Below are 243793 nucleotides of genomic sequence, written 5' to 3'. Positions count from 1 at the left end.
GAAAAGCTAATAGAACTATGGTCACTGGTCCCAAAGTACACCCCTACTGTCACCTCAGTCTCTTGCTCAGCCCTATTACCCAATAGGATATCGAACTTTCCCCTCTATATATTGCTGAAAAGAGCAGACTTAGCAAATTTTACCCCATTTAAGCCCTAATGAGTATGACAGTTACATCCTTTCTCTTCCCAACTTCCCTTGAATATTTGTTCTTTTAATTCCCATTCACTATTTGGCGGTCTACAGTACAATCCCAACAATGTGATCATCCCCTTATTTTGCAGCTCTATCCATAGGAAAATCAATTAATACGATTATAATTGATCCTTTACATCAGTGCCAATTTCCCATCCAAAGGGCAGGTAAATTCTTCAAAATACCAACAATACAATGGTGAAGTCTGTAGAAGCATGGCAGACAACTTCTATTTACACACATTTTAATTGAGTACCAATATGGAAACATGGATTAGTGCAAAAGACACAAATTTAAAATCGGTGGAAGAACAAACAGACATTGGTGTCTATTAAAAGTAACAATGTCTTTCTGTTCATTCATCCATAACAATGTGTATAAAAAACCATATGCATTACATGTTTTAATAAAACATAAAAGCCACGGGATCTTGGTTATCTTATCCATCACAAGTTAGGAATTATCTGAACTTCTGTTGCTAACTCAAGGCACTGTATTTTTGGAAAGGTGCAAAGGGTTTAAGAAAGGGTGCAGATACAATTTATCAGGATGTTTCGAAGGATTGGTTATGAGGAGAACTTGGTTAAAGGATTGTTTTCTCTGAAACAGTGAAAGACAAGGGCTAGCGGAAGTTTTCCAGATGATCTGACATTTATATGCAATAACTGGAGAAAGAAGTGTCCTTCTCAAGTCATTTCCAGAATATCTAGAGCAGAGATGAGAATATCTTTTACTCAGAGATCTAGATGGTGACTTAACAGAAGATTAACTTGCCATATTCAATGGCCATGGATCAAAATAGGTTCATACCCTTTAAGTAATGCAGAAACCGGTCTCAACAGTGTCTCTGTGGGACTCGCCCTCTTACATATGTTGCATGTCTTTTAATGTCCCTGTATATTTCAGCAACCTCTGTACATACTTTAGTCATACATCTGCAAGAAACAAAACTAATTAGCAGGCTGTATGAGCCAAACAGAGGGTAGTGGAACCTGTTCAGCAAATGGGTTTCAGATTCAGTTCCTATAGATCAGGGGTGTCAAACTCATTTTAGGTCACGGGCCGGATTGAGCAAAATGCAGCTTCATGCGGGCCGGATCAGTCGGACGCGTGCGAACGCAGCTTTCGTTGCCTCCATTTTTTCAGCCTGCTCTCGTGTCTCAGTCTCTGCTATAACTACAAAGTGTTTCACTTTACAAATTCCGTTTCTTATGAAGAAGACTGCCGAATAAACACTAAAAACCCTGAAAACCTGGTACCTGAATAAACTCAGCATTAGCCATATCATACGCCATAGGCGCTTCGATTACTGGGGCCAGCTTTAATAGTAATTAGATATTATCTCGCGGGCCAAAGATAATTCCACCGCGGGCCGGATTTGGTCCGCGGGCCTTGAGTTTGACATATATGCTATAGATGGTACATTAGAAACGTTGTGTTATGTGAAATAATATCTAGGTCAGAGAGACGATAATAGCCCACAGCGAACTTCTCAAAACTTCACTATAAGCTAAAAGGGACATTTACTATATTTATCTGTATTTTCCTTGATTTCAAAAGTCATCATAAACACAATAAATAGCAGAGTTACATGAATAATATAATAACATTAGTCTAAATTCTGAAAATTCAATTAAGAAAAGAGTTTTATGTACTTCTCTGCATCTTTGAGAAGTCATTTTCTTGTAAACCTAGGATGATAAGATGGCCTCTGGATCTCCCAATCAGTCTTGTTATGATCTTGCATCTAATTGTTTACTTGTACTGCACTTTCTCTGTAGCTGTTACACTTATTTTGCAATCTATTATTGTTTTACCTTATACTACTTTAATGCATTGTACAATGATATGATTTGTATGAATTGTGCTCAAGGCAAGCTTTTCACAGTATATTGTTCGGGTATCTCATACATGTGGAGCAGAGTCGATGGGTCAAATGGCCTAATTTAGCTCCTATGTATTATGGTCTTTAGAGACAATAATAAACCATTTCCAATTCAAATGTCTTAAAACACATTCAGAAATGTAAGCCAAGCTCATCATTATTAGGACTCTTCCCAGTGATGATGTTTCCTCAGCTTCACAAATCGCTCACTCCAGTTTAATACTATCACATTTTACCTACCCATTTTAATTATAAATAAAATCACTCTTTCTTTCTCTTCCATTGTGACAGTATTTGTTCTGTTCTGTATTCCATCAGCTGTTTAACAATGTTACACCAAAACAACATTTCTTTAAGTTATCTGAGAATTTAATCAACATAGATAACAGAAACATCAAAGAAATATAACTTTGCCTCAAGGATGGCTGTAGCTTTGACCACGACTGGTAGATATTGTTCAAACAATATAAACTCCATATTAGAGCAGGAGGAGTTGTCAATGAATAAATCTCATTGAGATTTACAGAAGCTGGGGCATCCCTAATGAGTTACTGATTCAAGTTAAGTGGTCTTCAAATAAGCATTCCGGGTTACAAAGTCATCTGTGCAGTATTCTGCATCCAGAGCTTCCAGAAAGGATGACAATTTACAGAGGTGCTGCACTCCAGCACCCCACCCCCTACCATCCTCCAAATTATAGCAAGTCAAAAGGAAGTGCTTTTAAGTGTACATAATGCATCAGAAAAGACTAGCTGCTTTATTTAAACACAGTGCTGGAAATCTTGAACACACACAAAATGCTGAAGAAACTCAGCAAGTCAGGCAGCATCTATGGACAGAAATAAACAGTCGATGTTTTGGGCCAGGACCCTTCATCAGGACTGCTTTATCTAGCCTGTCAATGTGGTTTGACAAGTGCACACCATTAAGACTACAAACAAAATGCTTTTCGAAAGCTTCTTAATTTCCGAAAGTTTTTTTTAAATCCTCTGATTTACTGTCAACTCCTCAACACCCATGCTAACCAATTTGATCTGTGTTACAAATAGGCCACACTACCTATTTCCTTCCCAAAAGGTCTATTTAGACTATAAGACATAGGAGCAGAATTAAACCATATGGCCCATTGAGTCTGCTCTGCAATGCTCAATTGCAACACCACATATTGCATTGCAATCTGTGAGCTAAATACTCGCAAACTCTCTGCTCAACAGCACCACATCATTATAACACACAGTTGTCCTGATCTATAGTTCCATTTCATCCTTTGCCTCTTTATAGAAAATGCTGCCTGACCAGATGTGCATTTGCTACATTTTCTGTTTCCTGTACCTACATTATGAATTCTAAGATCAATTAAAGATCAATTTTACAGGACTTATATGTGAAAGGAATTTGGTTTAGAAGTTCTGAAAACAAATGATTCCATTTACAGTTCTTTAGGTAAAAAATAGAATATGTTTTCATTTTTACTTAATCCAAGCATAATTTACAATGGCAGTGTGCATTGCTACAAAAATAAAATTTATAAATTAAGACATACTGTACAATACAGGCTTAATACTTGTGTACAGATTCTGAGTTGGAAACATTTACGGGATCTATCTCTGGAGAGGTTCCACAATTGTATGGCAATATTTTTGAGTTGCCACGTGAATCCATTCAGTTGACCATCTGGTGATTGAGTGAAGCAGAGAGCTGACCAGAATATTCTCCATATGCTTACAGTCAATCTGCATGGCTAACTAGGCCCAAATATATTGCCTTAGTGTTGGAGTCTGACAAAATTATTGTGTGTTTTACAAAATGCATATGTTATTACACTTCCTCCAATCTTGTGAACAGTCTCTGGTTGCCTCCAGGTCACTGGGATCCACAAATTTTAGCTCTTATTAGGTTGGTACTTTTACTCTTGCATGTGAAAAGACAGATGACTTCTGCTAGTTTTCCACAGGTTGAAACTAGCTCTTTTCAGTGTGTTTTCTGCCACATTTCTTCCAGAGGACCCTTGGACTCACTGCTACCTCCATGCTTAGTCTTCACATTCATCTACCATATTGGAAACCATGACAAGTTCGCCCCAGGAGTGATAGTGACACTATTAGATGTAAACAAATTACCTGTGAAAATAAGAAAATAGTATAAATTCAGTATATTTTTAAAGCTTTTTGACATTTCTTTAAGATGAAACTTATGAACTACATCTCTCTTTAACTTTAGATATATTAATGTAGGAAAAGAAATTACTTTATATATTGTCAGATACAGTACAACAAATAAGTGTTAAAACACCGCAATGAACTTCAGCAGCATTACCAGCCGAAACATGGTTGCTTAAGCTGAAATTAATACAATCTTTATTAAAAACATAGATTTTGGGCGACATATTGGCGCAGCTAATAGAGCTACTCCTCAGCTTCCATTCCCCCAGCCCCCACACTGATCTGATTATTTTCTGCAGACTGTCTATCCAACATGTCATCACCAGATATACATCCTCCCTTCCTATTTCATCATTCCATTGGGTCTATTCCCTTCAGCACAACCCGATTCACTCCAGTTCCACTTCAACCTTCCCTCCTTTGCCACTGTAACTTCATGCCATCCATTCATCAGGATACAAAAATGGCTGTGAATCCAAACCTGTAGTTGGAAGACTAATGAGCTGTAGTTCAGAAGACTAATGCTCCATGAATTATCCTTGCATCTGTTCCAATACAGTTCTCACATTGTTATTTACTCAACAATGTGGAAAACTGCCCAGATATGAAAGGTTCACAACATGCAGGACAAGTCAAGTGCAACTAATTATCACCCAGTCAATTGCTCTCAACCAAATTAGCAAAGTGATGGAATGTGTTGATGCAGTTAATGTACTAGCCACTGTTCAACACAAACAAAATGCTGGGGGAACTCAGCAGGCCAGGCAGCATCTATGGAAAAAAGTACAGTCGACATTTTGGGCTGAGACCTTTCGGCAGTACGGATGCTTAGTACAGATTTTTATCAGACCCAAACATCATCACAGTTTTACACCGAAGATGGACTCCAAAGCTGGATTCCAAAGAAGCGGTAAGAGTGATTGCTGTAAACCTTGAAAACCAAAAAAAAAAGGTCGTCATCAAAGAGAAAACACTCCATATGTTGTGGTAATACATTTGCACAGAGGAAAATGGTTACATTTGTTGGAGGTCACTGATTCCAGCCCCATAACATTGGCCCAGGAGTTCCCCAGGGCAGTACCCCAAGAGCAGCTACCGACAGCTGGAAATCATTGTCCTTCATTTTTGCAGGGGTTTAGAAGTTGTGATGTTGACTGATAAAAGTACAATGTTCAATTCCACACAGAACTGTTTCACAAGTTTACCTGAAGCAAGACCCAGGCTGTTCAAAGGTTCAATTTATTGTCAAAGTATGTATGCAGAATACAACTCTGAGATTTGTCTTCTCCAGATAGCCATAAAATACCAAAAAACCTTAGAAGTAGTTGAAAGAAAGACATCAATCCCCCCCCCCCCATCCTCACAAGCAAAGAAAAAGAAGCAAAAACTCACAAACCCCAAATGCCCCAACACATACCTCGTACCTACAAAACCAACATATCACCCCCATGGAGAAACAACAAGAACATCAAACCCCAAACCTCCAGCCCACCAGTTGGCTACAAGAAAGAATGGGTGAAAACATGAAAAAACGTAAAACTGAAAGAGACCAATATGAACTACAGTCCAATCCATAAATCTCAAAATCTCAGAAAAAGTCAAGTAAAATTCAAGCCATGATTGTCTGCAATATGATCGTCTAACCACCTACATTTGAAGTTCAATGGAATTGTCAAGTCCCTCATCTCCATTATCAGAGCTCACCATTGCTCAGAAATTTAACTGAATCTGCCACATATATATTGAGAGACAAACACAAGAAAATCTGCAGATGTTGGAAATATCCCCCTCCCCCTTCTCTCAGTTTCAATTATCACCCCCCCCCCCATTTCAACTATCGTCCCCTTACCCCTCTCCTGATTTCAACTACCGCCAGTGCTTCTCCTTCCCTTTCTTCCATGGCCTTCTACCCTTTCCTACCAGCTTCCCTCTTCTCCAGCCTTTTATCTTTTTCACCAATCAACTTCCTAGCTCTTTACTTCACCCCTCCCCTCCTACCGGTTTCAACTATCACCTACCACCTTGTGCATTTTTCTCCCCTTCTCCCACCTTCTTACTCTGACCCGTCATCTTTTTCCCAGTCTAGATGAAGGGCCTTGGCTAGAAATGTTGACTGTTTACTCTTTTCCATAGATGCTGCCTGGCCTGCTGAGTTCCTCCAGCATTTTGTATGCATTACATAAAATATTGTGACTCTGGGAACCAGTCAGAGGTGATCTATTTGAACGGTATTTCCTTAACACTCAGTTGAAATATTGAGCTTCAATGTTAGGAGATACTACTTTGGAAACATTATTAAGGATAGTATAGTATCTTTCATATCCTTGAGATGCCCCAAACATTTTTACTGTTAATTAGAACAATATTTTGTAGTGTTGGTAGCAGTCAAAATACAAACAATTATGTCACAAAAGCAGCAAAGAGATGAATAACAACTTAAACGTTTTAATGGTGTTGGCTGTGTGAATAAGATACTCAAGGAATACCATGGAATCTTTCATGTCCACCTTAGAGTAGATATACCTCATTTTAAATTTATCTGAAGAACAGATGCTCAGGCTGTGCAGCTTTCTCCAAGTCTGCACTGAAATAGCTTCCAAACCGTGCAATTTATTGGCAAGAATGCTACTGCTGAGCCAAAGTTGACATTATGCATCAGATCCTTGAATTATAGCAATAATTTCCACATAGTGACAAAGGCTTTCAATGTTAACATGGATCGCTTGATCAACTTTACAGGCCACTGCAGACAACGAGACTGGCACAACTTACTTTTGTTTACGGACTGCACAGTTGCCAGATAAAACACATGTGATTTCTAAATTTCCTCAATTCTAGTGAAAGGTCAGTTTTGTTTCTTTCTCCAGTGATGCTACCTGAACTTCTGAGAATTTCCAGCAACAGTTTGTTTTCCACTCCACGCAATACTCTCAGAATCCAGTTGCAGAATTCAGATCACATGCAGCTCATTTACTAGAAGGACTGATCGTGCAACAATAGACACAAAGAAAGTCACAACTCTGGCCTCCAAGATTTGTACATCCATAAACCACAATAGATTTTATTTTATCAAAGCAGCTGCCTGAGCTTCACTTTTTATTTCACTCTGCATCAGTAATCACTACGTGCTGCTTGACTGCACATACAAATAGCATGAAAGGAGCACTTTTCATGAATTCTTTCCCTGGATGCCTTTGAGGCATCAGGCACAAGACATGAGATAGTACTACAACTGGGTTGAATGAACCTGGATAAAAGTTGCAGATAATTAACATTAAGGTACGGAAGATTTAGCCTCTCGCACTGTAATTGGATGTGACAGCACTGGATTGAGGATCTGCTGCTATTTTTGGTGCCAGAAACACCAGCATTAGTAGACACAAAGTACACTGCAGATGCTGTGGTCAAATCAAGACGTACAAAAAGGCTGGATGAACTCAGCAGGTTGGGCAGCATCCGTTGAAAGGAGCAGTCAACGTCCTGACGAAGCGTCTCAGCCTGAAATGTTGACTGCTCCTTTCAATGGATGCTGCCCGACCTGCTGAGTTCATCCAGCCTTTTTATACGTCTTGACCAGTATTAGTAGAACTGGGCAACCAAATATTCTGATAGAAATTGGATTCCATAGTTTAACTGCTGTGACTGGAAAACAGGTCAGATTAAGTTCCCAATAACCTGGGTTCCAAAGACATTTAAAATATATCTACCCCACTGGGTAACACAAGACACACGAGTAGAATGAGGCCTTTGGCCCATCGAATCTGCTCCGCTATTCAATCATGGCTGATCCTTTTCTCCCTCCTCAGCCCCACTCCCCAGCCTTCTCCCCATATCCTTTGAAGACAGCTGGTTACCCCTCACATGTGAAAATGGACGACCTAACGTTTTGATTTTGTCAAAAAAAAACAGTGCAGTGAGACACTTACAAACTTATCTGAATTATATAGTTACTTCATCAAGCTATACAAGCCCTTCAAGAATAAGACAACTGCTATCACTTTGCAGGAAGTCCTGTCAAGAAATAAGCATCTTGCATTGATAGTGGTTTCTTTGGGGAAAAAAAGAAAATAAAAACAACCAACCAAAGTAAAACAAATGCCTACCCCGTCAGCACCATTCTTAACCCACTGAAAGCTCATTTACTTTAGATAATATTGGGGGCAATTTTTAAAATTGGCGATGTTCTTGCAAAATTCTGCCCGGAAGTAGGAACAGGATGGTTCTTGTGTGCCTGCACTGTCCCTCCTATCCAGCCACAGATAGCCAGGTGAAGTGGGCTCAATCTGCTCCATTCCCAGAGTCATCTGTGCTTCCTTCAGAGATGTGGAAGGTCACTCCCGAGGAACCTCTGATGCATTACTCAAGAAGGAGGAGCTGTTTCAATGGATTATTGACAGAGAGGAGCAGAAAACGTTTGCTACTGATAACGTCAGTGAGCACTGCCGCAGACCCGAGGCTCAGGTCCGCCGGTGCAGCTTGGTAGTGATGCTGGAGGAAGGCGATCTGGAGCAATACGTACCACAAGGGCAGATATCAAAACAGTCACAAGAACTCAATAATGCAAGAAAATGGGAGCAGGAGCAGGCCACCTGACCCGTATGATCACAACTGATCTGTGCTGACTTCAAATTCTCTGCTTTGTCAGTTTCCAGTAACCACAATTCCATAATCTTTAAAATATTTATCAATATCTGACTTAAACACATCGAATGACCTAGCCTCCCCTATCTCTGGGAGCAAAGAATTCCAGAGATTCACTAACCTCAGAAGTTTCTATGCTCCTCTGTTTTAAATGGCAGGCTCCTTACATCATTACACAGTGCTTTGCGGTAGAAGAAGGTAAAACAATTAACAGAAAGCAGAATGAAGTGTAACAGAGAAAGTGCAGTGCTGGTAAATACTGTAAATAAGGTGCAAGATCACGAGAGTTCACCTTAGTGTACTAGGGAACCATTCAATAGTCTGATAATAGTGGGTAAGAGTATCCTTGAACCGTTCAGATTTTTGTATCTACTGACTGATGAGAGAGGGGAGAAGAGAGAATTTCTGGGGTGAGTGGGGCCTTTGATTAGGCTGGCTGCTTTACTGAGGCAGTGAGAAGTATAGACAAGTTCCATGGAGTATTTGCTATCAATTCCTTTAATCTTTTTAAACACCGCAATTACCCCATAAGTGTCTAAACCTTTTCTTCCAAAAGACTTTCTGTGTATTATATCCTTCTCTGTCAACTCCCTATGCCCCAGCAAACTCTGTGAACTGAACTGAAGGTGAATCATAAATGGGCAAATTCTAAAAACTCCACTTCATCTGCTGTCGAGTGGTCTTTATGGAGATTGGCACATTGGATAGGTAGCAGAGGTACAGCCTGAACTAGTGGTAGATATGTAAATTCCAGAGCACCTTCTGCAGAACTCAGAACATTTCTCTTCAAGTTCTCTCTCTGACCTTATAGTACATACAGTAAGAGCATTAGAGATAGCCATTGAGCCTGCTCCGCCATTCAATATAATCATAACTGATCTGAAACTTCAATGCAGGTATATTATCTGCTGTTGTCACCAAGTGCAATACCTGTGGAGAAATTTTGTCCAGCATTCTAATTAATCAGGTGGAAGGTATTGTGAATTGGTTGCTTATTCCCCTGACCCTTTTACCCCTCCTATAACTCCATTTAAAGAACTTACCACCTTGGTGAGCAGGCCTTAATTCTGAATGGAAGGTCCAAACAGGAGGAGTTGTATCAAACTTGTGCCACTATCAATGCAACCTTGAAGGAGATGATGGTGACATTATTGGAGGGCAGGGTAGGGTGGTGGTGCTAACTCCCAGGGCTGCCTCATCTTTGTCATGCCAGGGGTTAACAGGACGAACTAAACCAAGGGAAAGTGATTTGGGCTACTTTGATGATCAGTCTGCAGTACTTCTATTGGTTAAGCTGCTTCATGCCTAACATGACATCCAATTAGATTAGGTTCCTACTCTGGGAAATAATGGAACATGAATAGGCTGTCGCTGATTTGAGACTTGAAAATAGACACAGCAGGGATTCAGGCAATCAATGCACAGAATTTGTGTACAAATTTTGTTTGTTTCCCAGCAGGAGCAGAAAAAATGTAAGAATCACCCCACTTGTCAATTTTACTCTTTTTTAACACCTACTCAAGGTCATCCTTCCACCAGAAAAAATTATTTCAGACTAAATGATTAAAAATGGGAAAACTAAAAGCTCTCTGCCATGAGGAAATAAAGTTTGCAGTCTCGTGTGTCAAGTAGGCCATGAGGGTGCAACCTAAAACATTGGTTTTTGTATCGATGTCCTTAGTCTTTGATTGTGGATGTTGGCCGCTCTCTTGTGGTTGTTATGGGCTCCTTGACTACTGCACTTGAACAAGAAGGCTTTTAACAGACTGAACACAAAATTCTTAAGGCCCACTGTGAGAACAGTGCTTGTTTGAGAGGGTGAGATAATGGCATGGAACTGGACCTTTTTAACAGAGTTGTGAGGTGCAAGGCCCAGGCAATTTTGGGCTTCGTTGTGATTCAGAAGTCAGGTGGAACCACTTAGCTGGAAACAGTCTGGCTGCTTCTTGGCATCAAGTCTGCCACAAAAACCTACACAAAGAGTCGGCAGACCCTGGTCTTTCCCTCACCTACCATAGCAAGGCTCATTCTTGTAAATCCATCATGTGGTCTTCTCCCACCTCACATTCACAGGCCAAAGCCTGAATTGGTCTACTCATACAAGGATTAGAAGTTCAAAGCACTCTGACTTCATGTTAGTTGTCTTTAAATTGCAAAATCAATGTGTCATTTCTGCCAAGTGTATTAATAAAATAAAGATATGATTTTGAGCACTGGACGGTGGTATGGAGGATGAGCAGGCTATTTTTATTCCAATAAATTGTTATTTATAAATGTCAATCTTTAATTCTGAGGACACTTGCATCATCTATCTGTTAATGCTGTGTAATGAATGACTGGAATTTCATTTATTTATCACGTGTATACTGAAACATACAGTGAAATGCATCTTTTGCGGTAACAAGCAACACATCTAAGGATATGCTAGGGCAGCCCATTAACGTCACCACACATTCCAGTGCCAATTTCCATGGCCACAATGTTCAGCAGAAAGACAAAAGCAGAACAATAAAAACAACAGGACAACACAGGAAAACAAGCCCCTTACCCACCCACTCACACACACAGACATGCCTCCATATGACAGGCCGCCACTAGCCTCCAATTTTTGGTCCTAGACTTGCAGACTCGCAGTCATTGGACCTCAGTCTACCTCCCAGGACTCGCAAATCACAGGACTTTAACTTTCGGGCCTTGGCTTCTGGACGTGTTAGTCATGGGACTGTGACCTTCGCACCTTGAACCCAGGTCTTGCTGATCACAGGACTTTGACCTTTGGGCCTTGACTTCAGACCTCTGACCTGAAACTAGTTGACCTAGGGACCACTGGCCTTCAATCATGAAATGCCCCAACCTGGGCTTTGAACACTACCTCCTGTCCCCAAATTTTCATTTACTGCCCCTGACCTTTAACTCCCCTCTTCCCTGTCCCTAACCTCCCACGCTGTCCCTAAAATCATCCTTACAGACCTAAGAAACAGCTAAGTCTGAGCCACAGCTTTGAAGGTCATTACAGCTCAGCGCCATCTTAACCAGAACACACACAAAATGCTGGAGGAGTTCAGCAGGTAAGGCAGCATCGATGGAGCACGAAGAGAAGTCAAGTTCCCCAGCCCACCACTTCTACATCCTGCTTTTACAAAGGTATTTGGTCTTCGCATTAACAACACACCACGAGTGGAACCATTTGGTAATAGCCTCATACGTAAATTTAGGCATGAAAAGTGCTTCTTTTGAATGACTTTACTGATAAATACCTTTGGCAAGGATATGACAGTGTACGAGGTATGTTTAAAAGCAGCAGGCAGCTCAACATTTTGCTGTTCTTTCAATGGAAAGGCACTGAAATTGAAGAGCGAGGTAACCATTTTACATGCTGGTTTATTGCACGAGGTTCCCTTCACTGTAACAGCCTTTTCAGTTGGGCACTGCCAAAATTGGTTATAATGATCCATATTTATATATAATATTCACTGGAAATTAATGAGATTCATTTTAATAATTAAAACAGAGTGAATCCTTGGATATTAATACTTTTAAATGAGTTGAAGTCTCAAGGACTTCATGAGGTTAACCAGGTAAGATTTGTATTTCTTTCTGAGTAATGTATTTTGAAAAGTATTCAGCTCAAACTAACAGAGGACAGCATTCTTCATGGTTCATTCTAGTTGAAAATAGTTTCTCTGGCTAGTATGTTCCATTGCCTACACTGGTGCTCCCTACTTCCAGCACATACAATAGGATAGGTCCAGGTCTATGAGCAAATTACAGGAAGTAGTGGAAAGCTTCAGGAGGCAGAAGGTGGGCAGAAAGACCTCAGAGGGAAGAGAGGGAGCCAAAGGGGTTGGGGCTGGGAGTGGTGGAATGAGGAGAAGAGGAGCCAGACGAAAGTGGAATGGAAAGGAGGGGAGGCAGAGAAAGAACAAAAGTGAGGGAGGGAAGGAAGGATAGGGAGGAGTGGTAGAAGAGAGAAGAAGATTGCAAAGAGAGGGAAGGAGAAGTGGAGGAAAGGAAGAAAGAAGAAACAGTAGTGGATCAGGGTGGCAATAGTCCTCTATTGGATGGGTTGCCATGTATTTAAAGAAAAATTAGCTGTTCCATATGAAATGTGACACCCTTTTCCTGAATAACATTCCTGACCAGAACTCATAACAAATTCTGAACTTTATGATTCCGCTACAGGTTAACTCAAGAGACACCATTGGGTTTGCAAGGCTTTGCATTCACCGGAAAGCATTCCTGGCTTGCTGCCAACCACCAAAACAGCAAAAATGCTTCCAGCAGGTACTTCTGGAAACTACTGGAATCTTTTGCAATAAAATTAATTAAGCTCCACCCACAACCACCCCTTTTGAAATGCAACGCAACACAATGCATCTGTCTCTCAGTATGAGAGGATACTTGTCTCTTTTTGATTGTATCCAGTGGTCTGAAGCAGGGAAGAACAGAGAGAAAGTGAAGCAGTAGTGTGATGATACTGAACAACACTGAAATAGTAGAAATGGATTAGGTCAGAGACCATTCTATCTCAAACCTTTTCTGGTGTTCCGTGCAGCTATGACCGATCGATACCTCAACCACAGGTGTTACTGGTGTTGGTTTTATTTTCCTCAAGAGTTTTTGAGGGAGAAGGAGTTCCAGATTTCTCCTATACTACATAGGAAGACTTCAGAAATTAACCCATACAACTGCTTTCTCTTGTGCAGACCTAGATAATACATATCGAGAGTTCTTGGTCCTGGCAAATGTGCACAGATTTTGTGTTGTATCAGATACTTCCACTAAACATTTCTTTTGATTATTCAGTTTTACCCATATATCCTCAACCTGATGGCCACTGTGGACATATGTGTGTGTGTATATATATATAGAAAGATTCTAGGAAAAAGGCCAGCAATATCATGAAAGATTCCACCCATCCTGTTCATGGACTGTTTGTCCCAGGGAGGAGGCTACGTAACATCCATGCTAAGACAACCAGTCTTAAAATCAATTACTTTTCCTGAGCAGTAAGGCAGATCAACACCTCCACCCACTAACCCACCCACCACTACTACTCTATCGTTTCCTGTCAGTCACCTTATGTACAGGTACTCTGGTACCTTGCATCACTTTATGTATGCACAATCAACCCACGTATATAAGTTTTATGTATTTATTATGTTTTATAATTATTGTGTTCTTTATCTTATTGTTTTTTTTTGTGCTGTATCATATCCGGAGTAACAATTATCTTCTCTCCTTTACATATGCGTACTGGAAATGACATTAACTAATCATGAGTCTTGAATCTTGGATCTTGAACATTTCTATCCGGTTTACTTTAGACAATTCACGTGTCATCACTCCAAAGACAGCCTTATCTAAATTTAAATTTAAATTTGATTGTGATTCAAACTATCTCTCTCAAAACCAAACATTGAATTTAATCATGTCATGTCAGGTTTAGTCACATGTTCCACTGATAAAAGGTTGTTAAATAATACCAGCCATTTGCCTGTTGCTAGATGTAGTATGGTGTGACATACCAATTGAGGTAAGGAACTGACTTACAAATATCCAAGAAATTTGCTATGACAAACAAGAGAAAATCTGCAGATGCTGGAATATTCTGCTTTGCAGTCTGTGAACGTTAGGCTCTAATATAATCTAAAGTTGTATATTATATAAAAGTTTCACAGTAAATGATTGTCCAGCCTATTTGTCTGATATTAATACAATAATATGCAGACCATAATATATGCACTGAGCCTTGTAATTTCTAAGGTTAGCAAAAAAAGAAAAGAAAAGGCGCTAAAATCCACCCAGATTCCTTTAGGTGATCAAAGCTAATTGAGGAAATTACACAAAACGGTGTTCGGAGTGTTTTGCTCTTCTAGATGAGTGGTGTATTGTTGTTGCAGTGGTGAGCTGGTACAGAATCCCACACTTGCTCTCCCCAAAACCTACATCTCTTCCCATGCAATCTTGAGCCATCAGAGGCCCATTTTGTTGCTTTTAAATGTCTTTGATTAACAGACATTTAAAAATCTTTGACATAGATTTAAATGGTTTTTAAAAATTAAAACATTTTTGAAACTAAAAGCAAATTTATTGAAAATACATCAATTATTGTTAATTAGAAGCACAAATATACAGAAAATTAAACATCAGCTGAGCCAAACTTACCTTGTTTATTAAGGTCAGTGACCCCATTCCAATGAAATTGCCATGCTAGGCGCATCAGCTTTGGTTGCTGTAAAGTTTCGTGGTCAGATATTAGACCATAATTCCATAAGACGTAGGAGCAGATAGCCCATCAAGTCTGCTCCGCCATTTCATCACGGCTGATCCATTTGCCTCTCAACTTCCTTCTCCCGATAACCTTTCAGACCCTGACTAAGAACCTATCAACCTTCGCCCTAAATACACTCAATGACCTGGCATTCACAGCTGCCTGTGGCAACGAATTCCACAGGTTTACCACTAGCTGGTTAAAGAAGTTCCTCCTCATCTTCATTCTAAATAGACATCCCTCTATTCTAAGGCTGTGCCCTCTAATCCTAGACTCCTCCACCATTGGAAACATCCTCTCCACATACACTCTATCTAGATTTCATGAGATACCCCCTCATTCTTCTCAACTCCAGTGAGAAAAGGCCCGGAGCAATCAATTGCTCCTCATATGAGAAGGCTTTCATTCCCAGAATCATTCTCATGAACCTTCTCTGAACCATTTCCAATGTCAGCACATCCTTTTTAAAATAAGGGACCCAAAACTGCTCACAATACTCCAGGTGAGGCCTGACCAATGCCTTATACAGCTTCAGCATTACATCCTTGCTTTTATATTCTAGTCCTCTCGAAATGAATGCTAAGATTGCAATTGCCTTCCTTACCACTGACTGAACTTGCATATTAACCTTTAGAGAATTTTGCACAAGATTCCCAAGTCCCTTCAGATTTTTGAATTTTCTGCTGTTTAGAAAATATTCTATGTTTTTATTTCATCTACCAAAGTTCATGACCGTACACCTCCTGACATTGAAACTTCTCCCATTCTCCTAATCTGTCCAAGCCCTTCTGCAGTCTCCCTGCTTCCTCCACCTGTCTTCATATTGTACACAAACTTGGCCATAAAGCCATCAATACCATCATTCAAATCACTTACATACAACTTAAAAAGTGGTCCCAACACCGACTTCTGTGGAACACTACTAGTCACTGGTAAGACAGCCAGAAAAGGCTCCCTTTATTCCCACTCTGCCTCCTGCCAATCAGCCACTGCTTTACCCATGCTAGTATCTTCTCTGTAAAACTATCAGCTCTTAAGTCATTAAGCTACCTTCTGAAAATCCAAGTACACAACATCCACTGATTCTCCATGTCTATCCTGCTTGTTATTTCTCCAAACTATTCCAACAGATTTGTGAGGCAAGATTTCCTCTGATGGAAACCATACTGATTTTGGCCTATTTTATCATGTGCCTCCAAATACTCCAAAACTACATCCTTAACAATTGACTCCAAAACCACATCCTTAATAATCTACTCCAACATCTTCCCAACCACTGAGGTCAGGCTAACTGGTCTATAGTTTCCTTTCTTCTGCCTCCCTCACTTCTTGGAAGAGTGGAATGACATTTTCAATTTTCCAGTCCTCTGGAACCATTCCAGAATCTAATGATTCTTGAAAGATTACTGATCCCTCCACAATCTCTTCAGCTACCTCTTTCAGAACCCTGGGGTGTAGTCCATTTGGTCCAGGTGGCTTATCAACCTTCAGACCTTTCATTTTCCCAAGCACCTTCTCCTTGTAATAACAACTGTACTCATTTCTGTTACTTCCATGGCCCCCATTGCCACCTCTCCAGCATCATTTCCCAGCAGTCTAATATCTACCTTTGCCTCTCTTTTACTCCTTACATATCTGGAAAAACTTCTGGTATCCACTTTGGTATTGTTATCTAGTTTACCTTCAAATTTCATTGTTTACCCCCTTATAGCTTTTTAGTTGCCTTCTGTTAGTTTCAAAAAGTTACCCAATCCTGTAACGTCCCCTTAAATTTTTCTCTATTAGATGCCCTTTATTTTGCCTTTATATTGGTTTGAGCTTCCCTTGTCAGACATGGTTACACCATCCTGCCTTTAGAATACTAGTTCTCCTTCAGGAAAAATCTATCCAGCACCTTCTGAATTGCTCCCAGAAACTCCAGCTCTTTCTGACAGCTTCACTACACACTGCCCCCTCCAGTCAACTTTTGCCATCTGCTCTTTCATGTCTCAGTAATACTGATACATCTGACTTTAACTTCTCACTCTCAAGTTGCAGGGTGAATTCAATGGTATTACGATTACGGTCTTCTTGGGTTCCTTTACCTTAATGCCCCTAATCAAAACCGGTTCATTACACAACATCCAATAGTTGATCCCCAAGAGGGCTCAAACTACTCTAAAAAGCTATCTTGTAGGCATTCTCCATGGGATCCAGCACCAACTTGATTTTCCTAATCAACCTCCATATTGAAATTCTCTATGACTATCATATCATTGCCCTTTTGACATGCCTTTTTGATCTTCCATTGTAATTTGTAGTCCACATCCTGGCCACTGCCCATTTGGTCCATACTGAAACTATTTAAACTGCTTACTCCCATCGGCCTGCACCCTTTACCTCTACCATTCTTGGATCTATTCAAGCTTCTCCTAAATGTTGAAATTGAGCTCGCATGCACACTTGTGATGGCAGCTCATTCCACATTTCCACAATCTTCTTAGTGAAGAAGTTTCCTTTCAGTTGCCCCTTAAACTTTTCACCTTTCACCCTTAAACCATGACCTCTGTAGTCTCACCCAACTTCTCAGTGGAAAAGCCTGCTTGCATTTATCCTATCTATACCCCTCATAATTTTGTATACCTCTATCAAAACTCCTGTCAATCTTTTATATTCGAAAGAATAAATTCTTAACCTATTCAATCTTTCCTTATAACTGAGGTCCAAGAGACCCAGCAACATTTTTGTAACTTTTCTCTGGACTCATTCAACCTTATTTACATCTTTCTTGTAGGTAGGTGACCAATACTCTAAATTAGGTCTCACCAATGTCTTATACAATTTCAAAATAACATCCCATCTCCTGTACTCAATCCATTAATTTATGAAGGCCAATATACCAGAAGCTCTGCTTGCAACCCTGTCTAATTTTGATGACACTTTCAATGAACCGTGGACCTGTATTCCCAGATTCCTTTGTTCTACCACACTCCTCAGTGCCCTACCATTCACTGTGTAAGACCAACCCTGGTTAGTTCTACCGAAGAGCAACACCTCACACTTGCCTGCATTAAATTCCACCTGCCTTTTTTCAGCCCATATTTCCAGCTGATGCAGATCTCCCTGCAAGCCATGATAGCTTTCTTTGCTGTCCACTACACTCCCAATCTTGATGTCATCAGCAAATTTGCTGATCTGGTCAACCACATTGTCATCCAGATCATTGATATAGATGACAAACAACAACAGCACCGATCCCTGAGGCACTCTACTAGTCACAGGCCTCCAGTCAGAGAGGGAACCATCTATCATCACTCTCTGGCTTCTCTGCAAAGCCAATGTCTAATCTAATATACTACCTGGTCTTGAATGCCGAGCCACTGAACTTTGACCAACCTCCCATGCTGGACCGTGTCAAATACCTTGCTAAAGTAGACAACATCTAATGCCTTGCCTTCATCCACTTTCCTGGAGTCTTCCTGAAAAACTCTGTAAGATTGGTTAAACATGACCTACCATGCACAAAGCCATGCTGACTATCCTTAACCAATCCATGGCTATCCAAATACTAATATATCCGGTCACTTAGAAAGCCTTCCAATAACTTTCCCACAACTGATGTCAGACTCACCAGCCTATAATTTCCTGGTTTAAGTTTAGAGCCTTTCTTAAACAGTGGAACAACATTGGTCATCCTCCAATTTCTTGGTACCTCTCCTGTCATTAAGGATGATTACAATATCTCTGCTAGGGGCCAGGCAATTTCTGCACTTGCCTTCCGTAGGGTCTGAGGGAACAACGTGCAGGCCGTCGGGATTTATCCACCCTGATTTGCCTCAGGATAGCAAACACCTCCTCCTCTGTAATTGTATAAGGTCCATGAAGGTCTGATGGCTCTTTGCCTTACTTTTAAAGATTCTGTGTCCCTCTCCTGAGTAAATACAGATGCAATAAAGTATTTAAGATATCCCCCATCTACTTTGGATCCACACTGGATTACCATTCTGATCTTCCAGGGGACCAATTTTGTCCCTTGCAATCCTTTTGCTCTGAACATATCTGTAGAATCTCTTAGGATTCTCCTTCACCTTGTCTACTGGAGAAACTTCATGCCTTTTCTCAGTCTTCCTGGCTTCTTTCTTAAACATTCTCTTGCATTCCTTATACTCCATAGCACCTCATTTTTAACAACCTGCCTATACCTGCTATGCACCTCCTTTTTTTCTTAACCAGGGCCTCAGTATCTCTTGAACACCAAGGTTCCCTACACTTGTTATCTTTACTTTTTATTCCAACAGGCACATATAAGCTTTGTACTTTCAAAATTTCACTTTTGAAGGCCTCTCAGTTACCAACTACACCTTTGCCAGAAAACAGTCTGTCCCAATCCATACTTACCAGATCATTTCTGATACCATCAAAACTGGCCTTTCTCCAATTTAGACTCAGCCTGTGGACCAGACCTATCTTCTTGCATACTTACTTTGAAACTAATGGCACTGTGATCACTGGATGCAAAGTGTTCCCCTACACAAACTTATGTTACCTGCCCTGCCTCATTCCCTAATAGCAGATCCAGTTGGGTCTTCTACGTACTGATTAAAGAAACTTTCCAGAACATACTTGACAAACTCTATCCCATCTAGTCCCTTTACAGTATGGGATTCCCAGTCACAATGTGTGAAGTTAAAATCATCTACTATAACAAGCTTATGTTTCTTGCAACAGTCTGTGATCTCTCCACAAATTTGTTCCTCTAAATCCCTAGGACTGCTGGGTGGTCTGTAGTATAGCCCCATTAATGTGGTTGTACCTTTCTTATTTCTCAGTTCCATCCATAATGCCACACTAGTTGAGTTCACCAGTCTGTCCTGACAGACAACTGCCGTGACATTTTCCCTGATTAGTAACACGACCCCTGCTCTGTCATGTCTAATACAATGGAACCCTGGAACAGTGAGTTGCCAGTCCTACCCCTCCTGCAACCAAGTATCACTAATGTCTACAATACACTATCATAATTACAGGTGTTGATCCATGCCTTGAGCTCATCTGCCTTCTCTACGATACTTCTTGCATTGAAATATATTCAGCTCAAGACACTAGTGCACCACGCTCAACCTTTTGATTCCTGCCTTTGTCTGAGGTCTTACCGATGTCTGTCTCCACAACCTCTCCACTAACTGTTCTGGCACTCTGGTTCCCATCCCCTTGCAACTTCAGTTTAGATTCTACATCTTCCAATCCAAATTCACTGCTAAGGATTTGATTTTTAACCAACAGAGCCTCTGCATACCTGCCTGTCCTTTTGATACAATGTGTATTCTTGGATGTTAAGCTACCAACTATAATCTTCTTTAAACCACAACTGAGTAATACCAACAACATTATACCTGGCAATATCTAACTATAGTACAAGATCATCTACTTTATTCCATGTACTGCGTGCATTCAAATATAACACCTTCAGTCCTGTATCTGTCAGCCTTTTCAATTTTGTCCCCCTTTTACACTGCAACTCACCCCACTGACACTTTTGCCCTATCAATTTTGCCCTATCATTTGCCTGTCTTTCCTGACATTCTCACAACACAGTGCTTATTCTTGTAAACCAGCAGCCCTATCACTCCAGTTCTCATCCCTCTGCCAAATTAGTTTAAACCCTTCCCAAAGGCTCTTGCAAACTTGCCCACAAGGATATTGTTTTCATAGAAACATAGAAAATCTACAGCACAATACAGGCCCTTTGGCCCACAAAGTTGTGCAGAACATACACCTACCAAAAAGTCTCTTAAAAGACCCTATTGTATCCGCCTTCACCACTGTTGCCAGCAGCCCATTCCATGTACTCACCACTCTCTGAGTAAAAAACTTACCCCTGACATCTCCTCTGTACCTACTCACCAGCACCTTAAACCTGTGGCCTCTTGTGGCAACCATTTCAGCCCTGGGAAAAAGCCTTTAACTATCCACACGATCAATGCCTCCCATCATCTTATATACCTCTATCAGGTTACCTCTCATCCTCTGTCGCTCCAAGGGGAAAAGGCCGAATTCACTCAACCTGTTTCATAAGGCATGCTCCCCATTCCAGGCAACATCCTTGTAAATCTCCTCTGCACCCTTTCTACGGCTTCCACATCCTTCCTGTAGTGAGGCAACCAGAACTGAGCACAGAACTCCAAGTGGGGTCTGACCAGGGTTCTATATAGCTGAAACATTACCTCTTATCTCCTAAATTCAATTCCACGATTAATGAAGGCCAATACACTGTATGCCTTCTTAACCACAGAGTAAACCTACGCAGCTGCTTTGAGCATCCTATGGGCTCAGACTCCAAGATCCCTTTGATCCTCCACACTGCCAAGAGTCTTACCATTAATACTATATTCTGCCATCATATTTGACCTACCAAATTGAACCACTTCACACTTATCTGGGTTGAACTCCAGCTGCCACTTCTCAGCCCAGTTTTGCATCCTATCAATGTCCAGCTGTAACCTCTGAGAGCCCTCCACACTATCCACAACACCTCCAACCCTTATGTCATCAGCAAACTTACTAACCCATCCCTCCACTTCCTCATCCAGGTCATTTATAAAAATCACGAAGAGTAAGGGTCCCAGAACAGATTCCTGAGGTACACCACTGGTCACTGACCTCCAGGCAGAATATGACCCATCTCCAACCACTCTTTGCCTTCTTTGGGCAAGCCAGTTCTAGATTCACAAAGCAATGTCCCCTTGGATCCCATGCTTCCTTACATGCTCAACAAGCCTTGCATGGGGTACCTTATCAAATGCCTTGCTGAAATCCATATGAACGACATCTACTGCTCTTCCTTCATCAACGTGTTTAGTCACATCTTCAAAAAATTCAATCAGGCTCGTAACGCACGACCTGCCCTTGACAAAGCCATGCTGACTATTCCTAATCATATTATGCCTCACCAAATGTTCATAAATCCTGCCTCTCAGGACCTTCTCCATCAACTTACCAGCCACTGAATTAAGACTCACTGACCTATAATTTCCTGGGCTACCTCTACTCCCTTTCTTGAATAAAGGAACAACATCCGCATCCCTCCTATCCTCCGGAACCTCTCCCATCCCCAATGATGATTCAAAGATCATTGCTAGAGGCTCAGCAATCACCTCCCTCGCCTCTCACTGTAGCCAGGGGTACATCTCATCGGGTCCCGGTCACTTATCCAACTTGATGCTTTCCAAAAGCTCCAGCACATCCTCTTTCTTAATATCTACATGTTCAAGCTTTTCAGTCTGCTGCAAGTCAGCACTACAATCACCAAGATCCTTTTCCATAGTGAATACTGAAGTAAAGTATTCATTAAGAATCTCTGCTATCTCCTCCGGTTCCATAAACACTTTCCCACTGTCACACTTGATAGGTCTTATTCTTTCACATCTTACCCTCTTGCTCTTCACATACTTGTAGAATGCCTTGGGGTTTTCCTTAATCCTGCCCACAAAGGCCTTCTTATGGCCCCTTCTTGCTCTTCTAATTTCCTTTTTAGGTTCCTTCCTGTTAGCCTTATAATCTTCTAGATCTCTAACATTACCTAGCTCTCTGAACCATTTGTAAGCTTTTTTCTTCTTGACTAGATTACAGCCTTCGTACACCACGGTTCCTGTATCCTACCATAACTTCCCTGTCTCATTGGAACGTACCTATGCAGAAGTCCACACAAATATCCCCTGAACATTTGCCACCTATCTTCCGTACTTTTCCCTGAGAACATCTGTTCCCAATTTAAGCTTGATAGCCTCATAATTCCCCTTACTCCAATTAAACACTTTTTTAACTTGTCTGTTCCTATCTCTCTCTCCAATGCTATTGTAAAGGAGATAGAATTATGATCTAGAAATCTGACACCTGATCAAGTACAGTCTCTCCTCTTTGTAGGTTTATCTACATATTGTGTCAAGAAACCTTCCTGAACACACCAAACAAACTCCACCCCATCTAAACCCCTTGCTCTAGGGAGATGCCAATTGATATTTGGGAAATTAAAATCTCTCATTACAACGACTTTGTTATTATTACACCTTTCCAGGATCTGTTTCCCTATCTGCTCCTCAATATCCCTGTTACTATTGGGCGGCCTATAAAAAACACCCAGTAAAGTTATTGACTCCTTCCTGTTCCTAACCTCCACCCACAGAGACTCCGTAGACAATCCCTCCATGATGTCCACCTTTTCTGCAGCTGTCACTATCTCTGATCAACAGTGCCACATCCCCACCTCTTTTGCCTCCCTCCCTGACCTTTCTGAAACATCTAAAACCCAGCACTAGAAGTAACCATTCCTGTCCCTGAGCCATCCAAGTCTCTGTAATGGCCACCTTGTCATATCTCCAAGTGCTGATCCACACCCTAAGCTCATCCCTTTGTTCACAATACTCCTTGCGTTAAAATAGACACATCTCAAACCGTCGGTCTGAATGCGTCCCTTCTCTATCACCTGCCTATCCTCCCTCTCGCACTGTCTACAAGCTTTCTCTATTTGTGAGCCAACCACCTCTTCCCCAGTCTCTTCAGTTTGGTTCCCACCCCCCAACAATTCTAGTTTAAACTCTCCCCAGTAGCCTTAGCAAACTTCCCCACCAGGATATTAGTCCCCCTGGGATTCAAGTGCAACCCGTCCTCTTTGTACAGGTCACACCTGCCCCAAAAGAGGTCCCAATGACCCAGAAATCTGAATCCCTGCCCCCTGCTCCAATCCTTCAGCCACACACTTATCCTCCACCTCATTCTATTCCTATACTCACTGTCGCGTCACACAGGCAGTAATCCCAGGATTACTACCTTTGTAGTCCTGCTTCTCAATTTCCTTCCTAACTCCCTGCAGTCTTTTTTCAGGACCTCTTCCCTTTTCCTACCTATGTCGTTGGTCCCAATATGTACCACGACCTCTGGCTGTTCTCCCTCCCACTGCTGGATATCTTGGATGCAATCTGAAACATCCCAGACCCTGGCACCTGGGAGGCAAACTACAATCCAAGTTTCATTCCTGCGTCCACAGAATCGCCTGTCTGACCCCCTGACTATAGAGTCCCCTATCATTACTGCCTTCCTCTTCCCCTCCCGACCCTTCTGAGCCATAGGGCCAGACTCTGTGCCAGAGGCATGGCCACTGTTGCTTCCCCCAGCTAGGCTGTCCACCCCAACAGTACTCAATCAGGGGTGCTTATTGTCAAGAGAGCCACAGTGGTACTCTCTAGTACCTGACTCATCCCGTTCCCTCTCCTGACTGTTACCCACTTGTCTGTCTCCTGTGGCCCAGGTGTGACCACCTTTCTATCACCTCCTCGCTCTCCCTGACCAGACGAAGGTCATCGAGCTGCATTTCCAATGCCCTTACTCGGTCCCTTAGGAGCTGCAGCTCGACACACTGGGTGCAGATGTGGTTGTCCTGGGGGCTGGGCGACTCCAGGACCTCCCACATCTGACACTGAGGACAGAAAACCAGCCTCACACACATACTACCTTCCTTTCTGCAATTAACACAGGTAAACCTACCTCGCCTCGGTTTGCCCTTAGGTTCAGGGGTAACCCATCCATTCTGTGCAGGTTATAGAATAGAATAGTACAGCACATTAGATTTACCAGGATGCTGCCTGGTTTAGAGAGTATGGATTATGATCAGAGATTAAGGGAGCTAGGGCTTTACTCTTTGGAGAGAAGGAGGATGAGAGGAGACATGATAGAGGTGTACAAGATATTAAGAGGAATAGATAGAGTTGGTAGCCAGCGCTTCTTCCCCAGGGCACCGCTGCTCAGTACAAGAGGACATGGCTTTAAGGTAAGGGGAGGGAAGTTCAAGGGGGATATTAGAGGAAGGTTTTTTACTCAGAGAGTGGTTGGTGCGTGGAATGCACTGCCTGAGTCAGTGGTGGAGGCATATACAGATCCCAATAATCCAAAAATCTGAAACCCCACTCCCTGCACCAGTTTCTCAGCCACACATTCATCTGCTAACTCATCCTGTTCTTACAGGCAGCAGCCCACAGTTTGCTACCTAGGAGGATCTGTTTTTCAGCTTTCTACCTAGCTCCTTAAATTCTCTTTTCAATACCTCCTCGCTTCTTCTACCTATGTCAAGACTTCTGGCTGCTCATCCTCCCCTTTGGCATGTCACGGACCCAATCACTATGTCCCTAACCCTGGCACCTGGGTGGCAACACACCATCTGGGTGTCTCTATCGTGTCCACAGAATCTCAAGCCTACTCCTCAAACTACGGAATCCCCATCATTTTTGCAGTTCTCATTTTCCCTTTTCCCTTCTGAGCCACAGGGTCAGACTCAGTGCCAGAGACCCAACTACGTCACCCCCCCCCCCGAACAGTATCCAAAACGGTTTATTATTATTGAGGGGAATGGGCACAGGGCTAATCTACTCAGCCCATTTCTCTTCCCTCTCCATTTTCCTGCCACCTGCAACTTAGGGATGATTACTTCAATGTAGCTCCTTTCTATCATCTCCTCAGTTTCCCATATGAGCTGAAGGTCATCGAGCTGCAGCTCCAGTTCCTTGATAAGTTCTCACAGGAACTTGTCAAGAAACTGGTTTGCTAAGATTTAAAAATTTTCAGATTTTCATTTAAGTTTCAAAATTTTCCATTGAATAGGGCTAAATGCAGAACATAGGAACGTTTCTCCATTTAAAAAATGTTGAAAGAATACTCATATTGTTGGACAAGTGCATGTGTGAGTAATATGGATGCAAATTATTATTGTCACCTTGGAAACTAAAAAGTAAAACTTTGCCTTGAGTAACTCTTTCCACTATCAATTACAATATAAATTTTCATTTAATCCAGATGTTTGCATGGTAAGTTAACTTATCAGTAACAGTTGAATAAACACAACCTGTAATTTTTACCTCGGGGCCATGTTTCTCCCTCAAACTCTGAATGTACATTCTGTGGATGTACACCTGCTCGTTAATGCAACAATCTAATCAGCTAATCATGTGACAACATCTCAATGCATAAAAGCATGACGACATGGTCAAGAGTTTCAGTTGTTGTTCACACCAAACATCAGAGGGGCGAGAAATGTGACTTTGACCATCATTTGAGTATCTCAGAAACAGCTGATCTCCTGGGATTTTCACACACAAGTCTCTAGAATTTACGGAAAATGGTGCAAAAACATTTAATTGTTCAAAATTGCATTAAAGAATGACTTAATATAAGGTCTTGCCTAAGCACATTGAAGGAACAGGACAACCTTGTCCACTGAACTGTTTTTACCTGTACAGGTGACAAGGTTTCTATACAGCTGGCACTAGGCACACAATCCTGGAGGTGGCTGGCAGGCTTTGTTGATGACAATTGCCAGTTAGCCACTATTGTGAGAATAGCTCCTGTGACACACTCTGTGCACAAGCCTGTCATATTAATTGCAACCAGCCTCTCAGCTCAGAACATCTTGTAACACCTTTGAGCAACGGAATGGGGTGCCTGGTTAGACATGCATATCTGAACCCCTGTCCCCTGCCCCCCACAATTCTTTCTATACCTCTCCACTGCAGTGTATAGAAACAGAAGTCTACAAGTAGACTGTCCTAGATTAATTTTATCAGTGTCGACTGTTCATTTCCCTCCATGCATGTCTCCTGATCTGCTGAGTTCCTCCAGTAATTTCTTTTTGTAATGTATGTTGCTCCAAATTTCCAGTATCTGCAGTCTATCTTGAGTCTCTAATATCAGAAAATGCTGGAAGTGTTTGGTAGATGAGACAGCATCCTTCATGGAAAGAGAAAGATGGATGATTTCTCAGGGAAAGGTTAGAAATGAAACATTTTTTACATTTCATAAAGGCCCATGACAAAACAATTGCTGGTATTCAAGATCGTTTAATGTTATTTCCAATACACAAGTGTAAAGGAAAACAAAATAAATGTTACTCCAATCCAATGCAGCACAAACAAAATACACAATAAGAGCACAATAAATATAAATACATAAATAGCTTATATACATAGATTGATTGTATGTCCATAAAGTGACGCTAGGCACAGGAGTGTCTGGAAATAAGGTGATTGACAGGAAATAATAAAGTAGTGGTGATGGTTGGTGGGGGGGTTGCGTCTGATGAGGTGGGTTAGTGGATGGAGGTGTTGATTGGCCTTACTGCTTGGGGAAAGTAACTGCTTTTGAGCATGGTGGTCCTGGTGTGGGTGCTATGTAGCCTTCTCTCTGATTAGAATGGGACATACTGTTCATGAGCAGGGTGGATGGGATCATTCATGATGTTACTGGCCCTTTTCTGTATATATCTCCCTGATGGCAGCTAGGCTAGTGTCAGTGATGCACTGGGCAGTTCTTAGTACCCATTGTAGAACCGTCTTGTCTGCCACAGTGCAGTTTCTGTACCATGCAGTGATGCAGCATGTTAAGATGCCCTCTACTGTGCATTTGTAGATTGACGTGAGTATAGATTCACATAGTCCAGCTCTCTTCAGCCTCCTCAAAACGTAGAGAGAAGCATTGGTGAGCTTTCCTGATTGTGTAAGATGTATTCTGAGACCATGAGAGGCTGTGCGAGATGTGGACTCCCAGGTGTTTGAAACTGATTGAGTTTCTACTGCTGTGTTGCTGATGTCAAAAGTGAGTGGTGTAAGTTCTCCTGAAGTCAATAACCATCTCCTTTGTTGTGTTGACATTCAGGAAGAAGTCCAGGCCTCGAGCTCTTCCACCTCCTCTCTGTAGGCCATCCCATCAATGTTGGTGATGCGTCCCACCACTGTTGAGTCATCGGTGAACTTGACAATGTGATTACTTGGATGTTGGGCCGTGCAATCATGTTTGGGCAGAGTGTACACCAATGGGCTCAGCAAATAGGCCTGGAAGCCAGCCGTGTTGAGGATAATGGAGAGGGAGGAGCAGTTGTGCATTCTGACTATCTGATGGGAACTCCAACACCCATGCATGACATACCATGCATTTTTGCAGTTGAACCATTTAACTCCGACATAACACATTAAAATGAAATGTTATTTGCCATCATTGGTGAAAATCAAGCACCAGTTTGCAGAAACATTGTTTTCCCAGCCAGTGGTTATCCCTTAGCTTGATGAAAGAGTTTTGATCTTTAATATAGCTCCATTCTTCCATCCATAGATGCTGTCTGCCCTGATGAATATTTCCAGCAATTTTGACTTTATCACTAAAAACTGTCTACACATTGCCACATTGTTGTTTTTGGTTCCATGCTGTGTACTAAGTTAGTTATTGCCCAGAGGTTTGTGAATTATTATCTATTACAGCATATTTGATGTCCAAAATTTCCCATTTTGTCTGATGAAAGGTCATCAATCTGAAAAGTTAAATCCATTTTCCCTTCACAGATGCTGTCTGGTCAGTTAGAACACAGAACATAGCACAGGACAGCACAGGAACATGCCCTTTGGCCCACGATGTTGTGCCAAACCAATTAATTAAATGGACAACTAAACTTATCTCTTCTACCTACACTATGTCCATATCCTTTCATTTTCCTCACTTTCATGTTCCTATTTCAATGTTTCTTATTTATTTATTTATTTATTAAATTTTAGAAATTACAAAGAATAAATGTGATATAAAATAGTAAGAAAAATAATATTAACCCTCCCCCCTCCCCTTAACCCTCCCCCCCTTAACTCTTATCTAAAGAAAGAAAAAAAAGGAAAGAAGAGAAAGATTGCCTGGATATCGGAGGATCCCCACATGCTCCATGGAGTTCAAAATAATTTTAATATTTATTTTTACTTTCCCCCATTACTTTATAATTTTATCTTCAAAGGACCTATGTATTTAATCCTATCTTTTGTAAGTATGGGAACCAAATTTTCAAAAATATATCATATTCATTTCTTAGATTGTACGCAATTTTTTCAAGTGGAATACAACTATGTATTTCATTATTCCAACGATCCATAGTTAAATATAAATCAGACTTCCAAGTAACTACGATAACTTTTTTGGCTACTGCCAGTGCAATTTTTATAAATTTTTTCTGATACTTATTCAATTTAAGTTTCGGTACTGTCCCTTCAATGTCTCCTAATAAAAATAATAGTGGACTATGTGGGAGTTGTACTCCAGTAATTTGTTTCAATAAAAGTCTTAAATTTATCCAAAATGGTTGAATTTTAAAACAAGACCAAGTAGAATGTAAAAAAGTACCAATTTCTTGATTTTCAATGTCTCTTAAAGGTCTCTAATGTTTCTGCCTTTACCACCAGCCCAGGTTGTGCATTCCAGACACCCACTACTCTCTGTGTAAAGCAACTTTCCCTCAGAACTCCTTTGAAATTACCCCTCTTACCTTAAATGCATGCCTTCTGGCAATAGACTTTTCAATCCTTGGAAAAAAATATTGTCTGACTACTCTATGCTTTTCATTATCTTATAAACCTCTATCAGATCCTCTGCTGCTCCAGAGAAAACAATCCAAAGTTGCCAACCTCTCATTATAGCTCATGCCCTCTGATCCAGGCAATATCCTGGTGAACCTCTGCAAAGTCTCACCAACCTCTCTGTAGTGGGGCGACCAGATGTGACCCAAGTCAAATTTTATAAAGCTGCAACATAACTTCCTGACTTTTGAACTCAATGCCTTGACTAATAAAAGCAACCCTGCCATATGCTTTCTTAACTACCCTATCAACCTGTGCAGCCACTTCCAGGGAGCTGGAAACTTGGACCCCAAGTTCCCGTTGCTCATTAACATTGTTAAGGATTTTGGCATTAACAGTGTACTATCTCTTTGTACTTGACCTACTGAGGTGCAACATTTCACATCTGACTAGGTTAAACTCCATCTACCATTTCTCAGTCCATATCTGCAACTGATCCATATCCCATTGTATTCTTTACTAGTCTTCCATGTTATCCATACCACCATCAAACCGTGTATCATCCACAAAATTACTCATCCACCCATCTGCATTTCCATCCCAGTTATCTATATACTTCATAAACAGCAGAGGCCCCAGTATTAGCCTGCAGAACACCACTAATCAGAGACCTCCAGCAAGAATAAGTCCTTTTGACCATGACTCCCTGTCTCCTATGGGCAACTTGGTTCTGAATCCAAACGGCCCATTCACCATGGATCCCATGCAACTTAATCTTCTGGATGAGCCTCCCATGAGGGAGCTTGGCAAATTGCCCTGCACAAAGCTATGCTGGCTCTCCCTAATTAGGCTTGAGTCAGGACTGCATTTTTTTTTGTTTATGACATTATTTAAAGATGGAGAGCTGGTGTTTCAACATAATGTAAGTTATGCACAACTGCCAACCTTACCAATGACACATACATTAATTCACTGTTAGTGTATCTTTCCCTTGTTTGGAAATTAGCTGTAACATTAACCCAAGGTACAACAGTGACTGCATTTCAAGAAGAACCTATTGGTTAGAAATGGCTTAACATCTTCCTGGTGGTAATAATGCACAATATTTTGAGGTGAAAAATTACTCAAAATGCTTAATATTCTCAGGATATAATTTGCTGTCAACAGTACCATCAGTCCTAATGGAGTGACATAATGTAAGGTATTTAGTCTGCAGAAGACCCATTAAAACCCATTATGTTGTAGAATCACTTTTCAGATGTTATGCTTGCTTGAACACCAATAACATTTACCACACACCAAGTTTCTTTTTTATCAGGCACACGAAGAAGAGTTTCTTCTTTTCTGTGGTAATCACTTTTTGAATTGTTTTGCATCAAGCAGAGAGAATGATTGCCCATATTCCTTTTTAATTACTATCTAACATAAGGAAATATACAAAACACCTACTTTAATTACAAACTTGTGAGTAGAAGGAATGTCATTTGGTTAACAAATTTATTAATTGTGATGTAAAACAGACATCAGTCTGCTTTTATCTCCCAAAGTTGTCCTTTGAAATCAGAATACTTTACAGTAATTGGACCTCCGCTGCCACCTGGTGATTTTCCATGGTACTTTAGTTTGGATCTCAGGAAACTTGAATGAAATTTCACTGAACAAGTTGTGTGATTGAGAATGTAAAATTGATATTGTCTTAAGATGCATTCCCAAAAGGATAAAATTTGGATGAGTATGACTGATTGCAGAAATAATTAAGTGCCTGGAAATAAATAATTTAAAAGTGAGCAACGTTCATGAGGTCATTCTCACAGCACAGTAATCAATAGAGCAACCGGAAAGGTGTAACAGAAATAGTACATATCTAGAGACATCATTGCATTCACACAAGATAAAATACATTCGGTATCATTATGCAACTGATTATGTGATAACAGGAATAACGTAAAATAAGAAAATTGTGTTACAAGAGGCGAGGAAGTGAGGAATTCAGTACTGATTGTTATGCTTTTATGAGATCCAAATACATTTAGTGTATAAACATATGATATAACTGGGCCAGGCTGCAGACATGTGGCATTAATTCTAATTATTTTAAAGGGGAGACACCATTTTTGATGATATTACTGCACAAAGGATTATTTAAGGGATTGGCATTTATTAAATGAGAACATTGAGATTTAAATATATTAAGATGCCCTTTGTTAATTTTACCCTATGTTTAGGGAAACAAAATAACTTTAAAATCTACTTATTCATTTGATATGTATGATGTTGGCATTTATATGTACTGTCCATCCCTATTATTCTAAAGGTCTTTACCTTGAATTCTTAAAGCATCCGTGGCAGTGGCATGCCCACAAAATAACTGCATTTAATTTGAGGTATATATAAATGTTAAGAAAAGTATTCATGGCCCATATATACACCAGATGTATAAACAAATTGGGAGCAAGTTTAGGCCACTCAGTCCCACAATCTTGCTCCACCATTTAATAAAATCATGGCTGATCTGACTGTAATCTTACCTCAGCATTCCTGCCTACCCCAATAACTTTTCAGCTCCTTGCTCATCAAGAATCTGTCTACCACTGCCTGAAAATATTCAGACTCTGCTTCCAAATGTTGCCTCATCTCTATCTTAAATGGGAGATCGCTACCTTTTAACCAGTGACCAGGATGCAATATTCCTACCTCTCTTCATGGTCATTCCTGTCCTAGTCCAACCACCTAGATGTTACAGCCAAGGAAGTTCAGCCATGCCTCTGCTTGCTCAGGAGGATAAAGAACTTCTGCATGTCCCCTTTGACACTCACCAACTTTAATCAGTTAACAACAGAAAGCACCCTGTGTGGATGCATTGTGCTTAGTATGGTAGCTGCTCTGCATGTGACCTCAAGAAACAGCTGAGAGTTGTGGACAGAGCTCAGCACATCATGGAAACCAGCCTCCCCACCATAGACTCTGTCTGTGCTTCTCGCTGCCCCAGTAAAGCAAAGACCCCACCTACACTGGACATTCTCTCTCCCCCCGTCAAAATACAAACACCTGAAAGCACATATCACCAGGCTCAAGGACTGCTTCTATCCCATTGTTATAGGACTACTAAATAGTTCCCTACTATAAGATGAATCTTGATTTTACAATGTACCTTGTTATGATACTGCATCCCATTGTGTACCTGTACTTCCTCTGCAGCTATGTTTTATTCTGCATTCTGTTATTGTTTTAACTCGATGCACTATGTAATAATCTGTATGAACAGTATGCAAGGCAAGCTGTATTCATTACATACACTGTATCTCACTACTCGACAATAATAACGCAATTCTAATGCAGTTATGAAAAGAATCCGTTCTCACAAAAACTATGAAGAAGACTGAGTCATCATAAATGACAGATGGTAAGACAAAGCAGTGACTTTTTGGCACAAGCTTTGATGTGGCGCTGTATATGTGCAACATAGTCTACATCAGGTCAGAATTGTGGATTCTCACAATATCACTACAAAATGCTCAATTCTACTTGCATCTTCTCAGCAAAGGTGGCAACCCACAGCTGGACGCCGGTAAGTGATAAGTAACATTTGTGCCACAGAGTCATAGAATAGATGGGAACAAGTCATTTGGCCCAACTTGTCCATGCTGGCCACTGGGCACCCCCATCTGTTATAGTCCCATTTCTCAGCATTTAGCTTGTAGCCTCCTATGCCATAATGATTCAAGCGACTCCTTCTCCTTCTCTGGCATCAGTCAGTAATACCATCATGTCCACAGTGGCCACTTGCATGATTTCCAAGTTGGTGCATTAGAGCACGACATTTGGCCTTTGTTTATCAGTCACATCGCTAACAAGACAGTATCTAACCACCCTACCCAACTACCAGTCACTCCTTGTCATTCAATAACATTACTATTGAAGACCCAACACCAACATCCTGGAATCACAATGACCAGAACATCAACTGGATCAGCAACATATAAATAGAACAGTAGGTTGGTGCTGAATATCCCGCAGTAAATGACTGACACCCACAAGCATTTCACATCTTCAAGGATCAAGTCAAGAGAGTGATGAAATGCAGCTTGAACAACACAATATAACAATTTATTTTGCACTGATTGTGATATTTGTGACATTGTGAAAAATGAGATAGTAGATATTTAGTAATACACACAAAATGCTGGACCTGAAGGGTTTCAGCCCAAAATGTCGACTGTACTCTTTTCCAAAGATGCTGCCTGGCCTGCTGAGTTCCTCCAGCATTTTGTGTGTGTTGCTCAGATTTCCATTTGCTCAATTTCAAGTTCAAGTTCAAGTTCAAATTCAGATCATTGTCATTCAACTGTATACATGTACACTGCCAAATGAAACAATGCTCCTCCGGAACAAGGTGCACAACAACACTGTGCGTATAACTCACACACATATACATAAAGTAATATTACCGCTAGCAAATTAACAAATAAAAAGGTATTTGTGTATTTAAAAAGCAAGCAGCATAACGCTATTGGCGCTTCATGTGTGATGAGACCAGGATGGTGACAGGGAGTTCAGTGGTCTTACAGCCTGGGTGAAGAGGCTGTTTCCCACCCTTACAGTTCTTGTCATAGTGCTACAGTATCACCTGCCTGATGGTAGAGGGTCAAAGAGATTGTTGGACAGAATGAAGGGATCATTGACAATGCTAGAGGCCCTGTGTACATAGTGCTCCTGATAAATATCTATGATGGGTGAAAGAGAGACCCTGACCATCCTCTCGGCAGTCCTTGCAATCCTTTGTACGGACTTGTGGTCAGATGTCTTGCAATTCCCATACCAGCTGGTCAGGACACTCTTGATGGTGCTCCTGTAAAAATTGGTGAGAAATTGTGGGGGGGGGGGGGGGGGGAAGGGAACCTCATGCCTCAGACTGCTCAGAAAGTGGAGATACCACTGTGCTTTCTTGATCAAAGAGGTGGTGCAGAGGGACCAGTGAGATTGTCTTTCATGTGTACTCCCAAAAACTTAATGCTCCTCACTCTCTCTATGAAGAAGCCATGTATATGTAATGAGGAGCAGTTAGCCTGCACCTTCCTAAAGTCCACAATCATCTCTTTGGTCATGTCCACGCTGACACTCCAGTTGTTATGCTTGCATCATTTAATCAGTCATTCTACCTCCTCTCTGTATGCCTTCTCGTCATCATTGTTGATGAAGTCAACCACTGTTGTGTCATCAGCGCTTCTATGCCTTGGCAATGCGTATTTCTTTCAATTCTATTTACCAGAGAACTCTGCTCGCTCAGTAAATAAGCAACAAATTGGTTAGAGACAATTTAGTTTTGATTGCTAGATTGTTAACCAAAATGAGCACTTCTCTCTAGTGAGCTGCAATCATCTTTATCTGCCATGCAAATATTTAAGCATATGCACCCCAGAGAATTTAGGAAGGTGCCAGATGAAAATAACCAATTATTGTGTCTACACATTCTAGTTTTGCTATGTGCATGTGTGTGTATATATATATATATATATATATCTCTATATAAAAAACATACCAATCTTACACTTTATTTCAGGAAAAAGTGAACGTTCTGGGGCTTTTCCCTCTTTGACATCAATGGAAGTGAATTCTGGTGGTGGTGTATAAACTGGTAACTGTAACTATATTGGGTGTTTTGTATTTCTGACAAATTTCAAGATTAGAAAGCATTGACAAAAGTAACAGCAGTCAAATATCTACCTGAAATACTAGTAAAAATGCAAGACCAAATTGAAGAAATTGCATAAATTGTTATAATATTTACCAAAATAAATAAAACAAGATAGTGGCCAATTATCTGATGAACATTGAATATTTTTTTACTGGTTTTAATAGCTTCCCTGTGTACCTTTAATGAAAAGCTGATCACTTTATTTTGCTCACGTAGTTATCCTCAAAAATATGCATGTTGTTGCTTTTAATCCAAAGATGAGAAAACCTGCAGATGCTGGAAATCTGAGCAACACACACTAAATGCTGGAGGAACTCAGCAGGCCAGGCAGCATTTATGGAAAAGAGTGAACTGTCGATGTTTCAGGCTGAGGTCCTTCATCAGTTCTGGATGAAGGGTCTCAGCTCGGAACATCAACTGTTTGCTCTTTTCTATAGATGTTGCCTGGCCTCCAGTATTTCTTTTAATATTCTGCTTGCAATAGGAGGAACTGATTGTTGAAAATTTCCACCATTAGCATTAATGCATAAGAAATGCAGTCCCCACTCCTTTATTTATGCATTCAATTGGAACTAGCTTTTCTCAGTTCCTCTTTGCCAATTACACGTAGCCTGAAGTGTGGCCTTTGCATCCTGGCACTGATGATGCCCAGGAAGTTCACCCAAAGGGAAAGTTTCAATGGTGCTTTCAAAGCCTCTCTGAAGAAACATAATATTCTCCATGTGTCATAAGAATCCCTGGTATATGACTGCTCAAAATAGAGGAGCATTTAAAATACCCTTGGGAAGCTCAAGCCCATTTGTCAGGAGCACAGAGGCTTGTTGTAAACAGCAGGTGAGAATCACCTTTCCAACCTGTAACAGAATCTGCAGTTTGTACACCAACCTCATCAGTTGCCCTAATTCCCAGAGAGCTGGAGTGAAAGCAAGTCACTCATGATACTGGATGGTTGCTTATGAAGCCTCTTCCTGGAGAACCTCCCACAAGAACAGCCAAGAATAGGCACTTCTCTTACTCAGAAGTGAGAGACTGACAAGCAAAAGCCTTCAACTTAAACACAGCACTATGAAAGGCCAACACTGAACTGCTCCAAAACCTTCCAAAGTATGTTCACCACCAGTTAGTATGACAAGCAAGATGCTAATGTTGTGTCCAGTGATGATGGCAAAGAGCTACATGTTACATTTGATTTCTCCTGTTGCAAAAAATTAAATTGCTTAAAAGATATGGAGTACCTATCTGCAGATGTAAGGTGGCTCCAATGCCCAGGATCAAAAGAGGCTGCAACAGGTTGTAGACTTAGCCAGCACCACCATGGTTTCAAATCTCCCCATCATTAAGGAGATTCTCAAAAGGCTATCCATCAGGAAATCCACATCTTTCATTAGGGATCCTTGTCTTTCGGGACATGCCATTTCTCACTGCCTGAAGATGCACATTCAATGTTTTAGGAACAGCTTCTTCCCCTCCACAATCAGATTTCTTAACAGTCCATGAACACTACCTCATTATTCCTATTTTGCACTACTTATTTATTTCTTATTGTAACTTATAGTAATGTATGTTCTTGCACTGTAGTGCTGACACAAAGCAACATATTTCATGACATAGGATTGGATGAAAGGGGTATGGACAGCTATGGTTCAGTTAGATGGGATGAGGTAGAAACCAAGCCAGCATGGACTAGATGGGCTGAAGGGCCTGTTTCTTTGCTGTAGTGCTCTATGATTATATGACTCTATACATAAGCGATAATAAATCTGATTTGCAGGCCAGGCAGCATCAATGGAAAAGAGTAAACAGTTGATGTTTCAGGCTGACACCCTTCACCAGCCTTTTGTGTGTGTTGCTTGAATTTCCAGCATATGCAGATTTTCTCATCTTCATAAATCTGATTTGATTCTGATTCTAGTTGACTGTGCATTCTAGCCAGCCTCTATTCTCTTGTAGAAGAGGGAAAACAAACCAACAATCAAAAGTCACTGACATTCTGCAAAACAATTCCCCATGTACGTCCTTTACTAAACTTGCTTTCAGTTAATGACATGCTGAAGCAGACACAGAAAAATTAAGTGCTACGATACAGAGATTTCTAATTATAGACTCTAGTGATACAAAGGAAATGCAAGAGTGATGCCATGATAGCATACATATTTAATTATAAAACTGCACAATTAGAGTGATTGGTTACAGATCATGGAAACAGCCCTCCAGCATCGTTGACACGGAGGTACAGTTAATGGAACTACTATCTCACTGCCCCTCAGATTTTACTACATATTATAGAGTTCACACATGGGGGACAATCTACAGTAGCCAATTGTCCGATCAACCTTTGGAATGTAGAAGGTAAATGGAGCGGCCGGAGGGAAGTCACGTGGTCAGAAAGAGACTGTGAGAAGTCCGCACAGTTAGCACTGGAGGTGAAGATTGAACCCCGACTGCTGGCACAGTGAGGCAGCAGTGCTACCAGCTGTGCAGTTGTGCTCACAGAGAAATAACAACTCTCCACTTTTAGAACAAGGTTTAACTCATTCAGCTAGCACTGTGAAATGAATGAGGCGTGTGTTCCAGGTAAAAGAACAAAGAGGAAGTTGCAAAGTTATTAGCACATGAAATGTGTGGGGTTGAGAGTTAAGAACAAGGACATAAAATAAGAACAAAGATCAACTTTATTTAATATATATTTACATATACATTAGGAACTTGCTGTGGCATATTCATCAGAGTGCAATATTAAACAAAAACAACAACAATAATTATAAAGAATTGTATATAAAAACCTAATAAAGTTGGAGGTTGAAGGATGGATATGGAATAAAATATGCATAAATCAATACCAGCATGTATTTACAATGTGACACTATTAAAAAGTGGCTTAAAGTGCCTAGAGTGCAGTGCAGTGACAGGGGTCATAGATAGAGAGGGGTGGGGGTGAACTAGAATGGTTGATCAGATTAAGTGCCTGGGGGGGGGGGGGGGAAAGAATCTTTAAAGATGTCATGGTTTATGTTTTAATAGCCCTTTAGAGTTTTCCAGAAGGGAGGTTTTGGAAACGGCTGTTTGCAGGGTGAGTAGTGTCCACAAGGATTTTTCCTGCCCTTTTCTATGTCCTGAACACATACAAGTCCTGCAGTGATGGTAGAATGCAGCCAAACAGTTCCCTGTAGTTTTTGCATATTGTGAGAGAATGCCACTTCAAACCGGACAGTAACAGCTGATGTAAAGATGCCGTCTGTGATGGCAGTGTAGAATTATACCAATATGTCCTGGGGAAGACAACCTCTGCCGAGTCTACTCAGATATTGGTTTAAATAGTAACCAAACAGGAAAGGAAAACAAGGGACAAACCAACTGAGGGAGGGCATAAATGGTTAAGAACAGAGATAACAGTGAAAAAAAAATTATGAAAGTAACTGCTATTAATTAAAAAGGTATATTTATTTCTTATTGTTTTATGATTTGTTTTTTGTATTGCACTGTACCACTGTCACAAACCAACATATTTCACACGTCAGTGATGTTAAACCTAATTTTGATTCTGAGTCTAAAGATCTATGCTTTCATTCAACATTGCAATACAATATTTGAAAAAGGGAATTGAAGAATATATTGGGAGGAACCAGAAATAATATGGATTATAAAGACATCAGAAAGGTCAGGAGTGGAATTAACATTGTAGACTACCGTAATATATATTTAGGAAAAATAGAGAGGGTTATTAAAGAAACTGAAGTTGAATGGGATAACATAAAACCAGTAGAAAAAAGTGATAATCAGTAAAGTGGTAGAATGCATCCAGAAAAGCATAAAAGTTATGAAAGGAGCAATCAGATTATTATGGTTCCAGACTATCACGTCAAAGTAAGGAAGGAAAAGAAAGAAGAAATATGCAGATAAATTGTGGAAACAACCTGGACAAGCTACCTTGAAATTAATTGTTGAGACAGAGTAGGTAAAGAGCAAAAGGAATCCGCTTTCTACAATTGTATTGGATATCTTTCTGTCAGAGTAAATGAATGAGGGCAAGATTTGCTACTGGATCTAGGACTGCAGAACAAAGCAGAACAAATTTTAAGTAGTGATAAAAATGCAAAGTGCTTTAAAAGAAAATTGATAGAATAAAGGTACAAACATTACATGTAGCCACTGGGTTCTGGATTGTAAATAGTCAAAACTATATTTCTGAAATAAGTGAGGAGGATATAAAATGTAGCCAACAGTATCTTCTGCAGAGTAATAGTTGAGTAGGACCATATACCTCACTGCTATTACTAACTAGAGATACATTACTTTGAGACCATTGCTTACAACAGAGAAGTTTTCATAAGGTTTTGGAATTTGCAAACTATGCAGCTGCAGTTCATGTGACTACAATAACAATATTACATTGCAAAACTACACTAGTGTTGATATACTTTCAGTTTATCATTAAGCATGTATTTCATTTTATTGATTACTTTCACTTGCAATCATATGACCTTGATCATGAAAGTTTAAAGATCTGAGAAAGCTTTGATTGAAAAATGACATTTCTATTCCTTTTCAATTATAACAAAAATTAGCTTCTAAGGACAAAACATTAGCAATGTGGCAGGAACAGGTGCTGGGCTCAGCACACCTACTGGCCAATATCCAACAACCTTGCATATCATGGACAAGGTTCAAAAGTGATGTTGCATTTAATCTGTGATCTTAAAGTATTTTTTATTCATAGCATTGTCACAGTGAAGTTATATTGCTGTGGATTCTATAACTATCTCACACTGTAGCCACAATCCACTGGGATTGGCCGTTAGTCAAGAAGCTGCATTATCTTGAATGATGTTAAGAATCTTGAATTCTGTTTTAGAAGGATCATAAACATGAGAAAAGCCACAGATACTGGAAATCCAAATGCTGGGTCCTGATGAAGGGTCTTGGCCGAAACACCGACTGTTTATTCTTTTCCATAGACGCTGCCTGGCTGCTGAGTTTGTCCAGCATTTTGTGTGTGTTGCTCTGTTTTAGAAGGAATCATCCAGACACGTAGAGAAAATTCTATTATGCTCCTGACTTGTAGATAAAATGGCTTTCATTCCCAGCTACTGGATTTAATGTGTAGTTCAACAGCAAAGTTCAGCAGGGTAATGCCCACAGATCTCAGTCAGTACTTCCCTGTTTGGAAGATATAGGTTATATATAGGTTATATAGATATATAATGCCAGCAATCTGTCCAAATCTGCTAATATTTCTCTGCGAATTCTGTCCCATTGTTTTTGTGATTTAGACAAATGAAGAGTAACAATAAAGCTTTGCTGCTGAGCTATTTGTGGAGTGTAGTAGCTGAGAATGAAAGCCATTTTCACTATCTATGAGCTTTTGTAGTATAATCGACTTCAAGAAAAGGTGCTCAGACCCCTCCTTGTTGAAGATGGCTTTTGCCTGGCACAAATGATATCTGCAGCCCAAACCTGATGGTTGTGCACATTCTACTATCTGGGAAAAGGATTTTTATCTAAGGAACTGTGAATTAAGGTGAAGCTTGTCTAAAGGATGACAAGTTTTAGCTATATCTTCAAAATTTTAACTTCCTTAATATTGATGGGGACTAAGTACGTGGTAAGAGAGTAGATGGGGCAGAATTTGCTAAGTGAGTCCAGGAAGGTTTCCTGAAACGTTACGTAAATGGCTCTATTAGAGATGGGGCTGCACTTTAAGAAATGAAGCTGAGCAAGTGGTCAATGTGTCAGTGGGGGAGCATTTTGGGACTAATGACTATAATTATATCAGTTTCAAGATGATTATGGAAAAAAATAGGTCTGGTTCTCAAGCTGAAGTCCTAAATCAAGGCTAGGCAAATCTTGATGGGATCATATAGAAACTCTTGAAAGTACATTGGGCAAGGTTGTTTGTATGTACAGAGACATTGACGAACAGAAGACTTTCAAAAGTGAGATAGAAAGAGTTCAGGGAAGCATATTCCTGTTCCCTACAGAACAGTGGTTCCCTATCTGGGGTTCATGGACCCCAATACTTAATGTTATTGGTTCATGGCATAAAAAAGGTTGGGAACTCCTGTGTTAGAGTGAAGAGTAAGGCTGCATGATTAAGGAACCTTGGTTGACAAGTGATATTAAGAATCTGGTCGGGAAATAGGAGGTCAATACCAGAGATAGGCAGCCAGGATTAAGCACATCCTTTGAGTACAAGGTATGTCAGAGAAAGATAAGGAGGTCAATAAATGGTCTTGAGATATCTCTGGCAGATGAGATAAAGGAGAATTCATAAATACAAGAGATTCTGCAGATATTGGTAATCTTGAACAACATGCACAAAATGCAGGCAGTATTTATGGAGGGGAATAAATAGCCTATGTTTTGGGCCAAGACCCTTTATTACAACTGGAAAAGGGGTCAGAAGCTAGAATAAGGTGGGGAGGAGAAAGAATATAAGCTGGCAGCAAGTAAGTAAGACTAGGTGAAGGGGAAGGTGGGTGGATATGGGAGGAGGATCAAGAAACTGGGAGGTGATAGCTGCAAGAGGTCAAGGACTGAAAAAGGAGGAAAATAAAAGGAGAGACAGTGGACCATGGAAGAAGGGGAAGGAGGAGGGAAATTATAAGACTTTTGCTCTGTAGCCATAAAAGGCAGGATTTCCCAGTAGCACACACAAAACGCTGGAGGAACTCAGAAAATGCTGAGTTGCTCCAGCATTTTGTATGTGTTGCTTGGATTTCTATCATCTGCAGATATTCTCTTGTTTGTGATGGATCTCCTGGTGCTACGCATTTCAGATTTTTTCTCCCATTCCCATTTTGACACGTCTGTCATTGGCCTTCTCCATTGCACTGGTGAGGCAGAACTCAGGTTGTAGGAGCAACACCTCATATTCCATCTGAGTAGGCATCAACCTGATGGCACGAACACTCATTTTTCGAACTTCCAGAAGTTACTTCCCTCTTCTTTCTTTTCCCTTTCTCCATTCTGGTTCCCTCTCACTCCTTCCAATCTCCTCATCTGCCCAACACTTTCCCCTGGTTCCCCTCCTCTTTCCCTTTCTTCCATGGTCCGCTGTCCTATTTGATTCCTTCTCTTTCAGCCTCATACCTCTTCCATGTATCACCTCCCATCTTCTTACTTCATCCCCACCCCCAGCTCACCTTCCACTGGCATCCACCTTCCCCTTCATCTGGTCTCACTCATAACCTGCCAAATGGTATTCTTTCCCCTCCCCCATCTTCTTATTACAGCTCTGTCCCTTGTTTTTCCAGCCCGTATGAGGGTCTCAGCCTGAAATGTTGACTGTTTATACTCCTCCATAGATGCTGCCTGAGTTACTTCAGCATTTAGTGTGTATTGCTAAAGGACAATTCAGAATGATTCTCTGCATATATTAAGAGCAAAAGGTAGCTCAGGAGATAACTGGTGTCCTTAAGGCTCAATGTGATGATTAATGTTTGCAAATACAGGAAATGGGAGTGCTTTTAAAATATTTCTTGTCTATATGACGGACATTGAAGCCAGTGAATTCAGAGGAGGTCGCAGTAATGTCCATGAACATTACCAGGAAGATGTTGGAGACATTGAAACACATAAAGGTGCATACATCCTCAAGGCTTGACTAGGAGTATCCTTGGATGTTTTGGGGAACAAGGGAGAAGGTTGCTGGGTCCCTGACAGTGATTTTTTTAGTCAGAGATGAGATACTGAAACACAGAAAATAAAACATACAGCACAATACAGGCCCTTCGACCCACAAAGCTATGCTCAACAGGTCCCTACCTTGGAACTACCTAGGCTTTACCCATAGCCCTCTATTCTTCTAAGCTCCATGTAGCCATCCAGGAGTCTCTTAAAAGACCCAATTGCTTCCGCCTCCACCGGCAGCCCGTTCCACGCACTCGTCACTCTCAGCGTAAAAAACTTAAGCCTGACATCTCCTTTGTACCTACTTCCAAGCACCTCAAAACTATGCCCTCTCATGCTAGCCATTTCAGCCCTGGGGAAAAGCCTCTGACTATCCACACGATCAATGTCTCTCATTATCTTGTACACCTCTATCAAGTCATCTCTCATCCTCCGTCGTTCCAAGGAGAAAAGGCCGAGTTCACTCAACCTATTCTCATAAGGCATGCTCCGCAATCCAGGCAACATCCTTGTAAATCTCCTCTGCACCCTTTCTATGGTTTCCACGTCCTTCCTATAGTGAGGCAACCAGAACTGAGCACAGTACTCCAAGTGGGGTCTGACCAGGGTTCTATATAGCTGCAACATTACCTCTCAGCTCTTAAACTCAATCCCACGACTGATGAAGTCCAATGCACCGTATGCCTTCTTAACCACAGAATCAACCTGCATAGCAGCTTTGAGTGTCCTATGGACTCTGACCCCAAGATCCCTCTGATCCTCCACTTCCAAGAGTCTTACATTAATACTATATTCTGCCGTATTATTTGACCAACCAAAATGAACCACTTCACACTTGTCTGGGTTAAACTCCATCTGCCACTTCTCAGCCCAGCTTTGCAGCCTATCAATATCCCACTGTAACCTCTGACAGCCCTCCACACTATCCACAACACACCCAACTTTTGTGTCATCAGCAAATTTACTAACCCATCCCTCCACTTCCTCATCCAGGTCATTTATAAAAATCACAAAGATTTGGGTCCCAGAACAGATTCCTGAGGCACACCACTTGTCAATGGCCTCCATGCAACCTTCTACAACCACTCTTTGCCTTCTGTGGGCAAGCCAGTTCTGGATCCACAAAGCAATGTCCCCTTGGATCCCATGACTCCTTACTTTCTCAATAAGCCTTGCATGGGGTACCTTATCAAATGCCTTGCTGAAATCCATATACACTTCATCTACGGCTCACCTTCATCAACATGCTTAGTCACATCCTCAAAAAATTCAATCAGGTTCGTAAGGCACGACCTGCCCTTGACAAAGCCATGCTGACTATCCCTAATCATATTATGCCTCTCCAAATGTTCATAAATCCTGCCTCTCAGGATCTTCTCCATCAACTTACTGAAGTAAGACTCACTAGCCTATAATTTCCTGGGCTATCCCTACTCCCTTGCTTGAATAAGGGAACAACATTCGCAACCCTCCAATCCTCCGGAACCTCTCCCGTCCTCATTGGTGATGCACAGATCACTGCCAGAGGTTCAGCAATCTCCTCCCTCGCTTCCCACAGTAGCCTGGGGTATATCTCATCTGGTCCTGGTGACTAATCAACTTGATGCTTTCCAAAAGCTCCAGCACATCCTCTTCCTTAATATCTACATGCTCAAGCTTTTCAGTCTGCTGCAAGTCATCACTACAATCGCCAAGATCCTTTTCCGTAGTGAATGCTGAAGCAAAGTATTTATTAAGTACCTCCACTATCTCCTCTGGTTCCACACTTTTCCATTGTCACACTTGATTAGTCCGATTCTCTCATGTCTTATCCTCTTGCTCTTCACATACTTGTAAAATGCCTTGGGGGGGGGGGGGGGGTTTCCCTTAATCCTGACCGCCAAGGCCTTCTCATGGCCCCTTCTGGCTCTCCTAATTTCATTCTTAAGCTTCTTCCTGCTAGCTTATAATCTTCTAGATTCATATAATTACCTAGTTTTTGGAATCTTTCATAAGCTCTTTTTCTTGGGACTAGATTTACAATAGCCTTTGTGCACCACAGATCTTGTACCCTATCATCCTTTCTATGTCTCATTAGAACATACCTATTCGGAACCCTATGCAAACATCCCCTGAACATTTGCCACATTTCTTTTGTATATTTCCCTGAGAACATCTGTTTCCAATTTATGCTTCCAAGTTCCTGCCTGATAGCCTCAAACTTCCCCTTACTCCAATGTTTCCCTAACTTGTCTGTTTCTATCCCTCTCCAATGCTATGGTAAAGGAGATAGAATTGTGATCACTATCTCCAAAATGCTCTACCGCTGAGAGACCCGACACCTGACCAGGTTCATTTCCCAATACCAGATCAAGTACAGCCTCTCCTCTTGTAGGCTTATCTACATATTGTGTCAAGAAACCTTCCTGAACACACCTAACAAACTCCACTCCATCTGAACTCCTCACTCTAGGGAGATGCCAATCAATTTTTGGGAAATTAAAATCTCCCACCATTACAACCCTTAGTTATTATTACTCCTTTCCAGAATCTGTCTCCTTATCTGCTCCTCGATGTCCCTGTTACTATTGGTTGGTCTATAAAAAACACCCAGTAGAGTTATTGATCCCTTCCTATTCCTAACTTCCACCCACAGAGACTCCATAGACAACCCCTCCATGACTTCCTCCTTTTCTGCAGCCGTGACATTATCCCTGGTCAACAGTGCCATGCCCCCACCTCTTTTTCCTCCCTCCCTATCCTTTCTGAAACATCTGAAGCCTGGCACTTGAAGTAGCCATTTCTGCCCCTGCACCATCCAAGTCTCTGTAATGTCCACAACATCACAGCTCCAATTGCTGATCCACACTCTAAGCTCAACCACTTTATTCATGATACTCCTCACATTAAAATAGACACATCTCAAACCATCAGACTGAGCGCGTCCTTTCTCTATCACCTGCCTATCCTTCCTTTCGCACTGTCTCCAATTTGTGAGATTTGTGAGCCAACCTCCTTTCCTCTGTCACTTCAGTTTGGTTTCTAACCCCCCCCCCCCCAGCTATTCTAGTTTAAACTCTCCCCAACAGCCTTCGTGAACCTTCCCGCCAGGATATTGGTCCCCCTCAGATTCAATTGTAACCCGTCCTTTTTGTATAGGTCACACCTGCCCCAGAAGAGGTCCCAATGATCCAGAAATCTGAATCCCTGCCCCCTGCTCCAATCCCTCAGCCACACATTTATCCTCCACCTCATTCTATTCCTATACTCACTGTCATGTGGCACAGGCAGTACCGAGATTACTACCTTTGAGGTCCTGCTTCTCAACTTCTTTTCTAACTCCCTGTAGTCTTTTTTCAGGACCTCCTCCCTTTTCCTACCTATGTCATTGGTACCAGTATGTACCATGACCTCTTGCTGTCCTACCTCCCACTTCAAGATATCGTGGACGCAGTCAGAAACATCCTGGACCCTGGCACCTGGGAGGCAAACTACCATCTGCGTTTCTTTCCTGCGTCCACAGAATTGCCTTTCTGACCCCCTAACTATAGAGTCCCCTATCACTGCTGCCATCCTCTTCCTTTCCCTACCCATCTGAGCCACAGGGCCAGGCTCTGTGCCAGAGGCGCAACCACTGTTGCTTCCCCCAGGTAGGCTGTTCCCCCCCCCCCCACAGTACTCAAACAGGAATACTTTTTGTTAAGGGGACAGCCACTGGGGTACTCTCTTAGTACTTTCTTCTTGCCCTTCCCTCTCCTGACTGTTACCTACTTCTCTGTCTCCTGTGGTCCAGGGGTGACTACCTGCCTATAGCTCCTCTGTATCACCTCCTCATTCTCCCTGACCAGACGAAGGTGATGGAGCTGCATCTCCAGTTCCCTAACACGGTCTCTAAAGAGCTGCAGCTTGACACACCTGGTGTAGATGTGGTTGTCCAGGAGGCCGGGAGTCTCTAGGACTTCCCACATCTGACACCGAGCACAGAAAACCAACCTCACACACATACTCTATGTCTTTATTTTAAACAGATAACCTACCTTGCCTCGACCCTTTATTGCCGAAGCCCCATTGAGCCAAAACCTTTCTACTCTGTCGCCCGCTTTGTAAATCTGTCCTCCTTTTAAACTCTTCCCGCTGTTCTCACAGGCTGACCTGCACATGCTTGCGCAGTTGTGCCCTGTTCAAACTGCTGAAGAAATAACCATCACCTTCTCAACTCTGTTCGCTTTTAAACTCTTCCCGCTGTTCTCACTGGCCGACATCCACGTGCTTGCTGGATGTTACCCGGTGTTGTACTAAGTAGGGAACTACAGGCTAGTGACACATCAGTGGGCACATTATTGGTGAGGATTTTGAGGGACAGGACTTTTTTGGCATTTGAACATGCAAGAAATAATCAGGGACAGTCAGTATGGCTTTGTAGTGTGGGAAATAAAATCTCACAAATCTGACTGAATTTTTTGAAGAGGTGATCAAGGGGATTATGAGGTACTGTTTGCATCGCACAATGGACTGGTCCAGAAGATTAGAAGGCATGAAATCCAGGGTGAGTTAGCAAATTGGCAGAGGATGGAAGTGGAGTGTTATTTTTCGGATCAGAGGCCTGTGACTAGTTGTGTGCCACAAGAATCGGTGTTGGGTCCTCTGTTGTTTGTCATATATATTAATGATTCAGATGAGAATGTAGGCAGCATGATTAATACATTTGCAGATAATTCCAAAGTTGCTGGAATGGTGACCATTGAAGAACATTGCCTAAGGTTACGACAAAGAAATTAACAAGGAAATTAGGCAAGGGAATGGCAGATGGACTGGGACACATACAAACTGATACATGGGAAGTTAAAGCAGGGCAGAAAATACACAATAAAAAGCAGGGCCATGGGGAGTGTTGATGAACACAAAGACCTTGGAGTGCAAGTACATAGTTCCTTTAAAATGGAAACACAGGTAGATAGGGCGGTGAGGAAGGTATATGAGGTGTTTGCCTTTATCAACTGAGGCACTGAATATAGCTATTGGGACATCAATTTACAGCTGCACAAAACATTGGTTAGGCTGCACTTGGAGTATTGTGTACAGTTCTTGGTAGCACACCTCAGGAAGGGCAAAATTAAGCTCGAAACAGAATGGAAAAGATTCACAATGACGTTGCCTGGATTGGAGACTGGATAGGTTGTGTCTGTTTTCCCCAGGGTGAAGGAGGCTGAGAGGTGACGTGGCAGAGGTATGTAAAATTATAAGCATAGATAGGACAAATAGCCAGTGTCTGTTTCCTACAGTAAGGGTATCCAACACTAGAAGCCATAGGTTTATGGTGACAAGGGAGAAGTTTAAAGAGGATCTGAGGGATATATCTTCCATGAAAAGAATAGCTGCCATCTGGAAAGAGCTGCCAGAAGTGGTGGTAGAAGAAAGAACCATAACAATATCGAAGAGGCATCTGGACAGGTACATGAATGAACAAGACATATGAGGTTATGGAATTAATATAATATGGAAGATAGGCATGATGATCGGCACAAATGCTGTGGGCCAGTGTGCCTGTTTCAATGCTGTATGACTATGATTCTATTATTACAATAATTAACAATGATCACATTGTTAAAAGAAAAGGACAAAATTAATTTTTTATTAGAAGTTTAGTTTCTATTGTTTATTCAACATAGTTCAAAGGGGAGGCAAACACTGAAATGCCAAATCATCATCACAAACAGCAGAGTAGCACTACTGGATCATCAACATCAGGATATGCGAGTTCAGCCACATATCTAACACATGCTTGAAGCTGCTACATTCCTTGCACTTCAACAACAGTGAGCTTAACTTGCTTGAATGTAATGAGAATATTGAAATCGGGCCCATTGAATAAAGCAGAAGTAAGTGAAAACCTGCAGCTGCTCACATATGGAAGAAGTTTGTACTTAGTTTTCCCAGATTCCTTGTTGTTCTCTTCCTGATAGAATAAAAATTCAATGTGGTAGGGCCTGGTGCAGCACCTGGGCTATGTGTGAAATAATGTTGTCATGTGATCAGCCAAAATAAACTAAATTCTAAAAATGGCAGCAAAGTCCAAATCAGCTGTCAAACTTGTCAAAGGCTTTGGCTTCTTCTGAATGTTCCTAATCTTCAGAATTTAAAAACTAAAAATCAACCAAATATTTTTGAAATTGCTATTTTAAAATAATTTTAAAGCTTACGCACTAATAGATAATTTGAAACATTAAGGCCATCATAATTCATAACAAGTAGTCACTATACCCTTTTCATGTGTAATCATTCTTCTCCATATAAATGAACATGTTATTTCTGTGGCAGGTTGCAGATTCTCCAATGCAAATACTTGGGAATACAATAAGTTATGTTCTGCTACTGGACTTCATGTGTAGTTCAGCAATGGAAGCACAGGAAAATCACTGGCAGATCCCAAATAACAAGTTTGGGATTTCCCCATTTGGAAGATTTGGGTTAATGCTAGCAATTCTACACGGAACTGCTGGCAGTTCCTGGCAAAGTCTTGCCCATTGATTTTGTGATTAATCAAATGACGATGTAGCAATAAAACTCTGCTTGCAATGTTTACACATTGTGATTTAAAAGTGTTTATTTCATCAACATTGTAATAGGGTCTTTTACAACTCTAACAAAACAATCACTGCGTAATTAACACAAACCTCCTATGCAATTAATTGTCAATAGAGATTTCACAAGCAGCTATTTTTAGTGCAGCAATCAAAATTACCAATTTACAAAATAATGTTTATTTGAGAAAGATGGAAATTTTAACCTTGATAATCCATTCAGAAGTAGCAATGTGCATTGTAAGATCTAATTTGTGCTATAATATATTTATATAGCAGCAAATACTACTTAAACAAAATCAGTATACGGTAATGAAATCAAATTGAAAATGTTGGAAATATTCAGCAGGTCAAGCAGCAACTGTGAAAAGAAAGACAGAGGTAATGTTTTAAATTCTTTAAACTTTCATTAAAGTTAAATACAAGTATTAAGTTGCAGAGAAACGGCAGGGATTGTTGAGAATAAAAAAAGTCTTTCACAGGGTGGATACTTGGAGAGAAGGACCCAATGGTGAAGATGCTCACTGAAAGAGGCTGCTTAAATAACAAATATAATGTAGAGGAGGTACAAATAGGAACAGATCAATGAAAATTGAAATATCAGATGAGGGGAATGAAGAGGAGAGGAAAAAATGCACAAATGTTAGAAAACTGATGTTCACAGATAGAATGGCTAAATATCTGTTGAATTCAAAGTTGAGTCCTGAAGTCCTAGTTGAAAAATGAGGTTCAGTCCCTTGAATTTACTTAGTCTCTATGGAATGGTGTAGGAAGTCAGAATGAGAGTGGAATGAAAAAATAAAATGATAGTCAACTGGAAGCTCAGGGTCATCCTTGCAACTGACCAGTCACCCAATTTGAATTTGACCACCACGGCCAGATGCAGTAACTTGGAAGAAGTGCAAGTAAATAACTTCTCCAATTTCAAGTCATGTTTGGGCCTGCAAGGGAGAAGTGAAAAGGGTAGGTGCTGCATCTTTTGCAGTTACATAAAAATGGAGTAGAGCATTTCATCCTTCGCTCCTACTACAATCCGAAAGATAATGGCTGTTCCTCCTCAATAGCAACACTTCCTTGCATCAGACTTGTATCCCTTTCTTCATGTTTCATCCATTTATCACCACATTCAGTGGCTAAGCTCCCACAACCCTGCTGGGTAGCACATTCCCAAGATTCACTCTCCTCTGGCTGAAGACATTTCTTCTCCTCTGCAACTTGATGGTTAACCCCTTATTCTGAGACAATACCTCTAGTTCTGGACATCCTGTCCAGGAGAAACATCCTATTTGTATCTACCGTCAGGCCCAGGAAAAATTTTATTCCGCTGCTGCCTCATATCCCCAAGGACCTACGTTTGATACTGATCTTGGATGCTGTTGAGAGTGAACATTTTGCGTGAGACAGTGTGGGTGTCTGCTGTGTTCTCTGTTTTACTCTCATGATCCAAATGTGTGCTGGTAGGCTAAATGGCTTTTTCAGAAATCAACCCCCACCTATGGGAGGGTATGAGGAAAAGGGGAGTTGACAGGTATGAAGAAGAATAAATTGCAGGGCTACCGAGTAATGAGGAAGAAATATGGGATTGATCAACTAGGAGTCCAACAGGCTAAAGGGTCTCCTTCTGTGTTATGATTCAGTCTGCTTAACTTTCCCCCCTATGTCCCAGGCAATAATTTGATGAACCTACAGTCTTCCATCACAAGTATATCCTTCCTTACATAGGTAGACTCATTCGCAACATTCCAGGTGTTCTCTCATTTGAGCCTTGTTTTATTGCAGCAAAATCTCACTATCCTTGTACTCAAATTTTCTTGCAATACACCTTTAACATATTGTCTACCTTCGTAATTGCTTGTTTGATCAGCTTGTAGCTTTCAGTAATTTGCATAGAAGAATATCCAGCTCCATTTGAACACCAATTAGTAATTTTGCTGCAGAAAACTTACTATTTTTTCTATCAAAATGGATGATTTCCCTTTTTTCTATATTATATTCTATCCATCATGTTCTTGTTCATCACTTAGCCTATCTAGATTCTCCTTAAGTCTCTTTACATCTACCTTTGAAACCTGGATATTTTACACTTGCTCTTCTCACCCAAATTACTGATATAGATCGTAAACATTTGGGTCCCAGCATTAATCCCTGCAGAACACCACTAGTCACCGTTTCTCACCAGAAATTACCTGTTTATTCTCACTTCCTGTTTTCTGTGAACCAATTCTCAATCTATGTCACTAATCCCAAATTCCTTTTGCTCTAATTTTAAATTACCCCTTCTATTATATCTCATCAAAGGCCTTCTGTAACATTAAATATATCATTTGCACTGGGTTACCTTTATCTATTTTGCTGGCCACAACTTCTAAAAACTTGGGCTGCTTTGTCAAAGATGATTTCCTGTATTTAAATTTATATAACTCTAATAAAACCTATTATTATTTTCTAAATACCTTAATAATTGGTTCTTATATTTTCCCTCTCTATTCTTTCTTAATTAGAAAGGTTTCATTTGTTAGCAATCCATCCAGAAGGCAACCAAGGCATCTACTATTATCGCCATCAGGGGTTCCCAACCTGGGATCCACGGACCCTTGCTTAATGCTGTTGGTCCATGGCATGAAAAAGGTTCGGAACCCCTGACCTCCATTACCATCTGCTTCAAAACAAAGAGATGTGGGTCATCAGGTCCTGGGGATTTATCAGCTTTCAGTTACATTTATTTCTCTAGTACTTTGCTTTTCCACTATTTTTATTTCAGCTCCTTATTAATTCTAAACATGTGGTTCTCCACTTTTTCTGATTTTTTTTTGTAATTTGTTCCACCAAAGACAGACCAAGGATGGGAACATGTGGTTCCCAAAATAACACCTTCCGTTTCAGTCTGAAATGCATCCACAATCACTTACATGATTTTTGTCTTTTTTATATATATTGAACTTATTATTCTGTGCTACTAAGTTTATCCATAGAATACTCATGTATACACTTTCCTCCAGCATTCTGACCCTCCTTTCACCAAATTCTGATTTTGTTTCCCGAACCTTGGGCTTACTGCACTTTTGCCAATACAATTTTTCTTTGATCTAATTCATCTTTAACCTGTCTTGTAAGCCACAGATGAACTTCTTTTCCTGTTGGCTATTTGCACCTGTAGGATATATATTGTCGCAAACATGATATATTTCTTTAATGTTATCCTTTGCTCGTCACACACTATTGCACTATTTTAATATTAGGAAGCCCACTGCTTCAATGAAATGTTTGGTCAAAATGGAAGACAAATCATCAGTGCATTATGGGAACTCATACTGTGACTGTAAACCTAGTGATCAATGTTAAAGAAATTTGAGGAAAACTGAGAATCTAATCTTTAAAATTGTGTTTTCAGCTGTTAACTAACAGATATATCTCTGGACAACATTTCCTTCAGTAAAATGTCAAAGGCTAATTTTAAAGATTGATTTGACTGCACCCATTTCACATTTTCTGAAATGCAAGCTTCTGTCTACTGCCGCTTCACATTCTATCCTCATGCTTAGGTTATTACAAAATCACTGAGTGATGTACATACTTCTGGATTGAACTCGATAATCATAAATCTGTGACTGAAAGGCCACTCAGAAAATCGTTACACAGTTCCTAAGACATAGGAGCAGAAATTTTGGCCCATTGAGTTTGTCCTGCCATTTGATCATGGCTGACAACTTATCTTTGGATTCTTCTATTAGAATTGTCTTGTTACTGAGTAGTCAGTTTCGATTGTTTCACATTCATATTTGTGTGATTGAAAAAAAATGTAAGAAACTAGGAGACGAGAAGTGACTAGACTTGTCACTGAACTATCCCATTGTAATACAAAGTATAATTTCAGTTGCCCTGAAGGCTTTTGTTCCTGCTTTCTTGCCTGGCAGATCCATGTGAATGTTTACAGCAATACCTTCTGCTCCATCCCCTTTGACTGAGAGGCTAAGTACAGCTCCAATGTCATATTTAAGTTTGCTGACGACACCATGGTTGGCCAAATTGAAGATGGTTGACAAATCAGCATATAGGAGGGAGATTGAAAATCTCAATGAATGTTGCAACAGCACTTCTCACTCAATGTCAGCAAAACCTAAGAGCTGATAATTGACTATAGGAGGAGGAAATTGGAGGTCCATGAGCCAGTTGTCATCAGGGAATCAGAAGTGGAGAGGGTCAGTAACTTTAAATTCCTTGGCAATATCATATCTGTCCTGAGTCCAGCATATAAGTGATATTACAAAGAAGGCACTTCTCTACTTAGAAGTTTGTGAAGATTCAGCTTGTCACCTGAAACTGACAAACCTATAGATGCACGGTGGAGAGTATACTGACTGGTTACATCACGTCTTGGTATTGAAACACCAATGCCCTTGAATGGAAAAGCCTACAAAAAGGACTGGATATAGTCCAGTCCAACACAGGAAAAGCCCTCTCCACCACTGAGCACATCCTACAAGGAATGCTGTGCAGGAAAGCAGCATCTATCATCAAGGACCCCTACCATCTAGGCCAAGCTCACTTTTTGCTGCTCCCATTAAGGAGGTACAGGAGCCTTAGGACCACTCTTTCAGGTTCTGGAAGTTATTACCCCTCAACTGTCGGGCTCCTGAACCAGATTGGATAACTTCATTCACCTTAATGCTGAACTGATTCCACAACCTATGGGCTCACTTTCAAGGATTGGTTGTTTGTCCATCTTTGTTTATGTAGACACAAAGTACTCTGCAGATGCTGTGGTCAAATCAACACGTACGACAAGCTGGAAGAACTCAGCATGTCGGGCAGCATCCGTGGAAATGAGCAGTCAACATTTCGGGCCGAGACTCTTCATCGTTTGTTTATGTGTAGCTTTTCATTGATTCTATTGCTTTTCTTTGTAACTATTGTGAATCTCTGGAAGAAAATCTCAGAGTAAAATACGGTGGTATATACCTGTATGTACTTTGATATTAAATTTACTTTGAACTTGTTGAACTGGAGGCAATTGTCTAATAAACTCCACTAACCTCTTATCCTGCTTTGAAATTATAATCTTGAATTATACTTGGTATATAATTTAATATATCGCACCCTTTAACCTCCTTGCTATGCTTTAAATCTCAGTTTCCAATCTTCATCAGTAAGTTTAGGACCAGTCCTATTGACATCTGCAAGTTTTCCCATAAAATGCATGGTTTTATTCTAGAATGTTGATCTGTGTGTTGTGCAGACATTATACCAACGGATAAATAAATGTGATACTCCACAACACCGATTGACCATTATAACAGCAAATCCACTCAGACATGTTAAAAATTGAGTTATTAACAACTAGCAGCAATTCCTACTTGTATTTCTTTTGTGAATGTAATTTCCAGACCTAAACCACTGCATATTGAAATAATTAAAAATGCACTCCTCGGTTTTTATGCCTCCAATATGGAGTCTACCAACTCACTGCTTGGTGATCAAGATACCACCAATGTGGAGATCATATGCAGACTTCAGTAGAACAGAAGATTAGATTCTCTGTTTCTTTTTTCTGTCATTCTACAGATATGCAGTAGAGAGCAACCTAACGTGTTGCATCACTGTATGGATGGAAATTGCACTGTAGCAAGACAGAATGGCTCTCAAACGGGTATTCAAAACTACCCAACGCATCACGGGCACCAGCCTACCCGTCATCAAGGATATATAGTTGCAAGAAAAAGTTTTTGAACCCTTTGCAATTACCTGGTTTTCTCCATTAATTACTCAGTGGTCTGATCTTCATCTAAGTCACAACAATAGGGAAACACAATCTGCCTAAGCTACACAATTTAAACAATCACAGTCTAGGTTCAAAAAAGTATGTGAACCTCTGGGGTAATGCCTTCTAAAAAAGCTATTTGGAGCCAGGAGCTATTCTGAGATTGGAGATGTGGGTTGTAGAGCTGCCCTGCCCAATAAAAACACACACACAGTCAGGTTACTGACAGAGCCTGCTCTTCTCAAGAAAGATCTGTATCTGGGCACCATGCCTTGATCAAAATAACTTGCAGAAGACTTTAGAAGAATTGTAGAGATACATGAAGCTGGAAAAGGCTATAAAAGCATTTCTGAAGACTTGAGTGTTCATCAATCCACAGAAAGAAAAATTGTCTACAAATGGAGGAAATTCAGTAGTTGCTACTCTCCCTACGAGTGGGTGTCCTGCAAAGATCACACCAAGAGCACAACATACAATGCTGAATGAGGTAAAAAAGAACCCAAGGGTTAAAATAAAAGACCTGCAGAAATCTCTAGAACTTGCTAATGTCTGTTCATGCGTCTACTATAAGAAAAACACTGAACAAGAATGGCGTTCATGGAAGGACACCACAGAGGAAACTACTGCTCTCCAAAAAAAAAATATTGTTGTGTCTCTCAAGTGTGCAAAAGACCACATGGATGTTTCACAATGCTTCTGAGACAATATTCGCGGACAGATGAACAAAAATTAAACTTTTTGGCAGAAATGCATACCACTATGTTTGGAGGAAAAAGGGCACTGCACACCAAAGCCAAAATTCATCCCATGGTGGAAAGAGCATCATGATTTGGGCTGATTTGCTGCCTCAGGACCTGGACAGCTTGCAATTGTTGACGGAGCAATGAATTCAAAATTTCATGAAGACATTTTACAGGAGAATGTTAGGAGAGTGGTCCATGACCTGAAGCTTAATATAAGTTGGATGATGCAACAGAATATCAACAGCAAAATGGTTTAAAAGAAGAAAATTTGTGTTTTGGAATGGCCAAGTCAGAGTCCAGACCTTATTAAGATGCTGTGGCATGACCTAGAGAGGGCTGTTCATGCAAGATATCCCAGAAATATCAATGAACTTAAAACAGTTTTGTATGGAAGAACGGTCCAAAATTTCTCCTTGCTGTTTGTCCCACTTTCATCAGGGAGGTGGTTATATAACATCCATGCCAGGACCACCAGATTCAAAAACAGTTATTTTCACCAAGCTTGATCAACACTTTGACCCATTAACCCACCCCAGCACTACTACTATTTCATTTTCTGTCAGTCACCATATGCACAGACACTCCTGCTCCTTGCATCACTTTATGGATTGATCTATTTAAATTTATTGTATTTTTTAAAATTATTCTGTTCTTTATCTTGTTGTTTTTCCTTGTGCTGCATCGGATTCGGAGCAACAATTATTTCATTCTCATTTACACTGTGTACTGGAAATGACATTAAACAATCTTGAATATTTAAGTTCTTTAGTAAAAACATGGCAGCTTTCATGTTCAAAGTATTATCAAACAGCTGGATTTAATTATCCAGTGTAAGCATTTGTTTCTTTCAATGGATCTCAGATATGGAATACAAGTGGCACAGTAGCATAATAGTTAGCACAACGCTTTACAGTGCCAGCTTTAAGATTGGGGTTAGTTTCCTGCCACTGTCTGCAAGAAGTGTGTACGTTCTCCCCTTGACTGTGTGGATTCCTCTGGATGCTCCGGTTTCCTCCCACATTCCAACAACGCACAGTTAGGGTTAATGATTTGTGGGCACATTGGTGCTGGAAGCGTGACGACACTTGAGGACAACCTAGCACAATCTTTGCTGATTTAATTTGATGGAAACACAACATTTCACTCTATCTTTCAATGTACATGTGACAAATAAAGCTAATCTTTATCTCTCTTCAATCTTTAGATACTAGTTTTCTGGATTGGACTGGTATAGGTAGACCAATGAATTTGTGTCACACCTGGTCATATAACTTTGTTGGATACCCAGCATTTAAGATAATTTCACCCACCTTCACCATCACTTTGCTCTAAAGCAACATATGGTATTAACATTAACTTTTGACACAAAAAACTACTAATGCTGGAATCTGGAGCAAAAGAACTGACGGAGGAATGTACCTGGTCAGGCAGTATCTGCACAGACAAATAGATGGTTGATGTTTCAGATCAAGACTGAGCTGCTTAGATGGTCTACCAAACCTAACCATTGAAATTTATCTGGTCTGACAAGCATATTGCTCAATTTGTCTGAACAATCAACTGCAATGCTAAATTGATCATGACTGTTAAGTGAGGTACTATACCTTGGTGGGCCTTTTGAGTGCTGGAAAAATCTTCTTGTAAATCATTCAACTTCTTTCATTAGACAGTAGCAAGCACACTGACATTAATGAGAGAACGATAACTGCTGCCTATGCAAGTCTGTATAGACCAGCACAAAAAGCTCCAGATATAATGAGCATCTGATTTTCTTCCCCCCACACCCCCAGAAGTCTACCTAGTAGCCCTTTTATGTATGTATAGGTAAATAATGACTCCTCTTTTCAAAGGCTCAGAATTTAAAAAACTCTCCAGGGTACACAGCTTTCTGGCTTATTTAGCAAGAAGTGCTTCATAAAGAATAATCAGATTTGTGGAAATGAGAATCATACTGTCAACTGTATTCATATTAGCTGTTTCTAACTTTATAACCATTTTTGGATGTCTGTTCACACTAAAAATTTTCAGCTACCTTCAACTATAAATCTTATGTCTGTGACCTCCAATCAATGGGTAATTAAGTGGCTAAGAAGAACCTAACTGGTTCTTCATAATTTTATAGATTATTAAATCTCTTCTCCTGAAAATATTACAAATCCAATCTATGCAATCCCTTCCTCTTAGCCAAGACTGTTTGTTCTTGGCACACCTCTCATGAATCACCTCTTTAACTACTTCAGTGGCAACACAATTTTGCTCTTCTGTGGTGACCAGAAGTGTGCAAAGTAGAAACATAGAAAAACATACAGCACAATACAGGCCCTTCGGCACACAAAGCTGTGCCAAACACGTCCCTACCTTAGAACTACCTCGGCTTTACCCATAGCCCTCTATTTTTCAAAGCTCCATGTAGCCATCCAGGAGTCTCTTGAAAGACCCTATTGTTTCCGCCTCCACTGCTGTCGCCGGCAGCCCATTCCACACACTCACCACTCTCTGCATAAAAAACTGACGTCTCCTCTGTACCTACTTCCAAGTACTCCAGGTTGTAGCAATTGTTTTCTGCAGTCCTGGCATAAACTTGCTGCACTTATGTTCTGCATCTTAACCAATAAAAACAAGCAGTTCAAAGGTGTTCTTTACCAACTTATATTCAAAACTTCAATCTTCATGGAATTCTGAAATACATCCCAAGATACCACTCTTCTTCTACATTTCTAAATCTTCTCATTTTGTATTTCATTGCCTTTTTGCTTTCCCAAATCATTACTTCACATTTCGCTGATCGTGTAATTCTATTTACCGCTTTTCTGTTGACCTGAACAATCTATTGATATCTCTTGCAGTCCTTTCTTGCTTATTTGCAATCACATACTCAACTTTGGTATCATCTGCACACTGACTAATACATAAATCACGGATAAATCAAAAACAAATAACCAGAAGTGGAAACGGCTCATCTTGAAACATATTTAATATCTAAGTTGGACTGCATCCTCAAACGATATCTATGCCTATTTTCCCTAATGGATCCTCACTTTTGAGTATTAAGGTATTTAATAATTTGGGAAAATTAGAAATGACAGATGATAAGTTCAGAGCTAAACTAAACATTAAACTAAAATAACATTTTATTGGAACAATAAACACTCAGTGGCCACTTTATTTGGTGCACTTATACAACTGCTTGCTATTGCAAATGTGCAATAAGCCAATCATGTGGCAGCAACTCAATGTAGAAAAAAATGTAGACAAGATCAAGATGTGCAATTGTTCAGACCAGACATCAGAATGGGGAACAAATGTGATCTAAGTGACTTCAGACCATGGTTGTTGGTGCCAAACAAGGTGGTTTGAGCTTCACAGAAAATGGTGCAAAAACAAATTCAGCCAGTGAGTGGCAGTTTTGTGGGCAAAAATCACCTCATTAATGAGAGAGGTCAGAGGAGAACGGCTAGACTGGTTCAAGCTGACAGGAAGGTAACAGTAACTCAAAAGAAAAACATGTCATAACAGTGGTGCACAGAAGAGCATCTTTGAATGCACAACATGCCAAACCCCAAAGTGGATAGGTTAAAGCAGCAGAAGACCAGGAACATACAATCAATGACCACTTTATTACGTACAGGAGGTATCAAATACTGTTGTACAGTGGCCACTGAGCATATTCATGAGCTGAGAAACAGACAAGTTATCCTATTGGAAGATATTCCATTAGTATTGTTACTTATTCACTTTACATCCGTGTTCAGCTTTGCATTGCTAGTGATGTAGCACATCATTCCAAATCACTAAGTGAGACAGTGTTAGAAGCAAATTGAGAAAACCATCAGCTGATGTATTTGTGTTAAGTATTTAGCTAAGGTGGTAAAGACGGCATATAGATAGCATGCTTGCCTTTACTGGTAGGTGCGTTAAACACAAGAATAAGGAAGTCATGCGGTGGATATCTAAACTTTAGTAAGACCATACTTGGTGTATTGTATTCAGTTCTGGTCACCCATTATATTGAGGAAACAAAGAACGTGGAAAGGATACAGAAGAAATTTATCCCAATACTGTTTGGATTAGAGGAAAGGTTGGACATACTTGGGTTGTTCTCCCTAGAGTGCCAGTCCCTGAGGGGAGTCCTCAGAGGTTTTAAAAATTATAAGAGGTATAGATAGGGTAGAATCTTTTCTCAAGGGTAGAAATGTCAAATACCAGAGAACATGCTTTTAAGATTAGAGGGGTAAGTTTAAAGGTGACATGGATAAGTCTTTTTAAAATGCAGGGAGTGGTGGATGCCTAGAAAGGGTTATCAGGGATAGTAGTAGAAACGTGCAGGTTGATGGGATTAAGAAGGTTTTAGATAGATAAATATATAATGTATAGATATGCATATTACACAGCAAGAGGACAATTAGTATAAATTGGCATCAAAATTAGCACAATGTAAACTGAATTACCTGCTCATTGCTGTACTGTTCTATGTTTAAAATTTGCTGGTTTTCCCCAGAAAATGATTTGACATTTTGGTATAAGTTCTAGTCAAACTAATTCCTTAAGATTGTGCATATAACAAAGTACAGAACATATTGGATGGCAACATACTGTAACTGTTATATTACTCTGACAGGTATTTCTAATTTTATAACTTTTACTGTGATATGAAAGAAATCCTGATTTCAAAATAAACTAAATGTAGCATATCACAAACTAATCCTCAGGAATGTGCTTTGCCAAGATTGGAACCTAAAGCTCAAGCCTTGTTCACTGAAAGGTGATGATTCCATTTAGCTTTCTAGATCATATCAGAGGGCAATGAGATTGAATACAAGTCAGGTCAGTTCATCATAGCAGGTTTCCTCTCCTGAAGGACGTTTATAAATCAGTAATGGTTTAATAATTTTCATGGATGTTTAATTTAAATATTTGGAAATAAAATATTCAATCTCAGACAGCAAAGATGGAACTTGAACTTGGGTTCTTTGCATTATTAATTTAGGTCTCAGAAATATTGCTTACCACTGATGAAGACAACTCTTTCATAGATACACATCTTTCATCCATGTTTACAGAAAGAAAAAAAAAGTCAGAAATTAAGAGTAAAGACAATGACCTGATGCATATCTCCAAAGATCATAAGTTTCAACAAAAAGGTTTTAAAAATAGCTCTTGGCACATTGGCTTTCATAAATCAATGTAATGAGTGCAGAAGATGGAATGTTATGTTTAAGTTGTATAAGATGTTAGTGAGGCCTAATTTTAAGTATTGTGCACAGTTTCGGTTACCTACCTACAGGAAAGATGTAAATAACACTGAAAGAGTAGAGGGAAAATTTACAAGGATGTTACTGGGACTTGAGGGTCTGAATTATAGGAAGATTGAAACAGTTAGGACTTTATTCCTTGGAATGTAGAATATTGAGAGATTCGAGAGAGATATCCAAAATTATGATGGGTATGCATGGAGTAAATGTAAGTAGGCTTTTTCCACTGAGGTTGGGTGAGACAACAACTAGAGGTTACGGGTTAAGGATGACAGGGGAAATATTTAAGGGGAACATAAGAAGAAACTTTTTCACTCAGATGGTTGTGAGTGTGAAATGAGCTGCCAGTGCAAGTAGTGCATGTGAGCTCGATTTCAACGTTTAAGAGAAGTTTGGATAGGTAAATAGATGGGAGGGGTATGGAGGGCTATGGTACAGGTGCAGGTCAACGGCAGTAGGTAATTTAAATGGTTTGGCACAGATTAGATGGGCCTGTTTTTGTGCTGTACTTTTCTATGACTCTATAAATGGCAACTCTGCTTCTGTCAGCTTTATTGATGCAAAGTTTGGGGCATTTCTGCATCATGACAAAACTTAGATGAACAGTATCTTAACAAAATCAGTTTGAGTTAACATTAACCCATTATCAAGTATAATCCTCTTAATCATATGCATTTCAGCTTTTGTACAATCCCATGAACAAATTACTTCCATCTTGCTCTACTTATGCTTCTGTTGAGCATACAGTGTCAGTGGACACAAATTTTCAACAGTGATAATCTGGAGAACTGAGTTTGAATGTAACCAAGTGAATCATGTAGACAATCAGGGAATTTAAGCATGGTGAACTATGGGGAGAATTCAGGAGACCAACAACTAAAAGAAGAATGATAGAGTTCAGATGCTACTATGTCAGTTATCAACAGTCTGGCAGGAATGCCTGCAGTACTACTACAGTACTGCAAAGGTGGGGAAGAATCAGCTTATAGGAGGGAGATTGAAAATCTGGTTCAGTGGTGCGTCAACAACCTCTCATTGAATGTTAACAAAAGCTAATTATTGACTACAGGAAGCAAACAGAAGTGGAGAGGATCAGTAGTTTTAAATTCCACGGTGTTAGCATTTAGAGAATATGTCCTGGGGCTCTCACAAAAATGTAATCACAAAGAAGGCACAGCAGCACCTTTTATTTCTTAGAAGTTTGCACAGATTCAGCACGTCACCATAAAGTTTGACCACTGTAGACGCCCAGTGGAAAGTATCCTCACTATTGCATCATTGGAAACACCAATAATCAAGAAAGGAAAAGAGATAAAGATTAGCTTTCTTTGGCATATGTACATCAAAATCTAGTAAAAAATGTCATTTATGACAGTGACCAACACAATCAGAGGATGTGCTGGGGCAGTCTGCAAATGTCGTGATATTCTGGCATCAACATTGCATGCCCATACTAATTCTTCTGCCTTTTGAAATGTGGGAGGAAACTGCAGCATCTGGCAGAAACCCACGCTGCCAGAGGGAGAACGTACAGACCCCGTACCGACAGCAGCATGAGTTAAACCCTGACTGCTGACACTGGAATGCTGCACCATGAAAAGCCTACAGAAAATGGTGGATTCAGCTCAGTCCATCACAGGTAAAGCTCTCCCCACCACCGGGTACGTTTACATGCAGTACTACCAGAAGAAGGCATCAACCTTCTTCTCACTACTATCAGTGGGCAGGAGGTACAGAAGCCACACACCAGGGTCAGGAAGTTACTAACTTGCAACCATCAGGCTTCTGACCTAGCATGGATAACTTCGTTCACCATCACTCTGAACTAATTCTACAACCTACAGACTTATATTCTAGGACTCCTTGCAACTTGTGTGTGCAGTATTATTTTTATTTGCAGTTTGTCTTCTTTTGCCCATTGGTTGTTTATCAGTTTTTGTCTGTTTATGTAGGTTCTTGCAAAGTTCTGAAATTATATTTGTATTTTTCCTTTAAATTCCTGCAAGAAAATGAATCTCAAGGTAATATATAGTAACATATATACACTTTGATAGTAAATTTATTTTGAACTTCGAGATTTGGTATGTCACCAAAAGACTTTTGCAAATTGGTAAGCATTCTGACTGGTTGCTTTCTCACATCTTGGGTATGGAGGTTCCAGTGCACAGAATCACAAAAGGCTGAACAGGGTTGTAGTTTAAGCTAGTCCATCACAGGCATCTTCAAGAGCCAGTGCCTCAAGGTAATGGCCTCCAGCATCAAGGACCCTAACTACATTGAACAGGCCCTCAATCAGGGATGTGGTACAGGAGCCCGAAGACCTATATACTCAACGATTCAGAAACAGCTTCTTCCTCTCCACCATTATATTTTTGAACAGCTCATTATTCCTTTTTGTACAAATTATTTATTTTGTAATCTATAGCAATTTTATGTTTCGTATTGAACTGTTGCTACAAATGAACAAATTTTAAGAAATTTGGCCTGTCTCCTAAAACCCTCACTAATTTTTATAGATGCACCGTAGAAAGCATTCTTCTAGGATGCATCACAACCTGATATGGAAGTTGTCCTGTCCAAGACCGGAAGAAGCTGCAAAAGATCGTGAATATAGCCCAGCACATCACACAAACCAATCTTCTGTCCTTGGACTCACTTTACACTGCACGCTGCCAGGATAATCAAGGACATGACCAACCCAGCCAACACACTTTCTGTCCCTCTTCCCTCTGGGAGAAGGTTCAAGAGCTTGAAGACTTGTACGGCCAGATTTGGGAACAGCTTTTTTCCAACTGTGATAAGACTGCTGAACGGATCCTGACCAGGATCTGGGCCGTACCTTCCAAATATCCGGACCTGTCTCGGTGTTTTTTTTGCACTACCTTACTTTCCCTTTTCTATTTTTTATTAATGATTTATAATTTAAATTTTTATCATATTTACTATTGATTTGTACTCCAGGGAGCGCAAAGCACAGAATCAAATATCGCTGTGATGATTGTATGCTCTAGTATCAATTGTTTGGCGATAATAAAGTATAAATTCATGTCATGTATTGTAAATAATAAACTCTATCCTAATAATTCCTGCAACATACTGAAAGGAGAGGCAATGTAACTTAAATGTGTCTAAAGTGAAGTCAGTTGTTCCTTCAACTTTCATTGAAAGCTTGATCTGCACCATGGAATCTGAACCATTGTCCATTAGTGAGTCTTTGTAGGTCCTGGCCTGGACATTGTAAAGTCTAAACACTTGCCCTTTTATACAGGCTTTTGATTGTATTAGACATTAATTTTAGAGCCTTACTGATTTACTTTCAATTTCTTTAATGTAGTGGTGTTGACATTCTCAGCACCACTACAAAAAAAAATCAGGAGGTCAGAATGAGTCATAAAATGCTTCAGCTCAGAAAGAGGCCATTTGTACCTGTGCCAACTATCCAACTTCCCAGAGCTTTGTGCATTTCACAATGAATTCCCCTTTTGAAAGTTAATGTTGAATCTATCTCCATCATCTTTTGACAGTAAGCTCCAAATTGTCGTAACTAACTGAACAAAAAAACCAGCAATATTAATGAAATTGGAGAAAATACACCAAAAGGTTGTACAGAGTGTTACATTAGAGATGTGCCAACATGTTTTCAGTTACACAATCAATCCCAAAAAGTTACTCTGTTTTTGTATTTCTCCCCCCTCCCCATCCTGTTCCCAGTTCTACCTTAGTTTGATGAATGTGGAACCTAATCTGTGCAGTATTCTCAGAGGGCAATCTTGAAAGACTTATTATTATTAACTGTTTCGTGTAAAAACATTTTACTTTATAATATCACTTGACAATTTTTTGACAGTTATTCCTTATATTATCCCAGCTGTATGTTTTCATAGGACCAATTTTATCCTGCAAGGGCTCCAAGCTCTGCATGTTTTCAACACTTCCACTCCAGGTTGCATACTTTTTCCCAATGTTAGTAATAATAATTTATATACACAGATAGGGATTGACCCATTTTCAGTATGCTGGATTGTCCTAGTTTTCTTTGTGAACATCAAAGATTCACTTCATAGGCCCAAGTTAAAAAAAATTGTGTTCCCATAAATTAGTACGCATTGCCAGATACTGATATTAACGGATCTCAAGTGTTCTGACCTAGTATTTATTTACATGAACAGAAGTAATCATTTGTTTTTACACCTATGCTTAACATAGAAAATGTCCCAAGGCACTTCACTGACATATTATCAAACAATTTTGTCATATAGGAAGTAAAATTACAGGTGAGCTTAAGTATGGTCCATGTTTTGTAATGCCTTAAATGCTGGGAAGATTAGGGACAGAATTTCTGAGTTTAGGGCCTTAATTTGCAAGCATGGGAATGACTGGGAGACAAGCTCTGGCAAATACTCAATGAATGAAATACACCAGTGAGAAATGTTAGCAAGTGTAAGGGTAGGGCCTTATGGTTTAGAGCATATCTTAGATATTCAATCTCTAAATTTCATATGGTAGGTATTTCTTAGTTCTTATATTAAATATGGAACAGCAACATCCACTCCAACATACACACAGATTATAAGAATTACTGAATGCTTTCTCAATAAAGCGGAACTGTTTTTGAGCATTTCAGTTTATCCATGTTAACAACTTGTACCCAATTTCCAATTGCTCACTATGTTCTAACCCACAAATTTTGTATTGCTCGAAAAGAACGGATTGTTTTTAAGTTCCTGAATGAGTATTAAAGTCTGCAAACAATAATTGAGAGCAATATTTTATTAATAAAACTCCAATGCTATAATACATTTTGCTTTACAGAAATTTAACACTACTGTAAATATTATAAATATAAGTCAACAGTAACAGAATCAGTTCTAATTAATGATAAACAATTACATATTGTTAAACACATAGCAGTGCTGTGATAGGAATTTCAGTGCCTGGTAGTTAAATGATATTGCCTTATTAAGTCTGCTTGTATGGATACTCAAATCTAAATTTGGCTGGTATTCTGAAAAAAAACCATTTTGAACTTTGTAATGCTAAAATAAAGTTCTGATTAATTTGCCATCTATATAATTATTTTATATTATGTAATAAGTTTTTAAAATGTAAATATATTAAAAAATCAATTCTAATTAAGGGTACTACCAGAATTTACAAACTCTTTGAATTCTCATTTCTGATTCTAATTTATACTTGTGTTCAACTTTCAAAATCAATAATGCATCCTGAAAATGAGAGAAGAGGAGACTAACTTGCCTGCCAATCACATGGATGGATTTGTTGTACAGAATTTTACAAATATTGTAGAACTTTCAATGTCCTCTCTCCTGTGCCTATAATGTCACACAATTACTCAATGTTGGATACGATCTTTATTCAAATGTTTTATTGGAAAAGCAATTAATTTGGAATTATGTTTTATGGCAAACCTTTATGCACATCATTCCTCATATTTAGTTTCCTGTTCAATGCAGGACAGTTGGAATGAGGAAGTCAGCAGCAATACCCACACTTGCTGATTCTCCAGCACATGGCACCACTTGTATTATTTTGGTTTTGTTATCATGTAGGTTACCAGCAAACATTTCCTCATTGGTAGCACACTTGACTTTTTAGGAGAAAATTCTCACTCCCTGTAGATCAGCACACAAGTTACAAAACATCTGATTATAGAATGCACTGGAGGTGAACATTAAACCCAATTTATTGGTAACCAATTCACTGGAAAATTGTGCGACACTGCGCTCACACCCATTTTTCTCAAAAGTCTCACATCAGATGTTTTGCTAGTTGTATTAAGTAAAACTAACAGGAGAGATGTTAATCACAAAAATAAAAAAAAGTTAAAATGTAACAATACTATCACAATCTCATCATGCACTGACCAACACCCTCCACTAGTCAATGAGAAATAACCACCCTCTTCAGAAGATAAAAGTATTTCTATTTGATGCATATTTTGGGACCAGATGATCACTTCTTTGAGAACTGATAATTTTAGAGTTTTAGGAGTCAGAGAGTACTGAGGACAATGAATAAAATAAAAACGGGAGAGAATGAAAAAAAGAGCATAAATGACCAAGTTTTAAAATGACTCTCAAAGCTGCAAATATTACAAGATGGTGTTAAGAAAAGTTCTGAAATCCACAAAACACAAGCATAATGAGCCACTTTTATGTAAACAATGCAGCAACTGAATTATTTTTATTCAGTTGCTCGCACTCTGTCGATAGCTACCGATAAACACAGTAAAACTTGAGAAGACACTGCGCTAGATTTTACACAAATATCTTGAAGAACAGTAGTGTGAAAATATTATGACACTTTGAATCATGATATCACAATTCTACTGAAATAGTTATGTTATTTAGCAGCAAATGTTTAAACCCTGCTTGGAGCTTGAATGTCAGACACAAAAATAAGAAGGCCCTCTTGATTCCTCACATCCCTGGCAAAATAAATATTTAAAAAGGTACTACTTAATGCATTCTAATTTCATTAGGCAGTCATGTATAACTAGAACTTTTCATAAACACTCAAATTAAAGATTAAGAATGCAAATGATTGGGACACAATAGTACTAACACTTCTCATTTATGTCAGCAAAAGCAGCACAGCATACTAACTTGGACAGGCTAAACTCAACAACAAATTAGAAATACTCAACAAAACAATGAATTACTATTAAAGATAATCATTAATTGAAGTTATTTCAATTTTTTCAACAGTGTGAAATTACTTTTTACTGTTAGGTTTAATACATAATTTGTTCAGTAAATTAAACCGATTAGTAAAGCTGCCCTGCTTATACAATTAGCTCCATCATTTTAGTGACTTTAAGACACAGGAGCAGAATTAGACCATTTGATTCATTGAATCTACTTGCTATTCCATCATGGCTGATTTATTATCCCTCTCAAACCCATTCTCTTGCCTTCTCCCTGTAACCTTTGAAACCCTTATTTATCAAGGATCTATCAATCACAACGTTAAACATACCCGATGACTTGACCTCCAGAGCTGTCTGTGGCAATGAATTCCACATATTCACCATCCTCTGGTTAAAAATAATCCTCCACATCTCTGTTCCATTCTAGGCCTCTGGTCCTAGACTCCCTCACTAAAGGAAACATTCTCTCCAGATCCACTTGATCTCGTCCTTTCAGTATTCAATAGGTTTCAATGAGATTCCCCCCCCCCCCCAAATTCTTCTAAAGTCCAGTGAGTACAGGCCAAGAGTCAAAGTTAACCCTTTAATGCCATGGATCATTCTCATAAACCTCCTCTGGACTCTTTCCAATGCTAGTACATCCTGGAAACCAGTCTCCCCTCTATGAATATCTACACTTCTTGCACCCTTAGTAAGGCAGTCAGCATAGCAAAGACCCCACCACTCCAGACATTCTCTCTTCACCACCCTCCCATATTCTTGATTATGTTTCATTCACTTACATATTGGCAATGAAAGTTATATTACCTTTACATATCTAGTGGTATCTAAAGGCAGGAGTTTTCCAGTTAGTGGAACGCAAGGTAGGAGTAGGTCATTCCGTCTACTTAATGGTGCGTTCTTTCACTGAGTGCTACAAAGGCCATCCCCCATATGCTTGCATTGACACTGTATCCTTTTACTACCTTGACAAACAAAATTCATGCAGATTAAAATTGTAAGAAAGAGGTTGACTATTTAATAAATCTTTGGATCAGGATGTTATCTGATCTCTCTTAACATGTTTGTGAAATGTCTTCAATTGTCCTCAGTTTCTTTCCATGTAATATTTTCAAGGTTCTCTGCCCTACTCATCTCTTCCCTAGGACTCCTTTCATCTTTAACTTCCAACCATTAACAATGCATATTAGCGCACCACCATCCATTTCTAGTACCTCCAGCACAATATCGTGTTTAAGGTCATCACAATGTGGTTCTCTCGTAAATCAGCACCAGCATCCCCTCTTCCCACCACACCTTCAATGCTACCTTTAGTGATAAAACCTCTTCCCTTCTTGTCATGCAGGGTTCCCGACACAGTTTCCAGGATACTTGTTTGGAATTACTATTCTTCATTCTGTATATTCTGAGACCAAACAGATTTTGATTCAGAGTTGCTGAAGGATATAGCATGTTACCAGGATCTTTGGCCCTCTGAATTCATGCTAACAACCATCAATTTACACTAAACTGAGGTTTTCCCCATTTTTATTCTCCCTGCATTCTCAAGTTTCCTCAAATTCTACCACTCACCTGCACACTACGGACAATTAACAGTTGCTATTTAACCTACCAACTAGCACATCTTTTGGATGTAAATAAGCCAAAGTACTTGGAGGAAATCTACAGTCACAGGGAGAATGTGCAAACTCTGTACATAGTACCCAACATTAGGATTGGACCCAGGTCTCTGGCACTGGTGGCCTATAGTTCATTACCTGTGCCATTGTGCCACTTGTAATAGGATGATCACTTTCTAGAACATCACTTTTCAGTTTTAAGTGTGATTTCAAGTTTCTGTTCCACTCTTGACCGGAACTGGATTTAATGCAATCTGATGTGGAGGAGGGGATTAAATCCTACTTTATGATATTTGAGTATAATTGTTTGGTTTAGTATTCCAAACTACATTATGAAAATGTGTGGAATAGCAGGAATAACAAGTGGCAAATGAGACATAGTTTGAACAGCTAGGTATTGGGAAAGGGCAAGGTTCAGGATTGTGGAGGAGGGTGTAGTTTTGGTAAATCATCTGTTGTTCTATGATCCTATCTGAAAAGACTGTAAGCTATGCCAATAAAATAACATTTTTTGAGGAAAGAATGATATGAAACAACAGGTCTATTAGCTGCTCACCTAAATAACTGGCTGCCAGTGCTTGTAGGATGTAATATGTATTTTCATTATCTTTGTGTTTTACAGAAAAGTATTAACTTCCAAAAAATAAACATGATTTTGCATACATGGCTTAGAATTTGGAAATCAACTGGTTCCAAGCGAATCTACAAAGAAAAATTAACCTCTATCATTAACACACAAGATTCAGCAGATGTTGGAAATCTTGAGCTGAAGGAATTCTGTAAGTCAGGCAGCATCTATGGAGGGGCATAAACAGTCAACATTTTAGGCCAAAACCCTTCATCAGGACTGGAAAGGAATGGGGAAGAAGCTAGAATAAGAAGGAGTGGGGAGTGGGGAAGAGAAGGAGTACAAGCTGGCAGGTGATGGGAAGGTGGATGAAGTAAGAAGCTGGGAGATGATGGGTGGAAAGGCTGATGGAGGAATCTGACAGGAAAGAACAGTGGACCATAGGAAAAAGGAAAAGTGGAAAGATTCCAGAGGGAGGTGATGGGCAGGTGAACCAGAACTTGAAATGGAAAGAGAGAGAAGGGGGAAAGAGAAGCAACTGGAAGTTAGAGAAATTGATGCTCATGCCATCATCCTTCAACTCAAGCGTGGACTCATTGTGACAGGAGAGAAGGCCTTAGACTGATCTGTCAGAATGGGAAGTTGAATTGAAATGGATGGCTACTGTGAAATCCTGCTTTGTGAAAAGTGTTTGTTGAAGCGGTCTCCCCTGACCAACGTCGTGTCTAACCGGTAACAAGGAAACCAAACCAGAAACATCGAATACAGATTATTCCAACAGACTTGCAGGTGAAGTGTTGGCTCACTTGGAAGGACTGTTTGGGGTCCTGAATGGTGGTGAGGAAGGTGGTGTCGGGCCAGGTGTAGCATTTGTCACATTTGCTTTATAAGTCCCAGAAGGGAGATCAGTATGGAGGAACAAGCGGACAAAGGAGTCATGTAAAAATGATCCCATATGTAAAGTGGGGGAGGAGAAGAGTAATGGGAAGAAAAGATGTGCTTAGTGGTTGGATGCCACTGTTGATGGTGGAAGGAAGGAAAATGTTTTGCTGAATCATTATCTTTGAAAGATGTGCCCAAAAAACTTGGCTTTGGACTCCTGTAAAAGTTTACTACAGCAAGATTGTTGTGAAACTCTAACTTGCAGACTACTATCCCAAATCTAATGCTCAAAATTTGTCCTTTACCGTGTGGTGAATCGTTCCTGTAAACATTTGTTAAAATAAATTGATTAAGTTCTGGAACAAATCTTCTGCCATTAGGGGGCGATAATATAGCATCCAATCCAAATAGAGCTTCTTTTGCACGAGGATAGAAAGTCAGTACTGCAAGCAATTTGGGTAATCTTTCACACTGCCTTTTATGACTATAGTGTGCCAGTGTAGCCTCACTGAACTGAAAAACAAATCCAGGAGTTTTAACTGACTCTGGACTGCCCAAGATATCTATAACTTCTCCCACACAACCACACTTAAAAGAAATTTTACTGCACAAGGAAATGAAATGATATATGAAGCAGTGGATTAGTGTATTTTTCTTGATGAGCAATTGCTATTGGAGAATACTTGTATCTTCATATAATAACCAGCCTTAATTTCTGAAATATCATACCAACTATCCGAAGGCACTCTGATGCCAGAAAATGTATTTGTAAATGTATATGGCAACTAAAATAATGTCCCAAGTCAGGTAAACAGAGAAAACATTATGCTGGTCCTTCTGTAAAGAATTTGAAAATATGCCAATAGACTGCATAGCAGTCATTCTGTGCTAATAGATGTTGTATTAGACAAATCACAGACAAGGTTGGGAGAACATAAGCAAAAAAAAAGCACAACACAATTATCCTGAAGGAAATAATTTCCAAAATATGCAAGGGGATTAAAAATGTTGCCTACATATGGAGCTGAAAAAAGGTTCATATATCAAGTGCAAAAAAAGGATGTAGGTACACAAAGTGGGCAAGTAATATAGAAAAGTCAGAACTTAAAGACCCATGTACCACAACCATGGTCTATTCAGTCTTTCAATGTATCTACATCCTTGTGGCATCTGCAAACACTATCTACCATCTGATACCTCTCTAGCATTGCATTATAAAGCAGGGTTATCTCTGAATTACTTAAGAACTTCTTACAATAGATCTCTTCCTGCCTCAGACTACATGTAACCCACTGCCAAAAAACGAGTCTTGGTCTCATCATCAATTTGCTCCTGGCAAAAATCATGTGAAATTAAGTTCCATTTGAATGCTCTCAGACCAAAGGCATGGATACCATTTAAGCAAACAGGTTCTTTCAAACTGAGCTTTTCATATTCTCTCAATCTCAGAAGTTGGCTATTTCCCCTGCCTCAAATCATTTGCTCACTACAGTAAAACACCGAAGATTAGCTCCAACCTTGCCCATTCTAATACTTACCTGGAAAAAAATCCTAAAATTCCAGTGTTTATCCAAGAGATCAAAACCTTGTTAACTATGACTTATTCTTTTTGATCCATATTAGTCCTATTGCTCAGATAATTCTGCTTTAGAGTTCTCCTTTTCACATTCACATCTGTCCAAGGCTTTGTTCCTCTTTATGATGTTAACTTTTGGTGACCCCCCCCCACCTGCTCACAATCCCTAAACTTAGGTCTCTCATGCCTTAAGCTGCTGGGTTCAAAGGTCAAAAGGCATTCCTAAACCTTTCTCCTCCTCAAACCTGCTGTATCACTGAATTATTTGTTTATTTGTCCTAATCTCTCTGATATATTCATCCAGAAATTCTTCAAGAGAGCTTGATGTTTTATTATGTGATAGATAATTAAGTAAAGACAAGATGTGGTCAGAAAGAATGGATTTCTATTTTGGATGGGCAATAAGTTTTTTCAATGCCAGGAAGTAAGAACCCAAGAAAGGGCAGTGGGGTTTGGGTGTCCAAATACTGAAATCATTAGAAGTCAATCAAAAGCAAAAGAAAAAGAATGCAGGCTTTTACAAGAGGGTTGACATACAATTGAAAAAGTACATCATACAGAGCTTTAGAGTATGAAAATCAGTTTTAGACAACCAAATTTGAGAAAGGCATCAAAAACGAGTTACAAGGCTGTATAAGCTGGGACTTCTTTCCTAGTGAGCTGAAGGGTGACTTTATAAGAGGTATATAAATTCATGAGGGATATAGATAAATTGGATGGTCAGTCTTTTTCCAAGGGAAGGAGATACAAAAAAAGTGTACAAAAACAAGGTGAGAAAGGGAAAGACTTAAAAGGGATCTGTGGGGAAGCTTTTCATTACAGATGGTGATGGGTATATGGAATGAGCTACCAGAGGAAGCTGCACAGTGGGCACAATTATAGTTAGAAAAGGAAAAAAGGGTTATAGACCAAACACAGGCTGATGGGACCAGCACAGATAGACATCCTGGTTACCATGAAAATTTGGGCATAGGGGCTGGTATGCGTGGTGTTTAACTCTGCAATTCTACGCAATTTTTAAATTTTTTTGACGTACAACCATCAATCTGAAATGTATCCACAAATGTTATCTGACTAGCTGAATATTCCTTGCAGTTTCTGCTTTTCTTTGAGAATATATTGGGTTGGTGCTGGCACAGCAGGTTTAACAGTGATAGTTGGAGTTAAAAGTCTAAATTATGGCAACAGAGTGTATGAACTTTGTAATACTGAGTGTTCAGGTGTCAAAATTATCCAGTTAAACATGTTAAAATTATTAAAAGGGATGCAATAATTTTATTCAAGTATTTAGAATAAGAACAATAGATTTTTATTTTGAAGTCTTTGAAAGTGGGAAATGGAACTGAGGCACGGATTAATCAAAATATTTTAAACGGCATAAGCAGATCAAGGGAATACAATGTATGTTCTTACATACATAACAAATTCACTAACATTCAAGGTTATGTGAAATATAATAATGTGTTCAAACATGCACGGTTTGAAACTATCAATTTCTGCTGAACATTTGAGATTATGCCGGAATTCAGTGGGCATTTAGTCCCATGTCTAAGTATCAACAGCTCAAAATCCCTCCCCAAACACTCTTAGCTCTAATTGTTTCTCTTATAACTGTCTTTTTACTAAGCTTTGCTCATCACTCCTGTCTCCTTTAATTTGTTGTTAGCCTTTAACTGAGGGTGCTCCTTTCATCTTTTATCAAACTGAAGGTGATAACACAAATGTCAGTTGTGATTCAAACTGGTAAACTTCCAATGCACGAAATTGATAATCTATAGAAATGTTAGAATATGAATTTACTTTTATACAATACTCTTCCAGGACTATTTATGAATAATTAGCAATATGTGTAAAAAGTATTAACTTTTCAGAGCATGCATAGGCTTCTGTGTTATTATTTGCAAAAGGCCAGTGCAAAATCAATTTAATAAAGTTTCTATTTATAATTAAAATTGCTCCAAAAGTCACTACTGATAGAAAATTAATGGAAGAGAATGATGTAAGGTGATATCAAGCTTTGTGAAACTGCACCTGCATAATTTTGATACTCAATACAATTAGTGAAGTTTTGCAAACAAAACTCAAAGTTGAAACAATTAACTTATGGTGGGATTTACACAATATGCAACTTTATCAGTCAGCATAGTTAATTTGAGATATTGTGACCATTAATGAGATTGAAGTCAAGCATATCAAATTTGATGGTATTTGTTCTTGTCATATAAAACATACCTTCATGCACAACCGTTTTGATTTGTAGCAGAATTATTAATTTGAACCATTTTGAAAAGGTTATATCAACTACCTAAGTAATGACACTAGTATCATCCAGAAGAAAGGATAGAAAACACAAACACTACTAAACCTTGATTTGTAACTAACCACTCAGTGCTGCAGCTGTACTTTCTTTTCTCTCCCTATTCTTGTTGAACGTTCATACTCCAAAGACAGCGTTACACAGGAATAAACCTATTATATCAGTTAAATTATTTAATTTGCCCACATTGGGAATGCAGATAAAAGCCATCTTTTGAGGGTAAGCAGGGATTAATATTAAAGTAATGAGTTCTATTTCTAGTGTTTTCACCTGCTGAAAGTTTTCAGAATGCTTCACATTAAAGGAAAAGAAACTAGTCATAAAAGAGTAGAAAACAGAGGTTATATATGGAAAACAAAACAAAGATGCTGCTAAATGGAAATAGCAAGGAGTAAGATGGTAACGTTGAGTGATTGAGAAAGTATACAGCATCAATAAAACTGGACACCAAAGACAGTGAAGATCAAGAAGAAGTGAGAGACACACAACAGCCACTTTATTAGGCATAGGAATGGAACCCATAGTGGTCTTCTGCTGCTGTGGCCCCTTCACGTCAAAGTTTGACATTTTGTGTGTTCAGATATGCTCTTCTGTACGCCACTGTTGTAACACGTGGTTATTTAATTTACTGTCACTTGAACCAGCCTGGCTATTCTCCTCTAACCTTTCATTGAAAAGCCATTTTCACCCACAGAACTGCTATTCATTGGCTGCTTTTCATTTTGCCCACTATTTTCTATCAACTCTAGAGACTACTGTGCATGAAAATTCCAGAATATCAGCAGCTTTCGAGTACTCATACCACCTAGTCTGAAACCAACAACCATTCTACAGTCAATGAGATCACATTTCTTTCCTATTCTGATATTTAGTCTGACAACAACTGAGCCTCTTGCTTTTATGCACTGAGTGGCTGCCACATGATTAGCTGATTACATATTTGCTTTAACAAGCAGATGTATAGGTATACCTAACAAAGTGGCCACTGAGTGTATACTGAAGTGTGTAAAATTAGATCTGCAGGAGTTGCATGTCTGGAGATCAACATGGCAGTGTGAAATAAGGAAGATGACGAGGACAGTCAAAGGCAGTATTATGGGTAATAGAGATCCTGGAGAATCAGTAAAGTGAAGATCAAGTACAAACTGCTGAAGGAACTCAGCAGGCTAAGCAACATTTATGGAGAGGAATGAACAATTGACATTTTGGGCAGAGATCCTACATCAAGACTAGATTTCCAGCATTTGCAGAATCTCTAGATTTTAGTGAGGATATTACATTCCACTATGGAACTAGGGGTGCATTGGACAACGGGGAGGACTATCATGGCTTGCAGCAGGATCTGAACCAGCAGGAAAAATGCAGATGGAATTTAATGCAGACAAGTGCGAGATGTCACTTCAGCAGGGCCAATCAAGGTAGGTCTTACACAGTGATGGTAGGGCACTGAGGAGTGCTGTAATACAAAGATATCTGAGAATACAGGTCTATAATTTATTGAAAGTGGTGTCACAGGGTTGTAAAGAAAGCTTTTGGCACATTGACCTTTATGCAGGGCATTGGATATTACGTTGAAGTTTTTAAGACATTGCTAATTTGGAGTATTGTGTGCAGTTTTGGTCATCTACCTACAGGAAAGATGTAAATAAGGTTGAAAGATTGAACAGGTTAGAACTTTAATCCTTGCAATGTCAAAGATTGAGAGGAGATTTGATAGTGGTATGCAAAATTATCAAAGGTATAGATAGGGTAAATGCAAACTGGCTTTCTCCACTGAGGTTGGGTGGGACTACAACTAGAGGTCATGGGTTAAGGGTGAAAGATAAAAAGTTTAAGGGGAGCATGAGGGGAAACTCCTTCACTCAGGGGGTTGTGATAGTGTGGAATGAGCTGCCAACATTTCAATGTTTAGGAGAAGTTTGGATAGGTACACGGATGGTAGTGGTATGGAGGGCTACAGTTCCTGTCACATGCTGGAAATCCAAGCAATACACACAAAATGCAGGAGGAACTCAGCAGGACAGCCAGGCAGCACCTATAGAAAAGAGTACAGTCAATGTTTTGACCCGAAACTCTTCAGCAAAAATCCAGTCCTAATATAGGGTCTCTGCCTGAAATTACAATTCTTCATTCCTCACCATAAATGTTGCTTAGCCTACTGATTTCTTCCAGCAGTTTGTGCTTGATCTCCATCTTTCTGACTTTCCAGGATCTCTATTACCCATAATACTGCCTTTGACTGTCCTGTTGAAGGGTCTCGACCCAAAACGTCAACTGTACTCTTTTTACATAGATGCCTGGCCTGCTGATTTCCTCCAGCATTTTGTGTGTGTGACTACAGTCCCTATGCAGGTTGATGGAAGTAGGCAGTTTAAATGTTTCAGCACAGACCTGTTGGGCCAAAGGGTCTATGACTCTATGAAGAAGGTCGGTATGGGAAGAGAAAGTCAAAAGGCTAGACTATACACTTAATATGATGTCCATTCCAAATACCAAGCAGATCTTTCTCACATTTACACCATCTGCAAAGTACTTAGTGAGTAACACAACAAAGTAGTTTACAAGACCATCCAGTCTTCTTCTTAACAGAATCCCAAACCAGGCTCAGATGTTCTAGACACTTCCCTGTTCTCTTATCACCTTCCCTTATAATCCCCTCTCTATCTGCTGTTAATTTAATGACTTAACATCACTAAAATCACCCTCTAAATCAGAGTCAGAGTCATAGAGCTTTACAACACAGAAATAGGCCCTTTGGCTCATTTAGTCGTGCTGATTATTATCCTGCCTAGTCCATCAACCCGCACCCGGACCACAGTCCTCCCATGTATTTATCCAAACTTCTCACAAATATCTGCATCTTACACCGGAAGCTCCTTGCGCACACGCAACAAAATTAACCTTTCTGATCTCAGATTAATAATATTAACCCTTGGTTCCTTAAGGTCGTTATAGCCGGAGAGAGTATTGGGACCAAGCTCCAAATACCCATTAAATGCTCCCAATGAATTGCGCCTCAAATAGCCTCTGACAACCAAGTCCAGCCCCTGGCCTTTACATGTGGCTTAGCCACTAAGCTCAGTGGAACAGTTTCCACTGACAGGAGAGGGGGAAAAGACGGCTTACTGGCATCTTAAAACCAGTTGCTTTGGGCAGATGGGGCTCATCAGCCATGGTTGGCAGCTCACCTAGGGTAAGGAAAACTCTGATCTCAAACCTCCACTGCCTTGCAGCTAGACCCACTCATAGAGAAGGCTTCAGGAGTAAACCACGAGGGGAAAATCCGGAGCTGGAGTCCCTAAGGCAATTGTACATTGAGTTCAATGTTGACTGGCAACTCCTGCAATGCTGTTGGTACCTAACTATTGGTTTCTGCCGTCCTTCAGGTTCATCAGATGCGTGGAGAGGGGGAGCTTGCTCTCTGTATTGTACTGCCCAGACTTGCATACCTAGACAGGTAGAACGCAATATTCATGGCCAACTCTGACTGATTGAGGCTCTCAACCTCAATCCAAGGACCAAACCTAACTTTTGCTATTATAACTCTTGAAACTAATGGCATTATGATCACTAGATCAAAAGTGTTTCTCTACACACACTGCCCTGTCTCGTTCCCTAATAGAACTTCATTCTTTGATGTGGAAATTTTAATCAATTATAAAAAGGCTCTAATTACACACTTTAATTAACTTGTTTAACTGCAGAACAGTTCCAGTCTACAAGCAAAAACAAAATTCCAAATATAGTTTACAAAACCATTTCATTTCCCTCTCCATCCTTTTTATTCTTGATGAAAGTAAAATGGCCCAACAGCAGTTGCTTGGAATAATTAGCAGATGGTATTCTGGCAGTTCATTAGACTGATATCCTCAACAATGAAAGTAAGAATTGTTTTTGGAGAAAAACATTACTTACGTAATTCATCAAGAACAACTCTGGATTTTTATTGATCTCTATGTTATCTGACTGTTTTATTTAATAAAAACCCATTTAAATTTCAGAAACAATTTGGATATTAAAGATTCAACTATGAAAGAACAGGAACTTTCAAATATTATAAATCTATGATCAGCTGGATGTTAGAGGAAACAGATGGATAGATAAGTTACCCAGTTTTAAGTAGTGGATTCTGGTTAATTGGGCCATCCGTTAATTTGGGACATTGCCACTTAATTGACTGTTGCCAGTTCCTAACTAGCATTAGTTGCGTGGCTGTTAAACACTATGCCTTGCTTAGAGCAAACAGTTTTTAAATAACGTCATTGTGTGTGTTAGTGTTGAAAAAAGTGATTTTTGGCGAGAAATAAGTGGTAAGATAATTTGAAACTGCTTTGATCACGACTGTTTCAAGCAGTCAGGCTCGGAGCTGCTGGAAATGGCCAGGAGTAAAACTGAAATGATTTCATTAGTACAACAATTTAGGAATTACAAAGTAATTGAAGGTATTGGCAATCATCCTGAATGTTACAATGAAAATGAAAATTTGGAGAATGCAATCACCTAAAGCATTGTCTGAAGGCAGTTCATTATCTGCACTCAGTGTCTGCGGTAATTTTGTTCAATACTCAATCTAAAGAACATGGCAGATGAATTCCTCTGTTAGTAACTATTAGGAACTAGTATAGTTTTATAGTACTGAAGTAGTATTGGTAATGTTCTAATTTGATCTGTTCTCCATTTATATACATAATTTGTTACTCAGGTAAATGGTATTTTGTATTTTTTATACCTTTTAACTATTTCTATGAAACTTCTGCTAACTGGGGCAGTCACTTTATTGGGCCAAAATATACTAGTCCCAATTAGCCGCAATACACTGTATTTGATTTGGGTGCTGATTCTTATGCTTGCAACAAACTATTTCCTATAAATTAACAGCTGCAAGTGAGCAGCTGCCATGAATTAATCTTATTAAAGAATTAGTTCTAGCAAAAATATGCTATACAAGAGATTTGCAATAATATTTTACTACAAAATCTTAAACCCTGAATTGTTTACCCTACTGGATTATTAAGCTTACAATATATATGTAACGTCAGTCATATTACAAGGGCTATCAATGATTTAGAGAAATTACTCTCTTGTACACAACATATCTTGCAATAATTATTTAAGTAGCAAAAGCACTGCTTGTATACCATGGGTATTTCTGATAAATCTTGCTGCTGTTTAAGTATATATAAGTCCAAATTATAAATGCACAAGAACATAAACAATAATTATGCCATTAAATAAAGCACAGCTAATGCTCTCCAATTATTTTACTGTCTTTTCCCATTTCCCCTGATTGCAGAATCGATTTATTCAAAATATTCAACATCATCATATCAGTTGCTTATTTCTTAACTTTGAAGTCATGCATCATAATCAGAAAATCCTGTGAAGGATAACAGATTATAATGCAGGGTTATGACAAAAATGTAAAATTGAAGATGTTAGAATGGTAGCAAAATAAAAATCTCCTCAAATCTGGGTAGGATCAGTGCAGTTCTATTGTCTTCCATTATTGCTTCATTTTCTAATATGTTATTTTTCTTTTCTTTTAAATCACATATTGTAATCATTGCCTTCCCTGCACTTATTACTTTTGCTCATCAATATTCAGCAAATGTATATAGTTCTGAATTTTTTTAATGCTGTATATAATGAATTGTATTATGATCGAGACACTAGACTAAATTACTTGGTCCTAAATTGACAGGATGCTGTGCCCCCATACACCTTAAAATATTGTTCTCGACTCAGTTGCTAGTTAACTTTCTCCTCAGTGTGAAGGCTCTTCAACTTGTACCTTACCACTCTACGTGCTCTAACATGCTATCCAAAGCAATTCTTTGATAACACGTGAAAACTTGAACTGCTTTGATTAACAGTTATTTTATTACTTTTGCTAAGCACAATAAAAAGGCTCAATAAGCACTCTCCAAATACATTTAAGCAAAAGCTTTAACTACAGCGCTGAACTCTACATGACAGGGCATGCTATTCTTAACCTTTTTTGAAATATAAAAATACCTACTTAACAAGTAGTGTTTAATTATTAGAAAAGAACAGTAAATACAAAAGGATACTAAATGACTAGCAACAAAATTAAATCTTCAAACAATAACCAATTAATTGGAAATAATAACTCTGGAAATATTTACAAAGAAAACTGACAATTTGCCAATCTATTTTTACAAATTAAATACATTGTTAGAACAAAAAGCTCTGGCTTCCAACAAAAATACTAACATAAATAATCACATATCACCTATTTTTGCTACGTAGGGTAAATTTGGCTTGTGGTATTAACATGCATCAATGAGCTAGCTTTTAATCTGCATGAACTCCTTTAAAATCTTGACTGATTTGCGCATGAAGCTGATTCAGATATAAAAAAAAGACATTTTACAAAAGCATCCAAATTGTGAGGGTATGTCATCAACCATTACTGCTTAACGTATTACAAAACTATGACAACTGAGTTGGAAGAGGATTTGACTAAATTTCTTGAAGACTCTTGCTGCTGTTCCATCATACTGGCATTAGCTTTCTCAAAACATAACCGTTAAACATTTTACTTTTTACAATCAACTCTGAAACATGCTGGTCATAACTAGCCAATGTATTTTACCATCCTCTTCTAAACATGACTAAATAACTTAAAAACAAAAAAAAATCTGATTCCACAATTCCAGTTCATTTTGACAGAGTTGTCATATAATGGCAAATGAACCACTAGATGGTGGAACAGACTTGATAGGCCAAATGGCCTAAATTCTGCTCGTGTCTCATAGAGGGTTTTATTAAAGCTAGTACCTCATCAAGGAAATGATATCCATCTGATGGATAACCATGGTGTAGCAGAGACAATGGATTAATCCGAGGGCCAGCAAATCCCATGTTCTTAGAAGATACATGGAAGAAAAATAGGATTGGCAAAAGAAAGGAAATTCTAATGATTCATGACTCATACAATACAAAATAGTTTTGTACTCCTGACACCATTCCTAATTATGTATTTTTACTGCATCTCCAGATGCCAAATTAAATATTGTATGCAGTTTTTGATGGCATCTTCCTTTATCAAAGAAAACAGATAAACTGAAGATCACAACATTATCAAACAAACGTTTTATTAGCATCTAAAAACAGAATGCACCCAACATTCAAATGATTTTTTTTCCAGCCATTACTTACTGCAGTACGAGGGACAAATCACAAACATTTATTTTGGGGATTAACAGAGACCAGACTATAAGAGGATTTTAAAATGTCTTTTTACAAACAGAAAGTATTACAATTTTTTCTACACCTCAGTACTGCACTGCTCACTGTGAATGGGCTAGGCGCTTGCTGTCAACAGGATAAAATCTAAAACAAAAACTCATTTTCATCAAAGCATTAAATTTAAATATTGTAGCAGCTTCAGAGGATGGAAAAATGCTGATTATGCCCTATTTTTCAAGTATTACTGTAACCACCGATAGTCCATCCCAGCTGTAACAGCTACAAGTTTACCTTTCTTCCATAGGAAGGTCAATTTAAAATTTTTTTTGGCAAGCTATTATAATCTTTCTCAAATTAGAAGAAATGTGGGAGTTCTGGCTTCTAAGCGTGAAAAAAAAATGTCATTACCTACCGTGTTCAACTAAAGAACAACAGTCTGTACAGGTCAGTTGTACACATTAACTTCAGTTATTAGAGTGAAAGATGTACATCGGATTAAATTCTGTCTTGCAGACAACAGTGACTTTTCTCAAGATCCAGTCAATCATTTTATCCACTGCAGAGATGACCACCTATACAAATTGTCATAGTGTATGGCATTATGTCCCTTCAGTATCAGTGTTTTCTGTTACAGGTTGATTTTCTAATTCATCCTTCTCGCTTTCATCTGATGAAGATGCAAGACTCACAGATACTTCTGCATTGTTGTTTGCAAGCTCCTTGTTTGGCGGCTGGCTGTCTGTTTCTGAGAAATCACCATTTACACGGGGCCTATCATCAGATTTTTCACTATCAGTGGTCCCTTGATAATAGTCAAACCTATGCCGTGGAGGAACCCAATGATCTTGCTCTCTATCTCTCCCATAACGGCTGCCATTTACATCACGGCGAAAGCCAAAATCACGGTCATCACGATCTCTCTGACGTTCCCAAGGCCTGCTGCGGTCATCAAAATCTCTGTGTGTTTCTTGATCAAAACCTCGGCTCCACATTGGGCCACTTCTGCCATCAAATCTGAAATTTCTTCCGCCAAACCTTTCGTGATCATCATGAAAATTTTTAGGCCCACCAAAGGGCACACCACGGCGCTCACGTTCATCAAAATCTCTTGAGCCCCATCTTTGGTCAGGACCAAAACCAAATTGATCACGTCTGCCAAGATTGTCTCTATTATCAACGGGTGGGAACCGATAATCTCGGTCACCTTCCTGTTGTATGTTGTCTCGCTGAAAAGCATTATCATTTCCAGCATTACGTCTTTCTTCTCCTGTACCATGGCTTGAATTTCTGCTGCTCTCAACACTAGGGACTCCGGATCTTGTGAATGTACCTTCAAGCCTATTGAAAGAATTTCCTGGTGGAAAAGGAGCTCTGGTTCCTGACTGAAGAGGACCATCAATTGATACTGAAGGGGGCATGTTTGGCTGAGGTGGTATCAGCAATGGAAACCGTTGCCCTGGTGAGGGCGGCATCAATCCAGGGCGTACGTCCAAAGGGAGCACTCCAGGTAGCCTTGATCCAGCCATGCTTGGTGGAGGAAAAGTTGGTGGTCCTGGTGCAGGTGTTGAAGGTTGCATACCCAGAACAGACCCACTTGATACAGCACTTTGAGCTCCTGCAACAGTAAGAAGTTGTAATAAATAGCATAGTCAAGTGTACACAATCACATTCCATTATTACAGTTACCAAACTGAATATCCCTAATTTACTATAACCAACATTTAAAATGACAAAGCATTCCCTTCACAAATCCTTTAATACCAATTCAACTTGCCTCCAGAAATATCACTAAGAACTAGCCATGTTGCATGAAAATGGGAAAAAAATAAAACTGCAGATGCTAGAATCTGGAACAAAACCAGAGATATGCTAGAAAAAGAATCAGCCAGTCAGCATCTGTGGAAAGAGAAAACAGTTGATGCTCCTCAGAACTTGGGGAGGGTGGGGTGGGGGGTAAACAGTTTAAAGCCAGAGAGATGGGTGGGAAGAGAAATAAAGTCTAAGACAGATCAGTTCATTAGGAACTGACTATTATCAAGAATAAGGATGATAATGGGCAGCAACAAGAAAGCAGTTTAGCCAAAGCTGGAGAATTGTGGAAGGTTGCAAGATGCATTATCTTTCCAGATAATGTTAGGCCTTATTATAACAAGAAATAAGCAACAAGAAACTCAGGAGCACCCACATGAACTGAATGCCGGTTCCTCACGAAGTAATCACCCAATCTGCATTTGTTTTTTCTAATGTAAAGGAGACTAAACACAATGAAAACACTATATGAAGTTCAAGCACATCACTACCTCACCAGAAAGACTGTTTAGGCCAATAAATGATAGGAAAAGATGAATGGATAAATGCTGGAAATCCATCACTCCCTGCACTTTGGAAAATCCTGTGCCACTGGAGGAGATGCACACCTGTCCAGTTCACCTCCACTCCCACTATGCAGGAGACAAAACTATCATTCCAGATGAAGCAGCGATTCTCTTGCATTTTATTCAATTTTGTCTATTACTGCACTCCATGCGTGCAACGTGGTCTATACTCTGGAAAAACCAGATGTAGATAGATTGGGTGATCACTTGACAGAGAACTTGTGGTCAGTCCATGATTATGAGCTTCCTTGTCTGCTGATTCCTCCACTTCTATAGTGAGGCCCAACATAAACTAGAAGACCATTTTATCTTCTGTCTAGGCACTTTGCAACTCTGAATTCTCAAACTTCTGGCAAACTGCTCTCATAATTTTCCATGGTTATGCCCCTTTCTCACTTTGTCTCTTTAAAAAGAATAGATGTCACACTCCTTATCACTTGATGTCTCAATCTCCATATGATCATTTGTCTAATGCCTCATTTCACCACCAGATCTGCTTTTAACTCATAAACCCTTCACTCTCACCACCCACTTTCTGAGGAAGGGCTGCAGACCTCTTTCAACAAATGCTGCCTGACTGGCCAAGTCTTGTTTTTATCAATATTATATAACACTGTTGTATATTTGGAAAGGCAGGGGCTGATTGGGGATAGTCAGCAAGGCTTAGTGGACTGCTGCCTGAACTGGAAAGTTTTTGAGATCCGATAGGCTGGGACTGTTTTCCCTGGAGTGAAGAAAGCTAAGAAGTGACCTTACAAAGTTTCATAAAAAGATACAAACTTTTCCCCAAGGTGAGAGCAGGGTTCTAAAATTAGATGGTAAAGGTTTAAAGTGAAAAAAGGAAATATTTAGAATGAATCTGAGGAGCTAGCTTGTTCCCCTACACAGGCGATGGGTACATGGAACAAGTTGCCAGAGGAAGTGGTAGAGGTGTGTATAATTACAAAGTTTAAAATATATCTGTACGTGCATATGCAGACAAATGGGACGAGCCTAGATAGGAACCATGGTCAGCATGGAAGGACCCTGTCTATTTTGTATGGAAACAGGCCCTTCAGCCCGATTCCATAAATATTCCAACTGAATTTACATACCTGGTACAGACGTGGATGTTGTAGCAACTGATGATGTCTGGTTGCCTGTACGTGATGCTGCCAGATCCTTTGATCTACTTGGACCAGTCGAGAGAGGCTGTGCACCAACTGGATTAAACAAACTCCCTGGTGGGATATTAGGAGTTGGGAGACTGCTGTGGCCTATTTGTGAAAGGAGACTTCCAAACGAGGAATCCTTTGCACTCTCTTGAGTGTTTGAGAGAGGCGGACAAACTAGAGCTGAAGAATAATTGTTTTGCAGTTATTCACCAAAATTTTGAATTAAAATATTTAGCTCCATGAGAATGCATTCAGCTCCAACGTATTTTGTTTTTAACAAATAAAACTGCAATGAATCACAATCCAAATCTACTTTGTCTTTCAGACATATTTTTAGTCAGCATTATACAATTGGGCATTATCAGTCATTAAAACTGTAATAATACAGAGCAACCTTAGCTTTAAACTTAATTATACTCACAGGTCTGTACTGGTGGAATCGAAGGTCCAACAACTGGAGGTGGAACAGGGGGAGGTGGTAAATAACCTGCATGCAAGATTAAAGACAGCCCTTCAGCTTTGCATGTTATGATTTATTTTGTCTTCAGATCAAGTCCCATTTCAAACGAGTATAAAAATCTAAATTAACAAACCAGTTATATAACAAAGGGACCAGTGGGTCAGAGGCCCACCTGATATATTTGATATAAAAATCATGGCAATTATGAAAAAGAGAGGAATTACCCTTTATTTTCTGGCTATCCAACTATTGTCAAACACTTTAGGTCAGGGGTGTCAAACTCATTTTAGGTCACGGGCCGGATTGAGCAAAATGCAGCTTCATGCGGGCCGGATCAGTTGGACGCGTGTGAACGCAGCTTTCGTTGCCTCTGTTTTTTCAGACTGCTCTCATGTGTCTCAGTCTCTGCTATAACTACAAAGTGTTTCACTTTACAAATTCCGTTTCTTATGAAGAAGACTGCTGAGCAAGATTGTCGAATAAACAGTAAAAACCCTGAAAACCTGGTACCTGAATAAACTCAGCATTAGCCATATCATACGCCACAGGCGCTTCGATTACTGGGGCCAGTTTTAATAGTAATTAGATATTATCTCGCGGGCCAAAGATAATTCCACCGCGGGCCGGATTTGGCCCGCGGGCCTTGAGTTTGACATATATGCTTTAGGTAGTAACTAATAGTGCAGCACTTGCACTGTCTTGATTCCAAGTAGAGTAACTATCTTTTTAAATTAAATCAAAAGCAGTCAACATTATTAACGTAACTAAATCAAAGTAAAACCCTAAAAATAATGTACATTAAAGGGCATAATTTATTAAAAATATAAACCAAATGGCAGTAACAAATACCGACTGTGTTAGTTTTGAATAGATATTCTTTGTTGATGGACAAAATCTCAGTACGAAACACTTGCAAACGATTTATACTTTGGAAGGGGAGACAAGCGTTTTTAAGGACATAATATTCTCCAACTCACATCCTGTTAAAATCTTCTAAAATACATACATCTACACAGAGAACCTTATGATTGCAATTCTTGATCACCATCATTGCCAAATTCCAAACATAGTTAAATACCTTTATGTTAGAAGATATTTTTGTATTGTAAGTGGCACCTTAGCACATGGAAACTGCTATTTTGTGGGAATATAAAATTCCCTCACAATAAAGCCTCCAACCCCAGAAGTGCCATAGATTGGAAAATGCTGGGATATTCCAAGAAAACTCATCTCCAAAATCCTAAAACTGAACTCAACACCTTCCTTTGCAACTGGATCCTTGACTTACTGACCAACAGATTACAATCGGTAAAGATAAGCAGCAACACCTCCAGCACAATTATTTCCAACATTGGCAACCCTGAGGTTGCATCCTCAGCCCCTGACTTTATTCCATGTGCACTCTTCTCATGGTTAGATTCTGCTTTAACTCCATTCACAATCTTGCAGATGATATCATCCTATCACCTGTCTACATCAGAAGTACAGAGGTTGAGACAGTTGAGAGGTTTAAGTTCCTAGGAGTGAACATCACCAATGGCCTGTTCTGATTCAATCACGTAGACACTACAGCCAAGAAAACTCATCAATGCCTCTACTTCCACAGGAGGCTAAAGAAATCTGGCATGTCCCCTTTGGCCCTCAGCAATTTTTTCCATGTATCATAGAAAGCATCAAACAACTCTCAGGAACGGAACTCTCTTGTAACCTGGAGAAGACATGCTCACTCTTTTGTTCTATTCTTTATCTTTCAATGATCAGCCAAATAAACAAGTTTTCATTCATTGATGTTGGTCAAAGCAGTTCACATACCACCCCCTCCACTGTGATTATACACCAGCTGATTTCCTTTTAGAAGATTGACAACTAATATTTTTTTGAAATTGTATCCAATCAAAATATTAAAAATATTTTGTTAAATTCCAGTGCAATACAGAAAAACTACATAAATTCATGCAATGCTATGATTCTGCTACCAAACCACACCTAAGCTTTGTATAAAAGGTATCAAATATTCTAAAAAGATTAAACATTAACATGATCAAAATTACATAGCAAATTAGACTCTTAAATTAAAAAAAAAATTATATAAAGTAGCTCTAAGTGTACTTCGATGATTAAAAACAATCAAAAAGTCATTTAAAACAAAGTGGAAGAGGTTTAAAACAATAATGAACATTTATTAATGAAGCAGCATTCACAGTTGGACCAGCATCATAATATGGATACTCCCCCCCCCCCTTTCATGTGTGAACTGTTAACCTCAATCATGAGTGTAAATTGACATATCTTTAATACACTTGAAAATATAAATGCTGAGAAAGCAAAAGCAAAGTAGATTAGAATTTAATTTCGACAAGTTTAATTCAGGGACCCAAATCTGTAAAAGAGTAAAAAGAGCTTAGCCAGTACCTGGAGGAGGCTGTGAAGGATTGAAAGTATGCCTTAAGAATGGAGGTGGTGGAATAGCTGGGTTGAAGCCTGGTGGAGGTATGGGCATTGACACAGGAAACGCAGGTGGCTGTACCATACTAATTGCTGAAACTGTTGGAGTCACTGGCATCTGAAAACCAATTACAATTCATTGTATAAAGAATTATCCATGTCTGGCCCACTTAAAACACTCAAAATTCATATCCTTGAAGATTGTGTAAACATAGCATTTGAAAACTGCAAAACAGATTGAATATATCAACTTTGGTTCCTTATTTTCCCTTTATATTTCCATATATGATGAAGGTACTAAACACACAAGATTGTGTTTTTACTTGTGGCAAACATGGGCCCTAACATCTTAAATAATAAAGTGGTAAGTTTATTCAGTAATCATGTTATAGGCGAATAAATTGAGTTGAGGCGATGTACATTTAATTAATATTCATGTTTTACCCTCTGACCTTATACACAATGGCTGAATTTAGGTTCTCAAATTTAATTTCTTTCAGAACACTTTCACAGTCTAAAGCAGGGGAAAAAAATGGTTATCCTCAATGCAGTGAATTTCTTACAAGCACTGTATTTTAATATCAAAGGCCATATGGAGAAACAAGGAGAAATTTTGTTTCATGTCCTTCACATCAACAAAATTTCAAAACGTAATTTACAAAGCTAGCTCCAACTTATCAAGTATCACTTTATATAGATGCATAAGTTTTCTTCTGAAAGAAAAAAACATTTTTATAAAGAAAGGTGTGCATTTAAAATGTCAGTTTTATAAGGAGCATTTTAACCCAATTATGGATTCAAGTTTCACTCCAAAATTTTGACCTCAATTACCCAGTACAGTGTTTAAGGAATATTGCTGCTTTTAATTTTTGATGTCATCTTTTGGATCAAAAATTAAAAAGAGATCCATGACACTACTTCCAACATAATCAAAGTATTCAGAATGGTGGCCTGACTAATATTTATCCCTCAAAAAGCATTGCTAAAGTACAGAATATTTGTCTGTCATCACATATTACTTTCAGGGTAGGATTTGTTCAGCTTTTTGGAGTACAACGCAAATCAGAAAATGCATCAACTTAAAATTGCCATGGGCCATACAAGTATCAGGAAAGGTCAAATATAAATCTAAGTTTTTTTTCTCTTCCTGTAATAGATTACAGATGACTCGGAGCAGATTCCCATCCAAAAGACAACATATTAGATAGCCCAATGCAACCACAGCTCATATTAAGCTAGAACTTCAATCAAAATCTCTCAGAATATCCACTATCAGATCAATTTCAGTAACTTGATTCCCTAAGGTCCAAATGGAAACTTGGTGACATACAGAATAAACTAATTTTATATGCATAATTACTTAAATTCTTAAAATGAAAGAAAATATGATGGTTGGAAATTGTACATAAGGTAATCATTTTACACAAGTATCATCAGTAACAGGAGAAACTAACCTATAATTTTGAAGGACCAGTGAAAGTATGAAGTTTCACTTACTTGTGGAATAAACTTTATATCATCCATTTGCTTCTGCTACAAAGAGGAACCAAAAAAACATTTTTTTTACTGGACTTATACACATTGTAAGGGTAATTTCTTAAAATTAAATAATGCTATTACTTGAACAGGCAGTATAGTGACAGGTTGAGTGAATGTCTCTCCCTCTGAAGTTTGTTGTGTGTTATCAGTAGTTACAGGTTGGGACACATTCTCCTTTACAGACTCAGAACTCCTAGATTCCCACTCTGAAACAGAATATCAGAATGTTATTGTTAACAAGTTGTCAACAGAATGTCATGCTGTAAACACAAGATTTTATAAACTGAATAGTATTTGTGGAGATAGGAAAAAAAGGGTTAACATTTCAGATTAATGACCTTTCATGACAATTGTCAAACATTTGAAATAGAACATACTAAATGTTTGGATAGGAAAAAAGAGAGCATGGCTTTAAGGAAGATCTGTGATTGAATGAAGACCAAGAATAACTAGCAATGGTGAACAAAAGACAAATGGAAATCCTGTTGGAGAAGCAAAAACTTCTTCAAGGTGGGTATTCTTGGAAGTGAAGGGTCAGTGAATTATAGGCAAAATATGTTAACATTTTTTAGCAGTCAAGCCTCAGCTGAAGAGGAATGGGAATATTTACTGTAGACTAGATTTGCTATCAAGGAAATGAAGGTGAAATGGAAGGGTAGAAAAAACAGAGGAACTGCCTTAATATTAAATTTGAGGATTTGGGCTCTCAACAGTAGAACTTAAGAAACAAGTAGCACAGAAGATAAAGACAGACTCTGACTTAAGCAAGCCAGACACAATGTTGCATTTTCCCCCCACCAAAGAATTGCTAATTTGCATATTAAATGAGCAAGTCTTTGATGGTGAAACATACTTTTTAAAGCTACATATACAGTTAATGCCACGATAACTCAGATTTTTTGAAGTTTTATGTAAAAGCAAAAACAAAACCCCAAAAATCCTGTAGTTGCTGGAAATCTAAATTAGTGCAATGTTGTAGATGCTCTGAAAAATCAAACAGCATCTCCAGTGAAAGAAATAAACTTAACATTTCAAGTTGACAAAGAAGAGAAAATCTGCGAATGCTGGAAATCCGAGCAACACACAGAAAATGCTGGAGGAACTCAGCAGGTCAGGCAGCATCTATGGAAAAAAGTACAGTCGACGTTTCGGGCGGTAACTCTTCAGCAGGCCTGGAAGAAAAAGGCTGAGTAGTAGATTTAAATGGTGGGGGAAGGGGAGAGAGGATCACCAGGTGATAGGTGAAACCTGGAGGGGGAGGGATGAAGTTGATTGGTGAGATGAGATGAGAGAGCAAAAGGGGATGAGAAATGGAGAGGGGGGAGGAGGCATTACTGTAGGTTTGAGAAATCAATGCTCATGTCACCAGGTTGGAGGCTACCTAAATGGAATATAAGGTATTGTAAGGTGTTGTTCCTCCAAGCTCAGTGTGTCCTCATCACAACAGTGGAGGCCATGGATGGACATTTCGGAATGAGAATGGGAAGTGGGATTAAAATGGGTGGCCACTGGGAGTTCCTGCTTGTTAGACAGAGTGTAGATGCTCGGTGAAGTGGTCTCCCAATATACGTCAGGTCTCACTGATGTACAGGATGCTACACCAGGAGCACCAAACACAGTAAATGACCCCAACAGACTCACAGGTGAAGTGTTGCCTCACCTGGAAGGACTATTTAAGGCCCTGGATGGTAGTGAGCGAGGTGGTGTAGGGGCAGGTGTAGCATTTGTTCCACTTGCAAGAATAAGTGCCAGGTGGGTGATCCGTGGGGAGGGAAAAATGTGCTTGGTGGTGGGATCCTGCTGGAGGAGGTGGAAGGATGTGGTAAGAGCAGACATGTTATTTCAGAAACGGAAGAGATGCGGTTGAGGGCAGCATTGATGGTGACAACCTGACACAGTAACTTCTTATTCACCACTAAAGTAGCCTGATCATCCAGCATTTTCTGTTTTCATTCTTTATGAATAAGGTTTTGTTCTTATGTTTGGAAAATATTTTTTAAAAAAACAAACTGTTCTAGCTTCAAAATGGCAACTGGGAGATAGCTACAGGAATATTGTCTCGTGTTTTAATGTCAGGAAACTTAATGAGCTTAAAAGAATTTTGTTGCACTTGACAGAGTACAATTTCCTCAAACAGAACAATACACCAAGGAGACCATGTAATTTAACAAAATATTTCAGACAATGGAGCAGTTTTTTAAAAAATATGGTTAAAATAATGGATAATCTCATTTGAAATATGCAGTTTAATAAAAACTTTCCACACCTGATTCTACCAATTTCACGGGTACACCATAGGACCCAAGTGAGTCCACACCTGGAATACCGTGTACAATTTTAGTCTTATCTCCCCACTGCCCCCAAACGAAAAAATATACTTATTTAAAGGGACTATACCAGAGACTGACAACATCTGTTCCAACAATCACAGATGTTTCACATAAAGAGAGATTTGAGTAAGCTAGGCCTCTATTCATTAGAATACTGAAACCCTGTCAACCAATTGGTGAGAGTGTTCAAGGACATCTTCAATCTCTCAATGCTGCAGTTGGGAGGTTCCCACTTGCTTTAAAAAGGGGACAAACATACCAGTGCCCAAGAGCAGAGCGAGCAACCTCAATGACTATCATCTAGTGGAACTCACATCTACTGTGATTTTTAATCTTTGAAGTGCTTTGAGGCTACTATCAATTCTGCTTCTGCAGGGACCTGGACCATTGCAATAGGTCTACAATGGCTGCAATCTCACTGTCTCTCCACTTGTCCTTGGATCACCTAGACAATAGTAATACCCACGTCACACTGCTGTTAACTGACTACAGCTCAGCGTTTAACACTACAATACTCTTAATATTAATCAACAATTTTAGGCCTCTGTATTTCCCTCTACAACTGGATCCTTGACTTCCTCATTGGAAGATCATGGTAAGTGTGAATTGAAATAACATCTTCTCTGAACTGATAATCAACACTGGCAGACTTTAAGGATGCATGTTGAGCTCACTGCTCCACTCTCTCTACATGCACAACCATACAGCTAGGCACAATTCAAACGCCATCTATAACTTTGCCAATGATACAACTATTGTTGGCAGAATTTCAGATGGTGACAAGAAGGTGTACAGCAGTGTGATAGATCAACATCAATAAGACTAAGGAACTGATTGTGAACTTCAAGAAGGGGAAGTTGAGGGAATAACACACAACAGCTTATCAAGGAACCAGCAGTAGAAAGGGTGAGCAATTTCAAGTTCCTGGGTTTCAACATCTCTGAAGATCCATCTTGGATCCAACATATTGATGCAATTACAAAAAAGACATGACAGCAGCTATATTTTATTAGGAATTTGAGCAGATTTGGTATGTCACCAAAGACATGTGCAAATTTCTACAGATGTACTGTGGAGAACAATTAACTAGTTACAAAACCATTGGGTATGGAGGAGCCCACAAGATTGGAAAAAGCTGTAGAAAGTTGAAAACTCATTCAGCTCCATGGCTAATGACCCTCATCAACTAGGACATACCTTTGCTCATTGCTACCATCAACGAGGGAGCCTGAAGACACACACTCCATGTTTTAAAACAGCTTCTTACTCTCCATCAGATTTCTGAATGAACAATGAACCCATGTACACTATATCACTAATTTTATTTCTTTTTGCGCTCTTTTTGCACTACTTATTTCATTTACATTTGAATATATATTTCTTATTGTAATTTATAATGTATTATGTTTTGCAATGTACTGCTTAAAGCTTTAAGAGTTGTCAGCATGACTGTCTATAGAAGTACAGTTAAGCAACAAATTTGATGACATATCCCAGTGATATTGAACCTAATCTGAGTTTAGTATGACAGGTGGCATTGTTTAAAGAAAAATGCGTAAAAACTCAAAATGGTAGACACAGCCTGTTTTCCCAAATGATGAAATTATTATTTGTGGTCAGTGTCAGAAATAAGGGACACATTATTCAGGACTGATATTAAGAACTTCTTCTGAAAAGATAACAAATCTTTACTTCTCTACTCAGAAGTACTGTGGAGGCTCAGTCATTGATGGATACCAAGGCTGATAGTTTGGATATTTAAGGAACCAACGTATATTGATGCAGCAGTAAATAAGATTAGTTTTCATTTTACTGAATGCCAGAGCAGGATCAAGGGACTGACTGGCCTATTCCTGCCGGTTCTTATGCCTTTCTCTCTTGTAGTGGAGACATATCAAGCTTAAAATTATGAACCTCAATTTCAAAAGCTCCTTTGTTTTCAGTTTTACAAGTGGTCTTAACTCTTCATGTTTCTTTAATCTCCTGTGGCCCTATTAATCTGATAAATTTACATGTCTATGGTCCTCTAATTCTGGCTTCTTGATCATTCTGGAATTTAAATGTACTTACTATTGACAGTCAAGCCTACAACTCTTAAAACTCAAGCTTTGAAATTCTACCTCTTATCCTCTCTACATGTTCTAAGACACCCCGTTGATTTAAGCTTATGTGGCAAACTTACTCATTTTTACTTGATTTACATTCAGAGAATTTTGCATCAAAGGCAATTTGTGAACAGAATCAGTTAACAACTTTTGTGATGTATTGTAAATAGAATCTATTATTGTTGTAAAAGTCCAGATGAACAGCATTATTGCAAAATCTTCTGACCTATATCCTAAAACTGAAATCTCCAAGGAGATTTCAAATCTATAAGAGTAATTAAGATGCCATATGGAGACTTAAGCTTAGGTAAAAACAAAAGCTGCTAAAATTATTTCTCTTATGCATTCACATCCTATGAACCATTAAATTGCAGATCACCTATGGTATGAACAGTCAATGAGAAATGAAAGATTTGGTAAACTAATTTGAGAATTTAATCAATTCTCATTAAAACTCATTTCATATTTATTTCCAATTACTGCTTACCAATATTCTCTGGGACATTAGTTGTTTTTTTCTGCTGCACCTTATTAATATTTAGATTCTTTTTCTAAACCTATCTTATTTGAGATTGGTTTTTGTGTGATGGGTTTTGTGTGGTTTATTATGGGTGAGAGATTGACCAAAATCAAAAACGGGCTTTCAATCGGTCAGATGGTATAAATGGCTCAGTCACAGCAACACATCAGCTTAAGAAGGTGTCAGAATCAGAAAGTTAAATTTGTGCCTTAGTGCTTTGGAGAATGATGCCAAACTGTTACCTAGAGTAGAGACAACAAAATTGTCTCAGAGGTTATATCATATCAACACACACCTAGATTGGTTATACAGGCTTATTTTAATAAAGAAATTCATAATATATGCATCAACAGATGAAATGGAAACCCAAAGAAAATACAACTTTTTCAAATAAATATCTAACATATTTAATAACCACTATGAAACAAGAGTTAGCCCATACCATTATTAACAGTTTCTTGGTCGATCATGCCTCCTTCAGAGAAGCCTTCTAAATCATCTAATTTTAATTTTTCCCAGGGTATATATGTGACTCCAAGGTCAACATCCCAGAATTGCTTATATTCAGGTTTCACACCTTTGTTTAAAGCCCAAGCAATCTGCAGCAGATGATAAAGAGAGTAGACCATATTAGACCAAATATAATTCAAAACAATAGCTATATTATATATGAAGTTTATCATTGTGTTTTGTGATTCTTTTCTTCAATTGGATAACCACTAACTACATTTCTATCTACTCAAAAAAATATTCCTGGACCAAAACAAAATTTATCTTGGCCTTCTAATACCATTCCCTGACAGGATATATTAATTCAAATGGAACACGAAGGAAGCAGTGAAGTCTAAACTATGAAGCAATGAGTAAATCTAAGTGGTCTGCATTGTTTTGGAATAAAGCCAAAATTATGACTAATTACAAATTAGGAGATTTGGAGAGACAAATCAGCATAAAATGTTGCAGTATTTCAGGTAGTTTTAATTTTGAGGTTCAATAGGTATAAAAGGTGTTAACAAGTCACTTTTTACCCCTCATTGGAAATATCTATTACTCTATGAGGTGGTCCTAAAGGATGTGCAGAAAAAAAGGGACTTCATTATATATTCATGAGTGGCCAGTTGGCAAACACAAAAATCCTTGGATTTCATAATCAGGAGTACAAAATCATTTTACAAAATACAGTCAAAATTAGGGAGGCTAGCACATCAGTTACAAAAATTGAGTTAAATCTGTAGGGAGCAAATGGTCAAGCTTTGTTCTCCTGAGGGCTGGAGAACACATGAAGTGAAGAGGGGGTGAAACTCAAAGAGGAAACACTTAAATAATCAGTTGATAATTAAGGGTTCTCTCTCTTCAAATACTGTCCCACAAGGAGGGAATTCGGTCAAATTAATGGAAAGGGATCAAGGAAGCACTGTCAGTGTCATGAACTACAAGACACTGCAAGAGGGCTTTAAGAAAATAGAAAATAAAACACAGAAATGTGTCAGTTCTGTGAGAGAGTTGGGAGGAATTGCAAATATTTTCTAAGTTAGTTGCAATTCAAGGTGAAGCAGCTAATTAAAGGATTCAGTCTTTAAAAAATAAGTTCATGAACTCAGCGTGCTTATGCTGGAGAGCGCACAAGAGAAACAGGCAGCAAATCCATTCAAGCAAAGAACTATTATCTTCAAAATAAACACTGCCCTTCTACAAAATATCTACTTCTTCCCTACTGCATTCCTCAGCCTCAGCAAATTTATTTTTCTATGTCACATGTAATGGATTTACCACTGGAATACAATGGAAACTGTAAAGTTTTTTCCCTTTTGTGGGACCCATTACATAAATTCAAACAACTTTTCTCTTTGCTTTCTCATAAATGAACACTCCCACAAATCAAGTCTCATTACAGTGAAAATCAGAGCAATAAAAATTCATTGTGCTTTTATAGTGATTTCAATAAATACACTGAAACTTTTTGTGACTTTCAGCTCACAGCATGAGCCAAAGCAGGTATCTCCATGAATAATCTGATGTTTATTTAGAACTCACAAATACCTTAATAATTTTGGACCCCATTTTAAAGGATCCAGTGCTTAATTTTTGAAGAGCACGAAAAGCATCTTGCCGATGAACCATGCAGACATATGCACACCCTCGTGGAGGTATCATCTTAAAGAAAAATGTAGCAATTGTTATAAAATATATATCTTTATGCAAAGTCGTAATAGTACACACATTTCTCAAATAGTGATATCGCATTAAAGGGTTTTGTCATTTTGCCTTTTTCAATTATGAAGTTTATTCATTCTCACTGAATCTATGCTTCACCGCCCATATTTAATACCAAATACACATCTACCTGGAATTTGTTCTGTAAATTAGACTAATACTAATTTAAAATCTTAAGTATAAACTAAAACACAATGAAGTTTAATCTACTTAATTTAGGTCAAAATTCTGAGTTTTCTGAGTTTTAGGAGGTAAAGTGGTAATTTCCTGTTATAGATTGACTTGCAAAAGTTATGCGACCCAGATGTTTCAAAGCAAAATGAACAAGGCTTTAAAATTTCAATTCCTGCATTGCTACCTTAAGAAAGCCACATGTGGTTAATTCTTAATCACAAGTTATTGATAACGACAGGCTAAAGAGACACATTTTGTGAATTCTCATTTATATTTTAATAATTTCAACAAACTTCAATAGGCCAAAGTACACATTGAGTGCACTACAGCACAGAAACAAGCCCTTAGGCCCACTGAGTCCATGGTGGCCTGTTTCTCTGTCTAGTCCTATACCCGGACGGTAGCTCTCCATACCTTTTCATCCATCTACTTATCCAAACTTAACTTACAGCTGGAAGAAAGAGTTTGTGAATCCTTGCAATTACTTGGGTTTTTTTTGCATTAATTACTCAAAATGTGGTCTGATCTTCATCTATGTCACAATAACACACACAAAAATATTTGTACAATCAGTACTGAGTACGCCATTTAAACAATCACAGTTTAGGTTCTGAAATGTATGTGAACCTCTAAGGTAATGCCTTCTACAGAAGCTATTTGGAGCCAGGTGTTGCAATCAATGAGATGAGATTGAAGGTGTGGGCTGTACAAGTGTCCTGCACTATAAAACAATAGACAAGGTCATATTACTGACTGAGCCTGCACTTCCAAATAAAGATCTGCATGTGCACAATACCTCGATCAAAACAACTTTCAGAGAACTTTGAAGAAGGATTGTAAAGAAGCATGAAGCTGGAAAAGGCTACAAAAGCATTTCTAAAGACTTGTGTATTCGTCAGACCATAGTAAGAGAAAGTGTCTTCAAATGATGGAAATTAAGTACTGTTGCTACTCTCCCTAGGAGTGGATATCCTGTGAAGAACACACCAAGAGCACAATGTGCAATACTGAAGGAGGTGAAGGAGAACCCAAGGGTTTCTGAAAAAGACCTGCAGAAATCTCTTGAACTTGCTAAAAGTCTCTGTTCTTGCACTCTAAGAAAAACACTGAACAAGAATGGTATTTATGGAAAGACGCCACAGAGGAAACTAGTGCTCTCCAGAAAAAAACATTGCCACACATCTGAAGTTTGCTGAAGACCACCTATATGTTCCACATGCTTCTGGGACAATGTCTGGAGGGAAAAGGGCACTGCAAACCAACACCAAAACTCATCCAAACTGTTAAGCATGGTGGAAGGCGCATCATGCTTTGGCACTGCTTTGCTGTCTCAGGGCCTGGACAGCTTGCAATCATTGAAGAAACAATGAATTCAAAACTGTATCAAGACATTTTACAGGAGAATGTCAGGGTAGTGGTCCATCACCTGAAGCTTAATAGAAGTTAGATGATGCAACAGGACAATAATCAAAAACACAAGAGCAAATCAACAACAGAATTGTTTAAAAAGAAGAAAATTTGTTTTCTGGAATGGCCAAGTCAGAGTCCGGACCTTAACCCAATTGAGATACTGTGGCATGACCTGAAGAGCACTGTGAATGCAAGATATCCCAGAAACATACTTTTTCCAGCCTAGACTGTAAATGATTAAACAATGTGTTCAATAAAGACATGAAAAGTAAATAATGAAGAAAACCAGGAAATTACAAAGGGTTCACGAACTTTTTCTTGAAACTGTAAATGTTACAATTGAACCACTTCCTATGGTATCTTATTCCACACTCACACCACCATCATGACCTCTAGATCTAGTCTTACTCAAATTGAGATGAAGTTTCAAAAATATATAACAGGTATTAAACAGCCAGAACTTATTTATACAATACCACAACTAACAAATACTCACATTTATGGATTCAATCTGACCAAATTCCTCAAAGAGATTTGTTATATCTTGTTGTGTTGCCTTTTTGTCCACCTGACCAACCCATAGTGTAGTACTGCATACTAAAGAATGAAATAAAGAAAAAATTACACAACCATAATGAAATTAATCAATCTCACAACATTTTTCATGAAAGTAGGTGACGACAAACTAAAATATATCATAACTAGTGTTGTACTTGCTGTAATTGTGAAAAGAAACACTTGCATTGTTACATGGCATTTTCAGAACCTCCAGTTCCTGCAAACCTTTATAGTCGATTAAGCAGTTGAAAATCACTGCAAGTTAACTAGAAACTTAGCAGCTTAAGACCTTACAACTTGATAATGGCAGATAAATTATTCTGATGCTGATTGAGGAATGAACATGGAACAAGGCAAAGAGAATGTCATCCCACTAAGTCCCAAAGCCTGTCTCTTTTTCCCCAATGAAACTACCATGCTATTTAAAAAAATCCCAATATGACTTTAATATCCTATCTGTTAACAGGACAGCTAGAACTAAACTCTCACCGTGACCTAATCACTGTTTTGGCCAAACCTTCAGCATATAATGTACTGTACACTCTCATCTTTCAGTGTATGTTTATTATTGATCCGTTTTTAACTTTCCCCCTAAAAGCCATACTTTTCTACTTATCCAGCAAAATTGGCACTATCATGCTCCTTCCACTGTCATTAGCTTGAACTATTTTAAAATGCTCCCAGCTCTCTTTATGCCAACTCTACTTTTACATCATTGGTAATCTTTGATGTCCCTCTTGTTAGGTCTCTTTATTGAACAACTTGCTTTTAGGATTGGAAATTGTGGGGAATTATGGAGAAAATCTCAAACTTGTTGGGCGCTCTTCTTTGGCAATTCCCCATTTGTGCTCTGACATTAGATTTCTTGAGAACTTGTTTTAATTTTCCTGCAGCTACACAAGAGATCCTACTCACTGAACCTAGTTCCTAGTGGAGAAAAAAAGAGCAAGTTTATTAGTTTTATTGATAAAAGAATGGCTACAAGGGATGCAAGCCTAATTAACTTGTTAATACACTCCCTAGGTAAACATACAATGTAGTTCACATGTGACTACCAATTTAAGAAACATCTGAATCATTCAGAAATTAAAACATTAACAATGATCATAAGCCACACATTCATGATTATAGTCTTAGCATTTCAATTATAAAATCATTACAACAGAAATATGGACTGACATTACATGCTCCAAACTGGCATTGCACAGAAAGTAAAACTTAGAGGCAGGAAACAAAGAAACCAGAAACCCAAACAAAAATAGCTCAGGGTGCAGGGCAAAGTGAGAAAACAGGTCAAGATCAAAAAATATTTCATATCAATGATCTTTTATCAGAGCCAAGTGAAGTTAGAAAAATAAATACAAGAAATTCCACTGATCCTGAGCAACACACAAAATGTTGGAAGAACTTAGCAAGCTAGGCAGCATCAATGGGGGGAAATAAACAGTGCTTCAGGCTAAGAATCTTCATCAGGACTGGAAAAGAAGGGGCAGAAGCCAAAATAAGAATCTGCTGGTAAGAGAAGGAATACAAGCTGGCAGATGATAGGTAAATTGCAGGGAAGTTGTGGGGGAGAGAACAAAGGTGATAATGGAATTAAAGATAGAATAACAGATCAGATAGGGAGATAAAGGGCTGTTAATTGCTTTTACCCTTCTTTCTCAGCAAGTACCACCATTATGAGTATTGCCTTAGTTACCTTCAACATTCCCCTTCTCTGCAATTTACAATGTGTTAAACTTTTGCCATTTCTGATAAAAGTCTACTCTCTTGACAGACAATTATTCATTTTTATAGTTTCATAATAAATAATTCACCTGATGATACCTAATTACATAACAGTCACTGGGATTAAGAAACTATTTTAATTGTTATTTTTGGCTAATTAAGTCAAGATCAAAAAGCCTTCAATTTGAACACTTTACTGATTTACTCATTTCTGTATCAAGGCATTGCATTGAAGCAATTCATTCATTTATAGCACAGCTTAAGTGAACTTAGAAAATTTCAATTTACAATGGTGCTTTCCTGCACTTCAAGCAATTATGCTCGAAATCATGCAGTGAGGGAAAGCAAGGGCTTTCTGAACTCCAGAAAAAGATGAAACAATTATTTCTCTGCACATTGCACAAACAGTAAGGAAATTATTGGCTTTTGAGGAACAGATGCCTAATTACTCTGATACAGTATTGGCTGCAAATGTAAACTGGTATGTTTTAGTGTTCTCCTGATTTAAAGGCACTAAAGCTTAAAAAAAAACGCTCTGTAGTCAAAAATGTAAGGAAATTAATACTTTGGTTGTCACATACCACTAAGGGTCTTTGATCGAACAGGAGGTAGACCCTTTTTCTGGCGTTCTTTTTCACGTTCTCTTGCTCTTCTTTCACTAGAATACGAACGCGATGATTTTCTTTTTCTCTCTTTTGATCTTGACCGTGAACGTTTCCGATGCTTACGTTTACGAGACCCCGACCGTGATCTGGACCTTTTCTTTCGTGGTGACCTAATTTGTAACATTTGTACAAGACATTTGTAACATTAAAATTTTTACTTGCAAAGAACTATCTAAAATATATACTAAGCAATATTTGAAATTAAATGCCTTGAACATGAATATCAAATACTCTACCTTGAACGGGATCTTGACCGTGTTCTCGATCTCGAGCGCACTAAAGGTTTCTTTTCTTCATGCTGAAATATTTCTTCTTCAATGAGGTCTTGACCATCAGGTGCATCAATATCCATATCCTTAATGACCCAAGAAAACAATAAAAACAAAAACAATATAAATTAATAAACAAATATGGATTAAATATAGCTTCTCTGACCTGGGCCACATGAAGAAAATCAACTATTGTGAAAATCATAAAAAATGCACTAGACACACTGATGATTCTCTTGTTGTAAGCACTACATATACTTTTCTTGTATTAGCCTGATTGTATATTTGAGTACATTTGCAGTGCTCATATTTTAAAATGATTATTATGGACTACTGCAAAACCAAAATTCCTTCATATATCTAACAATAGTATTTATCTGAATCTATATGATCTTTCTCCAATTTCTTTAAAACAGAAGGGCCAAATAATATTCTCTTCAAAATAGCATTTACGAAGTACAGATGTCCCAAGGCTCTGCAGCCATTGGGGTACCTTGAATGTTGATACATGGTTTATTACCTGACAGTTATCTAGAAGTGGTCATCTTCCCTTCATTTAAAGCTTACTGCATGCAACCCAGTATTGCCAGGCTTTTTCTCATCAGAGCAATAAGTTACCAGACTAGTACCAATTGCAAGGTAATAAATTCACTAGAGATTCATCGTCCATGTAATTTATAATGTATTTGGGATATAGAAATTTGTGCTTTGTGGTCAAGATGGCATTCTGCTTTTAGCTCTTTCTGAAACTTATTTTTGGCTCTCATATCTTTGATTGTTTTTATGGCTAAAACCCAATTGCCTAGACCTTTCAGGTCATTATAATATGCCTTGAGACCTATACAGAAATTTAGAAAGGACCTGAATAAACAAAGATCAACATTTAATAAGTGCCCACTTGTTCTATGTCACAGCAAGTAAATAAAAAGGTTCACTTGCAATCTTTAAAACATTAACTAGCCTTTAAAGCTAAATTGTGAAAAAAAATCACTCTTACAAATAAGAAAATAATCAGTGATATTTAAACAACAACACACACAAAATGCAGGTAGAACACTGCCAGGCAGCATCTATAGGGAGAAGTGCTGTCGACGTTTCGGGCCGAGACCCTTCGTCAGGACAGTCGAGTGAGTGACATTTAACATTTCCAGCATGAACTCATTTCACATAATGAACTAATAACTTTTCCCTTAAAATGTTCAAAATGTGCTATTTCGAGAAGGCTGCAAATTATAATGTCAAATCAGTTTCCTTACTGAGGAAACACTTCAGAAGACCGAGTAGCCCAGCTAGCTGACATGCTGACAGATGTATTCAACATCTCCCTGGAACTGTTAATTGGCCCCTCAGTTTTTAAGATGGCAACCATCCATCATTCCAGTACCAAAGAAAGTGACAGTAGCCTACCTAAAAGACTATCATCCTGTGGCATTAGCCATTATGAAATGTTTTGAGCAGCTGGTACTTGAGCACATTAAAGCCTTTCTCCCAATTATGTTGGATCCCTTCCAGTTCGCTTATCACTCAAATCGATCCACTGATGATGCCATTGCCTCTGCTCTCCACTCTGTCCTGTCCCACCTGGAAAACTGGATCTCATATACCAGGTTGCTATTTATAGACTTCAGTTTGGTGTTTAACACCATCATACCCCAGAAAAACTGGTTGGGAAACTGTCCTCGCTGGGTCCCTCCTCTGTAACTGGTCCCGGACTTCAACAGAAAGGTTGTTGTGTGGGCAACAACGTTTCTAGTCCCATTTTGTTGAGCGGCTGTTGGTCTGACGTGAGAATAGCAACCTAAGTCTGAACGTGAAGATAATCAAGAAATGATTGTGGATGTTAGGAAGATGCTAATGAACCATCCCCTTCTGTGTGGATCCTCTGTAGAGAGAGTTAAGTTTACCAAGTTCCTGGGAGTTCACATCATGGACAACTACGCCTGGTTGCTCTCAATCACCTCCCTGAATACAAAGGCACAGCAACACCACTTCCTGAGGAGATTGAGGCAAGCGACACCAGCACCCCCCCCCCCCCCCCAACCATCTTAACTGAATTTTACAGGAGTACTGTCGAGAGCATTTTGACAAGCTGCACCGCCATTTGGTATGGGAGCAGCAGAACATCGGTCCCTACAAAGGACTGAGAGAATAGCATCTTCCCTCAGTCCACGAGGCTTCTGATCTCTCTGCTGCATCGCATTCTTAGTGCCAGCAGATAATTTGTACTGTACTCTACAGTATTCAATTTATGCACTTTATTTATGTGCAATTCATTTGTACGTTTAATTCTTAGGTTCCTAAGTTATTGTACTATGCTCTACAACCTAGTCCAGAGAAACATCCCGTTTGGTGGTATACATGTAGAAGGTTAAATGACAATAAACTTGACTTGACTTGAGCATGGAATGACTAATCGTTGAGAATAACTAACATTGTGATCAACACGCTTCAAACAATATATGCTATTATCAAGTTAGTTAATCTTTTGGCTATATTTAAGAAAGGGTGCAGGAAAGCCAGGGAAATACAGGCTGGTGAATGTAACATCAGTGGTGGGTAAGTTACTGGAAGGGATTCTGAGACAGGATCTATATTCATTTGAAAAGGCAAGGACAAGTTAGATGTAGTCAGCTTGTTTTGACTGTTAGCAATCATATGGTGAATAGTCACAATCTTTTCCCCAGGATCAGGGATGTCCAAAACTAAAGGGCACTGGTTTAAGGTGAGGGGGAATATTTGAAGGTAATCTAGGGTGGTAGTTTTATCCATAGGGAGTGGTAAGTACATGGAATTAGTTGTCAGAGGAAGTGACAGAGGCAGAGACAGTTAAAACATTTAAAAGACATTTAGTCAGGTACATTGAACAGAAAGGGTTGGAGAGATATGGACCAAATGGATGCAGATGGGACTAACTCAGGTAGGTAACATGGTTCGCATGGACGAGTTGGTGAAGGGTTTATTTATGAGTTGTGTAACTCTAATTCTAAGAATGAGCTTAAAAACATTTGAAGCCTACTACATAATGAGGCTCAGGAAAGGAAAAGGCAGCAGGATTGGTTGGGATTCATCCAGAAAACTTATAAAACTAGGTCCTTTTTCTCAAGAATTTAACAGAGATGAAATTAACTTTTCACAACTCATTCCAATGATCCCCCCCCCTTTCCCCCCCAAATAACCCAGTATGGTGCATGATGATACAGCTACATTCAATTACCACATTTTTAATTTGGCACTTTTGTTAGGCAAGTACTGATAGACCAGCTATCTTACTCTGTTGTAACAAAAGTAGGCCTCAAAACTTAAACAAATACAAGATAACCACTCCACAATTAACTGACGTTAATAAAGCTTATGATACTTTTTAGTTTGGATATAGTGTATTAAAGTATAACACACAATTTACATTACATATAACTTCAGGTTAAAAAATAGGAACTCCATAAGCAAGACTGAAAATATGTTTACAATCTCAGACAGTACAAAACAAACACAACATATTCTTTTCTCTTCTACCTGCTGCTGTTGCTCAAGTGGATCCTCTACTCTTACTTCCTGCTCTTGTTGCTGATGGTGAGTGCTCCCCTGAGATGGAGTGGCTGATTGTTCGGATCCAAAAGTTACCTCTTGACTATCCAAAGCTGCATTCTACAAAATGAAGCATTTCACAATTATACATCTGAGAAAAACTGTGCTCATTGTCCATAACTATCCAAGCGCTACACACTCATATGTAGCTATTTACTGGAATAACAGCTTGTGCATGTTTTGCAAACTGCTGGCTACATTTAAAGAACAAATTTCTGACACCACTGTGGTGTATACAAGATTAATATATTTCAAACAGCCAATAAGCATAAACTTATACATATATCATTCTAGAATTACCAAAATGTCAATATGAGAGAATGGAATTTTCCTTCCTATTCTATCCAGGTGAGTTAGGATGTATTAACAGCAAAATTGCGAAGATTAGAATGATAAACTGCATTTACTTGCAAGCATAATGCACAGCAAATAGAAACACAACATTTGCAGACTACGACTTCAAATACTAATTAAAAATACTATCAATCAGGTGCAGGGGAAATCGCAGTTGGTACTGCAAATTATTTTCTCATCTGTAACATATCAAAAGTTTCAGAAAGTTTTAGTGTTGATTTGTGCGAAATTGCTGCAAGAATGCCTCAAACATAAACTCAACCATTAAAACAGATGCAACCACCAATAGTATTTGGCTTGAGAGCTAAAACTAGCAAATGAAGTGAAGAGAGGTTTTTGGATCTCTGCTTTATGGATTATAGATAATTATTTGGCAGCGATGTAGAAAAAATGACGAGTAGGATTTTGGTTCTGATGGCATAGATGTTTTACCTAGCAAAACATTATCGTATGAAACAGTGGAAAGTTTGTCTATTTATATTTAGCTTTCCATGCACGAGTAAAAGCTGTCCACACACAAAATAAAACTACTGACTGTTTCAAGGAAAATATTGGCAAGATAACCTAAAGTGCATCACTTGGAAAGTTTAATATTTCTTCACTTAAGAGTTTTTCCTATAGTCATCACATCTGAAGCAGTTTACAAACTTTAAAAAAAAAACCCAGAGTATCTGAGAGTTTACTAGCCTATATAAGAACATGCTGATACTATTAACAACGAATCTTCATGCCTCTGCATGTACCTGCTGTGTCTGTTGTTGCTCCATCAGCTGCTGCTGAAGCTGCTCAAAGTTTTGCTGCTGGAACTGCTCAGCCAGCTGCTGAAAAAGTGATGTGTTCATGGTCTCAGTTACAAGAGGTCTGCAAGTCAAAGAGGTAACCATTTATCAAATAGATGCAATCAACAGTACTTCTCTAAGAGGCGCTAGCAAAAATTAACAGTTAACTGAGTGGCATATACAGTGCTTTCAAAATAGAACATAGAACCATAGAACACAACAGCACAGAAAATAACACAGTATATCTGAAAATTTCATCTGTATTTAAATCAGACAGCAATTTTACAAATATGTACATCAGGATATACATGCTTATCATTAGAATTATACCAAGGGACATTATTTTCTTCTTCAGATGATGAACATTAAAAACTCCAGTTTTGTTAAAACCATTCACTAGTTTGCTCTGACCTGAAATTATTGCTTAGAATTAGTATTCCCTAGTATTTTTAATACACAAAAATACTTGCAACTTGGTTGCTAAATCCAAGATTGAACTGATATTATAAATTAGAAGTATCAGCTGCTTTGTGGGTGAATGCCTTAAAAATAAGTCTCAGTATGATTTTGAAAACATTTTGCAGTGACCCACTGAAAATATTATGCACGGTTCCATCTGCTTCATGGCTCCTGATTATTACAAATAATTCAGCAGCACAAACAATTGAAGGGATAGATTCTCTGCTTCCTCCGGGAACTGAACTATGGTATCAAATACTGATCTAAAGAAGAAGAGAGAACTGAATTTACACATTGAAGCCAACATGTTACTATCCTTGAACACAAAATGCTACAGGCTGACACAGTACTTTACTTGATTTATCATACCATAACTTTTCTTTGTAGAAATGCTAAGGAGACAGAGATAAGAATTTTAATAATGAGCTATTTAATACTGATCAGCTGTGAAATGGCTTTCTTACTTCAGCTTTTTCTTCTGTGATACTTTACTTAAAAACCAAATATATTATCACCTATTATTGTAACAGCTGTGACATTATTATCAGTTTTATAACTAGAAGCAGAAATGATTAAATGTAAATAATTAAGTTCCAACTGACAAAATGGAACTTCAATTGCAAATTCATTTTCAATTAAATAGACATAGCAGAACCTCATGTCATAGCAAGAAAATAAAGTATGATGACTTCCAAGGTTACCTGTTACCCCATATGACCTGACTTGCAGAAATCTGTCTTTACACAAAGTTCCCCATAACTAAGCATTTTATGATGTGGGAAAGCAAGTTACAGAAATGCAAATATCTTCAAAAGTTGTGGAATAGGTATAGCAGCTGGAAAATTCAAAAGAAAACCAATCTTCAAAAAAACAAAAGGTTTACACATAACCTCTCTGATGTTATCAAACATATAGTTTTTTTTAAGAATGCAGCTGCTGGTTCACAGGAGAACATACCAGATTTGTTTAGGAAACTGACAATGGAAGTCTCTTCTATTATTTTTCATCAAACAACATACCATCCATTGATTCTTTCAGATCATCAAAATTAGCCAGTGGATGTGGGATGTCCTGATTATTCTTACTGTTGCTAACACATAAAGCACTGTAGTAATTTTATTGTATTACACTGTACTGGTGCCACACACACACACAAAAATTTCATGACTTAAATGAATGACGATAAACTTGATTCTGATATGGGTCTCTATTGTAGACTGATTGTGGAAAGGGGGTAGGGGTACAGGAATCATGGTTGGGAAAAGGGAAAGGAGAAGGGAGGGTGTGGGAAGAGAGACATTCTGTAATGATCAATAAACCAATTATGGTTACAATCTATAGCTGTACTCAGCTGGAAGCCTGAGAAGAGTTTATTTGCCACATATGCCTGGAAAATAGTAGATCCTTTTACAACAAACCAATTGTTTGGAATCAAATGACCTTGCTAGTGTCTTAGGGCTGGGTGTACCTGCACCCACATCAACCCACCCCAGCACTCCATCCAAGCTAACTCCACCATCCTTTGCTACCGTCAGATTTACAAACTCGTTCTTTGCTCTACGTTGACAAATACAGTACTGTGTAACAGACTTAAACATCCTACTACAGTGCGTATAAAAAGTATTCACCCCTCTTGAAAGTTTTCATGTTTTATTGTTTTATAACATTGAACCACAGCAGATTTAATTTGGCTTTTTTGACACTGATCGAAAGAAAAACACTCTTTCGTGTCAAAGTGAAAATAAATCTCTACAAAGTGATCTAAATCCATTACAAATATATTAACATAAAAAATAACTGCCAGCACGAGTATTCACCCCCTTTAATATGACACACCAAATCATCACTGCTGCAGTCAATTAGTTTTACAAGTCACATAATTAGTTAAGGTATCCTAGCTATATATAAGACTTGTATGCGGTCAAGGTGTTTCAACTGATTGTAGTAAAAATATACCTGTATCTAGAAGGTCCAACTGCTGGTGAGTCAGTATCCTGGCAAAAACTACACCATGAAGACAAAAGAACAGTCCAAGCAGCTCCGCAAAAGGTTATTAAAAAGCACAAGTCAGGAGATGGATACAAGAAGATTTCCAAGTTACTGAATATCCCTTGGAGTACAGTTGTCAATCATCCAGAAATGGAAAGAATATGGCACAGTTGTAAATCTGCCTAGAACAGGCCATTCCCAAAAACTGATTAACCATGCAAGAAGGGGACCAGTGAGGGAGGCCACCAAGAGAGCTATGACAACTCTGGACGAGTTACAAATTTCAGTGGCTGAGATGTGAGAGACTGCACTTACAGCTGTTGCCCAGGTGCTTCACCAGTCACAGCTTTATGGGAGAGTAGCAAAGAGAAAGCCACTATTGAAAAAAACTCACATGAAATTACGGCTAGTTTGCCAGAAGGCATGTGGGAGACTCTGAAGTCAGCTGGAAGGAAGTTCAATGGTTTGATGAAACCAAAATTGAGCTTTTTGGCAATCAGACTAAACATCATGTTTGGCATAAGCTAAACAATGATATCATCAGAAACACACCATCCCTACTGTGAAGCCTGGTGTTGGCTGCATTACACTATGGGGATGCTTCACTGCAGCAGGCCCTGGAAGGCCTGTGAAGGTAGAAAGTAAAATGAATGCAGCAAAATACAGGGAATCTTGGAGGAAAACCTGATGCAGTCTGCAAGAGAACTGCGACTTGGGAGGAGATTTGTTTTCCAGCAAAGCAATGACCCAAGCATAAAACCAAAGCTACACAGGAATAGCTTAAAAACTTAAGTTAATGTTTTAGAGTGGTCAAGTCAGAATCCAGATCCAAATCCAATTAAGAATTTGTAGCAGGACTCAAAAAGAACTATTCACTTATGATCCCCATGCAATCTGACAGAGCTTGAGCAGTTTTGTAAAGAAGAATGAGGAAAAATTGCAGTGTCCAGATGTGCAATGCTGATAGAGATCTATCCACACAGGCTCAAGGCTGTAATTGCTGCCAAAGGTGCATCTACTAAATACTGATTTGAAGACAGTGAAAATTTGTGCATCAATTATTTTGTGTTTTATTTTTGTAATTTAGATCACTTTGTAGAGATCTGTTTTCACTTTGACCACAAGAGTCTTTTTCTGTTGATCAGTGTCAAGAAAAGTAAATTAAATCCACTGTGCTACAATGTTGCAAAACAATAAAACATGAAAACTTCTGGAGGGTGGGGTGAGTGAATATTTTTTGTGTGTGTCTATACACACACACACACACAAGCTTTAGTACAATTCTGTATAAACGTTCATGTTAGTTGACCTTCACTGAGATAGTTTGACTTTCAGAAAAATTAGTTCTTTGGCTGTTCTCAGGGACAGAACCTAGTGTAACATGGGAACTTCCTGTAGTTTGTCTTGGATCAAAAAATCTGAAATCTGTAAAAAAAAAACTACTTCACTTTTATTTTAAATAAATCTTTCCCAAAATATTAATTCCAAATATGCATAAAACATTCATTTCCATTCCATTGCATCCCTAATTTCTTTACATAACAAAATGAAAAGACTGCATTCTGTCCCAGGATTCACAGAAGAAATACACCAATATACAATTGGGGGGAATAAAGTATATGAATGAAAAATATTCTTACAGCTGGGATGTAGATGTTTCTTTCTTAGCTTCATCTGAAGGATCATGCTCTTCATCATATTCGAATCTATCTAGGAGTTTCTGCAATAAATTATACACGTTAAAATTGGTATTTCTCAACCAGTTGCTTTGATAGTTTGACCACACAGTTCTGTTAATGCATACACGTTGTTTGGATTCCAATAGGTATTTCCTACAGAAAGCAGAGATTTCTTCAATTCTATTAAAGTGTATAGTTTGCCATAGGCTTCTTTACCCCAAATACAGCCTGCTTCTCTAATACTTAGTCATAAGAACAGTCCTTTCAGTTAATGTCTGTCTCTACAGCACCACGAAAGGCCCTAAATAACTTTTCCAGGTGAATCAATTATTCACATGCAAACACCTCAGCTTTATTTATTACATCTGGTGCTCCTGATGTGATTTCCCTTCATAATGGTGCGACTCGGCACAAACTGAGAGACCACTGCATGAAACACCTATGCTCTGTCCTCCATGGCCATCCAGACTTCCTAGTTGCTAGCTGCTTTAATTCAATTTCCCATTCCCACACCAAAAGATTTCCTTGGCTTCCTCCACTGCCATGGTGAGGCTAAATAGAAACAAGTGCAAAATCACCTCATATTCCACCAATGTAATCTCAATTTCTCCAACTTCCCGTTCCTTTTTCCCTCTCCTCATAATCCATCCAATTCTTTACGTATTCATCCATTCTAACATTTACTGCATTGGTCCATCATCTACACATTCCTCCCACTGGTGTCCTTCCCCACTGTCCCAACTGCCCTCCACACCTCCCTCACTTGATTCATTACTCCACTTACCTCTACTATTAGATTCAATCATCTTCGGCCCTTTGTTGCCTCCACCTATCACCTCCCAACTTCTGTCACTATTTACACTCCTTCTTTCATCTGATTATCCCTCCTTATCCAGATCCATCTGTCATGTGCTAGCTGCTGCCCCACCCTTTCCCTCCACCTTTTTCTACCAGTTAACTCCCCTTTACCTTTCAGTCCAGGTGAAAGTGTCCCTCTACTGACATGGGCTGGCACATTCAATTTCTCTCCCACCTTGTGTGCACATCCATGTAGACCATCTCTATGGCCTAATGTATTCTACGTTAATCCCATTTATCAGAACTTGCTCAACAATGCACAGAAAATAAATCAGCATTTCCTTCTGCCTCTGGAGAAAGCAGCACTACCATCTTCTTACATCAAATAAATTGCACATCTGAACTGAGAGAAAGAGCTAGTTTGGCAAGTGCTACAAGATATAGTTCATGAATTTCTAGCCAAACTGGAACTTTCAAGCAATTACAACTCTTGATGCATTGCAAAATTACAATATGGATATTTTTATACATACCGATTAAGCTGTTCTACAATATAACAGAGTAAAATTAGATAGACACTGCTACTTCAAAGGAGAATGGTAACCATCTTCATAGTGTACTTATTCAGGTGTGGTCTCAAAGCGCATATAGTACTTCGAAAAAGTATTCCACCCCCAACTCTTTGTTCACATAAATGAGTTTTACAACCAGGAATTTTGAACAATTTAACTGAGGATTTTAACTTGTGAATCACATGCTCCTTTTTTCACAGTAGAACACAAACACAGGGAAAATTGTAAAGCATGAAAAACTAAAAATTCAAAAAGTGAAATGCTAGCATTTGAAAAGTATTTATCCCTCCCCTTTGTTTAGTACTTAGCTGAACCACCTCTCATTGCTATTACTGCCAGTAGTCATTTTGGACAAATCTCTATTAGCTTTGCACAATATGATGGAGCAAGATTTGTCTATTCCTCCTTTCAAAATTGCTCAAGCTGTACTAAGTTAGTTGGGGAACAGCAGTTGAGAGGAAGCTTAAGGTCTTGCCAGAGATGTTCAATTAGATTAAGGTCAGGACTCTGACTGGGCCACTCAAGGACATGAACTGTCTTCATTTGAAGCACGGTTACTCTGGCAGTGTTCTTTGGGTTGTTGTCCTGCTGAAAGCCAAAGCTTCTCCTCAGTTTAAGGCTAGAAGGTTTTTAAGATACAATCTCTCTGTATTTAGCAGCATTAATTTTTCCATCAATCCTGACCAGATTTCCAGTCCCTGCTACTGAAAAGCATCCCCATTGAATGATGCTACATCCACCATACTTTACAGCAGTGGTCACCAACCTTTTTAAGCCCAAGATCCCCTACCTCATCCTTAGTGAAAGGCAAGATTGACTCCAAATCTATTAGTTACACGCATGCGCACCGGGGCAGAAAAGACCAGAAGTAAAACCCCGCAACCCAGAAGTAGAAATAATGTATAAACACCAGGGGTCACCACCCTTTTTCACACAGCAGACCGGTTTAATATTGACAATTTTCTTGCGGACCGGCTGATGGGGGTGGGGGTGGGTGGGCGTTCAACGCGACGGGAATCCAGCGATACTCGAAGCAGGTTCCTTATGTCCAGTCTACTCCGCAATTTAGTTGACATGGCTCTCAGCTGCTGTCCCACTTGCTCACGTTTTTCCGCTGGGAAAAAACTTAACGGGTTTGTCTTTCAGTGCAGGGTGCTTGGACTCAGGGTACCGAAACAGTTTCGAGGGCTTCATTGCCTCATTAGACAGCCTCCAGGCCCGAACTCCAGCCTCCCGCTCGCTGCCTTGGCCAGGTGCATCTGTTCCTGTACCAGGGCTGCAGCGGTTGCAGTCCCGAGAGAGAGCGACCGACCGAGCGAGGAGTGCGTTAGGATGCGCGCCCGCCCCCCTTGTAGGATCTATTGGCCGACAAAAGTTTGTTTCAGTAAATCACATCGAGGTAGCTGCTCTGCTGCTTATGAAACCCTGAGCCCGAATCAGGTCTGTGAATATTTTAGCACCGGGTTCCCATGAGCATTCAGTGTGCTGAACAGGTTCAGAGGCAGCGCCCGTCTGTCCACGCTCTGGGCCGGAGCATCGGCACTTCCCGCAGGCCGGTTATCCGAGGCCAATCAGTGAACCCTGATGCGCTTGGGTAATGATCTCGCATGTATTCAAGTTCAACAGTGGGCGTGACAGGGAATGAGGAAAGGTGTAACTGACTCATATTGTTTCCTCGTGGCCCGGTGGTTGGGGACCACTGAAGTATACTGTGTAGCGTGGGGGAGCTACACGCATGTACACTGGGCAGAAAGAACGGAACTAAAACCCCGCAACCTGGAAACAATCTCTCAACAGTATTTATGTATTTATTTTTCTTTTTTTCCGGGATCTAATGGGAAAGTCTCCAAGATCGACCAGTCGATCGTGATCGACGGGTTGGCGACCACTACTCTACAGTATGGATGGTGTTACCTGGCTGTGGCGCAGTATCAGATTCACACCACAAGTACTGCTCAATGTTGAGGCCAAAAAGTTCCATTTAGTCTCATCTGACACCAAGACCTTCTTCCACAATGTTACAGTACCTTTTAACTGACAATTTGCAAAGTTGTTACGGGCAAGGATATGTTTTGTTTTTTTAAAGCCAGGGCTTCTTCCTTAATACTTCCATCAATACTCTTTTCCTATCTTTTTCAGTTTGATCTTACAAAAAAAAAATTCCAGAAATTTGTTTGCAAGGCAACATTGAAAAATTTGTTTATGGGTAACCGTGATGTTGCTATGTCTACAGGGCATAGACTAATAAAATGATAAGCACATTTTTTTCATGTTAAACTGATAAAATTGCATGAATCTGTGAACATCTCGGATGAAGACTATAAAGAGACAAAACTGATGACCTGTAATCACAGACTCCCAAGCTAAAGGAAACAACATCCTCTGAGTTTCAAAATCCTCTATTAAACCTTTTTGGCTTTTTAGTTTCAGAAAAAATTGTCTCAATCTTTCAACTCCCTCTCATAATTACAGCTTTCAATCTCTGCTATCCTTTCAATTAATCTACAACTATGGTTTTAAGTATATCAAGTTTCCAAAATACACACTGGACCATGACTTCGCTGCCTCAACTATTGCAGACATAAAAACATTAACAGATATCAGATGAGCATACAAATCAGCTAAAGTAAAAATCAGCAGGACAAACAAAACACACAAAATCTGCTGGTGGAACTCAGCAAAGACAGGTACCATCAATGGAGGGAAATAATCAGTCGACCTTTCAGACTGAGATCCTTCATCTGGACTGGATATAAGGGGAAGGAAGCCAGAAAAAAGGTGGTGGTGGGAAGGGATGGAGTACAAGCTGGCAACCATAGGTGAAACTAAGTGAAGGGGGATATGTTTGGGCAGGGACGGGATATAAAGGAAGTTGGGAGGTGATAGGTGGAAAGAAGTGAAGGGCTGAAGAAGGAATCCAATACGAAAGGACAATGGACTTTGGAAGAAAGGGAAAGAAGAAGGACACCATAGGGAGGTACTGGTAAGAGGCGAACCAGAATGGGGAATGGAAATAGAGAAGGGGGAGGTGGAAGAAGAAATTACCAAACAATAGATAAATCAATGTTCATGCTATCAAGAAAGATCATAAGGTATTTCTAAAAAAAAACAGGAATTGTGGCTTATAAACAGAGCCACAGAATAAGAATGTTTCTATAAACGTTATAAACTATTAGTTAGACCCAATTAGAATGCTTAGTTGTGAAAATATTTTAAAGTCATAGATAGTTTCTGAATATGATGTAGTAGAGTAATAAATGAATTTCTACATCCATATTTTGTGAAGAGAATGGAGAAACTAATTTTAAATTCTTCATAAAAATCACAATTTAATTTCAAAATAGAAAAAAAAACAATGATTTACAGAATAACAAGAATAGATTCAGATTCAGAATTATTTACACACATGGTGAAATGTATCATTTGTGTTCACAATCAACACACTAAAGGATTTGCTGGGGGCAGCCTACTACTGTTGTCACATTCTGCAATGTAGCACGTCTACAACTTACTAACCCTAACTCATATCTTTGGAATATGGAAGGAAATCCATATGGTCACAGGGAGGATATACAGGCCTGCTGAACTCCTCCAGCATTTTGTGTATGTTAAGTACAAATATTTTATTATTTACAAAATTCTTCTTTTGGTAAATATATGTTAGTCCAGTGTAAAATAATTAGATGCATGTTGTTTTATATTAGCTCTGAAATGCAATTGTATTGCTGTACCTTGTTAAAGTTAAGTCCAGGTTCCAATGGGTTGAGAGTATTTGCTGTTGCCGCTGCTGTCAGCTGCGCTGTGAGCGCCTGGAGTTGGACAACAAGCCCAGCATCAAGAGCCTGAAGTAGAGATGGCTGAGGTTTCTGTTGCTGCATCTGAAGATTCTGTACCAACTGCTGGAGCTTTACACAAAGTGAAGATAACAATATTAATTATATACAACATTGAATCTACATCAGAAATATGGCTGACATTGGAAAAAGTGTTAATAAAGTTGACAGCCAGATTCTACTAAAATCAGTTAGGAGTGGGCTGTTTGGCACTGCCACCTCAAAGACCTGGCTATATCCTGACCTTGGGCACTCAATAAGTGGAGCTTCCCACATCCTATCTGTGATCTCACTGGTTTCATCTGGGTACTTGTTTCCTCCCACATCCTAAAAATATGATGGTAAATTAATTCACTGTTGTAAACACTGAAATATAAGTTAATGGTAAAAAGAGTAAAGGGCAGTTGATGAGGATATGAAAGAACAAATAATGCAGAGGAAGGGGAGAGAGGGGGAGAGAAGCGGGAGTGAGAGAAGGGGAGGGGAAGGGAGGAAGGGAAGGGGAGGAGAGGGGGAGAGCAAGGGGGGAGGGAGGGGACAAACACCATTTGTATTTCAGTGCACTGAAAGACTGGGAACAAAATACTATACTTTGCAAATGTCAGCACCTCAAACTTGAATATCTACAGACTTAGCCTGAAATGCACTTAATATTGTTATTTTAAAAGTGTCTTGTTTTCAACACAGTAAATAAGTTTCACCAATTAAGAAAGTGCAAATATTTCAACATTTACTTGGTTTCCAGTTTTGTCACCCACCCTAGCACAGAATAAAAAGGAGTACCAATTGTTTAACTGCTGTATACCTAATTACAACTGTGCAAAGTTGCAAGCACTGGGGTCAGTATGCAAACTAGCCAAGACTGTAAGAGTTTCCATCCATTCAACTATTTCCCTAAATAAGCAGATACAATCATTTATATTTCAGTGCATGCATCAGGGACACAGAATCCAGGAACTGTACAGGATGGAAACAGACCATTTGGCTTACTTGCCCATACAAAACAGTGGGCACCAATCCATCTGATTTTCATCTCCCAGATCCTGGTCCATTGCTTTCTATGTTAAACAAATCAAATGCTCCACTAGAAAGTTCTTAAATGCTTCCAACTTCAACTTGAAGACATCAAGTTAAGTTTTCTCATTAAAAGTAGGATCTAAATGCATGTAAACTAATTTTAATGAATCAGTTGTGATTGAATTGGAATTGATTAAAGCACAGTAGAATTAACAATGTTATACCTGTTGGCCTTGGGGACTCTGAAGAAGTTGCGCAACAGCAGCAATTGTATCAGAGTTAGAAAGCTGAGAGATGGAGGCCCATGCATCAGGTAAATTCTGCACCACGTTAGCTGGAGTGGCAGGTGTGGCTGGCGTTCCTAGAAAATTAAGTATATACTACTATACAAATTGTAAAGTTTACAGTTCCTGTTAAAAATATTTGTAATGCTAACAATATCACAGTACATATACGAAATGCACTAAATGCATCACCCACAACCATAGAGAACTATCAGCAACCTTTGACAACGCAGTTTCCAATGTAACATTGCAAATGCACCCTTAGTTTCACAGATCTGATAGAAAAAAATATTTTTTTTTAAATTTGGAGATCGAGCACAGCAAAGAGCCCTTGGCTCTTAATCAATTAATCTACTAACCCAGGCATCAAGGATTTGTTTAAGCAAATATATTGGGGAGGAAAAGCATTACAAAAAGGCAAAAAAAAACTGATGTCAACAACTACCAACTCACTGCAGACAAAAAAAACTTTATGATGATTGCAAAAATAAAACATATCCACTAAGATGCAAGTTAAAAACCACTGAGCATGTGACTATTTTTCTAACAGTGCAATAACTAGACTTTCATTTGATCAAACTACACTTAGATAGGAATTTAGACGTGGTAATTTCATGCATGCAACTCTTGAAAACGAACTTTATCAAATTTTAACCTTAAATACCAACAAATACTTCTGCACACACCAACTGCATTGCATTTTATACTCAAATCATATTCAATTTGAATATGCCTTTAAATTTTAAAGCTCCCAAAAAAACCAACCAGATAAATTTTAGTGGTCGGTTGAAGGATAAATATTAAGCAAAATATTACGAAAATCCTTCTGCTACTTTTAAACAATGTACTCAGATTGGGCAGTACAAAGAATTGGGCAATCCTTTTACTTCTAACTGAACTGTCGGCCTTGGGTAATGCATGCTAATAGATTTGAGTCAACAAAAACTTGTGTCTTCATGGCTGATACACTGTCAAGAAAGTATACTGTAGGAACTTTTCAGACCACTCGGGTAATTGCTTCATTCAAACAGGAGTTTGGGGCTGAGAAGAAAAATAGATTAGCTATGATGAAATGGCAGAGCAGACTCGATGGGCCAAGATATCTTATGGTTATGGTTGGATATTCAACCTTTCTATTCCATTACTCATTTAGATGATGACTGATTTGTATCTCACTTTGAGACTGTGCTTTGGTTTGGTAACCATGAATATTCTTACCTAACAAAAATGTATTAACCTAGTTAGACCTGTTTAATTAACTGAACTTCAACTGTCATAGGGTGAAAGTTCAGATTCCCACATCTTTTTTATAAAGAAATCTTATTACTATCACTCCTACATAGCCTATAACTAATTTCATAGTTATTCCCTTTGTTCTGGAATCGCTCGCTTACCGTATATCCTGTCAAATCTCATTAGGAGTTCTTTTAGATCACTCCAATTTTTCTATGCTAAAGGTAACAGAAGCTCAATGTATGAGCATTAAAAAAATTGCAGGTGCTGGAAATACAAAACAAAATTTCTGGGAAAACTCAGGTCCAACAACATCTACGAAAAGAGAAACAGTCAATGTTTTGGGTCTGTAGTCCTTCATTCTCTCTCTATATACACATGATCACATGCTTTCAACATGTCCCTTTCTTTACTCCCTACATTCTAAACTATTCTTAACTGCTACTCACTACCAGTACTCTATGTGAGGGTAAGCACCATATTCTAATATTTTTCAGCTTCACACAAAATTTTTTCTGATACCTAATATTTAAGAACTAAAGTGTCCTAGGTTGACACTCCTAACTTCTACAAAGCAAAGCAGTCTTTTCCTAGCAAGACTGATGAACAAGCATGACAAGAGTTAGGAAAGAATATAAAATTTTTGTACTGATACCATGGTGAAGTAATCTTACAAGGAAACAATTTACACAATGCCAAAACCAACAAAGCCACTAGATTTTCTTTTAAATAGTTGATGGAGATTCACAAGTGTAGCATGTTGTGCCAACAGTTATTCATATTAGAATGACTCTGTTTCCAATTTTGTTGGGAGTTAGCCAGATTCAGTCAATTGTGAAGAGACTGCTGTAGTTGGTTGAGATCAATATTCCCATCGATAGCAATTTAATCAAATCAATCTAATCCAAGGTTTTTCTGGTATCTACAAAGTTTTAGAAATGCGTATATTCCTGAATTTGAGCAAGAATACAATTAAGGTTGGCTCCAAGTTTCCACTAACATTCGTTACTCATGGCACCAAGAGCTTGCTGCCAACCATGGAACTGTACCTCAGCATAAATCATTGCATTCACAAGTGTACCAATAAATGAAAATTTAATATTACTTACAATAACTATGCACAAAAATAATTTATCTCTTCCTTCATTTGTGTTACACCTTTGTGCGTACGTACACACACACACACACACACACATCTGGTTGTGGTTTTTCTGGTCAACCATCTAGATCATCTTCTTTCATGCACAAAATGTCTGTTTTCCGTGTACTTATCAAGTTCTTAGGTATCTGCAGTTATTATCTTTTTAACTGATTGCACACTAATATGAATTAAGCTGGAAGCCATTACTGAAGTCCACCAGGACGAGGAATCAAATATGACTGAAGAAATTAGCGCTGCTGAAAGGCTGCAAGAGAAATACTTGGTCCAAAGCATGAAATCACAGTACAGAAGTATGTTTTTTTTGTTTACAGCATCGCTGATACAATTTGTTGTCTTTGGATAACCACACATTGACTTACAGAAACTGAAGAGAACTGAATGACAAAATCAGGGACCAAGAGTGAAGGATTGAAGAGTGAAGGGACCAGTTTTCGATAGCCTGGATGGGTCGGAGAGGAATTTTCCAGATTTTTTTCTCCTTAATTGGCAACTCGGTTTTTTCCCCCCGGGTGATCACATGGGTTTGGGCGGGATGAATAATAAAATAAAATGGGTGGCATGGTGCCCTGTTGGTTGGCACTGTTGCCTTGTGGGATTCGGTGAAAACTAGAGTTAAGATTGGATCAGCCATGATCTTGTTGAATGGCGGAGCATGCTTGAGGGGCCGATTGGCCTACTCCTGCTCCTATCTCTTATGTTCTTATGATTGATTAGCACTGATGTAAGAGTGAACCTCAAAGTATTTTTTATAAAAAGGCACATCATATCCCCAATATTTAAAGATTCAAGATTGTTTAATATCATTTCCAGTATATATGCACAAAGGAGAATGAAACAATTGTTAACCTGGAGCACAGTAAAAAAAAACACAATAAGATAAAGATTTTAAAAAACCACAATAAATAAAAATACACAAGATTGCTTATGGACTATTTGTATGTCCATAAAGTGAAGTTAGCCACAGGAGAGTCTGTATATAACATGCCTCTGAGAAGAAATGATGAAGTAGTGATAGTGTGGTATGGGGAGGGGGTTGGGTTAGTGAGTGTAGTGTTGATCAGCCATACTACTTGGGGAAAGTAACAGTTTTTGAGTCTGATGGTCCTAGCATGGATGCTACATAGCCTCTTCCCTAATGAGAGGAGGGACAAACAGTCCATGAGCAGAGTGGTGCAATCCTTCATGATTTTATTAGGCCTTCCCCCACACCTTTCAGTAAACATGTCCTTGATGGTGGGTACGCCGGTGCCATTAGAGTTGGACAGATTGACTACCTGTTGTAGAGCCTTCCTCTCTGCCACAGTGCAGTTTTTGTACCATGCAGTGCTGCAGCATGTTAGGATGCTCTCAACTGCACATCTGTAGAAGGACGTGTGTATAGATATGTATGGTCCAGCTCTCTTCAGTATCATCAGACAGTAAAGGCAAATAGAGAAAATGTCAAAGATCAATTGACCAAAATAGTCAGTAGCACCTATCTATTGCTCAAACATATGACTAACATCAATGAGATACTTGGGCACAACTAGTCTTCACACCCAATTAAATAATTACAGATCATGTTAATGTCACGTACATCACAGCACAACATTTTCATGTTTACATGAAAGACTAGTCCAGAAAGTCAGATCACTTGGAATCCAGAGTGTGTTAACCAATATACTAAACTGGCTCGGTGGAAGAGTCAGAAGGCTGCAGTAGAGGGTTGGATGTTTTTCCAGACTGTAGGTCTGGGACCAATGGTGTGCCACAGGGATTGGTGGTGAATCCACTGTTGTTCGTCATCTACATTAGCAATGTGAATGAGAAATAGTTGGCATGGTTACTAAGTTTACAGTTGATATCAAAATTTGTGGTATAACGGACAGTGATCAATTGGCAGAGTGGGCCAAAGAATAGCAAATAGAATTTAACTGGGTGCTATGGTAGTAAAGTGGTCAGCACCATGTTATTACAGCTCGAGATGTTCTGATGTTCAATTCCAGTGCTGTTCTGTAAGGAATCTCTGTGCATTCTCCTTGTGAAATGCAATGGTTTTCTAAAGTGCTCTGGTTTCCTCCCACAGTCCAAAGACGTTTTGGGTAGGTTAATTAGTCATTGTAATTTTCCCGTGATTAGGTCAGAGTTAATCGGGGTTGTGGAGTTGCTGGGGTGGCATGGCTCAAAGGACTGGAAAGACCTACTCCGTGCTGTACTGCTAAATAAAATAAAATAAAATAAAATAGGACTGGAAAGACCTACTCCGTGCTATACTGCTAAATAAAATAAAATAAAACTTGGACAAGTGCAAGGTATTGCATTTTGGCAAGTTAAACCAGGGCTGGACTTGCACAGTAAATGGTTGGGCCCTAGAGGATATTGTAGAACAGAGACCTGGTGGTACATGGTTCTCTGAAAGCAGAAACACAGGCACAATGGGTGGTAAAGAAGGCATTTGGTATGTTTGTCTTCCTAAGTCAGGTCACTGAGTAAAGGAATTATGATGTTGATTTAAACATCAACATTTGAAAGGCACTTAGACAATATTTGGATAAGACAGGTTTAGAAAGACATGGGCCAAAGGCTCATGGGACTGGCTTAGGGAGACAACTTGGACAGTTTGGGTGCAGGGCTTTTTTCTGTGCCGTAGAACTGTGACTTCACTCCTTAGCATCACTCATTGCCAACTTTCCCTAGTTTTGCTGAAACTAGAGACTGCAGATGCTTGAATCCGGAGCAAAAAAGGCAAACCCCTACAGTCACTCAGCAATTAGAGCAGCATCTGTGGAGGGCACAGGAGAATTCCCTACACACATACTGTTCTAATTCCTATTGGGGTTAGGGGGGTGGGGGTCAGTGGTACTTAATATCTTTGGGAGATCAATAAGTTAGCAATTTTGTGCCAGTTGCATACTGAGTACTATGTGATGTACTTGTACAATTCTGAATTTGACCAAAATAATGTTTCTTTTCCATTTTCATTTTTAGAATCTTTTTATTGGTACGTAATCATCAACAGCTATAAAATGATACAAAACTTTAACCAATTAATATGTATACAATTAATAGAGCTGAAGAGAAGAAAAAAAACTGATCTTGAAATATAAAAATGGAAAAGAAAATTTATATATAGAAAAAAGGAAAAAAGAACCTCACCTAACTAAGAAAAAAAAACACTAATTATAAAAAAACCCCATTAGGAATCAACCCCCTACAGCAATACATTTGACCATCATCTAAATATATAAAAAAGTCATCAACCATCATTATATATATATATATATATATATATATATATATATAAATAAAATAAAATTGGAAGGAAATAATGTTTCTCCCAGAACTATCATTTCTGATTCTGGAAGCTGAAGGTGAATAGTGTTGTTGCCCCAATACAATTACAAGAAAAGGTTTGTGAACCCTTTTGCAATTACCTAGCTTTCTACCTTAATTACTCATAAAATGTGGTCTGGTCTTCATCTAAGTCACAAACACAATCTGCTTAAAATAATAAACGAACAACTGTACTTCTTCTTGTCAATATTGAGTACACCATTTCAACAATCGCCATCTAGGTTCTAAAAAGTATGTGAAGCTCTAGGGTACTGCCATCTACAAAAGCTCTTTAGAGTCAGGTGTTCCAATCTATGAGATGAGATTCAAGGTGTGGATTGTACAGGTGCCCTTGCCCTATATATAAAAAAAAGGCACACTGTCAGGTTACCGACAGAGCCTACAAGAAAGATCTGTTTATGTGCACCATGCCTTGAACCAAAAAACTTTCAGAGGATCTTATAAGCAGATTTGTAAAGATGAATGAAGCTGGAAAGGCTACAAAAGTATTTCCAAAGACTTATCAGACCACAGTAAGAGAAATCATCTGCAAATGAAAGAAATTCAATACTACTGTTACTCTCCCAAGGAATGGGTGTCCTGCAAAGATCATACCAAGAGCACAACATGTAATGCTGAAGGAGGTGAAAAAAAACCAAGGATAACAGCAAAGGACCTGCAGAAAAACAATGAATATGAATGGTGTTCATGAAAGGACACGATAGAGGAAACCACTATCCTCCCAAAAAAAAAAGACATTGCTGCACATCTCAAGTTTGCAAAAGACCACCTGGAAGTTCCACAATGCCTTTGGGACAATATTGTATGGACAGATGAGACAAATATTGAAGCTTCTGGCAGAAATGCACACTGCTATGTTTGGAGGAAAAAGGGCATTGCACACCAACATCAAAACCCCATCCCAACAACATCATGGTTAGGGGCTGCTTTACTGCCTCAGTCTGGACAGCTTGCAATTGTTGAGGGAACAATGAATTCAAAATTGCATCAAGACATTTTACAGGAGGATGTCAGCGTAGCAATCACCTGAAGCTTCATAGAAGCTGGATGATGCAACAACCAAAGATCCAAAACACAAGATTAAGTCAACAACAGAATGGTTTAAAAAGAAAAATTGTGATTTGGAATGGCCAAGTCAGATTCCAAACCTTAACCCAATATGGAGATGCCGTGGCATGACCTAAAGAGGAATGTTCATGCAAGGTATCCCAGAAATATCAATGAACTAAAACAGTTTTGTATGCAGGGATGGCCTAAAATTTCTCATCGCTGTTGTGCAAGTCTGATCAGGAACTACAGGAAACATTTGGTGTAGGTTATTGCTGCTAAAGGAGGTTCTATGAGTTATTAAATACAAGGGTTCATTCACATAGTTTTTCCAGCCTGCACAGTGAATGATTAAACAAGTTGTTCAATAAAGACATAAAAACTACAATTGTTTGTGTGTTCTTGGGTTAGGCTGTTTGTGTGTTCTTGGGTTAGGCAGATTGTGTTTATCCATTACTGTGACAGGTGAAGATCATACAGAAAACCAGGTAATTACAAAGGGTGCACATACTTTTTCTTGCAACTGTATTTTTCATTTTGCTATTGTGTTATATTAAGAATTTGGGGGAACAGAAGACCCTCTTAAAGATCAGTATATATGGAGACTTACAGTGAGGTCTTAAAAGAATATTTATCATCCATATTTACAGTGAAGGACATGGAAGTTAGTGAGTTCAGGGAAGGGATAAGTGATATCCTGGAACGTAATCAGCATTACAAAGAAAGTAGTGCTGGAGGTCTGAAGGCACAAACGTGGATAAATCCCTAGGACCTGACCAAACGTATCCTACAATGTTTTGGGAAGCAAGGGAGGACATTGTTAGAGCCCTGGTAAATACTTTTCATCAGCCACAATTAAGAAACCATAAGACTTGAGAATATATGATGTGATTTTTATCTAAGAAGGACAGCAGGGATAAGCAAGGGAACTACAGGCTGCTGAGCTATACATCAATATGAAAGTTATTGGAAGGGATTTGAATACACAGGATTTATTTGAATTCAGAAAGTAAAGGACTGACTAGGAGTTTGCCAGCATGGTCTTGTGTGTGGGGAAATCATGTCTCACGAATCTGAGTGAGTTTTTTTTGACAAGGTGGCCATGAAGATTGATGAGAACAGAGCAGCAAATTTCATCTACAGGGCCTTTCATAAGGCCCCAAAAGTTAGGCTGGTCTGGAAAGTTATATCACATGGTATCCAGGGTAAGCTAGCCAACTGGGTGGCAGTGGAGGGCTGTAATGAACACCGTGAATGGTGTTACTGAATAGAGAGACCTTGGTGTACTAGTAAATGGCTCCCCAAAAATGTGAACCCAGGCAGACAAGGTTGAGAGGAGAGAGCATCGCATGCTTGTCTTCATCACCTGAGAATTAAATGTTTGTTAGACCATATATGGAAAATTGCGTGTTCTGGATTCCACTCTACAAGATGAATGTTGTGAAGAAAGAGTGCAGACAAGATTCACAAGGATGTTGCTTGGACTGAGGGCTTGAGTTACAAGGAGAGATTCGATAGGCAAGCTCTCTTTTCCCAGAAGTGAAGACTAACAGGTAACACAAGAGGTATACAAAATCGAGACCCCTAGATAGAATGGATAGTCAAGTGCTTGTTTCCCATGGTAAGGGTGCCTAAAGCTAGAGGACAGGGGTCTAAAGTGGATCTGGGAGGTAAACACAAAGAGTAGCTAGTATCTAGAATGAGCTGCCAAAGGACTGGTGAAGGAGGTAGGGACAGTATTAACCTTTATGATGAATTTGGACAAGTGACTGAATGAACAAGACATCGAGGGTTACGGAATTAATGTAGACAAGCTGGATTAGTATAGAATACGCATGATGGTCAGTATGGATGTGGTGACCTAATTGACCTGTTTGCATACTGTACAATGAAAATACTCAACAGCAACACTGGGGACCAAGCATTCTGATTGTCTGGTATTTCACCCGTCACTATAATCAGTCATTCCCTTCAGCACCAGTGCATCATTGCGAGGGTCTATACTGCAGTTTATCACATCAGCTACTTTCACAACCCAGCTTCTACCTTGAAGAACGATAAGTACAGATGATGCATAGAAACACTGTCACCAAGCTGCACACTATTCTATCTCCATTCCTTCACCTCCACTGTGTCCAAAGCCTGGAACTCCCCAGCCAAAACCATTAAGTAGTACCTCCACCAAGCAGATTGCAGTGCAACCTGGTGGCTCAGCAACCCCTTCTCAGTGGCATTAAAGGTTGGGAATATATTGCCAGCCTTGCCAGAGCACAGACCCTGAAAAGTAAATACAAATATCTTTCTCTTCTGGTTAAGGTGCTAAAATTGTCAATCCCTTTTCTCAGTGGAGAAAAAAAATAAGCTGGTAAGATGAAACACAACTGAATTTGACCACGGAGATAGCTAGATCTCATGCTGGATGGTAATCTTATTTTTAAACTAGAAGATTGAGAGTTGACGCCTTATTTTGTGGATATGGGGAAACGGACTGATAACTCCAGTGTAGTAAAGCTTCAGTGTATTAAATCTCTGAGAAATATAACTAAATTCAGCTTTTGTTATAAAAAATGACTGTTGTTGGCAAAAGTGTATCACCTGAGCAGCAACACAGACAAAGTGCTGTTGAAACTCAGCAGGTCAGGCAGTATTGATGGAGATAAACAGTCAATGTATTGGGCTGAGTAGACCCTTCATCAAGACTGGAAAGGAAGAAGGATGAAGCCAGAATAAGGTGGGGGGAGGGGGGAGAGGAGGAACTAGTACAAGCTGGCAGGTGATGGGTGAAACAAAATGAAGAAGGGGGGTGGGTAGGTGGGAGAAGGGGGATCGAAGAAGCTGGGAGCTGATTGGCAGAAAAGGTAAAAGGTTAAAGGAGGAGGAATCTGATAGGGATGAACAGTGGACCATAGGAGAAAGGGAAGGAGGAGGGGCATCAGAGGGAGGCGATGGGCAGGTGAGAAAAGACAGGGTAAGGGGAAGCCAGGATGAGGAATGGAAAAAGAGAAGGTGGAGGGGGAATTACCCTAAGTTGGAGTAATTGATGTTTATCCCATCAGGTTGGAGGATGCCTCATATTAAATATGAGGTGTTGCTCCTCCACGTGTGAGAAAGAAGTTGTAATATGCTATTAGATTTGGTCAATGCTATTCAGTTTCTGAAATTCTTTTATCAATGGAGAAAAACACACAAAATTTTGTGCCCTCCTCAGCAATGCTTTCTTTAAACCATAACCATAAATTAAATGAGTTACAGAATTCTGCACTGTTTTATTTGGAGCAATGTAGATGGTTGGCCTGCATTCATACCGAGTTATTAAAGAAATTAACACCATCTTAAAAGATCTATTTATCAAAATTGCTTATTTGGAAAAGTTTAAAAGCTCACACTGTGCCTTTGTCAGTAATTTTATGTGACTTACTTTTGTCAGCATATTTAACACTTAGCAATGTGTATAATATATCTTAACTACATTGTCCTACACAGAAAACTTAACAGGTACTTTGCAGCAACAGAGATTTTGAAGGAATTTATCAAAAGAGAGCAAAGATGTACCAGTTTAGGAAGCAAGTTTGAAAGGCTAACCATATTGGTGACACAGGAAAGAACTATTTAAGGGATTCAAATAATGCAATTCACAGAGCTCAAAAGATTGCAAAATACTTCCACCAAATCAGGACTACAAGAGTGCTCAGAACTTTATGGTTTTCAATGTTAAAGCAAAGATAAAGGAATTATCAAAATAGAGATTCACCAACTTTAGCAATAAAGTCAACAAGAAGTGGAATGAAAATCTAAACACCAAGGAAATCATAGATATAACATGCTTCTTTCAACCATACTAGAAATCTTTTTTTTGAGTAGAGGATGACATTTTGATGACATCATCTATGTTTGGAAAAAAATTAGCCAGAGTAGTCTTGCATTCCAGCTCCTTCATTTCAAAAGAAATAAGTTCAGCTTATCAATATTTTTCTGAGTTAAAACCATCAGCATCATTACTCTTCTAACATTCTATTGAAAAATTGACAGTAGTACTCCAAATATATAGTTGTTAAAAATTGGCAATCATAGCCTATTTAGCATTAGTTGCTGCTTAGTCGGTAACATCCGCTCCTCTGAGTTAGAAAGCTGTTTCAAAGCAATTGAGTACACCGATATAGCCTAAAACAATGAAAGAAGTGCTGTACTTCAGAGGAGATATTAAATTAAGAGTTTGATGGAGGGAAAGGATAACCTCATTTCTTAAATATGTTGATTCTACCTGCTATAGCTTTGTGAATTCCCCTAATCAGTTTGACACTTCCATCATATCTGACAAAGGGTCTTAAATCAAAACATAAATGCTATTTCTCTTTCCAGTTTCTCTGTTATCAGGTTTGTTGATTATATTCAGCATTTTGCTTTTATTTCCGTTTTCTAAAATCTGCAGTTTTAATAATTTTTCTTGATTAATGTTGTTTTATATTTCTGACCAAATTACTAATGTCCATCAGTATTTGTGCCATTGGCAAACCTGGATATATGGCTCTTTGTGTTATTGAATTCATTAATAAATGTAGTGAACACTTGCTGCAATAAGCATATTTAGAGGATCGATACTTGTTTCCTTTATGTACTTCACTCTGCCTTGAATTTCATATTTTTTAAACTAACATCTTATGTAAAAGTAATTTGTTCTTGAATTATTATACATGTCATTAAGTTTACGTTAATGGTTGTTAGACAGGTCAGATTTTCAACTTACTTTCTCTTGCATAAATAATGCAAACTCACAAAATTACTAAACCAAAAAATACTCTAAAACGTTTAGAAAACACCTACATTTTCCTCACATTTCCTCAAAAATCATGAAGTATTAAGAGATTTGGATAAGGTGAGTGATATTTTTGAAGTAAAAAGCTTTTGCTTATCTTAACTTTAATGAATCCATTTTAATATCAAAAGTGTTCCATATTGGACTCTATTCAAAGACTCATTATCAATGATTGTAAGAGGCAACCTAAACTGGAACTTGCATTATGAGGCAAGAAAAATACCTTCACAGCTACAATACAAGAGTACTCTAAGATTGAGGCATAAGGGTTGTCTATAATTGAGGAACTGTGATAATAAAATACTATGGTTCCATGAAACAAGTAAATAAATTTGATTTCTTTTTGTAAAAACAATGCAACTTCTAAACCAATATAACTATTAAAGCTATAAATGCACAGCAAGAACCATTTGGAATACTGGAATCGATACTAAATCTTTCCACTTTTGCTTTTAAATTACTTAGAAGTTTGACTGTGCTTCAGGTGAACCCCTCTAATTTCTCATATGCGTTCTGTGATATTCTGCTTGCTGGAATTTCTTTGATGTGCCTCAGGATATTTTACACTGTTACAGGCACTATATAAATGCAAGTTAATATCTTGGTTGATCTTTGTCTCATCTCAGTTTATCCACTTTAGTTTCCAGTTTTCCCTGATACTCTTACTTTGGAAAAATGACCATCAGCTTGAAGTATTAATTGATCCAGCCTTTGAGGAGGATTCCAGTTTTAAAACATTTTCTTCATTTTAGAGTAGGTCCTTTCAGCCACAGCGCCTCCAGCAACACCCAACAAATCCAATTAACCCAAACCTAATCACGGAGAAATTACAATGACCAATTAAACTACACGGTATGTCTTTGGACTGTGGGAAGAAATCAGAGGACCCAGGGAAAACCCATGCATTCCATGAGTGTACGTACAGAGACTCTGCTACAGTACAGCACCAGAATTGAACTCCAAACTCCAGACGTCTCGAGCTGTAATAGCACGGTGACAACTACAACACTATCATGTGGTAACTTTTCAAAAAAGACTTTCTAATTTTAAGATTACATCCTGATGTTCTTCATATATGCAACTGAACAAAATTTTATGATTTTTTAAAATTAGAACTATGAACTATGTACAAGGAAATTCAAAATTGTTCATTGTTTAATACATCAGGTGGCATTATCAATTTGGAGAATCCATGCAGTATCACATCCAAGTTCAAAACAGATTTTTTTGAGCTGTGGTACCTAGAAAGCACTGCATTATTTGAAGCAGAAACTGCTTAGTTTTGTACACCTTCATAAAGATACTTGAATGCTTACAGATCCGTGCACCACCTTTTAATGAGTTTCGTGTATGAAATACCCAAATACTCCAGTATTCTTATTCCCTTATATTTAACAAAATAACCCAAATATGAACCAAACTCAAAGTGACTCTCACAATTCAGGCATATTTATGTACAAGAGGGGATATAAATGCCTGTCTAGCCAGGCACATACAGTGGCATGCAAAAGTTTGGGCACCCCGGTCAAAATTTCTGTTACTGTGAATAGTTAAGCGAGTAAAAAATGACCTGATTTCCAAAAGGCATAAAGTTAAAGATGACACATTTCTTTAATAGTTGAAGCAAGATTACTTTTTTATTTCCATCTTTTACAGTGTCAAAATAACAAAAAGGGAAAAAGGCCTGAAGCAAAAGTTTGGGCACTCTGCATGGTCAGTACTTAGTAATGCCCCCTTTGGCAAGTATCACAGCTTTTAAACGCTTTCTGTAGCCAATTCTGTAGTCTTTCAATTCTTGTTTGGGGGATTTTCACCCATTCTTCCAGGCAAAAGGCTCCTAGTTCTATGAGATTCTTGAGCCGCCTTGCATGCACTGCTCTTTTGAGGTCTATCCACAGATTTTCGATGATGTTTAGGGTCAGGGGACTGTGAGGGCCATGGCAAAACCTTCAGCTTGCACCTCTTCAGGTAGTCCATTGTGGATTTTTAGGTGTGCTTAGGATCATTATCCTGTTGTAGAAGCCATCCTCTTTTCATTTTCAGCTTTTTTACAGAGTGATGTTTGCTTCCAGAATTTGCTGGTATTTAATTGAATTCATTCTTCCCTCTACCAGTGAAATGTTCCCCGTGCCACTGGCTTCAACATAAGCCTAAAGCATGATCAATCCACCCCCGTGCTCAACGGTTAGAGAGGTGTTCTTTTCATGAAATTCTGCACTTTTTTTCTCCAAACATACCTTTGCTCATTGTGGGCAAAAAGTTCTATTTTAACTTTATCAGTCCACAGGACTTGTTTCCAAACTGCATTAGGCTTGTTTAGATGTTTCTTTGCAAACTTCTGACACTGAATTTTGTGGTGAGGACGCAGGAAAGGTTTTCTTCTGATGACTGTTCCATGAAGGTCATATTTGTGCAGGTATTGCTGCACAGTAGAACAGTGCACCACCACTCCAGAGTCTGCTAAATCTTCCTGAAGGTCTTTTGCAGTCAAACGGGGGTTTTGATTTGCCTTTCCAGCAATCCTACGAGCAGTTCCCTCCGCAAGGTCTTCCAGACCTCAACTTGACCGCCACCATTCCTGTTAACTGCCATTTCTTAATTTCATCAGTGAACTGAGGAAACAGCTACCTGAAAATGCTTTGCTATCTTCTTATACCCTTCTCCTGCTTTGTGGGCATCATTTATTTTAATTTTCAGAGTGCTAGGCAGCTGCTTAGAGGAGCACATGGCTGCTGACTGTTGGGACAAGGTTTGAGGAGTCAGGGTATTTATAAAGCTTTGAAATTTGCATCACCTGGCCTTCCCTCATGATGACTGTGAATAAGCCATAGTCCTAACAAGCTAATTAAGGTCTGAGACCTTGGTAAAGGTTATCTGAGAGCTGAAATCCCCTGGGGTACCCAAACTTTTGCATGGTGCTCCTTTCCTTTTTTCCCCCACTCTGAAATTGTACAAAACAAAAATAATACACTAATCTTGCTTAAAATGTTGAAAAGGATGTTTCATCTTTAACTTTATGACTTTTGGTGATCAGTTCATCTTCCAATCACTTAACTATTCACATTAACAGAAATTTTGACCAGGGGTCAAACTTTTGCATGCCACTGTATATACCTTGTGAGGTATATATAAAACAAGAAAATATTTGCAAAATTCTGGTTCAAACTTATTGTAGTCACTATCACGATTGTTTTGATAGAAACAAAAATTAGTTGAAGCTGCTCTACAATGTCAATTTAATTAGTCAAATTGTCAACTTCGCACTTACAAGCCAATGAAAAGTTTTTGTTATGTACTAAACTTGTATTTTCATAAAATTTGTATCATAAATAACACTAATCTTGTTTTTACATGTTCTCATTATTTATTACTATTTATTTATATTTGTCTTCTGCACTTTAGTTGATCTTTCTTTGATCCAGTTGTTACTATTCTATAGATTTGCTGAGTATGACAGATGGAAAATTAATCTCAGGGTTGTATATGTACATAGATAATAATTTTAAACTTATGTAACATCCTGGGAAAGGTTTCACTGCTAACGTAATGGTCTTTCTGGAAAGCAGTATTTGGGTCATGGTTAGAGATAACGGGTGCCTTGGAATGCGAGCCGTCTAATGAAGGGAGTGCGCTTTCGTGTTGTGTGCCTGACACCGAGGTGAACTGGGTCTTTTGTTCGGTAGGAGATGAAGGAAGACGATGCCGGAGAGAAGAGGTCATAGGACTAGACCTGGGGAGCGGGGTCATGTTTCGACAAAGCCCAGGGAGATCGAAGGAGGATCGGCGAAGGGAAAACAGTGAGCTCCAACTTGTGCACATTAGACTGTTTAAATAAAATGGGGCCTTTTGTGTTTTTATTTGCTTTTTCTTTACCAACCCTTCAGTCAAATTAGAAATTGTTAAATTGTATGTGGTGCACTGTCTGTTATTTCACGATACTTATTTGTAAAGGGTAACAAATCACGCAGCATCCACACAAATGGAGTTTGGGGTGAGCTTGCACCTCAATTTCAGACATTTGGCGGGGTCGGAGATTGTCTTCCCCAGACTTACGCAGCTGACAGAACCAGAGTGTTTCACTTAAATAATTATTAAGTAAACTCAACAAATCCCCTGTCCTTCATTTGGCTTGCTTTTAATGACACAAATCCAATTTCCTTGACTAGGCTGTAATACAATTGGTGTTCTAAAGAGATACAGCCATGAAATTATGAAATGAGAAAGCAATTGTTATTTCTGGTCAATAAAAATACTCAGAAGCAGGAGTTCTATTTTGTGAAATAAAAGGTAGAGGTATACAGGATTAGTCACATATTGTAAGACTTCACATTTTATTATACAGTAGGTATATTAGACACCATCCAATCAAATCCTGTATTCTTATACCCTTACACTAAACAAAATATCCCAATGTGCACCGAAGTCAAAGTGAATTTCACAATTCAGCCATATTATGTATGAGAGGAAATAAATGAGGTATATAGTATACTTTTTAAACACACTGTCCAAGTGAGTTCACTATGAACTCTATTTCACACTATTTCTGCAAGAATGGGAATTGTAAGATTAAGACTAGCTTTATTTGTCACATATACAAAGTATACAGTGAAATCTGTTGTTTGCGTCAAATCAAATCAGCGAGGATTGTGCTGAGCAACCCACAAGTGTCACCATTCTTCTGGTGCCAACACAGCATGAACCCTTAACCACAATTCTTTGGAATGTGAGAGGAAACTGGAGCACCCGGACGAAACCTTCAGTCACAGGGAGAACAAACTCCTTACAGGCAATGACGGGAATTGAATCCCGATCAGTGAACGCTGGTGTATACATGCAAACACATCATCAGTTAGGCTGGCTTTACTATAGGCAATGGAAACCAAGATTACAAGTGCATGCAAAAACTGGCAACTATTAGGTTCAAGTTCCAAATTACTTTGATTTCCACTTAATCAATAAATATTAATTTGTGCTGCTACTGTAAGACTGCTACCTGGTGTGTTGCTGCTCACAGTTGCTGCAGTACTGGCAATAGCAGGGGTAACAGAGGGCGGTGGAATCCCTGTTGCCAAATCCAGAAGTGGCTGTATGACCTCACTTTTGAATACACCATTCTTCTGCCACAGGTTCAGTACCCGCACCACTTTGCTCTGTAAAATACACATTGATTGGTTATTAGATTAAATAGTCAACCGGCAGCTTGACTATCTCATACACATTGAAATATGAGCAAATTCATTTTTTTTTAAAAGATGAACCAAAACCATTGATAAAGTTTGGAATTTTTATCTTAAAGAAACTTGTTATAGAACAGTAAAACTGTCATGTCCTTCCTATGGTTTGTTTGAATTGCTGTTTTTGTGGAGGTTGAGGAAGGGGGGGAAAAAAAACTATGCTGCAGAACCGAATGAAGAGCCTCCTGAATGATCAAATCAGGAAATTAAAAACCTTTGCACACTGGTTTATAAGAGAATTCTGTTCGTTGTAACCTAATTCGTTCTGCAAGTCTTACATGGTTAACACCAAAATCCAAATCCACACTAAAAAAAAGTGTTTTTGGGTGCTGAGGTAATATGACTTCTATCCTGTCATTGGCCTTCTGAGAAACTATTAGCCCTACAAAAAAATAATTCAAGTATAAAAGCAATTTAAAGTTTGCCCGTTGGAGAACAAGTAAGACCACTGCCATTAAAGGTGGAAACACAAGAGATTCTGCTAGATGCTTGAAATCCAGAGCAACACACTCAAAATGCTGAAAGAACTCAGCAGGTCAGGCAGCATGTATGGAAATGAATAAACAAGTTGACAATTCAGGCTGAGACCCTTTCTTAGGACTGGAAAACGGGGAAGATGCTCGAATAAACAGTTTGGGGGGGGGGGGGGGGGGGAAGAGAAAGAAGGACCAGCTAGAAGGTAACAAATAAAGCTAGGTAGGTGGGAAAGGCAAAAGACTGGAGAAGGAGGAATCTGATAGAAGAGAGTGGACCACATGAGAAAGGGAAGGAGTGACACCAGGAGGAGGTGATAGGCAGGTGAAAAGAAGAGGTAAGAGGACAGAGTAGGAAACAGAAGATGAAAGGGGGTGGAAAGAAATGGCATCAGATTGGAGGCTACCTATATGGAATGAGGTTATGCTTGTCCACCAGGAATGGCCTCATTGTGGCAAAAGAGGAGGCCATGCACCAATATGTCGGAATGGGAATGAGAATTGGAATTAAAATGATTGGGCACCAAGAAATCGCACTTTCAGGTGAATAGAGCAGAAGTGCTTGACAAATCAGTTGCCCAGTTTACATCGGGTCTTAACAATGTAGAGGCGGCTGCATTGGGAACAGCGGATACAATAGGTGATCCCAACAGATTCTCAGGTGACGTGTTGCCTCATCTGGAAGACAGTTTGGGGCCCTGAATGGAAGTAAAGGGGGAGGTGAATAGGTAGGTTTAGCACTTCTGCCACTTGCAGGGTTTATGTGCTAGGAAGGAGATTAGCGGGGAGGGACAAATGGACAAGGGTATCATTGAGGAAGTGATCCCTGCGGAACAGTTAAGATGTGTTTGGTGGTAGGATCCTGTTGAAAGATGGCAGAAGTTGCGAGAATTATGTGGTGGATGTGAAGGCCTATAGGGTGGTAGGTGAGGACAAGAGGAACTCGATCTGAGGCAACAAGAAGATTTGGTGAGCATGGATGACTGGGAGGTGGAGGAGATGCAGGTGACAGCAGCATCAATAGTGGAGGAAAGGAAGGCTGAATCCTGGGAACAGGTAGTCAAGATAACTATGGGAATTAGCAGGTTTCTAAAAGATGTTGGTCAACAGTTTGTCTCCAGAGATGGAGACAGATCAAGAAAGGGGAGGGAGGTGTCAGAAATGAACCAAGTTAATTTGTTGAAGTACAATTGAAGAGTTGTGGAGAATTACCCAGGAAGGCTTGGAACACGGACTGTTCTACATAGCCAATGAAAAGGCAGGCATATCTGAGACCCACGTGGGTGTTCATGGCTACTCTGTGGGTTTCGAGCAAGTGGAAGGAGCCGAAAGAGAAATTGTTGAGAGTAAGGAACAGCTCTGTAGACAGAGGAGGGTGGTGACAGAGGGGAATAGGGTGGGTCTTTTGTTGAGAAAGAAGAAGAGAGCTTTAAAGGTACAAGTCACACTCCTTCAATGTCTTACAGAATAAAAGCACTATTTGACATTGAACTGAGCAACACACAACAGGAAAAGTTCCAGTTTCAAAATTATTATGTACTGAGTAAGCTGATTGACTATGTTTAAGCATGATACAATAAAAAGAGTTGGGATGATAGCAAGTAGAAAATATCTAACTAGTCCTTCCTTGCTATGTCTAACTACTGCCAGAGACTGCATTAATGGAGTTGCAGCAAGTTCAGCTTTTATAGGTAACTTAACTGGAGAAGGTGCAGAAGATACATATGAATATATAATTAAACATAATTCAGTTAAAAAAACGGAAACCCTTAAAATCAGTTTTGGATATTACTGATATAGAAATAATAGAATCCAAATACAAAATACCTAAATGTATCACTCATAAGGAATTTAGGAAGTATCTCTTTTTACAATGAGTTACACGAACATGGAACAAATTATCGTATGGAATATTAAGTAGACAAAATTCATGCATTTAAGGACAAATGTGAACAAAAGAGAGAACCTGGTAACTCAGTAATGTTACATTGGGATCCTAGAACATTTGTAAGGTTGCACAAGGCAGGAAGGCATTTTGATTTAGTAAGTCAATCCTTGCCAGACACAGCAGTATTACAACCGAAAGTTGGACAGACATTAATAGAAATGTATGTGTAACTGTGTGACAATTTTTGCCAACAATGACAAGAGGGAAACTTTTAAAAATGCTATCATTGTAAAATATTATTCCACAGATATGGTTTAGCAATAACAATTCAATTTGACCAACATTAAACTGTGTGAAGTCTCCAAGAACTGACTTTAGGTTGAGTATGGCCACGTGTGGTTAGAGGTACTATGAAACTAAGAAAACTATCGGTTTTCCAACTCCACAGACAGCAAATGATAACACATTTCCTTTCCATTTCTTTAACAACCTCTAACTTTCTCTTAGGACTGCTAGAAGAGTGAAAAACTATGGGAGCCTAGTGGAACTATAGGAATATTGCATATTCCTAACAAAATTTCCACTTTACTAAAGAGTCCTATATCTGGTGCATTTTGGCAAAATAAAAGTTGATTCAAAACTGATATCAGTGTCATCAACTAGAATTGGGAATAGTAGTGAGCTTTAATTACTTCTTTAAAATATAGGATTTAATATGAAGCTACACAGCAGATGAAGCAGAAAAATGTTGAATTGTTGAAATGTTGGATATCTGAATAACTAGCGTTGAATGTATCTACTTTTATGCTGGAACAAATTCACCACATGGCATTAAGTTTTACAACTATGTAATACCCACAAACATTTATCTGATAGTCAAAATATACAGATCCTGGGGGGGAATAAATGCATATACAGTTGCAAGAAAAAAGTTTGTGAACCCTTTGCAATTACTTGGCTTTCTGCATTAATTACTCATAAAATGTAGTCTGATCTTCATCTGTCACAATAGCAGACAAATACAATCTGCCTAAACTAATAACAAATGTTAGTTTTCACATCTTTATTGAAAACATTGTTTCATCATTTACAGTCTAGGCTGGAAAAAGTATGCAAACCCTTGTACTTAGTAACTGGCTAAACCTCCTTTAGCAGTAATAACATCCACCAAATGTTTCCTGTAGCTGCTGATCATACTTGAACAACAGCGAGGAGGAATTTTAAACCATTCCTCTATACAAACTGTTCTGGTTAATCAATATTTCTGGGATACCTTGCATGAACAGCCCTCTCTGGGTCATGCCACATCGTCTCCATTGGGTTAAAGTCTGGACCCTGACTTGGCCATTCCAAAAACACAAAGTTTCTTCTTTTTAAACCATTCTGTTGTTGGTTTGCTCTTGTGTTTTGGATCAGTTTTTTTTTGCATCACCCACCAGCTTTTATTAGGTGATTGGACTACTACCCTGACACACTCCTGTAAAAACGTTTTGATACTATTTTGAATTCATTGTTCCCTCAATGATTGCAAGCTGTCCAGGCCCTGAGGAAGCAAAGCAACCCCAAGCCATGATGCTCCTTCCACCATGCTTCACAGATAGGATGAGGTTTTGGTGTGCAGTGCCCTTTTTCCTCCAAACATAGCAGTGTGCATTTCTGCCAAAAAGTTCAATGTCTGTCTCATCTGTCTACAGACCATTGTCCAAGCAGCACTGTGGAACATCCAGGTGGTCCTTTGCAAACTTAAGACGTACAGCAATGCTTTTTTTTTGAGAGAGCAGTGGTTTCCTTCGTGATGTCCTTCCATGAACACCATTTTTATTCCGTGTTTATAAGTTAAGTTATAAGTTAGATACGGCCCTTGTGGCTAAAGGGATCGGGGGTATGGAGAGAAAGCAGGTACAGGGTTCTGAGTTGGATGATCAGCCATGATCATACTGAATGGCGGTGCAGGCTCGAAGGGCCGAATGGCCTACTCCTGCACCTATTTTCTATGTTTCTATGTTTGTATGTTTGTCTTATAGTGGACACATGAATAGAGACTTTAGCAAGTTCTAAAGATTTCCCCATGTCTTTTGCTGTTACCCTTTGTTGAAGTACGAGAAGAAGTACAATTGTTTTTGTGTGCTTTTATTTTAGGCAGATTCTGTTTGTCTATTATTGTGACTTAGATGAAGATTAAACCTCATTTTATGAGTAATTAATGCAGAAAAACAGTTATTTGCAAAGGACACATACAAAATGCTAGAGGAACTCAGCAGGCCAGGCAGCATCTGTGGAACAAGTACAGTCAACATTTCTGGCTGAGACCATTTGGCAAAGGGTTCACAAACTTTTTCTTGCAACTGTACACACAGTAAAGAAACTGGTTCCTATGAATTGGAGAAGGGGAAATGTTGGTAATGTTATTGATTTTAAGTTTTCAAATTCATGGTGTGAGCTAAAGGATCTATCAAAAGTTGTGCTTCCCCATTCTTGCTTGGTTTGAGAAAATGAAAAGTAATTAGCTGCATTTGTTATTCAAATTTATAGATGAAAGTTTTGGAGTTTTTGAAGTATTAAATACTAGCTTTAAGAGGGAAGGATTAAAATGGTTTTGGTTTGTTCAGTACATAAACCTTTATTTGGTTGCTTCACTCCGGAATCTGCTAGGTTTTATTCCCAAATTCAATAGAATAATTGAAGTTAAAGCAGGCAAAAACAGAAAATAAGCATGCTGTAAATCCCGGTGTATAAGCTGAGAATTTTGCCCTAAATTTTGGTCCTAAAATTAGGGGGTCGGCTTATACAGAGGGGCCAACTTTGGAAAAACAAATACATGGAAGACAGGTCATATTTATTGGCTGTTTTTGAGTCAAATTCATTCCACTGTTGAAGCATGAATTCTTTGAATGGCTTGTTTAAGTTCACATCTAGTGGCTGGAGCACGGACGTCAAGCTACTGGGGACGGCTGCAATGTCTGTATTTTCAGCTTTCAATGCTGCTTTTGTCTCACCTGACAAGTGCGCTTTGAACATGTCCCAGACAAGTAGTGACTTTTCTTTCCTGAAACCTTTGGGACGTCAATGCCACATCTCTTTAACCCACTTCAAGCAACCTGCTTTGTCCATCCAGCAGCATTCTTGAACGTAAACAACACCCCACGGGAATTTTCTGAGCAATCTTTGTTTTTTGTCTCAACACAAGATCACGTCTATTCATAAATCGGGTGCACCAACTTCGCATAGCTTTGAAATTTTCGCTGACCTCAGTCTTTTTCAGCCCATTTCTACGCTTGAACTCGAATAATTTCTCTGGTAACAATGTATCCAGATGATTGCTGGTGATTCACCCACTCTACAACTTTTCCTTCAAGTTCCGGCCACTGGCATGTTTTCCCGCAGTTTGCACATTACATCTTTGGCATTTCCCTCAGAATGTCATCTGCCTTTCTTCACTCTCTCACTTGTTTCTCATTTACACTAAATTTCTTAGCAGCTGCAGAATTATTCGTTCCTTTAGCAAAATCAACAACCTTCAGCTTGAAGCAAGCATCATATCGCATTCATTTTAATCTTTTGTACATGGTGGTCACAAACTCAATACTGAGTACCATTGGGAACCTAATGCAAAACTTCCCTCCCTGATTTATTTATTAAGAATTTGCTTATAACGCTCTACAATGTGTAGGCTTATTTTCTTAGCAGGTATTGGTTCACTAAATTTCCAGGTTCCGGATCCGGCAAAGCTGAGTACTGGCATGTGAGATCTTGTAATCTTTTCTGGTTAAATCAAAAACCTCTACAAAAGGGGTCAGCTTATACAAAGGTAACATGAAAAAATCACTTTTTAAAATCTTGAAAATAGGGGGTCGGTTTATACATCGAAATTTACGGTATTTCATTTCCTCATATATAGAAAACCCAGAAGCTCTGTACAGCTATATACAATGAATGAAAGGTATGTGCAAAAGAATTCTGAGACTGAAGCAAACACAAGCCACATCTAAGGTGGAATTTTAAATTTCAGTCTTCATGAAGTACAAGAGGAGTTTTACAAATTTCACTCCTATAATTCATTTATGTTGAATTCCAAGACAAAATACTTCTGCACATGAGCAAAACTAAAAAGTGTCTGCTTCTTTAATTTTAATTGTGGAAAGGAATATTGCTTAACTTCTTCAGAGAACAGGAAATAGTACAACAACAGTCAACAATCCAGTTTACAGTTTGCCCTTGATCTAGTTAATGTGCAGATTTTTAATCTTCAGAATTCTGGCTGCAGCTTTTATTGTTCCCAACGACAGTACCTTTTAAGCATTTAACTACCACCTAACTACTAATATGTGATAATCAATGCTTCCTTGTGGCATGCAATTTATTTTCTGATAATTCTACCTGAAATGATCTCCATTAATACATAAGGAACTCACTATGGATGTCAGGAATGTGTAGACAAACCACCCCCCTCTGTGAGTACATGCTCCTCCTTAAGAGAGTTAAATACACCAAGTTCCTGGGAGTTCACGTCACGGATGACCTCACCTAGCCCTTAATATCATTTTCCTGTACAAGAAGGCACAGCAGCGCCTCCACCCACCCCCCAACTTACATTTTACATGAGCACCATTTAGAGTGTCCCAACAAGTTGCATCTCCATCTGGTTTGGGAGCAGTTGAGCAATGGGACCAGAAAGAAGTCCCTAGAAAGGACTGTGGGAACTGCTGAGAGGATCATAGGGGTCTCCCTACCATCCATCTGGGACATTTATCAGGATCAATGCAAAACAGGGCCCTTAATATTATTAATGATCCCACCCATCCTATTCAGCATCCTCTGACTTTCTACCATCAGGCAGGAGATTACGATGCATAAAAACAACAAGAGTCAGGATGAGAACGTTTCTTCTCCTAGGCCATGAAACTTCTCAGCTCCCAGCCACACTGTATTCAAAGTGTTACTTAATCTGCTCCGTACCTTCCAATATTTAAGGTTAATGCACTTTATTTTTTTATTTATGTGTGATTCATCTGTAGATTTTATTCAAAGTCATCGTGTGTAATGTGTACTTCTGCACTTTACACCCTGGTTCGAAGAAACTTTGTTTCATTTCTATACACATTACATGGTTATATACATGTATATAGTTAAATGACAATAAATTTGACTTGAACTTGATTGTAGGCCACCTTTAAAGAGACTCTGCATTTTTATATTGCTCAATCTGGACTGATTAATACAGGAACAGCAGTAAGTATACCAGTACTAAAGACATCAGCAAACTTTTGCTTTGTAGTCTTCAACAGCTTCTAGCATAATATTATATTATTCTAATAACAGTAATGAATTACTTTGGAAGAGTCAGCTTGGTAATTTTTTTTACAAAATCAAGCACGAGATACCACCTCCCACGTTGCCAAAGAACCTTCTGACATGAGCATTCATATTGATGACACTCATATTTCAATGGAACTAATGAAAGGGTCTTTTAAGAGACTTTTGGGAAAGGTACATGGAGCTTAGAAAAATAGAGGGCTATGGATAAGCCTAGTCATTTCTAAGGTAGGGGCATGTTCGGCACAACTTCGTGGGCTGAAGGGCCTGTATTGTGCTGTAGGTTTTCTATGTTTTTCTATGTTTCTATGAAATGTCATTAGCCTAGAGGGTCTAGAGTAAACTAGAGGACCTGAAGGTAGATTAAGACACCTGGTCCTGATGGGATGCATCCCAGGGTACTGAGGGAATTTTCGGAGGTTAGAGTAGATGCATTGGTAATCATTTACCAAAACTCTCTAGACTCTGGGCAGGTCCTGGCGGATTGGAAGATGGCAAATGTCACGCCACTTCAAGGATGTAGGCAAAAGACGGGCAGCTATAGGCCAGTTAGCTTAACATCTGTAGGAGGAAGATCCTTGAAGCGGTCATTAAGGAAGAAGTAGCGAAACATTTAGAAAGGAAGGGTTCCATTAGACAGACACAGCATGGATTCAGAAAGGGCAGGTCTTGTTTGACAAACTTACTGGAGTTCTTTGAGGACACAGTGAGTACAGTGGATAGATGGGAACAGGTGGATGTCGTCTACTTGGATTTCCAGAAGACGTTCGATAAGGTGCCGCACAAGAGACTTATAAATGGAGTTGGAGGAAGTGTATTGGCATGGGTAGTGGATTGGTTAACCAATAGAAGGCAGAGAGTTGATATAAATGGGTGTTTCTCCAGTTGGTAGTCGGTGGTGAGTGGGGTGCTGCAAGGGTCGATGCTGGGCCCGCAGCTGTTTACCACTTACATTGATGATTTAGAAGAAGGGAATGAGTGCAGCTTGGCAAAATTTGCTGATGACTCTAAACTGAGTGGAGTAACAAATTGTACAGATGTGGAGAGTCTGCAGAGGGATACAGATAGGTTAAGTGAGTGGGCCAAGGACTGGCAGAGGGAATACATCATTGGTAAATGCAAGATCATCCACTTTGAAAGGAATAATAGAAGTGCAGATTATTATTTAGATGGTGAAAGCTTGCAGCATGCTGTTGTGCAGAGGCACTTGGGAGTGTTTGTTCATGAATTACAAGAAGTTGGCTTGCAGGTACAACGCTATTAAGAAGGCAAACAGAATGTTGGTATTTATTGCTAGAGGGACTGAATTCAAGAGCAGGGAGATCATGCTGCAACTATACAGGGTACTGGTGGGGCTGCACCTGGAATAGTGTGCAGTTCTGGTCTCCATACTTGAGGAAGGATATACTGGCTTTGGAGACAGTTCAGAGGAGGTTCACCAGGTTGATTCCAGAGATGAAGGGGTTAACCTATTAGGAGAGATTGAGTCGCCTAGGACTATACTCTCTGGAATTCAGAAGAATAAAAGGGGATCTTATAGAAACATACAACATTTTGAAAGGGATAGATAAGATAGAAGTAGAAAAATTGTTTCCATTGGTAGGTGAGACTAGAACTAGGGGACATTGCTTCAAGGTTCAGGGCAGATGATTTAGGATGGAGATGAGGAGAAACTGTTTTTTCCTCAGAGAGCGGTGAATCTGTGGAATTCCCTGCCCAAGGAAACAGTTGAGGCGTCTTCACCAAATATATCTAAGATACAGTTAGATAGATTTTTACATAGTAGGGGAATTAAGGGTTATGGGGAAAAGGCAGGTAGATGGAGCTGAGTTTACCGAAAGATCAGCCATGATCTTATTGAATGGTGGGGCAGGCTCGATGGGCCGGATGGCCTACTCCTACTTCTTAAGTTCTTATGTCTGAAATACTAATTTCTATAATTGCCAAAGATTCCCAGCATCAGTATGCCTCTGTTGAGAGCAGAACAATGAGAAAAAATGTTCTTTGTCAGAAAAGTAACTATTCCCGCAGCCTTCATTGCAAGTAATAGTGAAGACATTGTTGGGAAATTAGAGTGTATCCAAACCTTCTAAAAACATCATCGGGTCAAGTAGTATGTCACTGATCAAGAGAACCCAGGTTTGATCATATAAAAATAAAAAAATATTAGATTTGTCATTTGTAAAATTTAATGTCAGCATATGAAGTTAGTGTGTTAACAATGCATAAATTACTCTTATGGTGGATTTCACACCAACATATCTTATACCAGTCAGTGTATTTGCATAGTTTCAGCAGTATGTAGCCACTTTATTTCAAAGGTGCAAATAAGCAGTAGAGGTTAGAGTTTAAAGCTTATTGTCAATTTTGGCAGAATGTGGGGAGTTGAGGGAAGCAAAAACATTATAATTTAGCCCCATGAATACTTCAAATGCTCAGTTTATAAACAGTGAGCATTATTCACTATCTAGTATTAAACAGAAATTGTATCCTGAGACTGCAGTGTATCAGGAATCATGGTCAATTTTTGAAGGGGAAGGTGGAAACAAATTTGAATGTCTAGCTAAAAGTAATTTTGATTTTCTCATGAATACATATATGAATGATCAAAGTCCAGTTCAAAAGCAAAACAGTCCACTTTCTCAGTCAGTCATCCTTTTACTTTTTTGCCTCAATCCCACTTAACTGTGCTCGGCTTTCTCCACTATTCAAAGGACAACTATCTATTGATTAGACCTTCAACAACTGCCAGAATAATTCTGACAGTGCCATCCTCACAGCCATTTTATATTTTAGTACCTGACCCATTACCATTCATGCCGAGAGGCTCAAAACTGCTCACAATACTCCAAGTTGGTCTGACCAATGCCTTACAAAGTCTCAGCACTACATCCTTGCTCTTATATTCTAGTCCTCTCAAAATTAATGCTAACATTGCATTTGCCTTCCTTACCACGACTCAACCAGCAAGTTAAGCTTCAGGGAATCTTGCACAAGCACTCCCAAGTCCTTTTGCAACTCTTAAGTTTGAATTTTATTCCCATTTAGAAAATACTCTGTCTGTATTCCTTCTGCCAAAAAGCATGACCTTACACTATATTCCATCTGCCACTTTTGTCCATTCCTTTTTTGTATCATCCACAAATTTGACCACAAAACTATCAAATCAATCATCCAAATCATTAACATATACTATTAAAAAAGCAGTCCCAACACAGACCTCTGCAGAGCACTACTAGTCACTGACAGCCAACTAAAAAAGGCCCCCTTTATTCCTATGCTTTACCATAGGAATAATGGTAAAGTGAATAATGAATAATGCCAGTCAGCCAGTATACTATGCATGCTACAACACACAGAAAACGCTGGTGGAACACAGCAGGCCAGGCAGCATCTATAGGGAGAAGCGCTGTTGACATTTCGGGCCGAGACCCTTCATCAGGACTGCTATGCATGCTAGTATCTTTCCTATATTACTACAGGCTTGTAGATGTTAAGCTACCTCATATGAGGCACCTTGTCAAAGGCCTTCTGAAAATCCAAAGACACAAGGTCCATTAATTCTCCTTTGTCTATCCTGCTTGTTACTTCCTCATAGAATTCCAACAGATTTTTCAGGCAAAATTTTCCCTTAAGGAAACCATGCTGGCTTTGACCTATTTTATCATGTGCCTCTAAGTACCCTGAAACCTCATCATAATGGACTGCAACATTTTCCCAACCAGTGAAGTCAGGCTAACTTTGCCTCTCTCATACCTTTGTAATTCCCTTTACTCCACTGTAATACTTATACATCTGACTTTAGCTTCTCCCTCTCAAACTGTAGAGTGAATTCTATAATGTTATGATCACTGTCTCCTAGGGGATCCTTTACCTTAAGATCCCTAATCAAATCTGATTCATTACAGAAAATCCAATCCAGAATTCCTTTCCCCTAGTGGGTTCAACCACAAGCTGCCCTAAAAAGCTATTCTCATTGGCATTTTACAAATTTCCCCTCTTGGGATCCAGCACCAAACTAATTTTCCCATTCTACCTGCATATTGAAATCCCCCATCCCCATGGCTATTGCAGCATTGCCCTTATTACATGCCTTTTCTATCTCCCATTGTAAATTGATTATCAAGTTAAAGGATATGGAGGCTTTGGAGTGGGTGCAGGAGAAGTCTGTCAGGATGCTTCCTAGGTTTGTCAGTACTGTCAAAAAAAAATTGGACAAAATGATTTATTCTCGAGTGTAGGGAGCTGATGGGGAACCTGACAGAAATAAATAAAATGATGGCAGGCATAGAAAGGGTAGATAGTCAATCAGTTTTCTAGGATGAAAGTGTCAAACACGAGAGGACAGAGTTTTAAAGTGAAAGGGCGGAACTGAAAAGGAGATCTGAGAAGCAAGTTTATTTTAAAATACAGAGGCATTTGCTGGAACTTGCAGGCAGGGGAATTGGTGCAAACAAATATGGTAACAGCATTTACAGAGTATTTAGACAGGCAGATGAACAGGCAAGGAATATATGGATATGGACCTTGTGAACGCAGATGGGATTAAGTTAGATTGGCATCACGGTCAGTGCAGACATCACTTGACAACGTGTATGTCCCTGTGCCATACTGTTTTATGTTCTATTCTGAGTATGCATTTATATTTTTTTACCCCATTTTCACTGATCTCCTATTTACTTTACCTTTTCTATCTTTGACCAGTTAACTGTTTGCAAACTTCAATTACTCTAAACAAATTTGATTAAATTTTAAAAAGTCAACCACCGAAGCTAGTTCCATTGCAAATATGAATTAGCCCGCATTGTTCACTTAAAAAAAGGAAAGTTCGTGTTGGATTTATTCATCTCAGAACCTAATTAATATGCTTCTTCAAAAGAAACCAAACTTCTTAGTTACAATGTGTTAAATCAATGTAATAATTAACTCTGCATAATACATTAGAAAGATTGGAGGCAAAACACATACCTTGTCATCAGCAGGACATTTGTACAAGTTCTGGAAAGTTGTATTGATGTTCTTGCAAAATCTGGGAGCAAACACATCCTTTTCTGGACCAAACTGATGACGGGACTGGCGCACAATTGAGTCGATAACATACAGCCCTGGGACTTTGTATTCTGGTTTACACTGTGAATATATATTTAAATACAAATGAAGTACTTCAACAAGGTTATGACTTATTTACCTTGGAACTTTATAGCTACCTTTGCTACTGACTTGTGACCCATTGCACTGCATCCTGAGCAGCATAATGTAGGTTGAAGCCCACAATTCCCCATCTGTCATGTAATCACTTTTGTTTGTGCTGTCTAGGTTGTGCTAGCTTAATTTCTTTTGATATGGAACATTCTTTTGAAATGCTCACAACTGCCAGATTTGAAGCAGAATATTCACATCACTCAAAACACCTCCAATCCATCCCTTGGACAAAACTTGTAAAGTATCTTTTAAAAGCACAGTCTTTCACACTTCTGCACTGAAGAACAGAAATATTCCATATAGTCAGTGCTACTGCCGACTATTTTGTTCTCATGACATTTCCTCCCACTGACATTGTCATTCCAAAAATCAGAAATTCTGTGTTCCTATGTGCTCCCACTTCAATACATAATTATTCTATTCTCTAAGTAAAAATCCCACACCATCTAACAAATTGATTAGCAGAACAAGTGATGATACGAAAATTTTTAAAAATGCTAGGAATGCCCAGCAGAACAGGCAGCATCTGTGGAAAGAAAAACAGAGTTAACTTTTCAGTGAGATATCTTTAATCAGAACTGACACAATAGAAACATTAGTAAATTGAACATATAAGGGAGGAGGAACAAAAGGTCTGTGACAGGAGAGAAGGTAGAAGGAATTAAATGACAGAAGATTATGCAAAGGTTATGATGCAGAAAGAGGGGTATAAAAACACTGTTGGGTTTATAGAGATTTTCAAAAAAGGAAATGAAAAACTGGTATAAGAGGCTGCTCAGTCAACAGAGTTGAGAGGCACTTGCAGGATGAAGTGCTCACAGGAGGAAGCACAGCTGATGTATCTGTTGATTTATTCTGTGTAATGGATACAAGCCTGTGCCCAGAAGTGAAACTGGAGTTTGAGTATGGGATGAAAGTGAAATGGACGATGTGAAAAGCCAGTGGGTAGTGGTAGTGGAAAAAAGATGAAAAGTTAAAGATAGTGAAATTTTAGTATAAGCAAAACCTGGAAATGGCACCACAGCAATCAATGTGCCTGAAAGTAACAACAGAAAAGATCTGTATAGCATTAAAACAAAGAATGCTCAACGTAGTACATAATTTTTTTCACAAAATTCACCAAAATAAACCAAGCATGGACCCAGATTAAACAAAAATGTTGCTCAAACTGGTAGAGATGGCAGCAATGGATGGATTCTAATTTAATCAGCAGTCAAGAGAAAACAGATTGCTGACAGTCCTCGGTCATTCTGAAGCTTGGGAGAGGTGCAGACATTCATATTGAAAATGAGATTTTAGTGTCCGGAAAGAAATAGCAAAGATGACAGTTTGAAATTATTCTGTGAGGAAAAGATTAACATTTTGGACCTTGGGAAGATAATAACCTGGATGATCACATGCATGGAGAATGCTGAAGGAAGACAGTCAGAGGTCACAACAAAATCTGGGTAAAGTAGTAGAAAGTGTTAGAAAATAGCATCTCTACTTTGTGGAAGCAAAATACCTATCAGAAAACAGCAAAACTTTTATCAACAGGTATCATGACAATCCTGGCATTGGACCACAATGGGAAAAAAAAAACATGTTCAGGGGAAAGAGAGCAAAAGTGGATAGAAGTTTGCAGTGAGAAAAACGTAGAAGTTCCATTGAAGTTCAGATTTAAAGGGAGTCACACAGTGAAAGGAAATAGTGGAGTTGGCCTCCTGGTAGAAGAAATGAGTATAAAAATAAGAGTTCAGTATTCATTGGGACTACACTGGAAGTTCACTGGGACAGGGTCAGAAGATGAGGAATCCACAGATTGTGAGGATTGACCATCTTTAGTCAGAGGAAGATCAATACTGATGGTTAAAATAATGATTAAAATTTGAGATTTAAATCATTGAAGAGGGTCAGAGGGAAATGGAAACAAAAAGAGATCTTAAGCCTGTGATTACTGACATTGCTACCAATAATATCTTGTGGATCACAGCAGCTTTGAGATACAGCAAGCTAGTGCTGCTGAAAGCAGTAAAGGTGAGCAAGATAAAAGAAATGTGCAGAAAACCCGATGGACAAAAGAACAAGTAGGACATTACTAGGATAAAAGAGAAATTATGTATTTATATAAACCATACCCAATGCAAATGTGAAAATATGAAATTAAAAAGAATTGCTGACAGCCCTTGGGTCAACTAACATCTCGAGAGAGAGAAGGAAGCAGAATTAATGCTTCGGACTTTTCATCTGAACCAGTTAAAGCTCAAGACACTAAAATTCAAGGAAGTTGGAAGATAGAAAAATAGGCAACATAAATAAAGCCATATTTGTGAAGCATTTGTATAAGAGCAACTTGTTTATTTGATTGCAATGGCAATGATTTAAATTAATTTTCTTCTCACTTAAATATAGGATTTCTCAGAGCAGAGCCAACAGGTTACTTTTTCTCTTTTTCAATTAAAATGCAAATACAGAATTTGGAAATTTAGCAATTTTCTACTATTTCCTTATTCTTCCGCCTGTCAATTTTTCCCCTTCTGTTTTAATCCTGCTATCTGTGACATTTTGGTACCTACCCTTAACATATTTTTTTTATTTCTTGCATTTTGCTCAATGATAGTCCAACTTCAAATCACAAGATATAAAGAGAGGAAGATTGCACTGACAGCAAGAGAGTAGTTCTGTCTATTCAAATCTTCATCATGGGCAAAGATAGCGAAGGCCAGACAGGAGAGATTCAAGGATGTGCCAAAACTGCCCTGAAGAAATGCAATATTCCCACTGACCCCTGAAAATCTCTATCCCATTCCATTCAAAGTGAAGGAGCAGCTTTTAGAAAGATAATTGAGAACACTAACACATGCAACTACAGCATCAATACAAATGGTAAAAGATGTAGACAGCCTGTTGAACTATCCACCTCTCTGCTATCAGCCCCCACCACCTCATCTGCATAAAGAAGGCAAGACAGTGGCTATACTTCACTAAGAGTTTGAAGAGATTTGGCAATAAATACACTCAAAAACTTCTATTGTTGTACCGTGAAGAGCATTCTGACAGGCTGCATCACTGTCTGATATGGAGGGGCTACTGCACAGGACCGAAAGAGGCTGCAGAAGGTTGTAAATCTAGTTACCTCCATCTTGGGCACTAGCCTACAAAGTACCCAGGACATCTTTAGTGAGTGGTGTCTCAGAAAGGCAGTGTCCATTATGAGGACGTTGAGCTCCCAAGGCATGCCCTTTTCTCACTGTTACTATAAAGGCAGGAGATACAGAAGCCTGAAGGCACACACTCAGCAATTCAGGAACAGCTTCTCCCCCTTTGCCATTCGATTCCTAAATGGACATTGAAGTATTTCTGTTTTTTAAAAATCTATTCAATACACACAATTGATCTACTTGTTTATTTATGATGTTTTATTTTATTATTATCATCTTATTTCTCTCTCTGCTAGATTATGTATTGCATTGAACTGCTGCTGCTAATTTAACAAATTTCACGTCTCATGCCGGTGATAATAAATCTGATTCTGATTTCAGCACTGGGCTAGAGGCAGTTTCATCATAATGAGCAAAAGAGATGTATTTTGTGTTGCATCCTACCCCTTTTTATGAGTTAAAGCTGGCATGTTTAAGCAAGACCACATTCCTATGACTGCACAGGCAAACAATATTATAGCATTTACTTTGTTCAATATTATTAAAATTATTTCAATGTACACCGAAAAATAATTAAACAATCCGTTTATTTATTTATTTATTTATTTTTAGACACAGCAAACTGTCAAAAAACTACTGGGACAATCCTTCCTCACTACCAAAAAGGTGCCCCAAACAGTCCTTCCAGATGAGGCAACACTTCACCTCTGAGTCTGTTGGGGGTCATTTACTGTGTTCGGTGCTCCCAGTGTGGCCTCATTGTATAATCAGTGAGATCCGACGTAGATTGAGAGACCATTTTGCCAAGCATCTACACTTCGTCTGCCAGAAGAAGCAGGATCTCCCAGCGACCACTCATTTTAATTCCACCTTCCATTCCCATATGTTCATCCATGGCCTCCTCCACTTTCGGAATAAGGTCACACTTAGATTGGAAAAACAACACCTTATATTCCATTTGGGTAGCCTCCAACCTGATGGCATGAACATCAATTTCTCACATTTCCAGTAATGTCTCCTCATTTCACCATTTCCCATCCCCTTGTTCCTCTCTCTCATGTTATTTCTTTGCCAGCCGATCACCTCCCTCTGGTGCTCCCCACCACCTTTTCTTTCATCCATGGCCTTCTGTTTCTTTCACCAATCAACTTCCTCACTCTTTGCTTCATCCCTCCCCCTCCAAGTTTCATCTATCGCCTGATGTTTCTCTCTCTCCTTCCCCCCTTTCAAATCTACTCCTCAGCTTTTTTTCCAGTCCTGCCGAAGGGTTTCAGCTTGAAACATTGACTGTACATTTTGTCATAGATATTGCCTGGCCTGCCGAGTCCCTCTAGCATTTTTGTGTGTGTTGTTAAGACAACCTGTGGGACGTGATAGCTCTCTCTGTGGGACTATTCTGACAACAAACTATGAAGTGTGATTTAGACAACTGGGCCTCAAAAGCTAAATGCAGCCATGGAAATACCACAGAAAGCGAGACTGAGTAACCATTTAGATCAAGCCCAATCTGGTGTTAACTGAAGGAGCTTCATCACAATGAAGGGGTTATAAAATTCCAAAACTATAAAACAGAGCCGTTATACCTTAAAGCTGCCAAAAGGATAAGCTAACTGCACACAAATTCATGGAAGTTATAAAATAGGAAGCCTCAGATTTCCAAGACAAAGGAAGGCTATATTGAAAAAGCACTACACAACAAGGAAGAAAAATATGCAAAATTTGTTTTGATGGAAAACTTATGTTTATTAATTGACTATTTCACAACCTCAATAGCCCCAAAATGGCTTTACTCAGCAAATCAATTTCTGGCTTATATTCACTGTTATGATATAGGAAAATTAGTAGCTAATTAACTAGGTAATCTCAAAATATGATAATGACCAAATAATCAATTTTACTGATACTAATTGACAGATTAACATTGGTTGGGATATCAGGGAAACCTTCTGCTTGATAAATGGGACAAGTGGGGACTGTGCTGGGTTTGGGTATTTGATCCTCCACAATATTCCATGTGGGAATTTAAACTGGAGGTGGCAGTGTTTTTTTTAAACGAGGTCGAGGTACAAGCTTGACATCAACCCGGCACGGACAGTACAGGAGTCACTGGATGGATATCAACCCGGCACGGGAGCGGTCTGTGACTGGATCGAACTCGGGAACCTCTGTTCTCCAGCCCGGCGCTGATCTCATTGCGCCACCAGCCCACCGAAATGGGGGGGGGGGGGGGGGGGTTGACGGGGTCAGGGTGAATCTTGCTAAGAAAAATTTAAGCCAAATACAAAGTTACACACTCAACACAGTGTCAACAGCAACGACTTAAAATGGCGGATGGCATCGTGATCCGACTTAAAATGGCGGACAGCGTTCTCTTCCCTCAGTTCGTAAGTACGAGTTAGCCGTAAGTCGGACGTTCGTAACTCGGGGACAACCTGTACCTACTGCTTGCTCTTTGAACTGATTGAGAAGTTAATTCTTGGATAACAAACAAAATTATCACAACTTCCAATTAAAACAAAGCATTTTTAAGTGAAGAATACATAATTGATAAAAAAATACAACATATAGCAAATTTAAAAGGAATTTAAGACTCATTAAATCTTGAAATTCTTCAGTAAGAGAATTGCAATCCATACATAAAATGAGCTCCCTTTAAAAGGCTAGATTATGGATTTATAAACAAATGATTTGCACTTACAGCAGTTGATTACATTTTCTGGGGGCGTCACAGTAAGATCATTGAAAGTACCTTTGATTCCAATCAATTCACATCTACAAGGTCACAGAGAAGATGCTGGAAGGTAGAACCAGTCAACAGCTCTAATGGAGACCCAATGCTGACACAAAGGGTAAAATAGCCTCTTCTGTGGTGTAAACAATCTACGATTTCACTTGATTTTATTGTTCAAGTCAGCAACTGTGTAGCCCATGCAGTACACCAATTTCAGGACACCATATTAAACTAAATGCAAACAAAATTCCAAAGTTGCTTTCAGTGCAATGACAGCAAACATCCGGTAGTTACAAGCACTGGAAACAGGGGCTAAAGCATCAGGGTATAATTGCCTCTAATACAGCTTGTAGGATCACAGGACCTCAATTTTGTGACCCTACAAATCATCTGCAGTGGAAACTCCAAGTTCCAACACTACTCCACAGATCTACCAATCCCTTGCCCTTCGATCAAAAATTCAAAATTTGCACGATTGAATTCAAGTAAAATATCTAAGGAGATTTAATACACATGGAATTAATGTACCTGCTTAAGACAGTACCCATTTATCAATTGCTCTTGTAGCTAAATGAATGCATATTGATTTCACTAACTTATGTGATAAATTTGTAATAACTGAATTTTATTTTCAAGATTTTCCATGAAAATTTGTTCTGATTTGCTTGGGTGAACACTATCTTAATATATTTTATTGTGTATAATAATTTTCTATTTGATAGTGCAGGACTGATAGCAATATCATGTTTTGAATCTGCTATTAAGCTAAAAATACCTAGCAAATGAAAGTAATCTTTTTCCAGGTCTCTTAAAGAAACTTAACCGTTTGCCTAAAGACAGCATGCAAACAGTAATTTTTCTTTTCAGATATTGGAATTTGGTTGGCAAAGCTTTTTGCAACGACTTACTATCAATTGAAAAACACATCCAGAAAAATGACAACAAAATGTTTTGGGATGCATGATGAGCCAACAAATTGCCCATGTCCTGGTTGTCACGAGCATATTAAATGGTTAAAAAATGCTAGAGGGCTGCAACACAAAAAACAAACAATATTATTTCCTGAACCACCAGATTCAGGAACAGTTACTAGCTCTCAACAACTAGACTCTTGATACAGAGGGGATCATTGAAATGTTTCCACAGCTCACTTTCAAGGACTCATCTCATGTTCTCAATATTTGTTGTTATTTCTTACTTTTTGTATGTAGTGCCCTGGTTAAGATTTCTACTGTTAGCCGTGAGGTATTTTTATTTTAGAAGCTTTCTGCAAACACAGAGTGTCCTATTAGTAAACTTCACAGACTAATGTTTTAGCTTCCACTAAAGGAGCCATTTTGTCCAACTGAGGAATGTTGTGTCAGACAATTGGACTTGTCTTGGTACGTGTTGTAACTTGCTGCCCAGTGGGATGTGATGAAAGATTTGAGAGAGCTGGCTAGGATCAGATTTCTGAAGGACAGTCTGATTTGGGGCCTTTTGGCAGGGGCTATGGAGCAGGGTACAAAGGAAGATGCCCACAGAATGCCATTCGAAGGAGAGACCCAATTGTAAGATATGCTTTGTGCAGACAAATAGTTCCAAGGAGGAAGTCCCAATCCTCGAGTTAGCCAGTTTGTTTAAGATGGTCTTCAAGGGAAGTTCAAACTGTGGCTGGTGTCCTTCGCACAGCACCTGGGTTCAGCATGTGAGTAATGTTTATGCACAGATTTGGACTAGTTTAACTGTAAAGGGCTCTTTTACTTTTCTTTTTCCTGTTAACTGTTTGTTAAAATTAAAATATTGGTGAATATAGTTCCTTTGTAATTTTATTCTGTTATTTTTCTGACAAATGATAACTTTGCATGGGGCACTATATACACAGCATTCACTACAATTCACATTCCTTCCAAGAAAATTCCAACTTTCCCATTTGGTTGAACCCAAATCACACCAACCCTAGATATGTGTTGCTTGTGGAAGGTGGCCTTCTCACCGCTGAGTCACGTGGCTGTTAGCGGAGTTAGCCAACTAGCCAGGTTTGTATACAGTTTGTATACATGTAACCCAGTGAGGGTTACATGTATCTGCACAGCTTGTTGTCGTTTGCACACTGGTTGAACTCTCAGTTGGTGCGTCTTTCATTGATTCTATTATGGATTTAGAATATTCCTGCAAGAAACTGAACCTCAGGTTTGTATATGGTGACATATGTACTTCTATAATAAATTTACTTTGAACTTTGATATTGTTACTTGCATTTATGTTCAAGCAACATCAAAGATCCCCACCAGCCAGCCATGCTGCCTTTTTGCAATTACCTTCAAGTAGGAGGTAGTGGAGCCACATTCTACATCCCAGGCTCAGGAGCAGCTACTTCCTTTCAACTACTGATTCTTCAACCAACTGGCAAAACACTAATTATAGATTTGTTCTAATTGTGCTTTCTTGTAGTTTGTTTTTCTTGCGAATGCTGGTTATATGTGGTTTAAGATGGAACTGATGACTCTCAGCAACTTTTGGCTGGTGGCTAACAAAACAAAGAAAGCAACTAAACACTTTGTTAAACACACTTTTTCTGACAAACAATCATTGCAAGTATTAGTCTATAACTTCCCTTTGGACTTGGAGGCAAACTGACGTGGCATTCCCGAGGCAAGGCAAGCTGGTGAGCCCAACGCTGAGAGCACAGAAGAGAATGAAAGGTCAGGTAAAGTCTGAATTGAAGTCACAGAATCCAGGTCGCAGTGTGTGTGAATGCACTGAACACAATGCTCAGATAGAGATTTACAGGCCAAATCGAGGCAGCGAAGTCCGGCATTTTCACACAGCAGAAGCCGTTGTTCAGATGGAGATTTACACACTGGGCCGGATTGAAAAGGTCAGTGTCAAGGCCCAAGGCAAGATACAGGCCAATTCAGATCACTGGTGGAAGTGGCAGAACCCGATGTTCAGATGGAGAGTTAAGCTCTAGGCCAGATTGAAAAGGTCAGGAGTAGGGGCCCCGGGCAAGTGGGGTCCAGTTCAGATTGCTGCTCCATGGTGTTCACTCAACTCTGTGCAGACTTCAGTTCAAAAACACTACTTGCTTGTAATTACTGTTTGCATGATTTATTTTCATTGCACATTGGGTGTTCAATGGTGTTTTTTTAAATGAATTATTTTATTTCTTTTACAGGCTCTTTTTTATGGGCATGATGTGGTTTTTATTCTCTGCACATTGAGTGTTAAGACAGTCATGTGTTTGTACATATACACACAAACACATTCCCCCCCACCCCCCTTTTAGGTGTCTTTGGTTCGAGGCTGCCTGTTAGGAGACAAATTTTCAAGGGTATATAATGTATACATTGATAATTAAATATGCTTTGAACTTTGTTAGGTGCTGTAATGATGCTACAAGTTTTTCACTGCAGTGAATATAACAATAAGAGTGACTTACTTAGTAGTGTAAATTCAATAACTGGCTTAATAGTTGACACAGCTGCGGGACATATAATTAGTCTGTCAGTCTCCCCAATAGATCCTGAATTCACATTTCCCTATTAGGGAAACATCTTCACCACATATATTCTCTCAAAATTACCTCTCATTCTTTAAACAAAACTCCTGACAGAAGTGGATCATTCTGATCAACTCCCTTATTCCAATAACTAGTGTACCTTCATTGTCTCAAATCAAATATATCATATAAATAGTGTTCAAAATTGATAAATGATCAGTTCCTCTACCCAGCTCACAATGACCTGCCACAATTCCACCCCCCCCAAATTCCTGGTTGCTGCTTGGATTTGTTCTCCAATTATTAGAACCTGATTTAGCGAAGTAATTTGAATGAACCACAACAGCAGACTCTGCTCAGAATGAGACTATTCAACTAAAGGATTTTATGTCTTTTACTCAAAAATTCATTAAACTTTCAAGTAAAATTGTCAAAATACACTGAAATTAAATGTTAGATCTATCTTGCCACAACTACAGCAGCATTTTGTTTCTTCTGTAAACTAACATATACAAATACTTGAAAAATATTTACAATGGCCTTCACAGATTTGTATCCGCAAATCTGGGTCCTGATGAAATGTCTTGGCCCAAAATATTGACTGTTTACTCTATTCCAAAGATGCTGCCTAGCTTGCTGAGTTCCTACTGCAGTTTGTATATGTTGTTCAAGCCAGTAATGACCTGGCCATCTCAAATGATGAATTTTGACTGAGAAAGAATGAGGATAGAAAAGGAAATACAATAAATTACTTGCAAATTCAGATACAATTGAAAAGATTATACTTAGAACAACTAAAGAAAATTTATTTACCAAAGATTGAATTACATTTTTATGAGAATGAGATATCACTGCTTCAATCGCTTCTTTACTCAGCTGGAGAGATTCAAAGGCACTGCAGTAATGAAGTCCCAACACTTAAGATATTTTCACTTTTATATCCTGGTCCTAACTTTAATGGCAAATTTGCTAATTAATATACAAATACATGCAGCAATTCCCTGAAATTCAGTTTAGAGTTTAGGAGCCAACTTCTTTTTCCAATGGCAGTGGTACAATATGTCCAGAAAGTTCCAGAATTCATATTAAACCTGTTGCTGTTTGGGAGGCAAAATCTGGTTAAAATTACTGTTACACTTGCTGATGTTAAAGAGCAACATCCCAGGATGTATCTCAGCATCACAGTCAAGGTAGAAGACAGGATGTGCCAAGATTGTTGTAAGAATAATTTTTCTATCAATCCAAAGTAGCATAATCATTCATTTAAGATGAATCACATTTCTGAAAATGCTTAACGGATATTTATCAGAAAGTATAGTGAAGCTATTTTTGGTTTATCTTTGTACATCGGTAATTAACTATATGCTAAATTTTTCAAACCCTGCAAGAGCTGTTCAAGAACAAGTTTTTGGAAGAAATAAACTACTGAATATTTTCACATGACCAAGGCTGAAGGATCTTTGATTCTTCCTTAATTCATAAGCATACCAACAGTATTCAATTAATTTCTTCGAAACAAAATACAGTATTTCAAGTATGTTCCAAATGCTGGTATATGGAGGATATTCCAAAGATGAAAGGAACCAATTCAATAATTTTAATCTGCAGCTTTATTTTTGATGTCAGGTCAACAAAATTGTAAGAATCAAATAATCTTGCAAAATTCAAAGCCCAATTGCCGAGAAATAATAGAAGTAGGCAGTCTGGTTTTTTTTAGCCAAAGCAGTAGAATCTCCTGTTATTTTCTTAATAGCTCTTTTGCAATACAACCTTGGAAATTTCTATCTCACTTGAAATGTGTAATTACAATTGGTTCCCATAAATTTACAACTAGCAATGCAGTACAGATTCAATTTTGGAAATAACTGCAAAAGATCATATGTAGTAGGAACAAGTGTAGACTTTTCCGCCCTTTCCTCATAACCATACTTTTCCTTAGGTGATTAGAAATCCACCTTAGGCTTAAGTATTCAGAAAGACTTTGAATACCAAGGAGTTTGAAAGAACCACAAATCCCGAGAGGAAAAAAAATAGCAGTTTTAAATAATGCCTCTTTATTCTGAGATCATTTGCTCTAGGTCTTGACTCTCCCAAGAAAGGAAACACTGTCAGCATTTACCCTATCTAGCCCCTCCATATTACAAGAAACTCGTCTCTCATTCTTCCAAGCTCCAATTTGTGGTCGTAATCTGTTCAACCTTTCCTCGTGGGACAATCCTTCCAAGCTGAAAATCATCCTAGTAAACCTTAGTTAAACTGCCTTCAATTAATCTTCTAAATGGGAGCCGAAAACCACAGCCCTCTAGATTCATTTCACAAGTGCCTCATTTGAACATAAAAAGACTTACCTACTTTTATTATTTAGCCTTCTTGCATTAAAGTGCCAACATTCCATTAGTCTTCCTTATTAACAGCTACATCTTTGCGTTAACATTCTTTGCCATGTGTAGCTTTTCTCTATTTAAATACTGTTCTTTTGTTCTTCCTTCCAAATGAACTTCACATTCTGTAGCATTTGCCAACTTCTTGCTAGTCACTTAACCTGGCAATACTTTTCAAAAACTATTTTTATCATCCTGCCTTCCCACTTGTATCTGCATTGTCACAAGTTCTTCAGTGAAAAATCACTTCTTATCCCTACTGAATGCTTCCTGTTAACCAATTGTCTGTCCACACCAATGAAAATCAAAAACATGCATCCCTTTTTACCATTTAATCTCTTGTAAGGCACTTAGTTGAACACCACACAAGTCCAAATATATTTACTACTTCTTAAATACTTAGGATGAGCCTTCCTCAAAAACTCTAATAGATACAAATTCTCCTTCAGGAAGTAAGGCTAACTCAATTGGATTATGGTTTTCCAAACATGTTTCGTTCCATCAATTTCAAACAACAAATGACAGGTTGATCTTTTTTTTTATAAACTCCCTCCATTTTTGAATAAAATTGCAGTTTTCCAATCCTCCAGCACTTCTGAAGAAACTAAGGACCTTCAAACTATAGCTTATGCATCCACGTTCTTATTACATAAGCCAAGGAAATACATGTCATCTAGCCCAATGGATTCCTCAGCCTTTAGCAACCTTTCCAATGATGGTCATGGTACTTCATTTACCCCAAAATGGTCAGATGCTCATAACATCTTTTGAATTAAAGACTGATTTAAAATATTTCTTTAAGACATCTGACATTTTCACTTTGCCTGCAATGAATTTTCCCCAGTCTCCTTTTCAAAGGGGCCTTTGTTCACTGGAACCTCTTCCTTCATTTTCCAAATAATTAATGCAGCTCTTATCTGTTTTTAACATGTCATTGGTTTGCACTCAGTCCATTGTCTTTTTTTTGTTCTCCTTTGCTGGATTCTAAATTTATCCCAATCTTCATGTCCTTTTGCTTACTTATACATTTTCCTTTAGGCTAAATTCACCTTTTTAACTAACATGATTATCCACATTAGTTTGCCCTCCTGCAAAAACTTGGAAGAGAAGCACACTTGATTCCAGCAACTGCACAAGAGCTCTTTCAGTAATTATGCCTCAGCTGGAATGGGATTGAAATTCTTTCCTTGGGTTTTTTAATAGACGGACCAAACACTGGGATTTGTGTATCTTATTAACACAAAATGTGAACATAAATGCAGAATCATGGCCTTTAAATTAAGCATACTACCAGCATGGTTTAAAATAGTCAAGCCTCTTAGATCATACTAAAAGTTCCAAAAGCAGATTTTTTAATCCTAAAATGCTTAAATGTTCACATTTGAAGAGCTATACAACAAAAAGATTGCCTATATCCACACGTTACAGTACCAATCACCCAGGTTCAATCCTGACCTCTGGTGCTATTTTTGAAGAGTTTGCACGTGCTCCCTTTGACTGCATAAGATTTCTCCGAAGTTGTTTAACTTATACCAAATTCCAAAGATCTGATGGTTTCTAAGTGCATTAGACAATGTAAACTGCCCTTACAATGTAGTTTGCATGGAAGAACAATTGGTCTGTAAGCCAGCATTGATTTGATGGGCAAAAATTGTCTTCTTCCGTAGTGTAAGGAAATATAGCCTTCCTCTGAGCAACACTATAGAGTTGCAATCAGCAGGAAATAACTAATGTAAACACAATATGGGCAACCTATTGGCACTTGGCAAATGGATGCATACCATGAGGATGAAATCTGAACCTGCTGCACTGCCACTGCTGGGCAGTACCTCCCCCTGCTCCAGAAAAGACTACTTGCAATCAACCTGAAATGTTAGCTTGATTTCTCCTCTCATAGATGTTACTGGATCTACTAAGTATTTCCAAGATTTTTCTGTTATTAAATTTGCAATATCTGTAGTTTTTTAAAAAAATCTTATTTTCGAGTTGATCACCCACCTTTTACAGGCCTAAGGAACACAGATTTAGACTAGCTAGAAGCTTGTAAAGCACACTTCAAAGCCCTTTAAATTTTGCAAGAGCCTCCAAGATAGGCAGAAGACTTCTTTTGTTCAACTAAATCAGTACATTAATATCAGATACTTGGAATATCCAGAAGCAATACAACACCCAATGGACAGATTAGACATTTTCTAAACCAGTTTAAACGGCCCATTGGAATACGATATGCATTGAAAACTGGCGAATACAATTATACAGTAGACTTACATGTGAACAATAATAAAAGAACTAACTGCTGGAGGACGGTGCTGTCTGTGGAGTGAAATGGACAGTTGACATTTTGGGTTGAAACCCTTCATCTGGTTCATATGAAGTGCCTTGATTCAAAACATCAATTGTCCATTTCCTTCCACAGATACTATCTGACCCACTGAGTTCCTGAGTTTTGTTTTGCTCCAAATTCCAACATTTCTAGTCTCGTGTCAAGAACAATGCATTTTCAATAAATCTCCATGTAATGCTGAAGATAGATTCATAAAAGTAATATATTAGCCTGTGTAAAATGAACCAGATATGGGATAACAACATTTTATGCCATCGAGCCTGTATCATTCTATAAGATTGTGGCTAATCTTTTAAGTCAAAAAATCATTTTTCTTATCTCCATATTCTTTAATACCCTCCAAAAAATCTATTGAACCCAATTTTGAAAGCAACCGAGCCTCCATGGGACTCTAGTGAATTTTAAAGGTTCAATCCTGAATGCGAATTCTCCCATTTTAATCTTAGATGGTTTTCCTCACATTCAAATTGTTACATGCCAGTCCAAGACCCCTTAGGCAGAAGAAATATCCACCCTGTTGAGCTTTCTAAGAAAGCAGTGAAAAGAATCATTTAACAGTCAACCAGTGCCTTTGGAATATTCTCTAATCACATCATTTACTTGCACAAGGATGAATGAATATTAGGAGATCCAAAGAGAAATCTGACTCTTTTGCCAACTTGAATGCTCACAAATTGCAACAACAGAACCAATATGATGAAAGGAAAAGCAAAAAAATGGCAGAGTATAATGTATTTTATAGCCAGTTAATATACAGAACACCACCGTGCACTCTGATCAAGTGTCTTTGGTCAGAGCTTGACTTTTTCCTCTCTGTTTTAGACAACTCTGGAAAAAGTGACGATCCCAGCTACTCTGACGGGTTTAAATGGAGCACAGGTTAAGAAATCAACTGAATAATATGAAGGTCGAAACAGGGATAAATTATGCATGCCAATGAGTTACAACTATTTACAAATACAAATTACTGAGTAATTTGGAAGTTCTTCCTTTGTGAGAATGTCTTGCACTTTCAGAATAAATTCCAGCTGGAATAGTGAGTGCCGAATTTTTAAAAAAACTGTATGTGGGTAATGTTGTCAATATTTGACAATCTTCTACAGAAGATCTTCTCAAACCACTCCAGATGGTTAAAACCAGAACATTTCTCATCATGACCCTGCCTCCCAATTACTGACCGCATCTACATGAAACATTGCCATAGAAAAGCAGAATCCATCATTAATGATCCTCACACCCAGGCCATGCTCGTTTCTTGCTGTTGCCATCAGTAGAAGGTACAAGTGCCTCAGGACTCAAACCACCAGGTTCAAGAACAGTTACCCCGCCCCCCCCCCCCAACCAAAAGGCTTTAACAAAAAGGTTAGGGTCTTGTTATTTCATGCTCGTTATTAATTCCTACTTATTTATTACCTATATTTGCAGTTTGTTTATAGTTCCTAATGTTACCAGTTATTGTTCTATAGATTTGCTAAGTCTGCCCATAGAAAAAAGAATCTCAGGGTTGTATGTGGTGAGATATATATACTCTGATAATAAATATTACTTTGAACTTTGTTTCTCTTTTTTGAGTTTGTCTCAGGTCTCACAGCTGCAAGGTGGAAGGTGAAAATATCTGGGATTGAAGCTCCAAACACTGAAAGTGGGATAAGTTTGATGAAACAGTTGCTCTTTCTCTACGTGTCAGAGTTGTATGTTTATAAAAACCATAGCCAATAAACAGCAAGAGTTGATTTCTGTCCCCTCACTGAGATCCATTCCTCTCTGCAGGATCACTGCAGAATTCCCGCAACTAATTCATTTGGCTGAGATCCTAAACAGTACAAAGAACAAAAGCACAAAACTAAATGGAGAATTAGTTTGAGGAATATGAAAGAAAGAAGTCAAAACCATACTGACAGTGATTTAACAAATGAATCAGTTGATTCAGATTTGAAACATTGCAAGCATCCCTATCAGCAATGGAAAATGGTTAGTATATTTTGCCAAATGCCCAATGTGAAAATAGACATTACAATGCTGTCCAGATCCACAAACATTTTAAATCAAATGATAAAAAAACAATTATGTAAATGCAAAGGGAAAGTCCAGATCCATCATATTGGTACAGCAAGTTCTGAATCTGTGAAAACAATTTCATCTCATGATCACACGCACATGTTGAAATGAAAAAAAATCAAAATCAAAATAATGTCTAAAAATGTCTAAAAAAAACTAACATGTTGCCTCAAGATGAAATCAATACAGGCAGTCCCCGGGTTACAAACAAGTTCCATTCCTGAGTCCATCTTTAAGTTGGATTTGTACGCAAGTTGGAATAGGTACATCCAGTATTATTTAGCGTCAGTTAGTCAAACGCTTGTCTTAGTATATAGTATATATTTTACCTTTCTATGCATATAAAACACTTCAGAAACATAAGTATTTCAATAAATAAACCACTGCATTGCTTAGTAATAATTGTAGCTTTCATTGGGTCAGGGCCTTTCACATGCTCCATTATTCTCACTTTATCCTTTAAAATTGTTCCGATCATTGACCGACTGTAGCCTAACGCTTTTCCAATGACCGATGGCGTTTCACCTCTTTCCGATCACTTTATTATTTCCACTTTATTTTCAATCGTGATCTTTTTCTGTCAACGGACCAGAAACACTGCGGATTCAGCAGCAGCTGCGGGCGGCGGGTCTGGAGCACCCTGGGTCCTAAAGTCCACCTGCACTGAGACAGGTTAAATGGGACAAATGGGGGCGGTGCTGACTGGAAAAGGGGGGGATCAGGGTGAATCTTGCTAAGAAAAATTTAAGCCAAATACAAAGTTACACCAAGACACAGAAAATGCTGGTGGAGGCCAGGCAGCATCTATAGGGAGAAGCGCTGTCAACGTTTCAGGCCGAGACCCTTCGTCAGGACTAACTGAAAGGAAAGATAGTAAGAGATTTGAAAGTAGGAGGGGGAGGGGAAATGCAAAATGATAGGAGAAGACTGGAGGGGGTGGGGTGAAGCTCAGAGACAGACAGGTGATTGGCAAAAGGGATACAGAGCTGGAGAAGGGAAAGAATCATGGGACGGGAGGCCTAGGGAGAAAGAAAGGGGGAGGGGAGCACCAGAGGGAGATGGAGAACAGGCAGAGTGATGGGCAGAGAAAAAACTAAATATATCAGGGATGGGGTAAGAAGGGGAAGGGACACACTCAACACAATGTTAACGGCAACATGATCCGACTTAAAATGGCGGACGGTGTACATAGGCTTTATGGCAGGTCGCTCCTAAGTACGAGTTGTTCGTAACTCGGACATTCATAACTCGGGGACTGCCTGTATACATTAAAAAAAAAATTCACTTACAGTAATAGGATCTACCAATATAAAACATCTGCTTAAACATTTGAGGTTTGCATGTCAATCATAAAGAAAATGCTTACCCTTTGAATAAACTTTTCCACACTCTGTACCACATGTTTGTAGAACTGCAATATAAAAAGAAAAAAAAAATTAAATTGTTGAAAATAGTTGGAGAAGTTAACAAGCCAGAAAACACAAAAACAGAAGTGACGCTAAAATCATATAAAGCATTCATTTGATCTCATTTAGGGCATCGCAGATTAAAAAGTTGCAAAGTAGATTAATGGAGTCATTCCAAGCTCAAGGTTAACTTGTGGCTCAACTGGACAAGTAAGCTCCTTATGGTAGGAAATCATGAAGTTTTGATAAAGGTTACTTTAAATTACAAAAGACTCTTTTTTAAAAAAAAGTAGCTGGTGGGAGGGGTGGGGGGAGGAGGAGGAGAATTGATCTTTACCACTAGCACTGCATACACCCAAAAGTATCAGATGGTTGTATCATTTTTATATTTTAGCTCCACTGATTTCAATGAAACTCGAACACGAAGCAAGGACAATTAATGGCTGATGCAATGCCATCCATTGGTAGGGATTCCCAATCTGGGATTCACGGACCCCTCAATTAATTGTAAGGGATGCATGGCATTAAAAAAAAAGTTGGGAGCCCCAGATTTAAGGCAAATATCTAAAGATGAATTTCTCCTGCTACTGTTTCTGATGGCTGACTGGTATACAACCAGAGGACATGCATTTAAAGAGACTAGTAAGAACCAGAAGTGGCTTGAGATAAATTATTTTATACTTAGCAAGTGTTTAGGATTAACAAGCTCTGCTTGACTGGGTTTTAGGAACGGATTTTACACTGGACATTGAACAATGAATTGGCTATATAATGGAAAAGAAAACTGTAGTGGGCCTATGAAAAAGCAGCTACTAACGAGCCACAAAGAACTGCTAGTGTCTTTACTTGCTTAAACGTTTATGGAGATGCAACGTGTTACTGAAGATTAACAAACTTCAACAGATGTATAGTTGAAAGCATTCTGATTGGTTGCACAACTTCAATGCACAGGAATACAAAGGATACCGAGAGTAGCGGACTTAGCCAGTTCCATCTCAGGTACAGCTCTCTCCAGCTAAAGTACATTTACAACAAGCAACGCTGTAGGAAGGTAACATCCATCACTAAGTACCCCCACATTCCAGATCATGCTTATTGCTTCCATCAGGCAGGAAGAACCACACTAGAAGATCCACACTTCAAGTTTCAGTTACAGATTCTTCCCCACTCTCTAAAGGTGTGGATACAATCCAATTCATCGTAGGAAATTTCCATAAATTTGCAGTAACATACTATGTTCCTGCTGCAAAAAGCTAATTTTCATGATATTTCCATTTCATGGATTGGTATGTATGCCCTCGACAAACTTGAACTTGATATTCTTCAAAAAATTACATAAAAACTTTTTTTAGGGTCAAATGGCTCTTTCCTAAGCAATAGGAAAAAGCAACAACAAATTCTAGCTCACAAAAAGCAGCAGAACATAGCAGAAACCTATGCTAAGTTGTTCTTGATATCTGCAAAGGCACTGTATCGCAATAAGTGAAATAAGGTAAGGGAATACAAAGCTAAATCAAGTAAAGGATTGAACAAGATAACAATTATTTCATTAAATATTGTATCATATCCAACAATTTCTCTCACATTTTGCAAACATTGAAGATATGCACATACAAATATGCATTTGAAACACCAAGTGGGATAAATTTATGGCAGCAGTTATGTTCTGCCATGTGCACTTGAAACCCCCTTTTACCGGACATCTCTGGAAACACCACTCGTCAGCCCCTCGCTACAAGCCACTGGACTCAGTAGTGACAAAACCACCTTTCTCGAACTCCATACTTCTAGGGTAGGTATGACTTGGGTCCCACTAGACCAGGAAGTTGGGATGTTTCAGCCACCTACACTCCATGCTGAGCGAATACTGTGTAAATACTGCCCACTTGCAATTATCCACTGGCAGGAAATAACAGATCGTACATTGCATACAATTATAAAGGTACATTTATGTCAACATATTCAGTTAATAAAGAAAAGAAGAAAGAAAAAATAAAAGGGCCCATTATAATTAAAACAGTCAAATGTGCACCAGGTTGGAGCTCAGAAAGCTGAATGTGTCCTTTTATTCACAGTGCCAACTCCAATTCACTGATCGCTGGTAGAACTCCATTGAATTTCACATTCCAGTTGCATCAAATCTTACGGTCTGTTCTCTCGACCTTCTCTCTCCATCTCCTGCCAAAAAGACCTTGATCCACCCCAGCTCCACTCCACCTAGCTTTCTCTCAAACCTTCATCCAATTCCACCATCCTCACTGGCTGACCCGACATTCGTAAGCAGATCATCACATCCCCCTTATCTTTAATGGCAACCCAAACACTGACAGCAGAACACACTGCTTCTACAGAAAACCATTAAATGAACTATCTTACAACATTAGCAGTAAAATCTCATTACACTCTCCCCCCCACCAAAAATAGCCATATCCTCATGACTTTGACATATCTCACTAGGGGAATAGACAGAACACTCTTTCCCCCAGCGCATCACAGGTCATCCTATCTGGGGCTTTCCAGACTCTTCTTGACCTCCTTATCCCATCTTCGGCTTCTTCAGCCCCAAGCACTCCTTGGGATCTTTCCAGTCTACGTGCGGATGCCTCTCCCAGTCTAATACTCGTGCTTTCTGGCAACTCGGAGTATCCCCCGTCACTTGACTGAGCTCAGCTTCATCCCCAATTACTTTGGAGCCCAGCTTCCCTTCATTGTCTAGCATCGGTTCTGCCTGTCCATTGCTAGTCCTGCACTGCTGCATCCAAGTCAGCATGGGGAGGTTCAGGGATCTCTTCATCAATTATTGGGGAGTATGCATAAGGTAATGTATACCACACCCCATTTCTTCATCCTCTGAGTCCGTACAGCATTCAGTGGTTCAGTCCCTTTCAGGTATCTCCACTCATTGCCTTTCTGTTCTCCCACTTCGGTGCAGAGTCTTCCTACTAGATGTAGGGTCAACATATACTTCCTGCCCTTAAGGGAAAAGGTGACTCCGATGGAGAATTCTGACAGGCCAATTCTTGTCTTCTGGCTTCACCCAGAAAATTGGGACATTTAGCATCTGACTCTCCACTACACAAGGCATAGCCACCCAGCAGTCAGCCAACTTATGCTTCCTTGGTAGTCCCAAATTCCTTATTAAAACTGTCAACAGGCATCAGTTGGGAGAACCTAATCTTTTGATAATATCTCGTTTCCTTGATTCTGCTTGGTAACAGAGACTTCTGCTAGTTCATAAGCCTTTTGCAGATCCTTCCTCATGCCACACATACTTAAAGATAGGTCTTCTGTGGCAAGTCTTCCCCATCAGTCCCAAAACAGATCTACAGGCAATGTTGCTTCATGCCTGAACATCAAATAGTATGGTGAGTATCCAGTAGCTTCATTCTGTGTACAGTTGTAGCAGTGGACGAAATGTCCAATGTGCTGACTTCATTTGTTCTTCCTGATATCCAGGGTTCCAAGCATGTCTAGAAATGCCTGGTTGAACCTCTCAGGTTGGGGATCACCATGAGGGTGATAAGGTGTGGTCTTCAACTTCAAGTTCAAGCATGCTAAGTAACTCCATATAATGAGCCTACTCTCAGAAATCCCTTCCCTGATCACTGTGTATCTGTCTTGGAAGGCCATAATGAATGAAGTATTTTTCTCATAACACTTTGGCTGCCCTCTGATCCTTTGTAGGGAAGATTTGAGCATATCTGGTGTAGTGATAACCAAGACATTCGCAGCATGGCTGGAATCAGGCTCTACGGAGAGGAAATCAAGTGGCCCCACACTCTGTAAATGGGATAAAGAAGTGACCCTTGCAGGCAGCAGAATACATTGCATTCATGACTTACAGTACTCTTCAACCTCAGGCTTCATTCGGGGCCAGTAGAATCGATCTCGGACCAATCCATACGTCTTGTCAAACCCCAAATGACCTGAATCATCAACTAACTTCAACACAATCCTCCGATGCTTCTCAAGCAAAATCAACTGGGAATGCCGAGGCCTGTCTGGAGGAGACATGACCCTGCATAGAACCTGGTTCCTCAACTCCAGTTTGTTCCATTTTCTCATCAGTAGGTGTATGGTAGGATATTTTGTCTTTTCAACTTGGATCATATTCCCTTCTGCAACAGCTGACCAAACAGTAACAATACAAGGATCATCTCCCTGAGCTGCCGCAACTTCCCCAGGATTCAAGCAGGCCAGTGCATCCTCAATCCATGTAACAGTATACTGGTCAGGGACCTTTGGTTCAGTGTCCAATAGTCAACACACATTCATACCTTCCCATTCTTCTTCTTCCTCATCATCATTATGGGTGATGCATAGGGACTCCATGACTCAGTGATATTCCCAGCTTCCTTCAGTTTCAGTAGATATTGCCGAACATCCTCCACCTCTGCTGGTGTTAATTGTCGAAACCTTTCTCTCACTTGGTGTGGAGCGTACTGTTGGAATAATCCACATCGAACATGCCAGCAGAGAAGACAACTTTGAGCTTTAATATCTTCTCCATCAGACTCCTTTTCCAACTCTCAGGTACTGGGAGACAAAGTTAAATGACTTGCCTATCAACTTTCCTGATCCAGGAGATTGTCTCTCTCCTGATTTTCTCACAGGAAAGCTGGACATTACTGTCACTGGAAAAAGATGAGCCATCAGCATCCCCAGCCTGATGGTGACCTCCTTCTCTGAGGTGTTCCTGACAACCACTATCATCCTGTTTACATGTACACCTGACAGGTTCTGCAGTTCAGGCATCACTACCCCACAGCAGGTAACCGTGACTCCTCTTCATGGTCTCCTGGAGCATCCATCAGGAGGGCACTGGTATCAGGTATTCCAGGAAATTTGGGGCTTCCCATCACACTAGCTAGTCCATAACACTACTGATTTGTGTCCATCATTTGGCCTAGGATGAGCTTGCACTTTCTCAAAAACAGCTCTGAACACTGGGAACTCTCTCCAATTCTCTCCTAGCAGGCTCCCCGCTCCCACTGGCTTCTCACAATAGGAGTATTTGTTCCTACAAGAATGGAAGCTTCACCCTTCTCAACCAGTTCTGGACAGACCAACACTAACATATCAAGGGCTTCAGTTACTCAGTGTCACATTTTCCTCTTCACTTACTTCTCTGATCAGCTCAATAAATGAGGGAGGGGGATGCAGCCTCCTACAAGACATTTGGAGGCGTAAAGCAATATGTCACATGACTGTGTGCCCTTCGGCATTTGGTCTATCCTTAAATGATTCATATCAGCCAGCTGAATAGCCCTTTTTACGGTGCAAAGCAGCTGCCTAGCCAAAAAATGTAGGCAAAAGTTTCTCCCCTTTCTCCTGGAACATATGCTTGAACCTCATCATAAGCTCCATTAGGCTTCCCGTCATGTCAAAAATACTTTCTAATGCTTGCATGTATCCCACAGAAGTGACCAATGGATTCTCTGCCTTTAAGGACCTCACCACCCGGAACTTTTAGACTTTCTACCAGTCACTGCCTTTTCATATTATTTGAACACTGCCACTCATCCAGCAACTGAGATGTCTGCTCCGCCCAAGTCTCATATTCCTCCACCCCTTGGGGGGGGGGGGGGGGGGGGAGGAGGAGAGGGGGGCGGGCTTCAGTCCTGGGAACATTCTCAATCTTCGATAAATTTGACTCTCTACCAGTGCACTTTGACATTTATCCAGCAGGCCTGTAATTGCCGATACCAAATCAGAGATTTCACCTCTTGCTGAAGGACTCATTAGACCTTTGACATCAGACAACTCCTTCCTCTCACTCCGCAGAAACGAGAGCAACTTGTCTTTAATAACTCCACCTCAGCTACAGAAAACTCGTCTTCCAATTCTGAACCCTCACCTACACTCTCTTCTCTAAAAGCATGTATGGCCCAAGGCCCCATCTCTCCAGGTGCCCCAATTGTACCAGGGAGATTCATTTCCATCTTGTCATTGCTAGTCAGAACTAAAACAACATCTTAGCCTGCTGTTTGGTCAAACCGCTGTTCCGTGAGCATAATTTTCTCTAATAATGGAAGAGAAAAAACTCTAATCAGCAATTAATCTGGGCCGTGGATATTCACCCCACTCAGAACATAAGCATTAGTTACGGGTAATCTCTTTGAATCACACCTAAACCTACACCCCTGCAGCATCTACATTCATGCATCTTCATCACTTTCCCTGACACTAGTTTAACACAGGCTTAAACACACAAACCACTTAATCAATTCTTACAGCATTTACACAATACAGGTGGCCCCCATTTTTCAAACGTTCGCTTTATGAACGCTCGCTGTTACTAAAGACCTACATTAGTACCTGTTTTCGCTAACCAAAGAGGATTTTCACTTTTATGAAAAAAAGACGTCTGCTTTATAAGTGTATTTACCGGGAGAAAGACTACCATGACCGTAAAGCCTTGTGCGGGCAGTTGTGTGCGCGTGTGTACATGCTGATTTTTCTCCAAATCGATTTTGGCTCGCTGTCTTCCCGATTTTGATAAGTGAAACTACACCGTACATACAATATTTCTACTTTATCTAGTCTGTATATTTATATCATTCCTGCTTTTACTATATGTTCATGTTATTTTAGATTTTTTTGTTATTTGGTATGATTTGGTAGGTTATTTTTTTGGATCTGGGAATGCTCAAAAAATTTTCCCATATAAATTAATGGCAAGTGCTTCTTCGCTTTATGACATTCTGGCTTACAAACAGTTTCATAGGAACGCTCTACCTTTGGACAGTGGGGGAAACCTGTATTCAGCAAATCAAATCTCGAACAGCCGCCGCCACAATGAAACCACATTTTACTGGGTGTCTCTGGAAACACAACTTGTTAGCCCCTCGCTAATAAGCCACTGGACTCAGTGTGAGAAAACCACCTTTCTCGAACTCTGTATGTCTAGTTTTGGTATGACTTGGGTCCCACCAGACCGGGAAGTTGGGATGTTTCAACTACCCAGACAGCGATCAGAGCGAATACTGTGTAACTACTGCCCACTTGCAATTATCCATCAGCAAGAAGTAACAGATCACACACTGAATACAATTATAAAGAAGGTGTATTTATGAATGTCAACGTAATCAAACAGTTATTAAAGAGGAAAAAAGTAAAAACATCCATTAGAACAATCAAAGTGCACCAGCTCGGAGCTCAAACCTTCCAAAATCTGGATGTGTTCTTTTTACTCACAGTACCAACTCCTATTCGCCGATCACCAGAAGAACTTCCCAGCTTGGATTCCACTGAATTGTCATTCCAGTTGCATTGAATCCTATAGCCAGTTCTCTCCTCTCTCCATCATCTTCTCTCTAGATCTCTCACCTAAAAGACCTCAACTCACCCCAGTGTCTGTCACAAAACCTCTCTGCCCAGCTTTCTCTAGAATCCTCTCCCAATTCCACCATCCTGATTGGCTGACCCGACATTCCTAAGCTGAACATCACAACATCTTAGCTTCAAGAGTAACCCAAACATATACACTACTTCAACAGAAAACCATTAAATGAACCAACCTATAACATTAGCAGTAAAATCTTAATCAGGGTGTAACACATAGTTGACAGGAATAGGACCCTGGCATAAACAGAGGAGGACTTGCAAATATCCACATTAGTCCACAATAGATGATCCACAATCATCCTTACTGCTTTCAGTGTTTTGACTGTTCTCAGGAATGGCTTTTTAATGTTTTACTATTGCTACACAGCCAATGACATCATTGCGTCAGCATATTTTTTCAGTCATGTGGCCAACAGGATAGACCATGCTTCAGGCTTTACATGTCCACCTGTTAAGTCAGAGGATTTCCACCAATGGGGCTGCCTCCTGTCTTGCCAGTTAAGACCTTCTCTTCAGCTTCCACAACATGGATCAAATCTAATCATCTTTCTTCTTTCTCCAAATGGAATTACACTGAATTCCATCTCCTAGAACACTGTTTAAGAATCTCAACCTTATATTTCATGCTTGTCTGAAATTGCAACTGCCCACTGTCCTGAGGACCCCTTTCCTCACCTCACCATTGACAATCTGGGATTTTCTTTTAAACCTCCATGAAGATCAAATTTCCATTTTCTCTATAAAAGATGTGATGGACTCTGCTTCAACCAATCACTGAGTGATCAGCAGAAATCAATACACAGTTCAACAACTTCATTCCGCAAAGAGCTCGACACCTTTCATACACACTTTGAAAGAGAGAATAGCATGACATCAGTGCTTATCCCTACAGCATCTGGCAAACCTGGGATCTTGGTCTTGGAGGCTAACATCCAAAAATCCTGCAAAAGGGTGAACCCTTGCAAGCATCAGCCCCCAATGGAGTACCTGGCTGGAGGATTCAAGGACGTCTTCAACCTTCCACTGCTGATGAAGGTTCCCAAAACTGCTTTTAAACAGCAGCAAAGTTCAAAGTAAATTTATTATCAAGGTACATACATGTCACTGTACACAAGGTTGAGATTTGTTTTCTTATGGGCATACTCAGTAAATGTAAGAACTATAATAGAATCAATGAAAGACTGCACCCAACAGGGCAAACAAACAACCAATGTGCAAAAGACAACAACTGGCCACCACTGCCGGTAAGAAATTTGTGTGTTACCGCCATAAATATATAGGTTTCTTCTGGGTGCCCCTGTTTCCTCCCACAGTCCAAAGGTGTACTGGTTGGTAGGTTAATTGGTCATTGTAAATTGTCACATAATTGGGCCATGGTTAGACTGGAGGTTGCTAGGCAGTGCGGCTTGAAGGGCCTATTTCGCACTGTATTTCAATAAATATGAGGGAATAAATAAATAAGCAATAAATATCGAGAACATGTGATGAAGAGTCCTTGAAAGTGAATCCATCAATTGTGGGAACAGGTCAATGATGAGGCAATTGAAGTTGAATAAAGTTATCCCCACTGGTTCAAGAGCCTGGTGGCCAAAGGGTAATAACTGCTCCTGAACCTAGTAGTGTGAGCCCAGAGGTTCCTGTACCACCTTCTCGACGCCAGCAATGAGAAATGAGCATGATAGATGCTGCTTTCCTCCATGTAGATATGCTCAATGTTGAGGAGGTCTTTACCCATAATAGATTGGGCCCTGTGCAATACATTTTGTAGGGGTTTCCATTCAAGGGTATTGTCGTTTCCATACCAGGTTGTGATGCAACCAGTCCATATACTTTTCACCACACATAAAGGTTCTTCATAGTATTAGATGTCATGCTGAATCTTCAGAAACTTCTAAGGAAGTAGAGGCACTGTTATGTTTTCTTCATTATGGAACTTACATGCTAGATCCAGGACAAGTTCTCCAAAATAATAACACTGAAGAATTTAAAGTGGCTAACTCTCTCCATTTAGATTCCTCAGTGAGGACTGGCTCATGAACTTCCAATTTCCTCCTCCTGAATTCAATAGTTATCTCCTTGGTTTTACAGACATTTGAGTGAGAGGTTGGTGTGACACCCACTCAGCCAGCTTTTCAATCTCCCTCCTATATGCTGATTTGTCAACACCTTTGATTCAGCCTACGACAGTAGTGTTGTCAGCAAACTTGAATACGGCATTGGAGCTCTGCTTAGCCACAGAGTCACAAGTGTAAAATGAGTAGAGCAGGGGGCTAAGCACATAGCCTTGTAGTGCATCTACAAGGTGATTGCAGACATGTTGTTGCCAATACAAACCGACTAGGGTCTGCAAGTAAGGAAACTGAGGATCCAATTGCACAAGGAGTTACTGAGTCTAAGGTCTTGAAGCTTATTGAATTATTTATGAGGGAATGATAGTACTGAATGCCAAGCTGTAAACGATAAAGAGCATCCTGATGTATGCATCTTTGCTCTCTAAATGTTCCTAGGGTTGAGTGAAGAACTAATGAAATGGCATGTCATTTACCTGTTGCGCCTGTAGGCAAATTAACGCAGATAAGTTTCATCACCTATTTCTCAACACTTCATCACAGTGGAGATAAATGCTACTGGTTAACAGTCATCGATGTAAGTTACATTCTTCTTAGGCACCGATGAGTGAGGCCGACTCGAAGCAGGTGGGTACCTCAGACTGCTGAAGCAAGAGGTTAAAGATATCAGTGAACACTCCAGCCAGTTGTTCAGCACAGGTCTTTCGGTACTTGGCCAGGCACCCTGAACATGGTCCAGTCCACAAAGGAATTCTGTAGCCTCCTGCGACCTTCTCATTGTTGTCCTAATCTCTGCAGCCTTGAGTTTTAGCCTCTACCTGTATGCAAGTAGGAGAAGGACAGCCAAGTGATCAGATTTCCCAAAATGTGCCCTGGGCTTGAAACAGTAAGCACTCTTTATTGTAGTATAGCAGCGGTCCAGTGTGTTGGGACCTCTGGTGCTACAGGTTATATGCCAATGGTAATTGGGCAGAGATTTCTTAAAACAAGCTTTGCTGAAGTCCCCACTATAACTTGAAATGATCTGGGGTAGACTGTTCCTTGTTTGGCGAAAGCAGCATGCAGTATCTCAAGCGCCTGAATACAGTCAGGCGATGGTGGTATACAAGCTGCGGTCAGGATCACAGCGAACTCTCTTGGTAAATAGAACAACTGACACTTGATTGTTAGGTGTTCAAGGTCAAGGGAATACGAGTATATTGATGGACCACAGAATTTATCATGAAACATATATCCCCACCTTTTGCCTTTTCTAAGTCAGAAGTTCAGTCTATCCCGTGTAATGGGAAGCCTGATCACCTGATCTACAATGCTGGGAGTAAGCCGCGTCTCGGTAAAACACAGAACACAACTTCTCATTTCCCTTTTGATACTGCAAACTTGCCCTCAGGTCCTCAAACTTGTTCTCCAGTGACTGTACATTTGTTAACAAGATGCTGGGTAATGGGTCTCATTCCTCTGTGTTTCAGCCTAGCAAGGTGTCCAGTGCCCAAGAAGAGCGGGGCAAGTTGCCTCAATGACCATCACCCAATACCACTCACATCTACCATAATGAAGTGCGAGAGGTTGGTTATTGCAAGAACTCCTGTCTGAGCAAGGAGCAGGACCTACTGCAATCTGCCTGCAAAAGGCACAATCGTACTGGTTCGCCATTCTACAGCACCTAGACACCCGCAAGACTACTGTCTATCAATTATTGCTCTGCATTCAACACCATTCCCTCAGTACTAATAACTAAGCTTCAAAACTTGGGCCACTATACCCGAGTCATTGGCTTTATTGGGAAACTAGTCAGTTTAGATTGATAAAACACCTCTTCACTATCAACACAGGTACACCTCCAGGATATGTGCTCAACCTACTGCTCTACTCTCTCTACACTCATAACTGTGTGGAAAGGCACAACTCAAACAGCATCTGTAAATTTGCCAATGACACCACTGTTATTTGTAGAATGAGGTGGCTCATAGGAGCAAGACAGATTGAGTGGTTGAGTGGCATCACAACAATATAAGGAATTTCAGGAAGCAGATGTTGGAAGAACATACACCAGTCCTCATTGAGGGGTCAGCAGTGGAAAGGATAAGCAGCTTCAAGTTCCTGTGTGAGAACAGCTCCAAAGATCTAGCCTGTGCCCAACACATCAATACAATCATGAAAAAGACTTGCCAGAGGCTCTGCTTCATTAGGAAGTTGAGATTTCAGAGCTGCATGCTCAGCCTGCTGCTGTTCACAATGCTAACACACAACAGTACTGCTAGATTCTGCTCTGACAACATGGTGGTTGGCCTTATCAACAGTAATGAGCTGGCATACAGAGAGAAGGTAGAGCAGCTTGTGGACTGGCGTGACACAACTTGAATCTCAATGTGGATAAGACTAAAGAGGTGATTGTAGACTTCAAGAGAGTGCAGGCTGACCACTCCCTACTGCACATTAATGGCTTCTCCATACAGGGTCAAGAGTGCAAGCTTCTTGGAGTGCATATCTTAGGTGATTTCACTTGGTCCCTCAACACCACCTCTTTAGTCAAGAAAGCACAGTAGTGCCCCCACTTCCCGAGGAAACTGAGGCAAGCAAGGCCTGCTATCCCCATTCTCCCAGAACACCACTGAGTGTCCAAATCAGCTGTACCATGACCTAGCATAGAAATAGGAATCATTTGACCACGACCTTGCAACAGATTGTGAGGACTGCTGAAAGATTCATCGGAGGTCTCTCTCCATTCCAACCCCCTCCCATCCACTTTGTATACCAGAAGCGCTGCGTTCCCAGAGCCCTCAGCATTATCAATTACCTCTCCCATTCATCCCATATGTTTGGCCACATACCATTAGACAGTATGGTATACCACAGTACAAGAACAAGGACTGGGTAACAGCTTCTTCCCCCAAGTTGAGACTTCTGAACACCCTGCTACCCCCCCCCAGTTCACATTATTTAGGAGAATGCCAGTAGCATCATACTGTTGCATATTTAACCACATAAGCATTTTATGTCAAGTATTACATCTGCAGATTTTTTTTATTTTCTCTTACTATTACTGTGTTAATTTTATTTTACGTGCTCCATGTGATAAATGTACTGTGTTTTGCACCTAGTCCCAGAGGAACATTGTTTTGTTTAACTGTATGCATCTGTATTGTTGAATAACTATGACCTATGACTGCATTGCCGAATCAAAAGGTATTGATGAATCAGCATATAGGAGGGAGATTAAAAATCTGGCTGAATGGTGCCTGAACAACAACCTCTTACTCAATGTCAGCATGACCAAGGAGCTGATTATTGACTCCAGGAGAATGAAACCAGAGACAACAATCTAATCCAGAGTAGATTCAAAACCCAGACTCCAACGCCATCGACATGGGCTCCAACTAGCATGACACCTCCAAAGTGTCAATTGAGCAATTTCCAACTCCAGCCTGGGTCTTCATGTGCTGCCCCCTTCCCTCACATGTCCGCAATACCTTCTCTCTCAGGTCCCACCACCAGCTCGTGGGCCTTCGGAAAATCCATCTTCCCCCTCACCCCACTATCCCTAAATGCCCCAAATTTCCCTTCTCATCAGACACAACCAACCCTCTTCCCCCTTCCAATCAGAGGTCTCATCCTTGCTGGATTTTCACTATTCCCTCCAACTTTCCCCTCTGAGGCAGAATGTTCTGACCTTAGTAAGGGGCTCCCCTTTGTCCCCCACTCTCACACCTAAGTGAATTCCACACCTGCCACAACACTGAGCTCTTCTTCCGCCACCTCCGCCTCAGAGCCCATTTCTTTGGAAAGGACCCTTCACCTCACACCAATGTCACCTTCTCCCATTTTCAACCCTCCTTCTCTTCCTGGACACCCCACTCTGGTCTCCTGTCCGTTCTGAACCTTTTCAATGCCAACTGTTGACAGGATATCAACCACACAGCCTTCAACACTCCTCTCTCCAATTCCAACCTCACTCCTCCCGTACGCTTTGCTCTCCACTCCCTCCGCACCAATCCTAACCTCACCAAACCCGCGGACAAGGGAGGTGCTGTAGTAGTCTGGCGTACTGACCTCTACCTTACTGAGGCCCAGCACCAACTCTCAGACACCTCCTGAGAGCATCCACTGCTACCAAACTCTTAGCTCCCACACCCCCCACCCCATTTCTACCTTCTACCCAAGATCCATAAACCAGCTTGTCCAGGTAGACACACTGTTTCAGCTTGTTCCTTCCTCATTTAACTCATATTTGCATACCTCAACTCTGTTTTATCCCCCTCCCCACTTCAGTCCCTTCCTACCTATATACATGACGATACTTCATCTTATTTTTACTATGCATATCCAGTCTCTATACACCTCCACCCCTCACCAGGAAGGCCTCAAAGCTCTGTTTCTTTCTGGACACCAGACCTAACCAGTTCCTCTCCACCACCACTCTCCTCTGCCCAGTGGAACATGTCCTCACTTTCAATAATTTCGAACTTCTATAGATGTGTAGTGGAGAGCATACTGAACAGTCTGGTATGGAAACACCAATGCCCTTGAACAGAATAATCCTACAAAAAGTAGTGGATACAGCCAAGTCCATCATGGGTAAAGCCCTCCCCCCACCACTGAGCACATCTACATGAAACACTGCTGCAGGAAAACAGCATCCATCATCGGGAACTCCCACTACAGGTGTCTGCCGCTTTACGAAAGTTTGCTTTATGCCACTTCGCTTTTACAAAAGACCTACATCAGTACCTGTTTTCGCTAACTGAAAGAAATCCGAAGAGGATTTTCGCTTTAACGATAAAAGGCACCCGCTTTAAACTTGTGTTTACCCTGAGAAAGACTACCATGACCGTGAAGCCTTGTGTGGACAGGTGTGGGCACGTGTGTATGTGCCGATTTTTTTTCTCTACAAATCAGTTTTTGGCTAAATCTTCCCGATTCTGGTAAATGAAACTATACTGTATATGCATTATTTCTACTTTATATAGGCTGTGTATTTAGCATATCATTCGTGCTTTAATGTTAGTGTTATTTGGTATGATTTGGTAGGTTATTAGGTCTGGGAACGCTCAAAAAATTTTCCCATATAAATTAATGGTACTTGCTTCTTCGCTTTACGCCATTTCGGCTTACAAAAGGTTTCATAGGAATGCTCTACTTTTGGATAGCGGGGGAAGCCTGTACCCAGGGCATGCTCTCTTCTCACTGCTGCCATTAGGAAGATGGTACAGGAACATGAGGACCCACACCACCAAGTTCAATAACAGTTACTTCCCCTCCACTATCATCAGACTCTTGAACCAAAGGGGATAACTTCACCTGCCCCATCATTAGACCAATTAAACATCCCTGTACTTTCTGTTGATAATCGAAAGCAGTTGGATCAACCTATTTCTTATGAGGAAATTGCCGAGGCTGTACATTCATTGCACTCCAGGTCCTGATGGATTTTCTGGAGAATTTTACAAGGGGTTTTCCTCATTGCTCATTTACGTTCTGTCTTTTCGGATTCCTTTAAGTTGGGTAGGCTGCCACAATCTTTTTATGAAGCTTCCATGTCACTTATTTTTTAAAAAAAAGAACCCAACTGAATGCTCTTCATATAGACCAATTTCTTTACTTAATTTTGATACTAAAGTTCTATCCAAAGTTCTGGCTTGTAGGCTTGAAAATAGTTTACCATCTATCGTATCTGATGATCAGACTGGAATTCCTATTTTAATATTCATTTACTGAATGTTATGTACTCTCCTTCTAAAGAGATATCAGAATGTGTGATATCCTTAGACGCTGAGAAAGCTTTTGATTGAGTTGAATGGAATTACTTATTTAAAACCTTAGAAAAATTTAACTTTGGGCCCCGATTTCATTCAATGGATTAAATTACTTTATTTATCTCCCTCTGCTCGGGTTCTTACTAATTTTCAGAATTCTAAACCTTTTAAACTCCAACAGGGAACCAGACAAGTATGTCCTTTGGGCCCTTTGCTCTGGCTTTAGAACCCTTAGCTATTGCTTTTTCAGAATCTAGTGATATCACTTATTTTAAGGAGAGGTACTCCCACAAAGTTTCGCTCTATGCTGATGATCTATTGCTTTTTATTTCTAACGTTGAGACCTCGTTACCTCCTATGCTTTCTTTACTTTCCTGTTTTAACCAATTTTCAGGATATAAATTGAATTTTTCCCCTTGAAAAATCTGTTATCAATTAATACTAACCCTCCTTTTAAAATTGTAAGAAATCAATTTACCTATTTGGGTGGAACAATTACTAAGAATTATAAACACCTACTTAAAGAAAAGTTTCTTACTCTATTGAATTATGTGAAAAGAACACCGTCAAACTGGTTACCCCTCTCTCTACCGTTGATTGGTCAAATTAACTCTATTAAGATGAATATCCTGCCTAAATTAATATACCTTTACCAAGCCTTACCCGTTTTTATTCCTAAATCCTTTTTTGATTCCTTTGATTCAATTCTATCTTCGTATATATGGAAAAGTATTCTCAATTAAATAAAGTTCACTTTGGAACAGTTAAAAAGAATGGAGGTTTAGCTTTACCAAATTTTCGGTTTCATTACTGGGCAGTCAATATACAAAATCTTACGTTTCGTTCATATTACATTAACTGTGAGGACTGTCCAGTATGGGTCTCTTTAGAAGCTAACTGTTAAAAATCTTTCTATTATTTCTCTTCTCGGATCCTCACTTCCTTTATCTTTAAATAAACTAACTGACAATTTGGTAGTCAAACATACTTTGAGGATCTGGTTACAATTTAGAAAATACTTTGGTTTATCGAGATTTTCACTTTCTAGTCCCATTTTTTCTAACTGCTTTTTTAAACCTCCTTTAACCGATGTAGTTTTTAAAAGAATGGCATAGATTGGGTATTAAATGCTTCCAGGATCTGTTTGTTGGAGGAAGTCTCTTTTCATTTGAGCAACTGTCTGTTAAATATAGCTTACTAAAAACCCACTTTTTTTGATATCTAAAAATTAGAGACTTTCTGCAATCTCAATTGCATACATTTTCTATGAGTCCTGATAAAAACTTATTAGATGTAATTTCTAATTTGAAACCTTTTCATAATGGTTCAATATCCAATATTTATGGTATGTTGCTGGGAATAAGAGGGGCTCTTTTAGACATAATTAAAAATGCCTGGGAACAAGATTTACAGATTTCAATTTCTGAGGAGACTTGGAATGAAATTTTTAAATTGATTAACACTTCATCACTATGTGCTCGCCACTCCCTCTTACAATTTAAAGGGGTCTACAGGGCCCACATGTCCAAAGACAAGCTATCTCATTTTTATTCAGATATATCTCCCTATTGCGAAAGATGTAACAATGGAGAGGCTTCACTAATCCATGTGTTTTGGACATGCCCGAGTCTTGAAAAATACTGGAAGGAAGTATTCCTAACCCTTTGACTGCCTTGTTTGGTATTGTTGGAGAAAAAGGCATAACTTTGGAGACATCTGATTTGCATAAATTGGCTTCCATTTCTCTTATAGCTAGGAGGGTGGTGTTGCTTAAATGGAAGGATGTTGCTCCGCCTTTTTACGCTCAATTATGTGATGTTATGTCATGCTTAAATTTAGAGAAGATCCGTTGTTCAATTTCTGATTCTAACCAAGACTTCCAAACGCTGTGTGGACCATTCTTAAACTACTTTCAAAACCTTTGATTTGATGTTAAAGTACAGATGTTGGCTAGTAACATAAATCACTATGTGATTAGGATTTTGCTTTTTGTCTTTCTTTACCAAATAGCTTCAACTTTGGTATTAGGCTTAGATTATTTTTTTTACCATTCAAATTACAAATTAATTAATGTACGTGCTTGATTATGAATATAGGGTACTTCGATTGCAAGTGTGACTTAAATATAATGTATTCAGTACTATTCTATCTTTTTTTGATTCATAATCTATATCCTCATGTACTCCGTATTCTTCTATGTGAAAATTAACAAAAATATTGAAAAGAGAAATGTCCCTGCAACCAAATGGATTCGCTTTCAAGGACCCTTCATCTCATGTTCTCAATAATTATTGTTTATTTATTTATTTTTTGATTTTGCAGTTTGTGTTTTGCACCTTGTTTGAATGCCCAAGTTGGTGCAGTCTTTCACTGATTCTATAATGGTTATCATTCTATAGACTTATTGAGTATACCCACAAGAAACTGAATCTCAGGGTTGTATATAGTGACATACATGTACTTTGATAATAAACTTTGAACTTGAATATGAGATTTTCTGCAGGGCTAACAGGTTTAGGAATCCTTGATTATCCAGGGATATTGAGGTCCTAGTTTAAAAAAGGTGCCTATCAGTCCTCTGCTTTGGAGCAACTGGACAATCTGCATGGCATACAGCAGGCTATCAACTGCAACTCAGCAACCAACACCATACCCTTTGTATTGATCAGCAAGCTCCAAAACCTACACCTCTGTAACTCCCTCCACCAATGGATTCTTGACTTCCTTATCGGGACATCAGTCAATGCAGATCGGAAATAATACTTCATCCTCGCTGACAACCAACACATGCAGATCTCAAGGATGTGTGTTTAGCCTGCTGCTCTATTCTCCAACAAGAGAAAATCTGCAGGTGCTGGAAATCTGAGTAACATACACTAAATGCTGGAGGAACTCAGACCAGACAGCATTTTATGTGTGTTGTTCTATTCCCTCTAGGCATAACTCAAATGCCCTCTAGTCATCAGGAGGTGTACACATTTGGTTGAGTGGCACTGCAACACAATCTTGCATGTAATATCAGTAAGACCAAGGGACTGACTGTGGACTTCAAGTAGTAGTAGCCAGGAAAGCACACACCAGTTCTCATCAAAGGGTCAGAAGTGTAAAGGGTGAGCAGTTTCAAGTTCCTTGGTATGAACATCTCTGAAGATCTATCCTGGGTCTAACATATTAATACAATTATGAAGATGGCACACCACCAGTATATTTTATTTGGAGCTTGAGAAGATTTGGCAGGTCACTAAATACTCTAGTGATTCTCTACAGCCGTAATACAGAGAACATTGTGACTGACTGCATCACTATCTAGTATGGAGGCACAAAGCACAGGACCTCAAAAGCTTCAAAGGGTTGTAAACACCAAGCTCTATCATGGGAACTAGCCTTGTCATCACGGAGGACATCTTTAAAATTCAATGCCTCAAGAAGACAGCATCCACTGTCAAGTCTGCTCACCACCCAGGACATGCCCTCTTCTCATTACTACCATCGAGGTGGTGGTACTGGAGTCTGAAGACATGAAGTCAATGTTTTAGGAACAGCTTCTTCCCCTCTGCCATCAGTTTTTTGAATAGTCCATGAACATTTCACTATTTTTGCATTACATTTTTGTATACATTTCTTATTGTAACTTAGTTTTTTTTTAAAAATGTATTGCTGCCTCAAACAAATTTCTTAATATGTTAGTGATAATAAACCTGATTCTATTCGGTTATGATCAAATGAGATGCTTGAACAGTACAAGCAATGCAAGAGAACACCAAGAGAGAAAGCCGGAAGGCTAAGAGGGCATGAGGTTGTTTTGACAGATAAAGTTAAAGAAAATTCCAAGGGCATCTAGGGCAATAAAAGGAGCAAAAGGACAGCAAGAAACAAATAGGTCCTCTTAAAGATCAGTGTTTTTCATCTATGCATGGAGTTGAAAGAGATGGAGATCTTAAATTTTTTCCTCATCTGTATTTACTCAGGACACAGGAACAGAGACTAGAACTCAGGCAAAAGAGTAGTGAGATCATGGACTATATCCAGATTACAGAAGTGGAGGTGCTTGAGGTGAATTAGGGTGATAAATCCAGACAAGACATTTCCTTCGACCTTGCAAAAGGCTTGTGCAGAAATTGCAGGGGCCCCAGCAGAGATCTTTAAAACCTTAGCTGCAGCAAACTCTTTGGGTCCAACTAAAAGTGTAATCATTTGTCCTTTACATCTTTTTTTTCCCATGATCACAAGATGCTACTGGATATTTAGAATATCAAGTACTGCAGGTCCACCCACTAATGAATTGCTGCATAGCGATGGAACTGGGCTGGTTACATACTGTTGTTGTGCAGTGGCAGTGCACAGTCCAACAAACAATGCAAATGCTTGTCTTGCATTGTTTATATTGCGATCAAAAGACCCTAATGGACATTGGTAATGTAGAATATTGCAGGTCTGGTTCATTGGCGAGACTGATGGCGGGGGAGATGCACTGCCTCAGTTGTTGCGTGGACTAGGCTCTCATGCCAGGGAACTCACCTGTTGCAGCCACCCCAGGAAGGATATGTCAAAGGCAGTGGAACCATTGGAATAGGTGCTGGGTTAGGAGTTGGTCCCTCCTGCTGCTGCCTTCCAGTATTCGCTCAGTGAAAGACAGGCTAAATAGTGTTCCTCTGTGGCCTCACTAGTGCATGATGAGGAACTACTACGTGTTTGTTTTTGCACAAACATACCTCCAGGCCAGCATCCCATGCATCATCAATCTACAGGCCATGCCACCCAGGGACTCAGGCTATATTTTTCTGTTGTAACTATGTTTTTCTGCTATTGTAACTGTACATGGTGTGTGAAACTGGTGGTGCTGTATATTGCATCTCTGCCCCAGATGAACACTGTTTCGTTTGGCTGTATTCATACATATGGTAGAATGACAATGAAAGTTGAACTTGGGTGAGCTGCCAGAATTTTGGAGGATAGCCAATATTGTTCCATTGTTTAAGAAAGGCTCTAAGAATTTGCTGGGAAATTATAGAATGGTGAGCCTGATGTCAGTCGTGGGTAAATTAGTGAAGGTATTCCAAGGGATGGGCTATTAAGTATTTAGATTGACAAGGCATGATAGAGACAGTCAACATGGAGGTCATGTCTAACCAGTCTTAAAAGTTTTTTTGAGGGTATCAAGAAGGCTGAAGTAACAGTGGTTGTTTACATGGGCCTTAGCAAGGCCACATGGGAGCTGGACCAGAAGGATCAGTTGCTTGGCTTTCAGGATGGGTTGGACATTGGCTTAGTGGAAGCTCAGTGGTTGTAGATGGTAGTCCTTCCGACTTGTGGCCTGGGTGTGTCTCAGGGATCAATACTGGGTCCATTGGCATTTATCGTTTATATTAATGATTTAGATTACAATATAAACTTCATTAACAAATTTGTAGATGACACCATGATTAGTGGCATAGTGGACAGAAAGGATGGCCAAAGGTTGCAGCTGGATCTGGAAAATGGAATGTAATGCAAACAAGTATAAAGTTTTTCACTTTGGAAGGACAAACCAGGATAAGACATACGCAGGGAATGGTAGGGCACTGAGGTGTGCGATAGAATAAAGGGGCCTGGGAGTACAGATCCAAAATTTCTTCCAAGTGGCATGACAGGTAGATACATAAAAAGAGCTTTTGGCACATTGATCTTCATAAATCAAGGCACCGAGTGTAGGAGTTGAGAAGTTTTGTTGAAGTTGTTTGAGACACTGGGGAGGCCGAGTATGTGTGCAGTTTTGGTCACCTACCTACAAGAAAGACATCAATAAGCTTGGGAAAATCAGAGAGAAAATTTACATGGATGTTGTCGAGACTTGTGACCCGAGTTCTGGGAAAGATTAAATAGGTTAGGAATTTATTCCCTGGAGTGCAAGAGAATTGCAGGACATCTTATGGAAGGTATATAAAATTATGATGGGTAGAGTTTACGTGAATGCTTGCATGCTTTTTCCTCCTCAGACTGAGCAAGACTAGTCCATCAACAAACAGCATACCTGACCAAATATCAGAACAGGATGAGATGTGAAGCTAGATATACCATCCAAATGTTTTCCCCCCAGTTATGAACATTGAAAAAACTTGTTCTCTATTTGTAGAGATGAGTTTGCTAACAACAGATTTCTTTAACTGAGAACACATTGCTGAGGCAGTCTCAGAAACTCTGGGAAACCAAAAGGCACCCAACTTCAGACAAAAGTTACGACTCCACCAGGCCTCTCCTTTTCTAACAAAGATGCTATTTTCAACAATATACACAATTACACTATATTAACAACTGTAGAGCTGAAACCGGTTTGATGTCACCGCCTCCCCACTGATAACTCAAATAAATCAAACTTTATCAGAAGCCATCATCACCAACCTCAACTTCACAATGCTTTACAGTCGAGCAACAAGGAGCACATGCAATTTTAAATACTTTTGTTTTTATGATATCAATACTGTGAATAATAAACACATCAACTGTTCTGAACTGACAACTTAAACCTATTCAAAACAAAATAAAAATAACCTGTTCAGCTCTTATGTTAAAAACTTAAACTATTTAGATGTTTTATGTGGTGGATTTATAAGGATTCCATAGAAGCATCTATGAAAATTAAGGCTTTAATGACCCAGTGGTCCCTCAAGTGTAAACAGGAATGGCAGCACTCAGATGCCTGTTAAACTAATATAACCTTCCATATTACATCAACAGGTATGTGTAATGCAAACTTTTTTTCATTTAAAAAGCTACATTTTTTTTACTATTAAATTATTATGTTAGTAAATGGACTTAACTTTCCATTAATAGCATCATTAATATATTTAATTGACAACTAATACAAAACAGATTTGTTTTGGATATTCCTCTAAAAAACTGCTGATAAAAAAAAATTTGCTTACATACATTATGTCTTCTAAGAACTAATATTATGTTGTTGTTTTCCTTACCTTTTCTTCTGCCTGCCTGCTTTATTAGCCCAAAATTATAATTAATGAATTTAGATACAAAGATCCCTCCAAAACTCATTTCATTCAAAGCAGTTACATTAAACCCAAAAGATGTGGATTGAAAATAACTGCAAGTAGAGAAGACATTACAAGGGTTATATCATCCTGACAGTGATGGAAGAAGGGAGAAGAATGTCCATGGCGACTGAGGTCTTTAATTAAGGTGGCAGTGAGAAGTATCAACAAAGTCCATAGAGGGGAGGTTCGTTTCCATGATGTGCTGATCTGTGTCTACAACTCTTGCAGTCATGTGTAGAGCAGTTGTCATCTCAAGCTGTGATGCATTTTTGGCGCATTGATAAAAATTGGTCAGGATTGACATGGACTCGCCAAATTCCTTTAGTCTCCTGAAGCCTTTACTTGGTGGTGACATCAACTGGTTAGACCAGGACAGACCACTGGTTATGTTCATACCTAAAAACTTGAAGCTCTCAACCTCAATACCATTGATGTAGACAAGAGCCAGTGCACAATCCTACCCCTCCTGAAACCAATGACCTGTAGAGATGTGCTACACACAGCGCTGAAATTTTTTCAAACTTCGTGGCGCTGGCATTTAATCCCTAGCGCCCGCCCTCTCCGGGCGGAAATGACGTCAGACATGCATTACCAAAGTCTCTCCCCGCATGCTGGCTATTTGTGAGCCGGTTCGCCTGCGTGGAAAGTGGGTCGCCACAGGCCAGCTTTTTTGTTTTGCTGACATTGACAGAAAGGTAGTTATCATGACATCATATTGCCAAGTTCTCTATCTCCTTCCTGTTCTGACTCATGGGTATTTTAGATATGGCTCAGTGTGGTGGCATCATTTGCATACTTGTAAATGAAGTTAGAGCTGAATCTGGCCCTGCAGTCATGAGTGCAGACAATAGAGCAGGCATCTAAGGACACAACCTTGTGGAGCACCACTGTTTAGAACATTTGTGGTGAAGGTGTTGCTGCATATCCGCAATGACTGCAGACAGTAGTCATGATATGGGACTGACTGGCTGCATGGATGCAACTCACTGAGCTATGGGTAAAATAGAGGTGCAGTATTTGTGAGTGGGAGGGAGAGGGATGAAGAGAATGGGATTTTTACACATCTGATGGCTACATGACTTCATCTTATGCCGAATAATTCCATGATTCTTGCAAATTTGGTGACCAAAAACATGGCAATTAATTTGGATATTTCAAGTAAGGGGCTAGGACAGGCATGGGCAAACTACGGCCCGGGGGCCATATGTGGCCCGTTAAGCTTTTTAATCCGGCCCGCAGAACTTGATGAAATTATATTAATAAACCTTGTTAATGTTTTTTTCCCCGCAATTCTGGCGTTTTCGCCACAGCAAAACTAAATCCAGACTTTGATGCGCTGGCTAAAAAGGGAGACCAACAACACTGTTCCCACTGAAATTAAAAATAAGTTTCTTTGTTGTGTTATGTAAAAAATGCATTTGAAAATATTTTTTTCAAAAAGCCTTACATGTCATTTCTGTTGAGTGATGGACATGAGTAGTGTGCAGGTGCACGTACGTTCTCAAAATAAAAAATGCGCTCCAGATCAAATAACGCGCTCCGCATACTGGCGCGCTGTCACTGTTCTGTCCTTGTGCTGGTCGTTGTTGAGTTTTGGCACAGGGGACAATTGAATAAGAAGGAGCAGGACAAGTAGACCTGCATCTCCTACCGTTTTTGAAATAAAGACAGTCAGGAGGAGAGTGATGATGATAATATCTTGAAGGATAACAGAATTTTCAGTGCTTTAAAATAATAACTGTTACTATTAAAAAAAGCTGTATTTTATTCATTTAATTTTCAGTTTTTTAAAAGTCATTTCAATAAATAGCTAAATACCATGGGACTTCAAAGACAGATATTTTGTTGTAATGCATTTGTTCATTTTCAATTGAAATTAAAGCACATGTTTTCTACATATCCCATGATATTTTATTTTCTCTTATGAGGTGTATTACCAAAACACTCCGTCCATCTGCTCCTGGTCCGGCCCCCCTGTCAAATTTTAGAACCCTTTGTGGCCCACAAGTCAAAAAGTTTGCCCACCCCTGGGCTAGGATAATGACCGAGTGGGGTAGTATTTCAGATTTATCTGCCAGTGAGGCAAGGAAAAGAAGAATTCTTTCCATAATTCCAGGCCCAAAATTCAGTGTGAAGACCCAAATCTATGGAATTCCCAGGTTTACAGTGTGAAAGATGGTAATGGGGCGAAGTTCCCACTAGCTATTAAATGCTCCCAATGGCTTGCATCTCAAACAGCCTCTGATAACCAAGTTCAGCTCCTGGCCTTCATGCGTGGCTTAGCTACTAAGACTGGCAGAACCTTTTCTACTGACAGAAGGGGCAAAGGCAGGTTACTGGCATCTTAAGATCAGTTCTGTTGGGCAGATGGGGTTCACCAGCCATGGTTGGCAGCTCATTTAGGAGCAGGAAAATTCTGATCTCAAACCTCTACTGCCTCGCAGTTATACCCAGTTAGAGTGGGGAAAAGAAATATCAAGAGCTGGAGTCTCTAAGGCAGTTGAGTTCAACACTGACAGACAACTTCTGTAATGCTGCTGATGCCAAATTGTTCTGGTCTGACATTTCCTTTGGATTCATCAGCTGCAATGCTGTTGGTGCCAAACTGTTTTGGTCTTTGACATTTCCTTTGGATTCATCCGCCACTACATGGGCAACATTCTGTCTCCATATCGTATTGGCCTGGTTTGTGTACCGGTTTCCGCATCACGTAGACAGATGGGACGCAACATCCATGGTCTACCCGACCAACGGACAGCCTCAAAAGGACAGAATAGCAACTAAAAATTAAAGGACAGACTAAACTTCAACCCTTTTTAATTGTAAGGACTTGAATCATGGAAACTCATGGGCTAATCAATGAAACATTGAAGGAGGATGCCCACTGGCAAATCCCTGCATGACAACCCTGTGCTACACCCAATATCAAAGCTATCTCAAGCAAGTGCTCACGACCCATTGGCATAAGGATATTAACATTCTATCCTGTGTTGTTTTAAAATTTTGCTTAACTGGACCTGTCTAGTGACTGCTGTGAAAGACAGCTGACTGGAGGGAATAGACCCCAATAGGGCTGTCATGTGCTAGCTACTCACAGTAGCAGTCCACAACACTGTTTCAACATGTTGGAGACATCCATTAACAGCTATGAAAAGGCAACAAAGATACTCCCAGAGCCTGCAAGAGCAGGAACACAAGACGGCTCAATGACTGATAACACGGCTACAGACCTAGAAATGGAATCTGCCATGAATAAAGAGCACTGCACAAGAGACCACCGAAATAGCAGTAGCAGTAGTAGGACATAAACATCAGGTATGCATCTGTAGGTGGGAGAAAGTGACGTCAGAAAAGGGTCTGAAGATCCATCAGGAAGGAACGGATGCTTGTGGGAGCAGGGACAGGGACCTCACATTGACCAGACACAAAGCAAAGTTTGCTGAACATCAGCACCCCTGTCACTGATGGAAACCATCAACATACAGCAACTTGATGAAAAATTTGGAACAATTAAAAGGAACAGCAGAAAAGAAGTTGGATGCAATGGGAGACATGATCCACTGCCGGGAAAAAAGTGGAACTTTGAAAACAACAAAGCAGGAACTGGAAAAAATTCACACTGCCTTCAAAAGGCAGAAACATATGATCATTCCATCAGACATCCCACCAATTCAGTTCCCCATCTACCACCTGGATTCTGACCCTCTAAAATGGAGAGAAGTGGAGAAGGTAGTCCAATGGGCAAGAACTGCATCTGCTCCCTAGGCCTAATGGAGTACCATACAGGGTTTATAATAATGCACCAGACATCTTACAGTTTCCCTGGATGCTCATGAGGATAGTATGGCAGAGGCAAAGAACATTTAGAGCATGGTGAAGGGCTAGCAGAATCCTGATTCCAAAAGAAAACGATGCAGAAAGCAGTTTCGACCCATTTGCCTTTGATGGGAAAATAGCAAAGAGGCTGGCCAACTATCTGGAATGAAACAACAACATTGATACATTTGTACAGAAAGCAAGAATTCCAGGATTCTCCGGGTGTTTGGAACATACAAACATAATATGGTACCAGATCCAAGCAGCTAAGAAGGACAAAGGAGATCTCTATGTGATCTTCCTGGACCTTGCCAATGCACTCGGCTCAACTCTCCATGCACTCCTTTGCGAAGCATTTGACTTCTTCCAGATACCAGAGCCCTTCACAATGCTGGTGAAGTTGCACTTTCAAGACCTGCAATTGTGCTTCATAACAGCAGTTTTTAACCACAGCATGGTAAAGACTGGATGTAGGCATTATGGCAGGTTGCACTGTATCACCTCTGGCCTTCACATTGGCCATGAATGTCATTATCAGGCTTCAAGATGGATGGTAGTTGGTGAAAGAACAAGTGCTGGACTTCATCTTTCCCTATTAGGGCGTACATGGACAATACAACACTAACCACTACTGCAGCATGCACCAAGCAAGCGACTACTTGTAAAGCTGCAGGAAAACATCAAGTGCGGCTAATATGAAAATCAAACCCAGAAAGTCACAAAACATCTCCATAGTCAAGGAAATGCTGAAAGACAAAGTGTTTCATTGTTGATGACCCTATTCCAACAATGTCTGAACAGTCTGTCAAAAGCTTGGGTAGATGGTACCACACCAGCCTCACTGACAAAGAGCAAGTGCAGAAACTAAAGCAATACATCGCTGATGGCCTGGATAATATCGAAAAGACCATGCTGCCTTGAAAACTGAAGCTCTGGTGCTTACAGTTTGGACTCCTACCCTGGGTGATGTGGCCACTCACTGTCTATGAGGTCCCACTAACAGCCATGAAGAAGCTCGAGTGAACCATCAAGTCATTCGTAAAGAAATGGCTCAGCATCCCAAGGTTTATCAGTAACACCAGTCTCTATAGTAGAGTCTCTAACTTGCCTTAAAGAGGAATTCAAGTGTTCCAACATGCATCTACAAATGACACTCAAAGACTCTCGTGACAAGACCATCAGTAACGCTGCACGGACCTTATCAGCTGGGCAGAAACAGACCCCAGCTGATAAGGTACAGCGAGCAACAGCAGCATTTAAGCATAGAGGCATTATGGGGCAAGTCCAACAGGGCAGTGGCAGCTTTGGTCTGGCAGCAAGTAGACCCACCTAGCACAAGACCACAATTCCAGAGTGAAGGAAGATGGTTGCCAAGGAAGTACAGCAACAAGAAGAGTCAGACAGAAGTGCAAAGGCTATCTCCCTGGCTAAGCAGGGGCAATGAATGAGGTCGTACAGGAGATGGAAGTAGACTTAGCTTTCTCAGAGTTACATATGATGTGCTTCTCTCACAGAAAAACTGTCCACCAGTGGTTTGGTGAGGACCCAACTTGTGCCTAATTCTGGCAACCCTCAAGCATATCTTGGCAAGCTGAAAAACCAGCCTCACACAAGGCAGATGCACGTGGTGTCTGAAGAGCCTGGCAACAACAATCAAGACCAAGAGGATAACAACCAACTACTTGGCCCCTAGAACGACTAACGCTCTTGACACCAGCAGCATTCAACCAGGAGGGAGGGAAAAGACCAACTAATCCCCCTCCTAAGCCAGAAACAGGACAGATGAACATGGCCCATGACTGGAAAATGCTGGTGGATGTCAATAAACAACTCACCTTTCCACTGAAAAGTGCTACCACTAAACTTAGGCCAGACTTGGTTCTTTGGTCCTATTCATTATAGATCGCCTGCATCATGGAACTCTCAGCCCATGGGAGGATTCAGTGGCTGAAGCAAGAGGCTATGCAATTCAGATCCAGCAGCTGAAGCTCAATGATGGGGCTGAAAAACCAAAGTTTGCCCTCTGGAAGGGGATTTATAGCCACAACCAGCATGAAATTGCTAAAGGAGCCGGATATCTATGGTCAGACTCTACGGCAAACCATCAGAGCCAGCAGAAAGAGCATTAACAGCTTTGGATCAAACGAAAAGACTGCTCTTGGGCTCCAAGATAGCATCAAGAGTGGGGTGGGGGGGGGGGGGGTGACTCTGGGACACCAGAAGTCATCATCAATCCCTCCAGCAATGTAGTGGGCTAATCGATGAACCTTCAAGGAAGGAGGGTGCCCGTTTGAAAACCCCTGCTTGTCAACCCTGTGCACTCCCAACATCAAGGCAGTCTCGAGCATGTGCTCAAGACCCATTGGCACAAGGGATATTAACATCTTACTGTGCGTTTTTTGATTTTATAGCAGATAGTTCAATTTACACATTTGGAAAGTAGGATATGTGGCAATGCAAGGCAGCAGTGACAACTACTGAGTTTAAACAAAAATTCAGAAAGAGCTAAAGCAAAGTAAATCACGCTCCACATTTATTTTGTCAGAAAAGGTTTAGTTAACCATTAACAGAAGATGGAAACATTAAATTATATTGCAGCAAGTCTTTAAAAGATTTTGTTTTAAAAGCAAAATTCTTTAACTTTAAGATTTACCTTAATTGACTTGATGGCAGCCTTGGTCACCTGGTTCATTTTAGCCCTGGAGATAGGTGGTTTATACTCATTTAAAGAGTACAGCTAAAAAGGAAGACAATAATGTTTAAGTATTGTGAAATCAATGTGCTTCACCAAATACATGAGCATTTTGATACTAGTGCATTATATATTTTTAAAAAATCAGTATAGAGTACTTAAATTTTAAGCAGAAACAGTAAGAAAAATAAGAATTGCTGGTACACTGTAAAGAACTGAGGCAACTATTTAACACATGGCAGTGCTCCTTCAATAGACTAGTATGAATGGGAGGTGCCAGATTACACAAACCTAAAGAAAAAGTAAACAATAAAGCTAATACCAGCTGCTAATACACAAAACCTTCGACAGATTAATGAACTTTATATACAGTGCCTATAAAAAGTATTCACCCCCTCTCCAAAGTTTTCATATTTTATTGTTTTGCAACATTGACGTGATATAAAGCCAAATTAAATCCACTGTGATTCAAAGTGAAAACAGATCTCTGCAAAGTGATCTAAATTAATTAGAAATATACAAAGCAAAATAATTGACTGCACAAGTATTCACATCCCCCCTTTAACATGGCACAGCAAATCATCACTGGTGTAGCCAATTTGCTTTAGAAGTCATATAATTAGTCAAATGGAGATTTGTTTTTGGAATTTTGTGAGTATTCAAGGTTTTTCCAATTGATTTTAGAAAAAATACACAGGTCTCTGGAAGGTCCAACTGATGGAAGTCAGTATCCTAGCAGAACTGCACCATGAAGACAAAAGAACACTCCAAGCAACTTCACAAAAAGGTTATTGAAAAGCAGAAGTTAGGAGATGGATTACAAGAATAAGTCACTAAATATCCCTTGGTTAATCATCATGAAATGGAAAGACTATGGCATAGCTGTAAATCTGCCCAGAGTAGGATGACCATGAAGAGACCCATGACAACTCTGGAAGAGTTACAAGCTTCAGTGGCCAAGATGACAGACTGCGCATAGGACAACTGTTGGCCAGGTGAGTCAATATCACAGCTTTACGGGAGAGTGGCAGAGAGAAAACCACTGTTGGAAAAAAAACCTGCATGAAATCTAGCCCAGAGTTTGCCAGAAGGTATGTGGGAGACTCTGAAGTTAGCTGAAAGAAAGTTTTATGGTCTGATGAAACCATAATAGAGCTTTCTGGCCATCAGACTAAGCACTGTGTTTGGCACAAGCTGAACACCGCACATAATCAAAAACACACCATCGCTACCGTGAAGTGTGGTGGTGGCTGCATCATGCTGTGGGGTTGCTTCACTGCAGCAAGCCCTGGAAGCCTTGTGAAAGTAGCGGGTAAAATTAATGCAGCAAAATACAGGAAATCCTGGAGGAAAACCTTTTGCAGTCTGCAAGAGAACTGCGACTTGGGCGAAGATCTGTTTTCCAGCAAGACAATGACCCCAAGCATAAAGCCAAAGCTACACAGGAATGGCTTAAAGACAACAAAGTTAATGTCCTGGAGTGGCCAAGTCAGAGTCCTGACCTCAATCAATTGAGAATTTGTGGCTGGACTTGAAAAGGCCTGCTCACTCATGATCTCCATGCAATCTGACGGAGCTTGAGCAGTTCTGTCAAGAACGGGGAAAAATTGCAATGTTCAGATGTGCAAAGCTAATGAGAGACCTATCCACACAGACTCAAGGCTGTCATTGCTGCCAAAGATGCACCCAAGTACTGACTTGAAGGGGATGAATACTATGCAATCAGTTATTTTGCGTCTTATACTTGCAATTAATCTCGATCATTTTTATAGATTTGTTCTCAAGCTGACACAAAAAGAGCCTTTTTCTGTTGATCAGTGTCAACAAAACCAAATTAAATCCACTGTGATTCAATGTTGTAAAGCAATAAAACATGAAAACTTCTGGGGGGGGGGGGGGAATACTTTTTATAGGCACTGTACGTAAAGCAAGAACAACCATAATGAATTTCTGTGCTATTGAAGCAAGTATTTTCATTTTTTGCATTTACACTTCAATGTAAATTAAGAAAAAAGGGATAAGGAAATTACACTGTTTAATGCCAGAGAATAAATGACAATAATTGAACTTTGTTTGCAGACACCCATCTTCCTCTGTCAACAAATGATATTTCAAAAATGTGTTTTTCAAAAAATGTACAGAACCAGATGAACAAGATCCAACATCCCTGATAAGGATAGCACTAATATAGCCTTGAATGTCAACATTCTAATAATAAGCATAAGAGCTATTACATTTATCTGGAGATCAGGCATTTAAACAAACAGAGGGAAATGGTAGCTGTAAACAGCTAAATCTCTTCAAAACAGTACAAATATTTGTAAAACATCAGTATTGCATGCAGAGGTAAGCAAGTGATGTTATATCACTTGCAATCATACATTACAGGTATATATGTAGGATTATATATGTAACATTCCTCTGGACCACAGTGCACCCACAGAACATATCATACACTCCCAATTACAATAATGGAAGTAGATTAGAATTTCATTGAATTATTACTTCTCTTTGAAGATCAGGCAACGCATTATCTATAAGACTAACAAGTCAACAGCTCCAAACACACTCCTCATAATACAAACGTGAAATTGGTTTTATCTTTCAATGCATTTTGTACAAGAAAAATCCTATGCAATACCTGGATCAAGTAACTTGCCAATCCATAACCATCATATAACCATGTAACAATTACAGCATGGAAACAGGCCATCTCGGCCCTTCTAGTCCGTGCTGAACGCTTACTCTCACCTAGTCCCACTGACCCACACTCAGCCCATAACCCTCCATTCCTTTCCTCTCCATATACCTATCCAATTTTACTTTAAATGACAATACCGAACCTGCCTCTACCACTTCTACTGGAAGCTCATTCCACACAGCTACCACTCTGAGTGAAGAAATTCCTCCTCGTGTTACCCTTAAACTTTTGTCCCCTAACTCTCAACTCATGTCCTTGTTTGAATCTCCCCTACTCTCAAAGGAAAAAGCCTATCCATGTCAACTCTATCTAACCCCCTCATAATTTTAAATACCTCTATCAAGTCCCCCCTCAACCTTCTACGCTCCAAAGAATAAAGACCTAACTTGTTCAACCTTTCCCTGTAACTTAGGTGCTGAAACCCAGGTAACATTCTAGTAAATCTTCTCTGTACTCTCTATTTTGTTGACATCTTTCCTATAATTCGGTGACCAGAACTGTACACAATACTCCAAATTCGGCCTTACCAATGCCTTGTACAATTTTAACATTACATCCCAACTCCTATACTCAATGCCCTGATTTATAAAGGCCAGCATACCAAAAGCTTTCTTCACCACCCTATCCACATGAGATTCCACCTTCAGGGAACTGTGCACCATTATTCCTAGATTACTCTGTTCTACTGCATTCTTCAATGCCCTACCATTTACCATGTATGTCCTATTTTGATTAGTCCTACCAAAATGTAGCACCTCACACTTATCAGCATTAAACTCCATCTGCCATCTTTCAGCCCACTCTTCTAACTGGCCTAAATCTCTCTGCAAGCTTTGAAAACCTACTTCATTATCCACAACGCCACCTACCTTAGTATCATCTGCATACTTACTAATCCAATTTACCGCCCCATCATCCAGATCATTAATGTATATGACAATCAACATTGGACCCAGTACAGATCCGAGGCACACCACTAGTCACCGGCCTCCAACCTGACAAACAGTTATCCACCACTACTCTCTGGCATCTCCCATCCAGCCACTGTTGAATCCATTTTACTACTTCAATATTAATACCTAACGATTGAACCTTCCTAACTAACCTTCCGTGTGGAACCCTGTCAAAGGCCTTACTGAAGTCCATATAGACAACACACTGCTATACCCTCGTCAACTTTCCTCGTAACCTCTTCAAAAAAATTTAATAAGATTTGTCAAACATGACCTTCCACGCACAAATCCATGCTGACTGTTCCTAATCAGACCCTGTCTATCCAGATAATTATATATACCATCTCTAAGAATACTTTCTATTAATTTACCCACCACAGACGTCAATTTGCTAATATAGGCCTATATTTGCTAGGTTTACTCTTAGAACCCTTTTTAAACAATGGAACCACATGAGCAATACGCCAATCCTCCGGCACCATCCCCATTTCTAATGACATTTGAAATATTTCTGTCAGAGCCCCTGCTATTTCTACACTAACTTCTCTCAAGGTCCTAGGGAATATCCTGTCAGGAGCCGGAGTTTTATCCACTTTTATATTCCTTAAAAGCGCCAGTACTTCTTCGTCTTTAATCGTCATAGTTTCCATAACTTCCCTACTTGTTTCCCCTTACCTTACACAACTCAATATCCTTCTCCTTAGTGAATACCGAAGAAATTGTTCAAAATCTTCCCCATCTCTTTTGGCTCCACACATAGCTGTCCACTTTAATTCTCTAAGGGACCAATTTTATCCCTCACTATCCTTTTGCTATTAATATAACTGTAGAAACCTTTCAGATTTATTTTCACCTTACTTGCCAAAGCAACCTCGTATCTTCTTTTAGTTTTTCTAATTTCTTTCTTAAGATTCTTCTTACATTCTTTATATTCCTCAAGCACCTCATTTACTCCATGCTGCCTATATTTATTGTAGATATCTCTCTTTTTCCTAACCAAGTTTCCAATATCCCTTGAAAACCATGGCTCTCTCAAAATTCTAACCTTTCCTTTCAACCTAGTAGGAACATAAAGATTATTTACCCTCAAAATTTCACCTTTAAATGACCTCAATTTCTCTATTACATCCTTCCCATAAAACAAATTGTCCCAATCCACTCCTTCTAAATCCTTTCACGTCTCCTCAAAGTTAAGCTTTCTCCAATCAAAAATCTCAACCCTGGGTCCAGTCTTATCCTTTTTCATAATTATATTGAAACTAATGGCATTGTGATCACTGAACCCGAAGTGCTCCCCAACACATACTTCCGTCACCTGACCTATTTCATTCCCTAACAGGAGATCCAACCCTGCCCCTTCTCTAGTCGGTACTTCTATGTATTACTGCAAAAACCTATCCTGCACACATTTTACAAACTCCAAACCATCCAGCCCTTTTACAATATGGGCTTCCCAGTCTATGTGTGGAAAATTTAAATCTCTCACAATCACAACCTTGTGCTTACTACAAATATCTGCAATCTCCTTGAAAATTTGCTCCTCCCAATTCTCGCTCCCCATTAGGTGGTCTATAATACACCCCTATAAGTGTTACTACACCTTTCCCATTCCTCAATTCCACCCAAATAGCCTACCTAGACGAGCCCTCTAATCTATCCCACCAGAGCACCGCTGTAATATGTTCTCTGACAATCAACGCAACACCTCCCCCTCTTGTCCCTCCGATTCTATCACACCTGAAGCAACGAAATCCGGGAATATTTAGTTGCCAATCACACCCCTCCTGCATCTATGTTTCACTAATAGCTACAACATCATATTTCCAGGTATCAATCCATGCTTAAGCTCATCCACCTTTCTTACAATGCTCCTAGCATTAAAATAAATGCATTTAAGAAATTCTCCACCTCTTCCTCTCTGTTTATCTCTAACAGTACAAAGAACTTTACTGTCTTCTTTTTCTTCCTTCTAACCATACACCTGTTCCTACACACTGGTTTCCTCTCCCCCCTTGTATCTAGTTTAAATCCACTGGAGCCTCTCTAGCAAACCTACCTGCAAGAATATTTGACCCCTCCAGTTCAGATGTAAACCGTCCCGCCGGAACAGTTCCCACCTTCCCTGGAAAACTGCCCAATTATCTATAAATCTGAAGCCCTCCCTCCTGCACCATGTCCTCAGCCACGTGTTGATCTGCACTATCTTACTATTTCTAAACCCACCTGCACGTGGCACTGGTAGCAATCCTGAGATTACTATTCTGGAGGTCCTGTCCTTTAACTCGACACCTAGCTCCCTAAACTCACCTATCAGGACCTCCTCACTCATCCTACTCACGTCATTGGTCCCTACATGGACCACGACATCCAGCTGCTCACCCTCCCTCTTGAGAATACTGAGAACTCGATCGGGGATATCGCAGACCCTGATACCAGGGAGGCAACAGACCATCCGGGATTCTCCATCTCTTCCACAGAACCCCCTATCTGTCCCCCTAACTATCGAATCCCCTATCACTACGGCTCTCCTCTTTTCCCTCCTTCCCTTCTGAGCTGAGGGTCCAGTCTCAGTGCCAGAGACACAACCACTGCAACTTGTAGATCATCCCCACCAACAATATCCAAAACGGTATACTTATTGTTGCTGGGAACAGCCACAGGGGTGCTCTGCTCTTCCTGACTATTCCCCTTCCCTCTCCTGACAGTCACCCAACTACCTGTCTCTTGACTCCTAGGGGTGACTATCTCCCTGAAACTCCTGTCTATTTCTGCCTCCTGAATGATCCGAAGTTTATCCAGCTCCAGCTCCCTAACACGGTTTGTCAGGAGCTGCAGCTGGATGCACCTTTTGCAGGTGTAGTCAACAGGGACAATTGTGCTCGCCCTGACTTCCCACATACTGCAAACAGAGCACTCAACTGTCCTAACTACTGCCTCCATTACCTACTCCTAAGCTAATTAGATTAATTAAAGGAACTTACCTGGCCTTACCTCACCTGGAGTGAAGCTCGTACTCAGCCTCTGCTCGCTTTTTAAATTCCCCCACTGATCTCAGAGGCCCACCTTCACGCGCCTGCGCAGTCTAGCCTCTTTGCCCCAATCAGTTTAAAAAACAGCTTCTCTCCAAGCTTCTTTTACCTCTTCCCTCTCCGCCTCTTGCTTCGATTTAAATTTTTTTAAATTAATAGAGCCACAAAGAAATCCTCTTGCAGGAAGTTGAATCTGACACTACAAATGCATCCTAATGATCCATTCTTGAAATTCTAGTCAATGTTCATGTAAAGATCTTTCGATGATTAAGACTGAGAGGGAATACTTGTTTATAAACCTATTATTACAAAATTGTGACTTAGACTACCCCTTATTAATTCAGCCAAGAAACACAGTTGTTTAAGTTACTTCCATTTTTAACATGAGTTGCATTTCTTTATATAAAAAAAAGGTCAGGCACAACACTGTACAACTGAACAAGAGAACAGCAACATGGTCAGTGATGGTACTGGATAATCTGCAGAGATAAAAATCCTCCTTCCATCGACTCTTGTATATGGGGTTACAAAGCTTCTCAGAAGAAGTTTATTGCATTTTATATATGTACAATTAATTTTACTTAACACAATGCAATGGTGAAAAAACTTTAAAAAATTAATTTCTATCCCAGTTATTTAGTTACTGTACTATTTATACAATGACTTCTGTGACAGTTGCTTCCACCTCTCCATCACGTTGGATTATTCCGTGACCTGGGCAGTCTGATTAGTGGATTGTATGAACATGGGCTGGGTGATGTCCGTCCTGCCTGGCTGGCCTGGTGACCTGCTGAATCTGGTACAGCTGCTGCCCATCAGTAAACTGGTTGCATTGCTGCTGCTGCTAACCCTGTTGAACTTCTGCTTGACCAACCTGCAGTGGATTGCCTGGGGTAAGGGTTTGGATCTGTCCCTGTACCACTTGTGCTCCAGATACAAGCTGAGCCAAACGAATATACTGCAGCTGCCCAGCATTCAACTGCACTGGTATCTGTGTATCAGTCAACACAGTCTGTTATGGAACTATATACAGCTCTTCCAATTGGAAGATCCAGAAGCTTCAGGTGGACCACAAATCCTCATCCATTAAGTTCATTAACTTCCAGTGACATATGACAACAACCTTGAAAGGTTCCTGGTACATGACACTTCAAGTATAGTAATCTGCATTATCAAGCTATCAGCAATGAACTGGAAAAATCTCAAACATCTTCTGTAAAGGCAAACCCAACCAAATCCCTCCACAAAGATAGCAAACAAACTGAAAGAGCCACTCTAAGGTCTCTTCTCACCACTATTCAAGCTGCATCTTGGTGTCTATTGGTCAATTTAGATGATAAAATATTCCATCAAATGGCATGGCCAATAAAATATTTGCTCAGGCCCACTTTTTCCTTTTCCTATGGGTCCCCAATATCATTTCTTGATAAGTACTGTTAGATTGCTTTGAGATCAATGATATTCCTGCCTTCTTAAACTTGACAGAATACATTCAGATCATTCTAAAATAAACTCAACTAAGTCTACACATTTATTTTGATAGACTTAAGCGTTACGGCACTGAAGTGAATAAAGAACATCAAAAAAGTGCATTTAAATGCAACTGTCAGCTTGCAAATAAAACTGAGACAAAGCACTACCCATTGTTTAGAAATCTCAATGGTTCAGCAACTGAGATGCTGGGGGCCCAATTCCCATACTCCATTTGACATTCCTAGACCCAGGCTTCCTCTGACATGCTGGCATCAAATACAAGAAGAGATTAAAACCATAACAATGCATTGTCATTTGAACACTAGATTATATTTACTATTGCTAATATTACAATTACTATTGGTAATATTGCTATACTGTAATTTTAGTTCCAATTGTGCACACATTTAAAATTTTAATTACTCTTAATCATGAAGTGAATCTTTCATTTTAAGCAATTTATCTTGTATCAAACTACAAATCATATCACCCAGATTCAATTGCCAGCATAGACTTAAATCAGAGCACTGGAGTAGGTACAACGTACTTTCTAGTCACAAGGCCAAAAAAGGGGGTGGAAAACAACAATTCCTGGTCCTTACTGGTAGCAGTAAGATACACTAGTTTTATGTACATACTTCATAAACAATTTGTATCAATCTATAGTCTTACCACTGCAAAAATTCAAAGATGAATGGGGAGGTGACAAGGTACTGGGAAATGACCTTCAATTTTTGAATATACAGTAGTTTGGAATAAATGGCTTCAAAATGGGGATATTACCATAAGAGAAAGGGAAACAAGAATAAGTAGGCCATTTTTTTCCTCCTTATACTATACAGCAGAATTGAGTCATAAATTCACCTGTATTTCTTGTTCACAGCCAACAGTTTTACAACACAAAATTCAACAAATGTATCACAAACAAAAACTCCAGAGAGAGCGTGCACTTAGAATGAAAAAAAATTCAGCAGCCAAAAGTTTACATTCAAGTGGTTTAGTTTACTCATAATTGAATCCTCATTAAACATGCCTTGCTCCTTCCTAGTAATGCCTTGATGAAGTCTAACCTGTCATTGAATTAATTCTATTTCCACCCCAATAATAGGTCAGAAAAGAGAAAAAATACAATTAGAATTCTTATTTTGCAATACCCTAGGCTAAAGTCTGCCCCTTAAGGTTTATTAACATATCTTCAACAGAACTCCAATAATCTTCAAATATTCACTTTACTTCAGATCGTAAACTGTTAGATACACCCTTTGCCATTTCAGAAAATTGTGAAAAAGCAGTACTTGATTGCACAATTTTACAGAATGGAAGTATGTAATCTGGACTGATAGTCTACCATAATTAGGGAAAATACTGCATTTGCAGAAATGCTATTCTGTAAATGGAAAAACCTCAAAGTTGTGATGGATAGTCAAAGACTTTATGGTCCATTCAGAGAATAATTCTTCTGCTTTCGCTATGATTCCTTTCTTCAAAATAAATTACTGATCATTTATGAAATGGGACAAAATGGCTTTTACACTTGCATATATAGACAGCCACTATATATTGACGTGCTCTGAAATGTTACAGCAATGTGAAACTATATTCTCTAAGCACAACTTTTATTTACTTTTGCTTTATTACCTTGAATAGCAGAAAAATCATAGCCAGGGTGTCAGAGGCTAGAGGAGTAGGTAGTAGAATAATAAGAGGGATAATAAACCAGCCATGATGGAATGGTGGGGCAGACTTGGTGGGCCAATTGACCCAGTTCTGTTCCTAGGTCTTAAGATCTAAATGGTTTATTCTGATACCTAAAATTAATGTTCATGAGAAAGTAACGCATCAAATCTCATTTAACTGGAAGTGTGTATTTGTCAAAGCAACCCACCAATATATTAAGATACTAACTCTGAATTCAGTTGGAATTTGGAAAGAGGAATCAGCAACATTGACATGAGAAATAAATACAAAAGAGGATTCCCTACAGACACAAAATATTAGAGGAGGGTGCCCAAGACCAGTCATCAGTGATAAAGTAGCAAATAAAGTTACAGTGAAACTTGTTGCAGGAACAGACTACAGCAGAGAGATTTCAAAATTCAGATTGGAGAAACTGACAGATCAAGTTCCAAAAGTTTAACTTCTTCAGTGCATTGGGAATGCCTTTTTGAACCATATCGAGACAGGACCATATTAACAATGAACCACAAGCCAGCCAGAGTCAATAACATGATACAATTTGTTACAAGAAAGGGAGATGAATGGATTACAAAACCAATATTTTAGATGTAGTTAAAGTAAATTATGGAAGATGATACAGGAACTGGCTATAGCAAAGAAAAGTAGATAATAGAACCAAGGTTCAAAGACCCATTTGATACAAGACCAAGTTCACGTGGATCTTATCTTTAGGTCGGGGCAGATAAATAATCAAAATAATTCCTTTATTTGAACCCAAAAGTGAAAATGGATGGTAGGAAAGATAACAGAAACTTAAAGACTAAAAGGAAAAACAGCTTGAAACTGAAAATATGAATAATCTGCAGTTGAAGATCAATTAAATTCAATTTTTAAAATTACTATGTCTTGTAATTTTAAAAACTGCTTGATAAGATTACTGTAGATAAATCCTACTCTCTTAATTATGGCAAAGCACATTTAATTGATGTAGCCAGCTAAGCACGCTGGCAAATTCCATGAGATTCTGTGGCACAACACCATCATTTGGTAACAATTTAGAGTAGTAAATAGGAATGTTGTTTCAAATTTTGCAGCTACATTAAAATAATTGGGCTTGGGAAGGAGTGGACAGTGCAAATAAAAATGAATTGCAATTTGTAAAAAGAAAGTTGAACAAAATACAAATGGTAATGCACAGTTGTTACTAGACCAATAATCCAGAAACTGGATTACTAATTCAGATACCGAAGTTTATAGCTCACAACAGCAATGGAATTAGAATTCAGTTAAAATGAAATTTTAAAAGTCAGAAACTATTAATAATTATAGGCCTACTGCCAAAAAATGTTTCACTAATATTCTTTAAGGAAAGAAACCTATGATTCTTACCCCAGTGAATCCATAGATCTTACTCCAAACCTACCACTGTGATTCTTAACGGTCTTCAACTGGCTAAGCAAGTTAAGGATGACAAATAACCTTGCCAATGAAGCACAGTTCCATGAAATAAATCAAGATAACATTAATACTCCAGAAAAGGGATAAAATTGCCAGACTAAATTTAATACCTGTGTGAGGTGGTACCAATTGGTAGGGACAATTAAGAAGATACAGATTTGTAAAGAAAGGCTTTAAATACTGAAGGTGCACACACTCACAAATCACTAACATTGACAAAAAAAAATGCCAATAGGAAACAAACCAATAGTCGGATTTGTCAAACTTATATCAAACCTGGGTCAGCTTATACTTGAGACTTGTGCACTGATTTAGTGTTCCCATTATAATCAGAGAATCAGCAAGTTTAAAAAGTCATAATTCAATAAGTAAAATCCTTAACCCAAAGAATGGCAAGAATGTGGAATCTATAGCCACAGGGAATAAATAACACAAATAGCATTAATGCATTTAACAGTATGAAGGGATGGATGAATATGAAAAATGGATGACAGTAGCAACAAGGGCCAGATGGGCCAAATGGTCTGTAGATTCCAGGCAATGCAATACACCCAACTCCAAAAGAGCAAAAGATCCACTTTTGTAACAACCCTTGTCAATTAGACCATTATCAAACTCAAAGGAGTACGTACACATTGTATCAGGAGATGATACTCATACCAAATAGCTAGTTTGTATCCATTTTCGCAAGTAGAGAATGAGGATAAAAGAAAAGCCTAATTACATCAGTGGATGAGTGGGGAATCAAACCAGATAAAGTAGGTGTAATAGTAATGGAGAAAACAATGAGACTAATAGACAAATCAGCAGGACTTCTGGTTTCCACCGTGATGGTAATTTTTTTTCTACTTTTATTTCTCGCAATTCAGTAATTGCTCTCCCCCCCCCCCCCCCCCAACACACACAAAAAGAATTTGGCATTTTACCATTCTTTATATAGGAAAGAGAGGACAGAATGAACAAGAAGTTATAAGCTTATTGGCCTGCTGGAGGTTATTAGAAAGTTACCAGTGACAAAGTGGTTGGATGAATCAATACAGCACAGATAAAGCATGGATTTTGCTGAAGCACTAGGCTAACACTATAAACTCCATTGAAGTTTCTAAATCACAAGTATCTATGAATTTTAATTAGATGGATTTCCACAAAGCAATCACTAAAGCTCTACAGAGCAATCTTAAAAAATTAGATAAATCTTAAGGAGAAAATATTTATTCTATTAAGGGTTATTAAGAATGCAGCATTGGATTTCACAGCTAGACCTTCCACAGTTGATATAAAAGAGTAATGGATGTTTAGAACTGCCACTCATGTTAAAAGGCTGAGTGAGGATGGATCAACTGAAATTTTCAAAATTGTGAGTTACTGATGCAAGGGTAGCAGTGATGGCAATGATAGATAGATAGATAGATAGATACTTTATTCATCCCCATGGGGAAATTCAACATTTTTTCCAATGTCCCATACACTTGTTGTAGCAAAAACTCCTTACATACAATACTTAACTCAGTAATAATATGATATGCATCTAAATCACTAACTCAAAAAGCATTAATAATAGCTTTAAAAAAAAAACTACAGAGATCACACACAAGTTAACTGGAAGATTAACAAAGCTGGAGAGGAGGAATGGCCTTTATTAAAAGCCTCAAAACTGATACCATATGCAACACATTTCCTGGAAAAAGGGAAAAAGAAATCAAGTCAAAGCATTCTCTTGCAAGTCCCAAAATTAATTTAGTGTAGTGTGGCCACAACTTACCTACCTTAACCAAGCACAGTAGAGGGAATCCTCAATTCACTAGTTTGGATACTTTCAAATGTTAATGTATCTTAATAACCTCAAATAATATTCTGGCCAGAATATTTATCAGTATAGAAAACACCAATAAACAGTTTTGATGCTGTAAAATATTTAACTTCCTCAGTGTGAAAGCTACAGAGAACATATAATTGCACTGATTATTTAGAAATTATATGCACTGTTCTGTTGCTGATTAATCTGTCTCGCTACTTTTTCATACTACAGTGTGCCCCTGTGTAATGGCGGTTCAGGAAATTGAAATTCACCCCTATGGAACTCACAAATCACTGCCAAAAAAATTAAGATATATTAGAAAGATATCAAAATTCACTCTTAATTTATCTGAAAATAAACACAAAATGAGAAAAAAACTAATTCTGTCATTTTTGACAAAGGTCCTGTAACTGAAAATAACAATTTTAAAAGATTTTTTGGACAGCAATCCCTCTGAATTAGAGGCAATGTACCGTATGTTGCAAGCTTTAAGCCCATTTTTCAAATAAAAACCATGCAACCTGCAATAAATCTTACCATGCTCATACCAGACCACCTGTAAAGATTTTAAAAACTAAGACATCACAGAACTGGATTTATATTAAATGGCATCTACGAATGAAATAAAGCAACACAAGCAACATAAAATTTCCCTTGCCATTGAAATTTGTAGCGCTTATACCCTTTGCTTTCTAGATTAGGTCTGCTAGAAAGGCTATCTATATGTGTGTATACTGCTATATTGCTCCATAAGATCGAGCATAAAAAAACAATGTAAATGGCCAAGTTATTATACTGAATTATATCATAGAATGTTTCAACACAAAAAAAACTTATGCATGACAAATGATAAAATTCTGACATATAACCACATGACTATGTTCAAACTAACCATTTAAGCCAAGAAATCTGCACATAGTGGACCTAGTTAGTCACTACAAAAGAACCCCTCCGTTATCACTCACTGTACCCAGAGATATTGATAAGAAAGGATTAGCGACATCTCTGAATGTGGATATTGCCAATAGTGAAGAACTGAACTCTCCAGACTTCAATAATAAACCATGTGGACTCCAAAGAAATCATCAAAAAGAGCCTATTATCAAAATAAAATCCCGGAACAGATGCACTCCATATCAACGAATTTACTCCCACAATGGATGATAAATACACTTCATGTCCGTGTTCAATACTTGCCACAAAACTTCCAGAAATGTGTATATTATTTACACAAAGAGGCAGGGTGATGAAAAGTTCTAAGACATTTTGTTAATGATTCAGCCTCAAGATCACAAGTGTACTAACTACGATTTATGTACTTAAATGTATTCTGTAAGGCCACAAATCCTTCACAATACTCAAAAGTTTTGTAAAGGATTTGTCGCCTTATTATAGAACTCATTTCAAAAGAAAAATCAGAAGAACTTACTCCTTTTGGATTACACCATATTCTAATGTACTGCAACTTTTCAATGACCATTTTGCCCAGTGAAGTTATTCCACTGGGTCAGAAATCCAACCAGAGTGCGCAGCCAGAGCTGGGGTTGGATGTGTGACTTAAGATGGGATTCGGGTCTGGAACATCTGGGGTCAAAAATATGTATTTTGGCCAAGAGTCCAGTATAACCCCCCATTCTATTTAAACACCAGGATCATTAGAAGGTGTTAAAAAAAGTACATTATTAAAATTAGTGTATAGATATTAATATTAACTAAAGAAACATCTAATAGTCCAGAAAATGCTAGTCCAGCACCTTAGTTCCACTAGTGCTGGAGCATCAGGGTTTTACTATAGAAACTATTACTCCTTCTACCAAAGGCAAGTAATCATTTCTTATACAGATCATAAAGATCATAGACGTTTCCCACCTTCAGCTAAGGTAACTTAAGATAATTATTAAATGGTATTCATGCCTGGAGTCCTACAGTTAGGTTACACAAGAACTTGAACTTCTTTTTAAAGTTGTTAAAGTTGTCAATTTGTGTAGAACACTCCAACAGTTTCTCCAAACTCCTTGACGAGGGAGAAAAGCATATAAAGATTAAGCTTTAAAAAAAAATTAAACTTCGAAAGATACACAAATCTGTACTAATAATTATTTTATCTGATAATGTCCATCGACCTTTTCCCCACATTAATTCCAAACGTATATGTTCTTAAATTTTTGATACTTTGACATCTTCCATCTACCGTTATGTTCTGCTCACTCACCGAGCTGAGAACACAAAACAGGCCCATTAATTCTACCAATTAATTTAGTCGTAGCTACAAAACCACGCGAAAATAGTGGACATAAAAATACAATATTCCTCGGTTCCTCTAGCAACTTTTAAGTGAACAACAGTGGCTGAAACCGTCGAATAAAAACAGAAGGCGCTCCAAGTCAGTCAAATGCTTGGGCTGCAGGGTTCAGAAGGGCCTTTCCTTGCACGGAAGCAGAGCGGGGTAGCTGAAGAGACGGCCCTCTTCCCGGGCAGCCGGCGGATGCGAGCGCGGGGTTGGAGGGGGGGGGGAGGGAGATAAGCACACTCAGTGTAAATGCGCAGATTAGGCCCTGTGCAAGGAGGCGCCGTTAACGGCTCCCTAAACCCCTTGACTCTCCTCAGCCTCAGCAGCACGTTTCCGTTAAGGGGAGAAGCGAGGCCCGGCGTCCCCGATCAGGAGGGCGGAGGTGGTGACAGAGGGCAGCCGTTCCTACCCAAGGCCGCGGCCTGCTACCACCATGGGGGCAGCTGTATTTTTTTTCTCCCCCAGCAGTGCAGCGACGCGCTTCGTGGGGCCTGTGGCCGAGGTCGGGGCCACCAACCGTCGTCAAACACCTCACCCCCCCCCCCCATCATCCTTCCTCCCCATCAACTGCAGCTCATACCGACCTCGTTATTAAAGGCTTTGACGGCCTCCATGGTTCGGCGTTTCGCTCGCTCCGTTCGGGTGACTCTTAAACGGGGGAAGGAGGCAGGCAAGGAAGTGTGGGCTCGCAGGCTGGAGTCGGATGACCGGGGCAGGAGCTGAACTTTCGGCGCGGAGTCAAATGCGGCAACGGCCGCGCTTCACCCTCATCTCACCGCGGTGCAGCAAAGCAGCCAATATGGCGGCGGGCGCAGCGAGCCAGAGCGTCCGCACGGTCCCGCACCCGCACCCGAATCCGCATCCAGAGACACCTACCGGAAAGCGGCTGCAAGCGCAGCGCCGCGCCGCGCCGCGCTGTCCTCCCTCCCTCCCTCCCTCCCTTCCCTTCCTCCGCAGCGAAAGTCGGCAACAACGCACCTCCTCGTCCTGCACTTTGTCCCAGCCGCCCAAGTTCGGCATGGCAGCGGCTTGACCCCCGAAAGGAGTCTGCAAGCGCCTTTCGCCCCTCAGAAACCCTTAAATGCTCTGCAAGCACTCCAGGCAAATGGGGGAAACAACGCAGCCAGACGCGCACAACTTTCAAACGAATAGGCGACCCAATAATCTGTATTTTTCAGTGACTTCGAATAAGGAAAGAATTGACCAGGATACCTTTTCACGGGATCAGTAAAACACGAGGGTCTAAATTAATGTCGCCCGTAATGTTACCCTCAGAAGTTCAGCTTGCATTTTTATACACTACGACAACCCAGTGTAGTATGAACAGAGGTCTTTACACGTGAGACTATTATAAACGTTCTGCATACAAAGTTACAACTAATGTCTCTTTGATTCATTTCTGTATCAATAATTTAGAAAGTTTGTTTAAAAAAATGATGGAAGACTGAGAACTATATGGGCTCGAAAAATCAGCTCCGTTTGGTGGTGTTGCGCACATCAGCAGCAGTATGTTGTTTGTACTGTCTTCAAAATTAAATCCTTTGACTTCAATGGTACTGAATTTCAGCGAGAGGAATGGTTTTGCGGGATATGGGTCAAACGCCACCAAATGAGACTAGACTAGCTTAGATGACATTTGGTCAGCATAGATGAGTTGGGCTGAAGGACCTGTGCCCGTGCTGTATGTCTCTCTCCGTGATTCATGTTGTTACCGCATAGTCTTTCTCCTGCAGCGAAGCAAACAGGCATTTGCAGACGAAAAACTTTACTTAAAGTATGGTGATCTCCATTTGATTGAGTCCGGAGAGATCTTGGTGCTGATTTACTGCTATCGTTATTTTGGAATTTGGTCATGTAGTTTGGCTTCATTATAAAAGTTAGCTTTTGGTGAGGATTCTCCATTCATAGCTGAAACATAGCTGAAGGAGAATTGAGGTAGTGAAAAAAAAAATCATCATGAAAACCAGCCTCTCCAACAATGATTTTCGGGAAAGCAGCCAACATAATCAAGTACCCCTACCACTCTAGTCATTTTCTCTTCTCACGTCAGGCAGGAGATACAGAAGTTTGAGAGCATGTTCCACCAGACTCAAAAACAGCTTCTATTCAGGTGTTACAAGACTCGCGAACAACCCCTCATACGCTAAGTGATGAATCTTGTATCTCATCGTTATCCTTGCACTTTTTTTTGTCGACCTATACTGCATTTTCTTTTTGCTGCAATACTATATTCTGCGCTCCTTTCTTTTAACTGTCTCGATATGCTTATGTATGGCACACTCTGCGTGGATGGAATGCAAACAAAAGTTTTTCATTGAATCTTGATATATGTGACATAATAAACCAATACTAATACAAACAATAATAGTGAATTTCCATGTTACCATAGACTTCAGAAACATTTGAAAAACTCATCCTCATACCTCTGCCGTTGAAATTACCATGACGGAAATGAGTAGAAACACATGGCAACTCATGATCAACATTTCATTATCTACATGTGTGGCACAGATACTATAATACTATTACATTGCCAGTGACCCAGGTTCAATTCCACTGTTGTCTGTAAGGAGTTTGTATGTTCCGCTCATGTTTCTGTGAGTTTCTTATGGGCGTTGCGGTTCCCGCCACATTTCAAAGAGTTAGGAGGTTTATTGATCATATGGGATATAAAATAAATAATCCATCAACTATATTTAATAATTGATTTCACTTCTTTCCCTAAACTCTCTTTTCTGCAAATTTTGTGGTTATCATGCAAATTCAACTGAATTTAAACATATCATTCTTGATATTAATTATGTTTTATGGCCTTTTTCCAATTGCAAGGTTTAAATTCTGTATATTTTTGCCATGTATTAGCTCTCACACTAAGCAATGCCATCTATAGGATCTGGTATCATGGATTCTTTCATAAACTGAGGAACTGCTTTGATTTGCTGATTATCAAGAATATGCAGTTGCTTCAACAGATGCATGTCTAGGAATCAGATTGTTGGTTTTTTTGGTTGATTTGTAGCACATAGTGCATTTGTATCAAATTGGATCACCCAAAGAGATCCCAAAATTGGTAAAAAAGAAACAAAGATGCAACAAATGGTTTCTACTTTGAATCATGTTAAAATCAAGGTTTTAACTTCAAGGCTCATTCAGAAAGTAAGGAGGCATGGGATCCAGAATTGGCTCACCCACAGAAGGCAAAGGGTGGTTGTAGATGGTTCATATTCTGCATGGAGGTTGGTGACCAGTGGTGTTCTTCAGGGATCTGTTCTGGGATTTTTATAAATGACCTGAATGAAGAAGTAGAAGGGTGGGTTAGTAAGTTTGCTGATGACACAAAGGTTGGGGGTGTTGTGGATAGTCTGGAGGGTTGTCCGAGGTTACAGCTGGACATTGATAGGATGCGGAACTGAGCTGAGAAGTTGCAAATGAACTTCAACCCAGATAAGTGTGAAGTGGTTCATTTTGGTTGGTAAAATTTGAAGATAGAATATAATATTAATGGTAAGACTCTTGGCAGTGTGGAGGATCTGAGAGATCTTGGGGTCCATGTCCATAGGACATTCAAAGCTGCTGCGCAGGTTGACAGTGTTGTTAAGAAGGCGTATGGTATGATGGCATTCATCAACCATGGGATTGAGTTCTAGAGCCCTGAGGTAATGTATATAAGACCTTGGTCAGACCCCACTTGGAGTACTGTGTTCAGTTCTGGTCACCTCACTACAGAAAGGAGGTGGATACTACAGAGAGAGTGCAGAGGAGATTTACAAGGATATTGTCTGGATTGGAGGGTGTAACTTATGAGAATAGGTTGACTGAACTTGGCCTTTTCTCCCTGGAGCAATGAAGGATGAGAGGTGACCTGACAGAGGTGTATAAGATGATGAGGAGCATTGATTATGTGGATAGCCAGAGGCTTTCCCCAAGGCTGAAATGGCTAACACAAGGAGGCATTGTTTTAAGGTAAACACGAGGAAATCTGCAGATGCTGGAAATTCAAACAACGCACACAAAATGCTGGTAGAACACAGCAGACCAGGCAGCATCTATGAGGGGAAGCACTGTCGACGTTTCGAGCCGAGACCCTTCGTCAGTCCTGACGTCAGTCTCGGCCCGAAACGTCGACAGTGCTTCTCCTTATAGATGCTGCCTGGCCTGCTGTGTTCCACCAGCATTTTGTGTGTGTTGATTGTTTTAAGGTGCTTGGAAATTGGTACCAAGGGGATGTCAGGGGTAAGTTTTTCACACAGAGAGTGGTGGGTGCGTGGAATGCACTCCTGGTGATGGTGGTGGAAGTGGATATAATAGGGTCTTTTAAGAGTCTCTTAGATAGGTACATGGAGCTTAGAAAAATAGAGGGCTTTACACTAGGGAAATTCTAGGCAGTTTCTAGAGTAGGTTACATGGTCAGCACAACATTGTGGGCCGAAGGGCCTATAATGTGCTGTAGATTTCTATGTTCATGACAGATGTAAGTCCTGCAGGAGCAGTAAAATTGTAATGCTATATGCCGTTGTGAAGCCGTTGATGGAGAGAAAGCAGTATGACACAGCAAAATGGGGAAGAGAGAAACAAAGAGGATCCTTTCTTCTCTCTCAGGGCCAGTTATTCTCCTGGCATTGACTGTCACACCAAGTACCACATTTGCATTATTTATAGAATTATCATAAAGTCAAATAAAACATTAATTTATTATTAGCTGAATTTTGGAAAAATACATTTATTGTTAGTTTGTCTTCTGTTTGCAGACTTCAGAATGTGTATGAGCAGTCTTCAGTGAGATTTGGAGGAAACATATTCTGTGGTACTTGCTGTGTGGCTGGTAGTATGACTAAACTGCAGAAGTACCAGCTCTGCGCAGGTGAATTTGGACACAGAAGTGTCCAGCTAATTTCTCTATGGATATGATGTCATTTGGAAATAACTTGGAGCATATTAACACCTAGACTGAAATGCTTTTATGTATGATTTACGCTGAAACTGGGTGCTACAAATCCCACCACTGGGCTCATTTGTGAGGAAGCAGATGCATAGAAGAGCAATCACTGCCAAATTAATTAGTTGATTTGTGTTGTGTTGGACTCAGCCTGGACCTGTCCTTGAAGTTACTTTGATGTTAATCCAGCATGCAAATGCGAAAATGGGCTTTCTTCAATTGTTGGTTGTTCTATAATGGAATATAAAATACTGGAAGGCCCCAGCAGCATTCGTAGGGAGAGAGGTATACCTGGAATGCTAATTCTGTTGTTTAATCTTCTCAGTTTCTGTCTGACTGCTGATGAATTCCAGCTTTATGGTTTTATTTCATATTTTCAGCATCTGCAATATTGTGCATTTGAATTTTATTTTATTTCCTATTGTATGCTTTGTATGTAAATTCCCCTATTACACCCTATAATTTCTCCAAAAGGTTGTTATGAAAAATCACAACTTCTCAACGGGTGTTTAATTTTAAACACAAGAATACAAAGATTTGAATTCCTGGTATAGCAAAGTAATTGAAATAGCCCAAAATCATACCCACAGCTTCCATTTATGGAGAATTCTCAATTCCATCTCCAGAAAGTTTCAAGGTTCAAGGTCTATTTATTACAGTATGTATGCAGTATATATCTCCGAGATTCGTCTTCTCCAGGCAGGTATGAAACAAAGAAAACCATGGAAGCCATTCAAAGAAAAACATCAACACCCCCCACCCTACGCACAGTAAAAGCAAATAGTGCAAGTGGCAACAAGAACATCAAACCCAACCCCATGTGCAAAAAAAATCAAATTGTACAAATAGCAACAAGATCATCAACCCTTCCATGTGCAAATGGCAAGAACATCAACACCCTCCCCAAGTGCAAAGACCAAACGAAATGTGCAAACAGTGAGAAGACAGAATGGGCTAAAACACAGAATATAAAAATAGAAAACTGAAAGAGTCCAACTGAACTGCAGTCCAATCGATAAATCGCAGGGCCAGAACTTCAGTAGCACCCTCTGAGAGCATCAAGGGGGAGAGAGAGAGAGTGACTAGTCCTCCCTCGGGAGCAATAAGCAAGAGACCATCACACGCAGGTACTTCCCTCCAGCAGTGGCGAGTGAGTGGCTGGTCCACTGCGCCAAACACGCGCCTTCCTCACTCGCCTCGATGATTTCAATCTTCCTTGGCACTTTAGTCAGCAAGATTGGCAAGAAATGGAGCCGATCATAAGCTCAAGCCCCATCTCTAAGGTTCGGGGCCTAAAGGCCGCTCACCTCTTGGAATCTTCTCAGAGACAGCAAAGCACCAGTTTGCTCAGTCAATCTTCAAACTTCCAACAGTACCAAAATACATTTAAAATAAAAAGAAGAGAAAGAAATGGTTCTGTGGACTCTCTGGAAGATGTTGCCCAAGGTAGTGTTGTTTGCTGGCACCATCTTGACCAAAGAGGCATTTACAGTGGATTCTGGTTAATTGTGACACATTGAAACCAGTACATTTTTGGCCCAATTAAGCAGCTGTCCCAATTAGCTGAAGTTTCATGGAAGTAGTTAAAAATGTATAAAAAAGGCAAATTACCATTTAACTGAATAACAAATTATGTACTTAAATGAAATACAGAACGATTTAGGACACTAACAATGCTACCACACTACTATAAAACTGTGTATTTGTGAGTTATCGACAGGAATTCATCCAATGTCCAGGGAGGGGTAGCACCTCTGGTGAATGGACATGGGTCCATTCTGGGACAGTACACTCACCTTTAGTCCCTGGTAGACCCGACTCAACACTCAACTGTGGCTGCAGGTAGCTGTCTGCACGTGACAGTGGCCACACCATGGTACACCAACCCAACAGGCAGGCCTAAACCAGGTGAGGGTAGCCAGCGGATCACGTAACCCAGTGAAATAGGGACATGCCTGGATGTGCATGTGAAGTCAACTCTGGCGGACTGGGTGGATGAGAGCCAATGGCCAAGAAGGGGTTCTGCAATGCATTATGGAAAGTGAAGAGCATGACAAAGAGTCATGCAACCAAGGAAGACCCAAGTTTGTGAGGACTACTCATAGCACTGGACCTGGACTTCCAAAGTCAAGAGAGTGGAACTGTCCTACTGCAACTGCCTTTACACTTTCAAAACTTCCCAGCCCATGTTTTACTGTCATTGTCAGATACAATGGACAACCAACGTGCTGCCAGGTTCTTTTGATTGACTGTAAATGAACAAAATTAGTGCAGACACCTAGAGCAGATAATAGACTGCCTTTCTGCAATGCTTCTGACAATTGTATCTTCCAAATCTTCATTTTCATTGTAACATTCAAGATGATTGCCAATACCTTCAAATTCTTCCTGGTTCCTAACTTGCTGAAGCAGTGAAATCATTTTCCCTCCTGGCCATTTCTGTCATCTCGAAGCCTGAATGCTTGAAATCACAGTGAGCAAAACCATTCTAAATTGTCTTACTGATTATTTCTCACCAACTAGCAATGACAAAGATCACAGTTTTTTTAAACACAATTGCACACAACTGACGCTATTTAAAAACTGTCCACTCTAAGCATGGTGGTGTGTCCAATGACTATACAAGTTCATGCGACTGATGCCAGTTAGAAACTGTTCAGCAACAGTCTCCAGACACAATTAAGTAGCATAGTGTCCTAAATAAACAAAGGGAATCCTGGCCATCTTCTCGATTATTTTTGTTCTGTGAGGGTTATCCCAAATAAGTGGCTGCCCCAATTAACCGATGAACCAATTAACCGGAATCCACTGTATTAATCAGCTTTAGTGTGTAAAATTCTTGCAACATTACCATTTTAATATTTTTTAGATCTTTCTCAAGGAAACCTTCTGTGATGAGCACAAACCTTTGGAGAAAATTCGGATTTTATGCTACTTTGGTGCCTTAAGCTAGAGCCACATTGAATACCAAAAATCCATTAGGTTTGTTTCTGTGAAAGTTGTGAAATCGCCCAAAAAGGCATAAATATATGCAATTTTTGTTAACTCAGATTCCTTGATGCATGTACAAATGACATAGCTTTGTGTTATGGAAATTCAGAACATGAACCATTTGGTTTAGCAATGCCCTCCTCATATTCTGCTTATCATCCACAAAACTGAGGGAAATGGGTGCAGTTAATGGTTATATACACTTGTGAGAAATAACTCTGGTCTGCCTTAGTGTCTGAGATGTCATCTTCTCCTCAATGAAATTGAAGTAAATGAAATTATCGATCAATATAGTGCCTGGGTGAGTATTCTTAAATTACAATGAGCAGCAAGATGGAAGACCTGGAAGAGAACCCTAGTGATTGCTTCAGAAGATGCTGTAGCTAGGAGTCTGGGAATCAATGTGACCTTGAACTCCACTGAAAGCTGTCTAGATACAGCAGCATGTTGCATGTCTCAGTGATGAAGGAAAACCTGATCCTGTGAATTGTTCTTCAGAAATGTGTGTGCATAATGTCATGTGGGGTTAGGGTCTTCACAGATGGGTATGTCTTTGCCTTGCCTCATGAAAACTTCAAACCTTCCTGAGTGGTCTGTCATGGCTATATGGTATCTCCAGTTATGAAGCACTGTCAGCACTGTTAGTTACTCTGAAAACACAAAAAATAAATATCTCAGCAATTAAGTGCTGGTGAAAACATTCACTGTGGCACACATAGTGGATTTTGGAAGGTGTTTGAAGAACCTATATTCAAATCTTAAAGCTATATTGTCGAATCTCCCCACATCAGCAGTTTTCCAACGGACTCCGAGTTCATGACTGTTCAACAATGATCATAAATTGCAGCATTTCACCTGAAATTGATCTCTAGGACAATCTAGTGCTTGGTTAACTCAATTAACCTGCGATTTACTATGCAATCCAGTTCCTGTGCATGTATCTTCATTCTGACAATATGTATCCCTTTACATTGCTTGGCACAGTTCCAACATTTTTATGTCTTTAACTGCAACATTAATGTAGAATATGTACCTTGATGTAATCATTGGAGACACAGGTGATTGCAGGTGGAATCTAAAGCAGCACACAAGATATCAGAGGTCTGAAATCAGGTATCATCCGTGGAGTGAAAGGGATAGTCAACATTTGGCATTGAGACCCTTTGTTTGGACTAATGATGGTAATCCTGATGAAGGATCTTTACAAAAACATCAACCATTCCTTTCCCTCCATGAATGCTGCCTGACCTGCTGAGATGCTTCAGCATCTTGTGTGTCGATATAATAATTATTATCCTTTTCATTTTGTGCTGTTTCCATAGTTACCATGTTGTCAGAATCACAGCTGAATGGTGTTTGATATCATTATAATGCTGAATTGCTTCATGAGGTACACAATGTGGTATGGTCTCATCCAGTGGCATATGGGATAAATATTCAATAGGAAGGAGGTATAGAAGCCTGAAGGCACACACTCAGTGATTCAGGAACATCTTCTTCCCCACTGCCAGCCAACTTCTGAATGGATATTGAACCCATGAACACTACTTCACTACTTTTTTATCTACACTTACTGTAATTCACAGTTTTTTTCTCTCTATTATTATGTATTGGGTTGTACTGCTGCTGCAAAGTTAATATATTTCATGACATATGCCAGTGACATTAAATCTGATTCTGAAAGCTTTCATCATAACCGCAGAATCAAAGTGGAGTCATGCATTGTCTGTGGATATTTTCAACAACCATCCCAAACTCTGGCTATTCAATGCGTCTCTTAGTCTTTACAATATCACAGCAGCACAGTAGCATATTGATTTCATAAATACAGAAAAAGAAATGGGAATGAGTCTGATGAGAAGAGGAGTGTATAATTAATACTGTAGTTGCTTGAAGAAGTTTAAATATTTGTATATGAAATAAGAGGAGAGAAATATAATTGATAGATATTTATTGTATGCTTCCAGGGACTGGGCAAAAAGACAAATAGGAGATGAAGAATTTGATATAGATTTGAACAGGCAATCTCACTCAGTGATACACAAAGTGGAAGAAGTCAAAATTTTCATCTTATAAACCAATAAGCAGGGAATAGAAATAAGGAAGCAACCTGTACTGAGAAATGTCGTGTTGGATCAGGTGAGAAATTAAAATGTCAATAATCATAAATCCTAGTATCCTTCCAACTTCTGAATTAGCTCAGTCAGGTGATGGGTAGTGAGGGAATCAGCCAATCAATTCACCCTTGAAAATGGACCAATCACTTAACTGTTCTAACGAGTCTGTGTACTTGAAGTGCCCTCTCCCTTCATGCACTGACTGGTTAGTTTCATGGCCACACTATTCCTATCATCTGACGGAAGATGAGAACAGATACACACCAGGAGATGCACTGGTACTTTTCCAGAAAGCACAAGGAAAATCTGTTAATCTTCACAATGACCAGAGTTTCCAACTCCCGAGGCACAATGCCATCCTGTTATATTCCACAGACTGCTCCCTCTGTTCACCCACCCTCATGTCTTCCTCCCACCTCCCATAATCTCTCTGGCACATTCTCATTAATGAATTTTTCTTGTCCCTCTATTTATCCAGACTTCTACATTAAATCCTCCAATAATACTTACTCAGTCCATCTCATCACTGCTTTTCTTCTATGGCTCCACCTTTGATGACCTCTTTTGGACTACTTCCTCTCTGCTCTCCATGTCTCTGAGGATGCAATTGAAGTTAAAATGTATTTATTTAAGTGACTGATTCATTTTGCAGCTACTGGAGCTGCTGCAATGGAAACAGTTGCAACTAAGTAGACACTTGCTTTTAAAATAGCATATGAAGTAGACCAGAAGGGAGAGTGACAACTGGCTGTACATTAAATACCAGACAAATTAATATGTTGTGATATTGGTTCAGAAACACTTGGATTTAATGTCTATGGTGTATTTGCAGTGCAGAAATGAGAGTAAAACAGCCAAAGGACACATTGGAGGTAAACTTCTGACTATCTGCTTTTTGAGGTATGAGAGAATTCATGAAAAAATTAAAACACCAGGAAATACTGATAGAAAAAGCTAGGGAATAGAAATCTGAATAGCATGAAATAAGTATTTTATATGCTGCATTCAAAGGAAAACCAATAAGAATAGAATGAAAACTTATGGATATAATTTGGACCAGCGAACATGCACAATTTTAAGTTGCTCAGTAAAGTACTGAGATAGAAGGAACAATCATAAATGGGCTAACAGAATAATAAACATGTACAAAATCTAACAGCTGTCATAAAAATGAACAACAAAGTGTTCTTCAGAGATGGTGGGCACTAAGAAATTATAATGCCTCACGTCTTAATAAGCTGGTAAGGAAGGTGGGCTCTGTCGTGGGCAAAGTACTGGAGAGTTTAACATCGGTAGCTGAGCGAAGGGCGCTGAGTAGGCTACGGTCAATTATGGATAACTCTGAACATCCTCTACATAGCACCATCCAGAGACAGAGAAGCAGTTTCAGCGACAGATTACTATCGATGCAATGCTCCTCAGACAGGATGAAGAGGTCAATACTCCCCAATGCCATTAGGCTTTACAATTCTACCGCCAGGACTTAAGAACTTTTTAAAAGCTATTATTAATGCTTTTTGAGATAGTGATTTAGATGCATATCATATTTTTTACTGAGTTAAGTATTGTATGTAATTAGTTTTGCTACAACAAGTGTATGGGACATTGGAAAAAAGTTGAATTTCCCCATGGGGATGAATAAAGTATCTATCTATCTATCTAATGTGGAAGGGAACTAGTAAAAGTTCTTTACTTTTTAAGAAACTTTTTACTTTACTTTCTTTACTTTTTAAGAAAGGAGGGAGGGAGAAAACAGAGAACTATCGACCTGTCAGCCTGACATCGGTGGTGGGGAAGATGCTAGAGTCCATTATTAAGGATGAAATAGTGGCATATCTAGATAGCAGTGATAAGATTGGGCTGAGCCAGCATGGATTTACCAAGGGTAAATCATGCTTGACTAATCTATTGGAGTTTTTCGAGGATGTAACCAGGAAGTTAGACAAGGGAGATCCAGTGGATGTAGTGTACATCGATTTTCAGAAGGCATTTAATAAGGTCCCACATAGGAGATTGGTGGGTAAAATCAAAGCTCAGGGCATCGGGGGGAAGACATTGACATGGATAGAAAACTGGTTGGCAGATAGAAAGCAAAGGGTAGCGGTGAATGGGTGTTTCTCGGAATGGCAGGTGGTGACTAGTGGGATGCCACAGGGTTCGGTATTGGGACGACAGCTGTTTACAATTTACGTCAACAATTTAGATGAAGGCATTGAGAATAACATCAGCAAATTTGCTGATGATACTAAGCTGGGTGGCACTGTGACATGTGATGAGGATGTTAGGAGAATTCAGGGTGACTTGGATAGGCTGGGTGAGTGGGCAGATACTTGGCAGATGATGTATAATGTGAATAAATGTGAGGTTATCCACTTTGGGAGTAAGAACAGGAAGGCAGATTATTATCTGAACGGTGTAGAGTTAGGTAAGGGAGAAATACAAAGAGATCTAGGAATCCTTGTTCATCAGTCACTGAAGGCGAATGAGCAAGTGCAGCAGGCAGTGAAGAAGGCTAATGGAATGTTGGCCTTTATTACAAAGGGAATTGAGTACAAGAGCAAGGAAATCCTCTTGCATTTGTACAGAGCCCTGGTGAGACCACACCTGGAGTATTGTGTACAGTTTTGGTCTCCAGGGTTAAGGAAGGACATCCTGGCTGTAGAGGAAGTGCAGCGTAGATTCACGAGGTTAATTCCTGGGATGTCTGGACTGTCTTACGCAGAGAGGTTAGAGAGACTGGGCTCGTACACGTTGGAATTAAGGAGATTGAGAGGGGATCTGATTGAAACATATAAGATTATTAAGGGATTGGACAAGATAGAGGCAGGAAATATGTTCCAGATGCTGGGAGAGTCCAGTACCAGAGGGCATGGTTTGAGAATAAGGGGTAGGTCATTTAGGACAGAGTTAAGGAAAAACTTCTTCTCCCAGAGAGTTGTGAGGGTCTGGAATGCACTGCCTCGGAAGTTAGTGGAGGCCAATTCTCTGGATGCTTTCAAGAAGGAGCTAGATAGGTATCTTATGGATAGGGGAATCAAGGGATATGGGGACAAGGCATGAACCGGGTATTGATAGTAATTGATCAGCCATGATCTCAAAATGGCGGTGCAGGCTCGAAGGGCCAAATGGTCTACTTCTGCACCTATTGTCTATTGTCTATTATTGGATGACTGAAGAACATGAAAACCCAAACCACAAGGATCATGGAAAAAATAATAATATGAGTGTATGCCAAGAAAAGAATATACTGAGAAGCTCAATGTAAAAAAGCCCTTGGGTTTTGAGAACTATGGTATCTGTCCAATAGATTAATGTTCTAATGCTCAATTATAATGTTTTTATCTGATGTATCAATTGTTCTGCATCTAATGAATATCACTGTTAAACCTCTTCTGGTCAATCGTTTAATGCTGTCATTTGGCGAGCATTGACACTGGAGTCTCCCCACCATTTCAAAGAGGGCATTGTCTCATGTTGCACATCACAGTCACAATATTGCATGGAAGCTCCAACATTAAATTCAGTGTGCTTAACAACGTGCACAGAATTGTTATTTAAGTCAGGTCAGATGCTCAGTTTAAGAATGCATCAAAACTGCAATATCTAGATAAATCCTTTAATGCAATGATGCATTTGCTAAGTTCCCCAGCTCTTTGATTCCCTGTGTCAAGCTTGTAACTTTTACTAGTTCAATGACTGTGGATTGAAATAATCCTCCAATTTCTCCAGTAATTCACTGAATGAAATAACTGTCTTTGGCTTTCTGCGGAGCTACCAGAGTAATAAAGCTGTGATATAGCTCAGATTCTGCCTCCAACAATAAAATAACCTTCTTGCACTCTCTTATGTCAGTAGTCTGCATATGGCCATTTTCTGTCTGTGTCTGGGTCACCATTTTATCTTACTGTCTATACCATGTTGAACTCTCTGCAGTGTTTTAATTTCTCCAATTTTTAATTCTTCTGTGCTCTCTCCAGTTACTGATGTCTCTTTGCCTCTCAGAGCACTAGTGACTATTGATTTTTTTTACTTCTGATGCTTGACTGTTAAATGCAAGCTTTCTGACTTACCGTACACCAAACTTGACGTCACAGCATTACCCCAATTCCGCAGCTGTTTGTTTATGTTTACTGCCTTTGACTGGTTCTTTACATATCTTCTTCAACCATACCACCTCCTTTTTCTGACTCTGATGTATATTGATTGATTTTCTGCTTTGTTGGGAGAGGACTAGGAACACTTATTGTAGAGCGTGTGCATATCACATTAAATACCCTCTGGAAAACATTAGGAACTTCAAAACATGTGTTAACTCTTTATTAAGGACATTTGATTAAGGATTAATCACATATATGTCTACTTCATTAAATCACATGCATACATATGTACTTACCTACTAATTGAACAATAGGGCAACACTTAGATTTTTATTTCAAAATTAATATCAAATGTCTTTTAAATTTGATTTTGAAACCATAAGACATAAGAGTAGAATTAGGCCATTTGGCCCATCGAGTCTGCTCTGCCATTTCATCATGACTGATCCAATTTTCCTCTTAGCCCCAATCTCCTGCCTTCCCCCCTTTGCTTCATGCCCTGATCTATCAACTTCTGCCTTAAATATGCATAAAGACTTGGCCTCCACAGCTTCCTGTGGCAAAGAATTCACCACTCTGGCTAAAGAAATTCTTCTTAATCTTCATTCTAAAAGGAATGCCCTCTATTCTGAGGCTGTGTGTTCTGGTCTCAGATTCTCCTAACGTCCTCCCCACATCTACTCTACCAAGGCCTTTTACCATTTGATAGATTTCAATGAGGTTACCCCATCATTCTTCTGAATTCTAGTGAAAACAGGCCCAGAGCTATCAAATGCTCTTCATACAATAAGCCATTCAATCCTGGAATCATTTTTGTGAGCCTCATTTGAGTCCTCCCTAGTTTCAGCACATCATTTCTGAGATAAGGGGTGTAAACCTGCTCATGATACTCCATGTCAGGCCTCACCAGTGCTCTATATAAAGTCTCAACATTACATTCATGCTTTTACATTCTAGTCCTCTTGAAATGAATGCTAACCTTGCATTGGCCTTCCTCACCACACACTCAATCTGCGAATTAACCTTTAAGGAATCCTGCACAACGACTCCCAAGTCCCTTTGCACTTCAGTTTTTGTATTTTCTCTGTTTACTGTAGAGTCAATTCTTTCATTTCTTCTGCCAAAGTGCATGACCATACATTTCCTGACACCGTATTCCATCTGCCATTTCTCCTAATCTGTCTAAGTCCTTCTGTAGCCTCTCTACTTCCTCAGAACTACCCGCCCCTCCACCTATCTTCATATCGTCTGCAAACTTTGCAACAAAGCCATCAATTCCATCAGCCTAATCATTGACATATAACGTAAAAAGAATCGGTCCCAACATAGACCCCCGTGGAACACCACTAGTCACCAGCAGCCAACCAGAGAAAGCTCCTTTTATTTCCTCTCTTTGCCTCCTGCCAATCAGCCACTGCTTTATCCGTACTAGAATCTTTCCTGTAGCTTGTAGAGCAGCCTCATGAGTGGAACTTTGTCAACGGCCTTTTGAAAATCTAAGTACACAACATTAACTGATTCTCTTTTGACTACCCTGCATGTTATTTCTTCAAAGAATTTAGACAGATTTGTCAGCAAGATTTTCCCTCGAGGAAAACATAATGCCTATGGCCTATCTTATTATGTGGCTCCCAGTACTCTGAGACCTCATCATTAATATTCGACTCCAAGATCTTCACAACCACTGAGGTCAGACTAATTGGCCTACAGTTTCCTTTCTTCTGCCTCTCTCCCTTCTTGAACAGTGGAATGGCGTTTGCAATTTTCCAGTCTTCGGGAACCATTCCAAAACCTAGTGATTCTTGAAATATCTTTACTAATGGCTCCATGATCTCTTCAGCTACCTCTTTCAGAACACTGGGGAGTACACCATCTAGTCCAAGTGACCTTTCAGTTTCCACCTAGTTATGGTAACTTCACACACATCATGCCCCCGTCACCTGCAACTTCCACCATATTGCTAGTGTCTTCCACTAAGTACTTATTCAGTCCATCCGCCATTTTCTTGTCTCCCATTACTATCTCTCCAGCTTCTTTTTCCAGCATTCGATATCCACTCTTGCCTCTTTTCAATTTATGCATCTGAAGAAACCTTTGGTATCCTCTTTAATATTATTGGCTAGCTTGCTTTCATATTCAATCTTAAACTTCTTAATGATTTTTTAGTTGCCTTCTCTTGTTTTCAAAAAGCTTCCCAGCCCTCTAATTTCCCACTAATTTTTGCTCGATAAGTTGGTCTCCGTTTGGCTTTTATGTTGGTCTTGACTTCTCTTGTTAACCACGGTTGTGTCACCTTGCCTTTAGAATACTTCTTCCTCTTTGGGATGTATGTATCCTGTGCCTTCCGAATTGCTTCCAGAAATCTCTGCCAGTGTTCTTTTCCAATCAATCTGTCCAACTCCTCTCTCATGCCTCTGTAATTCCCTTTACTCCACTGTAATACTGATACATCTGTCTTTAGCTTCTCCTTCTAAAATTTCAGGATGAATTTGATCATAATATGATCACTTGCCCTTCTTTGACCTTAAGTTCTCTAATCAATTCTGGTTCATTGCACAACACCCAATCCAGAATAGCTGATCCCCTAGTGGGCTCAATCATGAGCTGCTCTTAAAAGCATTTCATAGGCTCTCCAGAAATTCCCCCTTTCAAAAGCATTTCAAAAGCACCATTCCGATTTTTCCAATCTACCTGCATAATTGAAATCCCCTATGACTATTGTAACGTTGCCCTTTTAGCATTATTTTCTATCTTCCATTGTAATTTGTAGGCCACATCCTTACTATTTGGGGGTCAGTTTAAAACTCCCATCAGGATCTTTTCACCCTTGCAGGTCCTGAGCTCTATCCACAATGACTCTATCCAATCCTTCCGCCCCTATGTCACCTCTTTCTAATGATTTAATTTCATGTTTTACCAACAGAGCAATGCCACCCCTCTGCCTTGCTGCTTATCTTTTCGATACAATGGTTATCCTTGGATATTAAGCTCCCAGCTATAATCTTCCAGCCATGTGATGCCTACAACATCATACCTGCCGATCTGCAACTGTGCTGCAAGTTCACCTACGTTATTCCGTGTACTGTGCACATTCAAATACAACACCTTCAGTCCTGGATTCCCCTTTTTGATTTTGTTTGCCTTTTACATTGCAACTCATCCTGTTGACTGCAATTTTGCCCTATCAACAGCCTCTCCTCACCACATGTTGCCTCTGTTTGTAAACCAGCTACCTCATCACCATCATCCGCCTTTCCTACAATGCTTCTTGCATTGAAATATGTGCAGCTCAGGACACTAATCGCACCACGTTCAACTTTTTGATTCCTAACTTTGTCTGAGGTCTTACCAACATCTCCCTCCCCAACATCTTCACTAAATGTTTTGGCACTCTGGTTCCCATCCCTCTGCAACTCTAGTTTAAACCCAATTGTACAACATTCACAAACCTTCCCGCTAGGATATTAGTGCCCCTCCAGTTCAGGTGCAAACCATCCCTTCTGTACAGGTTCTGCGTTCCCTGGTAGAGAGCCCAATGATCCAAAAATCTTATGCCCTCCCTCCCACACCAACTTTCTAGCCACATATAATCTTCCTTGTTCTGGCCTCACTAGCACGTGGCACGGGTAGCAATACTGAGATCACAACCCCTGAGGTCCTGCCCTTTAACTTAGCACCTACCGCCCTGAACTCTCAGTGCAGAACCTCGTCACTCATCTTACCCACATCATTGGTACCTACATGGACGATGACGTCTGGCTGTTCACCCTCCTGCTTAAGAATGCCGAGGACTCAATTTGAGATATTTCAACATGCCACCTGGGAATCTTGTTCTCGCCCACAGAATCTCCTGTCCATTCCCCTCACTAATGAATCCCCTAACACCACAGCGTGCCTCTTCTTCCCCCCCTTCCCTTCTGATTCACACTCAGTACCAGAGACCTGACCACTATGACTTTCCTCTGTTAGAAATAGGATCTAGTGCTTTCCCAGTGAATATGACGAATAAATCTTCTTGAGCTTGCAGCTGGGTACAGGTATCGATTATAACTGATGTTTTGATGACAAACTCTGTCGTCTTCATCAGGGATGGTAGGTCATCCCCCTGACAGTACCCAAGGTGATAGACCTGTTATTGAGGGGGTTAGCCACAGGGGTACTCTGCACTGAGTCCTCAACCCCTTTCTCCTTCTTCATTGTCACCCAGTTTCGTGTGTCCTGTACCTTGGGTGTAACTACCTCTCTACATGTCCTATCTATCACTCTGTCAGCCTCCTGAATGATCTGGAGTTCATCCAGCTTCAGCTCCAGCTCCTTAATGCAGTTTGTCAGAAGCTGCAGCTGGATGCACCTCACAGTTGTGGTCATCAGGGACACTGCATGTCTCTTGGCCTCCCCACATGCCACAAGGGAAACAGTTCACTATCTTGCCTGGCACCTCTACTGTCCTAGCTGAGCAGAGATAAAGAAGGGGAAAAATTGATCTTTTCCTTCCTTTGCTTTCTCTGAGTGAAGCTTCTCTTCAGTGAAGCCCCGAAGAGCTAAAGCCTTAAAGATCACCACTCTGAGCATGTCCACTCAGACACGTCCACTGCCACAATGGCCGCTGTGCTTGGCCCTACCTTTCATTAATTTGCTCTACCTAATCAATCCCAAATGCTGATTGGTTGCTGGTCAAAGCTCTTTCTCGCTGCCGTGATCAGTTCCTGCCTTTTATCCTGGGGCAGTGGACCTGATTGAAGTCCCCTCCTCTCCAGACTTCTGATGTTTGGATTGGCTGCCGGTCAAAACTCTTTTTGTAAGATCCTGCTGTTCTTACTTTGTCTGGGCCTACATATGATTTCTGTCCTGTAGTAGTTGACTTATACCGCTTCTGTAGATACTGCATCTGGCTTGTCAACTCCCTTAAAATATTTTAAGTTTGGGTTGAGTTGTGTGGGTGTGAAAGTCACTTGACTTGTGATGGAGTGCAGCAACTAAACCAGCAGCCTTCCATTAACAAAACAGTGAAAAGAATTAATCCAGTGCCTGCTGAGAACTAGCCCCTGTCTGAATTGTCACAGCATTGAAATTTTATCTGAATGTCTTTTAACTGAACATCAAATGCACTTTGATGATAAAAATGACTGGTTTTCAAACAACTGGAGTTTGAACTTGTATCTGAATGCAGTCAGTATGTTTCCATAACGCTGTTTTTCACATATTCTTGGGCCCAAGAATTCATGGATTTACAGGCTCCCGTGCAGTCATGTTTGTAGACATGGTACTGACTTTTGAATATGTACTGATCTCACTCAGCTGTACCTCTACACACTGTACTGGTGCTTGCATGATGTGGCTCATTGACATCCACTCTCAGGGGAATCACATCGAGCAGACTGAACCCATTACCTTAATCCCTGACTAGTAGACTGGATTCTTGCTGTTGTTCCTAGCCATCCCCCAACTACTGTACAAGAGTGAACAAACTGTTCAAATCTAAGAGATGCTGACATTCCTGAGTTGGAGAGATTGTTGTACAGGGACTCTGCAAATCTACTACTCCTTGTTTCCTACTCCTTCTTCCCTACTTCTTCTTCATTCCATTATCTCTCTTCTACTTACAATGCTGTAGATATCAATTTATATTTCTTATCTTGCTCTGCCATAACCTAACCCATGCCACATTCTCATGTTAGATAGCCAAGACCTGAAATCTTCTCAGTCAGAGAAGAAAGAGTAAGGACAAACTGTGGACAAAGAACAATTTTACTTGATCTTACCCTTGGTGTCACCCACCCAGATATTGAAAACACATGGGTTAAAGGGTGGGGAGGGGGTGTGGAGGACCAGCACTGGGAAGCACACCAGAATACGTGAAAGGATAAGGAAGGTATTACTCTTCTACTAGAACTGCAGCAGAATGAGGATTAAATTAGTCAAATCTGTGAGAGAAGTTTGATGGACATGGACACCAAGATCTTTCATGAGTGAAAAGCCCATACCCAATGACATCTAATTTGGCAAAGTGCTTTGCACAGAGCTTGAAGCCCATCCTTTCTTAGATGGGACTCACACCCACAAGTGCTGCTTTTGGAGCACAATGCACTATTTGATGTTTGATTCCATTACAGTGAAAAACTTTGATATATATATATATCTCAGAGTACCTCCTGCTTGAAAAGACAAGACTACTAACATGATGGTCTTGTGTACTACTGTTCAAAACTATTTACAGTGCACAAAACATTCTCCAATGGACATCAGGGTGCCAATGCTGAAGCATAGTAGTGGCTCTATGGAACTGATACCGAGCAAGTCAAACTGATGAGGCTGAAGCTCAGAGCCACTTGAAATTATCCTCCATTTGAAGGTCATTGGCCTTCCATCTCTATACTTAAGCTATCTGGAAAAACCTCCATGTAGCACCCATAAAACAAGCACCAAGTGAATGAACAGCAGTTAACACTGAATTTTAATATGTGTATTTATGTTGTTGGAATATAATGATGGTCAATGATAAGGATAGGTAAGTAATGTGATACTATTGGAAATGAGGTGATATGGTGAATGGCATCACTAAAAAATAACTCACCATGAGACGAGGAAAACTGGGTTCCACGGCGGTGTAGTGGTTAGCGCGACACTATTACAGCTCAGGTCATTCCAGAGTTCAGAGTTCAATTCTGGTGCCGTTCTTTAAGTAGTCTCTGTAAGTCCTTCCTGTGGATGCATGGGTTTTCTCCAGATCCTCCATTCCATGCCCCCACCCCCCGCTAACAGTTCAAAAATGTGCCAGGCAGGTTAATTGGTCATTGTAAATTGTCCCATGATTAGGTTAGAATTAATTGGTTTGTTGTGGGCTGCTGGGACAGTGTAGCTCAAAGGACTGGAAGGCCTACTCTGTGGTGTATAAATAAAATTCAGTGTGTAGCTTTTACGCCAGATTCTCCTCCATATCTGATCAGTTTATTCTTCCTTTCATGTATACTTCACAAGGAGCCTTGTTGGGGCAAAACGAACGAAAGCAAGTCCATGAACCATATTTGCACTATAAACAAAAACCTAATCTCTTTAAAGCAACGAAAATTTTAAGTGTAGGAAACCTCTACAAACACAAATGCATGTGCAAATGGAAAAACTAAGTTGGCCCTAACTTTTATGACCTCATAATGCGATCATCCTCCATTAGGAAAGACAAGGAGGGTGAGTAGTCCATACCACCCTTGAACTTGTGCTGAGATCCAATAAGATCAAGGCTGAAGACACCTTTTCCACAGAGTCTCCACATCCCTTATTTACTTTGTACCTCAAGGGCTCAGTCTTGTTTATGCCAAAGCAACCACAACTCTCTGTGCTAGAGAATTAATAGCATTCACAACCCTCTGCAGATTAAAGACATTCTTCTCATTCTAGTTCTAGACGGATAACTTTCTACACTGATAATATAACTCCGAGATCAAAACTCTTTTAATGTCTGTCCTGTCAATCCTTCTTGTGATATGCACAGTTGCATGAAGTTAAGTTGAGGTGTCAAGGTATTGTATGGGTTTGAGATGACTGCTGTGCCAGTGATTGCATGAGATGTGTTACACATTATCTGATACCATCTCACAGCTCTGTATGGTTGCCAGTGGTCAGCAGGTGGCAACAGCTGTAGTGTAGTGAAACCCGTCCATCCTGTGTCACATCTACTTCCTGCCCCACTAAAAGCCCAAGTTGAATAGGAATCAGAGAAAAAAACGGTATAAAAGGATGAAAGTGATTGGGCCATATTGATTGTGATAGATAAAATAATTAAAATTGTGAGGCTCTGTGATAATTACAAGGTCATGTTCAAGAACGATATCTGTGGGCAGAATGTGCTAAAGCCTGGCTTCTTGTTAAACAACTTCTGAATTTTGCATATGCACAACTCAAAAGTGACCAAAATAGCTAATAATATTTACTGATAATATCTCCTGCCTGATGGTAGCTGTGAAAAGATGGTATGATGGTGAAGGTCTTAATGCTGCCTTCTTGAGGCAGTGCCTCCTGTAGATGCTGCTGATGGTGGGAGGGATGAGCCCATGATGTATGACCAGTCTTCTACTCTTTGCAGCTTCTTGTGTCCCTGTGCATTTGAATTGCCTCACCAGACCATCATGCAATCAGTCAGGATACTTTCAACAGTATAGCTATAGATGTTTGTTAGTGTATTCAACGACAAGCTTTAATCTTCCAAGAAAATAAAGATGCTTCCTTATGATTGCATTTTCCTACTGGGCTCAGGACAGGCCAACTGATGCATTAACATCCAAGAATTTAAGTTGCTGTCCCTCCCCATTGCTGATTCCCCCAATGTAGACTGATGCATATTTGCCTCCCTCTCCTCCTTCCTGAAGTCAACAATCATTTTGTTGCTTTGGTTGACCTTGAGCAAGAGGTTATTGCAGCACCAGTCCACCAGGTATCCTATCACGCTCCAGTGAGGTGACGCATCGGCACCTGCTACATTCATTCCTCGAAATAGCAGAACTACTTTTCTGTCTCTCTCCAGGTTTAGTCACTCCTCTTTCTGAGCAGTCTTACATACTTCTGATGCTACTTATTACAAAATTGTGGAGATATGGTTAACATATCGAGTGACATTTTGCATATTTTCTGACACTTGGACAAAATCAACCGAAGGATGTGTGTAAAATGGAATCTGTTCATTAGCTGGGGATAGTCAGGCTCAGAAACATGAGAATGCGTCTGAACAGAGTTCATTCTTGTGAATGGTGCATAGCACACAGAACAGTGTAGCACAGTAAAGGTTTGTTGGTTCACAAACTTGTGCCAACCCTTTAACCTACTCCAAGTTTATCCTTTCCTTCTCACAAAGGCCTCCATTTATCTTTCATCCATGTGCCTATATGAAAGTCTCTTAAATTTCCCGAATGTATCTGCCCCTACTACCACCCCGGCAGTGTGTTACATGCATTTACTGTTGTGCATTTAATATTTCAGTAATACTTGAATAATATTGTGAATATATTGTTTAATTAAACTTTTTTTGCTTAAATAATTCATTATAGGTTACATGTACAAGTAAATGAATGGCATATGTCATCATGCCACTACGTCATATGTGCACATTTTGCTAAAGTAAAAACAAAACAAACATATATGCATTCTGAACTCCCTTGTTTTTCTTTCAATAAGCTTTAACGTTTTGGAGTTAAATGAAAATGCATACCCGTGAGCTAGATCGTGGAAGCTGAAGGAATTCTTTCCAAGGTCAAATGGTGCCCGTGAGCTTCACCAGTGGACCCTGTAGCCAAGAAGAATGGGTCTGTGAGGATTTGTGATGGTTTTAAGGTCACCATCAACCCAGTACTGAAAGTTGATCAATACCCTCTGCCCAGGATAGAGGATACCTTTGCAAACCTTTCTGGAGCAAAACACTTCAGCAAAGTGGACTTTGCTGAGGCCTATGTACGGATGGAGATGAAAGAAGGCTCGAAGTGTTTCTCATTATAAGTACTCACAAAGGGTTTTACTGCTAAGCAGTAATAGGCAGAAAGTTTTGGACAAGGTGCTGAAAAGGGCTCTGTGTTACCTGGATGACATCATTGTTACTGGTATGGATGACAAGGACCATCTCCAAAATTTCAAGGCAGTGTTAAAAAGATTAGAAGATTATGGTCTCAGGGCATAACACAAATGTGAATTCTTTAAACTGAGAATCACTTTCTGTGGTCACATTATTGACACACAAGGATTATATAAACCTCCTGAGAAAATTCAAGCAGTGGTGGATACCCCAAGGCCAAAGGATGTGTCACAGTTGTGGTCCATTTTAGGATTTGTCAATTACTGTAACAGGCTCATGTCAAACCTGGCCACTGTGCACCATTTCTTGAACTCATTGCTACAGATCAGGAAGAAATGGCAATGGACAAGGCAGTGTCAGGTGGCTTTCAAAAAGGGAATGGAAATGGTGACATCAGCCACTGTACTCACACATTCTGATCCACATCGTCCAATGAAGCTTGCCTGTGACACCTCATCTTTTGGGATAGGTGCAATCATGTTGCATGTTATGAGTGATGGATGGGAATGTCTCATAGCCTTTGCATCATGTTGCCTTACTGCTGCAGAGAAGTACATTGGAGTCCATTTTCAATCCACAGGAGTGTGTTTCACTAACAGCAGCCGCACAAATGCAGAGAGGGACACAATTACAAGATCAAATTCAAGAGGATGACTAATCATGGAAATGCTGATGATTGTCCTTATTTACCCTTAGGAAAGGAAATATGTGAAAAATTTACAAAAGAGGACACTCCTCTTGACATATTCTCCATAATGAATTGAATTGACTTTATTTCTTACATCCTTCACATACATGAGGAATAAAAATAAAAATGTTACGTATCCATCTAAATGTGCCATGTGCAATCATAATGATTTATAATAATTTATAATAAAAAGAACAGTCAATGTAATATAGAGTACACTCAAATCAGCGTGAGTTCATCAGTCCGATGGCCTGGTGGAAGAAACTGTCCTGGAGCCTGTGTGTCCTGGCTTTTATGCTGCAGTACCGCTTCCTGGATGGTAGCAGCTGGAATAGATAGTGGTTGGGATGACTTGGGTCCCCAATGATCCTATGGCCCTTTTTACACATCTGTCCTTGTAAATGTCTCGAATCATGGGAAGTTAACTACAGGTGCGCTGGGCTGTCCGTACCACTCTCTGCAGAGTCCAGCGATTAAGGGAGGTACAATTCCCGTAGCAGGCAGTGATGCAGCCAGTCAGTATGTTCTCAATTGTGCCCCTGTAGAAAGTTCTTAGGATTTGGGAGTCCATACCAAACTTCCTCAACTGTCTGAGATGAAAGAGGTGCTGCTTTGCCTTTTTCACCACACAGCTGGTGTGTACAGATCATGTGAAGTCCTCGGTGATGTGGATGCCGAGGAACTTGAAGCTGTTTACCCCCTCAACCCCAGATCCATCGATGTCAATCGGGCTTAGCCCATCTCCATTTCTCCTGTAATCCACAACCAGCTCCTTTGTTTTTGCAACATTGAGGGAGAGGTTGTTTTCTTGACACCACCGTGTCAGAGAGATGACACAGTGGTCCCCTATAATAATCTCCCTATTATGGCAGAGATGATGCACAGGGAAACCAGAAAAATTCTGAACACTGTTTCAGGTCTACATGGCAATCTAAAATGGCTGGAAGGAGCACTTACCTCTCATCCTCCTTCAGTCCAAAGAGAAAAGCCCTACCTCACTCAGCCTTTCCTCATACAGGACATGCTTTCTCATCCAGGCAGCTTCCTGGTACATTTCTTCTGTAAACTCTCTAAAGCTTCCACATCCGTCTTATAAGGAGACCAGATCCGAACACAATAAAGATATTCTGCATCCTTTTGAATAGTTCAGTGAAATTTTCTTTTTCTAAGTCAAATCTGTGATAATTTTACAGTGTGATGTTCTGAAACTGCGGAACAAACAAGTTTCAGTTGTGAATCGTGTTTATGGCCATACTCAGAGTTTGGTCAGAGTCAAAGATTTGAACAGATGAAGAGCCAGAACCTTCTTTGAATGATTGAAAAGCAAAATTGACAGCTGCTGGAAATCAACAAGTCAGATGGTATTTCTCTCTGCAGATGCTGCCTGAGCAGTTGCAGCATTTTCCATTCTTACTTTACTGACAAGTGAGTTATCGGACAATCAAGGCCATTTAAAACAGGGCATGCATGTAGTAAAACCAAAGGTATTAACAGAATTTAATGCTGAACACATGGAGATAGTAGCCATTAAGCAAATTGGGTAGAATTTTATATACAGACTAGGTTTGGATTGTGATTGGAAAATCTGATTAGATAGTGCACCATTTATCAGGTCAGTATCTGTGAAAGCTCAGCTGTAAAACAGGATATGGTAAAACATAGAACATAGAAATCTACATCACATTACAGGCCCTTTGGCCCACAATGTTGTGCCGACCACGTAACCAACCATGTAAGAAGTCTTTTCAATAAGTGTTTTTAGATTTCTGTGAAAAAGGATGTGAGATGTGTCGAGATTTTGAGAGTCAATCAAAATGGATGGAAGTTAAACTCAAGGGAATACGATATACAGTACATTAGATAAGCTAGGAGCAACTTTACAAGTTATGGTGAAAATTGCATTATTAAATGTACCTCAGTATATGTCAATCATCTGGCATCCAATTGAGCAGGTAAATAGTCAGTCAGATTACTTAAGATGCTTTAAAGACGTATTCCAAAAAATTTCAAATGTTAGCATGAAAAACAATTTGGCAAATTTCTTTTTAAAATATGGAACGACTTCACATAATACTGCAGGGTATATACTGGCAGAGTCTATCATGAAAAGGTTATGGATGAAGCAGTTGAGTTCAATACAACCAAATCAAAGTGACAGGGTGGAAATCACTACTACAGATGCACAGTGGAGAGTTAACTGACTGATTATATTATGGCCTGAATAGAAATGAATATGAAAATAGAATATGAATAGAAAAGCCAAGAAGTGGTGGACATAGCCTAGTTCCTCACAGGCAAAGCCCTCCCCACCACTGAGCACATCAACTAGGAGGGCTGCCACAAGAAAGTATCGTCCTTCATCAAAGACCCCCACCAGCTAGGCCATGCTTTCTTCTTACTGCTGCCATTGAGAAGGAGGTATAGGAGTCAGAGGTCCCATGCCACCAGGTAGGAACAGTTATTACCCTGCAATCATCAAGCTTTAAAACCAGTGTGGATAACTTCACTCACCTCAGCTCCAAACTAATTCCATAACCTATGGAGCAAACACGAGGAAATCTGCAGATGCTGGAAATTCAAACAACACACGCAAAATGCTGGTGGAACACAGCAGGCCAGGCAGCATCTATAGGGAGAAGCACTGTCAACGTTTGGGCCGAGACCCTTCGTCAGGACTAACTGAAAGGAAATATACTAAGAGATTTGAAAGTAGTGGGGGGAGGGGGAAATGTGAAATGATAGGAGAAGACTGGAGGGGGTGGGATGAAGCTGAGCTGGAAAGGTGATTGGCGAAAGTGATACAGAGCTGGAGAAGGGAAAGGATCATGGGACGGGAGGCCTCGGGAGAAAGGGGGGAGCACCAGAGGGAGATAGAGAACAGGCAGGGTGATGGGCAGAGAGAGAAAGAAAAAAAAAATAAACAACTAATTATGTCAGGGATGGGGTAAGAAGGGGAGGAGGGGCATTTACGGAAGTTAGAGAAGTCCATGTTCATGCCATCAGGTTGGAGGCTACCCAGCCGGTATATAAGGTGTTGTTCCTCCAACCTGAGTGTGGATTCATCTTGACAGTGGAGGAGGCCATGGATAGACATATCAGAATGGGAATGGGATGTGGAATTAAAATGTGTGGCCACTGGGAGATCCTGCTTTCTCTGGCGGACTGAGCGTAGGTGTTCAGCGAAATGGTCTCCTAGTCTACGTTGGGTCTCACCAATATATAAAAGGCCACACCGAGAGCACCGGACACAGTATACAACACCAGCCGACTCACAGATGAAGTGTCGCCTCACCTGGAGGAACTGTCTGGGGCCCGGAATGGTGGTGTGGGAGTAAGTGTCTCATTTTTCCCTTTCTAGTCCCATTCTTTGTAATTATTTTTTTCTTCCTTCTACTATTGATAATGTTTTTATAGAATGGAATAGATTGGGTATTCGACAACTTTTGGATTTATTTGTTGATGGGAACTTAGCGTCATTTGAGCAGTTGTCCATCAAATTTGGTTTACCCCAAACTCATTTTTATGGTTACCTTCAGATTAGAGATTTCCTGCGTTCTCAATTGGCTACCTTTCCTTCAAGTTCAGATAAGAATCTCTTAGATGATATTTTAAATTTGAAACCTTTTTTTGATGGATCAATCTCTATTATATATAATAAACTGCTTATCTTTAAGCAGCTTTCTTTACATAATATTAGGCAAGCTTGGGAGCATGATCTGAATATGCAAATCTCTGATGAAGACTGGAATGTCATTTTGAAATTAGTGAATAAGTCATCTTTTTGCGCTAGCCATTTTTTGGTACAATTTAAAGTGGTACATAGAGCCTATTTCTCTAAAGAGAAATTATCCCGTTTTTATTCTGATATTTCTCCAACTTGTGACAAACGTAATTCAGCTAATGCTTTGTTAATTCATATGTTTTGGTTATGTCCCAGCTTAGAAAAATTTTAGAAAGATGTATTTTCTACTTTTTCTCAACTTTTTAACACTAACTTTGAACCTAATCCTCTTACTGCTGTCTTTGGTATTCTCAGAACTCAAGATATAACTTTAACTCCCTCAGACTTGTATGTTCTAGCTTTTATCTCACTTATGGCGAGAAGACAGATTTTGCTTAAATGGAAAGAAGCAGTCTCTCCTACTCAAATGCAGTGGTTAGAAGACATTATGACTCATCTTAGTTTGGAGAAGATTCGGTATTCTATTTCTAATTCAGTACAGTACTTTTATACGACATGGGGTCCTTTTAAGAACTACTACTCTAACTTGTGAAAGTTTTTTTTCTATGGAGATGTTATTAATTATGTTATTCTTTGTTAACAACTTAGCGACACTTTTTAAAAAAATATTTTTTTCCTTGTTCTTACCCATTGGCTTTCTTGGTAGGGGCTAGATTTTTTTTATATATATAAAATTCCTAATGTACACTCTTTATAAATTTGCAGTATTAGTAATCATTACCAGAGTACTATATACATGTATGTTACTCAGTCCTATACAGTTCAATTTTTCTATTGTCTGTATTCTGTTAGTAATTTATATATATATATATATATATATATATACTCTGTATTTGTTATATATTCTTGTATACATTAATAAACATATTGAAAGAGACCCGACGCAGACTGGGAGACCGTTTCGCTGAACACCTACGCTCGGTCCGCCAGAGAAAGCAGGATCTCCCAATGGCCACACATTTTAATTCCACATGCCATTCCCATTCTGATATGTCTATCCATGGCCTCCTCTACTCTCAAGATGAATCCACACTCAGGTTGGAGGAACAACACCTTATATTCCGTCTGGGTAGCCTCCAACCTGATGGTATGAACATTGACTTCTCTAACTTCTGTAAATGCCCCTCCTCCCCTTCTTACCCCATCCCTGACATATTTAGTTGTTTGTTTGTTTTTTTCTTTCTCTCTCTGCCCATCACCCTGCCTGTTCTCCATCTCCCTCTGGTGTCCCCCCCTCCCCATTTCTTTCTTTCTCCCGAGGCCTCCCGTCCCATGATCCTTTCCCTTCTCCAGCTCTGTATTACTTTCGCCAATCACCTTTCCAGCTCTTAGCTTCATCCCACCCCCTCCGGTCTTCTCCTATCATTTCGCATTTCCCCCTCCCCCCCACTACTTTCAAATCTCTTAGTATCTTTCCTTTCAGTTAGTCCTGACGAGGGGTCTCAGCCCGAAACGTCGACAGTGCTTCTCCCTATAGATGCTGCCTGGCCTGCTGTGTTCCACCAGCATTTTGTGTGTGTTGCCATAACCTATGGACTCACTTTCAAGGACTTTTGAAAGATTTAATCATGTTCTCAGTATTATTTACTGTATTTACTTATAATTTTCATTTGCATATTTTGTCCTCTTCTGCTAATTGATTGGCAGTTTCTATGTAGTTTTTCATTAATTCTGTTGTATTTCTCTGTTCTACTGTGAATGTCTGTAAGAAAATGAATCTCAAGGTAGAATGGTATCATAAACATACTTTGATAATAATTTAACTTTGAAGTTTAAGGCAAGGGTGTCAGACACATAATTTCAATATGGTTCCAGACCCAACAGACAGGTTAATAGTCACGCTGAACAAAAACACCTGAACAAAATGAAGTCAAACAAACAGGAAATTGAATTTATTGTTGTTTGTAGTACCAAGTGATATTACATTCAAACTGCTGGCAATATAAGGAAGGTACACCTGTATCACATGGTCCCACTGAGATAGATATCTATTTAACGTTGATTATAACTGCATTGAGAAACAATTGTACTTAGTGGTTGTGTCTTATTTTCTGTAATTTATTTTTTTATTGAAGTTCATAATCAAACAAACTTTTCCATAAGATGTATTTCAAACATTGTACATATATATCATATAACCATATATATCACAAATCTTCACAAATTATTTATCTGAGGTATACACTTATAGAAAAGAGTGGAAAGAAAAAACAAGCAAAAGGAAAGAACTATGTACAAGTAGGGAGTGATCTTTTTTTACAACAGATTCATTGATTTATGAGAATAAAATCAGGCCTATGAGGCATTATGTAGTTAAACCATTTTCCCCAGTATGAATCAAATTGTTCCAGCTTATGATTAACAGATGCTGTTATCTTCTCCATTTTGTAAATGTCCATTGTAATTTCCATCCATGTATTTAAAGTTGGGCCCTCCTGTGATAACCATTTCCTAGTAAGAGTCTTTTTACCAGCCACCAACAGTTTATTCATTAAATATTTATCTCTTTTCAACCATTCTTGAGGTATATATCCAAAATAACCTTTTCAATGCATTAGGTACACCTCGGCACCAGGAGGTGTATCTTAACAGGAAGTCGCACATTTCAATTAATGGAATATTGTTTGCGAGGAATTGCAGCATATGACCCCATTGTGTGTCTTATTTTCTGAAACAGATTCCACGACAATGCCACAATTATCAGAATCCTCAGAAAGATAAACGTCTTTGAAAACAACCGTTAAATTTCAGATGATGTATCTTTTAAAGGAACAGTTCTGCTGAACATCTTTGTTCAAGCAGGTCAGGAATGTGATAATTTCTTCAGAAGTGAGAGACAGAAGTGAAGAGCTTAGACCTTTGAGAGGACTAAATATAATTTGCAAATCTTTAGCGCTTTAGTGAGACTAAATCTATGGCTCACTGGTTAAATTGAAAACGAACTATAATTTTTCCATATTTGGACATTAAGTATTTGATTAGATGACATTTACATGTTGTGCCTGCACTGTAGCCAGATATGAAAGCCTGAAGAACCACTCCTAAGAGTTGTAGAACTCCAAACATATATAGTTTGATTGCTTTTGTCTTCTAAATTAACCATGATATGCTTTGCAACTTCAAAACATTAAACTAATTCAGATTAATCCTGTAATACAGGTCCAACTTCAAGTTTACTTATTTTTACACACAACCTGTAATTAAATATTTAAACAACCAAGAATGCTTAACAGAACAATATATGTACAAGATTACTCAAATATTACTTAAATATTAAATACACAACACTCCTCCCTGCTTAGCTATAAACTGCAACTCAATATAGAATGCATCTCAACTATATACACAATATACTATACAACTACTATATAGACATCCACAGCACAGTAAATTCTAAACGGTCTTATTTAGGCCTAAAGTTAATCGCTGTGGAGGATTTCTTACTCTTCTGGGATTACATCTTTCCTGACGGGGGATTACTCTGCTTGGCAGGTGAGACTTGCAGCTGTGAACCACTCTCAGACTCTGTGGTGGTTGTAGGATTTGAGTCTGAGACTGAGGAAATGGCTCTGACAGCAGTAGCCATTTCTTCTTTTTCCTTTTTCTTCTTCTAGATTGTTCACCTTGATCATGGGAAGGTGCATTTAGTCCACAGGAGCATTCGCTTATTAATCCTTCTATCGCTCCCTTTACGATCTGATCTCTCCTCTTGGTTTCTGCATCCACATCATCTGACGAATCCTCTGGTTTTCTGTTTCCATGGACTCCTTTCTTTTTGGCCTTTCATTCATCCAGCTGGGCTTTGGTCTTTGCATCTACTTTTATAAGCAGTTTTTGTCTCCCACTTGATGTTCATGCAATAACTTTGATGCACAGAGAGTAGATCTGGTTCTTTATACTCACAAAAACTGAATGCTTGCAACTTTCCTGAAGCTCCTTGATATCTCTTACAGCTTAAAACCAAGCTGCATTTTGCAAGTAACTGCCTGATTAACATATCAGAATCTTTCTCAGATATGTTACCAACAAAACTGTTGTCGTTTCTCACTTTTCTTTCCTCACTTTCATGCTTCCTCTGAGGAGCATGGTCCTTCCTGGGTTCAATATGCTTTCTAGCCAGAGGCACAGAGGTTGGCACCACCACCTGTTTGGTCTCCTTTGGGAAATGGTTCATGGTGGCCAGCATGGAGATAGTCGTGGAAACATCCAGTACCTTTCATAATTCACTTTCAGTTGCAGGGGATTTGGCAAGCAAACTGTGGCTTGATCTCCAAACAAGTTGTAATTGTTTCAACCAATCACATCCCCACAATGCTGGTTCTCCTGTTTTTCCACATATAAGCTCAATGTGGCTAGCTAGTTGTTGTATTTCATTGTTACAGATGTCATTTGCATAGGAGTTATCTTTTCTACAGTATAAGTTCATAGTTGGATATCCGTGGGCTTCGTTTCAGTTCAGTGTCTTTGAAATGCTGTTCAAACTCATTTTTTGTAATGACTGAAACAGCTGAACCAGTCTGGCGTAAGCCATATTGCTGGCCTATTGCTAGTTTTCACATTGTAAATCTCAAGGCTAGACAGTCCTGAGTCACTCTCATCATCATCAGATTTTTCATCAACAGCATGCAGATTGGTGCTCTTTTTGTAGTTGTAACTTGACTTCTTAGCTTTTTCTCATCCCTGTGCAGTCCATTTATTTTTGTCTGCCTGACATGCTCTTTGTATGTGTTCTATTTTGTTGTATGTTCTGCAAGTTTCATCTTTAAACCTGCATTTGTTTGGTGAATGTGAGCCTCTGCCACAACAGTAATCAATTTATTTGTCCCAACCAGTTTCTGTTTAGATGTTGCAATTTTGTTCACATTCACTTTCACTCCCAGCTGCAACTCAATTGCATCTCTATCTGTGGTTTCCATTGAAACAGCAATTTCAACGACTCTCTTAAATGTCCGAAGTTCAAAATCAAAGTAAGATTTATCATAGGAGTATGACATACAACTCTGAGATTCTTTTTCTGTGGGCAAACTTAGCAAATCTATAGAACAATAACTGTAAATTGTAAACACCAGGAACTGTTAACTGTAAACAATCTGCGCAAATGCAGATATAAATAAATAGCAATAAATAACAAGCATAAAATAACAATATAACAGAGTCCTTAAGTGAGTGTAGCTATTCCACTTTGTTCAAGAGCCTGATGGTTGAGAGATAGTAACTGTTCTTGAACCTGATGGTGCGAGTGGTTAGCACAATGTTTTACTGTACCAGCAACCCAGGTTCAATTCCCATCACTGCCTGTAAGGAGTTTGTATGTTCTCCCCAGGACCGTGTGGGTTTCCTCTGGGTGCTCTGGTTTTCTCCCACACTCCAAAGGTGTACTGGTTGGTAGGTTAATTTGTCATTGTAAATTATCTCGTGATTAGGCCAGGATTAAAATCAGGGGATTACTGGGTTGAGCAGCTCAAAGGGCCAGAAGGCCGACTCTATGTTATATGTCAATAAATAAACAAACAAACACCAATGCGCTTAGCAAAATTGGTACTTGTTTTTCATTGGCTATTTCATTTGCTTCAAAATATTGTCAAAATAGCTCAATATACATATTTCAGTTTTTTTTGTGTCATCAAATGCATCAATTTTTCCAATGTAGCCAGCCATTTCTGCTCATTTTATTATGATTATTATCACCTGGTACTCACTCTTTATGAACCCATGAATTCTTCCATTTTATGCCTATTTAAAAAAAACTCCATTGTGTCTTCCTTTCTAAAGAATACGCTAAGCTGCTTTTTATTTAAACTCAGTTGTCTCTGCATGTGCTGGGCTGTTTTTATAAAAAAATTTGACCATTTTAGTTCAAAAGTCTCACTGTACTTCAGCAGGTTGATAGGAGTCTCAGCTTCATTTTAAAAATAGCTCATCACCAATGTATCTTGTGTAACTTCATAACATTAAACTAATTCAAAAGAAGACAGGGAGTCTGAAAATGTGGGTCTAACTTTGCGTTTACTTTAAATGAGGCACACATATATCATGTGGTAACCTGATGACATATGCAACTTGCGTATTTTTACATATAACCTGTAATTAATTAAATGTACACGAATGCTTAATCAAATGTTATATATACACATATATACAAGATTACTCAAACATTAAGTAAACAACAAACTACACCGATATTTTGATGACTAATTTCTAACCAATTTAGGGCATCCTAAGTACAGCCAACTTTACACCATTTTGATTCTTGGTTGGACATGTAAACTCCAAAACAGGAATGATGTGTGGCTCAATTTGCATGGGTTTTGCCTGCTTTTGCTCTGTTTTGGTTTTAATTTAGAAGTGACACTGTGCAATAGACATCCACTTAAAATTGCACTTTTATAATCTCATTTGATGATTGTACTCATGATCCACTGATCAGGGTTGTAAGTCAGGATTTGAAGATTCAGCATTGTATGACAAAACTAATTTTATTTTCTATGTTGCCTGCAAGTTCAAGAGAAAACTTATTTCTTTGTATGTAATTGTAAAATATTCAGAAGAGAAAATGTTAAGAATACTAAATATTCCAACCTGCAAAAAGATAAATTAGAAAATCGAATTGTTTCCTTCAGATCCTATATCAAGTCCGTTTACTAAATTAGGGAAGTAGATTAGAAAAGAGATACAGTATATAACATAACCACTGTTACGGACCGTGTTAAATTATATCTGATTTGCACTTACAAAATGAATTCTTTTTATTACTTTTAATCTCTTAGAATAAAAAGTGTCTTAAATTAGAAAATGGGGTATTAATTTTTTGCATTAGTTTCCAAAAAAACACTTGACTTAAATAACGTATTTTGAATACTCTACAGTTGGCCCTCCGTATCCGCGGATTCAACCAACTGCGGATCGAGATCGAAGAAAACCCCGCAAGTTCTCTCTCCAGCACTTGTTGTTTGAGCATTGTTCGCCTCACGTCTCGCTCGGTTGCTACTTGTGTTGTGTGCACCCTTTGTTTCTGTGAAAAAATGGCTCCTAAAAAGCAATTAAGTGGTCAAAGCAATTCCT

The 243793-nt window shown here is 39.4% G+C and overlaps 1 protein-coding gene across 3 annotated transcripts; it reads right to left on the bottom strand.

Moving 5' to 3' along the window:
- Positions 1-394: 394 nt before the first annotated feature.
- On the bottom strand, positions 395-209456 carry tiam2a (TIAM Rac1 associated GEF 2a). Of its 3 annotated transcripts, none has more exons than XR_012099625.1 (22): positions 209189-209456; positions 193187-193270; positions 164481-164525; positions 146746-146907; positions 133863-134019; positions 117222-117358; positions 115879-116052; positions 110739-110818; positions 106615-106732; positions 105446-105577; positions 101900-102018; positions 101580-101773; positions 99209-99309; positions 96955-97068; positions 95357-95513; positions 90041-90165; positions 89918-89953; positions 88388-88538; positions 85937-86002; positions 85456-85695; positions 82399-83601; positions 395-4200 (listed from the first exon to the last, which is right to left on the bottom strand). XR_012099625.1 is itself a non-coding variant. In XM_073051114.1 (21 exons), the coding sequence occupies exons 1-21, from the start codon at positions 209216-209218 to the stop codon at positions 82586-82588; spliced, it is 3438 nt and encodes a 1145-aa protein (XP_072907215.1). In that variant the 5' UTR covers positions 209219-209456; the 3' UTR covers positions 81876-82585. The 3 variants fall into 3 exon arrangements, 1 of the variants encoding a protein (XP_072907215.1); XR_012099626.1 differs by lacking the exon at positions 395-4200 and adding an exon at positions 49454-49750; XM_073051114.1 differs by lacking the exon at positions 395-4200 and having other exon boundaries at positions 81876-83601.
- Positions 209457-243793: the final 34337 nt, after the last annotated feature.

The sequence above is a fragment of the Hemitrygon akajei genome, chromosome 7 (genome assembly GCF_048418815.1).
Source record: "Hemitrygon akajei chromosome 7, sHemAka1.3, whole genome shotgun sequence".
NCBI lineage: Eukaryota > Metazoa > Chordata > Chondrichthyes > Myliobatiformes > Dasyatidae > Hemitrygon > Hemitrygon akajei.
Note: the sequence above shows the minus strand (reverse complement) of the source record. Positions and strands in the feature narration are given on the sequence as shown.

Excerpts from the sequence above, each read along its gene's own strand:
- tiam2a (XM_073051114.1), bottom strand. The coding sequence starts at position 209,218 with ATGGAGGCCGTCAAAGCCTTTAATAACGAG. Across the intron at positions 110,819-115,878 it reads CTGGACTTAACTTTAACAAG|AAACTCCTAGATAGATTCGA; the intron begins GTACAGCAATAC and ends AATTTATTGCAG. Across the intron at positions 101,774-101,899 it reads CGGTCAAGATCCCGTTCAAG|GTCACCACGAAAGAAAAGGT; the intron begins GTAGAGTATTTG and ends GTTACAAATTAG.